This window comes from Callithrix jacchus, chromosome 12, assembly GCF_049354715.1.
Source record: "Callithrix jacchus isolate 240 chromosome 12, calJac240_pri, whole genome shotgun sequence".
Taxonomy (NCBI): Eukaryota; Metazoa; Chordata; class Mammalia; order Primates; family Cebidae; genus Callithrix; species Callithrix jacchus.
This window is the reverse complement of record NC_133513.1, coordinates 69,368,719-69,612,511: the sequence shown is the minus strand read 5'-3', so window position 1 is coordinate 69,612,511 and position 243,793 is coordinate 69,368,719. Positions and strand designations below refer to the sequence as shown.

Sequence of the window (243,793 nt, the reverse complement as noted above, 5' to 3'; positions counted from 1 at the left end):
GTTTTTGTCTTTTTCTTTTCCTCCCTCCTCTCCTTTCTTCCTTCCTTCCTTCTTCCTTCCTTTCTTCCTTCTTCTTTCTGCCTCTAATTTAATACAGCTCTCTTTTCTGTTCCTTTGTGAGCAGAGTTAAATGTTTTTGCTTATGTTTATTTTTTCCTAGGTCTTTCATGCATTGTGTATTCAGGACCTAAAGGGTAACTTCTCCGACAGGAACCTAAATTCAATTGATGACAAATTCATTAAAAAGTTCCTGAAAATTTGTTAGATGAAAGTAATTACATGCCCAATTCAAGTGAATGAAAGGAAATTTTTGTTGCATATGAATCAGAAATTAATATTTCTAATGAGGGTTATTTAATACTTTCAGATAATGATTAGCTTTGGTTACCTCAATCCTAACTAATTTGCTTCAAAATGTTAATAAGTCTGGATTTTGTGGGGTCATAAAAAAAAGACAATAAAAATATTTAAAAATAAGGATTCACAAAAAAGAGTTCTGTGATGACATAATTTGTGATATAATACTCAAGGAGACAGTGGGCAAAAACAATCTTTTCTCTTGACACTACAAGTGCTCAGACCAATTGAATCATATAATCCAGTATCCCCAGTTTGTATGATTCCCAAATTCTGTTCCAAGGGACCTGACTCCAACCTCTTCTTGGAAATTACAAAGCCCATTAGGTAAAAAAATCTGATTAACAAATCACTTGATCATACCGTTTACATTCTTCATGGGTGTGATCGTGAGAGATATGGAAGCTTTTTGTTTTGAAAAGAGGAAGACTTCCTTCGGTGACTCTGCCCTTTACTTTACTACCTTAGAAAGCCAAATGAGTAGCAAGAGAGGTGTGGGAACCAGGGGTGCTTATCTGGGCCTCAACGAGAAGACTTCATTGCCTTGGGTTCTTAGCGTTTTGCCTTTTTTGTCATTAAATTGTAAGATCCATAGCAGTGGTTAAGGTTGAGGATGTTCAGGAAGTACATAATAGAAATGCATGGGATCGTTAGAAGAATGTAATGGAACCTCTAACTTTTTATTTTCCATCTTATTTTTTGGATGTTTTGATCCCTATTATAGGGTAGTATATGTTTATAATAAGTAAACATATATTAAGAGGACATGCTCAAATTTGGTTACTAGTAATCTAACATGGCAAAGAACAGGTTGTGGGCTAAAAAGAAAATAAAGAGGATATTTATTTTAAAAATATTCAGTAAACAATGAGGGTCAAATATACTAGGCACTAGTATAGAGCATATAGTAGTAATAAGCCAGGGTCCCTGCCTCCCCAGAATTTTAAGGACTTGAGCCAGAGGGACAAAAGTTCTAGAAACTTACATGTAACCAGTGTAGCCCATCAGGCAAGAACATTGGAATTTAGAGTGTGTTTTTACCTGGAGTTTCCTCCCATCTCCAGTCTATGGTGGCAGCTAGTGTTCTTGTTAAGAACACTATTTCCTGTCCATCTCTTTTTTTCCATGTCTTTCCTTATTAAAGACACGCACAATGATCCTTGACTCTAAAATCCATCATTCTCAAAGCTGAGTGCACTTTAGCACTGGTATAGCTTAAAAAAAAAAATCCCACACAGCCCAGAGTGTACACATTTCTAAATCATTAATCAGATTTATATAATGAGAAGAAAAACAAAAAATAACTGGTCTAGCTAAGAGGTTCATCATTATGTGAATTTCTTGGATAATTGATATCAACTTGGGGTCATTTAATGGCATATTTGCTAGGACTCCTATAACAAAGTGCCACAGATTGGGTGGCTTAAAAAACAGAAATTTATTGACTTATAGTTCTGGTGGCTAGAGCCAGACAGGAAGATGCCAGTAGGGCTGATGCTTTCTGAGAGCTGTGAGAGAGAGAATCTTTTCCTGGTCTCCCATCTAGCTTCTGGTGGTTTGCTGGCCATCTTTTGTATTCTTTGACTTGTAGATGCATCACCCCAATCTCTGCCTTCACCTTCACCTGTTTTTCTCCTCACATCTGTCTGAATTTTTCCTTTTTAGAAGAATACCAGTCATATTGAACTAAGACCCTCCCTAATAACCTCATCTTAGTTTGATCATGGGCAAACACCCTACTTCCAAAGCTCATCTTTACAGGTTCTGGGGATTAAGTCTTCACTGTCTTTTTGTGGGACACAATTCAACCTATAACAGATGGTTAGAATATTCTGGCAGATGAAAAGATGGTTTGGCAAATGCCACCATGATGTACAATGATTTTATATGACAATATTTTATAATTTAGACTTAATCTGCCTTCTTTATAGGAACCATTTTGTGATATATAATTCCATTTAAATATGCAAGTCCATTTAGATAAAGAGTGAATGTTGATGTGATTTTGATGGGAACCATGAATAGTTTGGAATTCTATTTAGTGATGGCTGAGTTGTGCCTAAGCTCGCCACTCCTGCATGGTATCGTTCATGGAGTCTGACCACTATGGAGAGGCTTATTTCTCATCTGATTCTGTTAATTCAGAAAACTCCAACCCTCTCAGCTCCATGCAACTAGTTCTTATAGTGCTAAATCTTATTTTTTGAGATTTATTTACCTTCTGGCGCATTCATACTAACTCCTCTACTTCCTCTACTTTAGCCTCTAGATTGTTTCCAAATATTCTGAGAAGATTTTATGATATGCTTGAAAACACAAGGCTCATGCCTATAATCCCCGCACTCAAGGAGGATCGCTTGAGCACAGGATTTTAAGACCAGCCTGGGCAACATAGGGAAACCCCATCTCTACAAAACATAAATGGAAACAATCCAGAAAGGAAGCAGACACACAGAAGGGCAATCTGATAATATGGTCCCTAAATGCGACTTCATAAGTTGGGTGCAACAAAATCATTGGGGGGAATAAATATATTGATTTCAGACCCCATTTATGGAAATTCTGACTCAGCATGCCTAGGATTGGGCATAGAAACATGCAATTCAGGAAACAGGAATGTGGAGGATATAGCTTGCTTATCATCCATGTCCTGTTTAGCTCCTCCTAGTGACAGAAGCCACCTGTCCCACTCCATCTAAGGGTTTTCTCATTCATGTTGGAACTCCTCCAGGTCTAGATTCTAAACCCTACATCTTAGAAAGAGCTGAGCATCCCCAGATGGCAGTTTGGTGTAATGGCTGAGATCCCGAGCAATGGATTCTGCCACTGGCTAGCTGGCTCACCGTGGACTTAACCTCTGTGGGTCTCAGTCTCTTCACCTATATCAGTAATAAGAGCTGTTTTATAAATTTGTAAGCTTTAAATGAGACCCTATTGTAAAGCACTTATGATAGTGCTTGGCACATAGCAGTCTCTCAATCGATCTTGCTAATGCTAACATGATTATTTCCTGCCCATCTAAGGTTTAGTGTCCAACTTCCAGTTTTCTATCTAAGGAGCTGCCTCATTTTAGGAGACTTACAATAGGAATTATACGTTTGAGTTCAAATACAATCTCTTGACATTGGACAAGTTAAACTGTCTCTTTACTCCCCATCCAGGATGGGGTGGACTTACCCCACAGCAGCAGCAAGAACACCATATCAGAATGTTTAAGATCATATGCCTATAATCAGCATAGAAGGTACAGGGTGTTTCTTCCTTATAGCTGCAGTGGTGGAGTCTGAGTTGGTCTGCACATACACAGGGAGACCCTGGGTGACTCAAAGCACCTGAGTGAGATGTAGACTCTCCCCCTTACTCATATCCCATTTGTCCAATTCATAGCATCGGGCTGTGGCTTTTGACTTGCATGCTAATCCCATGCTGGAACTGGAGTCCTATCCAGGTCCCTTGCCCATGTGGCTAAAACTCATCCCAGCCACCCAGGCTATTCCAGCCTGGCTCTCCAGGGTAATGGATCCTATCCTTGCTATCCCAGCACTGGTTTTGAACTTACTGGGAAAAACAGTGGTAAGTGAGGTAGGAAACTGCAGAAGGTGGTTGGTGCTGTGTACCGATATTGAAAATGACTGTATTGATAGATATGGAAAATGTCACGAAAATACATTGCCATCCTAAACACAGAAGTATGTAAAACAGACATATATGTAAGTGACCATGATTTTTATGTCAGAGGAGACATACTACTCAGTTCTCTCTGAGATTATTATCCACACTAAGGATTCTCTGGGACTCCTGCTATCTGTGACAGGGACTTCTGTTTTCCTACTCTGCATGTCATTTATTACAGGCTCTACCTCACTCTGTGCATGTGTTTACCTGCCTGTGCTTTCAGAAGACTATGACAAGACCCTCCTGGATTCATCTTTACAGCTTATCACCTGACACCATGCCTGGCACTTAGTAGGTGCTCAATACATGTTTGCGAAACAAACAAAAGATTTAAGTAACTAATTTTTATTAAGCCATATAAAGATATCAAAAATCAAAAATAGCAAAAAAAAAAAAAAAAAAAGAAGCCATCAATATTGAGGAGTGGCTAAATAAATCATGACAAGAACTCTGTGACAGAATTTCACAATTTGAATAATAATGTTTTCAGGGAGTGTTTAATGACATAATACTAATCTATGAAGCCTAAAAGCAATGTTAAAACTCTATGATGTCATCCCATACGCTAGTATATAAAACATAGGTGTGTATGTATTAGATGTATGGGTCTGAGAAGGAAAAGACAACAATGTTACTGGTGATCGTTTCTGCTTGGTAAACTAGTTTTAATTTTTTTTCTGCTGTATTTTATCTTACAAATTTTCTGCATGTATTTTTTTCCTCTGTGGATTTGTGCAGAGAAGTATGCCTGTATTTTTATGTTCTGAGAGCAATTGAGAGATGGGATTTAAAAAATAAAATACAAGCTAAGAAAGCCTAGTGAAGCGTTGTAAAGGCTGTTCTCAAGGAGAGGGGTAAAAAACAGGGATGAGATCATTTACTCCTCCAAGATTAGGTTGGAAATGTGTCCTCAGGATCTCCAAGCCTTCAAAGAACCCTCTTCTGGCTCCTTTCGAAAAGTGACCCCTTGAATCATGCCACCAGCTCCAGGATGACCTCGGTCAGTCTAGCTCTTGCCTCATGAGGAACAGCAGCTGTTTGCAATTTTGCTGTGCTCTTTCTGTTACAAGCCAAAATGCTGTGAAGAAGCCAAGAACTCTGAGGCGTCCTCAAGGGGCTGCCTCCTCTCTTTGTAGCACCAAGGCAGATTCCTGCTCCTGAGGTGTGGGCAACCTCACCATGGGGCAGAAAATATACCATAACCATGTGTTGAGCATGGCAGTCTGTCTGATCACAGTTTAAAAGCCTTTCAAGCAAAAGTTTCTCATTTACTATAGAAAGAAAAACATGATTGCAAAGATTCTTAAATGAGGGCTAGCAAACCTTGTTGAGGCTAACTTAAAAAGGGGTGGGGATACAAAACTGCCCCTGCTGGAGGAAGATGAGGAATGGACTGGGAGCCTCTGAAAGCCGAGGCGACCTAGGAGAGCAGGAGCAGAGGCTAAATTTATACTTGGCGTCTAGGTCATGCTGACCTGCTTGGGAAAGGGAAGTTGAAATGAGGGTTGAGTGAAAACCGTGAGGCCAACGTCTAAATAAAAGTGGCCTAGGCCAGTGCTTCTTAGACTTGCACATGCACACAAAGCACCAGGGATCTTAACTGTGACTTCTGGTTCAGCAGGTCTGAGTGGGACCTGAGAAGCTGCATTGTTAGCAAAAGCTCCCACGTGGTGCTGAGGGGCTGGTCCATGGACCACACTTTGAGAAGTGATGGCTTAGGAGCTGGAGTGGGGGACACAAAAGGGGCTCTGAGGGGCTGAGAGGAGTGCAGTTTACCTTGCTGTCTGAACACACAGGGCCAGTTGGGGAGGGATTTCCTAGGGATAGCAAAAAATCATTTGATCAGGTGGGAGGGAAGTCATCTGTTTTCAGCCAGTAGTATTTGGGAAGCCCTGTGGTGTGGTGGAATAGAGATCAGGATTGTGAGTCGCGTTGACATGAGTGTGAATCCCAAGGAGCTTGGTGTTTATTTTGTAGGGAACGGGAGGCTTTGAAGGGTTTAAGCTTCTCCTGGTCAACACTTTCCTTAGCCTGCTGGCTAAGGGCCTCATTCATGCTTAAGACATGGTTGGAAGCTTCGGTGGAAATGGCCCATTGCCACCCTGCTGGCCCAGCTGAGGGACACCTCCTGGCCAGAGCCACTTGCCCAGAAAGGGAGAAAGTTTTGCAAAGCCAGACCTCTAGCCACAGTCAAGTTACACACTGGATTCAGGGCCCCTTCCCATAATGAGGTTGGCTTTCTATTCTGTGTTATCAGTGTCTCACACCCTTGATTCTCAAACTCGGGTCTGCAGACCAGCTGTGTCTGCATCACTTTATTAGAAACTCGAAATCTTTGACTCAGTCTCAGAACTTCTAAATCAAATCTGCATTTTAAGAAGATTCCAAAGTGATGTGCACTCACATTAAAGTTGGAGAAGTACTACCTTATATAACTCTTCCATCAGCACTTTTCAGGCCAGGAAAAGAAACTTAATTAATAAATTAAACAAGTGCTCACATAGCTCTATTGTGGACCAGGCAACATTCTAAGCGCCTTTCAAATATTAACTCACGTATTCAGCCATCATCCACATCATTGCACTCTTCTCTTGCCTGAAGCCCATGTCAGAGCCACCCTGCAGTGTCCATGAGGGCAGTAGGTCTCCTGTTATGTAGAACCATGGCACCTGCCAGGCCAGCTGGAAGGTGACTTCAGACTCTTCCTGGGGCTCAGCACAAAACATATGGGGAGGTTTGCATGTGAGGGGCTATAGCTGTGGAATCATCCTTTCTAAGCATCTTGGAAAGCTTTCTGGGTTCTGATAGTGATTGCACTCCAGAAATGGGGTTCGCAGATTGGCTTTCATCCTCTCTTTTTCTCTAACCACTCTTTGGACTCTAGAGGGAGGGAAAGGATAGCTGTTTGAAATCTCAGATCAGGCCAATGGGGTGAGTCTCTGGCATGGAAAACATGAGCTAGAGCAACCAGAGACTCACCCCATTGGCCTGATGTGGGATTTCTGATCTAAGTTCACTCTCAGTGTATGGACTTTCAGCCACATCAGGCCATGATTTAGATTTTGGACTCTGGAGAAAGACTTCCTGGATTACTTAACATCTGTGAACCTCAGTTTTCCCATCTGTAAAAGAGACATACAAAGTACCTACTTTATAGATGTGTGGTGAGGATTAAATGAATTAATATGTGTAATATGGCTGGGTGCGGTGGCTCATGCCTGTAATCCCAGCACTTTGGGAGGCCGAGGCGGGTGGATCACAAGGACAAGAGATCGAGACCATCCTGGCCAACATGGTGAAACCCCCTCTCTACTAAAAAATACAAAAATTAGCTGGGCATGGTGGCACCGCCTGTAGTTCCAGCTACTCGGGAGGCTGAGGCAGGAGAATTGCTTGAAGCCCGGAGGTGGAGGTTGCAGTTAGCCAAGATTGCGCCATTGCACTTTAGCCTGGCGCCTGGTGACAGAGCAGGACTCCGTCTCAAAAAAAAAAAAAGTGTAATACAACTAGATGCACTCAATGTTACCTACTGTTGTGGTTCCGTCCCAAGTCAGAGTTAACATCCCCTTCACCTAGGTAGGGCCGGATGGCTGTGCTATTCAGGAGGCCCAGAACCAAACTGGGGGTTCCAGGGATGTCCCCAGAATTGAAGAGGGTGTTGGCAGATCTCCTAGGGTAGAAAGGAATTAAAGGCTGATTTCCTTTCCTACTACTGGTGTAACATATTAACACAATTTGTCCACTTAAAACAATACCAATTTACAGTGTTATATTTTAGGAGGACGGAAGTCTGAGATGGCTTTCATTAGGCTCAAATAAAGGTATCAGCGGGATTGAATTTCTTTTGGAGGCTCTAGGGGAAGAATCCATTTCTTTGCCTTTCCATCTTCTAGAGGCTCCCTGTCTTCCTTGGCTCATGGCCCTTTCCTCAAGCTTCAAAGTCAGTAGCCTACCATCTACGAGTTTATATTGCATCATCCAGTCTCTGCTGTTGTCTTAACCCTTCCCTCCTGACTCTCATTCTCCTGCCTCTTCTTTTACCTGTAAAAACTCTGGTGGCTACAGTAGGCGCACCTGGCTAATCCAGGATCATCTGCCTATCTCATGATCCTTAATCATACCTGCAAAGTCTCTTTTGCTGTCTAACATAACATCTAAAGATTCTGGAGATTCAGATGTGGACATTTTGGGGAGAGGGGCATTATTCTGCCTACTACAAGGGCCAAGGAAACTCAATAGTAGTTTACGTTGCCTTTGCTAATGCTCTAAAGAGACTGGTAAGAAGTTCTTGGTAACTACCACTGTTAGACATTTATCTGTGCCGAGCCCTACTGTAGGCACCTCCCATTGCTTTTACCATTTAATTTGCATAGAATTCCACTTTACAAATGAGGGAACAGAGACCAAGAGAGATGAGGCTGCTATTCCAGCAGCAGGGCTGGTATTTGAACTTAAGTGTGTTTGGTTGCAAAGCCCATCCTTTTCCCACTGAAACATGCATTTCATTCAGAATAAATGGAGCCCAGTGGGGCATGACTGTTTAGAAGGCTTAATGTTCTCAATAGAATCAGTTTTTACAAATATTGTTTGAATATTTTTGCAGTTGGGAGCTGGCCAGAGTAGAATTTGGCAGTAGCCTTTGGAGTCTCATTTAACCAGGGCAAGAGTGGGCTGTGAGAGCACCCTGGGGAGGAGATCTCAGTTTGCTTTGGGCCCTTCTTGGGCCTCATCTCAGAGCCCCGTGGTTTCCAAGATAATGTGGCTCAGAAACCCAATGCCCTGCACTGTGTGGCCCAGTTTGATGTCCAGCCCAGGGCAGAATCCTTTCAGATAAGTAAATGAGAGCATCTCAAAGTGTGCAAACCACTCTACAAAATCAATTCTACGCCTCTGGCAGCAAAGCTTTTGGCATTAAGAAAATTAGAAGAGTTCATGAATAATGGAGATCACTCTAAATGATGTGAGAGAGAGAGAGAGAGAGAGAAACATGGTTTGGTGGAAGTACTGTTTTGTCACCATAGCCCTTGGAAGTGGAACATTTAGGAAAACAAACAAACCGAGGCAAAGACCCTTCCAGATGGGATTGTGAGCAGGGAAGCAGTCCCAGAAGTGGTGACGATGGAAGGGCTCTTGTGCTGTCAGGGCACAGTGCTTCACATGTACTCACATCAGTCCTCTTAACGTTCTTTGGAATCCCCCCGCTTGTTGATGTCACCTACCTCCAAGTTACTTGAGGAAGACACCTCAGCCCATCACTGCTGCTGGTGGCTCCGTGATTATGTGGCTGATTGCCAAACACTCTATGTGCCAAATGCACTGTATTCCCAAAGAATGGAAAGAAAGTAGTAAGATTCACTGGTTCTCCAGAAAAAAGAAGAAAGGCTGTGATTTGTAGTGTTTTCCAAATTCTATGGTGTAAATGCTCCCATCATGGCTGATTTCAAACTACCAACTTGAGGTCAAGAGGCTTGCGAAATTACTGACAATTTAACAGTTTATTCTCTTAACCTATTGCAGACGAGCAGCAGCACACCACTGAAAGTAAGTTTACACTCTGTGCCTATTTGACATTCAGGAGCCCTACTGTGTGTTCCAGAGTCCACTATGAAAGCAGCCACTTGGTTTCTGGCCGTAGCATTCTTTTCCTTAGGGGCCAACACCAAAGTTCTTGGGGGCAGGCTGGGGCAGTGCTTCCTTCCTCTGAGCATCTGACCACAAATTTACCATTTCAGGAGAAACCTTCCCGCATGTATATCACTTGGGCAAACAGATACCTGGTAGAGCCTCCAAATCCCCCCTCCAATCTCACTTTAAGTTCAGCTAGTTTCCCAAAGTGGCTGATCATCAGAATTTCATGGAGAGCTTTCAGAAATGTAGAATTCTGGGCTGCCTCTTTCTCCAGTGAGTCTGACTTGGAAAATCTGTAGTTTTCAATTCTAATGTTGAAACATTTTGGGGAGTCACCATACCTTGCTGCTTTCAGAAAGAGGTTAGAGAGGATAACCTTAAATGGCCCTTCCAGAAGAGTCAAAACCATCAAATCCTACCATTCATTATCTGCTTCCCAATGAGGGTGATGTCCTAAGGAGAGAAGCAGCGAATCCGAGGGATATGTTTGTATCCTCTCTCTCCCTGCGGCAGGGCAGGCTTAGGAAGCTGATGGTCAACATACCACAGTCCCAAGACAGCTGCAGAGCCTGAGTGTGACAACAGCCTAAATTAGTAGCTCTGAGCCATGTAACACCCAGTGCCAATGGGCTGTGGCTGGACTAGCCCCTGGCTCTGCTAACCCTGCCCTTCCCCCCGGTCTTTCTCCCCAAGTCGTCTTCTACACCTTGGATCTGGCTGCAAACCTTGCTGCTCAGATTCAGGCCTTGGATACTAGGTTTCTCCAAAGGGAAGAGGCATTTTCTTCTGAGCCTGGCCCAAGACAAAATAACCTCAGAGACAAGCAAAAGGTCTAAGGTGGCTATGGTGGAGGGCAGAGGAGGAGTTCATGACATCTTACTGACATATACAGTCAACTTTTGACATAAGCGGACCCATCTGTTTTGTTTTGCTTTGCTTTCCTGCCTTGGTATCTGTAATTCATGTAGAATGCTTCGTGGTGGAAATGAAATTAGTTGTTCTCTGGGTCGTTGTGGCTGGAATTGGAGATTCTCATATAAACCAAAAAGCCTTGGGGTAAGGGTGACTGGCTATGTCCAAGAGAGTTGCTTTGTACCAGGTGATGTTAAACTAACTCCACTCTATTTTATCTGGGAAAGATAAATGTAGAGTGGAAAATGAGAGGGCGTCTCAGCTTGGAGGTCAGTCTCCAGTACACCTGTGCCCCTCCCTGGTGCTGTGAACCACATGGAGCCAGAACTGAAAGTGAGACTTGGGATGACTGCATCCATTTTCCTTCTATATTATGTGCCTAAGGATCCTCGTAAGGTTTATGGGATCTGTAGGCTCTAAATGCATTTCTGCTGTGACCCTGAGTAACTTGACTGAATTACTGGACCCTCACCCTCAGTTTAAATTCACCATCCAAGTATTATGATGTTGACTACAATACTCCCCAATTCTCCAATATTACAGTGCCTGAGGGCATTCTTGCCTAGACCAGAACGAAGGGGGAGTCTCAAAGTGCCAACCCAGGCTACGGGCCCCACTGTGAGCATGAGGGTTAGAGTAGCAACACTGTGTACAGAAAGAGGCTTAGGGCTGGGAGTGGGGTTGGTAAATCCTGACTGGAGCCTGGGTAACACTCTTTCTCCAGCCTCAGTCTCTTTGTCTCTAATCTGCCCTTCCCTGAACTCCCAGTGTGTTCTGTTCCCTACACACTCTCATTGATTACCTAGGAACTACAACTGTGCTCACTTTGATGTCTCCTGAAAGAAGAGGGTGTCTTTACATTACCTCAAAGGTGCCTTCCATTCTCCTAATTTCTACATTTGCTGCTAAGACAATTGAAGGCAGGGAATAGGTTCTCCATGTGATTATATCTCCCAATGATCTACCTTCTAAACTGGGATTATCAAAGAAACACCTGCATTCAGCTGGTCAGTTGCCTCCCCAGAGAACAAAGAAGCAGCCACAGAGCCCACAGGTGCCAGACTCAGGGCTCATCTATTTGCTACCTGTAAGTGCAGATTACAACGCTGGTGAACTTTGGATGACTTCAGAATCCCATCACAGGTTAAATTTTAGTCAACCAGACAAGTGAAAGTGAGAGGAGCATTTCATTAAAAAGACCCAGAACCTAACACCTAGGCTCTGTGCACATAGTGATAAGAGGGATTTGTGGGTGTGAGAGACAGTTTGCAGGTGCTGACTTAAGTAGAGAAAAAGAGGGGTTGTTAGTAATGAAGGGAATTAGGACAGACAGCAGAGTAAGTGGCCAAGGAAACTGACCTTGGACTCAGTAGCCCGACATGAACTCCATGTGGTCTGGGACAAGTCACTTATATTCTCTGGCCCTCAGGATCCTTATACCTAACTGTGGGGTGCAAAGGACATAGTGAATGAGTGCTGAAGCAAGTTCAAATCCCTGCTCTGGTGCTAGCTGCGTAAAACTGGTAAGTAATTTAGCCTCTTTGGGTCTGTTTTGTCAGTTGTTAGACAGTTAAGAGGCTGGATAGCAGAGCACTGGGGAGTGGATCTCACATTCAGGCAGAAGTCTGGGCTGCTTACTAACTTTGTAATCTTGGTTAAATGATGAATCCTCATAGAGCCTCCCTCTCCCCACTCAGAGCAGGGTTAGCATGAGTGTCTTGTAAGGACACTGTCAGGGTCATAGTAACTGGAAAAGAAAAAGGTGGTTGAGCTCGGGAAGTCGCCTAGTTATGTCTTCCTGCTTTCAGTTTCTAGCTGGAGAAGAAAAGACATAAGCAACCAAAACATGATCACTGTTTCAGCAGTACTCGTGGTGTCAGGTGCCTTGGAATCCTGAATTTCAGGACTCCCTGATGAAGGTGGATTGGAGACTTGGGCCTGGGGCCCTAGGCCAAGTGACAGCCTCCTGCTGAATCTCAAACCCAGGTCTTCGCCCCTCCCTGCAAGGTGTTGGGGCACAGTGGGCTCACAGCTTCCCTACCTGGCTGGCTTCAGGGAGGGCCAGGGCTGGCTCACATATCCATTGCTGGATAACATTAATAATAGCTGATGAGCTTTAAAAAGGTGCAAACAAAAATCTCAGTGTTTTAAGAAAGTTTATGAATTTGTGTTGGATGAGTTCAAAGCCATCCTGGGCCTCATGCAGCCCATGGGTTGCAAGTTGGACAAGTTTAGTGTATATGAAGGGGCTCTGGAATTGTGGTTTTAATAATCCATCATTGTGGAGAGGGTGTCATTATGGACTGCATGTTTGTGGCCCCCTCTACTTCCAATTCATCTACAATGGGAATGATACCTAGAGATGGAGCCTTTGGGAGTTGATTAGGTCATGAAGGTAGAGTCTTCGTGATGGGATTAGTCCCCTTGTAAGAAGAGCTAGGAAAGCTTGCTTCCTCTTTCTCTCTCTTGGCTTAGGATACCAGGAAAAGATGACTTTCTACAAGCCAGGAAGACAGCTGTCACCAGAACCTGACCACTCTGGCTCCCTGATCTCAGGCTGTCAACTGCCAGAACTTGGAAAGATAAATGTTTGTTGTCTGAGCCACACAGTCTGTGGTAATTTGTTATAGCAGACTAAGCTGAGTAAGACGGGTGTGAAACTCTTCTCTGCTGAAGCATGGACAGGTGGCTGAGGGTTCCCTCCTAAAATGGCTGTGCCTGTGGTGATGAAAATGTCAGTGATACTATGATGAAGAGATTGGGCTCAAAGTATTTCTGAGTCAGATAATTGGATGGCTCTAGGAATTCTACTGGGTGAGTATCCTATCTAATACCTCTTGAAGGCATACTCTGTCCTGTTCTCGTTCACCTTGAATGATTTGATGATTAGTTCCTGTTGAGATTTGTAAAAGCCAAGGGCAGAACATCTGAAGCTTTAAAGTGCCAGATGCCCAAGAATATATATGATTTTGACAGAAAGAAACAGGATGCCTCTTTTTGAAAAGGTTAACCCTGGGACAGGGGGACTTTTATTGCCCTTCAATACTTCCTTCATCTGGCCCCGATGACTGCTTGAGGGCTTCCTAATTGGTGTCCCTGCTGGCCATGTCTTCCCATCCTACATCCTCTGCATACTCATCCAGCCTCCTTAGAATTTGGGAAGAGGAGCCACCAGATAGTGGTTAGGGCTGGAGGCAGGCCACAGGTTCAAAGGTAGAACAATGAGATTACCCAGAAACCGATGAGAGACAATTTTCAGAGGAGACATGTGGGAGACCAAGTTGCTGCTTCTTTGCTCTGATGGTGAAACAGACAAACAAGCAGTGATGTGTGTGACTGTAGAACTTCAAGGCTGAATTCTTTTCAACTCGAAGTTGAGATGGCTGCTTCTAGTTGTGCACCAGCCCTTTGGGCCCCCAGGAAGATGGTTATATAAGTGGACAGAAACTCAAAGAGATTCTTGTGGTGGGACATCCAAGGATGAGGAAGCTACTACTCAAACCTTTATGTGGATTAACCCATGAAGCCTCTCATGCTTCTGGTAGGAATGGGATAGGAGCATAGGGGAAGGGGAAGATTGGGGGGTTATTATACATGCTCATTTATATAGTCATCCCTCATATAAGCCTCCAATACCATTTTATAGGTAAAGAAACACAGGTTCAAGAGATCATCACCTGCCGTAGTACTTACACCAGTAAGTGGCCTGAGCCAGGATTTGACCCCAAACCTGACTCCAAGAACTTCTACACCAACCTCACTGCCTCCTATCATTATTCACTGAGACGGGAAGACACTTTAAACCTCATTAGTCATTACTATTTGTTCTAGTTACTATTTCTGGATGTCTTAGTCCATTTTGGGTTGCTATAAAAGAATACCTGAGGCTGGGTAATTTATAAAGAAAAGAAGTTTATTTGGCTCGTGGTTCTGCAGGCTGCACAAGAAGTGTAGTAAGCATAGCACCACAGCTGCATCTGGTGAGGTCCTTGGGCAGTAAGCAAACGGGAGCCAGTGTGTGCAGAAATCACATGGCAGGAGAGGGAGAAAGAGACAGGCTGGAGAGGAGTCAGGCTCCTTAATACCCAGTTCTTGCAGGAACTAATAGTGAGAACTCACTCACTCACCCTCCTATCCCCAGGGAGGGCATTATTCTATTCATTTTATTCATGTGGGATCATTGCCCCCATGATCCAAACACCTCCTGTTAGGTCTGCACCTCCAACACTGGGATCAAATTTTAATATGAAGTTGGAAGAGACAATTACCCAAAGTATAGCACTGTAACACAGCACCCCAAAATTTAATGGCATAAAACAACCATTTTATTATTCTCATGGATTCTGTTAGTCAGAAATTTGGAGAAGACATGGGAGTACCAGCTTGTTTCTATTCCATAATGTTTGCAGTTGTCCATATTCATCTATTTGGTGATCGATGCTGACTTTTGGCTGAGACCTCAGTGAGACTATTGTCTAGAAGAACACCTGCACTGGGTGTTTCTGTGTGGTCTCTCTGCCTGGGATCATTTGGGCTTTCCTAGGGAATGGCAGCTTGATTCTGAGAGTGTGTCTCCAGAGAAGAAAGTGGAGGCACATGGCATAGTTTTGATCCAGCCTTGGGAGTTATGTGGTGTCACTTTTGCCATATTTTGTTGCTTGAGATAGTAAAAAACATCCATCCAGGTTCAAAAGGAAGAGCCATAGACTCTACAACTCAATGGGAGGAATGTCAAGGTCACCTAGTAAGAAGAATATGTAGAATGGGAAATCTTGTTGACACCACTTGCCAAAATGCCTTAGAGTGAAAGAGTCTGATGGTTTTCCAGAGCTTGCTTTTTACTAGAGAAAGGATGAAAAGGAGATGGAGAGGCAATGAAGGATACTCTATGTCCTAAGGAAGAAAAGGAGTCCCTAGGGTGGTGTCCTGGCTCAGGGCAAAAAAGAAGAGTTCTGCCACCGCACGTTTTATTATTTGATGTCTTCTTTCACATGAAATGTGACTGCCAGACCTGCTGCCTGGTCTTTCTGCCCTGCTTCTTGCATTAACCTATGTCCACTTGACCAAGAGGAACTCTGCCCTCCTCACTGAAGGATTTGGTCATTAAAATGGTTACCTCTCCAGGGGGAGCACCTCATGATTTAGCAGCTTCAACAATCAGAAGATTACTGGCCCTGCCCAACCCAGCCGTTTTTCTATAGCATCTCTCAGGTGGGAAACAACCTCTTTAAAGGCCACATTCTCTATTATCCTCAAATAAACTCTCCAGAGAGGGCCTTCGCTTCTTGAGATAGTGGTGTTTGGTTCAGTAAAAGTTCAAAAAATGAATGTTTTCTTATAATCGACAACAACAGCAGTAGCAGCAGCAGCAACAATATTATTTTCAGCAAAGGAATCAGGGACCCTAAAGCCAATAAAAAATTCAGATGGGGTAGTGCCAGGATGTCCAGACATTTAAAACATACTGTGCAATTCCACTGCGCATTGGGATTGAGAACAACTGTCTGATGTGATTTATCCTGAAAACCTTCTTAAATGTGTCTGCCATTCTTCCTCTTGCTCATATTTGTCTCTAGCCCACAGGTCTTCTTGACCAGCCTCTAATATACTAAGTTGGGTCTTGTCCTCTGGTCTTTGCACATACTCTTCCTTCGGCCTCCAGATGCCATTTTCCTGGTTGTTTGCTGGACTCACTTCTTCACTTACTTCATGTGGGGATACTTATGCAGGTGTTCTAGTCAACAGCCTGCTGAAGTCTCAGCCAAGAGCCAGCATTTAACCACTGAATGTGTGAATGTAGACACTTTCAGATGATTCTGTCCCTCAGCTGTTGAGTCACTCCACCCTTCAAGTCTTAGCTGAGGCTATGAACATTGTGGAGTACAGACCAACTATCGCTACTGTGTCTTCTCCAAATTCTATTAATTCAGGTCTCTATTCAGATAATACCTTCTTGGAGAGGACATCTCTAACTACCTTTGTTTGAAATAATATTTTGTTTTGTTTTGTTTTTTGAGATGTAGTCTTGCTCTGTCACCCAGGCTGGAGTGCAGTGGTGTGATCTCAGCTCACTGCAACCTCTGCCTCCTGGGTTCAAGCGATTCTCCTGCCTCAGCCTCCCAAGTAGCTGGGACTACAGGCGTGCACCCCTACACCCAACTAACTTTTTTTGTTGTTGTTGTATTTTTAGTAGAGATAGGGTTTAACTGTGTTAGCCAGGATGGTCTCAATCTCCTGACCTTGCGACCCACCCGACTCACCCTTCCAAAGTGCCCTTCCTCAGCTTTTGTGTTCCTCACATTGCCTTGAAGAGTCCACATTGGAGACTCTGATTGAAGGGCTCCGATGCTGCTGCCCCTACTTTCCCTCCCTCCCGGCCTGAAATGCCGGCAGTTTACATTATCCCCTCCCTCTCCACTGCCTGTTTAGCCTTCGACTCAGGTGGGCAGATCATGAGGTTAAGAGATAGAGACCATCCTGACCGACACGGTGAAACCCCATCTCTACTAAAAAATACAAAAATTAGCTGGACGTGGTAGCGCGCTCCCAGCTACACGGGAGGCTGAGGCGGAAGGATCACTTGAACCGGGAGGCAGGGTTTGCAGTGAGCCGAGACTGCGCCCTGCGCTCCAGCCTGGTATTGATAGGGGCAAAAACAGAAGCCTAAGCACTGCCATCTTATAGAGAAGCCACCTGGGCCCTGGGCAGAGGTGTAATTCTCGGAACTGTTATTGTACTGCAGTTCTCAGAGGTGTTAAGGGTAAACATTTCCACTGCTATCCCCCTCCCCTTGCAATAAACCGCTAACTTTAGCTTCTGTACAGACAGCTTGCCTTGCATGCCCACGGGCCCCCCCGAATAAGGATGTGGTTTTGCAGCTTAAATGCCTTGCTCCCCCTGAGCTTGGGGCCACGGGTTGAAGAGAGTTAAGTCCCCCGTGGCCGCCGGCAATAAAGACCCTGCAATTGGCATACTTTGTCTTGGTGTTGAATTTCCACTCGCTCTGGTGCAACAGTGTCAGAGCGAGACACCGAGTCGAAAAGAAAAGAAAAGCCACCTCTGTGGCGTAGTCTATACTCTGGAGCACCCCTTGGCTTCTCACCCTTTCCAGTCTCCCCTTCCTTACTGGTCTCTGTAAGGGCGTTGCGGATCTCACCTTATGCTCTGCTTCTGGGGAACTCACTATCCTCCTCAAAAGGCGTGGGCCAGGTGTGGCGATTCATGCCTGTGATCCCAGCACTTTGGGAGGCTGAGGCGGGCGGATTACCTGACGTCAGAGGTTCAAGACCAGCCTGGCTAACATGGCACAAGCCCCGTCTCTACTAAAATACAAAAATTAGCGGCATATGGTGGCGAACGCCTGTAATCCCAGCCGCTCGGCCGGCTGAGGCAGGGAGACGGGCTCAAATCTGGAGGCGGAGGTTGCAGTGAGCCGAGATAGCGCCATTGTACTCCAGCCTGGGCGACAGAGGGAGACTTTGTCTTTAAACAAAAAAAAGGCATGGTTGTGAGAACTAAATGAGACAAATGCAAACAAGTTACTTATCATAAGGCATGGTCATAACATAGACTCAAACATTATTATTATGACGCATTGACCCAAGACTTAAAGGATTGACCCACCCAGTTGGCCATGGAAATATTTGAATAAAACAGAAAATTTGAATAAAACTGAAAGACCCTATAAAAGTGTATCTTAACATGGCTGACACTTTGCCACTGGGCTATGCAAATATAAGCCAAAAAAGAATAAAAGCAACCAGCAGAACAGCATTTGCTGAGGAGAAAGTTCGCATTAATTTTTCTTTCTTTTTTTTTTTTTAAGATTGTCAAGTCCATTTCTCTAAGAGTTAAACATTTCAGATGACTACTTATTTTATTTTATTTATTTTTTTGAGACGGTCTTGCTGTGTTGCCCAGACTGGAATGCTGAAGTTGATCTCAGCTCACTGTAACCGCCACCTTCCAGGTTCAAGTGATTCTCCTGCCTCAGCCTCTGGAGTAGCTGAGATTACAGGTGACTGCCACCACGCCCAGCTAATTTTTGTATTTTTGGTAGAGATGGTAGTTTGCCATGTTGACCAGACTGGTCTTGAACTCCTGACCTCAAGTGATCCATCTGCCTCGGGCTCTCTAAGTGCTGGGATTACAAGCTTGAGACACTGCACCTGGCTTAACTACTTATTTTAAAAGAAATCTCAGGTATATAAAGTGAAGTGATATCTCAATGACAGCGGCAAAGTGGTCCAAACCTGAAAATGGGGGAGGGGAGAGAGAAAACACAGTGATCTCAACATCCTCCATCTAATTAGCTGGGGTGCTGCGGTGGGGGGCAGGAAACCAGGAGACAGGGAAATTTTATGTCCAACAAATAATTTATTCAGGACTTCTGAGACAGTTTCAACAATCTCCAAAATTTGTACTGGAAGCTTACTTTTCAGATTTCATAAGTGAAATAAAATTAGAAGATATCCTTCAACACATGTGCACAGGCTCACCAGGGAAGTTTCCCTTCAGCTTTATTAAGGTATAATTGACAAATAAAATTGTATATATTTATATGTGTAACATGATGATTTGCTATCTGAATACACTGTGACGTGATTAAATCAAGCTAGATAAGTTTGTTGGGTTTTGTTTTGTTTGTTTGTTTGTTTGTTTTTTTAAGATGGAGTCTCACTCTGTCGCCCAGGCTAGAACACAGTGATGCCATCTCTGCTCACTGCAATCTCCACCTCCCAGGTTCAAGTGATTCTCTTGTCTCAGCCTCCCGAGTAGCTGGGACTACAGGCTTGTGCCACCACACCCGGATAATTTTTTGTATTTTTAGTAGAAATGGGATTTCACCATGTTTGGGATTATGGGCTTGAGCCACCACGATCGGCTGGGAAGTTTTTAAAGGCAGAAAAACAGGCATCTTAGTATTCAAGGGGCGCTGAAGAAGTCGTCTTGGCCTCTGACCTTTCACGAGGGTCAGATGATACAAAATGCCAAGGCCAGATGGGATGGAATAACTCAAACAAGTAGCAACTTTCACAATCAGGGAAGCCTCTTGAAACCTCTCCGGTGGCAGGAAGCTAAACCTACTTCCTCTTCTTGCTGGTCAGAGGATCCAGTCTCCAGGCTGGCTCATAGCCTTTCAGATTATTTGCAGATTGCCTTAGTGCTAAAGTAGGGAAGGATTTTTGTCATTGAGTCCAGTGTTTCCTTCCCACATACGCCTACCACCTCGGGAGGCTTTGATTCAGTATATGTGGGGTGGGACTTGGAATTCATTTTTATTTATTTTTTAATTAAAAAAATTTTTTTTGAGACAGAGGCTTACTCTCTCACCCAGGCTGGAGTGCAGTGGTGTTATCTCGGCTCACTGCAACCTCTGCCTCCCGGGCTCAAGCAATTTTTCTGCCTCAGCCTCCTGAGTAACTGGGATTACAGGCACGCACCACCACACCTGGCTAAATTTTGTATTTTTAGTAGAGACAGGGTTTCACCATGTTGGCCAGGCTGGTCTCAAACTCCTGACCTCAAGTGATCTGCCTGCCTTGGCCTCCCAAAGTGCTGGGATTATAGGAGTGAGCTACAGTGCTCATCCTGGAATTCATTCTTAGATCTGGACCCCAGGGCATGTACAAGAAGCCTCACTTTAGTGCTAAGGAATGGGAATTGCCTAGTTGTTTCATCACCAGTGGAGTGGAGGAAGCATATGGGGTGGATGCAGCCTAGGGGAGACGAGGCAGCCCCGGGGAGCCACGGACTAGATGCACACATTGTAAAATGGCTGGATTTCCAGAACAATGTGGAGTCGGAAAAGTAGACAGAAGTAAATTCTCTATGTAACACCATTTGTATAACAATTATGTGCATGAAACAACACTGCATGTAAAGAATCCCTCATGTTTAAAGAAATATATTGAACAGGAGATGGGAATGGGTATTTTGGAAGAAAGAGAAAATATGAAGAGAGAGGGCCTTGCATTGACTGAGGATGATAGTGTGGAAAGCACTGAGGAGCATGGCTAACTAGACTTTTTGCATCCAACCTTCAAAAAAAGAAAGAAAAAAAGTGATTGGAAGTAATGACAATGAATTGCTCCCAAGGGGCTCTGTGGTTCAGCCAAGCTCCACCCTGAAGTGGGCTGACTTTACTTCACAGATACCATGGAGGCCCCAGCGAGGAGAAATGTTCTCTTAGAAAGGGTCACCCTCTTCTCTTTTCTCCCACCACTCACCTTTCCCTTCAGCCCATCATTATTAATAATAATTATTTTCCCACAGCTCTTATTTCCTAATTGTTAAACCACTGTCATGAAGCACTAAGGTTGGCATTTGGCTGAAGAGAGTGGCAGGAAAGGACCACATTGGTCGACTCTGCAACATGCATGATTATCTTCTCTCTTCGATTTTTGGTGTTGGTTTATGGCCTTGAAAACCAAGACCAAAAATGCTAAGCACACAGTTTCCATTTCATTTCTGTTCAGCTTCCATTCACTAAGTACTTACTATGTCCAAGGTACTTGGCATACAAGTGCCCTACCTAAATCATCTCATTTAACTTGTACTGAAAACTCAGTGATATCTGTTCCCATTCTCTAGATGACTGAAGCTTAGAGAGGTTGTGTACCTTTTCACATGGCAGTTGAACTTAACCTTCCAGGGGAGTATCACCCCAATTGGGACTACCATGAATCATCAAATCAAAGGATATTTATTAATTTTTTATCATATTGGAAGGAATTTTTAAGAATGGTCGAACTTTGGTTGGCATCCAAGTGGAAAGAAATGAATCAAGTTCTGTCCTCACTGAGTGCCTGTAACATCTAGCCATTCTTGTGTTTGAGATTGAGAACATATTCAAAGAACTTAAATACTCCTTTGAAGCATGGGGCCACATTTAGGTAGCACCCATTTCTTCTATGTTCTGTTGGAAATCCATGTCACTAAGATATTTCGTTCTATGAAAACTGAGCGATAGGAGTGGCAGGTTGCTTCATGTCTGCTACTGTTGTTGATAATGCTTTCATGTCTGGGCATATGCAATGGCATGATAGTTTGGTTTCCACCCGAGAGTTATCTGTTTATAAATTATTTTCATATTTCATAGCCTACAGTCTGTAAATATCTAACTGACGAGCACCTGTATGTTAGCCCAGTAAAAAACTATGCATCTAAATGGCTCAAGTAAACATATCCAATTTAGAAGCACTGTCAGCAGGGGAGAATTTTCAAATGCAGTCACAGGGCATGGTGTTACTTCTACAGAAGTGTGGCTTTTAAAGGAGGTCACTAGTGTTGCCACACCAGTGTCTTCACTTCTAAGTCTAAACCTTTTATGTTGTGTGTATCACCTGCTTCCTAACTGGAAATTCAAGAAAGCAGTCTTCATCTTAAAATAAGTTGAGGGATATGCAGTGATCACTGGACTTAATTTAGCACTTTGAAATAAAGAACATATCCGTGGCTCACAGTGTTTAATTCAATTCTGTGGCTTTACTCAGTGGCTCTTTCCCTCCCTCCCTTCTTTTTTTTTTAAATTTCTTTTTAAATTGCCCTTTTCTTCATTATGCTGCTTCTGGTTATTTACAATATATATACATACAACACAAATGCATTCTCCCTGGCTAACCTTTACGTGTATGACTTTTATGCAATAGTCACATTCTTCTAGAAAAGAGAAATTATTGCTATTTGCCCACTAGCATCCACCTAGGAGATCATCTATCTATCTATGCCAATTAAAAAATATCCAGTTCATAAAAAGGGTTGGTAAATCTTCAGCTTGCAGATAAACATTCATTTCAGAAGTGCTGCCCTCATAAAACTGTTTCCAAACTCAAGATTTACTTTTTCTCAAGATTTGATTTTTCTCCCTCTGAACAGTAGTATTCATTCTGCCTAGCCAATGTCACAGTGATGAAACACTGAATTTTGACAACTAATATACCGTACATTGGAAGCAAGCATGAAAAAACATCTTAGAAACATTGGACTTTTCCTTTTGAGTGTCCATAATGAAAATATTCGAGTTCCGTCTAGACCGGTAGGATCTGTGGTTCTCAAAATGCCAATATATGACACTTTGCTGAGGTTATACAAAAGAAAAAGAATGCCAACATAGCGGTGCTGAAATCCCTGATGATTTGCCAGACGTTACCCCCAGAAACTTAGACCAAGACTTTCCACAGGTAAGAAGAAACTGGTATGCTTTATGTAAAAGGTGCCATGATTGGGACCACCCATCTTTAAAAGGTGGCAATGTGTTGGAAATCTCATTGTCTTCTTTCTACAGCTATTTCTTACAGTGATTAGCACCTTCCCACGGAGTTATAGGTAACTCGTCACTCAGAAAAGTCCCTCAATGAAATCCCACTGGAGACTTCCTTCCCTCTGAGCTTGGGCAACATTATATTACCTAGAAGTCCAGAAATTGTAAATAAAGTTTCACAAAGGCTTTCTCAGACCTGCTTTTAAAGAAATCTTTCATGAACCCAGCAACTCAGTCCTTTCACTTAACTGCTGGCAGAAATTATTCAGACCCAGGTTATAGTAAGTCCTTTAGGATAGATGTCATTTCTTCCCCCAGGTAGCACTATGTCTAGTGATATACTACATTAGCAAGAGCAAAGCGTCAGGCACTTCATTTACATTATGGCACTCGAATCTTGGCTGATAATACCAAAACCAAAAACGACAGTCATTCAAGCTGCTTTGTTACCAGGGCATGCACCAGTCCCCATGATCCAGCATCTTTAAAGTTTTGATAGTTAAAAAAAAACTGTTAAATTACACACACAATACATTGTCCGTCCTTAAAACAAAACCAGAGGCATTTTTAGCTAAACAATTTTATTGGCTTTTTTGTGAAATAAAAAACACACGACAAACCACCATGGTTAAAGGCCATGATCAGCATCAACCAAATGAACCAGCCACTTGGTTACAGTAGCTGATAACAACACTAGTGGATATTATTGCTTATACCCCAAGTTCATTTATATGTCCATTACATTTTGGCAAGATTACAATCAAATGGGAGCTTTGGTTGTAAAAATTGAACTATGACTACTCATTGAAAACTCAACTTCTACCATTTTATAATGGGATACATGTCAGTTTTTCTGCATCTTGACATTTATACCCTCCTTCTGTCTCCTTTTTCCTTCCATTAATAAGATTTACAAGCCTACTGAAAAAAATTAAGGTGGATGCATTTATAACTATCCCTACTCTACTGCCTCCTCTTTTGTCCTGACGGGGTGATGCATTTCTGGGCCTCACCAAGATCTTCTATCTGGTGTGTTTCCACTGCCAGTAATAAATGCCCATCTGTAATCTAGATAGACTTTCAAATGCATATGGCTGTCAACATTGGGGTTTGGACTCAACTGTCTCATTTCCATCTTCTGAAAAGCTAGAAGAAAAAATTAAAACAAAACCCACAGCCCTTAGCATTGATAAGTTGATCTCCAACAGAATGAGCCTCACCCCCTGCCATATAACATCCCATGGCAGGTGTGGAGCTGTGGCCTTAAAATGCTCTCTGTGTGTGCTGTAACATTTTAATTTACAGACACGCAATGACTGACTGCCTACCGAAAGCTCCCCACTCTCACACTTTCTAGTTTAATACTGAAAACTCAGAATGAGAAAGGGTCAGAACTAACTCACAATAGCACCATTTCTGAGACTCTTGGAATTAGATTCCGTTCTGTATAGGAGAACACAGGTGCCCAGCCTCCAGCTTTGTGCTTTCACAGGCTCCCAATGCATTTCAGCAGAAGTGGGTGGTCTGCCTCAGCCTACTTCTGCAGCAACATGAATTTTCCCTGGGAAGAGTTAAAAATATGGGTCTTACAAAGTGAAGTTGGCCACAGGTGAGAAGCCTGAGGAAGCCTGTTTCTGGTGGTGAGATGTGACAAGCCTGTAGTCAGCAGGAGGGAGTCCAGGGACCTTTTCCCTTGCCCATCCCGATTCAAGTCAGTGAAGAATCTGCATGCAGAAGCATGGCAATTTCAAGGAATACTGAGAGACGTAAACCCTAAATCCAGCAATCTGAACACCAGCGCTCTAATGGTATCTTATGTATTCAGGTCCACCAGTGAGTTTGCCCTGGATAATGCTGGGATTTAATAAGCCCTTCTAATGGTTATAAAGATTATCCTCTTGAAACTAGACATTGGAAACAACAGAATATTTGATATCACTATATTTTACATGGCACATATAACCATATAATTACCAGCACTTAACACGGCAAATATTGTAAATACACGTTCTTGGAGTTGACTTGGTGATAACACCAATGTTATTCGGCAGAACAAAGATTAAACACTCTCCAATTTGCACTTTGGGGGATTTCAGTCCCCCGCTTCCCTTCACAACAAAAGGATAACCTTCTAATTATAGAATAATGCTCGGTGGTCACGTGGGCAAAGAGAATCACAGGGTGACTTCATAGTCAATTGTGGCCTGTAAAATAAAGTAATACACAGTATTTTCATTTCAACAAAATACAAGAGACCATATAAAAATATTTTCCAATTTGGAATCAGAAACATGATAGCTGGATTTTTTTCTTTGTATAAAAAGAAACAAAATAACACACTAAAGTTTGTTAAGCCTCCTAACAACAACAAAAAATACATATCAGTTTAAGGAATGCAGTGAGAGTCAGCTTCCCTTTTTGTCCAGGCTCATGGATGGTGAGCTTGTGCTTTGATCCTAACAAAGATAAATGCACAAAAGTGGAGGAAGGTCAGTGCCTGAAACCTGAACTATGTTGTATCTCTAAGAAGACTAATTTTACAGTAGTGCTTTGAAAAGTGGTGGATCGGGTTACTGATTTTTTTCTCTCTCTTCCTTTTCAGGCCACTGCTGGAGATGAATTCCAGAAGCACCACTTTCGTCTTGAGTGATGCTTGTTTAGTGCAATATCTTCCTTCTCTCGTTCCCTTTTCACTCGTTGGTAGTGATCTTCTTCCTTCAGGTACCACACAGGGGGCCAGCGGTGTCGCTCGAAGTATTCCTGGTTGTCTGGTGAAGGAAAGATGCAGACAATAAGACCTGTGGTTCATTGGTTCTTTCTACGTGCTAGGCCTTGTGCTTAAAGCTCGAATATCCTCTCAAAAGCGTGATGTGGCAGGGAATGTGATCAGGGCCCTTTGTAAAAGGTGACACTAAAGTTTTGAGAGGAAGAATCTCTTGTGTGTAGTCATGCAGCTGGGCATGAACCCAGGACCACCTGACTTCAGAGTCTAAGCCTGCTCCTAAGCTTGCCTCCCTAAACAAGGGAAAGCCCACCACCTCTGCACTCTCTGCACCTGGGCATCCTGGACTCCAGCCCACCCAACTCCCCTAAGCATCTAGTTCTCCAAAGAGAATTCCCAGCCTTCATTTCCCTATGCCATCTCGCGTGACTGTGTGACCACCAGTCAGTCTCAAGGAATTTTCCATGAGCTGCCTGCTGTGTTCCTTCCAGGGAGACAGAGGATAAAAGCTTCAGTCGGAGGTGAGGAGAGATGGATGAATGGGGTCCTCGCACAGTCTCACCTGCAGATTTTGATTTGATTTCCTTGCGGAACTTGGAGCAAACACTGTTGTAGTTGGTGCAGATGTGGTGCAAACACCAGGCGGCCAACTGGTGGGCATTGTGAAACTGCAGAAGAGTGAGCAAAAGGAGGGTAAGACTATTTTCTAAAGAGGGACTACAGAGAAACTGGGGGAGCCATGGTAAAGGCGAAAAGAAATTAGGGGCTTATATAACCAATTCTGTAAACCTCTTGTTTTGACCTCAATGTTTTGACTTTGACCATGGCTCCGATGCCAGCCAATGTAGTGTTGGGCACACCCCTCCCTTCCCTTCTGTCCTAGGTGCACCAAAAATAATTGCTGTATCAAATCACGAGTTTAAAGTATGCCTCACCTTCCCACCCTCCCCCACCACCTGCCCCTCTAGTGCTAAGCAAACCTGGCCTTTGGAAGGCACCAGCCCACAGCAGAAAGCAGCGATGACATCTCTGTTTAAGGAAGCCTTGGCAATGGAATACTTCGTGTCGCATGTCAGAGCTCAGCTTGCCTGGGCCAAGATCCGAAAGAGGAGACTGCAGAATGTGTGACTGTCCTATACCTGTCCTTCGGTTACATAAGAGCGGGCAGTATGCGCAGGGTGGAGAGCTCCAAATGCTCCACCCTTCCTTTCTGAGCAATGCTCAGGAAGGTGGCAGCTGAGGTAGCTGTGACTGAAAAAGCCTTGACTCAAAAATTGACTGTCAACTCCCCCATTCCCTCCCCAGACCTGGTGGGACTGCTGCTGTCCCTCACTCTTTCTGACTGTGCCCTTCTCTGACATTCCTTCCATCAATAAGAGTGTCTTGTCAGGTAGAACCCTACAACCTATAGCATGCTTCTTCTGTGGCCCCATATCTCTACCATGAGACCAAAAGAAAAACCAGAGGCCTCAGAAACCCACTCAAGAGGCTCACTGAAAAATCACAACCCAAACATCAGAGACAGTTTTAGCTGGTGCTTCAACCTCTCCTGCTGTTAGATTTCTTTCTGAAAACAAGACTGGGGCAGTGTTCTGCCGGGCAGGCTTGCTCCAGCCTGAGAGAGCCGACTGTGTGCCTTTCTTCCCTACTTTGAGTTTAGTGACTTCATAGGTCGTAATCAGCCATGATGGGATTATTTATACCATAGAAATTGGCAAATGCAACAGACTGGAGTCCCACTTGCCCCCATGCTGACTGTTAAAGACTTACCAGCACATCATTGGGTTAGGGTCTAATGAATGAGCTAAGACTTGGGAGAATCCATCCTAAGCTCTTCCTGCCAAGGCTTGTCAGGGCTTAGCAATTATCATATTATTTCCTTGTAGTGGGGGTGTGTGTTGGGGGGTGGATAGGGTGGGAACACAGTGCAGAAAATGGACACAACTGCAAATCATTCCCTCAAGTGAATGGTCTTGATACGAAATTCTGGATCATTGCATTTTTTTCTAGGAGGAATACTTCCTGGAGAGAGTACAAGTTATAAACCATCCCCCAGAACTGTTTCAAAAGACCCCAAATTCCAAGTGCGGACAATCAGTTTTGATGGGCGCTTGCTGATTCGACTGCATTAGATGTCTGTTCTCAGTTTCACTGTAATCCCTAATTGGATTTTAACAATTTGTATTTGTGTCTGTTTCCCTTGCCTATGATTGCCCTAGGGCAGAGGATCTACTGTTTATATGTACATGTCCTTTGCCTAGGGTGGTGCCTGGTATTTGGGGAGAAAAATATCTAATATTTGTTGAATGCTAAGTCAAAATGAACAGGTCGCTGTAAAGTTCCATTCTGCCTTTTCCCCCTTATGCACCTGAGCCATCTCCTTTGGCCACAGTAAGAAGGGCCTGAGCAGCACCTGCTAAGTGCCACCTCCTCTCCCTTGATTGAGAAATACTGATTTAAATGGACTGATCTAAGACTTAGTAAGCTGTTGTCTTAACTGAAAGAGGGAGAACAGGAAGCCAAACCTAACAGGCTGAAGAAAAGACTGAGGAATTTATTCTTAGTTCCCTCAGAGTGTAAATTCATTGTTAATCAGCCTATGCCAGGGACTAGATAATGCTGCAGATGTGCCTGGCATTCTAAGAGGGCTTACACTCTTCAGTGTTCGCTCTTGAACATTCTCTCCCACCTGATTCTCAAAATAATCTGGAAGGTTGGTAGGATGCAAATTGTCATCCCATTTCCTGTGAATGAGGAAAATGAGGCAGAGTTTCACTTGTGCTTTGAGAAAGTTACTCCAGGGTGAAGCTGAAGTTGAATCTTGGACCTTCTCTGGAAGAAGAGTGAAAGTCTGTACTGGGATTACGTTATTACAATCTCAATACTAGCAACTACTGACTTTAAAAAACTCCAGGACAGCTGCAGTGAGATGTTCATTAACAGTGGGGCATTACAGGGCTTCATGGAATTCTAGAAACTGTTCTTGGCCAAATATGTGTCTAAGAATTCAAAGAAGGAGGAGAGACAAAACCTCCCCCTATCGTGCCCCAAAGTGGTTCTTCCACATGTGAAGCTGGTGCCTTAGGGGACTATGGGACTGGCGTGGGGGTGGGGTCCTTGTTGTTTATTCAAATGAAGCCCAGCAGGCTGAATGGTACTTGAAAGGTAAAACTCTCAGATTTTCTTAGTGTACACAGGGGGCCTCTGTGACTCTGTGGTGACATCTTTATTTAGACAGGTGCAACAGTGGAATGTTTCATCAGCATTAAGCGAACTGATTGAACACACTTAAAAGGTGAAAAGCAAACTGTTACAAACCTGGGCCAGTTCCAAGTAAGAGAGCACTTCTCCGTCAATGCCCATGCCACTCATGGCCGCCTTGGTCAGCTCCTGAACAGCATGCTGTTCTGGGGAAGAAAGAGGGGACCGGAGAATGTTAAACCACACCCTGCAAGCTGGAGAGCTTGCCTGGGACCACTTAAGAAGGGAAGAAATGTGGGACACAGCTCTCGGCAGCTATCTGAATTGAATCCAGAAGCTGCTCTGGTGTGTGATCTCTCACTACTTGGGGTCTGGTCCCAGCAACTTCACCCACATCTCTGGGGACTCTTGTTCATGCCTCTGAAATAGCCAGAATCCTCCAGACCTGTAGTGTTCTGTGCAGGATGGTAAGGATGGTAGCTCCTGGTCACATGAGACTATTTAAACTTAAATTACTTAAAATTAAATAAAATTAAAAGTTCAGCTCTTCATTCACGCTAGCCACAGTAAGTGCTCAACAGCCACATAAGGCCACTGTTTGGACCATCCATATATGAAATGTTTCCATCATTGCAGAACGTTCCACTGGAAGGAGTGGCTCTAAACAGTCTAGCACCTTCTTAAAGTCCCCTAGACTTTAGACACGTTCCTGTTTGACAGTTTCCCCACTCACATCACCGCAATCCTTGATCCCCCTGACAGTGGAGTGACTGAACAACAGAGGAATGAGTCTATTTGAGGAATTAAAAATGTGACTGTGTACGTCTGTCTCAACAGCTACAGAGAGATGACATATTGTTCAGCCTCTTGGATTCTAAAGACTGGGGAGACCTGCAGTCAGAAGTAACAAAAATGCAGTAGGGAGAGCCATTTGTGCTTGGGAGCTTGAGCCCGAGGCTTCCAAGCTGAATTTAAATTGTGGTCTGAAGCTAGGCTATCTCTCGGCTTTTTTTTTTTTGCTTGTGTGGGAACAAGGGTTATATGAAAACTGTCTGTTCTTCCTGCTTAACTATGTTGTGAAACTAAAACTGCTCTAAAAAATAAAGTTTATTAATTTACAAAAAGAGAGTGGAAGTTCCAGTTCAACATCCATATCCTTAAGCCTACATTTGAGAAGTTATTTTCTTGCCTTTACTAATTACAAGTTGAAATGCAGGAAGAGAGCATGCTCCTGTCTTTTGGGGGCCACCTATAACGTAAAGGACTGTCTGAGGAGGAGTAGTTATTTCTTTTTATTTTTAGAAAGAAAGAAAAAAAAAGGAGTGAAGGAGAGGAAGAAAGAGGAAGAAAAAGAGGGAGAGAAAAAGAGAATGTAGCTTTATTCTAAAAATGGGTATTAATAATGGCCAATCAATATTTTGTGTCTTTAAGGTGGAGAATGTATATTTTGTGTATTTAAAATGGAGAGCTCTATAAATATTTATTGAGTTTACCTGTTCCGGATCTGAGTTCAAGTCCTGGATATCCTTATTAATTTTCTGTCTTGTTGAGTCTAAATCTCTTTATGAGTCTTATGTATCTGGGTGTTAGGATCATTAGCTCTTATTGTTGCATTGATCCTTTTACCACTATCTCTTTGTTGCTTTGAAATCTATTTTATCAAATGTGAGAATTGCAACTCCTGCTTTTTATTTATTTATTTATTTTTGCTCTCCATTTGGTTGGTAAATCTTTCCCCATCCCTTTGTTTTAAGTCTTTGTGTATCTTTGGATGCGAAATGGGTCTGGCTATAGCATATCATTAGGTTTTGGCTGTATCTTTTGATTGGGGGATTTAGTCGACTTAAATTTAGGGTTACTGCCATTTGATGTTAACTGGCTATTTTATCCATTCATTGATGTAAATTCTTCTTTATGTTGATGCTCTTTACTTTTTGGTATATTTTTAGAAAGGCTAATACTGGTTGTTCCTTTCTATGTACAATGCCTCTTTCAGAAGCTCTTGTAAAGCCAGTCTGGTGGTAATAAAATCTCTGAGTACTTGCTTGTTCATAAAAGATTTTATTTTTCCTTCAATTGTGAAGCTTAGTTTGGCAGGATATGAAATTCTGGGCTGAAAGTTCTGTTCTTTAAGGATGTTGAATATCGGCCCCCACTCTCTTCTGGCTTGTAGGGTTTCTGCTGAGAGATCTGCTGTAAGTCGAATAGGCTTCCCTTTGTGGGTAACCTGACCTTTCTCTCTGGCTGCCCTTAGTATTTTCTCCTTTGTTTCAACCCTGGTGAATCTAACGATTATGTGCCTTGGGGTTGCTCTTCTTGAGGAATATCTTTGTGGTGTTCTCTGTATTACTTGGGGTTGAATATTGTGCTGCTTTGCTAGATTTGGAAAGTTTTCCTGAATAATATCCTGAAGAGTATTTTCCAGCTTGGATTCATTCTCTTCGTCATATTCAGGTACACCTATCAAACGTAAATTAGGTCTTTTCACGTATTTCTTGGAGAATTTGCTCATTCCTTTTTATCCTTTTTTCTCTATTCTTGTCTTCTCGTTTTATTTCATTAAGTAGGTCTTTCACCTCTGATATCTTTTCTTCTGCTTGATCAATTTGGCTATTCAAACTTGTGCATATTTCGCTAAGTTTTTGTGTTGCGTTTTTCAACTCCGTTAGTTCATTTATATTCCTCTCTATATTGTCTATTCTTGTTAGCATTTCATCAAACCTTTTTTCAAAGTTCTTAGTTTCTTTAATTGGGTTAGAACAAGTTCTTTTAACTCCCTGAAGTTTCTTATCATCCACCTTCTGAAGCCTACTTCTGTTAATGGCACACAGTCCTTTTCCATCAGGGCTTGTTCTGTTGCTGGTGAGGAATTGTAATCCCCTGTAGAGGGAGAGGGGTTCTGATTTTGGGTATTGTCAGCCTTTTTAGGCTGGTTTCTTCCCTTTGTTATAAATTTATCCATCTGTTGTCTTTACAGTTACCGCCTTTCTAGCTGGGTTTCTGAGTGGATGCCCAGTTTATTGATTTCCAGTGCTGGAATCCAAGCAACCTACTGCACCGGCCAAAACAGCAGCGATAAGACTGATGGTGCTCTTCTGCCCGGGAATCTCCTCCCGTTTACTCTGCACGAAGAGCTGCCACGCTGAGGTGCCGGCAAAACTGCTCCTCCACTGGGAGTCTTCTGGTCCGTGAGTGACGAAAATTCGTCTGAAAGTGTGGTGTCCTCTCGTTCTCTGAGCTTTCACTGGGATCTACAATCCTGAACTGTTATTGATCAGCCATCTTGGATCTCTTGGCTTTGTAAAGTCTGTCATCCACCTCTGAGACTGATGTGTGAGAGTACAGCCTTGGCTCAGCATTTCTAGGTCTTTGACATTGATGTCATCTGTAGCATTGCATTTGTTCTTCTAATCCAGAACATTGTCCAAATCATGTTTACTCCAGCGCTGCATGCTTGTTGGTCAGCATGCCTGCATCTGATCGATACAGTATTGGGAATGGAATGATTTCTTTGGCACAAACTTCCTCACCTGGATTAGACTATTTGGAACTTAATTTTCCAAAGAAGTCATTTGGGCTTTGTCATTTTAAGTAACTGCAACATTTATTGACATTTATTTAACTTTGGCTCACAAAGCATTGCCATTCTAGAAACTGATTTTTAAACACTATGTTCTAAATACTGTATACTAGAAAGTACATAGCAAATACTATAAAGGATTAAAGGAGTCATCTTGGGAAGCTGTATATTAAATAATCATAATAGTAATGACAACATTTAATAGCTGTATTAAATGTTCATAGAAGCCTAGAGTTCACAAGAGAAGCTTTATTTGGGTCAGTCAAAAAAAAAAAAAAAAAAAAACTTTCATGGAAAAATCAATCCCATGTTTTCATTGCCAGACTTAATATTTAAGCAAAAATGATACTCGTCTGAGACTGATCACAAACCTTATTTAGCAGATTTGGCTCCAAATTACTTTTGACAATTTCAAAAAATAAAATAAAATAAAATAAAAATGTATCCTCAGGACAGTGTTATAAAACCTGTGGATAGTTAAATGTCTTGGAACTTATGTTTCTGAAAAAAGTAATTGCCCACTGAAGCCTCCCAGAGTGAGTATTTTAAAAAACTAGTGCACTCCTTTGGATCTATTAGGTATATTGGTTAAAAACAGTTTTTAAAATAAATCTAATATCGATGCCTCAACTCGCTCTTCTATCCAACTGGGGAGGAAGTAGGGTAAAGAGAGGACTTTGATCTCCAGGTGGTTGTGTGTAGAAACCTGGAGGACAGAGAAATTAATCTTTTTTTTTTTTTTCCAAAGACTTTGCCAGAAAGTCAAGTGCAGATAGGACTGGTTGGTTTGTTCATATATTCATCTTCATTCATTCAATTGTTTAGCAAATATTTATCAAAAGCTAATATGCTCAGGCACTCAGAAGAAAGGCCAGTGAACAAGACAGTCTTTTATCTCTGCTTTGATGGTTAGTAGGAATCAAGTAAACATAATGATAAACACCCAGCAATCCGGCTGAAGATCTGAATTCAAGAGAAAGGCATTTAAGTACATATATCCTATAGAGCCTGCTTCCCAACTGAACAAATCTAGAAATGATACATAAGATTTTGTGAAGTTAAGCCAAGTTTCCCTTTTTTGTCTTTCTCCCAAAATGAACTTGACAATGTCAGAACATTTTCTAAAATAGCTTTAAGAAAACCACTTACATAATGCTACTATGCGCCAGACGCTGTTCTAAGGACTTTATATTTTAACTCATTTAATCTTCATCACAGCTCTATGGCTGAATAATATTAGCCCCATTTTAAAGAGTGAGAAAGATGAGACACAGAGCTAAGGTTACAGGACAAAGTCAGCTGGTCAGTAAATGGTAGAGCCAGGGTTTGATCTTAGGCAATCTGGCTCTGTCATCTGTGCTCCTAAACAGGGCATCTATTGCCTTCTTCTTAAAGACTGTGTCTGGGCACTTACTATGGAGATAATGTTGATAAAATAGTTTTGTTTCAAACTCGGGGTGCACAAATGACTCAGCATGCATAGAGCATGTGCCTCAAGGGCAGGAGTCATGCATTACTCTCCTTCATGATTGTATCACCTAACCGGGCCCACCACAGAGGGGGTGCTTAAGAAATATTTGTTGAATTGAATTGGGCTGTCTGATACAATCTGATTAGTTCATATCATTCTCTACAAGACAGTCCTATTTGGGGTGATAAAAAACCAATTTTTAATCCCTGGAAGTCTTATTTTTATTTAAATGTGATTTTGATAAATATGAGAGACACTGCATGGCCCTGAGTCATCAGCCTTACCTGCAAGCGCAACCAAGTGTGGCAGGCAAAATCTGTTTGCCAAGGCAATTAATTCCAGCGGGTCCAGGTCCAAGTTAGGAGACAACTGCTTGGTATAGAGATAATCCAATACTGCTTGCATTGATATCTTGTTTATGTGCGGGAGATACACCTGAAATATTAAACAAAAAGCTAAATTCTGCTGCAGAAAGCAGGGAGTGGGCACATTTTCAGGCAATGCTGCTTATAAATATCCTAACTGTGTGATTTGCGATTGGTGAGTCTTGGACACCTGCTTTGAGGCTGTGCATAGGAATCCTTCTGTATTTATGACTCTAAATATAATGCTTTGATTTGCAGATGACAAAAGAGTGGAGCTGCCTGACACAGCCTGATGTGGAATTTTTAAATAACTATTTGGACTTATAAATCAGACAAATGGGCTGGAAATGTATGACGACATGAGGGGCCCTCATGCTGAGCACCTTATAATACTCTATTGTGGGGAAAGAAATCTCCTAGCAACATGACAGGTGTTGGGGGGAGCTGCAAACCACACTGTTTCTGACACGATGGAGCCTAGCTCTCCAAGACGTCAAAACGGGAGGAGCCGCCACCCTAGCTGCCACAGTGACCAGCTTGATTTCCACATTCTGTTGGCAGGTGCACAATACATTACAACCTACTACACAATGTATACACTTCATTGTTTTTTCCTACAACCACCTGGATTCAGAACTACTGGAACATTAACGGTTATCAGTAGATTCAGAGAATTCAAAGGAGTCCTTGCTTGGGACTTCCAGGGGAGTAAGACTGGGTACAGGGGAACTGTGCTCTGTAGGATTCCCACAGTTTCACTCCTGAGTGCCTGTAGTTGTCCATATAAATGCATGCTAGAGTTTGCTAGAGAGCCAGGGACTGCCTGGGAGGTGGAGTGCTGGATAGGTGGGCATGGATCTACGGAGATGTACACTGTGTACAGTTACTCTTTATTTTAGGTCTCTCACTCCATGAGACAGGCCCTGGAGTAGTTCAGAAGGGTACCACTTGGTTTACAATTGTAATGTTGACAATTATTAACCTTATTAATGTTGACAAACATTAACCTTAATTGAAGGCATCCTACGTACCAGGCACTGCGCCAAGGTTTCCACACACATTCTTCACTCTGATGCTTATATCTACCCTAGAGAGAAGAGGCTTACTTTTGCCATTTTACAGAAAAGACAATGGAGGTTCAAGGAGGTTAATTTAAATCTCGTGTCCAAGGTCACATAGCTAGGAAGTAGTGTCTGGGATTTAAACCCAGGGAGTATGATGTGGAAGTATATGTTCAGAATTGCTGTGCGGTGCAGGAAACTTTGAATGCCAAGGTAGCAAAGGTTTGCGTTACAGAACAATGAAGCATCATATTTTATTAATGGTTTTTGAGAACTCTACTTCAAAAAATGAACAATTATGAACTTCTTTTTCTTTCTTTTTTATTTTAAATTTTTGAGACAGGGTTTAACTCTGTTTCCCAGGGTGAACTGCAGTGGTTTGATGATAGCCTGGGCCTGCGTCCAAGCAATCCTTCCACCTCCATCTCCCTAGTAGCTGGGACTACAGACAGTGCCTCCATGCTGGCTAATTTATTTTATTTTATTAAATTTTTTTTTTGTATAGAGACAGAGGTCTTGCTATGCTACTCAGACTGGTCTCAAACTCCTGGCTTCAAGTGGTCCTCCTGTCTTGGCTTCCCAAAGTGCTGGGATTAAAGGCATGAGCCACTGTGCCTGGCCAGTTATAAACTTTTTTAATTCTAGTACTTAATAAACCTCTATACAACATATAAAGATATACATCTTTATAACATGATTACATCTATATATTGTATATGATTGCACCTCTCTCTCCATTTACATGCACGTGTGCATGCGCATGCACACATACACATACACACTCAGGCACATGCGCAGAGTCAGCCCTCTATATCTGTGGGTTCCACATCTGCGGATTCAACCAACTGTAGATCAAAAATACTTGAAAAAAAAAAGGCACGATTGCTTCTGTACTGAACATGTATAGAGTTTTTTCTTGTCATTATTCCCTAAGCAATACAGTAAAACAACTACTTACATACCATTTGCATTGTATTAGGTATTAGAAATACTCTAGAGATAATTTAAAGTATACAGGAGGATGTATATAGATCTATGCAAATACAATGCCATTTTATATGAGGAACTTAAGCATTCATGGATTTGGGTGTCTGAGTGGAGGGTGGGGTCCTGGAACCAATCCCTCACAGATATTGAGGTGTGTGTGTGTGTGTGTGTGTGTGTGTGTGTGTGTGAGAGAGAGAGAGAGAGAGAGAGAGAGAGAGAGAGAGAGAGAGAGAGAGAGAGAGAATATGTATGTATATGTATAATGGCACATTCTTTAAGATGCTTATGGCTTATGCATTCTGGCAGTATGGGTCCAGAATTGTTAAACTATAGAAACCTTCTTTATTATTCTCCTCTGTAGCTACCAGACACCTTAAAGAGAGAATATCCTTTAAGAGAGGTAGAACTGTCCCTTAACGTATCATAAGGAAGGTTTAGAAAAATTCCTAGAAATACTAAGAAATGTATTCTCTCCTTTCAGACATGGTTGGAAAAAACAATTATGATTCCATAAATAAGTTGCATAAGCCATTACCATAAATGATGTGACAAGCATGATCATTTCAGTTTTCCAGCACAATCTCTACAACAAATAGAACTCAATGAGTGGAAACTATTACTAGTATTATCTTAAAAATAAAGTAGCTGTTGTGCATGCTGGATCATCTGCAATATACAGATGTTGGAATGTTATTCTTCCCTTTAACCAGCTGTATCTACATATGAATAATTAATTATTCAACTAAATCTAGCACTGGTTATACTGTGTGTATGCTTGCATACATATATGTTTATATACATATGCACTTATCTTACACAAATAATGGATTTATTTACAGATATTCACACAAATTGGTTTCCGTGTGTATGAACACGTAATATCTCATTTCTTTTTCTTTTTCTTTTTTTTGAGACGGAGTCTTGCTGTGTCGCCAGGCTGGAGTGCAGTGGTGCAATCGTGGCTCACTGCAACCTCCGCCTCCTGGGTTCAAGCAATTCTTGCGCCTCAGCCTCCTGAGTAGCTGGGACCTCAGGCATGTGCCACCATGCTAGGCTAATTTTTGTGTTTTTAATAGAGACGGGGTTTCACCATGCTGGCCAGGATGGTCTCAATCTCTTGACCTCGTGATCTGCCCACCTCGACCTCCCAGAGTGCTGGGATTACAATCGTGAGCCACCGCACCTGGCCAATATCTCATTTCGTTGATGAAATAATCTTTGGATTAGTCATGGTTTGGCTCTGTCCCCACCCAAATCTCATCTTGAATTATAGCTCCCATAATTCCCATGTGTTGTGGGAGGGACCTGGTGGGAGATAACTGAGTTATCGGGGCAGTTCTCCCCAAATTGTTCTCATGGTAGTGAATAAGTCTCACCAGATCTGATGAGTTTATAAAGCGTTTCCCCTTTCACTTGGCTTTCATTCTCTCTCTTGCCTGCCGCCACATATATGTGACTTTTTGTCTTCCACCATGATTGTGAGGCCTCCATAGCCATATGGAACTATCAATCCATTAAACCTTTCTCTTTTATTTATTTATTTTTTTGAGACCGAGTCTCACACTGTTGCCCAGGCTATAGTGCAGTGGCACAATCTTGGCTCACTGCAATCTCTACCTCCTGTGTTCAAGCAATTCTCCTGCCTCAGCCTCCTGAGTAGCTGGGACTATAGGCATGTTTTCCATGCCCAGCTAATTATTTTGTATTTTTAGTAGAGACGGGGTTTCGCCATGTTGGCCAGGATGGTCTTGATCACTTGACCTTGTGATCTGCCCTTCTCGGTCTTTATAAATTATTCTGTCTCTGGTATGTCTTTATCAGCAGCGTGAAAATGGAATAATACAATTAGTAAAATTTTCTAGATAACTGAAGGTTAAGTGGTGAAACTTTAAAATTTGAACCATTTTAATGGTGAAAGTACCCACATTTTACAAAGTGCTAGGTGCTCAAAGATGTTAGTAGTTGTTAGTATAAGAAATCCCAGAGCTTCCTGTTAACACCTACTCTCTCAGGGATGGGGATGTCTGGTGCTTCTGAAAACAATGCCTCTGGTGATAGTGCAAGAGCCTGGAGTGGGCCCAGGGATGTATCACTAAAATGCTGTGACCTTTGATAAATCACTTCCCTCAGTCTTGGCATCTGTTATATGGGAGGAATTTGGAATAGAAGCTATTTAAAGTTTTTTCTTCTTCATGGGAACTCTGAGTTTTGAAGATCTTCAGATTACCTTAGCATTTTTCTGGCAAGAGTGTATTCTAAGTCATTGCTTAAAGAAGAAATAGCAAAATGAACATCTTAAATAAAAAGAAGCTATTTCTGGCTCAGCAGATGACGGATTCCAGGGAGCAGCCCTGCCCAAATACTCTCAATGCCCTCGAAGTGTTCTGATGTTTGTAATCACCCATGACCTGCTATCTTCTTTTTGCTGAATATAACATTAATATTTTTTGAATTGATGGCTCTTTTTGGCAAGTAACATTAGGGACCCTTAGAAAAAACCATCAAATTAGAACAAACTAAGAACATTTTCAGAACATGCATTTTTTTACCCCCTCATGGCTGATTTTTTAAAAAAGCTTATTTCTGTGATTTCAACATTTATAATTAACTGCATGACAAGAGAAAGACCTTTATTTACAGCACTTTAAAAATAATATTAGCAAAGCTTCATAAATAATGGAATAAAAAAATTTGCATCGTACCTGCTGGATATAGTTTTTTTTTTAAGTGTGATCAGAGAGAATATAATGCTACCCTAAACAATGTTATATCTTCCAGTTTATTTGGTTTAAAATTTTAATTGTGAAGATTAGCTGAGACTATTAGGCTTATAATTAGAGACAGTCTCATAGAGAATGAGAAGTATTCTAGATCCAAAGCATTGCTTACTACAAGCCAGGCATGCATTTTTAATGAACCACTTGCTGAGTACCTCTGGGGAGAGAATTATGCTTACTGCTACATTGAAAGTAATGAGAAAAAATACAAGCAAGATACAATGTTTTCCTGAATATTAAATGACAAAAAGTTAAATTAAAATCAATGGACATAGACATATTTTATTCTTTTCTGGATATGCACCTTAATTCTATTCTCCAAAAAAGGCTGAGTTTCATGGTGGGGGTTGGGGTGGTATGTGGTGGGTATCAGATTTTCAGATTTTCTCAAGATGATAGAAAGTTAAAAAGTGGCCTACAAAGGCCAAATCCCAAGTGTGAACATGCACCTATGTTAATCATGGAGCATTAACTAACTGAGTGCCTTTCCCCTACAACTATAACCACCTGTATTATACTTTCCTAGTTTAGAAAGGGAACCGGGGGCTTTTAACTTAGAGCTTTCCAGGGACAATTACCTTTAACCCCATATGGAAAGAATTTAACAAGAACACTCTAGCATAATAGTCACTAACAAGTATGGAACATTTGTATGTTCTAAGCAGCAAATTCAATGCTTCTCACACCTTCTCTGCCCTTTAATGAAGGTTCTCTTGTCACCCCCATTTTACAGATGAGGAAACAGGTTTAGAGTGAAACACTTGGCCAAGGTTGAGCTGAGCCTATATTATACTTTACACAGGAAATAAAGAGAAGGGATGAGAAGAGGCAGAAATGTCGACAGGTCATTGCATTCTTAATATACTGGCTAAATGAATTGCGGCACAGGCCTTCAGTCGGTCACTTGGTTCCATGGTCTTTGTCTTTTGAGCTGGTTTGAATCTATACAAACCTATTAGCCTCCACTCCAGTTGTAAGAGGTGAGGGACCTCATCTCTCCACCGGAGTGTGCTAAATGGGCGGCCTCTTCCAGGAGAGGCTACAAAACAAGCATATACATGTGCATTCACATTTGCTGCCAAGTTTTTGTTTTGGTCACCTCTACTGCACATTTTAATCTGGAGACGATTACAGTCCATTCTTGGAAGGGATAAAGGGGATTAGCATTCGTGAGGTCAGCTCTGACAGGGTCCCTTTGTGCCTGTGTTCCTGACCTCGATCAACTTCTCCCTGCTCTGTGAATAGCAGGCCCTCTGCTGCGCAATCAGCATGCACTTCAGTGAGCTGGACAAAGCAGGGGAGCAAGCCTCCCCACTCTATGTCTCCAGAGATCGCTGAAGTCAGTCAAATACCAATTGGATTAGGTTTTACAAATTGGTGGCTACCCAGCTTTTTTCTGGATGCAAGAGGGAAAGAATACCATTACTACCAACAATATCAAAATAAGTCCAGCGGCAGCTACCACTGATTTAATGCTTCTGAAGTGCTTTGCAAGTAATGACTCTTATACCCCACAACCACAGTGTGGGTTACACCTGTGTTTTCCAGATGGGGAGACTAGAACCAACAAAGGTTAAGTCACTTGCCCAAGTCACTGGTAAGTGGAGGAGTTGTGATTTGAGTCCCACAGTCCTGTAACTGCAGATTCCCCTGTACTGTAAGTATCTTAGTAACAATGCTCCAAAACACCTTTGACCCAAGCACAGAAGAGACTTTCATTAGTTATAGGTGAGAGTCTCCTGGTTTAGAAAGGCTGGTAGACACCATAAGAGGTCATCAGGATAACTCTAATATCTTTTCCCTAGTCCTTTGCTGGGGAGAAGGAGGGTGGTTTAGGAGCAGCTGCAACTTGTTCTGGATACAGGAGAGTGGCCTAGTGAACTTCTCGGCCCCTGCTATCCAAGGCTTATGATTTAGGATGCTGTTTCCCTACGTGGGGATGCAAATGCAGGCTCCTGGGTCACAGTGGAAGTGCTTGAATTTCTTGTGCCAGTGCCTCATTTGAAAAGTTAGCTATTGTTTTCGGCATTTCTTGGAAAAGTTTGGAAAGATGCTGAGACAAGCAAAACAAGCCTCTTAGGACAATAAAATGGATGGGTGTACCCATGTTTTTATTTTTTAAAAAAGATGTTAAAAATACTTGCAAAACTCCACAAAAGTGCTTGTTCACTCCTAAAGTTAGAAGTGCTTAAATCGAATGTTTTCCTTTTTTAACAGTTTGTGAAAAGACAAACAGCCTCCACTCCCGTGTTAACTGTAGCACTATTCACAATAGCCAAGGTACGAAGTCTGCCCAAGTGCCCATCAATGGATGGATGGATAAGAAAATGTGGTACATACACACAATGGAATATTATACAGCCCTAAAAAGAGGAAAATGCTGTCATTCAAGATGACATGGATGAACCTAAAGCACATTATGTTAAGTGAAATAAGCCAGGTACAGAGAGACAAATAGCACAGTATTTCACTTATGTGTGGAATCTAAAAACGTTTAAATCCAAAGTAAAGAGTAGTGAGTAGAACAGTGATTAGCAGAGGCTGGGGTTAGGGGGTGGATGGGGAAAGGAAAGCCATCTGTCAATGGGTGCAAAGTTTCAGTTAGACAGGAGGAATAAGTTCCGGTGTTTTCTTCGTGTGTGTGGCCTTACTTTTTAGAGACAGGATCTCACTCTATCTCCTGGGGTGGAGTACAGTGGCACAATCATAGCTCGCTGTAGCTTCAAACTCCTTGAGCTCAAGTGTTCTCACTTCAGTCTCCCAAGTACCCAGGACTACAGTTGCATATAGTCTAATGCACCTGTATTTTTTTCTGTGGCGTTCTATTGCACAGTATGGTGAGTATGGTGAACAACAATGTATTGTATGTTTCAAAATAGCTAACAGAGAGAGGATTTTGCATGTTCTCATTGCAAAGAAATGGTAAAGATCTGAGGTGATGGATAGGCTAATTATCCCAATTTGATCATTCCACAATATACATATATCAAAATATCATGTACCCCATGACTATGTACAATTATTATTAGTCAGTTAAAACTAAAACAACAAGTAAAAAAATACATAGGATCTCCAAGATGCTGTTTGCGCTGCTCTAAACATATCCCCCTTCTAGAGATAGAGCCAGAGGATGACAAGTGACACAGCTACTTCCTCTAGACCTAAGTACCTCAAGAGGCGTGTTCAGGGGAGCAAACATTTGCTCCATTACTGCCTCCCTAAAGTTAGCAAACCCTCATATCCCCTCAACACAGACCAAGTCAGGACAGAACCTTAGATAGTATTGTAGCTCATGGTAACCTCAAGGACAATGTAGTGCATCCCTTGGCTTGCAGATGAGGAGGTGGAGGCACAAGAATGTGACTTCTTAAGGTCCCTTGTCTGGGTAGGGGCAGAGCTGAACTCAGGACGTAAGTGGCTGAAGAACTCTTTTCACTTTCTGAACCACTGGGAGACATGCTCCTCCTGTACTTGATTTTGATAGTACCGTGCCTGTGACATTTGCCAAAAGGTACAGCTGATCATGTCTTCATGGATGAGGATGGCTTTGAGGATGAAAGGATATATGGCATGTAAAGCACCTAGGTGCCCCCACACAAGTGGCCAATAAGCAATAGCTCCTCACAACTGCAGCTAAGAAAAAGGTGACCAAACACCTAAGCACTGCTAAGGAGCTATTTCATGGAGCCAGTTTAAGGATTAAAGTCATCTGGCCATTTACCCACTTTATATTAATACACAGGCACACGCACATTCATAAAGACACCACTATGCTTTTGGGAAGGCACGTACCTCACTGTTGGCACTTTCCACAAAGGACCCCCCGAACATCGCCGCCATCCACTCACAGCTACAGATCAGCAGCGGCTTGTGGGCACTGATGGCTCCATCGTCCAATTTAAATATCACATCTGCCAAGGGATTGAGGAAACACAACCATGAGCCAACTTGGCCGAGAGCTTCAACCAAGGCTTCTGCTCTCGAATCCACCAACCTGCGTTTCTCTTACTCTCTCTTGAATGCCTTTACTTATTGATTTTATGTCATCTGCCATCTTTGGGCCTTGGCACATCCAGCTCCCACCTAAGGGAGCATGCATTTAACATCATCACATATAAAGTCAGGACCAAAACTTTCTGAACCAGAAAGCAACAGTAAAGAGGGAATATTTCTTCCTCCTTGCTATGCAAAACTTTAAGTATATAAAACAGTGGATAAATGATCACTCATTTATCCCTTGTTAACATTCTGGCATGTTTGTTCGATGTATATTTTAACTTATAACATTTTACTTATTAATAATCAGAACAGTCTCCTAAATAAGCATACCATGATTACACCTAAGAAAAATCATTCCCTACTATCATCCACTATATAGTTCATATTCGAATTTCTCCAATTATTCCTAAATTGTATTTCATAGCTTAAAAAAAAAAGAAATAGAATCCAATTGAGACTCCCAGCTTGTATTCGATTACTATGCCTCTTCAGTAAGGAGGGGGTGATTTAATCAACTCTACCTAAGGCTCACTGTTTAAGTTACTGTAGGTTTGTAACATATTGTTTTCATGCATTTTCAAGACTATTTCTGTACCGCAATGGCCAGTGTTTGAAGTAAATATCACTCATAAGCTTTAAAATGAATGAACTGAGTCTTTAGTAACCACTTGCTAAATATGTAGTGCCCTGGCAGGGACTATAAAAGACAAAGACAAAGACAAAGGTATCCATATAAATAGAAGTCAGGAAGTCAACTTTTTACAATGAAATACACACACCTACACACCTATCCAGAGGACAATTTCAGAACAAAAACAGTACAAGTGTAAGACAGTACAAACATGGGTCAATAACCCATATTGGATTCAGGCCACCAGTGTGCTTAACAATTATGAAAGGGTACTGTGGGCAGCATGTGGTGTAGTTATCAAAGAAAACTACAGAAGTGCAGGGCCAAGGAGCATGAGGACAGAAAAGGAAAGGGGATGGAAGCAGGTGAGATGCCTTTTGTAGGAAGGTGGAGGGCCACCAAAATTGCCTCAAGGACTTTAGTGGCCTCAGGACTGGAAATCATTGATTTTTGTCATGGATCAGTGCTGAAGGGTCAGTGGAGAATAGAATTGGTCAGAGAATGGATTCTGAAGAGGAATTGTATGCAATGAGCCCATTGGAGATCGGTTCAGTGGTCCCTGATCCAGTCTTGAGGAGCAGTGTGATACCATGGTGGTTTATGGAACAGGTTTTGATACCGACAAAAGCTGGGTTCAAATCCTGGCTTCTCCATTTATTGCCAGTGTGTTCATGGGAAAATTACCTAACCTCTCTGTCCTCTGGTTTCCCCATCTGCAAAATGGAGACGATCATATTTAACCCTTAAGTCTGATGAAAATGAAGTTAATGCCTGTAGCTTAGAAAGGTATATGGGAAAAATAAGCACTTACAAATGTTAGCTATGGTCATGTCTGGCTAATGTTCAGTGAAACACAAAGGTATTAACGGCTCTGCCCTGTGGCGCACTCACCTGAGAATGTCCCCTTGCTGAGACACTCTTTTATCCGGTTGGCTTTCCTGACGTGAAAGGCTTTTGTAATCTCCTGGTTCATGAAGGCTTCTTTGTTCATGATGTTTTCCACCATCATCCTCAAATCGAACATCTCTAGGACCTCTGCGATCTGAGCCAGGCCCATCAAGTCCTTTTCCTTTTCATCCAGTTGTCCTGTATAAAGAAACTGGAGCAGGGTCCGAAAAGGGCCTGGCTGGACCGAAGAGTCCATCCTGACCACAGTCACGGGGCCCAACCGCTTTGAAATGGGGTTGACTTGCATTTCCCTGTACATGCCAACAAACCCCTTACTCCAGCCAGCCAAAGTCTGTGTCTCGGAAACTGTATCCTCAGCTTCCAGCCCCAGAGGCTCCACCAGGCTCTTGTTTGAAGACTTCCACTGCTCTGTCTGAGGTGTCCTAGGGGGGCCTTCCTCCCTTTCCTCCTCTGGGTCAACACTCAATATCCGCCCCTGGAAATCTCTGCTCTGCTTCTCTTTCTCAAAAGCTCCTTCACTTGAACTCGGGGATTCTTCACATTCCATTAAAAACAGATCATAAAATTTGGAAGAAGAGGTAGCAAGGTAAATTCGATGTGCAAAGATGTGCTCCTGGTCCTCAAGGATGAACAGAACATCGGCACACAGAGGACTGTCCAATAAACAGGCAGCTTCCTTTGTCCCCGTGGAAGGGCACTCTGGAATTTTGATGACTGGTGGAGGGGCTTTTGGAGGTAGGAAGGGTGCCTGAAGTAAAGGTTTCTGGACTTTCTTTAAGTGGGATTTCCAGAACTGCAGGTGCCTGCGGGAAATCAGCGCTGCTCGGATTGCATTGTCAAACACATCCTTGATCCCAAACTGGTCAAACACGCTTGTTTCATAGTATGGTATGCCAAGTTCCTTTGCTACCTCTCGGCCTTTTTCTGGGGGCAAAATATCCCCTCTCTTTATGGGCCTGAAATAGAACATTTAAAAAATGATAATCAGCCTTATTTCAGGAAAAAAATAGTAACCAGGACCTATTTAATCACCCAATGGAACTGTATGCTGAAAACTCGAGTGAGGCTTTTAGTCTCTGGAAAAATCTGCCACCGCCTTAATCTTTCAACTATAAAGGAATTATTACACGAAGAAATAGTGCTTTCAAATATTTCATAGGTTCAATGCACAGATTTTACACATATTTTTTGAAGCTTATTCATAAATATTACACAATTTTATGTTATTATAAATGGCATTGTTTTTTAAATTTTATTTTCCAATTGTTCATTTCTTAGGTTATACAAATACAATTGATTTTTGTGTATTGACCTTTTATCCTGTTATTTTGCTAAATTGATATATAAATTCTGATAGCTTTTTGGAGATCCCTTAGGACGTTTCATTCACATGACCATGTTTATACTGTCATGTTACACGACCATGTGCCTGAATAGGGAGTTTTACTTCTTTAAAAAAATCCTCTCAGCAGCAACCACAGTAACTGAAGTATCATCCCTTTACTGGCTATTTGATCTTGGGTAAGCTACTAACCTCATTAAACATTGATTTTCCCATCTGTAAACGGGAATAATAATAATGGGTACTTATATCTTGAAGGACCATTGAAAGGTTTAAATAATTAGCATGACTATGCTAAGCATAGTATTTGGCCACAGTAAGTGCCTGATAAATGTTAGCTGTTACCATCATTATCACTACCATTTTCATCTCCTTCATCTTCATCAACAGCATTTTATGCTTGAAGTTTACTATATAACTGTAAAATGCATTTATATACATTTTTAATTTGAGCCTCACAATAGACCTGTGAGGTATTATTTTTTGTTGTACATTCTGAGTAAACTGAGGCAGAAAGGTCAAAGGTCACATTTGCAGGCTGCTGAGAGACCTCTATTAAGCAATTAGGGCCCAGACTTTCCCACTCCTAGGTAAATGATCCACTTCCTACAGCTCTTCTCTACTGGATTTGTGAATCTGCTTTCAAATCATCCCCTTCTCTTTTCCTCCACTCCCTTCTTCAAGCCTTTATCTTTTGCTTGCACTGGTGCGTTAGCCCCTTAACTAATCTTTCTTCACAGCCACTCCCCACATTTTAGTCCCCAGTCCTAACTGCTGCAAGAAAAGTCCTTATATAACACAACTATGACTTGGCAGCAGTTCTGTTTTAATTTCCTTTGATTTCACAAAGCCCCTGGAATAAAGTCCATATCCTTTAGGCTGGCACACATTTACAATCTAATCAAACCCTAGGAGGACAAAGTTTTGGAAACAGTAGACTCAGTACAGTGCTGGAGTTATGGCATAACCATGGTAAAGGCATAGATGGTTCCAGAACATGGGCAGGAAGGGCTTTGTTGTGACACTCATTACAAACACTTGCTTGATTCTAACACACACTCTTAGGAACTTATCTTCTTATATCAGTATTTAGCCTTCAACAGCAAAGGTAATATATAGAACAGGCACTGGTCTTAGGAAGAAAAAGATGATACTGGAGAGAATTTGAATTTGACAACTTGGATGGATAAGAGGGAAAATTATAGGGTGTTGATAAAGGTGGAAGGTAAGTGCAGGGAAGAAGGTTTAACTTCAAAGTTTGCTCCTGTGGGCATTGTGTTCCTTGTTCTTAAGACGGGCTTGAAATTTACCAACTGATGAAACTCTTCAAGGCTTAGTTCAAATACCAACTCCTTCACAAAATCTTCTTAGAATTGCTCTGCAGAAGGGACTGTCTCCTCTACTGTTCTCAACAGCTCTGCAGCTCTCCTCCAGTCCATGATTGGGAGGCCTGATTATCACAAGCTACTCTATACAGCAAGTTGCCGAGGCAGGGCAGTCTCTCATTCATTGTGGTCTTTCTAACCTATATGTGGCTCCTAATATTCAATTCCTAGTCCATGCACTTAAGAACAGAAAGATTGTAGAAACTGAATATAAAGTGTTTTTAAAAATTTAATGCAAAACATACCTAGAACACCAGAAACTGTGTAAACAAAGTACCATTTACTTTTGCTTGGAGAGCATAAAAAGTTGTGTCAATATAAAATTTTGTAATAAGCCTATTAGGTAAACTCAAAATAAGGGTTTTTTGGTTGCTGTTTGCTTTTTTTTTTTTTTTTTTGAGACAGGCTCTGTCACCTGGGCTGGAGTGCAGTGGTGCAGTCATGGCCTACTGCAGCCTTGTCCTCCCAAGTTCAGGAGATCCTCCCACCTCAGCCCCTCAAATAGCTGAAACCACAGGTATGCACCAGCAGGCCTGGCTGATGTTTTTTAATTTTTAATTTTAATTTTTGTAGAGATGTGGTCTCACTATGTTGTCCAGGCTGGTTTCAAACTCCTGGCCTCAAATGATCCTCCCACCTTGGTCTCCCGAAATGCTGGGTTTACAGGCGTGAGCCACTGTGCCTAGCCTAAAGGAAGGTATTACTATCAAAATTTTTTGAAAAGAAATGCTCCCCAGCCAAAAAGGTCAACATTAAAAAAAACATAAAACGTTTTTTATAAAGGGAATTTGAGGGAGCTCACATTTTAAGAAACATATTTCCCCTTATATGGTTTGGCTGTGTCCCCACCCAAATCTCATCTTGAAATATAGTTCCCATAATCTCCAAGTGTCATGGGAGGGACCTGGTTAAAAGTAACTGAATCATAGGGTTAGTTCCCCCATGCTATTCTCATAATAGTGAGTAAGTTCTCATGAGATTTGATGGTTTCATAAAGGGAATCACCCTTTGCTTGTTTCTCATTCTCTCTCCTGTTGCCATGCAAAGAAGGACGTGTTTTCTTCCCTACCGCCATGATTGTAAATTTCCTGAGGCCTCCCAAGCCATGCTGAACTGTGAGTCAATTAAACTTCTTTCCTTTATAAATTACCCAGTCTCAGGTATCTCTTTATTAGCAGTGGGAGAATAGACTAATACACCCCACCAAAGTCAATATCTGCATTTTAAATATAGTGAAACAAATTCTCCTTCAAGTTGTATTTTACATTTGTGACACTTAAAAATATAACCACTAGAGACATTTAAAAAGTTGTATTTGTTTGTTTTGCAACTATAGGTCCAAATGATTTTCAAAAAGCGGACACTGTCATCTTGAGAATGAAATACTGTAACAGGTTGGACTAAGGAATACAAGATGAAAAACACTTCAATACATGTGTTTGTATAAATCTGATGTTCCCTGGGGCCCAGATGCCTCTAAGTGTTAACTTTATTGTAATAATCACAATTTCAAGGATGACATTAGTATGAGTAACCAACATTTTGTCTAATACTTTACACTTTACAAAGTGCTTTTATTCACATCCTTTCTAATTAGAGAATTTCCGTCAAGTGCTGGCCAATCATTTGACAAAAATGAGTTCGGACACCAGAGATGAGGGTGCCTATTAGAAGGGCTCAGGGCACACCCCTCATGATTCATGGGCTGACTTAATGCCCAAGGCTGATTGATGAGATCCAGGAATGCTGAAGAGCGGAACGCCAGGCTGCAGAGACACCTGCTGTCTATAAATCTGAACTTGGCCAGAACAGGGAAACACTGAGTCCCTTGGCTTACCTTGCTAACGGGCGCCTGGCTCTATTAACAGCTTCCAGGTCGGCATAGCGGAGATCAAGCTGGCACCCAACGAGGACAACGGGTGTTCGAGGGCAAAAGTGCTTGATTTCTGGATACCACATGGTTTTCACATGATTTAGGGAATTGGGATTAGCAATCGAAAAACAGAGGACCACAACATCGGACCTAAAAGGAAATCACAAAAGAAGCTTTTATTGCCTTTTAACATTTTGTTTTTTCTTTTACCCTTGTGGTTCCTCCCAAACCCCATCCTTCTAATGCCATCTCATGTCACAATTAAAAAAAAAAAAAAAGACCAGATATTAAAACACATCTCGGAGTCATGCAAACAGCCTGGTAAGCCCCCACATTCCAGCACCAACACAGCCTAACAGTTCATTTCCGTATCGCACTGCAGAATGCTGATGCATTGACGTTTCCAATGAAGTTATTTTATGGTAGAGATGGTTACCCAAACTTGCCTCAGTCCTAGAACCACAACATGCTGAACTATTTCTCTTCATCAAAAGAAATAGTTTCAAGAGAAAAGAAAATAATACAAACTACCTTTTACCAGTTTAAACAACATAAAGGTGATCATGATTCATCCCAATGAGATAAAGCAAACAGTTTCAACATTACTGAAAATGTAACAAGTATTTGCTGTACAGGGTCAGCAAATACGCAGAAGGATTTCTGCCCTTCTTCCCACTTATGCACACATGTAGACAGCATAGCCACTTATCTGTTTCCGAAAAGAAAAGTCCTGAATTTGCAGGAATTTTGACTCTTTACTAGGTAAGGCAAGAAGGTAATATTTAACATGTAACTAGGCAAGAATTAGACTGATGGCTAACAAAATGAGAAAATATTGGAAGCAGATTTTTCAAATGTTACATGAGATACAAAGCAAGTATATGGGGAAAAGAAAAACTGCTTTATCGTAAATTTTGAGATAAGGGTCTTTCACTTTTACATAATAACTTACCATTCTAGAAGTCAAATAACTATTTTGCAAAACAGTTGTCCAACTATGGTGTTTGATAAATAGCTGCTAAAAGGTATCTTTAATAGGAATTATAAACCATCATTCTAGGTTAAAATGTGCTGAATGATGACTTTCAAAACACTGAGGCAAAAGGATATAAAGAATAGGAGAAGTTATGCCCAAGGATTCAAGACTATCTTGTAGCTAAATTCAGAAATAAACTCTTACAATTTCATTAGATGTCAATTTATTGCATTTATTGTTTATGTAATGAGAAGAATCAAGTCGATGAATGAAAACACCTTCTTTTTAAATCATTAATGAGCTTTCCCCTCTACATATCAATGAAGACAAACAAACATATGCAGGCAACCATAAAATTTCTAAAAATAATCATTTGCAATGCAGAAAACTGCAGGGTGCTTACATTAAATGTAATTCACAAGCTGTGTCTTTAAATTTATATTCAAGAAAAGCTGCACCAGACCACAATAAATAGAGGAGAAAATCCTGGGATTAAAATATTTCCAAATTATACAAGAGGACCTAGGACTTAAAGTAGATGAATGTATTAATCTGAATGTTTAGAATCATCTTGAATAAAGATATCAAAGATCCTTAGATGCTGGGATAATATAAGTGAAAATATGCATAACTATATAAATAAAAAGGAAACATGTCTTGTCTTTGGGATTTGGATTTACTTAGTGGAATATTCTGTGCTCAGTCTTAGTTACAATCAGCATAAATAAGAGTATCCTGTAAAGCCAAGAATGCTTTGAATTTTACATTTTTTATGGGCTGAGTTTTCTATTATTCATAATCCTATTTATATCAGGTATCTGATGAGGCTCTGCTGTAAGCTTCATCCTGATCATAAAATAAAGCCACCATGAATTTTGGCACAGTGAGAATAGTACAACAATATTCAAGGTTCAAAATTATAGAAAAAGAATTGAAGAAATATATACAGCACCTAAATGTGTTATAGTATGTATAAAATAGTTCTAATTGGTGCCTTTTCCTTTTAAGGCACATGGCTCTAAGGGAACTCATTCTCAGAGCTTAATTTATATGACAGACATGTAGCTAAATGTCAATTCTGTTCTCGAATTTTATGATACAGCATGTGAGGTTTTGAAATCAGAGCTAGCTTGGTTGTCAAGGTTACCATGATAACACTCATGCTATTGAACACATACAAGTTGCTATCCAGATGACCTGTAAACAAGTACAGACAGGACCTTGGGGGTTGGAAAAAGGGAATCTTGTGATGATAGCAGCATAATGCCATCACATAATACAGGTCCTGAGGGCCCAGCTTCTAACTATGTCACATCAATATCTAAATGCATGAAATGCCATGGGGAAGCTGGAAAAATAATTCAATGCTCTGTAAATATTTCGCCTCGAAATGATGATAGTTAAAGAGAAGAGGTTGTGTTGAGAGCAGTACTACCTCTGAAGATAAAATAACAAATTATTGAGTCAAAATTCTATTTGTATATCAGAATAAAAGTCTTCTTTTTCCTTTCACCTTCACATCTAGGTACTATGAGAATCTGTGCTCATTATTTCACACTAAAAGCAGTTAAAAAATAAGATCTTTTTTTTTTTTTTTTGAGACAGAGTTTTGCTCTTGTTGCCCAGGCTGTAGTGCAATGGCATGCACAATCTCCGCTCAGCACAACCTCTGCCTCCCAAGATTCTCCTGCCTCAGCGTCCCGAGTAGTTGGGATTACAGGCAAGTGCCACCTTACCCAATTAATTTTGTATTTTTAGTAGAGATGGTGTTTCTCTGTGTTGGTCAGGCTGGTCTCGAACTCCTGACCTCAGGTAGTCCAAATGCATCGGCCTCCAAAGTGCTGGGATTATAGGAGTGAACCACAGTGCCCGGCCCAAGATCATATTTTAAGTACCACATTGCTTAAATGTCTTTTGGTTAACCCTTGTTGATCTAAATACAAACGCATTAAGAAAACTTTATATAAAGATTATACAGAATTCTATTCTTAAGATCTGCCATATGAATGTATTTCCCTAAAACCAATTCTAACCAAAAGGCTGAGCATTAGGAATGAATGGACACAGTAATAGAGCTATAGAAAGATGCTGCTTTGATTCATTCCTTACTAACATTCTTTTCTAATTCCTAATTCTCAACGCATCAGTATCCTCTGTGATATAAACACATATACAATCAAGTAACCATTTTTAGAATGCCAATTATTCCCTCTAGATTTTGAGCTTTTTTTTTAAACTAGTCAAAGAAAGCACAAGACCTGCAGCTAAGAATATCTCCAGCTTTAGGCAGAATTCCAAGGAACTAGAGATATTAAATAACTTTTAATCAAAACATTCATTCCCATGTGGAGACTGTTCAATGTCTGACATAAGCTCGTGTTTAAAAAATACCATTCCTCTGAAAGATAAAAAGAAAAAGGCAAGTTCTAGCATTTCTATTTCTATGGCTCTGTTACATTTTTTAACTTTGAAGAGTCAGTTTAAAAATAATTGGGAGCGGTGAGTGTGATGAGGACATTCTCACATATCAGGCAGTAGGGTTAGTCTAGATATAACCTCAGAGGTCCTGTTTCAGCTGTAAAAAGAATTGAATAGGATTTAAATGAAGTCCTACAGCTATTTGGGGTAGAAAGCATAAGAATTCAAGAATGCAGAGGCAGAGTACAGGGTACATGAGGTTGTAAATTCCAGAATCTGCATACTGAGAAGGAGTAGGAAGGGGTTTGGAATGTTTATTGTACTCATTTTTATTAAATATTTAATTTTTTACTGGGCTAAAAAGCTTTATTAGAGAAAACCAGAATTACAAAGGACTTAAGGGTATATGGTATTAGCTGCTTGCCTGTGGAATGTTTATATTTCAGAAAAAAAATGACTTCTTCTTTCTAAGGAGAAAATACCAATCTGAACATTTCACTGGGTACTAACACATCAAATAATGTCCATGAAATAATGTTTTGATTAGTCAAGTCAAAGGCAATCTGAAATAAATCGAAATGTTGAAACAAGTGGGCATCTTGTTTCATGGAGGAATGGGAGTGAGTCAGAGAGACCAAGTCCTCCCAAAATGCCTGAGCTGATAAAGCCAAGCTCAGTTCCATCAGTTTTACTTCATATATTAAACAAACATAAAAAGCATGTTATCTTTCGAGGGGAACACTGGCCAAAGATAGCGTGTGAAAGATTGGCAAGAATATCTGAATAACATAAGGAGTACATGCAGAGTTGGGACTAATCTTTGTTGGAGGATTAAAGAAAAAAATCCAAACAAAGTGCATCTTACCCACATATCTTGGCCCTTGCTAGACTTTGAACAGCAAAATACCACACATGTTCTCAGAGACTGTCTTTATAATGTCTACAGTCAAATATAGCAGAGTTGGTGGGAAAAGACTGGAGAAGCTAAACCTCTTTTCCAATCTGAAATACCAAATTCATCCTTCGAAGAAGTGGTTGGAACAGGGTAATCAGTAACAAACGTTTACTGTTAAATGAATTTTCTTCTAAGTTCTTTCCTGTCACAGCAGTACTGTCTTCTTAGTCTGACTTTCCCTTTCTAGTCCCATCTACTTTGCCACTATCAACCAGCTGAGGAGCCGTGGGCCCTGGGTTTCCTTACCTGGTTAAGTGAAAGGATAATTCCAGCATTATCTTTTTATCTAGAAGCTTCAGATCAGGTCAATTTTACGGGCAATGAGAAGGATAGTGGACTCTATTGCGTTCTCCAGAAAGCTGTGAGTGGGATAGCCAAATGCCCTTCTCAAGTGTGTCTGGGTCCGGTTGGGTCTCTTGCTACACTAACACTTGGTGACCAAGAATGAGCTCATAATTATATATAATTATTAGAATATAGAATCTGGTTGCTTCTCCGATCTTTTCCCACCAACTCTGCTATATTTGACTGTGACGTTATAAAGACAGTCTCTGAGAACGTGTAGTATTTTGTTGTTGAAAGTCTAGCTAGGGCCAAGATATGTGGTTAAGATGCACTTTCTTTGGGACTTTTTTTCTTTAAAGAAAAATAATAACATATGTCCCAACTTGGCGCATATTGCTCTGTTGCCCAGGCTGGAGCGAAGTGGCTCAATCTCGGCTCATGGCAACCTCCGCTTCCCGGATTCAAGCAATTCTCTTGTCTCAGCCTCCCAAGTAATTGGGACTGTAGGTGCCCAACCATGCCTGGCCAATTTTTTTGTATTTTTAGTAGAGATGGGGTTTCACCATGGTGGCCAAGCTGTCTCAAACTCCCGACCTTGTGATCTACCCACCTCAGCTTCCCAAAGTGGTGGGATTATTGGTGTGAGCCACCACGCCTGGCCACTAATATTTACCCGAGTTCTGCTTGAAGTATCCCCTTTTAACGTACATTTGTATAAATTATTTTTTTCTGTGTTAGGATCCCACCTCTTTATATGTCATCACTGACTATTACTTATTTTTTTAAGGGACTCCCATATCCAGTATATGGGCAGACATTGTGGTCACATTTTAAAGGGATTCTTTTTTTTTGTCACTGTGCATGAGTCCCCATCTGGTAAAGATTCAAGTAGGAGTGTCTGACCTCCTTCTTTGGGGCTTCAAGCTTCTTTCTCCCTGCTAGTAACTGAGGTAGGTTCTTTACAGAAACATTTTCAAGACCATCCATGTAGACAACATATCTTTCATGCATATAGTCTGACAGAGCTATGCAAACAGACAGATCAAAACAGCACAAAACAGCTGGGAGCATGGCAGAGAAAAGGAACGTGTAACACGTGGCTTTGGAAAATTTTAGTAGGGGAGCAGCCCAGTGTGTATGAGATGCAGAGGGAGTTGTCAGTGATGGGGTACATAACCACCAGGAGATGAATGGCTGTGTAAGCTCATACTCATGGAGGATGGAGAGGCCTGTAGGGGTGCGCCTGGCAGGGGATCTGGGGAGAGCAGGGCAGAACCATGCAGCGCCCCGGATGTGCGCAGAGAAATCAAGTCAATACTTTACCAATAGCGTCAGGCTTCTTAAGTACAGATGTTATGTGGGGAAAACTGTCAAAACATCCTGAAATATATCCAGATTTGGGAGTGATTAGCATGTGCAACTATTTTTTTTCCACGCCCGCATCTACATGTTTAGTAGGAAGCAATATTTTAAACCAGTCTTCCACCACCCTCTGAAAGTGGGGCCAAAGCAATGCATGCTCTTAAGTGCGGGGAAGTCACATCAACATCCCAGCAATGCCACCAAACCCTAAGATAGATAACATTAGGTTGGTGCAAACGTAATCGTGGTTTTTGCCATTACTTTCAATGGCAAAAACCACGATTACGTTTGCACCAACCTAATACTTGAGTCTTAGAAATGGTTGGTTCTACCATCATAGTACAAATATCACTGGGGGCAATGGCCCTGCCATTGTTGTGAGTTATCATCCAATGAAATCAGGCCACTTTCCACTCAAAATCTTATTTTCTATACTTGGTAAACCATATTCCCTTAGTGTATTCTTACACCTCACGTAATTATCAGAAGTTGAATACATGTAAATTTTGCATGAAGCACAGATACTTTATTAAAAGAAACAGCTGAAACAGTCTCACTTAACTCCTGGTCAACAAATGCAGGAGGCGCTGACATAAATAAGACTCGCTAAACAGAAGAAGGTGAAATTGTGGTAATAAATTCCCTTCCAGCTCCACCTGGAGTTCACATCCCTTTTTGGCATTCTCTGAAGTTAAACTGCTGAGGAACCTCCTTTCTACATATTTCATTTTTTCTTCTGAGGGCAAGTTGGACCCATAAGAAAACTTCAGCATCAGCTACAATGCTACATGGGAGGTCCCTGGGATTAACCTCCCTGACTCTTCTGAGACCAAACTGTGTAAACCAGCAAGATCATTTGACCATGATGAGAAAGGGACTCTACCCAGGTTCCTTGGCAATTCTCTTTGAACCGGTAAAGGTGCCAGGAATGGTCAAGTCACTTATCCAATATTATTCATCAACCATCTAATCATTTCTTCCAGAAATAGTAACTGAGAACCTACTGTGTACCAGGCACTCTTCTAGACACTGGGAATAGAGTGATTAGTAAAAGACACAAACTGCTGTCCTTGTTGCACTTGTTCTCATGCTTACATTCTAGTGAAGACCAACAACAAAAAAGAAAAAATATCTGAAACAGGTAGTGCTAAGTGCTAATTAGAAAATAAAGCATGGAAAGGGGATGGAGCAAAAATTGCTGTTGAAACTGACGTGGCTAGGGAGGGCCTCGCTGAGAAGGTGACATTTCCAGAAGCCCTGGAGGAAAGGAAGGAGTCAATATGGCAGTATCTGGTGGAAGAACCTAGCAGAAGAGGAAGCAGCTAGTGCAAAGGCCGGATGTAGGAGCCTGCCTGGGGTGCCTCCCTGGAGGAAGAGACCATGCCATTCTGCTGGAATACAGTTGTGAGGAAAAGCTGGAGTTTTTGAGCAGAATGCCCGGATATAATTTATGTTTGAGCAGTGTCAGTCCCTTGCTCTAATGAGAACTGACTAAACTGGTGGCAAGGTAGGAATGGGGAGAGGACAGAGAGTATCAGGGATAGGGAGCGAAAGGAAGGAAGAAGCAGAGGACTGGTTAAGAGGTAAGAATCCAGCGAGAGAGGATGGTGACTCTGCCGAGCCTGAGAAGGGTCCCCTACAGGTGGAAGTGGCTGCATTCTGTATACACACGCTGAGGGTATAGCCTGAGGACCAGATGTGGAATGTGAACCAAAAGCATTCAGAATAGTGCTACACTTTTTGCCTGAGCTATTTATTCTTGCTTCCCTGTTCCGGGAACTGACACCTTGAGTTCAGCATTGTTAACACTGAATTATTGTTTTTGTAGCTGTCATTCCCACTGTAGTATGAGGTCATTTTCAGGGATTTTGTCCTGTTCCTATTAGTTTCTCTCTCATTATGTACAACTCAGTGTAAGAGAACAGGCCCTCAAGGAATTTTTATTAAATTAAAAGGCCTTATGGGTATCAGAAAGTAAAACCTGCATATGCAAATATGTCTGCAGACTCAAAGTCTAAAAGAGATGAATTTAGGCTTAAAATAAGTCAGAGAATCATTTGGAGCTTCAGTAAAGAATGAAAATAGAATGTGAGCCATTACAGCTCTTCAGACTATTATTGCTGAAAGACTGCCACGTAATATCTCTGGTATATGGCAGAGGTTAACCGGTTAATCTCTATATATTTTAATTATTTGAATTTCTCGAAAAAATCTCTTTATCCCATGAAATTGGATAATTTCATAACATCAGAATAATAATGAATGAATAATTTCTTCCAGGAATTAGATTATCTCCAGAAGCAAAGGAAATGTAAAGAAATAGACTGGTTACTTGCAAGATTAATTCCAGGTAAGTTACAACAGAATTAAGGCTTAAGGTAGGAGTAGGGAGAGGCCAGGAGGTCTATAGACAGGATGGTCTATTACACAGACCATCTTGCTTTTTAAAAAACACACAAAACAAAGAAATCACTAAAAGGATAGTCAAGATGATATATCAAAAAAAGAATTCACTAACATGCTTTCTGTGTCTGCAACTCAGAACTTCCTCCTTCTGACTTATCCTCTCTAGGCTGGGGACAGAGGCATTTTCGGTGGGGGGGATAAAGTGGTGGAATAATTCTGAAAGTCTAATCATGGCTAATATTAAAAATTACTGGTAGAATTGTTGTTAAGACTCACAAAGGTAAATATCAGTGAAAGTGTTCTATAAACTGTTAAGTGCCAATTACTGTCAGAAAAATGTAATTATGGGTTCAAAAATCACCAAGAATATATCTTATATGTTGACTTTAATTAGAATGGCAGAACACTTTCATCAAGAGATCTTTTCCTTTTGGATTACCAGCTGTGTCCTTTATTGATATGGAATAACTGAAAGATAGGTAACAGAATTATCCACTGAAGACAGGCAGAATTATTTAATAGTCTCTTTCTTTTTACCACCGACTTTGAAAGGAAAAAAATGTATGGCTGGAATATATTTCTTCATCAGAAAGTTCCAGTATAAACACATCACAAACTGATGTTTTCTCTTCTTTCATCATGAAAAGTCAACACACTTAGTTGTATTTGACCCGAATTGTCAAGCTTCCTGTTATTAAGCAGTAACAGAAAAAAACTGAAAGGAACACGGAACACAAGACGTTAATGTACTGAACAATGCGTATATACCGTATTCTCTTTGCCCATCACAGTGGCCTCATTAATTGCACTCCTGTGGCCTCTCTTGGGCCCATCAATGCTTTTCTGGGCTGAGCCACAAAGGAACCAGCCACATGACCGGTGCTTGGGCAGCAGCCAAAATCCTTCCTAGCCCTGGCACATGGGTGAGCCCCAGGCATCAATCAAGCCCTGTTGCTATCTCATTTGGCACTCTGCTTTCCAAGGACAATTTCATCCTGGGGACAAGGCTGGGTCAGGCATAGGAATCCTAGCTCTTTTGCTTTTTTCTTCTGGGTGGAATACAAGATGTACCAGTTCAGAGTGGGAAGGACCGTGTGGGACAGCAGGCTGAGGGTGGCACAGAGGATGGTACATGTATTTTCTATGCACCAGATGACTTGGCTTCACTGCAATTCTATGCTTGGGTTCTTTAGTACAGAATCCATAAACTTCCATCACAGATTTAACTTTTTACATTATTTGTATGCATGTAGCCTAATGTGTATCTGTTTGTTTTGGATGATTACATAGCAGCAATAATCCACCTTTAATTGTTCTACTTAATGCTCTCATCTTTAGGCAAATGGATTAAAAAATATCTCTCTATATAATTATTCTTAAAAATTATTCCTGTAAAGATTTTGAAAATGATACCCAGAGGAGAAAACACCTATGATTGGAAAAACATTATTATTCACACAAGTAATTCGCTGTTTAAGAATACTCATTCACGAAAGACATTACCAAAAAATTTTACAGGTCCCAAAACTTGGGGAAAACAAGGGAGGATGTGAGGGTGTAGCTGAGTGTAACTCTCTCCTTTTTCTCCTGGCTTTGCAGCTGATCTTTCCATTTGCTAATTCACTAAGGAGAGGCTAAGCACCAGTATTTTCCATCTCCATCGCCTGCAGGTTAAGCCATTACTTGTTATTCTTATTACAAAAGTGCACATATAAAATTCAACTTAGTAAAATAATTTGGCATTTGTTATAGGACTATTTCCTTGTCGATGCCTTAGAAGATCCTGGAACATATGAGGCAGATTTGTTGACTCATCGATCAAGCTTCTATGAGGTACCAGGCCCAGGTATTAGGGATAGAGAGTAGAAAGACAAAATCTCTGTTCTAAATATACTAGGATAATAGGATAAGGGAAATGGGCTAAAATTAAGGAGCCAATTTTCCCACATTACAGTTATTGCTACAATAGAGATTTGCAAAGTGTCATATGGGAACACAAGGAGACACCTCACTTGGATTCTGAAGGTGACAGAGAGGGTGGGGAGAGTGCAGAGAGGAATTCTAGGAGTATGTGACACTGGTTCTAATTCTTAAAATATGAGTAGTGATTAGCTAGCTTGAGGATAGGTGGAGCAGGGGCCTAAATTCTAACATAATGCATGTTTGTGGGTCTTGGGGGTATGAAGGACACAGAACTAACAAATACTTTGTTATGTCTGGACCAAGACAAAATGTTGGGAAGGCAGGCTGGGATTCAATCCAGAGATACAAACAAGAATGGAGTCTCATGCCCATGGTCTATTAACCAACCCCAATGAGAGGACACACCTGCTCACTCAGCTCTCCACCCAACTTCCAGTCAGAGTGACTGGGTACAAAATGGTCACATTTATGCTCCCAGAGATTACCAATCCATTCTCCAGTTCCAGAATGAACCAGCTACAAAACACAAAATTGTTACTATTTGATGAAGAAACAGAAAACTTTCACAGAACTTGGTGTTCTCTATTTGGTTAACACAGGGTATCTGGTGAAACGTTTCTTGTTACACGAAGATATAAACATAACCACAGACTGAGAAACAGGCCCCTGGGTCAGACTATGAGGTTCTATCTCTGAGAAAAGGGAAGCAGCATGATTTTGTTTGACAATATGACAGTGGCCCATCCTTAGCTTCAGGATTATATAAATATCTCGTTTCTTATATTCAGCTACTAAGGATCTGGTTACATTTTTTTTTAAGTTCACATAGTGATTTATGTTTTCAGTGGGAACTAACTTACAGGTCCATAAATAATTAAAACACACATAGTCTAACATGCAAACTTTTCTTCATGTATCATAGACTATTTTGTCCATATTTCTCTTCTTTGTTTTTTCTTTTTTGAGACAGGGTTTTGCTCTGTTGCCCAGACAGGAGTACAGTAGCACAATCCTAGCTCACTGTAGCTTCCATCTCCCATGCTCAGGTGATTCTCTCACTTCAACCTCCTGAGTAGCTGGATTACAGGCGTGAGCCACTGCACCTGGCCTATTTCTCTTCTTAAATAATTTGTATTGAGATATAATGGAAATATATAAAATCTGCATATTTGTTGTTTGATTTGATTTTGACATATGTATTCCCCCTGAACCATCATCATGATCAAAATGACAAATATTTCCATCTCCCCTAAAAATTTCCTTATGTTCCTTTGTGATCTATCCCTCCCCTCCCTCCTCTTATCTAGGAAACCAGTGATCTACTTTCTGTCACTATAGATTGGGCTGCATTTCCTAGGATATTACAGAAATGGAATCACAGTATGTGCTCTTTTTTGCTTGGTGCCCCTTACTCAAAAGCTCTCTCTCTCTAATTGTCAAGGATTCTTCCCTTCTGGCTGAGGCTTGGTAATCAGGTAATTCCAGGACAGTGTTTACCAAAGTGGGAATGAGAGGACCATCTGCCTCAGAGTCATCTAGGTACTGGCTAAAATGGGCTGATTCACCTCTTCCAGAACTCTTACATCAGAATGACTGCTCTCTTCAAATAGGAGAGCTAGCAGTTTTAACTTAACCTCTTAGGAAACAACTATTTCTATCCCTTAGTTCAAATTGCTGCTTTTCTTTATGCATTTCTACTTTTTTCTATAATCTGAGCAATTTTTAGTTCTTTTTGTTATAGCAGCACACTGAACTGAATGTCTTTAGGACACAAGCAGTAATGATTTTCCAAGGCCTCTTGGTACCATATATTTAAAACTGTGGTTTGGATTACTTTTCCACAAAAAGCACATGCATTACTAAGTTGCTTCCCTTTGCTACTTTGCTATCCAATTATAAAGTCTGCCATTAGGGCCAGGACTTGAGTGAAGAAAACGAAGCACTTGCTTCAAGTGCAAAATGTAAGAAGGTACCAAAAAAACCTCAGCAATCCAGATGAATAATACTTAAAAAAAATTCATTTGGCCGGGCGTGGTGACTCACGCCTGTAATCCCAACACTTTGGGAGGCTGAGGCGAGTGGATCACAAGGTCAAGAGATTGAGACCATCCTGGCCAACATGGTGAAACTCTGACTCTACTAAAAATACAAAAATTAGCTGGGCATGGTGGGGCGTGCCTGTAATCCCAGCTACTCGGGAGGCTGAGGCAGGAGAATCACTTGAACCCAGAAAGTGGAGGTTGCAGTAAGTTGAGATCCTGCCACCGCACTCCAGCCTGGTGACAGAGTGAGACTCCATCTAAAAAAAACAGACAAACAATTAAATTAAGGCCAAAAATCCACGGTGGACAAAATATCAAAATCTTAAATAAAGTCAACATCAGTAACAATGCCATATTGTGTCTGAGGCAGAAGGGGGAAAAAAAACCAGCAATGGTAATTCTGTCTTTTTAAGATTATTACTGTTTACATTTTATGCCCAAGGCGAGTGACTCCCTTGGTACGGCCTGGTCCACCTCCTGGCCCACTTGAAGTTTCACTGTGCAACAGGCTGTTTGCCATCCTAACATCATCATTACAATGTTATTTCTGCCCCAGCCTTTAGAATGTGCTATGAACATTAAGAGAGGACTCAAAATGCTCTATCTAGACATATTCACTGATCCTTACTTATTCCCTTGCCATAAAACACAAGCACAGCCAATCGCAGGCAAAAATACAAACACCAGTCACTACAGTCCTGAATTTTTTAAAGAGCCTCAACTGTGCATTGAGAATGTGGTATGTTCATTCGTGTCTAATTACATGTACCATCAACATGAAACCAGACACACAGAAACCGTAGCTCCGATTAATGTTATCATTTAAAACATGTATTGTACTTCTAATAGAAACTAACAATGTTTGAGAAAAATCAGTGTGTAAGAATAAACTATATAATAAGTGGGTTCCAATCGGACTAAAAAGATGCCCAGAAATTGCCGGGGATAAGAGCAACTACAGTGGTTCTGAATGTTTTAGTTAAATGGTTTGAAGGAAACATGCCAAGATTCCCATTCACTCTCAGAAAGTTTGCTTGGATGTATCATTTTTACTGACAGCAAAAGGACTCATGTTCAGCTACCTATGGATGCATACAAAGAATTAAGTTATTTGCTGTGGATTAAAGAATTTAAGAGGAGCACTGGAACATCAGAGCTGGTGATAGATGGTGAGTGCTGGTCTTCAGGGTCCACATGGACTGTGTAAGATCTGGACTGTATCAGGAGGAAATTTCAAGTAATGTTATCATCCATCATCATCACCAGCTATAACAACAAGGATGGGGAAGATATGGGCTTTGGAGTCAGAGAGACTAAAGAGGAAAGTCCAGCTCCATTGTGTCCTGGCTGTCTGACCTTGGCCCTTTTTTGTGCCTGTTTCTCCAACTCTGAAATGAGCCTATTTTGCAGGCTCACCACAGGAATGAAGCAGGACAGGACAAATGCAGCAAGTAGCACAGGCCTGGCCCATGGGGCATCCTGATGAAACCGTAGTTGTTGTTACCACTGTCAGCACCACAGGCTTAATTCAGTGTCTGAAAATTCTCTGACCTGCATACAGATCAATGAAGGAAATATTCTAGGGCCAAAAAACAATAATAGAATCTGTAATTATTTACATGTGTATGACTAGATAAAAGGGACTGATGTGGGTTGGCTGTGTCTCCACCCAAATCTCAAATTGTAGCTCCTGTAATTCCCATGTGTTACAGGAGGTATCTGGTGGGAGGTAATTGAATCACGAGGGCAGGTCTTTCTCACTCTGTTCTCATGATCTTGAATAAGTATCATGAGATCGGATGGTGTTAGAAAGGGCAGTTCTCCTGCACATGCTCTTTCTTGCCTGCCTCCATGTAAGATGTGACTTTGTTCCTCCTTTGCCTTCCACCATGATTATGAGGCCTCCCCAGCCACATGGAACTGTGAGTCTATTAAATCTCTTTTTCTTTATAAATTACCTAGTCTCAGATACATTGTTATTAGCAGTATGAGAACTGACTAATACAGGGACTGAGTGGCCAGATTCCTGATAAAGACAGAGCCCATACTGTTTGCCTACATTTTCAGTGCTAAGTCCCTAAATGTGGACATTTCATTTTTATAAGAGCTCCAGGAAACAACTCTTGAGTTGAGCAACATCCCTTTAAGAAGAGGCGCTTTCCTTGCCAAAAAAGAGCAACTGATCATAGTCACGGTTACTATGTACGGTTTCATGCCTGACATTTTAAAAGATCCAGAAAAGAGCTTCAAAAGTTCATCCAAAAGTGGATATAAAGTAGGTGGTGGGGAAAAGGCCACAAGAGAGCTGGAGTTACTCACTCCAGAGAAGAGAGGGTCGACAGACTTCAAAGTGCAGAGCGTTACCAGCTCATACTACTCTGTTCCCATCATCTCCATGGAATAGAAGGGCTCCTATCAATACTTTTTTTGGAGACCTGGGTAATTTCCCTTCCTGAAGACAAGAGGTCAACCAGATGACCTTTTGAAATCTCTTCTAGTTACAAGTCATGGCACAAATCTGAAAGGACACACAGAAATCCAGCTCACCAACGTAGGATCCCAGTAGGTTGAGGTGGCATGGCACAGTGGCAAGAGTGAGAGCCAGGAGCCAGGCAGAGTGGGTTGGAGTCTTCCTCTGAGACTCACTTGCTGGGCAAATTTACGATAGTAAAAGAACTCAATCCTTTACTCAATGGTAGCACCAAAATCATCTCTGCCTCCTACAGTTCCTAAAAGGATTAACTAATCTTGACAAATCACCTAATGCATTGACTGGCACACAGTAGGCTGTTGATACATTGGAGCTCTTATTCTAATTGGCTAAAAAATGGGTAGAATAGTTGCATTTAAATCATGAAGAGACCACTAACACTCTGGTTACACCACATCAGAAACACTGCAAATTCAGATTGGCCAACTGCCTACCACTGACAGCCCCTCATCCCACAGAATCCCCTCTGCAAACTAGAGCTTGTCCATGCCAAGTAATGTTTGAGGCAGCAACTTATTAATTACCTTTTGGTATGAAGCAGAGGAAACCAAATGCAAAGTCTAAGACATGTTGGTATAAATCTGGCTTCTATCACTGTCACCACAAGAATCAAATTAATTATTTAAAAAAGGTTTCAAATACATTTACAAATATAGGGAATGTATTTCACATGCCTCAAAGTTTATGTCTGTGTACATCCCATTGAATCGTATTTCTCACTAAGTATAGTAAAAATGTGAGTCACAAAACAGGTTTGCAAAACAAACTGATTGTCAGAAGCTGTAATTATGATTCCTCTCCTTCAAGAATGATATAAAGGTAAAACTTGAAGTCTTTAAGAAATTAAATGGTTCTCCCACAGCAGGAAAATGTATGGGTCAGAGACCTATACTAAATAAAAAAACTCCTACTTCTCTCAGGTTTTTCCATAAAAATGTAACTTTTGGGCATTATGTCAATGTGATATTTACATATTTAGTATTTACAGAAAGATGCCAGAGTGCAAGAAAGAGGAGCTCTGGTTTTTGTTCTTTAACTAGAGGTGGGGTCTGTGGTAGGACTCCTGGAGGCTGGGAGGAATTGGAAAACAAAGGAAATACAAGGTACAAACATGCACACGAAGTGAGGCCCTAAGGAGAACGTGGCCAGAAACACGGGCGTGTTCCTGAAGCCCCTCTATGTTGCTCAGAGAATCAAATGTGGCTTGGGGAGCACTTCCTGTTTCCAGCAAAGGGATAATGGGTTACAGTTGACAGAACCAAATGTCACAGACAAGGGAGCAGAACAATGCACTTTGAACCGATGCAGTCACAGGAAAGAGCAGCTTATTTTTGCTGGGAGAGAACACACATGCAGGCGTGGCATGTTGTATTGTAAAATGACTAGCTATGTCAGGGAGCTGAACGAGACCCAGCGTGGATCTATGAAGGCCATTGTGCCATTAAATAAATGCTACACAGGAATCTCACAAGATAATGAAGGAGCCCTTCTATAACCATAGCACCAGCTTTACACTGAGGGGTCATGTTAAAATTCAGTGTTTGATATGCAAACATTTCATTGTTGTTTTTTTTTCTGTTATTTTCCACAGAAAATATGACAAATTTCATAAATGTCTAGAAGCAACAAACCACAGAGCTGTTGAAATAGTTTCTAGAGTCTAAACCCAAATATTTCCATTAAGTCATCATCAGGCCCATCATTTTCACGACATCTTTTTAGAAGCGGGGATCTAAAAGTCCTTTGAAATCAATTGTATTTATCCTCACATTGCCTAAAGTCGCCATTTTTAAATCAAGCTTCCTCAAAACCACAGATGTTACAAACCTGACTGCCTAGCAGTGATAAGCAGCTTCATTTATAATTGTCATTTTTACATGTAGAACAAATGGACAAAAGAAAAAAGCAAATGGTAACTAAGATAACAATAAAGAACATTATAGAAAGAAAAAATCCAGGATAGTCAAGGAAAAGAAACGTATCTATGATACAGGATGCTAAGTTCAAAAGTCCTTGTTACCAAAAGGACATTAACATCGTGTTTTGCTTCCGTATCTCTCTTTCTAAGTCCCCTTGGAAAAAAGTGGTCTAAGTCACAGATTCTTTCAGTGTGTGAAATATTTCCTAGGAATAGGGTAAACTCTTTCAGTGGTTTATTTCCTATTAGACCACTTGGATAAATGCCAATAAAAGTCTGTTCAGAGAGCTACTGGCTTGGAAAAATACAAGAACCTTCAGCAATGCTTATCTTGATATAAAGGAGTAATTCATGTGCTTGGAGTGTCTAACTAATAACATCCTGTAAGGTAATCCTTAATATCAAATGATGTTTGATATTAAGAGACAACAAGGCCTTGATATCTACATTCTACATTTAAAATGAAATGTGTTTTTATAATTAAGTGGTGAAAAAAAAGTCTCTGCTAATCCACATTTTAATAACTATCACCCATTCACTGAGAGAGACTTTAAGTTACGGTGGCAAGGAGAGGTTGCTAAATATTTTAAGGCACATTGAACATGTTCCTACCCATATTAATGTCCTTCTAGATAAGTTTTCCCATTATTGGAGTTTTTCTTCTTTTTTAGAAAATAAAAAATAGCCATTTTCTCCTTTTTTAGAAAATAAAAAATAGCCAAAACAAAAAAATAGTGTGTCCGTTTATTTTGGAAATCTGTCTTGTGAAGGATTTCAGAGATATTTTTCTTTCTTTTTAAAAACGACCTTCTAATAAAAACAATAGACTTTTCAGATAACATAAAACCCAAAGCAAATAACATTAGACTCTGCCAATATGGTCATGAAAAGACCAAAGAGTCCTTCTGAAGTAGGGTGACCAAGTGCTAAAATAACTTAAAACATTCTAACAGAAAGCAAGTGAAGAGTTACTCAGAGAACCAGCAATCAAAGCAGCCTGCAGTTGGAGGGTGCTACAGAATCCTCATCTAGCAAACCTTACAGCTTGACCAGCACTGGTTGTTTTCAGCACAGTACTTCCTGAGTGGCAGGGCACACTGCTTTTCTTGACATCAGGAAACAATACCATCCTTTTTTTTCTTTTCTTAGACACAGTGCAGAACCCAACACATTTCAAGGCCATGTGATGTGGTTTTTGTTGATTTGTGAACCAGCTGCTGGTTTTGAAAAGGAAATTGCACTCAAGCTCAACTGTGCTGTACTAGTCTTGGTTTACCTGCCATATGCAAAGCGTCTGTCTTTGTGATGATCGCCAAAAGTATCCCAAAGCCTGAGAGAAACACTCACTTCATCAACAACATCCCGAGAACGCTCTAAGACCTGCAGGAGAGAGAGAGCATCTGTGTTCAGTGTCAATCAGAAGTTTCCTGGGAGAAGCATGTTCAAGTCAAGACCCTCAAAGCCCCTCAATACACTTGAATTTAGTTTCCTTATTCTAACAGGATTTGAGCTAAGTCTTAATTCCCTTCCTGGAATCACATGTCTCAATCCTCATTCAGGACACCAGATCCATAGTCTCCAGTTTGCATTTTTTTTTTTTTTTTTGAGATGGAGTTTTGCTCTTGTTGCCCAGGCTGGAGTACAATGGTGCGAACTCGGCTCACTGCAACCTCTGCCTCCTGGGTTCAAGCAATTCTCCTGCCTTAGCCTCCTGAGTAGCTGGAATTACAGGCATGTGCCACAATGCCTGGCTAATTTTGTATTTTTAGCAGAGACGGGGTTTCTCCATGTAGGTCAGGCTGGTCTTAAACTCCCGACCTCAGGTGATCTGCCCATCTCAGCCTCCCAAAGTGCTGGGATTACAGGTGTGAGCCACCACGCCCAGCCTGCTTTTGTTTTTGCTTGTGGTATTAAAAGGTTAGTTTTGTTTTGAATATGCAATGTACCCACGCTCCTCCTTCAGAAAAAATCAGACTGGCAACCAGCAATGATGTGCCCTAGGGATGCTAAAGACACTCTGTGCATCTTACCTCCTGGCACACGCGGTACTGGTCAATCGCCCACACAGTTGGCACGTGGGTGGCTAGCAGCTGATACTGCGTGAGTGTGGTGTTGCACGCTCTGGCACAGATCAAGCGCGTCTTCCCCACGGCATTGTCACCCACGACCACACACTTGATGGTTTCAACGTTGGGTCTTTCGTAGTCCATGTCAGCGTCCATTTATAAAACTCTGTAAGAAGAGAGTGAGCACCGCAGTAAAGACACCAAAGTTTTCCAGAGCAATTGAAGACGTGAGAGGTTCAGGCAGTTTTGCCTTCGTCCAGCCACTTCCTTAAAGATGCACAAGACAGGCAAGAATGTTTGGAAGTTCATATGAAGCCTAATTGACACTCAAGTTTTCCTTTTATATCTCACACAAGTACAAAAACACGGGACTGTTATTTTGACCCCAAACGGTTTATTCCCGTTAACATGTTATTTTCTCCTTGGTTTTCTCTAAACACAACCTGCCTACTGGAGCTCCATTCAGCCACTGTCGGGACAGCTGGCACACATTTATAGCTCACTGGATATTCACGTTGGCCTGCTAGCAAGTCTGGTCACCTGTAGGGCTAAACTTCAACATTGGGGCGATAGGCAGCCTTGGCAATACTAGCATCTCTTTCATCACAGTATCTCCCATTAGCCAATATCTGTTGTTGAAAAGCAGTTTTCTATAGGTTCAAAACTATCATGGGGACTTAGGAGAATCCAAAAGTGCAAGCTGAAAGACTAGCTGATGTCACAGGAGAGTAAACTGTTAAGTCTGAATTTAATCAAATTAACTTATATTTATTTATATTAATCAAATTCATTATATATATATATATATATATATATATATATATATATATTTGAGATGGAGTCTCACTCAGCCTGGAGTGCAGTGATGCAGTCTCTACCTCCTGGGTTCAAGCGATTCTCCTGCCTCAGCCTCCCAAGTAGCTGGGATTAAAGGTGCCCGCCCCCATACCCAGCTAAGTTTTATATTTTTAGTAGTGATGGGGTTTTGCCATGTTGGCCAGGCTGGTCTCAAACTGCTTACCTCGAGTAATCTGCCCACCTCAGCCTCCCAAAGTGCTCGGATTACAGGCATGAGCCAGCATGCCCAGTCATAAAAAAGATATTCTTAAGAGGGCCCATAATAAAGCAAGATTCAAAAAAATTATCTTCTGTGTTTTCATCAAGAAATCTGAAACATATGGCAAAGAATAATTTTACCAGAAGAGTTACTTTGGAATCGTCTTGAAACCATCAAAGAAGGTTTAAATGGGGTTGCTGATGAGAGGCCAAGAAAAAAAAAGCACCTGCCAGTTTGCGCTTTCCAGGGACAGGACCCTCCACAAACAGGGGTGCAGTTGCAGCTGGACACAAGACCAGTCATGTATGATTTTGATATTTTAATTAATTAAATTATAATTTAATTAATTGTAGACTCTCTTTTTGAGGGAGTCTACCGTTAAATGAATAAAAACAGATACTATTCTTGATCTTAGACAAAAGGCCGATAAGCAATGGAAGTCCATTTTTTTGTTTGTTTGTTTGTTTTGTTTTTGTTTTTTTGAGACGGAGTTTCGCTCTTGTTACTCAGGCTGGAGTGCAATGGTGCGATCTTGGCTCACCGCAACCTCTGCCTCCTGGGTTCAGGCAATCCTCCTGCCTCAGCCTCCTGTGTAGCTGGAGCTACTTTTTGTATTTTTAGTAGAGACGGGGTTTCACCATGCTGACCAGGATGGTCTCGATCTCTTGACCTCATGATCCACCCGCCTCGGCCTCCCAGTACTGGGATTACAGGCGTGAGCCACCGCGCCCGGCCGGAAGTCCATTGTTAAACTGAGAAAGAGTGGGTAAAGGGTGTAGACATTCAATTTTAAGGAGTCAGTAATGATTTTAATGGCTATAGTAAAGAAACTGTTCAGAGTAGCGCCTAACACATAATTGGGACGAAAGTGTTTGTTTAATTCAACTGATGTGAGAAAAATGATAACTTGGATAATATGAGATTAAGGGCATTGACAGGGATATATAGAAAGAATATTAAGAAGAATTCTTTTTCACATTTAGGACTATTGGAACATGGACTGTCTCAGAAAGTGAAGGGTATGGAACTGTCGACTATAACGCCATCACAGGAGGTGTTAAAGCTGAGGCTGGAGAATGATTTGGCAGGAATGGAGTAGAGTGATTCAAGGAACAGATGTGTGCTTAGGTTAGGACTGGATCCGTAATTCCTACACTGTGGAGAGTCTTGAAAGAGTCAGATACCTGTCCACCTGGCAAATACTTATCCTGAACACCCTGGGTGGGGACAGAGTCTTTAAAAATCTCCACTTCTAATAATCAACCAGGTGTGGTGACTCCTAAAATTGATTTCTTGAAAATTTAGCTTTAAACTTCGATGGTTTTCTTAGTTACCCATCTAACGGTATAATGTAGCAAAAGCATGAATTTGGTGTTAGACAGGTGGACCCTAAACAAATCCCAGGGAGCACTTGGCACCGTCTGGAGAGACAGCTGGTTGTCACTTGGTGGGGAGCTGAGGAGGGAGTTCTTTTTTTTCTATTTTTTAAGACGGAGTTTCGCTCTTATTACCCAGGCTGGAGTGCAATGGCACAATCTCAGCTCACTGCAACCTCCGCCTCCTGGGTTCAGGAAATTCTCCTGCCTCAGTCTCCCGAGTAGCTGGGATTACAGGCACGCGCCACCGTGTCCAGCTAATTTTTTTAGAAGATCAAGATGCTGCTGCTAAGCATTTGCAATGAGCAGGACAACGCCCCACAACAAAGGATTATCCAGCCCCAAGTAATACAGGGCTGAGGTTGTGAAACCCTGCCTTAGAAAGATGTGAGTTTGAATCCCAGCTCCCCCATTTTCCAGTCATTGGACTTTGGGCAAGCTGTTTGTACTTTCTGAGCCTCAGCCTCCTCATCTCTTAAGTGGGAATCATGATAATCCTCATCTCTTAAGGTGGTTGTGAGGATTATGTGACCGGACGAATTAAGTCCTCAGTGCAGTACCTGCCACATTGATGGTTTCAAAAATTATAATCAGGATGCTGAAGATGAACGCCTTCAGATGACAATGAAATTGAGTCAGGTGAAAGGCCAGAATTAGATGCAAACTCATAAACCTAATAATGACAAAGATCTAGAAAAAGGATACAATTTGGAAGAATTAACCGAACAGTAACTCACTGAAAATTAAAGAACACAGATACAAGATGTGGTGCAATTTATCTTAAGCAAAGAAGACAGAAAAAGTTTTGGGTGTGGAGGGGGCAGGGAGGAGGTCACAGTTAATGAAAAGATAATAGAGTTGGAAAGATGGGTTAAAAATGCTAGTCTGAGGCATTTCTGAATTCCAGAATAAAAATGGTAATACTTAACACTCTCTGACAAGTTTCTGGTGACATGAGCATGGGGTAGTAGCCTGAATCAGAAAAACAGATTCTAGTTGGAGTCTCACAACTTTGGAAGCGGAGGTCCATTACTTTAAATGTCCTCAGTGGCAGAAAACCTTACTCTTTTAAGGGTGAATTTTATTTTATTTTTTGATAGATAAATGCCACAGAGAGCCAATCCTTAAAATTTGGGAGAATGTTTAGACTTAGTAAAAATGGAGAATAGGACACTAAAATTATAGAACTGGTTTTCTGGTTGGCTTGCAAAGTAGCCCTGATAGCAGCCCACAAGACGGGTTCCCTCAAATAATCTGAATTATACCGGCACTTATGAAATGGCTGTGTCACTTTCACTGAAGGTGGCTTTCAGAGTAACAGAAGCTCTTCTAGTTTCGTATTAAGGCTATGGTTACCAAAACTATCATTACTTCACTTATTTTTAGACACTCACATGTAGTCCTAAGAAGAATTTCTGTGTCAAAGGTGAGAATAACATCCGTTGGTCCTCTAATCCCTACCAGTTTCCTCAAGACCAAAGCGACTGCCAAAGGGGCTGACCCTTGTACAAAAGGGATAATATGTAAGGGAAAACAAAAGGAAGTACAGAGTTAAATATTCATGGCCCAGATCACTTGCTACAGATACAAAATTTCCAGGAAACATTCATTGAATTTCCAAATACTGAAAATCTTTAATTTGGAGTAGAGAGATTTCTCTTGTGGTATTCTAAAAAGCATTCCAAGAATGTGAAATCACAGCCAAGGATGGAAACTCATGCTACAGTTGCATTTCTGTAAATCATTTGTTCATCTGTTACACATAAACAAAGAAACATTAAATTATGATAGTCATTATAAAAATACATATTTTAACCTTCTCCACTTGTTATAGGCTCTAATTTATTTATATCTAGCACTCTGATGGTTGAGTCTACTCTTAGGACCATCTGGATAATGACTGTCTGGTTTCTGATTTTTATTTACCTAGAATGAGAGTAACAAGTATTATTCATTTAACACTGTTAATAAATGTCACTACTATAAATCCTGCTGATCCATGTGAAGACCCCCCTCACCTTTAGATACATACCTGAGGAGACAAGGAAGGCAGAAAAGAAAAGGAAAAGCTTTAAAGAGGGGACATTGGTAATCTGCTACTATGGCAGCTGTCTTCTTACTCAAAACTGACTTGAATATTATTTCATATTTTCACCAGTATCTGATGAATCCTCTTGCACACTATCCAGAAGTCAGAAGGGACAAGTTTATTTGAAAAACTGACAAGTAAACAAGACTGTGCATATTGGGAAGTGAAGGGCATGGTGGAGTGATTCTGGTGCCCAGCACTCAAAGGCTGACCTAGAAAAGCGTGGTCATGCTCTTCATGGTCTACAGAATCACCCCATCTCATCTGATCATCCCATACCTGCCCTGCTACCATTGCCATCATCTCCTGGACTTCCGGCCACTCCTCCACACTCCCCACCCACACAGCGTTCTTGGGTCCACAGGATGGTGCAGCCCACATCCCAGCCTCACCACTTCTTCTCTCCTTCAGTGCCAGTGGTCTTTATCACATTCTACTTGAGCCATCCATCCTTCTAGACATACGCTGGATATTGTTGTTATCCAGAAACATCTTACCTCTGAAATCTCAAATTTCAAAATTCCACTCTCAGAACAAACACTCCTACCTTTACAGCCTGTGCTGGATGAAATAAGGCCACAGCAGCAACTCCTATCAAGAGGTGGAATCTATTTCCCTTCCTCTTGAACTTATGCTAAACTTGTGGCTGCTTGGTCCAAAAGAATGTGGTGGAGGTGATGCTGTGTACAGTCTAGGTCTCCAGAGGCCCTGCTGTTACACCTTCATGCTGCTGGAATGCAGCCACAAGACTGCCATGTAAGGTCTAACCCAGCAGGGGATGAGACTTCACACTGAAAACCACTGAGGCAGCCCCAAATGGCTGCCACCAAATGCTGGATAATGTAAAGCCATCTTGGACCTTCCAGCTCAGCCAGCCCTACAGCTAGCTGATTGTAGTTTATGAATGAGCTCAGGTGAAACCAGCAGTGGAATCCCCAGGCAAACTTCAGAATCATGAGAAATAATAAATTACTATTTTAAACCACCAAGTTTTGGGTTTATAAACCAATAGTCAACAGAAACATACCCATTATACCTTATGGAAATCTCCAGTACCTTCACTCTTTTGTTTATTTTTAAATGTCAGATGAAAGGTCCCTTTTGGTTGGATGATCTTTTCCATCTAGGGTTGATGGGTCATGCCAACTTTTCTCTTTACGGTCGCCCTCAATTTCTTGCATTGATATGTGGTATGCAGAATAATGGCCTCCCTGAATATGTCCACGGAATCCCTGGAACCTGTGAATATGTTCCATTGCATGGCATGGGGGAATTGGGGTTGCAGATAGAATTAAGGTTGCTAGTCAGCTGACGTTAACATAAGGAGATTATCCTGGACTATCTATGTGGGTGCAATGCAATCTCGATGGTCCTTTAAATATGGAAGAGGTAGGTGGTAGGTCAGAATCAGAGAGAAATCTGAAGATGCTATACTGCTGGCTTTGAAGATGGATGAAGGGGCCACAAGCCAGGTAATGCATAGGACCTATAGAAGCTTCTATAGAAGCTAGAAAAGATAAGGCAACAGATTCTTCCCTAAGACCCCCCAGCTCAGTGAGGCCCGTGTCAGACCTTTGATTTTCAAAACAATAAGAAAAGAAATTTTGTTTCATAGTACTAAGTTTTTGATAATTTGCTACAGCAGCAATAGGAAACTAACATAGCACACTTTAGCCACACAAAATGGCTCTCTCAAATTCTAAATGTTGTTTGTTACCTTTATATACACCTTTCCTTCTTGCCAACTCTCCTCCATTCCTTTTCTGCCTGGCAAATTCTACACATTCTTTAAAACTTTATTCCGATATGCTAGTATGGCATCTCTGTCATAAAAAACCTTCCTAATTACCCCTCCATAGCCAGCTTCAGCTGCCATAACAAAATACCATAGACTAGGTGGCTTAGCCAACAGAAATTTATTTCTCACAGTTCTGGAGGCTGGAAGTCAGAGACCAGGGTGCAGGTGTGGCTGGGTGCTGGTGAGGGCTCTCTTTCTGACTTACGGGCAGCTGCCTTCTTATGGTTTCCTCACATGACAGGCCAGAAAGAAAGCTCCGTGTTTCTTCCTCTTCCTTAAATGGCACTGATCTCATCATGGAGCTCCACCCTCATGGCTTTATCCAAACCTAATTACCTCCCCAACACCCCATCTCCTATTACCATCACATTGGGGTTTAGGGCTTCAACATATGAATTGGGGGAGGATGCAGATATTCATAGCAGCATTATCTCAGCACCAATACACACATCATTCCCTCTTGCGACCCTCCTCTATTCCTTGTCTGTCTTGTAAATTCTAGTTATTCCTTAAAACCTTACTCAGACGTCACCTCCTCTGGAAAGCTTTCCTAACTACACCTCCTCCTAAACTAATTTAGTTTTTTCTCTGTATCAACAAACTCTTCTAGGAGAAGCAATTACAAACAAAAACAAATGTAAACACATCCATACACACATTTTTTTTCCTATATTAGCAAATCATGGAATGGTAGCTTGTGAATGTGTGTGTGTGGTTATACCTTCAAAGTGCCCATTTCATACACTTAATGAATCATCAAGTGTTTCTGGGGCATAGTTATTTCCTAAAGTGCTGGGAATAGATACGTATACAACACTCCTTTTCTGCAAAGCCTTTCTTGACTACCCCTCTGGTCCAAAAGTCCCCTAATTTAATGGTGACTATCTCTGAGGGTCACCCATCGGAAACATAGGGATGGGGCCACATGTGACCTTAGTTGCCCTGGCCTCCTCTTCAAATCATTCCCCTTCTTTAGGTGGTACCACAACCCAACCTTCAATCTTTGCATTGATGACCTTCATGGTGTTCTGTCCATCTCTTATGAAACAGATTCCCAGAAAGTTCTGTGCATGCCCACTCCCTCACTCACATGATGCCTAGAAGAACTTTAGCATTCTGCCCCCATAACTTAATAACTCGGGGCACTGTGGTTGATGTACTTGTTGGTTCAGACAGGCGCACTTCAGTGTAGGGCCACTAATTGATTTCAGGCAAGTGTGCAAGACTCCTCTAACATTAGAAATTCAGAAATTAGGATGAGTGGGCAGTAAGAGAGCTATCATTTGTCTAAGAAACACCATTAGGGGTCTCCTAATTGCTGTGAATCATTCTGCATTTGGGATATGCTGCATCTTATCACTTAACGCTGTGTCTCCTGTTATGTTTGCTATTTTTATCAAGGCATCATGAGCAGTCTGCTTAAAGACAAAAATTGAAGGCCCATGGAGGGAGTTTTGTCCTTTTAGCTCCATTTAGCTGTTCCCAGACAGTCTGAATGATGCTATTGCACAGACACTACATTTCCTATTCCTTCCAAAAGCATATAACCTGAACTTTAAGAAATAATTTAGTTCAGCCATTAAAAAATACTAGTGCATCAAATTTTAGTGTATTTGAAGAGTTAGCTCTGAAAGAAAAACTGATAATTTTATATTATTGGCAGGAACAAAAGGTAAATGCTGAGTTGCATAATAACTATAGTTAACAACCAAGTTTTGACTGTGCAGATTTCATTATCCTGAGCTTTTAATCAGCAGTTGTAGGTAGGTGGGAGCTGTTTCATACATAGAATAAACATCTCAGCTGGAATAAAGAATGGGTCCAGAGCCAGGAAAGAGATGCAAGGGCTGGGTCGGACTTCCCTGAATCAAAACTTCACAGAATTTTATCTCCAGGATAACACTGCCTTCCACCATTGAAGTCAACAGAACTGATTGTTGAAATCAACACTATTTTTTCGATGGACTGTTTTGATTAAAAAAAGAAAAGAGTAAGTAACAGGAATGACGCTGCATAGAAGTCTGTGGGTACAAACACTACAGGAACCCTACCTGCTGATAGGAAAGAAGCACTTTTTACTACATCTGCTCATGATTCTCATCAGGGCCCTGTGACAGTGGAGACCCACACAAGATCACGCTCTCTATGCTTTTAAAACTCAAGGTCAGTGAGAGAGGTGAACTAAGATTAGAAACTAACCTTCTCTTCTACCTTATGTACTGTTCTTAATGAACACTGCCCTCATTGAGAAAAAAAAGAGAAAGAAAACTTAATTTATTTTTTGAAAAAAATAAGTCAAAAATTTAAAAGATGCATGAAAATTCCAGGGCAGATTTCAAAACCACCATAAGTGAACTGTGTGCTAGGTACAGACACACGGGTCTACTTTCTTCTACAAATACACCAGGGAACCTCTCCTTTGCCATTTTGCCTATGTCATTATTTCTGCTCAAATGCCCTTTTTGCATGGCCTTAACTTATCTGCTGAAATTGTTCTCCACCTGTGGGACTAAGGCAATCTTAGTTTAAAAATTATATGCTGAGTACCACACCTAAAAGAGTACAGTGAAAAGCAAGCCAGGGGTGGTTCACAGTCAGGTGGAAAGAGACAACTAAACAGGTAGACAAATACATCCTCGCAAATTTGAGGGGTTCGTTGGATAAAAACCAAAGGATGTTGAGAAGAAATAATGGATGGCAAGCATAGAGGGCACACTGGGTGCCCAGTGTGAAGAGGCCCCATTCCTGCCATCTGGAGAATGAGAAGAGGCCAGTCCAGAGATGGGAGCAGAAACAGGCCTGGAGAGCCTGAGGAAGAGGAGTGGGGAAGCGGGAAGGCTAGAAAGGTAGGTGGGGATAGATCATACTCAGCCTTTTAGGCCACAGTCAGGAGTTTGGATCTTATTCTAAATGAAGCCAATGAAGTGTTTAAGCAGAAGTGTGACAGGTTCTGATTTGCTTTTTTTTAAGTTTTTTTATTTTTTGTTTTTGAGTCAAGGCTTGCTCTGTCTCCCAGGCTGGAGTGCAGTGACACAATCTCAGCTCACTGCAACCCCCACCTCTGCCTCCTGGGTTCAAGCCATCTTCTCACTTCAGCCCCTGAGTAGCTGGAACTACAGATATGTACCACCAGGCCCGGCTAATTTTTTGTAATTTTTGTAGAGGTGGGGGTCTTAGTATGTTATCCAGGATGGTCTTGAACTCCTGAGCTCAAGCAATCCTCCCACCTTGGCCTCCCAAAGTGCTGGGATTACAGGCCTGATTTGCTTTTTTAGTTTGTTTTTGAGAAAGAGTCTTGCTCTGTCACCCAGGCTGGAGTATAATCATGCGATAGCTCTCTGCAACCTCTGCCTCCTGGGTTCAAGCAATTCTTCTGCCACAGCCTCCTGAGTAGCTGGGATTAAGGCACCCACCATCATGCCTGGAAAATTTTTCTATTTTTGTAGATATGGAGTTTCACCATGTTGGCCAGGCTGGTCTTGAACTCCTGACCTCACGTGATCCTCCTGCCTCAACCCTCAAAAGTGTTGGGATTACAGGGGTGAGCCACTGTGCCCAGCCCTGATTTGCTTTTTAAAGGAATCATCAATATCACTGAGACTGCTGTATGTACAAAGAACATGTCTTGGGGGCAGGAATGCAGTGGCAGAAGAAACTGTGAGGAAACCGTAAGTTCTCCAGGAGAGAAAGGGTGGTACCTCTGACAGGGCAGAATCAGCACAGATGTAGCCAATTACAGATTCAAGTTACATTTTGGAAGAAGACACATTTCAAACATCCATCCTTTTCACTGTCTCCAAGGGGGTTTATCAAATTCTGATTTGTAATGTTGATTATTATGTTTATATGCATTCCACTTCTACCCCACTGAGATTATAAATTTTTGGCAACAGAAATTGTTATTCATCTTTAAATCCTCAAATCTTGTCACAGTGCCTGGCCCATAGGCAGCTTTCAAAAAATGTTTGCTGAATTGAATATAAAAATACAGCCATTCCACCTTTCTTAGAAAACCTTCCACCTGGGGCTAGCAGAGAACTTGCATGTGGCTATCTCTGGTGACTCATCATTAAGCCCTGTGACCTCGAAGGCAGCAGTGTGTGGCTAAGCCTGCAGTTAGTGAGAGGAACACCATGAGGGACATCTTTGTGGCCCATCACAAGAGCAGTGTTTGACAGATGGCATTGCACCAAACATTGCTCCCTAGCAGGAGGTGCATCAGTAACCATGGGAACCACCAAGGACCACACCCTTCCACCAAAGGGGAAGGTGGTGGTGGGGAAGAGAGACCCAATATGTGCAGGCAGGAAGGGCTTATCAAGTTCTCATAAGATTTAGGACTGGATTGCATTTAGAAAAACAAATGACTGCTCATTTTTTTTTGTTCTAGTTTCTAGAGCCGATGTATAAATTTTAGTAATATTTACACATAAGGGTCTCATAAAGTTCTCATCAACTTTTAGACTTACACATCCTAATTCAAGGAATTCTCAACTCTTTTTGGTGAGTCACTACTTGGCTGGAAAAGAAAGGGAAAAGGAGGCAAATGACCCACTACATATGAATAATGACTTATAACTAATATGAAAGTGGGTCTTGAATAAATGAGTTCAGTCTATGCCCAAAAGAGCCACATCACAAAATGCAATTAGCTGGACTTCCAGGCAAGATGGCAATGAAGGCACTGGTGCCTTGAACCCTCCCCTACCATAACCTCACTGGAAGTAGCCTTAGTCTGGACAGATAGCAGACTCTATAACACTACCAGAAGCTAGGGGTAAAAAGTAACCACATACCAGAAAATGGAAGGATTTCTGCCAAATTCACTTCTGTGGAGCCAAGTGATAAAGTCACTGATGACCAGCAGACTGCCATATCCACAAGGAAAAGAACCGGCCCAGGAAGTAAGCCGATGTTCTTCACCACAGATGCCCATAATCTGGAGTAGTGACAGTCAGCCTGACTTGGGACAAGGGGGAAAAAAGAAGGGTTGGAAAAGGTAGGTTTCCCAGAGGCTCCAAGAGGAAAACAGCCTGCTGCTATCAGTACAGAGTAACACTGCTGACTGTCCCTTGCTGAGGATGGACAAGGTAGAGAGAACGAAGTATGGAAAGGGCTCTCTGTTCAGCTTTTGCTTCCTCCAGCCCACTCAACCAGGCCCTTTCAGTGTTGACCCTACGACAGAACTGATTGATCTCGTGGGGTTAATGCAAGAGGGAGTCAGGTGAGGGGGTGCTGCCTTTTAAGACTGAACATTAGTATAACTTCCATGGTCGAATTCCTTACTGTTGTCCTTAATTCGCCCTCAAAGGTTTTCTCAACTCACATTATACCGAGTAGCTTTGCTTGTCCACTCTGAAACTGGGTGATTTCCTTGAATGCTATCATAGAGTCCTACCTTGATCTTTGACAGACCCTATGGTTATCCAAGCATTTGGAATATACTTCACTTCTCGGCCTTTGTGAATCCTTTTGTGTATGGATAGTGTAAACAGAGACCATTCAATATATGATCTATTAAAAACATTGAAGCATAGACACGTACAAGCAATTACCTAAAGGCACAGAAGAAAGGTGCTCCACTTAGATAAACATGCTATATAAAATGGCAGAAGAAAAACTTTAAAAATCTGATTCATGTGCTTAATCATGTAAATGAAGATAACGTACATTTTATAAACTAATTTATAAACTAATAGCAGATGAAATTATAAGTGGATAATAGGACAAGATAAAGAAAGACCATGTATAAATGAAATACAAGGTCACCAAATTGAAAGCTGTACTGGCAACAGTACACAGTAGACTTGAAAATGTAGTAAAAATTAATTAGTGAGCTACAGGTCAAGCATAAGACGTTCTCTCTAAACACGGAAGTAAAGACAATCTTTCTCTGTCTTTACTGATGATTGATGGAAGACAATAAAGAGATGGTCAAAATGCAATCTCCTGAATGCTCTTTGATATGGTTTGGTTGTGTTTCCACCCAAATCTCAGCTCGTTGCCACGTGCTGTGGGAGGAACCCAGTGGGAGATAATTGAATCATGGGCCATCTACCCCACAGTGTTCTCAGGATAGTGAGTAAGTCTCACGAGATCTCATGTTTTTATAAGGGGTTTCTGCTTTCACTTGGATCTCATTTTTTTTCTTGTCTGCCTTTCATCTTCCACCATGATTGTGAGGCCTCCTCAGTCATGTGGGACGTGAGTCCATTAAATCTCTTTTTCTCTATAAATTACCCAGTCTTGGATATGTCTTTGACAGCCTCGTGAAAACAGACTAATAGTATGTGTTCCTGAAGAGCTAAGGAGCAAAGTGTGATTTAAAAGAACAAAATGTTCCCATTACACAAAAGAGGAAGGAGCAGGGAAAATCAAGGAGGAGAAGGAGAAGGAGGAGAAAAACGAAGGAAGACTCCAAAGCTATGTATTTTTTTCAGTAAAATGTTTACATATCAACGACAAACAAATTGTATAAGAATCCCATTAAATCTTATCAAAATATCTTCAAAATGGACACAGACTCTCTCCATAAATAATGATATGAATGACTACAAATTTCACCAAGACATTATTTGAAGATGATTTTAAAGACACATACAAAGCCTTAAAGATGGAAAAAGGTATCCATGCAAATAGGACCCCCCACAAAAAAGAGCAGAATTAGTTATATCTATCTCAGATAAAATAGATTTCAAGATAAAGACTGTAAAAAGAGACAAGGTCATTATAAAATGATAAAGGGGTCAGCTAAGCAAGAGGATATAGCCATTGTTAATATATATGTATATAACACTGGAATACCCAGATATATAAGGCAAATGTTGTTAGAGCTAAAGAGAGAGAGACCCTGATATAGTAACAGCCAGGGACTTCAATACTTCATTTTCAGCATTGGAAAGAGCATCTAGACAGAAAATCAAGAAAGAAACATCAGACTTAATCTGCACCATAGACCACATGGACCTAACAAACATTTACAGAACATTTCAACAGTTGCACATGAAACATTCCCAAGGATAGGCCCTATGTTAGGCCACAAAACAAGTCTCAAAAATTATTTTAAAAATCATATTCAGTATCTTTTCTGACCATAATGGAATAAAACTAGAAATCAATAACAAGAGAAACTTTGGAAACTATATGAACATATGGAAATTAAACAATATGCTCTTTGACACAGTTTGGGTATTTGTTCCTGACCCAATCTCATATTAAATTGTAATTCCCAATGTTCGAGTTGGGGTTTGGTGGGAAGTGTTTAGATTATGGGGGTAGATCACTCATGAATGGCTTGAGCCATCTTCTTGGTGATAAGTGAACTATTGCTCTGAGTTCAGACAAGATCTGGTCATTTAAAGGTGTGTGGCTCCTCCCTCACCCCGTACTCTCTCTCGCTCCTGCTCTGGCCATGTGGCAGTCCTGCTCTCCTCTCACCTTCCACCATGATTATAAGCTTCCTGAGGCCTCCCCAGAAGCTGAGGAGATGCCAGCACCAAATGCTTCATGTAAAGACTGCAAAACCATGAGCCAATTAAATCTCTTTTCTTTATAAATTACCCAGTCTCAGGTATTTCTTTATAGCAATGCAAGAAAAACTAATATGCTACCGAATGACCATTGAGTCAATGAACAAATTAAAAAAAAATTTAAAAACTTATTGAAATAAATGAAATTGCATATACAACATTCTAAAACCTATGGGATACTGCACAAACAGTACTCAGAGGAAAGTTTATTGCAATAAATGCCTACATCAAAAAAGTAGAAAAGCCTCAAATAATCAACCTTATAATATATCTTAAAGAACTAGAAAAGTAAGAGCAAACTAAACCCAAAATTAGAAGAATTCATAAAGATCAGAGCAGAAATAAAATGAAATTGAGATAAAAAATAGAAAAGATCAACAAAAGGAAAAGTTGATTATTTGAAAAGATAAATAAAATGGACAGACCTTTAGCCAGACTAAGAAAAAAAAAAAGAAGATCCAAATAAATAAAATCAGATATAAAAAAGAGATGTTACAACTGATACTGTAGAAATTCGAAGAATCATTAGAGACCATTATGTATAACTATATGCCCATGAACTGTAAAACCTAGTAGAAATGGACAAATTCCTAGACACATGCAACTTACCAAGATTGAGTCATGAAGAAATACAAAACCCGAATAGGCCAATAACAAGTAACAAGATAGAAGAAGCAGTAATAAAAAGTCTCCCATCAAATAAATGGTCAGGACATGGCTGGGTGTGGTGGCTCACACCTGTAATCCCAGCATTTTGTGGGGCTGAGGTGGGCGGATCACTTCAGGTCAGGAGCTCAAGACCAGCGGGACCAACGTGGTAAAACCCTGTCCCCTGTCTCTACCAAAAAATTACAAAAATCAGCCAGGTAGAGTGACACATGCCTGTAATTCCAGCTATATGGGAGACTTAGGAAGGAGAATCGCCTGAACCTGGGAGACAGAGGCTGCAGTAAATCCTGTTGTTTGAAATAACATGGATGGAACCGGAGGATGTTATGTTAAATGAAATAAACCAGCCACAGAAAGATAAATATTTCATGTTCTCACTCATATGTGGAAACTAAAAATAATTTGAGCTTGTGGAGATAGATAATAGAATAGAATGATGGTTAACAGAGGCTGGAAAGGTTGGTGGGGAGGGAGGCAGAAAGGGGATGGTTAGTGGGCACAAAAATACAGTTACACAGGAGTAAGATCTAATGTTTGGTAGCACAATAGGGCACCTACAGTAAATTAACAATAATTTATTGTATGTTTTAAAATAACTAAGAGTGAAATTGGAATGTTTCTAACATAAAAAAATTATAAATGCTTGAGGTTATGAATACCCCAATATATTAGTCTGTTCTCACATTGCTATAAAGAATTGAGAATGGGTAATTTGTAAAGAAAAGAGGTTTAACTGACTCACAGTTCTACAGGCAGTACAGGAAGCATGGCTGGGGAGGCCTCAGGAAACTTATAATCATGGTGGAGGTTGAAGGGGAAGCAAGCATGTCTTCACATGGCAGCAGGAGAGAGAGAGAGAAGGGGTAAGTGCTACACACTTTTAAAACAAACAGGTCTTGTGAGAACACCATCATGAGAACAGCAAGGGGGAAGTCTGCCCCATGATTCAATCACCTCCCACCAGGCCTCTCCTTCAACAAGTAGGGATGACAATTCGATATGAGATTTGGGTAGGGACACAGAGCCAAATCATATCACCCAATTACCCTGATGTGATTATTACACATTGTATGTTTGTAGCAAAATATCACATGTACCCCATAAAATATGTACAACTAATATGCATCCATAATAATTAAAAATTAAAAATAAAAAAACAGATTGTTGAAAGAGAAGGGACATATAATATTATGTGAGAGCAACATAAAGCTGCTTTAAATATCAAAGACTAGGTCAAAAACCCAAGTTCCCTGGAGAAAACTGCTCAAAAATACTAGTCAAAACACCGAGAGATAATTGAAAATTGAATACTAAAAACAAACAAAAAGCATCGAAGCTTTAAAGAGCTATGGAAGCCAAAACCAGTCAAAAATGTAAGATCATCTTGCATAGTTATTTTGAATTTGGTCACAAAATTGTATAGGAAAATTATCTGCCAAAGATGATCTAGAAGGTTAAAAAGGCCAATTCGTAATAGAAGTAACATGAAGCTTCACAGACCAAAAGGCATACAATAAATTGAATAAACCATTTTAAGTATAAGGAGAAATTCACAACAATAACAAATACCTGGGACAAAAATCAGAATAAATCAATGCCAGATTATGAAAGTGAAAATAAACAGCACATGGAGGATCTGAATAACAAATACTAAGGTGAAATGAACAGATATCCCACATTTTTTAAACCTGTAAAAAGACAGCTTTCTTTCAAGTGTTCTTGGCACATTTAAAAAGCTGACCATAAGGCTCCAAATCCCCCAAAGTGTAAATTGTTTTCAATTAAATTCTCAGGCCACAAAAAATAAAGGAAACAATTGAAAGGAAAAGCTCTACAACATGAACAACAAAAAAATCTTAACCCTTGGAAATTTAGAAAATACTTTCTGATATATTCATCTAAGGTAATAATTTTATAAATGGGAAATGTTTTAAAAGCAAATATATTTACCACATCTTTAAGAAAACAATGAAAACAACCTATGACAAGTGACGGAATTAATAAAATACTTGCTAAGTGATTTTAGGCAATTTCACCTGTCAGAGCCTCTATGTTCTTATCTATAAACTGGGGTAATTGTTTCCTTCCATGGGTTGTTGTGAAAATTATACTAGATAATGTTTGTAAAATACTTAATCTCTGTGCTTGGCATCAAGAGAACATCAGTAAGTCTTGCCTATTAAGATTGTCATGGAAGTCATGTTTATGATGCATTTGCAATAATCCAGAGAAATGCTGATATTGAGGGGAAACTATGGAATAGTAATGTGAAATGCATTCAACTAAAACAACAGTAAATAAGTATGTGTAACCCAAATAAAATTGGGCCTCACGCACTCACACGAAGCACTGTCTTAGCACAGTGACACAGCAGACAGAAGCAGAAACTGACTTTTCTTAGAAAGCCGTGAACCATGTAGCTGCTTATGAAGTAAGAGGTGTGGCTTACCTAACCTATTATGCATCTTACAGTGAACCTCCTAAGCTTGGAAATGTTTCCCTCTGGCGTCCCCCCTTTCATGGCAACTGCTCAAACTGCCATTCTGCCTCTCAGGACCTAGGATCTTTTCCCTTCAGGTTCTTCTTCATCATCCCTTCTTACAGGGCTAGCCATCATTCTCTTCTTGCTGTATTTGCATTCCCATCCATTATTCCCCTCGGACAAATAAACAAATCTTTCTTGGGACCTACCCTCTTTCAAGAGGGTTGGGTTGGTTTTAATATGTGACTATTTAAAATTTAGTAACTGTATCTCTGTCATGTAACAGGAAGCAACATCTATGTCTTCCCTCTGCAACAACAATACATGAAAAACAAAACAAACTGGAAGGAAATACACTAGAAAGCAGTAGTAACTGTCGCTGGAAAATAAGGCTCTAACTTATTCCTGCCATTTTCTAAATGCATTCCTAATTTTCTAAAATGCACATCTTACTTTTTAAAAAAATGGGAGATAAAATCCACATGCTATACAACTCATTCTATTAAAGTATACAATTCAGTGGTGTTTATGATATTCACAAGGTTGTGTAACCATTCCTGCTAATTCCAGAATATTTTCATTATCCTCGAAAGAAATCTTGTACCCACTAGCAGTCATTCTCTACTCTCCTTCTCTCCAGCTCTGGCAAACACGAATTTACTTTCTGTCTTTACAGATTTTCCCATTCTGGACACTTCATATAAATGGAATTATGCAATATGTGGCCTATTGTGTCTGTCTTCTTTCACTTAGTATAGTATTTTCAATTTTATCCATATTATAGTGCCTTTCAGTACTCCATTACTTTTTATGACTGAATAATATTCTTAGACATATTACTTTTATAATGAGAAAGATATATTTTAGCTTTTTAAAAAACTAATGGGTATATAAGCATAACCCTTGATTGTTACTTCTATTGAGTATACTTATACGACCCAAGAATAATACATGATTTTTGATAACACACAAATTATTTTTCAAAACCATATGTATATATAAAGCACAGATATCCTGTTAAACCTGTTTCTTTCTCTGGCTCAAGCTCTCACATAAAAAAAACCCCACAGGAATCAAAATGATGTTTTTCTGAATGTCAGACACAGAAATTGAACCATATAAAAACACTTGTGGATATTCAGGACAAAGGCATACAATTCTAACTCCAACAGAAGATGAAAAATTCTTGGCTTTTAAATCTCGAGCATTCAAAGGGAATACTTATGGTAACTAAAATAAACAATTTTTAAAAAATTGGAAATGGGGCATGTGAAATGCTCTGTGGCAATCAGTTGTAGTTAAAGATATCCTAAGCTTAGAGCAATAGAGCATAATTCAGCTTTATGTTCATTAAGAAGAAAGTAGTTCCAAATTTGTTGGTATGCATGTCATGTATGTATTGTGTACCTGGAAATCATAAACACATAAATATTGATGCACATTCAGTGCCCAAATTTAACATTGTAATGTTTACTTGGAAAGGCAGACTTCTACGCATTTTCAGTGACGAGAGACATCTTGATGGAAGCTAACAGTAGCTAGCTCTTATAAAGTAATGGTTCAGGTAAACATAGAATTCAGTAAATGATGTACTTACCCTGGACATAAAATATGAGGTGTTTCAAACACACTGAGGATGGAGTGGGGTGGTCAAGAGAAGTAGGGCACTGGTGGTGTCCTGGTTCTTGATCTAGATGCCAGTTACATAGGTATGTTCAGTTTGCAAAAAGTCATCAAGTTGTACATTTGTGATCTGTATACATTTGTCAATGTGGTATACTTCAGTGCTTTCTTAAAGTAAAAGAAGAAAGAAAAAAGAAAGGAAGGAAGGGAAGGGAAGAGAAGAAGGAAGGGAATAAGGAAAGAAGGAAGGAAAGAAAGAAAAAGAAAGAAACAAGAAACTCTACACATTGATTTCAGAGGCTCTATTGTCCTCATGTGGGTGGGGCTTAAGGGCTGGATAGGGAAGCTTTGTCAAGAATTAATAATCAAAATATTGGTCAAGTCTTTAGAAATGGCAAAGTCCTACATGCTTTTTTGAGAAAGCTAATATTAAGGCTGTAGACTATGGGTGTTTAAAAACCTATGCTCACAAAGAAAAGTCTCCACAGTGCTCTGTAGTGGAGCACTTTCAAGTTACTCATTGAAAGCATTCTCTAAAGATGTCACCAGGTTAGCTTCTGAAGCAGCAGCATGACCACCTGCTGTGAAATCTTCAGATACAATGACAATCAAGCTACCGTATGTAAACATTCATGAGACTATCATATGCTTGTTAGGACTAGGCTATGCTTTAATTCAGTCAAACGAAACTTGTTTTAGGTTTTTGCAGCAACATTAGACCGTAAATGCAAAAGTGCTGGTGGAAAATTAACCAGACTTCTTAAGATTTCTTATTTTATTTGAAGTTGTTGGCTAATAACAAAGAATGGTTTCTAGCAAGTATTTTTCAGGACATACCTTAGACCTTTAGATAGAAATTATTACATGAAAAATTGTACAATTTTAAAAAGCAGGATGAAGCACTGTTTGTGGAAGTGGAAAATGATACCAGTCTGGAGCGCAACTAGAAATTTTAAGTCAAAAGATTTTAAAATGCCATAACGTTCATCCAATTATAAGGTTTTATTCTTGAAAAATAATAAATGTATAGAAAAAGATTTTCTTTAAAGAATGTTCATCATATCATTATTTGTGGAAACAAAATACTGAAAATAACTTTAGAAGTCCAAACACAGGAGATGGGTTAAAGAAAAACTAAGTTCCCCGTTATGCATTAAAAATGTATCCATTAAAAATGTGTTATAGGAGTATACTTATTGTTATATTAAGATGTTCATGATAAATCTTTAAATTAAAAAGATTACAATATTTACAGAATGACACTATTTCTTAAAAATTATCTGCCTACATATACACCATGGAATATTATGCAGCCATAAAAAAGAATGAGTTCATGTCCTTTGCGGAGACACGGATGAATCTGGAAACCATCTTTCTCAGCAAACTGATACAAGAACAGAAAACCAAACACGACATGTTCCACTCATAAGTGGATGTTGAACAATGAGAACACATGGACACAGGGAGGGGAACATCACATACTGGAGTCTACTGGGGTGTGGGGGGCTAGGGGAGCGATAGCAGGGAGTGGGGAAATTAGAGAGGGATAACATTAGGAGAAATACCTAATGTAGGTGATGGGGAAATGGAGGTAGCAAACCACCATGGCGTGTATCTACCTATGTAACAATCCTGCAAGATCTGCACATGTACCCCAGAACTTAAAGTAAAATTAAAAAAAAAATTATGTGCCTACATACACACAAAAAGATTGAGCTAGAAATATACTAAAATACTAATGCCAACATATTTTATAGGATAGGATAATAATTCATTTTTTTTCAATTTTTCTTATCTATATATTCTATCTCTTGTATAGTGAAGACGTGTTCTTTGTGAAATAAAAAAGTTTACAAAAAAGAGGTCAAGGGATAGGAAAATCAGGGAACAAAATACCTCCTTGTGTGAGAAAATATTCTTCCTTCATTATGTAAAATTAACATCTACTGTTGACCTTCTCTCTGTATACCTTAAGAACTTTATGTGAAGTGCTTTTCACCTGGTAGGGAACAGTCTTGCTGCTCCTGGAATGTTCTTTTCAATCCTGAGCAGAAGTCCCACTCATCAACATATCATCTTGGACGTTCTGGTTATTCAGCTCTCTTTACTTATCTCAAAGGAACTAATACCTCAACAGGCCCAACCACAAAAACGACACAGCCCTTCAGCCTAGAACAATGAAACGAGGATACACCAGCTGAATGCTAGGTGTAGGAACAAGATCATGGGAAACATTCTCTAATCTTTCCAGATCAAGTCATGAGACTTTGAGAGATTTCAGTAGTCATGGCAGAATAGAGTCCTTGGTTTACATCAAATAAATAGAGTTTAAAGAATATTAGAATCTGATCTAAGGGTTTGTTGTTGACTTTTGTTTGATACAAACAAAGGGAAACAAGTTTCCTTACTTGAAGCCTCTTTCCAGGAGCCTTAATGATCAGCTGCCAAATACAGTCTTTGGCTCCATGTCCACAGTATCTATTATTCTCCCATGCTTACTGAAGTGAGGCCAAATCTCATCCCTATTTAGAGAGAACAAATGCAGATATCTTGAGGAAAGGGAAAGCTGGTGAGCTTGTATTGTAAAGAGCCAGGAGAACACACTCTAATGAATGGAAGCACATGGGCTTCATGGCTTATGGTATTAAAAGTACATTCACGTGAAAGGATCAATGGCCTTGGGCATGCTATATGAGAAATAGGAGGGCAAAATGTAGAGAAGGCAGTTGAGATTGGCTGCTCATTAGAATCACTGGGGGATTTGTTTTGTTTTGCATACTGTTAACTGTACAAGAATGTTCTTGGCAGCACTATGCAAAACAGCCAACAACTGGAAACAACCCATCAATAGTAGAATGAATAAAAACTAATAAATTGAGGCTATTTATATAATGAAATATTATACACTACTAAAAAGGAATGAACTGCTACATACATTATGAATGAATCTCACAAACATAATATTGAAACCAGGCACAAAAGAGTACATAGGGTATGATTTCATTTATATCAAGTCCAAAAGCAGGCAAAATTAATCTATGGTATTAGAAGTCAAGATAAGGGTTACATTGATTGGGTAGTGGCTCGACAGGAGCATGAGAAGGGCTTCTGGGTACTGGTAATGTTCTGTTTTTGTATTTAGATGCTGGTTATGTGAGTTTGTTCAATTTAGGAAAACTTTTTGTTCTATAATTATAATTTGCTTATTTTTTAAAAGATATAATTCAATAAAAACTTTTTTAGTTCATATTCTTGGGCACTAACTTGGATCTACTAAAATTGTAGGCTGTAAGTTCTTTGAGGTATTCCAGTGTAAAGCAAGGTTGGGAATCACTGTACCATATGATCTACATCCAGTGGTGTGCAGAAGCCAGCCCCTACTAGCCCACAGAGCCATTTGTTAAATTTGTGGGAATTTTGCAAGCCCATTAGTGCCAGTATTAAAAATTAAATTATGTAAACTTACAATTAAATAAATCATACTAAAAACAAAGATTAGTACCCAAAACACATCAATTTCTAGTTATTTCTCTATATTTACTATTATCTATATTTTGAGGCTATTTATACCCATTTTATCTATATGGGGAACGTACAATATAATGATGTCATACTGCATCATCTTAACTCTGTTCTCAGCCACATCAGTAGCTTGAAATTGGACACGGTGGGAGTATTTACACCACAGAAATCAGCAGCCACTACCAATCAATTTATTGTTACTACCAAGCAACAATAAAGCACTTGGTTTATTGTTCTAGATCTAAGACACTAAATTTTTAAACTTAGAAGTGTGCTATATGTGTAGGTATTACACTATGAATAGTGTAATACTTGAAAAATATTCTTTTAGTATTAAACATTATCATTCCGTTCAGCAGGATGATAAAAAGGAAGTCATTCATATCACTGATGAATGAGTAGAGTTCTGATGTATGTCTTTGCTGTTTTGCTTTTCTCTTATTGATTATGCTAATAAAAGAAAATATCTGTATATGGGAACTGTGTCCCTTAATCAACTACAACATAGATTGGCCTATGGATAGAAGAGTTCTTCAAACAACAACAAAAGCATTCTGTGAGACTCAGCTGGCCATATAGAATTTATAATAACAAGTATTAGAGAGTTTATTATTATTTGTAAACTGCGTGCTACACATTCTTTATGTCACTAAGATTTATGTCAATTGTGTATGTACATACATACATTTTATTTTTTCCAGAAGAGCTGGATGATTTACCAGGTCACGACTGTCTACAACCCTCCTATGTTTAAGATTTCATCACTCTCTATTATAATTTAAGCAACAAGCAAATAAAATAAGGTAGTCTAATTATGACCTAGTAAGCATGACTTTCAGATGTAGTAACAACTATTCTTTAGAACCTCATGACTTATGGTCCCCAGATCAGCAGCATTGGCATCAGTGGGGAGCTTGTTAGAAATGTATGTTCTCTAGGAACGATCCAAGATGGCCGATCGCTAACATCCCGGGATTGCAGCTCTCAGGGAAGGCGCGGAGAACTAGAGGACGCCACACTTTCAGACAAAGTCTGGTCGCTCACGGAGCAGAAGATCCCCCAGTGGTGGAAACACAGGGGTCGCCAGCGCGACTCTCGTGGTCGGCGCAGCAGTTCCACCGGCACCTCGGCGCGGCAGCTCTCGGAGCAGAGTAAACGGGACGGGTTCCCCTTCTGACCGAGGTTTGGAGCCCCGGGAAGGCAGAGTCGCCTACTACGGAAACAAGAAGGAAGCCCGACAGGAGAATCCTGGGCGGAAAAGCACCATCAGTTTTAACGCCGCTGCTCTGGCCCTGGGAACTAACAACCTGGACGTCCACTCAAGAGACCTAATCTGAAAGTTGGTAATTTCAAAGACAACAGGAGGATAAATTTACAATGACGGGAAGAAACCAGCGTAAAAAAGCTGAGAATACTCAAAGTCAGAACGCCTCTCCCTCTAAAGATGATCACAGTTCCACATCAACAATGGAACAAGGCTTGATGGAGAACGAGCGCCTCCTGATGACAGAATCACTCTTCAAGGAATGGATAATAACAAACTTCAGTGAGTTAAAAGACCATGTTGTAGCCCAACGTAAAGAAACTAGGAACTTTGACAAAAGGCTTGATGAAATCCTACTGAGAATAGACAACTTAGAGAGGAGTATGAGTGAATTAATGGAACTGAAGAATACAATACAGGAACTCCGAGAAGTATGCACAGGTTTAAACACTCGAATTGTTCAAGCAGAAGAAGGGATATCAGAGGTCAAAGTCCAACTTAATGAAATAAAACGTGAAGAAAAGATTAGAGAAAAAAGGATAAAAAGGAATGAGCAAAGTCTCCAAGAAATGTGGGACTATGTGAAAAGACCAAATTTACGTTTGATAGGTGTACCTGAATGCAACGGAGAGAATGAATCCAAGCTGGAAAATACCCTTCAGGATATTATTCAGGAAAATTTTCCTAAACTAGCAAAGCAGGTCAACATTCAACCCCAGGTAATACAGAGAACACCACAAAGATATTCCTCAAGAAGACCAACCCCAAGGCACATAATCGTTAGATTCACCAGGGTTGAAACGAAGGAGAGGATACTAAGGGCAGCCAGAGAGAAAGGTCGGATAACCCACAAAGGCAAGCCTATCAGACTTACAGCAGATCTCTCGGCAGAAACTCTACAGGCCAGAAGAGAGTGGGGGCCAATATTCAACATCCTCAAAGAACAGAACCTTCAGCCCAGAATTTCATATCCAGCCAAACTAAGCTTCACAACTGAAGGAAAAATAAAATCTTTTATGAACAAGCAAGAACTCAGAGATTTTATTACCACCAGGCCTGCTTTACAAGAGCTTCTGAAAGAAGCATTACACACAGAAAGAAACAACCAGTATTAGCCTTTCTAAAAATACACCAAAAAGTAAAGAGCACCAACATAAAGAAGAATTTACACCAACACATGGATAAAACAGCCAGTCAACATCAAATGGCAGTAACCCTAAATTTAAATTGACTAAATTCCCAATCAAAAGACACAGCCAAAACCCAACGGCATGTTACATCCAGACCTGTTTCACATGCAAGGATACACAAAGACTCAAAACAAAGGGATGGAGAAAGATTTACCAACCAAATGGAGAGCAAAAATAAATAATAAATAAATAAAAAGCAGGAGTTGCAATTCTTGTATCGGATAAAATAGATTGTAAAGCAACAAAGATATAGTGGTAAAAGGATCAATGCAACAACAAGAGCTAACGATCCTAACACCCAGATACGAGACTTAGACTCAATGAGACAGAAAATTAATAAGGATATCAAGGACTCGAACTCAGATCCAGAACAAGTAAACTTAATAAATATTTATAGAGCTCTCCACTTCAAATACACAAAATATACATTCTTGTCAATACCACATCACACCTACCCATTAGTTTAAATGAAACATTGATTGGCCATTATTAATACCCAATTTTTTTCAAAATAAAGCAATATTTCCATTTACTCTCCCTCTTTCTCTTCCTCTTTCTTCCTCTCCTTTACTTATTTTTTTTTTTCTTTCCTTCTCTCAAAAAAAAAGAAATCAACTTGTAAACCTCTAGATCCAGGTCGGCAATGTCTCTTTCATTGCTTGATTTCCTTTCTTCCCTTCCTTCCCTCCCTCCCTCCCTCCCCGCTTCCTCCCTTCCTTCCTTCCTTTCTTCATCCCTTCCTTCCTCCCTACCGTCCTTCTTCCCTTCCTTCCTGCCTTCCTCCCCCCCCCAAAAAAAAAAAAAAAAAAAGAAATGTATGTTCTCAGGCCCCATCCCAGAATTCCTGAATCAGAATCTGCACTTTAACAAGATGCTCATCCTTGTTGTATGTACATGAAAGTTTGAGCAAAGCTTTAAAAGCAGTTAATTCCTTGGTAAAAATAAAAATATCTATATAATCAATTTGAGATTAGTAATAAGGTTAAGGACAATATAGCAACTGGTGATTTCTAAGCACCTAGCTCCAGTTCAGCTACTTCATAGCACTGGGAAAGACATCTAATTGCTACTTCTAAATCTGAAGAAAAGGACATCCATCTTGCAATATGCATTTACCAAATACTAAAAGAGAAATTGCACCACCAGGATAATAAAGTCTATTCTAGGCCATTTGGATTATTACTAAAAAAGGAAAAACAGGTACAAGTATCAAACAAAGTATATTGAAGTAGTAGCTTTCCTCCACATATGTGATGAATTGGACGTGTTGCCAAGGACTTGGTTCTAAAAGTCCAAAGCAAGGCAGCAAGTGCCACATGACAAAATGTGGCAGCTGTGGAGAGGATTGCACAAAACACTTCCCAGAGATATAATTTAGGCCAGAGTAGTTATCAAGTGCTGCAGGTGAAATGGGGAAATTGTAGTGTTTACACTTTTCCTATCAATATATCAGTCAGCAACACATGACAAAAAGAAAAGACAGGAGCAGCACACCTCAAATACTCAATACTACAGTGAACTGAAATGAAGCTAGCAAAGTCTCACATTTCAAAACTGAAAGCAACAATTTTCTACTGGCCATGATATTCTCCAGAAATATTTCTTAGTTATCTGGGTGGAAATAGTTGCTTTGAGATGCAAAGTTCTATGTAGAAAACACCTTAGATACTTAGGAACAGTGTCTGGAAGAAAATGAGAGCCACAAATCTGCAGGAGAAGCTTGGTATTTGTTTGTAGCAGGAACTAAGGCAGTAAAATAATTCAATGTAAGTAAACTTTGGCAACCTTAGAGTGTGAAAAAAACAAATGTAATGTAGACTGGGCCACTGGAATGTGGAGAGACCACTGGACCTGTTATATTCAAGAAAATAAGTTTCTATAACCATTCCTTGCAATATCAGAATTCAAATGACTCCAGTAAATTCAGAGACAAAATGATACAACTGCCCTAATATGTTAAAATACTTTCTTTCGAGATACTCTAGGCAAGATAAGAGAGCTAACTCTTATTGAGCACCTACTATGTGCTTTACATGTATGAGGATTTTATCAGACCTTCTACTGGGGGAGGGGATACTGTTCCCATTTTACAGTTGAGGAAAGTAAGGTCATAGTTCACCTAAGTTGCATAGTTAATGAAAAGCCAGAGTTTGGTCAAAACGAAAAAGCGCCAAACAGATCACTTAACAAAGACAGCTTGGAAGCGTTCGTGTAGCAAAGACAGCTTAGAAGGGTGTTACGTTCTGAATAAGAGAAAAACCATTTATCTCAGTGCCACTGACGATAAGTAAGAGTTCTCCTAGTACCCACCATATTTTACACCACTGAAATTCTCTTATCACCATTTCTGGATGTACCTTGGGTTTCAGATGTGCATCATACTTGCTAGTTGTATTTCAGGCTATGTTGGAAGATTTAGAAGACTTGGCACTTTTCAGGCAGTGTTATGCAATGGAACTGGGCTCTGGCTGGGACTTGGAAGCCTAGGTCCAGTTCAGGTTGTGTCACTTATTAACTAAGAGAGTAGTCAAGTTACGTTGCTTCTCTGGGTGCCAGTGTTTTCCATCCCCATGAGGTTGGGCTAAGTATCCTTAATAAGGACACTCCTGGCTCCATGATTCAACTCTCTTTGACCCAACTGTTTAAGATTGTGACGACTTCCATCAAAATACATTTAAAATGACCTAACGAGTTAGCCAATTTATTTAGGCAAAAATGTTGTGTAGTTCAAATTTAAATTTAAAAAAACTTGGAAAGTAAAAACAAACCCAGAAGAATAACTTCTATACTCCAGCATCTGCAAGAGTTAACCTGGAATGAAATGCTTTAAAGTGTTTTTGGGGGGAGTTTGTTAAGAGCAAATAGATATTCAAGTTCTTAGACAGCATTGGGTGAAAATCCAAGCTCTGTCTCCTAGTATTTCTTTAACATCTCTGAGTTCTGTTTCTTGCTTTTGTAAAATTGGAATCGATAATAAATATTAGTGGTAATTTAGTTAATGTGTCTGGCACCTACTAGGGGTATAAATGCTAGTTTATTGTTATCACAGCAGTCATTAGGGGTTTGGTCTATGTTTGGGTAACAATTCAAAGGAAATTTCTCCACAGAGAGATGGAGCCTGAGATCATAACCTCATTAACGCTGGGAACTTGCCATTAACCTGTGTCTATGCAATAAATAAACTCAGGTGCAGAGTGGACACATGTAATTGCTTTCTTCTACACCCATTGGCATCTCTTTCTCTGTGAAACTTGCTAATTTGTTTCTTAGTGGATAAACCCTGATCAGAGACATGCTGATGTATTTGATGACAGAGCTCAAGGAAGTATCTGAAGACAGCAGTGTCCTGGGACATCTGGGAAGAGATACTCACACATCACTTTTTGCAAATTTTCCAATTTCTGTCCTATGGGCACAAGGAAGAAAAGGAAGCCAGAAAAAGAAGGAAGTGGCTTCTATTTGTTTCCAAACTGAAAATAAAAATAATCTGATGCTAACAGATAACTAATCTGTAAAGATCCCATGCATTGGAGTGACTGCCTCTTGACCATTCCCCCAAAAGCTTTCCCTTTCCTTCTCTTCCCTGCTGCCCACACACTCTCCCACATCCTGCCCTTGTCTACACTCACTTTTGGAGACTCATTTTTCCCTCCCTCTCCGAGTTTTGTTTTGGTGCTGTGATGTTGGTGGGAAGCCTGGCAGAGATGAGAAGAGAAACACAAGAAACGCATTCAAATCACCTGTGCTCTTTAAGCCTTAATACATGAAACCAGAGGGGAACTTTGAATGGCCTATTTTCTAAAAGGAAGACCAAGAACATTTAAACATTTCTCTGTTTTCTACAGGTATATTCCTTGAGCAAAAAGTGGCAACATTTCAAATGTTTCCAGCCTTTATTAAAGAGGTAAGTCACACATACTAACTAAAGCTTTATGAAGTTCAAAAGAGAAAACAAATCATTGCTAAATGATTATTATTAGCAAGACCATGCTAATTCCTAGATCTCTTTTGTTCATAACATTATTTGATTCAAAGTATAATTTTAGTGCTTTAATTGTAGTTTTATTGTTGCTATACTGATCATTTTATTATATACCATTACCACAGCTAATCCTATGTCAGCTGATGGGGCCTTGGCCTGTAGTGGGATCTTCCCAGTAATAACAGTGCTGTTATAGAATGTGACCTGTTTTGTAATGATTCACTATATAGCAACTTTTACAGGACAGACATGTTATAGGACAACTTACAACATCCTTTTAAATGCTTTAAAAAATCTTCACTAATTAAGATTTTAGAGCTATTAGCTTGAGTGGCGGTTATCAGTACATTAAAAACAATGATATCTTAAGGTTCACTTTAATAACTTGTTCCCCATTTCATTTTTTATTGCCCCTTTATATAAAATTCACAAAGAAGGATTAACAACTGTTATGAATCACTCTATAAAAAGAAGGACGGGAGAAGGGAAGTGGGGAAACAGAAAAGAGAGAAGGCTGTCAATTTAGGCAAAAACGGAAAAAATCTTGCTTAATATTAGTTTGTTATCAGGACTTTGATTAGGAATTATCTTCTATATATCAAAATCCATCTACGTGGTACCTTCCAGATAAACTGAGGTTCCAGGAAAAATCCACTACTTTTAAATGTCATGCCAAATGATTATGCTTTCTCAAATATGCTATGCAGATTCAAACAGCTCATGGTTTTAGGTTACGATGCTTTGAAGCAATAACATCTTTGAGTTTGATATACTGCAATTTAGTGCTTCTGGGTGACTACATAATCTCTCCCTGTTGGTTGAAATTCTACATTCTGTCCTTTCCCAAACTCCCACCGATTAATCATCTATCCAGACAAAAAAAAAAAAAAAAATGTGCTTGGAATTTTGTTTTCATGCATATATATATATGGAATTGCAAAATAATTCCACGGAATGGAAAATGCTGAACTTCTCATAAATGTATCATTGATCCCCAATTCAGCCTTCTGGCAAGTATAATCTTGATTTATTCTCTATTGTTTTATACCTGAATGTTTAATATCTTGCCTTTTAAATCTTCTGTAAAATCCTCAGCACGAGAGACCCACGATAAAAACTTTCTCATATCTTTGATGGTGTCATGCCAGAAAGTACACATGAATACTTATAATTTCACTATTTTACTTAAGAGAATAGAATTTATTATTTGGTAACAGCTGGGCCATTGAGTGTTATTATGTGTGCTAGTAATTACCAAGTTACCTTAGGCAAGTCGCTTACCCTTCTTTGTCTTCCGTTTCTCTACTGGAAAACAATTTTTCAACTAGAGCGTTTAGGTCTTAGGGTAAGACAAAAACTTTTTTTTTTTAATTGCATTTTAGTTTTTGGGGTACATGCGAAGAACATGCAAGATAGTTGCATAGGTACACACGTGACAGTGTGATTTGCTGCCTTCCTCTTTTTTAAAACCTCCTATTTGGGCCATTTAATAGAAGAATTGAACATATTATCTAACGTTTCTAAACTTCCAACTCCTCACTTGTAGTTTGGGACTCAAGACAATGGTTTCACCTCCCAGAGATTTTTTTTTTTTCTTTTTGAAGCAGAATAAGAATATTATATAAAGAATGCAGCACATTACCTGAACCTTGATTCATGCTCAATACGTCAATTATTGAGTGCTAAGTTTCTTCCAGCACCAGAGTGCTAAGATTGGAAATAAAACCTCAATTATCAAGCATCCAGATCCCCAGTATTCTTAACTGTGGCACCATTCTGATGCTTAAAGTGAAAAAATAAAAAGTCATATAAAGGACAAACCGGTTTGAGGCCCATATTTGTACCATTGTACTCACAGAGTAAGCAATAATTTTAACAATAATTGAACTTGTGGCATTCATAACTGAGTATATAAAAAAGTCGAAGACAACATTTTAAAAAGACAAATGATTAAGAAACCTGTTCTGAAATGCATGCTCAGAATTAGACACAGGATGTCACCAATCTATAGTCATTGGTTTGCACAAAGACACTGACCTGGCTTGCTGGAAGTGAAGAACTGAACACTCTGCTCACTGCTGGACTTTCCTAAATAAAAGAGAGAAATACTTTATGAATTCTACTGCATGCCAGGAGTACATGGGGAGCCACTAAAATTTTCAACATATGTTGTTTTCTTTTCTTCCCCCTGGAAAAGGGAAGAATCTGCTTTATTTTTGCAAAGTGCCAGTGTTAAAGTGGCATTTCTTTGGGTCAAATACATCCTGAAATAGCTAGGTTAACATTTTGCTGCATTTGTGAAAATATATTTTTGAGCACTTGGGCACGATACCAAAAAAAAAAAAAAAAAAAAAAGACAACCCAAAAAACATGTAGCCACAAACTGACAGAGAGTAATGAAAATCCTTACAGGCATTTGACAATACAGAAGTCACAGATGTGGGCATTCTATTCAAAACAGCATTTTTAGACAATATAATCATAATCAAAAGACCCAAGAATTTTGCTTTTTCCTGTTGTATTTTTATAGCTTATAATTTGCATTATTGAGCCAATAATGTCAAACTGTTACATGTGTTTCTATTTCCACCTGTGTGATCACACAGCCCTAAGCACTTAACAACTACACTTCCTTCAAATTCTGGGAAAACAGTAATAGGCAAAATTAGTATATTGACTATGATATTCTTGCTTCCTAATGATTTTCCAAAGCCTTCTGCACTAGGATCAACTGGTTAAACCTTTTTCCCATTAATATGTCCAAATATGATCCAGGAATCTCAGAGGAAACCAGGTTTACTATAATAATTTGCTGCTCACTCCACCTGTGGAGCAATATGCAGACGTTATTTATACAGAAAAGAGCTTCTGTTTATTTTCTAGCAACTAGTGACTCTCTTAAGCATCTACACGGTTACTGGAAATGAAATGTAGTTCCAAATTTCTAAAAAGGGTTTGTAAACAAACTTATCAGAGTATGTTTTAAAAAGTCTAAGGCTTGCTAAGACCAAACAAACAGAGCCTATTGACTATTTACTATCTGCGGCTCTTCAGAGGACTTATACAAAGATCAAACCACTGATAACAGTATTTTTTCTTTCTGTTTAGAGTATGTTAGTGTAGAACGTACACCACAGCTGCAGTTGGGGGGTGGGGGAGCCCCAAACCAGTGAAACTTCAAGCTGAGCATCTGGCTGGAGTTAAACAAGGCTCAGTGAACAGCACAGGATGGGGAAGTTCAAAGTCAGGGCAACTCTTCTGTTTTTAAGTTCCTAGATTTTCCTAGACCTGGGTGCCTCTGTGTATATATCAACCTCCATGCATTTTTGCCCCCAGCAAATGTGTACAGTCAGCTCCAAAGGCACAGCTTGTGTGCTGACTTGCAAAGCCAAGTCAAAACCCTGTGCTTGGCGCTCCCTTCTAACTTTCTGGCTTGTCCAAGTCTAAATATTGACATTGCTACTCGGTTGAGATGTTTGATAGTGCTGGGGATGGAAACGGTGCAGCTAACAGTAGGATCTAATGATATATTTTTACATAATTGTGCCTGCCTTCCGCTTCTTTCTTGGGGAAGGGGACTGAATTCTCTTGTCTGCACATCTCCCCTTGGTTGCTTTCCCGGAAAGCTGAGCACACACAGGCAAGGTGTTCTGCAAGCCCCTCATGGCAGCTCCTCCTGTTGTCACAGCAACTCACAACAGACTCCAAAGACACGGGGTTGCGGGGGAGGGGAAGGGAGCGCCAAACTGTGGTCTGGCCAGTCAACTCTCAAGAGGGTGCAAGCTCCAAAGGGGCTGGCGTATTCCCCTATTCGGGTCCTCCGGTCCCCGCCCGGCCCCCACACTGGCCTTCGAAGGGGAAGCGCCTTCTCATCGGCGCGGCACCACCCCCTCCCTGGCGCAGCCAGCCTGCTAAGGGTGCCTGTTGTACGTTTCCTCAGCTCCAAGTTAGGGGTGCGGCTGTGCGGGCACTCCTAGAAATCTCTTGTGCTCGCCTCTGATGGGAGGGTTCCCGGCCTCGCGGAGAGGCAAGGGCGGCCACCCTAAGGGCTTGGTCCCACAACTCTGTCTCGGGGCGCTGCTGGCCGCGTGGCACGGCCCGGGGCCCCCAGTTGCCACCCGCTGGGGCCGGGGCGGCGGGGGCTCCGCGGCGGCTGCTCGGAGAAGTTTCACAGCATAGAGCACTCACGACACAGAACCTACCCTGAAGCCGAGCGAGATGCGAGCTCTCTCCGCCTTCAAGGGCCGGGGGGAGCGGGAAGGGGGGCCCCGGCCACTCAGCAGCAGCCACGGCTGCGCGCGGTCGCGGGTGTGCGGGGCCCCTGCGCGGGGCGCGCCGCCCGCCGCCCAACTTTGCACAAAGGCAGCATGGCAGTGCCTCGCCCTGCCGCCTCGCCCGGCGCCGCGGCCGCTCTTCCCAGTCCGGGGCCAGAGGGGCTCGCCCCTTTCCACCCGCAGCCCTCCCCTTCGCCTGCCCCCACCCCGCTCCCAGGCGGGGCAGCCGGGCGGAACGGAGCACCCGGCACCTCGCTCAGCCGCCGTGGCGGCCGCCGCTCGCACTGTGACGTTAGCAGCCTTCGCGGCTATTTATATCCACACGATTGGATTTCATTCATGAAACCGGGGCCTGGTGTGTCTGTGCTCTGGGACACGGGTGGCAGAGCTGCCTCAGCTCTACGCAGACCCGACGGGCCCGGGCAAGGAGGCGGAACGCCCGGGACGAACCCTCACAGAGCAGGGGAGACCCCGGCCCTTTCCTCGCGCTGCCGGGAGGGGAGGGTCTGGGCCATCTGTGCCCCCGTACCCCATCCCCAACGTCCCACCCACTCCGGTGCATCTGCTGGCCCTTTGTCCCAGGCTCTGGAAAAGTAGGTTGGGCCACTAACCGGCTGGGCAGCATGGCTTTCTTCCCCCTAGGAGCTGACCGGCCGCGGACTCCGAGGGAGGATATTGGCTTTTGTTTCAAAACCGAGCCCAGCTGCTGACTAAGGGCTGCGTTAGCCCAGCCTCCTCCTCCCTGGGCGGCTGCACGTGCTGGCTGGCTCGCCCCCGCTGGGTTACCTTCCTCTGAGACTTGGCCTGAGGGGTCCCCGCAGGGGGCGTTAGGGACGTTCAGCTGACCCCGACCCGGGTACAGCGGTGATTTATTACCTCCTGCAAATGGCTGAGTGGGGACGTAAAATTGACTGTGTACTCCCTCGTTACAGAAACTCCTCTCTCTTCCGGGCTGACCCTGAGTTCTGAGGACAGAACCAGGGGTAGTTTTCATGCATTCGCATAAATGCTTATCGAGTGACTACAGGATGCCAGGTGCCTTGCCAAGCTCTAAGGAGGTGACAGTGAAAGCAACCAACAGGATCCCTGCCCTCAGGGAGCTTTCAGTTAGCCTGCTAAAATTAGTATGCCTTACAAAACTCATCACTCCCAGCTTGTAAGGAGACCACTGGGGAATAGAGAGACGACTGTGTTCAGCTACCCTGAGGTACATATTCATTTAATAAACTTTTAATGAGTAGGCTGTGTGTGGAGAGCCGGGGATGCAAAGATGGAAACAATGTCATTCTTGGCCTTACCAGTTCTCAGGTAATATGTTCCTGAGATACTGAAGGACTGGGAAAAAGAGAGTCCATCCTATTGTAAGGGCGATTTCTTGGCTTATCTCCCCCAAAACAGGATGTGTGAAAAAATTCTAAAAGCAAACACATTTCTTGGTCCCTCAGTTTCTTCTAGGAGACCATCTTTAGTTTCCTGATGAATTACCCTCCACCCAAGATTCCCAGATGAATTCCAGTCCAGTGGTATTTCTACTCTTTCTCACTTGCTCATTGCCTCTTGAAGACAAAGTCTTGCCTGGTGCTCCCTGAATCCCGCGGAGACCCCAGGACATAGGGGAATCTAATGTTTTTATGAGGAAAGGTATGACCAGCAACCTCCTTTGTTTAAGCCATTCGCATTGCAGTATCTTTGAAAATGGAGTTACCAAGGCCCTAGCCATGGATACCAGAAAGAGGGTAGTGAAAAGTCAAGTACAGGTGTCTACTCCAAGAACACATCCAAGAGGTGGGTGATCATTTACTTGCATAAAACTGACTTCCCTTAGTCTCTTGCAAAATGACTCCATTTTGAAAGGCTTAATCAAAATACATTCTTTTCAGGTACAAATTTCTTGGGAAACGTTAATGAACCCTGTTTACTCCTAGCAATCAGTCCTCTTCATTGCAAGCCATTTCTCTTCAAACTGCCCTGGCAGCTAAGAAATAGGGTAGAAACTCAAAAGAAATGGGAATCAACATGTATCTCAGCCCTCACATGTGGTGGGCACAGGGCTGGGTGGCTTAAAACACATTTTCTCACGTAATCCCCACAACAACTGATGAGGTAGATGCTGTTATTATCCTAATTATTTTACGGATGAGGTAACAGGTGTGGAGAAGTTACTTTTTCTGAGGTCTTGACAGTTGCATTTGCACCTGTGGTGGTCTGTGCCAAAGTCTTATTTTATCATTAACCTGCTTTTTAACAGCTTGCCTTTCCTCAGTTTCTTCCATTTTCTCAGTTCTAAATTAAAAAGAGTTCAGTGTCATGCTTCTGTTAAATAATAGGCAGGGGCCTATAACAGAAAGACACACAAAGACCCCAGCTGGCAGTGTACCCTTCAGCTCTTGACCTACACCCCTAGGGCACACTGAGGTTCACAGGCTTCCAAAAGATGCTTCTTCTAAAGGGGATAAAGAACAGTCAACCACCTTGGAATTACCTAGTTGAATGGGTAAATCTGAGGGAAACTGGAAGAACTTTCAAGAAAATGAGTTGGTATCAACAGTAATTCAGATATAGCAGAGGAAAATTCATTGTTCTGGAAAGTCCTTCCAAACAAGGACAGTGATCAGAGAAAGACGTTCCCACATGGTGATATGCAGCCCCAAACTTTACATATAAAACCTCAGACTGTGGAAAAGTTGGAGAAAGTGCCGTAAGTTGTACAGCCTGTATTTTGCTAATAGGAAATGAGAGAAAATGAATCACAGCAAATAACCTCTGTAATCACTGCTGTGAGTGTATATCCCTGCTCTCTTATTTCCATGAAATGATCCATTTTTGTATATTAAAATCATTGCTTGTTAATAAAATTAGTACCATTCCCTTTAAAGTCAACATAAAAATTGGTACCTAAGTGGAATTAAACCAACATTGTATCCTTAAACATTTTCATGTTTCTATTGCACAAAGGTGATCTTAAAACTTTTGACTAGCTTTTCTGGCAAATATTTTATCCAAGTCATAGGATTAAAAAAATCCCACAGTTTAGACACAGAATTGTTCCATTATCACAAAAGAATCCTCTCATACCTCTTTATATTGCACCCCCAGCCCTCAACCATTAATCTGTTCTCCATCTCTAGAGTTTTTTCATTGGAGACTGTTACATTAACGGGAATGTAAGTATGTAATGTTTTGAGGTTGACTTTTTTTTAACTAAGCATAATGCTCCTGAGTTTCATCCAGGATATTAAACATATCAATAGTTCATTCCTTATCATTGCTGAGTAAATTTTTATTGCATAGATGTACCAGAGTTTGTCCATTCACCCGCTGCAGTATATTTGAGTAGTTTCCATTATTTTGCTATTAATATTATGAAAAACACGTCTGTAACATTAGTGTATAGGTTTTGTGTGAGCGTAAGTTTTTATTTCTGTGCGATGACTACTGAAGAATGCAATTGCTGGGTCACATGCTAAATAAAAAACTGCTAAACCATTTTCCAGAGTGGCTGCACCATTCACATTCCCACCAGTAATGTACGAGAGATCTACACATCCTCACCAGCATTTGGTATTATTATTATTTTTTACAAAGTTTCACTTATCATAACAGTTGTGTAGAGACAACTCATTGTAGTTTTAATTCACATTCCCCTAATGAATAATAATGTTGAATATATTTTTACTGGCTTTTTTGCCATTCTTATCTCCTCTTTGCTGAAATATCTGCTCAAGTCTTTGCCTATTTTATAATTGGATTATCTGTCTTTTTGCTGTTGAGTTTTTAAGAGTTTTCAAAAATACATTCTGGGGTGGTAGAATTTTCAAATTGCAAATTAAGTAATACTACCCCAAGGGAACTCTATTTTCAATTCAAATGCTATTGTTCCACATTTATATTGCCGTCAATTTTATCAAGAACATTCTTAGGTAAGAGAAGTACTTATATAAAACTCCTATAGAGAGGGTCTTTTCAGGTTTATTCTATAAGACTGCATTTTAGTGGTCAGTAAGAAACAGGCAGACCTTAGCCACGTGTAGCCAAGACTGAGCCTTGTGCACAGGTGCAGATGCCTCCTGGGGCCAACCCAGCAGGACACAGCAGTGGCTTTGTCCAACCAGGCCTCACCTAAGAAGAGAGCTGCAGGCTGTCCATCTCTCTGCTCTGGATGCATCATGTGATGCTATCATTGGCCAGTTAGAAAAAATTATCCTGGATGATGAGTTCCAGGTGTTACAGAGAAATTTCAGGGACTAGTACTAATAGGGTTTTGAAGCATGGTAGAGAATAAGCTGATGTATGGCCCTATTTTAGAGAGTAAGTGTTTGGTAGAAAGGTATATTGAGAAACAGTTGTTAAAGTGGATTCTTGCAGGTAAGCCAGTGGCTTTAATAACACCCAACAACTTCTGGGCACCCTAAAGAGGAAGAGGCTGGTAACATATTTATGCGGTTCATGGTTATGGATTTTCTGACTTTTAAGGAAATATGGACTATAGAGGAGAATAAGAAGGCTGAGCACTGGCCTCAAGCAGTGGATTTAGTGGCAGCTTTCTTGTACAAATCATTTTACATGTTAGCTTCTAGCAATGGGGCCAGTCTGGACAGCATGGGCCTAATGGGCTGTTGGGCTCCAGCTAGTGATGACAAACAGGAAAGACGGACTGTTCTGAGGCTCTTCATTAATGCTAAGTATTGATGGGTCATAAAGAAAATGACTTGACCTCCTGGGACCTCCGTTTCGCCTGAAATACCTTATTGTGTTCCGTCACTCTAGTATTCCTGCTAAAATAGATGCTTCTGAGTCAGACTTAGTCTCAGACAAGATGATGTCCAGCCTTCCATCTAGAGTACCTTCCCCAGCTTTCATGTCATGGATATGTCAACATCATGGCATAACCTACCATCACTAACCTGTCTGTCCCACATACCACAGGCTATTTTTCTTTTTTCTTTTTGAGACGGAGTTTTGCTCTTGTTGCTCAGGCTGGAGTGCAATGGCGCAATCTCGGCTCATTGCAACCTGCGCCTCCCAGGTTCATGCAATTCTCCTGCCTCAGCCTCCCGAGTAGCTGGGATTACAGGCATGCGCCACCACACCAGGCTAATTTTGTATTTTTAGTAGAGACAGGGTTTCTCCATGTTGGTCAGGCTGGTCTTGAACTCCCTACCTCAGGTGATCCGCCTGCCTCAGCCTCCCAAAGTGCTGGGATTACAGGCGTGAGCCAACAGGCCTGGCCCACAGGCTGTCTTTGAATGAATCTGTGTGTTCACAGCTTTTGCACTTGGGTTAAAAAGTGAAAAACCCTTCTGCCTGAATGGCCCAGCTCTGCAGGATTTTGATGAGAATTGCCTCAGAAAATTAGCTCAGTTATTATTCAGACCAACTCTTCAGATCTCTAAAGCTCCTATTTTCTTCCCACCATTATGAGGGAAATCAGAGCCAGTTTTGGTTGTGGGAATCAACTAAAAAGTGATGTCTTTTCCCTAAAATCTACAGGTGGAAATTAACTCTTAGCTTTGTAGTCCAGTTATGACTGTTGGTATTGATGTGAAGCTTCTTTTTTTTTAAAGTATAATTTTGGAAACAAATTTATAGATAAATACTCAGGCTAACATACTGGATTTTATTCTTGGCGTTTCCTATTTAAAGACAGAAGCATTAGATACTGTGCACTTTTCATTGTTAGTTCTATGAAGGCAAAGTGTCTTTTCCATTGCAGTTTCCCTTTTACTGGGCACCAAAGAAATTTATGGCTATGTGCTAAAAATGGACCAAAAGGTATCCTTTCCTTATAGCATGTTAAATTATTTGTGTAGGTTTGCCTCAAGTCCTTGCTATGTGGATCCATTCATTTGGTTTCCTGTTAGGGTAGTGCGAGTTTGGTAAAAATGTGATTTTGCAAATTCTGCAACTCTGATTGCATTCTTTCTGTCCAAATTTCTCCTACCAAGATGGTGTTTCACTGGTCTAGCTCCACATGCACAAGAGCAGGTAGCAAACAGTTTTTATGGTCATCTGTCTGGCTTTGTTTAGGCATGGCATAGCAAATTGGAAAACATGTATGTCACAACTCTAGAAAAGAGAAACAAAACAGTTTAATGTACAATGAGTATCTTTGACTTTTTTAAAAGCAAAAATATGATTTTGCACTGGAAAAAGACTGCATTTGAAAGAAAAATTTATTTCATGAATTACATTCTTAATATTATAAATGGTGTTAATGCTAGATTTCAACATTACCTAATTAAAAATAAATTACGTTTACATGTCATAGTATGTTTAAGGCTATTTTGCCTGATAACCTGTATCATATAATTGTTTCTCTCTATGAAACAAGTTTAAAAAACCAAAAATGAAGCTCAGATTAAAGGGATCAGAGGGTAGCAGAAAGAGAAAGAAAATGGAGTTGTATCTTGGCCATCTCACTAACTAGGATGTAATTCTGTGCTACTTCCTTAACCTGCTGCACTGCAATGTTCTGTATATCAAATGAGGACAAGAATAATAACTTTCCAAAAAGTTGTTAAGAGGGCTAAATGAAATAATGCTTATGGAAAACGTTTTTAAGATGTAAAGCTCTATACCTACTCATAAGTAGGACACTTATTTAAGTGTCCTGATACTCATTATGAGGACACTTAAAAAGTGCTGTGCAGCATAGGGTATCATTTGATTTGGGAGTGCCGAAGATTAATAATACAGGAACTGTACCATTCCCCTAACTCCTTCCTCTCCAAATGTTGGCTGTAAGTTTAATATATAACAGCTTCCACCAAATGCTATGAGGTAGAAAGTTTAGTGTTTGAGGTTTGAATGTTTTGCACTGCTGTTGAGTTGTAACTGCTGTGTTTTCTCCTGTCTGTAGAAGTTAAACTACATGAAGAAACTAGGAAAATAAGTGGACTACAAATACATACCCACACACCCTATTTCAGAAAAATAATTTCCCTCATGTTCATATCACATGTTCCTGCTTACCAGGCATCTGTCACATACATGTCATTTAATCTTTATGACAACCTTAAGAATGATTCCAAATGTGGGAGATGGGGAAAAGACATTTCCCAGAGGGTGACTTGCTCTCTGTTAGCAGAGAGGGAACCAGAATTCTGACTAATACAAAATTCTAACCCTGATATTCCGACTCCGTGGAAGTCAATCTTTTGAAGTAATTTAGCGTCTAGTACACTAACTTGTATGTAGATACCACTTCAAAAGGAATACAAGTGTTTTAGAAACACCAGTGTCTTGGAAGGCGACCTACCAGTCAGTCCCTGGAAAGAAGCCAAATTGTGAGGCTTTCCTTACTTGGCACCACTATTCCTTTCATAATGGTTCCTAATCTAAAAGCAAAGATGATCTCACTTCTTGCCCTGGACTCAGTAATATCATTCTCTTTGCACACAATTTCAGAGCCTCCTTAGCTCTGTAAATATTTATTCTTACTTTAATATTTTACATCGCCTAAATTTATCACTTGGTAAACTCCCCTTTATGGTCAAGTAGTTAACTGTATCACATGTGGGTGGGATAAGCCGTTAAACACTTCAGGTTCAACACTGAAGGTGCACAACCGCTTAGCTTGTAAACATAAGCCGATGACTCCAGGGATCAAGAACTAAGACTCACATCCTGTCACGGCATCAATCTTAGAGGAACCCAAAGATTTGGTGAGAGGCACGGAAGCTTTATTGCTTTTCCATCCCATGGTGCTTTGAATGGCACTTTGGGCAGGAAAGTCCATAGCAAATGGTTGTTAATAATGGTAAATGATAACACTTATACAAGACACCTTACTTGTAATTTCTTCTAATTGTTCATATGTAAAGCCCATTTATATGATTTATGACAAAGCTGAAATTTTAAAGGAAAACTGTCTTTTAAGGTTTTACTTGCTCTTTGTGATCACTGTCAACATTGATCCCTCATGAAAAGGCACTTTGAGATTATAAAATATGTTTCACAAAGATTACAGTGTTATAAACAGGAATGGGACTAATATGATTGCAATAATAAACACCAAGATTACCACCTGTCTTTTTAATCTGTACTCATACTAATTAGCATTTAGTAAGTACCCACTATGTGTTGGGCAGGGAGCCAAATGCTTTTATACTCACTCTTATTAACTCCTCACAATGACTTAACGAAGAAGGCACCACTTTATCCCCATTTTATGGATGAGGAAACTGAGGATGAAAAAGAGCAAGTCACTTGCCACAAGTCAAATACTTAGAGAGTATTATATATCTTAAAGTAGTTACTATTGACAGAGAAAGATTCTACTTTCATATAATAAGCATTTCATATTTACCCTTCCTTGTTCTTTCAAAGTATTGCTCATTACAATGCAAGACAACACCCTGTGTACTTGAAAGACTAATGGACCACAGCTCATCTTAAATTCTGTTATCAAAATCGGGTAAACTACCTTAGTATTTTATACATCAAAAATTTCATGTGGATTAAAGATTGAGTAGAGCTGAAGAGAACTAATCTCTATGAGGTGACAACTTCAGGATTCTCGGGGTCCTTGACAAGCAGCCAACACCTGCGGATCGGGTGTCTATGAGCTTATGCCCTCAAAACTACCCTTCCAAAAATAAAAACAATTTGTGGGAAAATACACAATGTCATCTTTAGTTCATTCCTTGCTATTTCCTTAACAAATTAAACTATTGCTCCACTTTCTGATGAAACAAGCAGATACTACAGCGATTATACCTTGTGCCAGCAAGGTCAGGTTGATGAGATAAAATGGGAAAGTGATGCGGAAAAACATATAGCCCATTTCAACAGACGGAAACATACAGCCCATTTCAACATTATAAAATCTGATTTAAGTATATGGGCAACATGGGTAAGGTTAGCCTCCTAGTGAGTGTATTGTTTGTGCTCAACCATTCAAATAGAGAATAAATATTTCTTGATGTTTAAATATCCATATGTATCCAGGGGGGAATAAGCTATACACACAAGACCCCAGTAGTTCCCAAGTTAGGCTTCTTTCTTCTTAATTCTTGGCCAATCCTATATCCTTGCTGAAGTCCCTAGTTCTCTCAGGCTTTTCTCTAAGTTACATGGCACCTGAAGAAAAAGTTGCGTTTGTGTGGGATGTATACCAAATGAGACACTCATAGAGAACAAAAATAGTATCTAAGCTACTTTAAACAGTTTTCCATACCTCAATCCAAACAATTCCTTTTTTTAATAACAGAGGTGATATGCCATGTACTGTGAAAATAAGGAGTTCTGATTTCTACGGAAAGAAATTGATCATACCTGTTGCTCTTATAAGCATTATTTATACTGTAATTACAGTATACAGTATACTGTTATTACAATAATAATAGTATATTATTTATAGTGTAATATTTCTTGGTTTGATGTTTCTTCTCAATAAAATAGTTGAGGTGGCTAATGATGAGAAAAGGCATATACATCCTGAACAATAGTTTATAAATAGAAACACAATGACAAATGAAAAACCCTTTGAAATTCACTTGAAGTTTATACCTTTTCATACTACACATTAATGAGACTGAGTTATTGGGAGATAGTAAAATGCCCTGTTAAAAGAAACATTAAGTTATATCCAGTATAATTTTAAGCTTTAAATTTAAATTGTATTCCATGTTATTGTGGTTTAATCAATTAAAGCAGCAATCTTGGCTAATTGTAACCATTATGTTTTCTTTTTTTTGAGACAGAGTCTCTGCCTGTCGTCCAGGATGGAGTACAGTGGCATGATCTTGGCTCACTGCAACTTCCACCTTCCAGGTTACAGCAATTCTCCTGTCTCAGCCTCCCGAGTAGCTGGGACTACAGGCGCCCACCACCATGCCCAGCTAATTTTTGTATTTTTGGTAGATATGGGTTTTCACCATGTTGGTCAGGCTAGTCTCGAATTCCTGACATCAGGTGATCCACCCACCTTGGCCTCCCAAAGTGCTGGGATTACAAGCATGAGCCACCGCACCTGGCCACCATTACCTTTTTTAAAGTGTGTGTTTGTGTGTGTGTGTGCCTGTGTAGTTTCATTTATTTATTTGTTTATTTGACTCTACAAATATAGTGAACACTAGCCTGGTGAAAATCCAGATCATTGGCTTCAAAGTAGAAAAGGCCTCAAGCCTGGCAGTTATCAGCTCCTTGTGGGAGAATTTCCTTGGGCAAATCAAGTCACATCACTGAGTCCAGTTTCCTCATCTGTAATATGAAAGTGCTCTGAGTGGAGTAAAAGAGTTTGTGGCAGACTGGAGTACCAGGGTTATTACACTAATCATGTTGACATTATTATAAAAATACACAAGATATAACAGTCTCAAAAAAGGCTTTACACTTTTATTTTGGAAATATTTAAAAACATATTCAATGAGCACTGAATGAATTCTTTCCATGTTCTTCTTATTAAATTAAAGTGACAGTTTTATTACTTACTCACTGATGGCTCTCATTTGGCTTGGGTTTAGGGTTGCCAGATAAAATAGAGGACACTCAATTACATTCAAGTGTCCCATGCAATATTTGGTACATACTTGTACCAAGAGATTATTCCGTTTGTTTAAAATTTAAGTATCAGTGGTGTTGTGTATTTTTATTTGTTAAATCTGGCAACCTACTTAAAAAAGGGAGGAGAAAGAAGAGAAAAATTGGATGGGAGGAAGGTTACAAAATTATTTTTGGAATTATGCAAATAGTGAATTTAATCAATAAAAGGGGATTAAGTTGGTCAAGTAGCAGTTTCCAAAGTATGTTCTATTACACCAGACCTGAGTGAAACAGAAAAGGGGGAATAGTCTTTTATTTTTTAACATAGATGGTCAAGTTTGGGAAATAGTTCATATTTTTTTGTCTGCTTAAAGAAAATTATAATTTTTAAATAAGACTTCTCAGGGCATTTATATCCGAAACTAAACTCATGCCTGTAATCTCAGCACTTTGGGAGGCCGAGGTGGGCAGATCATGAGGTCAAGTGATTGAGACAATCATGACCAACATGATGAAACCCTGCCTCTACTAAAAATACAAAAAATTAGCTGGGCATGGTGGCACCTGCCTGTAGTCCCAGCTACTCAGGAGGCTGAGGCAGAAGGGTTGCTTGAACCCGGGAGGCACAGGATGCAATGAGCTGAGATCGCACCACTGAACTCCAGCCTGGTGACAGAGCGAGACTCTGTCTCAAAGAAAAAAAAATTATGCATTTGTAAGAGGGAAATAGTCCACCTTTAGCTGCCGATACTTATTTGACAAGGGAAACCTTTTTAAAATATCGCAAATCAATTTATGTGTTAAGTGAACATGCTTTGTGAACATGAGAGTAAGTAACAAAAACGCTCTGTACAGACATGGATCAATCACACCCAGCAACACAAGAATGCTTCTTTCTGATTGAGCAGGGTAATTATTCAAGGAGTATCTGTCCTGAGCTATCCCAAACCACAGAGAGTTGCTAGCTATCATTACATAGCACAAATACTTCTATTTAAATTGCCAGTCTACTGTGTACCGGCAATGCTGATTATAAAACAGAGTAATTAGTGTAGCAGAGAGGCAGCTGACTCAGTGTAAGCAAGCATTCCTTGGTCTAAATTTGTGGTCTACAATGTGTCAGTTACAGAGATTCAGAAGGGTCCAGAGTTTGAATGCAAGCGAAACAGGAACCCATATGTGCATCAAACTTGTTTACAGCTTGAAAAAAGAACATGCTACTGTCTTGAAAACTAAGGATGTGCTGTCATAATTGATGAAGTATTTTTCATCTAAACACTTTGTTACATTTATAACAACCTCTAGTCATTAAATTTCTGGCTCAACACATTGAACTACTATCATGTGGTATTCTGCAAAATTATTATAGTGGGCCTGTTTTGTTAATAGTCTGGTAATAGGGTCATGCAGGCCTTAACAGGGATAGATTCTGAGATACATGTCCTTAGGCGATTTCATCGTTGTGCAAGCATCATACAGTGTGTTTACACAAACCTAGATGGCATAGCTGACTACACACCTGGGCTGTATGGCATAGCCCATTGCTTCTAGGCTACAGACCTGTACAGCATGTTACTGGATTGAATCCTGTAGGCAACCGTAACACAATAATCAGTATTTGTGTATCTAAACATAGAAAAGGTACAGTAAAAATATGAACGAAAGATTAAAAAAATGGCACGCCCGTATAGTACACTTACCAGGAATGGAACTTGCAAGACTGGAAGCTGTTCTGTGTGACTCAGTGAGTAAATAGTGGGTGAATGTGAAGGCCTGGGACATTGCTATACATTCCTGCAAATTTTATAAGTACTGTACTCAGGCTACACTATAAGACAATATTTTTCTTTCCTCATTAATAAATTAATTTTAGGTTACTATAACTTTTTTATCTTGTAAACTTAATTTTTTAAAGACCTTTTGGCTATTTTATAATAACATTTGGCTCAAACTACAAACACACTATGTAGCTGTACAAAAATATTTTCTTTATATCCTTATGGTATAAGCTTTTTTATTTTTGAAGTGTTTTATTTTCATTGTTTTACCTTTTAAACTTTTTTCGTTAAAATCTAGGACATAAACACACCCATTAGCCTAGGCTTACACAGGGTCAGGATCATCAGTATCACCGTCTTTCACCTCCACACTTTGTCCCACTGGAAAATGTGATTATAAGGCAACAGAGTAATTAGGGTAGCAGAGAGGAAGCTGACTCAGTATTAGAGAGCATTCCTTAGTCTAAATTTGTGGTCTACAACATGTCAGTTACAGATACTCAGAAGGGTTCAGAGTTTGAATGCAAGGGAAACAGGAACCCATATGGGCATCAAACTTGTTTAAAGCTTGAGAAAAGAACATATCACTATCTTGAAAATAAGGATGAGCTACCATGATGGATGAAGTATTTTTCATTTAAACATTTTGTTATATTTATAACAATTTTGTCTTCTGGGGCAATAGCATGCATGGAGCTGTCCTCTCCTATGATAAAATGCCTTCTTCTAAAATACTTCCTCGAAGAAGTATGAGCCTAAGGCTGTTTGACAGTTAACTTAAAAGATATATAAACAGGAGTACATTCTAAAATGATGACAAAAAGTATAGTACAAACATAAACCAGTAATATAGTCACTTGTCATCATTATCAAATACTATGTGCTGTAAATAATTGTATTAATATGTTCTATACTTTTATATGACTGGCAGCATAGTAGGTTTGTTTACAGCATCATCATCATCATAGAATGTGAGTCACGTGTTCAGGTGGCTATAATGTCACTAGGTAATAAGAATTTTTCAGCTCTGTTATAGCGTTATGGGACTACCGCTATACGTGCTGTTCATAGTTGATTGAAATGTCATTAATGGTGCAGGACTGTAGTTTTCTGAGGAACTTAAACGGTTCCCAAACAATTTGGTGCAGGCACCAATGCCTTAGGGTCAACACAAATTCCCTCTTCTCCCAGCCTCAAACCCCACCAAACTGAATCAAATGCTAAAATGATATTGAAAGTGCTAAAAGGCAGATCCAAGTGAGTAAGTAGAGATCAAAGAAAAAAAAACACAGAAGGTTTTTGGATAATCTGGAAATTTAACAACCTGCTTCTGAATAACTGAAAGAGTATTCATGATCACTTGCCCAATGGTAATGGTATTTACTGAATGCTCACTCCACAGCCGACACACTGTTCAGTGCTTTTCCTGCTGTATCGCTTTTACCATTCCCACCATACAGACAGGAAAGCTGAGGTTAAGTCCCTTGTGCAATACTACATCCCTAGAAAGGGGAGTTCCAGGATTAAAACTGGAAGTCTAAATGAATTCAAATTCACAACCACAATACAGTATTACTGAAGAGTGGACTGACTTACTGTGAACAGACCCACTTGGGAGTGTCTGTCAGAACAGATGCAGAACCCACAGTTAAGCTCATTAAAAAGTCAGTAATTGGGTCCTTGGGACAGTGGTGAAAAGACCCAGTACACAAAACAGCTAATGCCAAACTAAAGGAGGCAGAAAAGTCAAGCACTTCTAATGCCAAGAAATCATAAGGAACTTGAGTTGAACCCATTTTTATATGCATAAGGTTGGAGCCTGAAAAAATTTAGTTTTGAGCATAGCATGTTATAAAGAACACTGATGGGATTCTAAATTTTCTGAAAATATGGCCAGTATAAAAATATTAAACTTTCATTTCTTTAGAAACCCAAACTTCTGAGCCGGCCGTCTTGCAAAAGGAACTCAACCGATTTTATTGTTTAAGAAGTTTGGGACTTGAGTACTGCGCAGGTCAGAGAAGTTAAAATTCTTCTTTTTTATTTGAAGAGTAAGACTAAATGGATCTATAAGGCAAAACTTGGAATTAAAACGCCATATCGATATAGATTTCCAAAACTTTTTTTTTCAAGAAAATCTCAAAATATCAACCATCAGCCACATTTTCAACACAGAGGACAGAGTAGACATTTTTCGGTGTTTTGTTGTTTTATTTGTTTGTTTGAAAAGGGGTCTCACTCCGTCACCCAGGCTGGAGTGCAGAGGCACGATCACGTTTCACTGGCTTTACTGCCTGGGACGAGTTGATCCTCCCACCTCAGTCTCCCAAGTAGCTGGGACTACAGGTGTGTACCACCATGCCCAGTCAATTTTTGTATTTTTAGTAGCGATGGGGTTTCACCACGTTGCCCAGGCTGGTCTCCAACTTTTGGGCTCAAGTGACCCCCCTGCCTAGGCCTCCCAAAGTGCTGGGATTACAGGCGTGAGGCACTGTGCCTGGACCAGAGTAGGAGATTTAAATAAAAATGACTTCATTTTTGTAATCAATATAGTGGTGTCTTCATTGTGATAAACTGTTATTATGTTGGTGGTCTTCAATAAGTCCTGCCTTCCAGTATATACAAAGGATAGTACATCAGGACCAAGTGGTCAGGAATGCAAAGTTGGCTCAACATTCAAAAATCAGCCGTAAGTCACCACATAAAAGAAAACCATATGTTCATCTCAACAGATACAAATAAACAATTGGTAAAATGTAACACCCATCTGTGATTAAAAAATACAAGATATGCTCTTATTATCTGAGTGTTTAAAGCAACGGAAAGGCATGGCCTTTGCTGTTTAGACTGAAATGCTCTTTATGAAACAGTCGTAGTTGTTGATCTAGGAAAAGGGACCTATAGTATGGCACTCTCTGGGAAAAGTTTCCAGGGATGTGGGAGAAAGCAAAATCCAGATATCAAGCTCCACATTTGAGGAACAATGCCAAATGCTGATTGCCAAGTGAGCAATAGATTTACTACAGATCACTTAAAAAGCTACGCAGACAAGAAAGGACTCATACACACAGTCCATTAAAAATGTGATTGCTCTACACATCACAGGCAGCAGTGCTAATGGATATTGCTCACATATCTCCCAGCCTGCCTGCTATAGGCTGAAACAAAAATGAAGCAAACAAACAAAAAGCTGAACATCTCAGTCCTATAGTGATGGCTCTGGCAATAACAATTACAGGCACGAGTCAGAAAACCTGAGTGCTAGTTTTGTCTCTGCCACTTTCCAGCTATGTTCACTTCAGAAAGACATTTTATCTCTCTAGGCCGGTTTCTGCATCTAAAAAATAACTAGCTGGGACTTGGAATGAATCAGAACTCAGAGTAAATCCTGGCTCTATTCTTTACCATTTAAGTGATCTGTGCCTCAGTTTCCACCTCTGTATAATGGGAAAGAAACCTTGAAGTGTTTCTTTGAAGATTAAATAAGATTATGTAAATGAAACACTTAACATATTCACTGCACATATTATACACACAATAAAGGCAAATGTATTAATGTTAAGAATGAGCTCTTAAGCTCTAGAATGCCATAATAATAAACAGTAGGCTGGAAATACTAATTTGTTCTGACATGGAGATTGGTAGGTGTTGTGGAAAGCTTTGAAATTCTGTGTATCCTGCCTATCATCACAGGTGGTACTGTAAAAAACTTTATAATTTTAGCAGAGAGGAAAACAGAAGGGTAGACTTCTTGTATGATTTCATCTTGGTAATGTACCAATGATTTCATTACCATGTGCAAAAAGAAATGATGACATTTCTTATACTCTGATAAGTACTAAGTGAAAAATCTAATTAAATGATGCTTTCATGGAATTTCCATAGAATGTAATTAATGTGACAACCAGAACCCCCGTTGATTATGCTGATGAATTTAATCAAATAGTATGTTTACGTAAGTAATACAACAGTCTGACGTCTAGTCAGACATGGTTCTTGCCAGTTTTAAATGAACTACTCACATGAACAAAATACCCCCTTAGAGAACTAGAAATTTAATAATCTGTGTTTGTAACATAACATATTGTACCAAATAAATGACTGTTTTACCTGAAAGTCATATTCATAGTATCCGTCTGAGAGTTTGAACTATTTGGTGGGATGGAATAAGTTATATTCCTCTTGGATCATGTCCCTACCATACATGCGATGCTTTCTTATTTATGGGCGATCATAATCCAAGTCATAAAGAACTTGGAATGATTACAATTAGATTGCATTTCCTGTAACCTCTTTGGCTGCCCTGGCAGCTACCCCCACTGGCTTGCACCCTTTGATGTCAATGGGTGCTGCCTCTTAGAAGCTACGCCATCGCTTACCACTGCTAATGTCCATGAGCTTGTTATTACCGCTTCAGGAAGATGTTTTGTCACCATCATGTACACAGGGCTGACAGTAGGATTGTGGTCATTGTCAAACTCTTCCCTTCTAAAGCTCTTTATTTTTTCATGGACTTGGGGTTGGTGGGGGTAGAGGTGGTAAGTATGGGGATTCACTAATTCTATCTGCCATGAACTCAGAGAGTCAACTGTGCTTTACCCAGGCCCTCTTTTTCTTCTAGCTCTTTAACCAACTGAAGGAAAGGGGCGGGGCTGTCATTCTCAAAGGACCCTGAAGCTTCCCAGGTGACTTCAGCTGGTCTTCTGTTGATGTTCAAGAGGAACTGTGGCATGCCATGCAAATTACACTCAAAACAGAGCCCACATCAATGTCCTTGTGAATACACAGGAAGCCTCGTATTCAATAAAAACATGCTATGAGACACAGTATGCTCAGAGCTGGGCACACTTGAATTAGAACACTGGCTTACTGCTTACTAGCAGTACAATTCTGGATGTGTTATGTGACTTTGCGTAGGTTCCGCTTTCTCCTCTCCAAAAGTGGGGCAAATCATACTGATGCATTAAGTACATTGCCTTTTACACAATAATAGCACCATTGTGAATATTTTACCTCAACATATAAGTAGGCCGCCTTGTACAATAAAATGAATGCAATAATGTAGTAAATACAGCCTCATAAGACTGTCACATGGATCTAGATTCCGAGTGAAAGCTTGTCTGAGAACCAGCTTAAAAATTTTCAAACTATGTGACCTTGGGAAACTCCCCAACCTCTCAAATCCTTAGAGATGTGTGAAATAGACTTCACCATATCCACCTAGGATCACCGTGAAATTCAAATGCATTGCTTTATATATAAAAGTGCTTTTACTAGCTATGCCTTTTAAGGAAGATAAGTTATTTTTCTATGACTATGTTATTGTAATGCTATTAATGTCTTGGTCATTTATAACTCTTTATTTTTTTGAGACAGAGTTTCCCTCTGTCACTCAGGCTGGAGTGCAATGGGGTGATCTTGGCTTATGGCAACCTCTGCCTCCTGGGTTCAAGCGATTCCCCTGCTTCTGCCTCTTGAGTAGCTGGGATTACAGGCATGCACCACCACGCCTGGATACTTTTTTTATTTTTAGTAAAGATGGGGTTTCGTCATGTTGGCCAGGCTGGTCTTGAACTCCTGAGCTTCATTGAGCTGCTTGCCTCAGCGTCCCAAAGTGCTGGAATTATAGGCATAAGCCACTGTGCCTGGCTCATTTATAATGTTTTTAAAGGAACTGGCCATGTTTTTATACCTGAGTTCCAATGATAGGACCATCGTTAAGTGGAAATTTTTATAATGAGCCACAAATTAGAAAATGTTTACACATTATGAAAGTTTACATGCAGTTAGCAGTCTGTAATTCTCTGTTGGAACTAAAATTTTAAAAGTCTAGTTGTCTGTGACCTCCAATATAACGCTTCTCAACAGAAAAAGAGACACTTTCGTACAATAAATAATATATCAAAATATGCCAATGACATGTTTTCCTCTTAACTACAAATGCACAGACGTGATGGGAAAGAAGAACGATCATTTAACAGAAACCATTTACAGGTTTGTCTCAAATTGTAAATGCAAAATAATGTCAAGAGTATTTATAAAGTCCAAATTGGATCTTATGTATAAAGCATGCTCTTTATACAAAACAATATTTTTTTGCTTTTTAGGGAAATTTCCACACCTCAGGAAGAAGCAAATCATATAGTATTTTTTCTGTATAAAATAATTTTCTAGGTCTTTATCATAATTCTGTTTTCCCCTAAAGAAGCTTTCCATGTAAGACGTATTTAAAGCTTCTTTCCTTTGGCAAAGTTTTGAAGCAATTTACCACAACCTTGGAAAAAACAGCTGGCCCAGTCAAATTTGGGGAAGTAAAAATAGTTTTTTGAAATGTTGTGATTTCTGTTCCCATTGCAACAATTTTGTCTTCTTTCTGAGTCAGTTCTGGTTTCTCAAGCATAACCTGTACACTGACAATACCGTGATTCTGCTACTTAAACTCTTCAAAGCGGTGCCACTTAAAATATCTACCAGTTTCAATATATGTCATTCCTAATCTAGAGTTAGAATATTGTAAATAATCACCAGCCATGTTGTTAGGACTGAAAATCTGTTTCCTAACATCTAAATAGTCTTGATTGTAATACAGACCACGGCTACAGATGGCAGAATTCTCCCAAGAAGTATTGCAAATATGTACAGTTTGCAACCAAAGCAATCTGCATAAATAAGTGATCACGTAAACAAATCAAACCATTTGGTTTGACCAAAAATTATGGCAGGAATGTTCTCAAAGCCACTCATTGCTGAATGAAGAGTCAGTTTTCATTGCCCTCTGCTCCAAAGAGAAACCCGAATGGCTCAGCAAATATCGACTGAATTATAATTTTGACATCATTAATCGTTTTCTTTGCATGCTTGAGGTTTGTGTCTTGCTCCCAATTTCAGATGATGAAAGTGAATTTAATCAGCAAATATCCTGACTGGAATAAAAGAGATCCTGAAAGATAAATTCGCAGATATTATAAGAGGCTTTTAGGACAGCCTTGGAAAAAGGCTTCTTTGAAGTTGTGCCCTTTGCATAAAAATGTCTCTCAGAAGAATAAAATATCTAGACAGCCATTAACAGCAACAGATGCAGGCTCTTCCTTGGTCTATCTGGGAAGCTTCCTTTAAAACCTAAAGTCATGTGTTACACTGGAACAGGAAAAAGATTTGAGATCTGTGGTCCTCCAAAAGACATTCAAAACATTTGTAAAGGGAGCAATGGTTTTTGTGTCATGTTGCTACCAAAATTCACAAGTTGGATACCTTCCTGTGTCATCCTTCCTTATACCAGATCAAGGAATTTAGTATCACCTTCCAAATCATAAGTTACCCGAAGTATTTCTTTGTTCTACACATCACCGACAATAGAATCTACTAATGGGTCTTAGATCAATAGGTAACTTGAGTGAATAAATGAATATTAGTAGGCATTCAGTAATACTTAGGCGTTGTTTCAAGATGAATTTCCAACTGAAGGGAAAAAAACCTTGATTTGGTTGCCTTGACACATCTTGACGCCTTTCTCCACTGTCTGGCAACATTCTCTACCCACAAATTCATGAAAAATGCACGAAAAGACCTACTAGGGTGGATGTACGTTGTTAAGGCAGACAATACACGCAAACATAAAATAAAATCTTCTTGCAATGAGTTTTTTCTTTTCCATCTTTGTAAAAATATAGTGCATGCAATGTTATTTTCTAATATAGCAGTGTTGCTAGTTAGCACTTAGAAATAAACATGTCACTGCCAGTTTGCTCACAGATGACAGATTTGTGAGGTGAAATAGCAAAGAGGCTGGACCGAAGGTTGGCGCCAGAGAGGATACAACGGATTATGAACCTTCTCCTGGGTTTTGGGCCACCGCTGCCCTCTAGGGGACACATGGAGAATAACCAAAGTCTCTCAAGATAAAAATTTGAGACCTTGGGAAATCATCTTGTCCTTTCAACTTCTGTTAAGGAAGACAATTTTAAAAGTAATTAAAATTACTTCAAGGATAGCTGTATAACCCTAAAAAAGCTTTACACGGTATACTCTTCTAAGGCCGCCTGCTTTAGAGTCCCTCTTGGCAGGTAGAAATTTCTTTGTCTATCCTAATTTTCTTGCAGCATTTTAAACATGTCATTTCTTGTTCTATTAGAAAACAGCTGCTTAGTATGACTAATGTGTTAGTCATTGTTTATACTTTCAGCTTTTCGTTTTCGATGCCCCAGAAACCAGAAACTCCAGCTCTTTTAGTCTCTCTTAATAAAGTTAGTTTGTACAGAGGAAAATATGCAAACATTTCAAATGGTTACTTATTTCTGGGAAGAGAAGCTTCAATAATTTCAAGTGAAGAGCAAAGATCAACTTGTGATTCTTACAGGGTGGATTAAACTTCAACCTTCTTTATAAAAATTAGGGATAATATCTAATGTAATCCTGCTTTATAGGCAGAAATTAAGCTGCATTTTCATTCCTAAAGTCTTAAAGAAGAATTTAAATGACTAATACTAAAATGAAGTCTCTGGAAATAAATCCTCTGCCTTTGGGAGAGAATTTCACAACTTTAGGGTGACACTGTGGAAGACTGAGTAACTTATAAGACATCTATTTGTTCAACCATTTAACATTCGTTGAGTATGCCATTACTTATCAGATACTATGTTAGGGGTTGTACATATACAAAGAAACTGCCATTCAGTAGAGAAGATAAATATTGTAGCAGCACATTTTGCCATATATTGTTTCATTTTATTCAATAAGTATTATTGAAATGCTTTGGTTCTAGTACCTTGAGAATAGAGAATTTATTTTGCTCATCTCTGTCTCACTAATATCTTGGATGACTTAGTTTTTTAAAGTCTCTTAATAGTCCTTTAAGTAGACTATTATTAAGTCCTTAGTTTATAGATGAAAAAATGCTTCAGCAATTTATAAGCTAGCATATAGTAGATTTAAATTCAACTGCGTTTGTATTGTTAGCATCATGATTCTTCCCTGCTTGTGTGCCCAGCATGGTGCCTGGCATGTAGTAGGTGTTCAATAAATATCTGCAAGAGAATTAATTGGTGTGCCTTTTGTGAGTAATGTGCTCTCTGCTCCTAAGATGGTATTTCAAGTACCTCCATGTTTGGCACAAAATAGGTCTTCAATAATTAATATTGAATGAATAAATGAATGCAGATTTCTTGACAGTCTTCAGGATTTTCCCATTACCTTAATTTTCATGGTATATCTGTAGTGGTGGGATAAAGCCCTAAGACTAAACGAGACAAGTGTTTTTATGATGGAAACCTCTAATCATCTGTCCTGGAATTCATTTTCTGCTAACCTCAGGACATCTGATAGGCCACTGTCTTGCCTTGTTGGCAATTTCATTGTTCAAAAATTTGAGGAAATAGAAGAACAGATATTTCAAAAAAATCAAATTCTAACTCATCAGGGGGAAGTGGTTGGCCATGCGGAAGTAACAGGAATCTTACAGAGAATAAAAAATCTACATATTTATTTATGTAGGGATAGGGATAGAGCTGAAAAAATCAGACAAACATGGCAAATTTATGAGGATAGTTTTTTTAAAGTTCAAAGAACAAGCTAGAAAAATTCTATAGCCTAAAAATTTGAAAGGAATAACATCTTGAAAAGATTAAGATGTTTGCAAAAATTCTAAACATTCCAAAAAAACCTTTGAATATTAGTTTTCTCCGATGTTAGGATTATCAGTAATTTCTTTTCAAGTTTATCTGTCTATATTTTTAGCTGTCTACAAAGTGACTTTTCAGGTGATTAACGCAATTCTGATTATATTCTAAAAAAAAAGTCGCTTTAAAATAAGCAAGCTCTACTATGTAGTTGCATATAATTTTGAAGTGAAAGAAAGCTGGAGGCCAGGCATGGTAGCTCACCCCTGTAATCCCAGTGCTTTGGGAGGCAAAGGTGGGAGGATCACTTGAGATCAGGAGTTTGAGATCACCTTGGGCAACATAGCCAGACCCTATCTCTAATTAAAAAAAAAAAAAGTAAAAAATAATAAAGTTGAAAACTGTTATGAAGAAACTATTACAGAAGTCATTATGTAATCTTTCTAGTTTCTATGTATCTCTGTTTTACATAATCTTTAAACCATCTATTTTGTTTCATTCATGGAGCACATGTTTATTGAGAAATCTCTATAGAGCAGCACTACCTCCGGCACTGGGAATGCAGGTGTGAGGCAAAGTTCTCGAGGAGGAATATTATAAATAAACAAGGCACATCTTTAATTCCAGTTAACAATAGTGCTTTAGGGAAAGTAAAGCAGGGGGAGGCTGAGGGAGCGATGCAGTCTGGTTGTTTTGGACACCGTGGTCAGGGAGCTCTCTTGGAGGAGGCGCTGACTCTAGGTCAGAGGCCTGAATGGTTTGATTGGCCTTGTGAAAATCCAGGTAAAGAGTAGCAGTCCAGGCAAGAGAATAGCAAGTAAAAAGAAAAATTCGCAAATGATCTAAGACCAATTAGAAAAAAAATCAGAATACATATAAGTTTTTTATTGTTTGCCTTTTATTTTTTTTTAAAAAGAGTCTCACTTTGTTGCCCAGGCTGGGGTGCAGTGACCCTGTCTCAGCTCACTGCAGTCTCCACCTCCTGTGTTCAAGTGAGTCCTCAGACTCCAGAGTGGCTGGGATTACAGGCGGGAGTCACTGCATCCAAACTTTGTTTGCTTTTTAAGTTCAAGGAACACATTGTTCCCCAAAAAGACAGACCTGCAGCTAAGAGAGGATGGCAATCCTGAAGGATGAGAAAAAGAACAGAGCTGTAAGGTTTTTTTTCTTTTTGTTGCTTATGTCAAGGAGAGAATGATGTTTGGAAGGGAAACGATAGACTACTATTGCAGGGAGGGAAGAGAAGATTAATAAAGAGAGCTTATGAGTATGTCTTGCATTCTAAATGCCTTCAACGGTGAGAGCTGTGTCTGTGTGTATCGCTTTTTCATTCCTTAGAAATGACTGCAACCCCAGGGCAAAGAGACAATGCTGGTGTTTCTATAGTTACTTTGATTAATTCAAATAAATTACCAGAATTTTATTGAAATGTGAGATTTAGTCATCATTACCCTTTTACTTGTGTTCAGAAGTTGTTCCACCCAAAATGTCCCTGTCCTGGCTGAAGTTTACTTAAGGAGGTCGATGAAGGGAGAAGCTCCATTACGCTAGTGGAAAAGGGGTCTGGTCCTCGGAGAATTTAGCCCTGGAAGGAAGGAAGGGAGCGGAGGGATTGCAGTCCTGGGAGGACAGAGGGACTGACTGGAAACTTCCCTGCAGACTCCACTTCCCCAAACCCGGCTCCACCTTCCTCTTGTTTTCTCCAGTGCCCCATGCTTTTCTCCTACCTCTCCACCAACCAATTCAAACGTAGCTCCATCTGCATCTCTATAGGAAAACTGGTGCTCACTGTGTCTCCGGAGAGATGTAAATGATCGTTCTGGGAACCCAGAGAATGTCATTTAAAACCAAAGGGAGATGACTTGGAAGGATGGTAAGTGGGCGTGGCAGCTGGTCAGGTGTGGGAGTATTCCTTTGTTCAATTCAAAATTCAAATGTAGTGTGTAAATGAATTTTGTTTCCAGACATATATAATTCCTAGTTCGATGTTTTAAAACAGGAGTATGAGTACTAAAATAATAAGTTTTGAGTGTTTGAATTCTTAAAATAGCAGTACCTTTTAAGTTGTAGACACAAGGCTGGGTGCTAGGGACAATGAGTAAGCTGAGGCCCCTTCTATCAATGAAACCTACTGAGCCCTTGCTACCCATCTTTGAGTAGCTGCCGAAAGCAGGACAGGTATACACAAGCAAAGGATTGTTGAATTTGGACCTGATTTTCAAAATGGGGAGGAAAACAGTTTCTCAAATCAACCATGGTGAAACTGATAGCCGGACACCAAATGAGTCACTAAGGAACAGATCTTGTAGATGAACATCATCTCTTTTCCCTGAAAGGGTTACTTGGTTAACCAGTGGCAGTTATTAGTGTATCTGGATTTCTACAGGATACTTGCCAAGGCATCACATGTCATCCTTGTGGCTAAAATGAAAAAATACGAGTGGGACATCAGGGGTGTTGGCACCTTGTTGAACGATTACAGCTAGAGGATGGCAATGGATGGCAGTCTAGAAGGACATTTCTAATGCTGATGCCCCTGTTCTTGTTACTGTCAATATTTAATAAAGTTGAATAAGTAGAAAGTATAAGTATGCTAGTTAAATTTACAGATGATGCCAAGTTACAATTTCACTTAGTGAATAAGTGAGATGACAGAATTAGAATACACTCTACATTCCAAACGAAAATAAAATTGAAGTTGAGATGGAACGAATTTAATGAGGTAACATTAATGGAAATAGATGTGAGGTCTCCTATGGAGGTCCAAACAAACAGAAAACCCAAACCCAACAATGCAGATACAGGGTGGGACACATAGAACTTGGCTTAGATATTTGAGAAGCACGTAGGAATTTCAGGTGTCAGTCTGATATAGCAGCCACAAAAGCAACTTCAGTGTTAAGAGAAAAATAGTGCTTAGAATGAGCTGTTGCTAATTGTGTTTTATCCTGTTTTTGCAATACTCTGGGTTTGCAAAACATTAAAAATCAGAGTATGTTCAGAGGAAAGTGAGTAGGGTGCTAAAGGAAGGAAAACAGAAGAAATAGTGAAGCGTTGGAAAGGAGCTTGTCAGGGCATCGAAGAAGTCAACAGTTTCTTAGCCCCAAAGGTTACATCTGGGACCAGTAAGGGGAATTTATAAAGAGACACATTACAGCTCAGTTAGGATTTTCTATCAGTCAGAACAGCCTGAATTTGGGAGGTCAAGAGATTCCTATTGTCTGTGTGTTTTAGTATCACTTCAGTTGTCAGAAGAGTTTAGGATCATCATTTATGACCTTTGAGGTCCCCTTCAGTCTTGAGAGTCTTCAGTTCTAGAGTTGTTTACTAGGCATGTATTGCATCATAATATGACTTAGCTTTTCAAATCACTTTTAGGCCATACTTTTAGTATTTAAAAAAATAAAATAATAATACCTTGGATGATAATGGAACATAAGGCTTATAATCCCTTCCCCCATTCTCAGGTGGAAACCCAGGAGAAGACTACAAAACTTCAAACATCAACCCATTTCAGTTCTAATGTCAGCAAGGAAAGAACTGGCAAATGGGGTCAACTGCTTGATTGACACATAGAAGTCCAACTGGGTAAAATCATTACCTAAAGACTGGATTTCCAGTGTACTCTCCAACTGTATCTGGCCAGGGTATCATCCAATGCTATGGAGGAAGCTTGTTGTCATTTAGCAAAATGTCATAGTGATCACCGATTGTTTGCCTGTAATAGTAAATAGCAACCTTTCTGTCAATGTTATAATAATAATAATAATAACAACAACATAGGTTATTGGTGGTTACAAGTCTATTCCAATTTTCTTATATTAAAAATGCTTCCTCATTTTGAATACAGTGGAGCTTCAGTGATTTGAGTGGTAGTCACAGCTTATATTCAGCATAAATAAATCCTACTTTCTTCAGGTATATAAACTCATTATTCCACCCATAAGTCATATATTTATTCAAGAGACAGGAACATTAATGATAACATGCATTTTCCTTTTTAGTTCCTTAGATCAAATATTTACTGATCCATATAATTCAGATCTGTATTGAATATTAATTCTGTATTTCATGGATCTTGGTAATTGTATTAAGTTCAATGTTTCACATTTGCCTGATGAACTAATAAATTTTTGATAAAAATAGTTCACTATGAAAGTTTGGAATCACTTTGGATAGTAGCATAATTATTTTTGCATTTATAGTAAGCACAATAGAAAGGTTACCAAACAACCTAAGAGTTAAATACTTTTTAATAATACTGTGCTCAGAAAAGAGCTTACATAGGATTTTTTTCTGCCTGCTTTATGTTTATATTTGTGTCACAATACAAATAGGGCTTTTACAGTTCAAGATTAATACTATAGTTTTCTATGTTCACTCTATATCATCTAAATTGCAGTTGGACCAAATAACAAAAAATAATCAACTGAATGCTAAACAACTCCCTGTAAAAATATTCATGGAGAGTCAAAGTCAGTATCAGAAAAAATGTCCCAGAATATATGCATAACTCACCATTTTATTTTGGTAAAACCTCAGAGAACTTTTGTGATGATTCAATGAAAATAATACATATAAAGCTTTGCCACAGATTAGCTCAGGGTAGCCAGTTTTTATGGAACACTCTTATCATCATTATTATTACTAAGGTAATTAATGATAACATTAGCACCTGAATTTGAGTTAAGTATATTATCCATCTGATATATGAGAGGTCTATTTTTTCACTTTATATTTGTAGAAATTATTTATAAAATTTTCTACTGGTTCCAAAATAGCTGAAAAAGAACCCTTATAGCCAAGGTAATCCTAAAAGAAACTATCATCAAAGTGAACAGACAACCTAAAGAATGGGAGAAAATTCTTGCAATCTATCCATCTGACAAAGGGCTAATGTACAGAATTTACAAGGAACTTAAATTTACAATTAAAAAAAACCCCCTGGAACAAAGCTGAAAGCATCATGCTACCTGACTTTAAACTACACTACAAGGCTATGGTACCCAAAACAGCATGGTACTGGTACCAAAAGAGATATATAGACCACTGGAACAGAACAAAGGCCTCAGAGATAATGCCACACATCTGCAACCATCTGCTCTTTGACAAACCTGACAAAAACAAGCAATGGGGAAAGGATTTCCTATTTAATAAATGCTATTGGGAAAACTGGCTAGCCATATGCAGAAAATTGAAACTTGACCCCTTCCTTACATCTTGTACAAAAATTAACTCAAGATGGATTAAAGACTTAAATGTAAAACCTAAAACCATAAAAATCTAGAAGAAAACCTTGGCAATACTATTCAGGACATAGGCATGGGCAAAGACTTCATGACTAAAACACCAAAAACAATGACAACAACAGCCAAAATTGACAAATGGGATCTAATTAGACTAAAGAGCTTCTGCACAGCAAAAGAAACTACCATCAAAGTGAACAGGCAAACTACAGAATGGGAGAAAATTTTTGCAATCTATCCATCTGAAAAAGGGCTAATATCCAGAATCTACAAGGAACTTAAACAAATTTACATGAAAAAAACAACCCCATCAAAAAGTGGGCAAAGGATATGAACAGACACTTCTCAAAAGAAGACATTTATGCAGCCAATAAACTTACTAAAAAAAAAGCTCATCATCACTGGTCATTAGAGAAATGCAAATCAAAACCACAACGAGATACCATTTCATGCCAGTTAGAATGGTGATCATTAAAAAGTCAGCAAACAACAGATTCTGGAGAGGGTGTGGAGAAGCAGGAACACTTTTACACTGTTGGTGGGAGTGTAAATTAGTTCAACCATTGTGGAAGACAGTGTGGCAATTCCTCAAGGAACTAGAAATAGAAATTCCATTTGACCCAGCAATCCCATTACTGGGTAGACAGCCAAAGGATTATAAAGCATTCTATTATAAAGATGTATGCACACGTATGTTTATTGCAGCACTGTTCACAATAGCAAAGACTTGGAACCAGCCCAAATGCCTATCAATGATAGCCTGGATAAAGAAAATGTGGCACATATACACCATGGAATACTATGCAGCCATAAAAAGGATGAGTTCATGTCCTTTACAGGGACATGGATGAAGCTGGAAACAATTATTATCAGTAAAGTAATACGGGAACAGAAAACCAAACACCACTTGTTCTCATTCATAAATGGGAATTGAACAATGAGAACACTGGACGCAGGGAGGGGAACATCACACAAAGGAGCCTGTTGAGGGGTGGGGGGCTAGGGGAGTGATAGCATTAGGAGAAATACCTAATGTAGATGACAGGTTAATGGGTGCAGCAAACCACCATGGCACGTGTATACCTATGTAGTCTGCACGTACTGCACATGTATCCCAGAAACTAAAGTATATTTTTTAAAAAAGAAAAACTAATAATCTAATTGTGCTTCTAAGTATGATCATTGGCTTAGTACACAATACCAGCAGTGATAGATTAAATGGCAAGCTCAAGAACTGCTTAATCTAACTACTGCTTAATCTTCACCAGACAGCCTTGTCAAGTGCAATTTGTTCTATGGCAACCCTGCTTGGAAGGTAGCCTCACTTGTAGGCAAAGTATCCACTGATGTTAACAAAACTTCCCTTTTAAATAGAAACAACTGCAGCTTCGAAAGCAAGAATGATTTTAGGTTGAAAAAAATGGCACTCATGAATTTTAAACCATGACTATGGAAGTCAGTATTTGTAATGCCAGGCAATAAAGGCCAAAGCCAAGGAATGATTGCATATCATTATATAGTATGTGTTAATTTTTTGTTTATGATTTTCTCAGGATTTAAGGATTCAATATGGGCTGCCTCAAATATAAAGGTAAGCAATTGTTAAGAAAATTACTTCCGAGAAAACAGAGTCTTTCCTCTATTAAAATGTTCTCATCTGCTAAACACTCTCATGTCTCAGGGCAGATAAGATTTTAGTGTTCAGAGAAAATGAGATGTCACAAGCTAAGATTACTACAAAATCACAGAACTAGGAGATCATCAGGGGGTCATTTAGTTTATCTTTCTGTCTGCATTCAGAACAGCATCCAAGAGAGAAAATTGTCCATCTTCTTCTTTAAAATTTTTAGCATAAACTCTATTTGAGCCTTCTCTGAGGCAGCCTTCTTTTTTTGTTTTTGATTTTAATTAGTACTTCATTTCTGAAAGAATTCTGAAAAAAGTAATTTAGGAATTACATCATAGAAATATCAGAACTAAAATGAGGAGGGCAACACTCTCGAGTTTCATATTCAAAAGAAGCAACACAGACGTCTGAGATAAGGTCATCAGTAACACAGAGGGCCCATGAAGCAATGCTAGACTAGAAGAAACCTGGAGGCCCGGGATAATGGAAAAGAACGTGGATTCAAACCAAGCATTACAAGGATGAAAAATCAAGAATAAGCAAAGTAATTTAGTACTACATTGCTTGCCGACGAGAATATATGGGCCATTTGGGGGCTGACTTGGGTTATATATTAGGAAGAATTTCTTCAAAGTGAGGAAGGACACGAACCACTGACACGAGCTCCTGATGTAGGTGATACAATTTTATCTTTGATGATGATCTTTTCTCAAAGTAAAGGTTCTAATGTTTGAGCTAGTTTAGGCAAAATAGTTTACCTGAAGATGGAAGAATGACCTTATTAAATTAAATTGAAATGACTGAATAAATGCCATTGGGTGTTAATCTTTAGGATAAAAAAATTAATCATCAGAATTTTCTATCTTCATCAGTTAAGAGTGTTGTCACCCCTCTTTCCAGCAGTTTCAAATAAACATGTTTTTAAATTAGTTATATGTAAATAATATAAATATATACTTGAAACAAAACAATAATTCCATTGACAAAATGTAATAATGGAAACCAGGTTCATGACTAATGACACACCCCAACTGAATCAAGAGATATGAATAGACACGAAAGACAACTATGAATCTGACTCATAAAATTACTATAGTTTCTTTTGCTTTTCAAATTCCAAGATAAGGAGAATACAAGGAATGCTTAAGTTTACTATGAACAAAATATCTTTGTGTTGCCCTTCACTTTAAAATCAGACCAAAAAATAGACTTAGCTAAATAATTAGATAAGGTCTTTCCACACATCCACGGAGATTGAGAGGCTTGTACAGAACACTCATCTCTTGGGTACAGGATTTGGGTTTAGAGTCTTTCAGAAGAAGTAACCAATAGGATCAGTATTTGTTCTCTAGCAGCCAAAGGACTTTCATCTGCTTCTCCTAGCCAGGGCATGTTGTTAGTAGTTGATTCTAGGCGAAGACACAAGTTTAGCTGAAAGGACATCTGTCAGAACTGAGTTTTAATGTCACCTCTAATTACTTACTGGTTGAATGAACCAGCAGAAGAGATTTTATTTCTCTGAGGATAGTGGTAAACTGACTGTAATTTCTTATAAACATTAGTTCTCTTTTCCGGGGGTGGGGGTAGAGAAGGCATCATGATGGCATATATGGGGATGACTATATTTTTTATAAGCAAATGTCTCTTGTTCCAGAAATGGAATTTCTACCTCTGTATGTGTGGTTGAGAGCTATATGATCTTAAAATGACCTCACTGATAACATCCACATTAATTAGAATGCTTTCTTATAGCAGCGTGCCAATATACCAATTTACAATAAAATATATCCATCAAGCTAATGAGCTATATTGACTGATTTCTATATTTTTCCCTAAGGGTATAGCTATAGATGTAAATCCAAGTATATGGGAAGGAGAATCATAATCAATGAACTGGTTACCAAGGAAGTCTGGGTTCAGAAATGACCAGGGGAATTCGTTGGAAGTGTAAATGGCTGGTGTTTTTAGGCCATGACAACATAATGCATTTTTCTCTCACCAGGGACACATTTGCTACATGGTCCAGAGACTTGTATTCCTGGCCCAGAATCTTCTTATCCTATCAGTGCTGGAAAGACATTGCCTGCATTTGCCCTTTTGAATCTCCCTTTTCTGTACTTGCACTAGCAAATAAAAAAAATTTCTAATGGATAAGCACGTTCACTCATTAGAGTTTTCAAGTGATGTGTAGACTAAATGCTGAAATTTTAAGCTAAAATGCTACTTATTAGCTTGCATGGAAAAACTAGGCAATAATTGATGAAGTGCTGTGCTGACTTTATATGGAAGCAAGATGGAGTTTAAGTAACATTCTCCATGTGCTGATCTGAAAAATCATGAATACCTCAATATATATAAATTATCTCTGAAAAGGAATACAGTGTTTTCACTTAGCATGAACAAAATGATTTTTTAGTGTTTCCATATAAGCATCTCTTAAAAATGTTTCATTTTGGTAAAAGCTAACAGAATAATATACAAAGATGACAATCAATGAAAACAGAAACGCTATAATAATAGGGTCTGAGATTACAAAACTGAGAACCTGGGAATCAAGTCCAGTCCAACATTGACAATAATGGGATGCTCACTTGCACCTCATGATCTATAAGGGGATGGTGGAAAATGAGGAAGTGGAAGGGAGGAGTCTTATCAGGTTTTCTGTCCAGTCAGTTCATTGTTGTACTAGAAAGTGATACAAATTCACAGTTCTCCTGTAAGGCTAGGTAAGGACACGAAATTCTCAGGGGAAAATGATATATTCAATTTAGAAGCTGCAATATGGGTCACATAAATGTAAATGGGAACAATAAATGTCATCGAAAAAGTCTTGGACTAGGAAAAGCCCAGGGGTACCAGATACTGCAATGGTGGCACATAAGGAAAGCAGTAACAACATTTCATTAGGATATTTTATCAGTTGGAAAAGGTTTTTTAAAAAGATAAAATTTATGTACTTCATATATTTAATTTGTGCTCAAATATTTGAAATGCTTCTTTTGACTATATATACATATGTATATATTCCTTTCTATTTTTATAGCAGAGAGTAAGATGGCTGAAATCTCCCTATTTATATACATATAGTAAAAGCCTTCATTATATAAAAATAATCCACAATGCCCGTTCAAAGGTCAAGCGTATCTAACTCTGAGTTAGGAAACTATACACTGAAGTACAGACCCATCTTGTTCCTTGTATAGCCAGTCTCTATGCAAGAAGTCTGAAATGAATATTTCAGTGACCTTCCTCTACAGTAATGCCCCTTGTGTTAAAGATTCAGTTTTTAAAACCTCTATGTCCCAATTAAGCAGATATTGTCCAGTAGACCCAGTAGGAAATCATATATTTAAAAATATTACTTGATAATATGTTGTCTTATTGGTAGATCTAATGTAATGAGTTTTATATTTCACTATGTACAAAATGTTTTATAATAAAAATATTTCCTTTAAATTCATATCAGAGAATGTTCTGGATTTGTAAATACTTCTTGGTTTCAAAAATACATTTTAAATTTGAGAGAGAATTTCTGGATTTAGAAAGAGTTTAATATCTAACACATAAAATGTGTTTTAAATCATCTGCCTTTGACAGCTCAGCTAACAAGACAATCTTTAGACTTTATCAGAAACTTTTGAATGTGGAATTAGGGCAGGGACTCCTTGCAATAAATTTTTAAAAATCTTAGCTTCATTGGCTAAATTTAAGAGTCTTGAGATCTGTAAATGAAGGAGAATTATATATTATAAATTATCATGTAAAGAAGGCACATTTCTAATTAAACAAAATTTGACTTAGAATAAAATGACTGAAACTTCTGGTGCTTTTTCCTCTCTGAATTGTAGGATTAGAGTAGTAGAATGATATTAGAAGGTTATTAGCTGAGTCAGTGCTTAGGGAGCATTTTGAGAATCTTGGCCTTTAAGTACTATACATTTTGAAAGAAGCAATTTTACTTATAGCTCAATATAATATAATGCAGTGTGGAGAAATAATGCCAACGACAGCTTCAGGGGGTGTCGCCCTTTTAATGAAACCTTAACATGCCACTTATGGGCCGGGCGCGGTGGCTCAAGCCTGTAATCCCAGCACTTCGGGAGGCCGAGGCGGGTGGATCACGAGGTCAACAGATAGAGACCATCCTGGTCAACATGGTGAAACCCCATCTCTACTAAAAATTACAAAAAATTAGCTGGGCACGGTGGCGCGTGCCTGTAATCCCAGCTACTCAGGAGGCTGAGGCAGGAGAATTGCCTGAACCCAGGGGGCGGAGGTTGCGGTGAGCCGAGATCGCACCATTGCACTCCAGCCTGGGTAACAAGAGCGAAACTCCGTCTCAAAAAAACCAAAAAAAAAACCACACACACGAAAAAACATGCCACTTATGTATGGTTAGTTATGCTCCTTCATACAAGCAGCCAGACAATTATTTTACTGATGCAAAAATTAATAAAGAAAACAGACCGGGCATGGTGGCTCATGCCTGTAATTCCAGCACTTTGGGAAGCTGAGGTGGGTGGATCATGAGGTGGGTGGTTCGAGACCAGCCTGGCCAATATGGTGAAACCCCATCTCTACTAAAAATACAAGCCAAGTGTGGTGGTGTGCACCTGAGGTCCTAGCTACTCAGGAGGCTGAGGCAGGAGAATGGCTTGAACCCAGGAAGTGGAGGTTGCAGTGAGCTGAGATTGTGCCACTGCACTATGGCCTGCGTGACAGCACAAGAATCTGTCTCAAAAAAATGAAAACTAAAGGAAGAAATGAAGGCAGAAAGTGAAAGAAGAAAGAGAGCACAAAAGATGCCTCACAATCACAAGCCATTTGCAGGCAGAGGCAAATGATAAGATTTGTTTACTTTGCTCTCACCAAATGTAATTATAAACACTTGGTTATTTATTTTGCCGTTAATATTGTAAATTCTGTAAATCTCAATACATCTTTTCTGTCCCAGTCCCCAGGTGGCACGTGACCACTTTATAGAAGGACCATTTCTCACCCACATGAACCAAGAGGGCGAAAAAGGGATGGTTGATTTAAATACCCTAACTCAGAATTTACTGTGGATTTAAAATCTCTGACTTAATGTTGCATTAACTACCGGTGGCTCCTTTACTGCCTTTAAAACATGCATATATAATTGGAAACTGTAATGCTTTGCGGGTAAAATAAATACCAACTCACACTAAAATAAATACTCTGCATGATGAAGTTCATGTAGACATAAATTAATAATTTACCCGTTAACCAGTATGCACAGGAAAGGAATAGATCACTTATTAAAGGTTGCCTCATCTATAAAATGAGAAAATAAAATGCTGATATATTTTACAGTGCTGCTGTGAGGAAAAATGTATAAAATTATTGCTAAGCAGTTTATAAAGCATAAAATGCAGTATGAACACTAAATTAATAATATTTGTACTAATTCAGATTCAACACCCTCTGCATTAAATATATCTTTTTGCCTATTGAAGCATACACAAAACAGGGCTGAGGCTTTTTATGTAATTTTTAATAGTGTCTTCAGAATTCTGCAAAGCATCGCAGAAGTTATTGGACATGTTAAAACAACTTTTCAGTGACTTATTCCCACCATTTCTAAGACTAAGTTCCTGGCCGTTCACATCTCCAACCCCATATTTAAGGTCTTCTCCCAAAGGGCTTTATGTCTCCACTTGCATAGACATAGTAGTAACAAAGGGAACACGGGTTTGAATTTCTCAGTCAAGTGAAGTTATTCACCTGCTTTGGGCTTTGCTCTAGTCTCCATTATAGACTGAGATAGAGAATAAATGCTAAGTTGGGAGTGAGAGTGGGTGTGTTGGGTCTCTGCACATTGCATCAAAATGATCTGCAGTGGAAACCCGTGCTGGGACAGCAGCATGGCTGTCAGTCAGCAGGGTCCCAAGGCTATCAAGCTGCTCAAAATGTTACTGGCTCTAGAGATAAATCAAGCTTTTGCTTCTCAGCTCCCATCCAGAAATGCCATTCAAGGGCACAAGAGAGAGCTGAGCAATGTAGAACATAGTTTCTTTTTTCTTCTACTTCTTCTTTTTTTAATAGAGTCTTTTTATTTTGAAGATCTATTTGTACAAAACCTGTAATCCACTCAGCACATTTTTAACATTGTCAATGTTCCTTTGATTAGCAATGATAAAACGTATCAGACGTTCCTCCATTCACTTCCTTTTATAGAGGCCATTCATAAGAAATACCTCCTCTCTCTCTATGAAATGATAAATGGCTAGCTGGAGATGTCTGAAACACTGCCAAATCTCCCCCTATGTATCATGTGTCACCAGCAATAATAAACAGTGACTAATCTTTGGTCATGAATTATATTTATGTCTTTCTTGTCATCGGTAGGTAGGTATTTTCTTGAACCAGGTTTAAAGTTCTAATATTTATACTAGGAACATGTGTGCTAGGAAAAATGTACCTAGGTTCAAAGGAAACTAATCCTCACTTGTTTTTTCATTTAATTATTTATGGAGCTGGCCATTTTCATCTGTATCTACCTCCTTTTGCCTTGGGATTTACCCAGGAGTGTTTTGATCAGTAATCTAATTTATCCCAGTAAATTTACCATTTTGGTGATGACAGTGTCCTTGCCCAATAGGAAAAATAATAAGGAAAGGAATATGGCTAAAATGCAAACTTACCTAGTTAAAGTTTATCAATGGTCAAAAGAAAATACAATGAAACCATGCCCTCCATTTCATAAATCTAGATGTGGGTAGGGGAATCAAAGTTTTCCTAAACAAACTATAATAAAGGCAGAGCACCAGAATATACAAGCACTATATTGATGAATGGCAAATTAAGACTCTGAGGGAAAAGAAATGAGGTGAAAAAGGGTGCAATTCGACTTCAATTCAATTTAACCAGTACCAGACACTGGAGTACATGGTTGAGATACACCAGCAAAAGTCAACAACCATTGTTGCCTGCATGCAGCTTATGTTTTAGAGGAGGGATAAATACTGCAACAATGAGTAAGTTACATCATTTATCAGAAGTTGGCAAGTATCACAATAAGAAATAAATCAGAAAAGGGAACTAGGAAGTCTGGGAAGAGACTCCTTTTTAGAAGGGTAGTTAGTGAAGATCTTATTGAGAAGGTGAGATTTGAACAGACTTCAAGGAGGCGAGAGAGCAAGTTGTGGATGTGTGACTGAAGAAAAGTGTCCCAGACAGTGGAAACAGCAAGTGCAAAGGTCCTGGGGCAGAAACATACTATGTGTTCTGGCAGAGTGGCTGGAGTAGAGTAGAATGGGAGGGGGAGGAACTGGAAAGAAGTGAGGTCAGAGAGGTCACTGCTGGCTGACTATGTGAAACCAGGAGCCAAGAGGATTTTAAGTCAAGGAGCAAAATGATATAATTTATACTTTATTGAAAATAGAGTATAGGAGGCAAGAGTGGAAGCAAAGTGATCAGTTAAATTCATTAAAATTAACAGTTCAACTCCCCTGTTTGCATTAGCTTAATGAATATGAGCAACACATTAATGATGGGTGATAGTTTAAAATTCAGTGCAATATATTAAAATTGTAACTACACAAAGCTAAACCTGGCTGGAAGAGAGAATTTAATACAGAAATCAATAAATGTCCACAGCACCAATTGGTAAGTTGAACACATTTTTGACTAAGGTTATGAACATACAATTAAAAAAAATGATTAAACTTTGGGAACTTCAAGCATCACATGCTAAGGAATAGATTAAAAATGTCCCTCCTTAACATTGTCTTCATTGTGGAATTAAACAAGTATCTATTATGACACTGAGATGCTCTTATTAGGTACCTATCAGTCCTTTAGTTATTGAGAGTTGGAAGTTGGGGAAACATGAGCAGCGAAGCAGAAAGCATACCACCAAGATAAATGAAGGGACCCAGAGTTTGGATTAATTGTAAATGTTTTTATTTTCAAACTTAGAACATCTGAATGATGGGAACACACACAAAAAGTGGGGTCTTCTTGGTGAATAAAGCAAAAGGAGAAATCTAAACATCGATGAAAGGTAAATTAGAATTCAGCCTTATACTCAACCTTCCTGGCAGTAGTAATGATTAGGTTTTGAAACAGAGCTCTTTCCCATCTTTCCCGAGCGGTTTAAGTTTAGAACAAATTGGGACTGAAAAAGTGTCAAATTTCACAGTAGGAGTGCCCAAAGAGCCACTTCCCTCTCTGAAGTAGGTTACTACATTCACCTAGGGAAATTTCTAATGGTTTATAATTAGGTGGCTAATTAAAAAGTGGATTATCAACTATATTAAAATATGCTAGAAAGATGTGTACATTATTCATTCTTTAATTTTGGAAATCTGCCATTTCCTTGAAAATATCCTTACTGAGAAATTCCATGTTTACCATATAAGTTTCTGTTTTCTTCAGAAATAAATTTTTTTGAAGTGAGTCTAAGATTTTTGTTTATTGAGATAATGAACGTAATGTGAGGTTTCTCTGTCAGTTAAAAGTATCTAACATCATAGTTAATCATTCTTTCAATGAGAAGAGAAGGCTATGATTAGAACTCCAAGGCAATGCAAGGTCCCCAGAATTACTTCAAAGTCAAAATAATAAAGAGGATGAACATAATAACTGTTTTCATTTATTTACTTCTCATATACTCCAAATGCTTTGTGTCTCAATTCTCTCAAGAACCCTGCAAGGTAAATTTATGCCCATTAAACAGATGAAGAAAACGAGTGTGGAGAAATTAAGTAAATTATCCAAGGTCACACAGCTTGAAGGTTGAACAGCTAAAATGCAAACTCATGTCTGACCTCAAAACTCTTGCATTAAGCAAGACTTTTCCCCCTTAAAAGAGTGGGACTTTAAATAGTTTTGACTTTAGCATCAAGTCAAAACTATTTTGATACATTCAACTGGTTTTGAAATTGATAATATTCATGTATTGTTTAAGCAATTAATCAGGATCTTATATTAATCAGACCATATTTCTGAGCTATTTGTCCAATTATTAGCTTATTTTATAAAGTAAAACATGATCATCAGGGACTCCTGATGCATTGCTAACAGCAGAAGTTAAAAAGTTAACAGTCATTTGGTACTGTAAGTTACTTTTTATTTGTCTTTTTCTATTTCTTCCAATTTCTGAGAAGATGAAATAACTAATTTCTGAGAAATTAAATGGTGGCCCATGAACTTTGGTATAATCATATCCATGGGCTTTCTAGGCTAGTCAAGTTTTAAGTGGGTCACTACTACTAAAGGCACCTATATATTGGCCACTTCAAGTAGGTAACTTAGCAGATAGGCAGGACTAACTGTACTGGGATGGGCTTACTGAACTGCTGATAGTACTCAGCACTGATGCCATTCAGGTGATACAGAGTTCCTTCTCAAATGATAACAATAACAACATAATTCTACTAATACTTTTGAGGGTGTACTATGTATCAGGCATTGTGCTCATTGCATATATTACTTCACATTACTCCAGGGTTTCTCAACCTTGATACCATTGATTTTATTGGGCCAGATGACTCTTTGCTGTTGGGGGCTGTCCTGTGCACATAGCATCCCTGGCCTCCCTGGATACCAGTAGCACACTAACCCCCTCCAATCGTTACAGCCAAAATTATCTCCAGTCATTACCAAATGTCTCCTGGCAGGCAAAATCTCCACCTATTGAGAACCTCTGTCTTACCTCCTCCACGACTCTAGGAGGCTGCTATCATTAGATTAGTATTGCTAATGAGGAAACTGCGGCCTCCAGAGACTTATGTAAAATGCCCGAGGTCTCACAAATAGTAAGTTACAGAGCCTGAATGCATGTAGACTGTCTCACTCTTGAACACAGTTACATTTTTGAGGTTGACATTCACATGTGAATTTCATGTGAATTTCATCTGCCCTCTTTTCCCTTCTTCCACTCCTTCTCTTGTATATCTTATGGTGGGCATAGAGCAGTGGGATGGAAAGGCAGTGCACATGACACACAGCACAGAACTTACATTGCTCCATGGTCTTTTATCTGACAGATTAATTCCATTTTAACTGGAATTCTGTAAACTAATGAAAAAAAATTACAAGTGCGAGATTGTCTATTCTCAGCATTCTTGAATCTGTCTGATTTAATTCTAACCAATTAGCATGCCATTATGGAGGAATATTATGTTGGGAATCAATATTAAGCTAAATACTAATATTTTATTCAGTATTAAAAATTTATACAAATGGTAATACAAGTGTTTTATCCCCACTTTCTCTAAATGAGAAGTAATGCTTCCTTAGGGTGATTCCAGTGAAAATGATATCTTCTTAGGAGAATATTGGTATTACACTTTACATAGATCATTGCTTAAATGAATCAATAACATTTAACTGAATGATATTTGCTTATTTTATTATAAGATGTATGAGTTTTTCAGGGTATGAAAAATTGTTTTTATAGTGTAATCCCATGTTAAGATGAGAACAAAAGCACATTATTGTCCAATATTGTTCTGTAAAAAGAATAAAATGTGTCGTGCTTATCCTGATTTTAGAATATCATTTCTTTCTTTTTTCATCTTGGATACATTACTCTTTACTGATTCAAACATAATACTAGGCTGGAATTTTTGAACCTAAATGTATTCAGATTTTGCATTTTACATCTTCTTTGCAAAGAGAAATAGACCTAGATGCACTCTAATACACCTAAAGACTGAACTTGATGGGCGTGTAATAACCACCTAAAGATACTTTAGTAAGGCATGATTTCAAAACTAGATTTTAAACCTGCTTTCCAGATTGTTCCCCAGGGTGCCTGTCCCAATGTCTGGCCTTGCAGTGTTCCATCGCTTGGACCCTGATGAGCTTCTGGGCCCCGCCCTTCTTCTGGCCTGTCCCTCTGTTTCTTCTACCTCCTAATTTCAGTATCTTTTTCAAGCTTCCAAGGTAGGGTAGCAATGAAAGATTTCCATAGTTTGGATCTAATGAAGACATTTACAATTTTTATCACTTATATATTTTAATTCCCAACTTCTTGGTCAAATATTTGACAAGTACCTGAAAACTGTGCCATTTAAAACCTCTCCAACTTTCTGAATTATTGTACTCTGTTCCTCAGTTTTAAAATTGGAAAAGTTTTGCTCCATATTTTTGCTCCAATTGAATAGGCAAGATCAATTGAATATGCATGTACCTTGAAAAGGGTGCTTGTAATTCTAAAGACATATTAGAAGTTAAAGACTGACATGCAAAATCAAACAAAAAATCACTGAATAAATTAACTGAAACATTAGAGATTGGAAGTCTGTTCAGTATAGTAATCACCATTACAAATGGGAAAATTTAAACTAAAAAATAACTTTTAATGGATTGACTTTTCTAAAATATTGATAGGATTTTATTAATAAGGGTTTTATGCATACAGCTATTCTGAATTTTCCTTTAAAAATGAAAGAGTACAGCCTTAATGAGAGATATTATTACATGAACATATTTGAATCTGGCTTATAAAACATAGGGCTTGAGAATTTGAAATGTGTGCATAAAATGCAAATAGATTTAATTAACTGAAAACCCATAAGACAGAACTTCTTCAAATAAGCAATTACTATGGGGACTAATAGTGTAAATAGGATCCTGGTTCATTAGCACAAATACCCATATGAGAGAAGGATCAGCAAATTTTATTCTTTAAGTCATTTATGCACACATGGTAATATCTCATTAATTTGGGGCTTCGGTAAATTTAAAACCTTCTGATAATTTGTTCATGAGCTGGGTGGATGTTTACCTTTGCTTTGTAAATACTTTATTTATAGGTGGATAATATATGGTGTTTTAAACATTTATTTTCAGTCTTATGTACACTTTTAGACACAGAATAAACAATTTTCAAGGAACCTCAGGCACTTTACAAGTTCCTACATACATCCAATCTATATGCTAATAACAAAATGTTCATATGATTTATTATAACAGGTCTCCTTAAGGATTTCTACTTTATAATGTTTGGTTGAAGTTAGTATATGTAGTTAAAGGTAATAAAAGCCACATTTGTTTAAGAGTTATCTGTAATTCAGCCTTCCCACAAATTCAGATATCCCCACTATCTTAATTCATTGGCATAAATAAAATTTTACAATGGTCACAGCTACACACAGAGGGTTTTTCTTTTAAGTATGCATTAGAACGTATAAACATATGAAGAAAACTAAAACACAATGAAGAGTGAAAATAACAAATAATTTTAAGGGTGGACAAAGAAGGGTAAACTGTCCATTTCAAATAATTTTACATTCTTTAGGTACAAATACTCTGGGGAAAAAACTTCAATAATGTGGACCTTTTTTCAAAAGCTGATCTTACTCACTTGGGATGACTCTAGTTCTAATAAGATTTCTAATTAAAGACATTCAGTGCCCAGGCCAAAAAGGGTGGATGCTCCAAGCTAAGACATCTGGGAGAAAGAGAAATGCCACGCATAGCAATCTGGTCATTTCTAAATCCTCCTTGTATATGGCCATGACTTTTCAGAGTCCACATGTCAATTTCCTGTACAAAATGCTATGAACTAAAGAATTTCAAGTGTGTATAAAATGGGTAGAAGAGTTATGTTATTTTAGTAATCAAAACTCATATATAGGTCCAAATAACTCAAATTCTAAACCAGATAAAACATATTTAACTAGAATTTATAAAACCCATAACTGAACTAAAAAAATGAAATATTTCTACTTTGTGTGAAGCATTCTGAAGACAATCCAGATATTATTCATAAGTCATGCCATCTTTACACAGATACTTTTCCACTTCTTTGTTAAATATTATAAGAAAAAGGAAAGCGAATTCTGTCACCTAAATTAGTAGTTACTCACCATATGAAGGGGGAAAATAAACTTCAATTCCATTTTCATAACTTAGTCAAGAATGCTTGATGAAGAGGCCCTTTCCTGTGCTTCCTGATTATTATAAAACCTAGGAAAGAGATACAAGCATGGAATGTTTCATTATCAAGAAGAAAACCACTCAAACAATATTAGTTTCTCATGTCAGTGATTATTTCTCATGAGATTGAGAAATATGCCAGCCAACTACATGCCATTTACAAATCTCCCTGCTGCTTACAAAAGTTAGAGCGAAGAAAGCTGGAATGACTATTGCCTTTGAAGACAGAATATCTGAGGTCAAAGCTCACTTATAGTTTTCATCTGAGTGAACTTTAAGTCCTTAACTTCCTGGTGACGCTGCCCTCCTCTCCCAGGTGGAAGTAATAATACCAGTTACTCAGTAGGACTGTTTTGACAGTCAAAAGAGATAATGTTTCGAAAGGAATTTAGTTAACAGTAAGATTATTTATTTATGCCCTGACTTTCTTTTTACCTTGAGGATTTGAGGTACCTTCCAAGAAATTAATGAAATATAAATTTAATACATATATATATATGCCATATATACTGGTCAACACAGTTGAAATGATTGAAGTTATAATTTGAATTTGAGTATCTTGGTAATTTAGGTGAAAACAAAGTCAGTTTCTTAGGAGAAACCATGTAAGTCCTATTCTTAGGAGAAAACATATCACTTCCTCTAACGAAGCCAAATATTTTATCCTCCTAATAAAAAATTCATTGAGAAATTTTTCATGTAAAACCTGATATAGAGACGTTGAGATAAAATGGACTATTTTATGAGTAGGACTGACTACCTAATATAAAAACTGAAGGGCAAAACAGTACTTTTGCTTGGAGGTAGTTATTATTTCTATAAAACCTGTATTACTCCTAGAAACAAACTGAAGCTCGAATCAGGAAAATCTTAAATCTAAACCCAGTAACTCCCAATTAGCAAATCATCCAGCTCTCCTCCCTTTCTGTGTCTCTCTAACAAAGACACAAGCAGCTTCTTTACAAAGTCATTTTCTCAACCGTGAGGAGTTTCTGAAGGAAATCCTTGATTGGGGGTGGCTTCACGCCAGTGGCTGCTCGTTAATGAGTCAGGGCAGAGCTGCGAAGAAGAAGTGTGGACCCAGATATGAGACAGAACCGACAGCTGTATAGCCCATTTCGTGGGGCCACTCCATGAGGAAAGGAAGAGAAAGAGAAAAGTCATAACCTACTGATTATATCAGTGAAACAAATCACAGCATGAGGCCTCTTTCTTGAAATACACATCTTTTTCTCAATTTCCCTGTAACCTCAATTCCCATGTCAAGAAACTCCCCTGAATTTTCTTCTTTTGGCTCCTCTTCTTCTGCCTTCCTTAAACGTGGGCCTTCCACAACGTTCTCAGCATTTTCATTCACATCTATAGCTTAAATTATATATTTTTGGATGCTTTTGGGACTAGATCTTCATCTCCATCCTCTTCTGAATTTGCTCCCCCCCCACCTGCCCCGCCGTTCCTTAAAAACAGTGGCACTACCACTCGCCCTTGTTCAAAACAGTTGGCATCATCTTCATTCTCTTACTCCCCACAACACACATATCCAATGATTAGATGATGGCCACCTTGCATACAAAGAGCCCTATTTCTCATTGACATGTCCAAGATCATTGTCATAGTTCAGAAACTCATCCACCATCTTCTACCTCCTCTCTAGGCAATGACCTCTCATCGAATGTACTCCTGCTTCCAATCTCCATCATTTCCCAGGTTTCCAGGTGCTTCTAGTCTTTTTCTTAAACCTCATACTTCTCCCCTTGCTTGAAAACGTCTAACAGCTCTTAAACAGATCTCTACAGAAAAAACTTTTCAGCACAGCTTTCCAGGATCTGAGATCAATACGTTTACCACTTCTGGAACAACCTCTCTAGTCATACCGAACCATCTCCCTCACTATCAAACCCCCACCACCCCCTAACCCCTGCCAGAAGTCGTTTCCTGCCTCTGAGACCTTGGTTAGTAGCTTTCTGCTGTCTGAAATACTTAACTTTTAACACACAGTTTTATTTATTTATTTATTTCAAGGAACTTAGATTTTCTTTTTTAAGAAATAATTTCAAATTTCATTTTATATTCAAGGGATACATACATGTGCAGGTTTGTTACATAGATATAATGTGTGACGCTCAATTATCCTGTTACCCAGATAATGAACATAGTACCCAATAGGTAGTTGTTCGACCCATGCCCCTCCCCCCATCTAGTAGTCCCCAGTGTCTTTTGTTCCCATCTTTATGTCCGTGTGGACCCAACGTTTAGCTCCCACTCATAAGTGAGAACATGCCATATTTGGTTTACCATTTCTGTGATAATTCACTTAGGATGATGGCCTCCAGTTGCATTCACGTTGCAGCAAAGGACATGATTTTGTTACTTTTTTATGACTGCGAAGTATTCCATGGTTTATGTACACAACATTTTCTTTATCTGATCCACCACTGATGGGAACCTAGGTTGATTTTATGTCTTTGCTATTGTGCACAGTGATGTGATGAACACAGAAATTGATACCAAGTTTAAATACCACCTCCTTCAAGGTTCTTAAGAATTCATTGTACCTCCTCTTCTACACAAGGATCATTAATTGCGACTCCTACGAAAGTCGCATTTATAGTACTCTGGCTTTATTCTGGATAGCTACACGCCCAGCAGTACTTTTGCTATCAGGAAGTTTATAATCTAGCTAGGAAAATCTTTTTTTATTCACATTTCTAACTTCCATGGGGTAATATTCAATGCTCTAAAAATAATAAGAGATTAAAGGACGTTTTTCAGTCAAACAGCACTGTGATAGGCTCTGAACACAGGTTTAAGGACACCATTTTGGAAAACATTTTTGAATACTAAGTGACAACAGCCAGACTGTCTGATTTGAGAAACAAAAAGAATGAAAAGAGAAAATGAGCGAGAGAGAAAACAGTGGAGGCTGATGTTATTTTTCTCTGTCTTAAAACACAAACGACCATTTTCTAAAAATTAAGTAAGTATTTACATCTGAGGAAAAATGTTGCTTTGTTTTAATACATCAGATTACAAAATGAATTTGAGATTATAACATGAATTTATTTTATGGCATATCCTATGGTATATCTTCCACGAGGGATGGAAATGTCTTCCTGGTGCCTGTCGTAATACCTGGTACATATAAGATAGATTGATATTTGTTGAATGAATCAATGTTTACTCAGCCTTATCTGTCTCCAGCTGCCCCCTAATCTCTCACTTCCTCTTTGTGGGCAAACTACTGCAAATAATCACAGATGTTCATCTTTATTCTCTTACCTCCCACTGGCAGCTCACAACAGTTCAATCTAACCTCTGCCTTATCACCTTGTTCCCTATGCTGAGACAGTAACATCCACTCCATCCCTACTCTGGGTGGGGCTCAAACTTCAGTGTTGAAGCAGGAGCAGGAAGGGAAATTGAGGCTGCAGTTCATGGAAGTCCTCAAGCATGTGCTCTGTGCTGTCTCAGGCTACCCCCCTCCCCTGTACAGCAATACAAGCAGGTGGGAGAGGTGAGCCACCATGGCTTTGTGACATTCGTCGTATTTACCCTGGCCGTAGGAGCACCACTGGCGGGAGACACAGGTGGGGCTGTGCTCGTACAATACTCTGGCATGCAGGTTCAGTCTTTTCTCTCTGATTCAGACTCAGAACCTCAGACTGTTCTATGTTCAATCTCCATACTAGTTTCCTTCTCTTTCTAGTGGTTACCAATAGGCCAGTGATTTTTCTATCTTGCCTGCTCCTCAAGCATCTTTTTGAGACAGAGGCAAGACATGAACATGTAAAATCCTCTCGAACAATCATGATGACAGACAGAACCAGTTACGCCTCTATTTCCTGTATATATCACTTAGCAATTTCTCATTATTTTAATTCAAAAATAATTCCCTCCTGACCAGTAATCGCCATCCGTGCTCAATAAAACACACATTTCTCAATCTTCTTTCACCTCAGCTGATCATTGCTACTTTCCTAGAACCCTTGCTCCTTTGCACCTCTGTGACCCAGGAATCTCTGGGTTTCCCTCTGCTCCTTTTGCTTTTCTTCCTTTCAGCCTCTGTGGGCTCATCTTTCACTACAGAGCAGTTATGGGTTTGATTTCCTCCAGGCATTTTGGTCTCAGTGTTCTCTTCTACCACTCACTTCATTATCTTTCTCTAAGCAATTATATCTGTCTCCAGATCTATGAATGTCAAGATGAGTCAGAAGTTTCTATCTTTGACAAATGCCACACCCACAATCCAATGTCCGTCTCCTGCGATGTCTCAAGACATCTCAAACTCAACACGTCCAAACTGAACTTAGCATCTGTGTTCACACACGTTCCTCCTCCAGTGTTCCCTGACACGTCTTCATGGGGTGCACGTAAATATCACAGAAGGTGGCCTGTCAATTTTACCTCCTACACATCTCTTGAATCCATTCACCTTTCGGAAGTCACTAACACCTCATCCTTCTCCTCTAGGCCAGGGTATCACTATCTCTTTACTGAAATCTCTCATTGATCTGCATGCTTTTGCCCTTTGCCAACCCATATTCCACATGGTAGCCAGAAATATATTTGCAAAATGTAAAATTCATGATGTAACTAACTACAGCACTTCCCCCCCCACAAACACAAAACAAAAACGACCAAACCCCTCAATGTTTTCACTGGTCCTAGGATAAAGGCATATTTCTTGAAATGGCTGAAAAGGCTTCCACAGGGATGGACCTCATGACATCTTCAGACTTAAGCAGTTCACTCCTCTTCTGTAGTCCAGACATTGTGGCCTTCCCTCAGTCTTTTTTTTTTTTTTTTTTGAGATGGAGTGTTGCTCTGTTGCCCAGGTTGGAGTACAGTGGCATAATCTCGGCTCACTGCAACCTCCTCCTCCCAGATTCAAGCAATTCTCCTGCTTCAGCCTCCCAAGTAGCTGGGGTTACAGGCACATGCCACCATGCCCGGCTAAGTTTTGTATTTTTTTTAGTAGAGATGGAAGTTTCACCATGCTGGTCAGACTGGTCTCAAACTCCTGACCTTGTGATCTGCCTGCCTCAGCCTCCCAAAGTGCTGGGATTACAGGCATGAGACACTGAACCCGGCCTTCCCTCAGTCTTTCCTGCTGCCTGTTCTGTCTCCTGCCAGAGAACTTCCCATGTAGCATGCCTTCTGCCTGTGTGCCCAGTCTAGTTGATGCCTGTGCATCATTTGGATATCATTTCACAGAACCTTGTATCTCTGTTTTGTAGCACTTAGAACAGTTTCAATTTCATATTCATGTGTGTCATTCTTTTACTGTCTGTCTTCCCCTTCTAGTCCACAGGCCAAATGGAGGCAGGGAGTATCTGATGCAATTCAGTGACTAACACATAATAGGTTATCATTAAAGACAACTTTTTTGAAAGTATGAGTGTGTGAAATTAGTATGAAAATAAACACAGACATAAGTTCAGTGAGAAAAATGTACCCCTGGCCTGGCGTTTAAAAATCCTAAGTTAGATTTTTAAACGCCAGGCCAGGGATACATTTTGCACAGAACTGGGGTGAGTCACAAGAGCACTGAGCACTTTGAATGGATGTGAGAAATGAATGTTGGAAGATTTCCTTTCTCATTCAGGCTTAGTAGTGGGTGACTGGGAATGATTAGGATTTTTAAATGAAAAATTTCACCTGGGCAGGTGCAACTGGTTTTATCATATAAGATATGTGCTAAGATATGAAGGTGGTATTTTCCAATCTTATTATCTTGATTTCGGCTACTGTACATATTGAATAAAAGTCATTGCAAGGGGAGGAAAGGAGGACAAGGACCACAGACATGCTGGGGACACAAAGGACAGAAGAGATTTCGAAAATGACTGAGTGTCTGGATTGTAGATATTCTGCTAGATATGCCTTTTTATATCTTAGCTTCTAAAATTCATGTCATCAAATGCAATATAATTGTCTCTGCTTCCATATGGTGACAGAATTCTAGCAACTGTATCACGATCTCAATAAATAGGCGACACTCAAATGTTGTACAAGATATTTTCCCTCAGTCACATTTTTCTCATGCCCTCAAATCATGAACACAAATTTGTAAATTAGAATAGTATCAGTTATGAATGCACTTTTGCAATTATGGGAGTAAAAACACTCCACGTTGAAATAAGAAATGCCATCTGATTTTGATCTAACACAAATGGGAAAAACACATTCCATTTAAGAATGACAAATAAAGCTGTCAATGTGATCCATTTATAGCCCCTCAGAAATCCACATAATGTTCTAAGAAGCTAGTTATTGTATTTGCTCTCTCCAAGAGAGAAGGTGCAGAAGTCCCAGATAGACTCTTATCCAAGGAAACTAAGGTTAGCAGGAATAACTTGCTTTAGTCAATATCGTAGGTGTATGCCTCTCTGAGTTTCAGGCATTTTATTAAATAGTGTGTAAGAATGGAAATGGTGGACTGATGAAGGGGAAGTGTCTCTCTGCTTGGTTAGGTAAAAAGAGGGGCTGTAAGAAAATGGAGAAAACCCATTGTCTTCATTGCACCAGCTCCATCTCTCCTTACTGGTCTCCTTCCAAAGGTCTACTGCTGACAAAAATTACAATAAGCCATAAAACATTCATTATAAACATCCAAAGTGCTAGTCATTTTAAAGCATTTTTTAGTGGGTTATTTCAGGCTCAGATACAAGGGCACGTGCCAAAAACAAAACACCAGAAATATATCTCTTTATTCCTTATTACAATACTCAGGCTTTCGTCTTTTAAGAGGCAGTTTCTGTTATAACTATATACGTATATTCGTGTATAAGTAAATATAAAATATGACCCTCTGCAAGGCATAACTGATTTTTTTTTCTCCTTTGCATTGGCTGCTAAAAAACTGAGAACAAAATTTGTTACTATCATCTAGCAAGAGTGTTGAATTTCATGGCATAAATTTTGAGTATGAATCTCTCTCATGGCTCTATCTTATGTTCTTAGTCTTATTTTTTCCTTTGACTCTTTTTTTACTTATTTGAAATATATTTTATATTGCTGTACAGTATATATTTTTATTAGCCTTTCTCTGTAAGCCCTAAATCTTTTCCAGCATATAAATAAAATATATAACATTTATAGGTAGTCTCTTTTTCCTATGGAGGGTTGCAAAATTCTCCAAAGGCAACATGTAATTGATTACTGTAAAAGTATGAGAATTAACCTTTATGATAATTCATTTGTAGTAATTAATTTTTTGGTGATATTTAGCTCAGTAGTGCAATTAGATTTTCTTAATATTTGTATACACACTTTTAGAGCTGAGGTTCTTAGCCTGAGATCTATGAATTTAAATTATATGCAAAAAATTGTGTATGTAAAAATTGTGTATGTAAATTTTCATTAAGGATGAGTTTCAAAATTTTAATCCAATTCAGAAGGGTAAATGTGACTCAAAAGATTAAAAATTGTTGCTATGCATTAGGATAACACTAAAAAACCAGACCTTGCTCTTCATTAATTCAACACATTGACAAAATATTTGTTGGGTATCTGTGAAATGTCTGGCACTATAATAGATCCTGGGAAGACAACAGAAAACATGTAGGCTTGACCTCTGACCTCAGGATACTTCTAGTTCAGTAAGGATGAGGGTAAACAATAAAGAAAAAGATATAATCACATGGTAGTATATTATAATAAATAAAACAAAGTGATGTAATAGAAAGTGAGTGAGATTAGGTGGTCAGGGAGGGCTTCTCTGAGGAGGTGACATCTTATCTGTGCCAAGCACTATCAGAGGGAAGACTGTTCCAGAGAAAGGAGACAGCTAATGCAAAGACCCTGTGGGGATACAGGCTTGTGAAAATGATAGCACTTCCAGAAAATACAAGGTTTCCAAGTTCACATTTTTAATGCTTCAGTCTTGAAATAGCTGCATGATCTTTCCCTTCTCTCTCCTCTTTTAAAGTTAGATTTGCTAATGTAAGGCAAAGATATCCTCAGGAAAAAAAAAGGCCATGCATTTTATTATACATTAAATTCATTCATAAATAGTTGAGTCTACTACCTTTAAGGCACTGCAGGAGACACTCTCTGGGTGCTTAGCACAAACCAAATAAAAAATAACTGTCATACATGCAACCCATAATGTACCTTAAACCAATCCTGTATTGTTACGTCTCATAAGTTTATGAACCAAGTAAATTCTAGGGCCCAGTCACTTTAAAGCACAAGAAACCCAAGGCTCTTTAGAAAGACACCGATCACCCCGTTATAGATGAACACAGATCAGTTAAAAAAAAGAAACACATAATGAAAATTTCAGCTAAAAATTCTTTCACATTTTCCCAAGCCTTAGAGTAACATTGTACTCTAAGGCTTGGGAAAATGCTCTCAGCAACCCTGGCTGCATGCATCAATAAATTAAGCTGTGACTAAAGATCATAAATAGCTCCCACATTATGAGATGCTTTCCTGAACTAAATTCTTTACGGGTATATTAAAGAAAATAATATACCAACAAGATGACTATATTGCTTTGGTTACAAAAGTCCATGCTGGGAAATTCTTACTTACTGGGAAATGCTTACTGTGTACCAGGCAACTTACTGAGGATTCAATGCACCTACCCTTTGAGGCAGGGATATTACTACTTTTATTTTACCTATAGGAAGAAACAGGTTTAGAGAAGCAAACTGACTGGCCTGGGTCACAAAGTTAGTTGGAGGAGCCACCAGGGATTGGAACCTTAGCAGTCTGACTCCAGAGCACCCAAGATATCATTTGCAACATTAGGGGTCAGCTTTATCACCTACTCGAGGGAAACCTGGCAGCTTTGTGAATGATCTCTGATAACCTCATCATCTCTTACTGTTTAAAAGGCTTTGGGGAACAGCAATCATATGCCAATTAACTTAAATATTGGCCAGAAAAGATGGCAAACATGCTATTAAGAGTAACACATACAATTTTAAAATGTTTATTTGGATCAGAGTAAATTATTTGAATTATCCATAATATTCCCTTTTAGGAGAAATAATGAAGGGTTGAATGTACTTATTTTAAAAATCCACAGCATTTTGCTGGCTTGTTTCTGCCCTTATTGTTTTTTGTTAATGCAATTTCAACTTGGAAAAGGGAGATTTTAAAGCTATATCCAAATCCAGAAATCAATCATTTTCTTCTTTTTTTCACTTCCCCCAAAATAAAAAATAAAATCAGGTTCAAGCAGGTTGCTAAGACTGATCTCTCTTGAACAATATTAGCGGCAGCAGGAGCATATCATAGTACTTGTGCACCATGAATTGAATATTTATGCAGTATCACACACTGTGCTAAGCACGAAACAACTTCATTTTATCCTCACAACAATCCCATTAGTAGCTTCTATTATTATTCCCAATTCACAGCTCAGGAGATGGCGACTCACAGAAGTTGCCAACTCGTACTAGGCTGAGTCGCTGTACAGCTTGGGCTTCCTAGGATTTTCCTTTATTCTTTCCTTTTGTTTGATCATGTTCTCTCTGCTGACACATCAATGTGGACACTTTATTTTTCAGCATGGGCAGCCTAAACTCTTTAGAACTTAAGGATGTTCACAATCCAGGTGTTTTTTTCTTTTTCTTTTTTTTTTAAGCTGCCCAAGCTAATTTCTCAGTATTTTGCACTAAGTACCTTCAAGGCCTAAGGGAATCTGCCTCCTCTCAAAGCTTCAGATGTCTTCCCACCCGCAATCCAGCTAAATTCTACTGCTCTTTAAGACCTAGTTCAACTATACTTTTCAGAGTCACTTTCCAGAACTTTCCAGTCCAGAGGAAAGAGCCTGAGGAGCTTGCCACCACTGTAGATGACCTGATGTCCCCGAGAGCTTCAGCAGCACGGAACCCATGGAATGGTAATGCAAGGCCTGTTGGAATGTGCCATGCGGGCGTTTTCCTTAGGAGCACGTCCAGAGCTTTTATCAGTTTCTTTAAGCTTAACAACCACCGCGCTCAGAACCCTCACTTCTGGAAACTAATGACACTGAACACTAATGTTCTCTGAGCAGGAATGCCAGATTTAGCAAATAAAGATATTATATGGGAGACACAATTTTACTAAAACATGATTTGTTGTGTACTTGAAATTCAGATCTAACTAGGCATCCTGTATTTGATTTGCAAACTTACCCTGAATGTTTTGTGGATATTAATCTTATCTCTCAACTGTACAGAATGTAAGCATCTGGAGAACAAGATACTTCTCTGTTTCCCCACAAAACTTAACACCCAACTCTTATTGCTGCTTACCGATTTATTTTTGTGGTCCAATAGAAACATTTTTGAACATGTTTGATTTGGGGCCAATATCAAGTCTAGTAGCCATATCATAGTTACATGCACACATACACATACACACAGACACAGACACATACACACATATGCACACACATACACACACAGACACAGCTTTTGCTACAAGGAAACAAATGTCTTCATACCTAATAAACACTTTTGATCATCTCTGCTATTTGCTGGATTCAAACACATTGAGTTCCTCCCAAAATAAATTTTTTTTTTTAAATCCTCTTAGAAAGAATCTGGGGAAATTAAAAACATACCAAAATTGTTATTGGATCTCAAACTGAGATCGTCAGACCATTTGATTGAGAAATCATCAAAGGTATTTGTTAAAGTGCAGTTGTCTGGGTGCAATCTCAAACCTATTAATTCAGAACTGTGCAGAATGGCTCCAAGCAATCTGTGACTTTAAAAAGGCTTCCAGATGATTTTTATGCCCTTTCAACTTTAAGAACTGTTTGTTTATGAAATGTAGTACTTTAGCAAGGATTGCTGTCTATGTTAGAGAAGAAAAGTTATCATTTTAGTGCTTAAAGATAAGCCCCCAACATTTTGAAGTTCATACTAGCGATCATCTTTTAAATGTATCTTGAATCTATCACACCAGTGTTAAATGCTCAGAACTGTAAATTTTCCATTTAGACTGTCCAAGCATTTAAAAAGAATTGGTAAACTAATGATAGGTATTAAAAGGCTGCTTGATGGATCATTAAAATAGTAAATGCATCACTGAAGTTTATAGAGACCAGAAGAAATTTAAAAATAGACTATACCTAGTAAGATGTTCGAATGTGGCTACTCAGGATTGGTGTGGGGAACCTAAGGCTCTTTTGAATCTGAAAGAAAGGATCATTGTCCAAACTCTTTATTCCTGTTCACTGAGTGGTCCTCACTATTTTTGATCTCTGAGTGAAAGGAATGCTGATTTATAAGTCAGAAGGCCTAGGTTCTATAGTTTAGGGGCTGTTTTGGAGGGCTTCAATTTGCTCATCAATAAAACAATGGCTTAGACTATTAGCCGATCTCTAAAGTATTGTCTAGACATAAATTTCTATGATCATTCTGAGCTTCAGTTTTCTCTGCTATGAATACAGGGTTGTACTAGGTGCAGTGTGTCCATTCGTCCTGTGTGTCTGAGGGCGGCCCTGCCATCTCTATTACAGTACTCAGATCTCCATTCATAATTCAGGCACACCCTCTTTAACACTGTAAGATCAATGATGCTTCATTTAGGCTTTCCCGAGGAAGGGACAGTATATTAGCCATTCACACATGTCTTTTATAAGAGATAATTATTTATTCAAACATGCTTACAGACCAAACAACTGTGTGCCATTCATCAGTGTGCTAGGCCCTGGGAATACAGTCATGAAAAAAGTCAGAAGAAAGAGTTCTGGCCAATGCAGTCTCCATTCTGATGGGAAGGTAGGGAGTGATGGAGAAGATAAAAACAACAATCATATTTAACAAATATAAATAAAAGACTTCAGTTTGTAAATGGCTTTATGAGAGATACTGAAGGCTGAGATGGAGAAGAACAGAAGGGTGTTCAGAAGAAATCTCTTGGAGGAAGTGCAATTTACTCAGACCTACAGGAAGAAAAGAAGAAAAATGGGAAGGAAGGGGGGTGGAGAAAGGGGAAGGGAGAGCATATTCTGGGATCCTGTGGGAGAAACAGCTTATGTGTTTGGCATCCAAATTCCTGGAACAGTCTCTGCTATCTCTGAGAGATAATTTAATCCAAAACTAGTGAAAGGAAACCAGAGGCCCAGAGGGTTTAAAGGACTTCTCCGAGGTCAAATGGCTAATGAATAGAAGAACTCTTCCACACTGCAGTCCAGAATGTGAACTCTTCTTAGCGATTGCAAGGCAGCAGGAAGCAGGAGACTGTGTTGGTTCAAATCCTGGCTTTTCTATTCATAAACTGCTCATCCTTGGGCATGAGAGCTTCTCTGAGCCTCAGTTTTCTTTTCTGTGAAACACAGACAATGTCTACCTCACCGGATTATTACAAGAATTTAATGAGATACTGTGGCACAGTGCCTAGTATATTACAGCTGCTTCAGAAATGCAAGCTCTTGTATTTTTCACCTAGTGCACTTTCCCCTGTACCAACTTGTTGTCAAGTCAAGACAAAGTAGAGCAGAGGGTAAGTTACTTGGATAAAGGAGGAGTGGCGGCAGAGGGAAGGTTGTAGAATACTGGAATGGAGTCTATTTAGCAACTGCCCATCCAAATCCTAGTGGAGGAAATGGAAAGGCCACTAAAGTGGACAAGTGTCAAAAAAAAAAAAAGCATCCCAAATTTTGCTCACAGCTTAATCTACTAGTGGTAAATATAGAGTTGTCTACGTAAAACAAACAAAAAAAGATCGCCCCTATCAGTATTTACACTTACATGTAGCCTATAAGAAATGAGTTTTACTCTAGGATCTCACTAAACAGAAGAATGACACACTTTGTTATTCAACACTTGCTAAGAGAAATATGTTAATATGCCGCTAAATCAACTGGGAGCAAACCAATCATCTGCAGGATATTAAAATGATAGCTGGTGTTAAGAATGCTTCAAAACCAAACCCATGATATTGGAAGAATCAATAATTAATCTAAGTACTATACTGCCTTTCTCCATTGTCTATGAACAAAACCACAGGTTGAATTCAACCTTAAAATACCAAGAGGCATATTTCATGGATTAAACTGGAGAGCTATCAGTCACAAAACCTCCATGCCCTCCCTGTTAGGGAATGTTTATGGTTCAGACACATGAACCAGGGCTGAATATTTCTTTGATTCAGAAGTTCACTGGGTCCCTCTTCATGCAACCATAAGGTAAATGCCATTTCCTATACAGCTTTTTGAAATGCAGCCTACTTTATGACTTTTTTGCTGTTGCTGCTTTATGGGAGAAATTTTATTTCAAAGTTTCACAGAATGTGAATTGAATTCATTATTCTGCTGTAAACTCATTGTTTAATTGACAGGAAACATGCATCTAAATCATCTTCTATGCATGGCAGAAGCAGCTACATAAATTTAACAATGGGTGGATTATTACTACTTAGCATATTTATAGAATTTTAGATTCAGGAAGCATTTTACAAATCTTTTATTAGTTAATCCTTACACTTCCGAGTGCATCTGACAGGTGGTAAACAATGCTTTGAGGTTTAAATTGCCAATACATGAAAACTTCAATGGGGAAAAAGAAATCCACAGCTTTCCTCCTTGCTCCCAAATGTGCCTAGGGCACATTTTTGATGCCTTTTTCTTCTCACCAGAGACCATGACTAGAGGCCCAGAGTTGCAGACACCTGAAACACTAATAATAAAAAAAATACATATTTTGGGTTTTGTCCCAGGTCAGGTGGCCAAAACCAGGGGAAACCTTTTCATCAACAGCAAGATGATGTGACGGGATTCTCAGCACAGATACCTCCCAGTAATACAGCGCATAAAAAGGTACATTAAAAAGCAGTCAATTTCCCTAAAACTATAAGGTAAACTTAGTTTCCAATTCAGATTCTAACAATGTCACACCTGCTGGACTCACTATTTGAGTGACATCACCAGTGATTACTTCTCTTAAAATACATGCATGTATATTGAAAAATAAAACCCAATTTAAACTAAGAGAATGTATATCTTCATTTTTTTTTAATTCCCAAGTTTTCAAAACCAAGCTCCCTTGAATACCAATTCAAACTTTGTATGAATGCTCCAAAATACCCCATCTCCAGACAGCAGAAGGTGTTGCATAGCAGGGCAAAGAAAGCCCCAATAAATCCAAGACTAATTCTTCAACCAAACCTTTTTACAGCCCGGGGCCTTCACAGCTAACACCAAGAAAAATCAATCCCGCATCACCTTTGGGCCGGGTATGAGGAGCTGCAGATGCTGCGCCTCCTTTCAGAAGACCCCAGTGTGGCGCGTCCAGCCCACATTCTTGTTTCTTCTGACTGACAGTGACTTTATCCCTCTAATCCCTCCGGCCACCTGCCTCCGCCAGTGTGTGTGCGCGCGCGTGTGCTGGGGGACGCTTAGGTAGGAGGGTGCTGAAGACACCCAAAGTATTCTGGAAGCAAGCACCCTTGGGCCCTGTGCTTTGTCAGAGCAGCTGGACTAGCTGTCAGGAGGTCAGGGAAAGGTAACCAGGTCACTCTCCTTTCAGGGGTGCAAAGGAGATGCTCCAACCTCTCGCGTCCCCTGAGTCTGAGGATGTGGGGGCTGCGGGTGGGCAGAGAGACCCCCCCCCACCATAATCCCGCCCACCCTGGCGCGGCTCCTCCCGGGCGCGCTCCCGCCCCGTCCCGCCCCACGCGACGCCCGCGCTACCTGGGGACGCTGGAGGCTCGGCGGCGGCTTTGGGTCCCGCCGGGCGGCAGAGGCTGGCGCGGGCTTTGTAAAGCCGCGGGGACAGCGCCGACCCCGCCCCGCCCCGCCGACCCCGCCCTCTCCCACCTCGGCCGCCTCCCCCGCTGGCATCCTGGGCCGCCGTCCCCGCTCGGCCACCTCGCTCCCCGCCCTGCTGCCGCCGCCCTGCGGGGCGGGGACTGCGGGTCCCTCCCCATCCTTGCGGCCAGCCGGACAGTCCTGCAGGCGGGGCCCCAACGCCTAGGCGGGTCCCGGGAGTCCTGGACGGCCTCCCTCCTCCCCCTGGGCTGTCACCCGCTGGCGCGTGGCGCCCGTGCTGGGACTCCGGTCTTGGGACCTGGCCCCTGTGTCCCCAGTGCCTACGGCCTGGCCCTTCTATTCACAGGGCCGGAGGGGTCTCCCTTCCTGGGGGCCTGCCCAGGACTCACCTCTGGGATTCGCGGGGACGCCAGCGGGGTCATCTTCAGCAAATGGACGCCAAGTCCGGGGAAAGTTTCTGGCGGTGTCAAGGGTCAGCCTTTTCTTATAGCGACGTTCTCTAGCCAAGTGATGGAAACTCAGATTCCATCAGCGGGTTCTGCTGACATCACAAACCACACATGGCTTGGTGTCCTGTCATGTCGTTTACACAAAGACTCTCCATCCTTACTGCAGCCTTCTTCTGCACGTTCGCCTTTGGAGGCCCCAGGCTAGTGACATTTCAGCGAAAGGGTGTAAGAAACTTAATTTTTAAATAAACAATTAATATTAGAAACCTGCACATTTATATGTTTGCTGTGCACCAAGTTCTAAGTGTGGTCACCTTTGAATAGTTCAAGACCTTCCAATGGTCAAGATGATCCAGGTCAGTCACTATCTGGCACTTCCTCATCTCCAGAACTTTTGGTCTCTTTACTCTTCTTTTTCATTTTCCCTTTGATGTGAAGGAGAGGTGAAAATAAGATGCAACAAGATCAGTTTGAAGAACTTTTAACAGCTGGTGTAAAACTTTATGGGAGAGGCACTCTGGAAAATAAGATGAGAAAATTATCTGTACACCTTACTGCAGTTTTACCATTTTTTTGCTTGAGCTTGCATAATGAAGTGCTAGAGGTAGCTATTATTTTTAGCAGAAATAATGCTTTTCTAAGAATTAAGTAGATTTAAAAGTATGATATAGCTAGGATGTCAGATCAGGGTAAAACTCTATTGACAGAAGAATGAACCAAACGAGCTGATAGTATAAGAGATCCAGCAACTCTTTGGAGTAGTAAAATTGGTTTTGTCTTTGGACAGTACAAATGGGTATTTTGAATTTTGGGAGGCAAAGGATGGTGTATCACATGAGGCCAGGAGTTCAAGATCAGCCTGGCCATCTTGGGGAAACCCCATCTCTACTAAAAATATGGAAATTAGCTTGGCATGGTCATATGCCAGTGGCTGTAGTCCCAGCTATTCGGGAGGCACCTTGAACCCGGGAGGGATATTTGTATTATTTAGGACCTTTATTGTCCTAGTTGCCATTTAATAATTATTTCTTTTTCAATATCTCTATTTCCTTCAACTGTTTCTGTTTCTAATAAGATATAATTTCAAGATTGCTCAAAGCTTTGGACATCTATTAATTCTTCGTTTTTTTTTTTTTTTCCTTTAATGTTTTAGTGACAAGGTCTCACTCGGTGGCGCAGGCTGGACTGCAGTAGCACCATCATAGTTCATTATACCCTTGAACTTCCACCCTCAAGCCATCTGCCTTGGCCTCCCAAAGTGCTGGAATTACATGTATGAGTCACCACATCTGATCCCATTCATTCCCTTTTTTTTTCTTTCTTTCTTTCTTTCTTTTTTTTTGATGGAGTCTCACTTTGTTGTCCAGGCTGGAGTGCAGTGAGGTGATCTCCACTCACTGCAACCTCCACTTCCCATGTTCAAGCAATTCTCCTGTCTCAGCCTCCCAAGTAGCTGGGATTACAGGTGCACACTGCCATGTCCAGTTAATATTTTGTATTTTTCAGTAGAGACGGGGTTTTACCATGTTGCCCAGGCTGGTCTCGAACTCCTGACCTCAGGTGACCCACCCGCCTCTGCCTCCCAGGGTGCTGGGATTACAGGTGTGAGTCACCTCTCCTGGAAGGTCTGGTTCATTCTTTAAAGGATTTAATGAAGGCTCAGCAAGTAGCTGGCATTGAGCTTCATGCAGGTAATATAAAAGGGAACAGATAGATAAATACAAGTCTTGCCTTTTAGGAGTTCATATTCTAGTGAGAGAAGAGAAACATGCTAAATAGACAAATGCAAAGATGACTAATTGCACTTTTGAAAAGTTGGATGTGGAGGTATGGAGTGGTAGGAGAGCACATCTTCTAAGTGGTTTTAATTTTAGATTTCTCTTTTGATTTGAACCCTAGAATTATTTCTTTTCTTTCTTTCTTTTTTTTTTTTTTCCTTATACAGGGTCTCACTGTGTCGCCCAGGCTGGACTGCAACTTCCACCTCCTGGGTTCAAAGTGCCTCTCGAATAGCTGGGACTACAGCCACTGGCACATGACCATGCCAAGCTAATTTCCATATTTTTAGTAGAGATAGGGTTCCCCCAAGATGGCCAGACTGATGTCAGACTCCTGGCCTGATCCGCCAGCCTTGGCCTCCCAGAGTGCTGGGATTACAGGCGTGAGCTACCACACCCAGCCCCTAGAACTATTCCAAGCCAGCAAAGGTTTTTGATGTTGTAATTCTTTCTTTCATATCCCATATCTAATCCATTAGGAAATCCTGATACCTCCATCTTCCAAAGGTATTTCATATCCCAAGTCCACTCTCTTCCAAACTAGCATTGTTCACTTGGATTTGCAAAAAAGCCTCCAAACTTGTCTTTCTGCTCTTAGTCTTGCCCCTATGGTCTGTTATCCAGATAGCATTTAAAGTGACACTTTTTGAAAGTTTATAAAATAATTCATGTCAATCCTCTGCTCAAAACAAAAACAAAAACAAAAAACCCTCAATGGCTTTCTACTGCTCTCAGAATACAATACAACATGGCCCTGTCTGTCAATGCCTTTCCTGCTTGCCACCTCAACTCTCTCACCGCCTTCTCTACCACTGTCCTCTCCCACATCTTGTCACAGACTCTCTGGCTTTCTTTTGCTCTTTAGACCTCATTCTCCTTCCTGTCTCTTGACCTTTGAGCTAGAACTCTTCCTGTAAATATTAGAGTCTTGCTCCTCAGTTACATCAGATGTCTACTCTCACGTCTGCCATTGGAGAGGCAGTCCCTCAGCACCCATTCTTCAAATAGCCCCCTTTCTCAATGCTCTCATTCTTTGTCTCCTTAATTTACTTTTGTTTTCCTTTTGATACACGTGTTAACCTGCGTGTATGCATTGTCTGCTGTTCTCCCTCTACAGTGAGAACAACAACTTGGTTACTGTGCCAGGAACATAGAAAGCATTCAATAAATATTTGTTGAAAGCAAGCATATAAATTATATTATATAATGAAGGTTTGCATACCCACAATATTCATGTGTTGAAACCCTAATCCCGGAATATGATTGTATTTAGAGATAGGGCCTTTGAGGAAGCAACTGGGCCCTGATCTGATAGTATTAGTGTCCTTATCAGAAGAGAGATGTCAGGAGCACTTACTCCCTCTCTTCATATGCATACACAGAAGAAAGGCGGTGTGAGCCCATACTGGGAAGGTGGCCATCTGCAAGCCAGAAAGGGAGCCCGAACTGAATCAGCTGGCACCTTGATCTTGGACTTTCCAACCTCCAGAACTGTGAGAAACAAATTTATCTTATGTAAGCCACTCAGTGTAGATATTTTGTTGTGGCAGCCCAAGCAGAGTAAGACAAATTAGACAGAATATAGCACAAAAGAAACAAGGAGTTTAGATAGAATTTACACTCACAGTGTCACGAGTCATTTCAGGATCACTTGTGCAATTGAAGGTGTAATGGTGTGACCTTTAACCAGTAAATAACCCTTTGCGGCACCTCTTAGAATAATTGAGGCTTCAAGAATACTCTTAACCTGAGAGTACAATAAATGCTCAAGATGAATGAATCCCTTTTACAGCTTTTCTGTTATTTTCTCTAAAGTCCTGAATGGTTAAGGCTCAGAGGAGAAAGAATTATCTAGTTACTACAGGTAAAAAATGCTTTATGAAAGTTTCCTACTGATCACAATGAAGGAGTCACATGTAGCTGGGTGCCTAGAACATGGCCATGACCTGTTGCTATTCAAGCAAAATATCAAATGTTTCCAATAACAGCTTCAGCGACCTACCACAACTGTTTATACTCTTGGTCTCCAAAGTAGGCCATGAGAAATAAATATTAGAGCTTCCACGTATATTTTTTATTAAAAAAGAAACAGCCTCTGCAAATAAACAGATTGAAATTGCTACCCTCATTTGCCCACAGGTCAGCTGGTCTCTTTCTCTCCCTTTCAGAGGTGTCCTGAGGAAATATCAGGAGATTCACAGCATAGAGGGGCTAACATGTGGTCTTTACACTTCTTTCATTTCCACTGTGTTGCCTCTTATTGATGCTTATGTGTGTTCACTTAAGGAACTGAAGATTCTATTATCCAATTTTAACCAAGGAAAAGTATCAGAATGGAAAAGTGGCTCACAAGGATTTCTGCAGAGAAGACAGTACTGGTAATACAAGTTTAAGCAACACAGGAAATCAGTGTAGCTGACACGTTTCCTACTGTATTCTTAGCCTAATGGGAGAGGTTAGCAACACTGATGATCTTTCTAATTCAGACTTAAAAGAAATCAGCTCCTCCCTTCCATTGAGATATATGTTTACATTTATTTTATTAATGATGAACCTTGCCTTGAATATATATATTGTATTTTTTTTGTTAAAAACATTTATTCTGATACATTCTATCATAAGTTAGTACAAATTCCACTCTGCTACAAATTCATCTGTGATGATCCTTGGGCCATCCAACTGGCATTTGAACGATGTTTCATCTCTTGAGATGTAGGCCAATGATAATTTGAAACATGTGGCAAGATATTAATAAATATGATATGTTTCATCATTAAATGATGTTTCAATGTTACATGTGTGTATGTTTTATAGTGTACAATGGTGGGTATAATAAATAAGCAATCCTATTAACAAGTTAACAAATGAATAAATATTGAGATATATAATGAATATTTCTAACTGATGCAGTGCATTTTCAGAAAAGTTTGGAAACCACTGATTTACATATACAGAGGTAAAATAATTTTTTAGAACATAAAACCCTAGTCTTGAAGGAGAACAAATAAATCCAACTTTGTGTGTGTGTGTGTGTGTGTGTGTGTGTGTGTGACAATCTCACTTTGTTGACCAGGCTAGAGTGCGGTGGTGTGACAGCTCACTGCAACCTCTGCCTCCCAGGTTCAAGAGAGTCTCATGCCTCAGCCTCCTGAGCAGCTGGGACAACAGGCACAGCTAATTTTTGCATTTTTAGTAGAGACAGAGTTTCATCATGTTAGCCAGGCTGGTCTTGAACTCCTGGCCTCAAGTGATCTGCCTACCTTAGCCTCCCAAAGTGCTGGGATTACAGATGTAAGCCACCATGCCCAGCCCAAATTCAACTTCTTAATTACAGAATGTCTACTAAGGGTATGGATTATTCAGCAACTTTCTATATTTTTCTTCTCTCCTATGCCTTTTAATCATTTCTCAATTTCAAGAAAAATGAGAAGAGAAGAAAGTTTATTAATTTACCATGATATTTGGAGAGAAGATTTAATTTACCAAATAAAACAAGTTTGAGATCTACTTAGGGGATTTCAATTTTGAATTCCTACAGGTGATAATAATATGACTTGAGATAATAGTATGCCTTGAGATTCACCCATCTGCTTTAAATTTATTGATTTTTCTCTTACAGTGGAATGTACCCATAGGACTTGGGATGTGAAGTAATATTCAAACGTGGTCAAATTCTTCCACATATAAGAAAGGTTTGTCCTACTTTTTAAAACTATAAAAAAAACTCCCTTCCTCCCACTCTAAAATTTTACATGTTCATTGACAGCATGAATTGATGCATTTTTATATTCAGCCAGATATACTGTGCAACAATTGATACAATATTTTAATTTAGACTGTCTAGTTCTAGTTTCTTAGCTAGGTATCATCACATCTTAAAATTTTGAGGTTGGAGGGATCCTTGGCTACAATTCATTGTGTGAATAGAAGGTACTAAGTTCTGAGATGCCTAAGGGCCTGCTCGTAGTGAAACCACTACATCCTGGCAGAACTGAGACTAGACACCAAGCCTCTGACTTCTCATTCTGTGTGTTTTCTACCGCAAGATGCTGCCGCAGAGTGAACTTGATGAGAATCTTGTTATTCTTCTCAAGTATGAGTTAGAGAAGAGTAGGATGCCTTCGGCTATGCCTCACTGTGCTCATACATATGTGTGTCAGGCAGCCCAGGGCTTTCCAGTTCCCCAAATACCCTAACCCCAAATGGTGCCCATGAAGGAAAAGGGATCTCCTAGATATTTATTTTATAAATAATAAAAAATAAGAGGAGGCCTTATGGATGATTTTTTTTTCTCCTTGGGGTCCTAGAAATTAACTTACTGCTAAGACACTGCCAGCTACTATTTTCTCAATTAGAACTTTGACTTTTATAAAAAACATGATTTTGGTAAGATGGTCCTAGTGAAAAAAATAGTAATAAAATTATCAGTAAGACATAGGCAGGTGGCATACTTTAAACTAGTTGGTAGGGATTATTGGTTACTGCTTAACAATAATACCTAATTATTTGGTAGAAAATTTTTAAGGAGAGTGAACCGCAATCTAATTTACTGAGGTACTTAAAATAGGACTAAATAAAATAGTGAAGAGTGTATTGTAAAGATAATCTAGTTGCCAAGATGGCCTTTCCATAGTTACAGCTTTTATTGTTCTCAAAATGTGTGTGTTCTTTACTCTTTTATGAAAAAATAAAGATTTTCTTTTTCCCAGGGACATGAAGTTACCCTGCAGTTTAGTTGTTAAAATACACTGAATATTTTTTCTTTGTTACTTCTAGAACACTTGTATTTATTCTGGAAGTCACCTTAGTTCCTTTGTTTTCCCTCTACATTTGCATTTCTGGCTCCAGAATCCAGATTTTAAGCTTGTTAGTTATTTCTCATGATATTTCGCATAAGCTAGTTAATATGAGATTTTTATGCCCTAGATTAAAGAAAAAGTTGTTAAGATTTGATTGTCTTATCTTTTTAACTTTGATACTGTTTTTTCTCTCAACCTTGGAAGCTGCAATAGGGTGGGATATATCTGAAAGGAATTTGGAAATTTATTTGTAGTTGTTACAAAGGTGACTTGTAAATTCTATAACCAAATTCCCATGGATTGTGCAAAAGATTCATTTCATTTTCCTATTAACAAAGTCTCAGGGTTTTAAAAAAATACGTATTTTTACAGCACTATGCCTTCTGGGTTTTATTACAAAAGAAAACATTGAATAGTAAAATGACATCTCTGTAAAGTCTGTCCAGATGGATTTTGTACATGTGGGCACCATCTTTTTTCCTTCCATAAAAGAAGATAAGTCTTCCATTATAAGGATTCTGTCTATTTTGCTTTCTTAAAATGCAGTGCCTAATAAATTATTTCATGGTTGTAATGTATTCATTTTCCACCTATAACAAGCTTTGTGAGTAGAAACTGTAGACCCTGGAATTTATTGCAGGGGTTACCTGGAATTCTGGAACCATTATGTTAGAGTGCCAATATGAGAACAAGTATTTGACCTTGAGAGGATATCCAAGCCTGAAGGGATGACACCCATAGATATTAATATCATTAAATATTAGTAAATTAAAATCTGATCCTTCATCTACCATATATTCCGTTATTTCCTGGGATAGTTGTGATTGCTGAGGGTACAAAGAATCTATTTGTTTTTAGGCTTTTTGTGCTTTTGTCTTTTTACCTTATGCTTTTATATGTTTCTTGCCCCTTCTCCATTATTAAGAAGGATGCATTACCTATTTTAAAAAATTATATTATAATTATGCCACTTCCCTCCTTAAAATGACGCTCCCATTGCACCTATAATTAAGCTCTCTTAGCATAGGTGTCAAGGCCCTGTAGGACCAGCTCTAACTCTATCTACCTCTCTTATCACTAAGTTCGGTGATACTAGATGACTCTTTAATTCTTGAAAATAGCTTGCTCACTTTTGACCTTGCATCTGTAAACTTGTATTTCCCTCTGTCTGGAATGTTCAGAGCCCAAAATATCAAATGACTGGTTCCATCTCAAAGTTCCTTTCCTCCCCACCCATCTAATGTGGCCACGTACCCCTCCAGCCTTTCAATATCACTTTAACCTATTTTTAAATGCCAATTTTGAAAATGGTATTATTTATTTATTTACATGTTATGACATAATCTCCATTAAAATGCAATTGCCATGAAATTAGAGACCCTATCTATATGTTCACATCTGTATAATCATTATTTAGCACAGAACCTAGAATGTAGAAGGTGCTTGCTAAATATATATTTTTAATGAGAATATGGCTGCAGGGTTGACATAAGTAGTAATTAAAAGTATGGAATTAAGATCTGTAATCAAATCCTGATCTTCAAATCCTTGAATTTTTCTCAAGTTCCTTCATTGTTTCAATCACTAATTAAATGGCAAACATACTCATCAATTAGGCCTATGGTGGATATTATTTTGAGGTGATATATATTAAGTATTCAGCACATGCCTAGCATATAGCAATTGCTCACTAAATAGTAGCTATAATAGTGCTTCTTCAAAACAGGAGCAGAACAGGATGGGCTGCAGGACATGTACATTAAGAATCCTGAGGCATGGGCCGGGCGCAGTGGCTCACGCCTAAAATCCCAGCACTTTGGGAGGCCGAGGTGGGTGGATCACAAGGTCAAGAGATCGAGACCATCCTGGTCAACAAGGTGAAACCCCGTCTCTACTAAAAATACAAAAATTAGCTGGGCATGATGGTGCGTGCCTATAGTTCCAGCTACTCGGGAGGCTGAGGCAGGAGAATTGCATGAACCCAGAAGGCGAAGGTTGCAGTGAGCCAAGATCATGCCATTGCACTCCAGTCTGGGTAACAACAGCGAAACTCCATCTCAAAAAAAAAAAAAGAATCCTGAGGCATGTCAGAGCCAGAGAGCAAATTCTTTTTGTTCAAGTTCAAAAGTGCAAACATCCAAAGTTCAGAATTTGGGTAGAGTAGGTGAGAGCAAGAAGCAAGGATGAAGCAAAGGGAGAACGCTGAAGACATTGTTTGCTAGTGGGATTAAAGTGCCCTGAGTCAATTTTTATTGGCAGGATTGCACATGAGTAGCTCTATTTGGCTTAAACTCCAGAAGCAAGGCTAGAAACTGTTTCTTTATAGGTAAAACTTACATTACTTTGTTTGTTAATTTTTGAAACTATTTTGAATATTATATCTATCTTGTTCTAAATAACGAAGAAGAGCCTAATTTGATTATTCTGTGATGTAAACTATCCTCTTTTATTTGCATATGATTATTCTCAATTTTATACTGAAAGTTAGTGACTAGATAAACCTTATTTGATCACTTGATGGTAGTTAGTTCTAAGTTATATAGACACAGTGCTTAGGGCTATAGTGAAATAATGGGCAAAAAAAGTCTTTTGGAAAACAGTTTGATACTTGATGGCTTAAAAAATAAAAAATAGAAACAGGGAACAACAGTGTAGTTATAAGAAAAAACATCTAAACTTGTTTAGAATTCCTTACATGTATTTATGACTTTGTCAAGGCCAAACAAAATATCTCCAGGGCTTGGGTCTCCAAAGGCTCTACTCCAATCCTCTCTAGACGCATTTTTACAAAACAGGTCTGAAGATTTTAGATCTCAAATCTCAGGTCCCAGTTGTAAATTTTTAGTCTCCAACCCAAGTAACTCTTCCTCAAAATGAAAACAAACAAAACCAAACACCCACACAAGCAAGTGTTTTCTGGAAAGGGGGCATGTGCTGCGGGGAGGGATGCTTAAATTTTCTGTTTTTAATTTTTTAAAGGACTCTGCAAAGTAAATTTGAGGAATGAAAAAAATCTAAAAAAATTATATTCTAATTTCTGATGTCATTTTCCATTCAACATTCTCTTTATACGCATTTCTTTAATAGCCTAGTAATAATAAGCCGAGTATCTGAGCAATTACCAGTTGTTTGGGGCCTACATGTTTTTGAAGTTAGTTGCAGTCAGGATAGATTAGGTTATTACGAGGTAACAGACAACTCCAATCTCTCAATGCCTTTGCACAATAAAAGTTAATTTCCTCCTCAGGCAGACTCAGGGGATTTGAGTGATTCTTCAGTTGTTTTCCACAGGGTGACTTAGCAATTGAAGGGGTCTTTTGATTCTGTTGCTCTGTAATCTCAAAATCTCAATTTAAGACTTCAGTGGTTGTTATAATAAAGAAAGGAGACTATATGGGCCTTTTCACTTTTTCAGCCCTGCTAACATTTCACTGGGCAGAACTAGGCCCTGTGCTCCTGCTTAACTGCAAGTCCACTGGGAAGTGAGGTTTTCCATGTGCTGTGGAAATATATAGCTTAGCTATGCTTATCATCCCCCACATTAATTTTTTTAAGTAAAGGATTTAGCTCAGAGCTCAAAATTATTCAAAAAGGGGTCTTGACATGCATATAAAATTATAACCAGTACAATTGGATTATTGGCCACTTGAAGATAATTGGCAGTCTAAGGAACATGCAAGGATTGCACGAAAGAAAACACATTCTTATGGCAGATGTGACATAGCCAAGCACATTTTCATAGTGTCATTATACTCATGTTCTTCAGCTTCCTTCAGAAAGTTGTTTCTTGCTATTTTGTCTAACCTCTCCACTTTGGCAATGGCCTCTACAAGAGTAGATTTAAGTTACTCTAGTCTGTGATATAGACTTGCAATGCTATGCTGAACTCAGACTATGTCATCAAAAAGCCCAGCCAAACTATTAGTTTGTCTTATGAAATTATTGATAATTAATTATTTTTATTACAAAAAGAAATTTTATATGATTTGTCTTTATAGTTAATATTAGGTAGAAAAGTAACTAGAATATTGCCATTTCCCTTATTTTACCTTTTTGTCTTGGTATATTTCTTATTTGGGTCTTATAATGGGATCTCTGAGCTCAAGTAAGGAATTCTGTACATAGAATTTTGTATTGTAAGCATCACTGTTTTACACAACTTTTTCAACCATGACCAAAGGGTTCACAACATGACCAGTGGTTAATTTTAGTAAAATATTTAACAAGTTAATTATCCACAATTTCCTCAGAACATGTGGTCCTTCCTCAGGTCAATTATTCATTTCACGTTTCTTAACTACATGGCTTATGGTAAAGAAAGATATGTGAAGTTTATTTTTTTCCCCAGCTTTATTGAGATATAATTGATAAAAAATTGTATATATTTCATAAAAAAGTGATGATTTGATATATATGTATCATATATATGATATATATGAATCTGACTTCCTGAAATTCCACACATAAATGAGATCATATATTACTTGTCTTTTTGTATCTGGCTTATTTTACTCAGTATAATGTGCTCTGGGTTCATCTATGTTATCATAAATGACAGGATTTCCTTCTTTTTTTGTGGTTGAATGATGTGTTGTTTATATATTTCACATGTTCTTCATTCATTCATCTGTCAATGAACATGTATGTTGCTGGCATATCTTGGCTGTTGTGAATAATGCTGCAATGAACATGGGAATGCAGACATCTCTTTAAGATACTGATTTTATTTCTTTTGAACAGATGCCCAAAAGTAGGATTGCTGGATCAAATGGTAGTTGTGTTTTAAATTTTTTGAGGAACCTCAATACCATTTTCCTTAATGGCTATACTAACTTATGTATAAATGTCCGACAGACATATGAAAAGTTCCTCAAAATCACTGATCACCAACCCAAACTTAGTTGTTTTACAATAATATACCAAGGAAGTATAGACAGTGATGTAAATTCTTGTTGTTGTAGTTTTAAAATTTGTTGTTACGGAATCCCTGAAAAATGGCATATTACCTCTTTCTCTCTGGGTTACCTTATTTCCAATTATTATGAAGATGACTACCATTTATTGAACACGTTCTTTGTTTCTAGCATTGTGTTAAGTGCTTCAATGACATCATCTAAATAGTAAAATTATGTCTATTTATGGATGAGAAAAACGTATCTAAGTCTGTGTATCTGGTAGGGGGAAAACTAGCATTTCACCCAAAGTATCATTTCTATTTCAATTGAAGAGAAGTTTTAATAGTTGGTTTGGCAAACCAGAAATGTAATAGTGTCATATGTCTCAGAAGTCTTGGGTGTACAGAATTCTAAGTGAAAAACTGAGTTGTTCATATGTCTACTGGATTTTTACATAATAAAATAAGCTAATATATAACATTTTTAAAATCTAGCTGTTGTGAAAGAGATGTCTGTTTTATTATTTTCATAACAAAAACAAACAAAATAAAACAGTCTAAAAGATGAGCTCTTTGAAGGCATATTCCATAGAGTATGCCTCATAGGGTCTCGAATATAATAAACCTTAGTAAGTTTTTAATATATGACGGGAACAGTGGTTTTGAAATAGACCGTAATGTGTTGTTTTACTCTAAAGTCTATTTGGGTGAAATTCTCATATTCTCAAGTTACTTTATTTGATTCCCAGTGTAAATATTTAAACTTCAAAATTTTCATAAAACAAAATTAAAGCAAGAAGTATTTTGGCTACATTTCAGATAGTTTTGGTTTCAGAGTGAACCAGGTTTCAGAGTGAACCAGGAAGTATTCCTGCATTGTAAGCTATCTTTATTAAGATAATATGTTAGTCATATTTTCTAAAAATCTCATAGGTTTTTAAACTTTCAGAGAGAAAATGGCTTCATACTTAATTTATGTGCATAACCCTTATGAATATGATACTAATTGGACTACAGAAAATGGAAAATAATAAAGGAAACAATGAATATCAGATTTTTATATTTGCTTCTTTACAAAAATCAATTCCTAAAATGGATGAAATATAATTTGGTACTATCAAAACCTTTTTGGTTAAATTTACTTTTAATCATTTTGCTTTATTATCTTCTGGCAGCTAGAAAACCTTTGATTAATCTCTGTGAAGAGAAATTAAACTTTAAATCTTACACACTAAAAAGAAAATGCTTCTAAGGTACATAGTGAATCAGCTTATTAACTCTAAAATTAATCAGTCAACACTAGCAAATTCACAGTTAGAAAACTATGCTGATAATTATATAATACTTATATTATGTTCCTATTTGATTTACTCTATTTGCTAATTTCTCAGTAATAATAATTCATTATATTTTTGATAGCCTATAATTTCTATTGCAAAGATTTCAATTTGCACTCTTTACATACTTTTGGTTTTATGACAGAATTTTAAAATGTTATGCAAACTTGAGTGTAGAGAAATAATTATGCAGGTACAAGAATAATGATAGATAACTTCCTAAATAAGCAAATTCATCCTCACCCTCAAAGCACAATAACATGGAATGAAATGGTATGGGTTTCATTTCTACCTCTATCATTTATTAGTTTAAATATTTGTGTAATTATTTAACCTATCTAAGCTTTAGTTTTCTTATCTGTAAAATGAGGATAATTGAAACTTCTACCTCCTAGCTTCTTTGTGAACATTAATGAAGTATAATCTACCTTAATACATTTAGTGCTGACAAAGTGACACATGGCAAGAACTCAATGCATCTTAGCTATTATTTTTATTAACATGTCAGTAATTTTTTAGGAGTAAAAGATCATTTGGTTCTTTTGAAGTTTATATAGACATAAATATGTTCATGTTGATTTTGAGGGACCTGATAGAATAAATATTAAATAAATTAAGGATGTTTCTAACAGTTGTGGTTTATTGGTAGCATTTATAACAGTAATATAAAATACTGCTTACAATAATGAAGATCCTCACGAACAAATCATATTTGTAATAATGAATCTAATTACAATGGATTAATAGCATAATTAGAATTGTGATAACTATTTACAAAGTGAGTTAGAAAATATTAACATTATATATGTGTTAATATAGATTGTTTGTGCCAGTATGGAATTGCAAATGTGTGAAAGTTAGGAGATAGCACTCAAGGAACTTATGTTGCCTGAGAAAAGAATTGCATGTAGGAAAAACAACCCTCAACCAGAGAAATAGACATGACTGAAAATAAAGAGACATTTTCTTAAAGAAAATGTCCTGGAATCACATGGTAAATCAAGAGACGGCAGGACATCCCACTGGGAGTCAATATTGTGGTATTCTTTCATAGCATGCAGAGTACTGGATTATTAACATTTGACAAAGACTCTATTGAAGCAACACAGAGGTAATTTGCATGCAAGTTGGGAGAAATGCTTATGCCACAACATTGCATTTTATATAAAATGAAATTATGAAAATACCATTTTATTAAGACCGTTTTTTGGAATCACAACTGAAATTTTTTTTTTTTTCCCTTTTCTTTGAGACGGAGTCTTGCTCTGTCTCTCAGGCTAGAGTGCAATGGTATGGGCTGGGCTCACTGCAACCTCCGTCTTCCTGGTTCAAGCAATTCTCCTGCCTCTGCCTCCTGAGTAGCTGGGATTCCAGGTGCCTGCCACCATGCCCAGCTAATTTTTGTATTTTTAGTAGAGACAGGGTTTCACCATGTTGGCCGGGCTGGTCTTGAGCTCCTGACCTCAGGTGATCCACTTGCCTCGGCCTCCCAAAGTGCTGGGATTACAGGCATGAGCCACTGCGCTCACCGCAACTGAAATTTCAGTCTTCGTGCTTCCTCTGTTCTGTGAGATCTTATTGGATACATTCATTATGAACTGACCATATATGAAGGAAAAATTAACCAGGAATGAGTGATTTCTTTTCAGAGATAAAAATTTGAAATTAATACAGAGTGAAAGGGTAACAAGTCAGAATTTTATCATCACTGATAACTTGTTCCAAACCTTTTTCCCTGAAAAAAAGAAAATACTTTGTTATAATTACATCAATTATTTTATTTGACCACTATTTTAAATTCACTTAATCAGTTAAAATTGGTGGAAGACTTCATAAGTTTTATGAATAGGTGTGGAACTATAGGATGAATCAGGCACACAGATCTTGTTCTCAAAAAGCTTATGGTCAGAAGGAATGTTAAGAGTATGTGATTAGGCAGGAAGAGATTAAGCTTTAAGAGATGTACTGTAAAGTCCATTATGCTATAAACTGGCAAAATTATATGTAAGTGCTAGTTCTTCTGATAAGATTCAGGATAATGATCTGTGGGCTATTTACAGAGATAATGTAAACTCATACACTTAAGCTCTTCTTACAATTATGTTGTAGCAATCATTTCTTTATTTATCCATATATCAAACATTTATAGAATATCTGCTCTGCCGGGCGTGGAGCGTATAAAACTGAGTTAACCTTCCATGGGGTTCATAGTGTAGTAAGAAAGACATCACACTTTATTGTAGTTTATTTCCTTGTCTCAGCGCTAGGATTGAAATATGAACCAGGAGTTTAGGGGCAAATGGGATGTAAGTTTAGGGTATAAGCATAATAATTGTTAGGTTTGGCTTAAAAATGATCAATTTAGAAATACAGAGATTTAAATCTTAGGGGTCATAAAATTGACCTTCTTCATTTTACACAAGACAAAATGTTCAGAGAAGATAAATGATTTGCTCAAGGTCACATGGGTTATGGGCAACTGAACTGACAGTTGGGTCCACCTTTGGCTCTTTCAGTTCCCATTCATTCCTCTTCTGATCAAACCCATTACCTCAGGAGGGTTAATAGTTAATATAAATGTTTTATGTAGAGTTTGAGCCAAAGAAAACATGCTTAAGTGGCTATTTTAAAGGAAAATAAATTAGTGATATGAGCGGCTTAATGGTAGGTACCGGATTAGAAATAGACTTACTCTGCAAAGACCAACAAAGGAATTAGTGCAACTCTATAAAGATATTGTCTTGCCAATTAGACAGTCATTGATATTCTACATAACTCTGATGTGAATGCAGAGAGACATTTTGTAGAATATTAAAAAATGTAAAAGCTGGGGACAGTTTTATAAATCCAGTAGGAAAATTTCCATGCCAAGTCAGAGGTGAATACAATGAAATTGTTTTTTCACACTACAATTCCTTGTGATATGGCTAAAGTAGGCTCTTAATAAATTAAGGTGGTCTCTTCTTTGTCTACGTTTTACTTCTTTTGCCATACAGGAATCTGTAGACCTATATTTAACGACTGACAGAGAAATAATATTAGAACTGTAGAATAGTTATTATGATAGCACAGTGTGGAAGCATGACATCTGTGTCATCGAGTAGCTATTGACTTAGGACAGGTTACTAAATCTCACTGGGCCTCGTAAAATATGTAATATAAAACTACTTAGGGCTCCTTCCAGCCTAAAAACTCAATGTCTTTGAAGTAGATATTTGCTTGTTCAAAAGGTACCCCCACAAATGGTTAGCTGAGCTCTGTGTTCTACTTAATAGGCATTGGTAAATAAAGTTGCTGATAGCTAAGAATAGAAAGAAAAATGATAGCTCAGTCATTTTAATGAGAATGCTGTAAGCATATGCAATGGTTTATTATTAAACTGTTCCACTAGTGGAGAAATTGGAAAAATCACAATAAAAATTTTCAATTTTCCATTTCAGTAACTTTATTGAATTGCCAAGGCATATAACAACAGCCAAAGTTGATACATTAAATGTGGATGTTTAAGAACAAAGTTAATATGTAATATTATTGTTTCTCATTTTAGTCCTTTTCTGCCAACCCCCTTCAAAATGAAATAAATCTTTCTTACTTATTGCTAAAAAGTGTCTTACTATTTCTGATAGTTTGAATATTTTTTCAGTTAATTCTTTATTCTTATGTAAATCTTGTAAATCACTATGGATTTCTATTTCTTTACTGCCAAGTATAATACAATGTCAATATTCCCTTCCTTTCCAGAGTCTGTCTTATGGTTTCTATTTTCAGTTTATGATCCTTGTGTCTATATTTGGTAAAAGTCTGCTTATGTTTTTCAAATCTGATGTAAGGCAATCTTTTAACAAAATGTTTCTGAGTGGAACCTAAAGCAATCTGAATTATTATAATTATATATATATGCTTCCCAAGAAAGCAATATAATTTTTTTTCAAGGACAGAGTTGCTATTTGGTTTCAAGTGTTGTTACATTTTATGTACTCACACTATATTTAATAATATTCTCATCTTTTTCTTCGACTATCAGGAACTGCCTGCCTCCTGACCCAGATTCTCTCTTTGTGCTTCCATGCCAGGACACAGGCAATTTCTTCTGGGCTCTAGGTGCTGTTTGCTGCATCTGCTGTCGGCCTTTATTGTGACCACTAGGGGTCTTTGGCTTTGCTAACATTCTTTTTTTTTTTTTTTGAGACGGAGTTTCGCTCTTGTTACCCAGGCTGGAGTGCAATGGCACTATCTTGGCTCACCGCAACCTCCGCCTCCTGGGTTCAGGCAATTCTCCTGCCTCAGCCTCTTGAGTAGCTGGGATTACAGGCACGCGCCACCATGCCCAGCTATTTTTTTTTTTTTATTTTTTATTTTTTTTTATTTTTAGTAGAGACGGGGTTTCACCATGTTGACCACGATGGTCTTGATCTCTTGACCTTGTGATCCACCCGCCTCGGCCTCCCAAAGTGCTGGGATTACAGCGTGAGCCACCGCGCCCGGCCCAGCTTTGCTAACATTCTAACAATTAATTAGAAAGGGCAATTTTGCTATGACGTTACACAAAGAGCTTATTATATCTATGTTCTTTACCTTAAAAATTCTCAATAAATGAGTATGATTCACAAGGGCACCTGATCATTACTACCTAAGGATGATCACTGATGGCCTGAATTTTTTGCTAGAGAGGAGATCGTCGGCTTCGATGGCTGAGATCTTGGGAATCTCAGCCCTATTCTTGTCCTTTCCGAGGTTTGGTTGGTCATCATCTTTAATTCTACAAGAAACTCTAGCATTCTTCTAATTTTCGGCTTATGTTATGCATTTTCCGTTTTGTGCTTGCAACCTAGGAATGCTTGCCGTCTTTGTCAGTGCGGGCTGCAGTAACAAGTTACCATAGAATGGCTGGTTTAGACAATAGCATTTATTTCTGACAGTTCTGGAGGCTGGAAGTCTGTGATCAGGGTGCCAGGATGGTTGGGTTCTGATAAGGATCCTCTTCCTGGCTTGTAGATAGCTGTTCTGTCCTTCCTCTTATGAGGGCACTAATCCAGCATGATGCTTCACTCTCCCAAGGCCCTGTCCTCAAATAATATGGTATTGGGGAATGGGGACTCAGCATATGAATTTTGGAGGAACACAAACATGATCTGTAACAAATACGTATGATAACTTGCTATATTATTTTGCTCTATTTGTGTAACAGAATAACACATTACCTATGCTAAAATAATACACATGAATTCCATTGTTACTAACTGCAAATGCTGGGAGGAAGGAATTTGACTTCTTCCCATTCTATCTCTTTAGTCAATGATAGCAGAATCAATATCCCATTTGTTCCCAGGTTCTGATGTCAGCTGAAGAGAGAAATGATGTCTTTCAGAGTGTCCTTGGCTTACCTTTCTGTCTGGAGAGTACCAATTCATGAGTGAAGAGTTTTTGAGAGAAGTTCCAATTTTCCTATTTTGCCATTCCAGTGGTTTTTGGCAAGCCAGGACACCCGCTCATCATTTCTGACACTGATCTAGCTGCCATGTTTGCCTTAGCTGAGCCAGGAACTGCACCTGTGCAGACTCTTTGTTGGGCCAGTTGAGTCTCTGATCATTTACTAGGAAACTTCTCTTTCTCCCCTGAGCTTTCCAATATCTGATTTATACATGGATTTCTCCTATCAAATGATGACAGTGTGGATTTTGATTTGACTTTTCTCCAAGATGCTGCTGCTGAAATCACCCTTCTTATTTTATTATTATTTCTATGAAGCCATTTAATTATCTGGAACCTTTCTAACTACACAAATCATCTATATCTGTGGAGTCTTCACTGCTCCTTCACCAAGAAACCTTACACCACAACAGAGCATAGTGATTATACTATATAATTTTGAAACTTATAACATTTAAAAATATATCTGTGGTTTTAAAAAATAAATTCAAGGTCCTTTTCTGATATGAAATTGTGTGTCTGAAGATGCACTATAGAAAGTAAAATAAAAAAGCCAACCAGAAAACCCAAGAGAATGGAGTGGGGCTGAAACTCCATGTATTTGATACTTCTCTTATTTTCTGTGGCAGCTTTGAGAGCTACCCTACTCCCGTCCCAACACTTAGGGTTACTTAGAGCACAGTTTGCAAACTACCGATCTCCGTATTGTTCACTTAACATTTAACCATTTACTGTCCTTTAATACTTGTGCTGCAACCACGTTATTATATTTTGCATGGTTATTTAACTTTCCAAGTATATGTGTTGACTTCTCAACTAGGTTGTAATTTTCTTGAGAGTAGAAACATTATCTTGTATCTCAGAAAGGAGCCAAATAAAAATCCAGACAAGCAAAAATAGTACTCATCTGGTGAATATGGCACTCCATCAATAATTATTAACTGATTGTTGATTCTGTCTGGTCTTAGAAGAGGAAACTTTTCAGGAACATGGACATGAATAGGCAGTTAGTCTAAATAGCACAATCAGGTGGTAAGTTGGGCTCTTGCTCTGAAAGCTCAAGATATAGATCCTAGGCTGTTGACATTCTTACAGAAGAATGCCATCAGGCACAGTGATTCAGAAAACGGTGTGTGCTTTTTACTAATGGCAGTATTTACTTGATATAACTGAACTGGTAGGCATATAAAAGACTCAGAATATGACTCTACTTATTCCAAGTGTGATTTTGATGTGAGCAAAGTTTCAAATCACAAGTGGAATTGATATCAGATGCTGTCCTTATCCTTTCATAGAACACTGTTCAGTACCCAAGAAATCAGAAAAGATATGGGAAACTAAGTTCTCTTATCAAAACTAGCAATGTGACTCATTACATGAGAATGAATGGGCAGTATTATGAGTAACACTTCAATAGTCAGCTTAGGAGTGTTATTTATCCAACATATACTGTCTGAAGATGGTTGTGGTTTTCAATATGTTTTATAAGCAGAAACCACTTGTTTCTCTCAATGTGAAATAAATGTTTTATAAAGGAAGAATAAACATTTAACATATGCTATAGGATGAAGCTTCTTTAATATCTATTATAAAACTCTAACTTGTTATTTTTAAAAAGTTAAAACTAGCTTGAACAAAGATCATATTGGAAATATTTAGTGGGAAGTGCTCATATAGCAATCTATAGTAAAAAGTAGTATATTCTTCTCTATATAGTAGAAAGTAGTATATTCTTTACTACTTTCTGTACTGTACAGTATATTCTTTTTACTATAGAAAGAATATAATAGACACATTCTTTCTACTATATTTAGTATAATGTGATTATATAGTGATCTCCTGTTGCTTATAAAAGTGCCTTCAATTTTCCAAAGCCTAGTTAGTACAAAGGACTGGTATCATTATAGAGGAATTACACACTGCTGGCCTTTTGACAAAAGTGTCTAGGCAGAATTTTTGAATCCAATTTTTGTTAATAATATAAGGTATGCATGCATGCTCATCTTCTAAAGAATGCCTCCACATATATGATCTTATTCCCTTTTACAAGTACTCTGTGCAGGAGAAATGAACAGAAATGGCTGTGATCCTTTTACCGCTTGAGTAGCTGAAGAACAAAGAAGTGGTTGATTTGCCACAGTCACGAATGGATTGGGTTGAAATGAAGATCTCTGGTCTCCTAGCCCCATGTTCTATTCATGAGCCATGAAGTCTCAGTCTTGCTTCCCCGCTGACATTGTGGGTGTGAGGATGAGACACACTCCATGGATAATCACAGATCACAGTTCTAGAGATTTCGTGGGACATGTGTAATGTGTGTTGGACATTTTAAAAGGTGATGATATTTTAAAGGGGGTGTCTCAGAATTTTGGTGGGGTTACTGAGTCTGGTTTTAAAAAACTCTAAGAAATCCCCTACTCTTTTAAAATCATAGTAGCATTAATGCATTTTCTGTGCTTTTCCCAAGTCTTTCCTTCTATACGCCTAAGTTTTTCCCTGGGAGACCAGAAATCTTTTTACTTTGGAAGCTAAAAATGCTTCCTCATTAGACTTACTTTTCATAAAATATATGGTGACTGTTTCATTTATACAGTGAGCCCTTTGCCATATTGATTATTTTGGGTTTGGTTCAAAGCCAACCTGATGCCCAGTGAAACCCAGCCTCTCTCTTCTGACAGATTGTAACCTGGCTTCTGTACATTTCCCTACACCCTTGAAAGAGCACAGTGTGCTCCTCTCATTTCTGCTTACTCCCTGAATTCTGGCTGAATCAGCCAAATATTTTCCATGCTAACAATAGTAATAAGTATGAGGTAGCCCCGTCTTCCTGGGGAGGTGGTCCAAGGAGAAAGGAGAGGTGGAGAGAATGTGACTCTGTCCATTGCTGGGACAATGAAGTATCATTCCTCTCCTCCTTGTGAGATACCAAGACTGAGTTTCCACAGAATGTACAAAGGCATGATCATAGCTGTGATGTGAAGTAGTCTGAGATGGGGAGAGTGGGTGTCTTAGTCCATCTGGGCTGCTGTAACAAAATGCCATAGAATGGATGACTTATAAACAAAAGAAATGTATTTTTCTCAGTTCTGGAGGATGAGAAGTCCAAGATCAAGTTGCTGGCAGATTCCGTGTCTAGTGACGGCTTGGTTCCTGGTTTATAGATGGCTGTCTTCTCACCTAGTCATCACATAGCAGAAGAAGCAAGGAAACCCTCTGGGGTTTCTTTTATAAGGGCATTAATCCCATTCTTGAAGCCTCTGTTGTTATGATTTAATCATCTTCCAAAGGTTTTGCCTCTCAATACCATCATATTGTGGATTAGCATTTCAACATATGAAGTTTGGGGGCACATAATATAAACATTCAGTCTATAGCAGTAGGCAATGGGGGTGTCATATTCATTACTCCCTAACCCCCAACTTCCAGGGAAAAAACTATTTGCAACTGTCAGAAACATGATAGAGTCAAGTTACAGATGTTTGTTGAAGATTTCCAAAAGGAGTAAAATTAACGACTAACACACAGGATGTGCTGACGGTGTGTCAGGCAGTGTGTGGAAAGCTTTGCAGTCATTATTTATTTAATCCTTACAAAAACCTGTGAAATAGGTCATGATTTACAGGTGAGGAAATAGAGGCTCAGAAAGTTAGAGTAAAATGCTTACAGTTACACATGTTGTAGGTGAAAGGCAGATTTTCATATATGTTTTCTGATCCCCAACTCTCCATATTCAGCACTCCATTACTAGGGCCCCCAAAATGGAGATGCTCCATAGCGTAAGCAGATCAGGTTACCTGCCTTTGTGAGACTGCTCTGCCATTAGGGCAGCCAACTATCCTGGTAAGCCTGGGATCATCCCAGTTGTACCACTGAATGTCTCACACTCTAGGAAACCTCTCCTTTCCAGGCAAACTGAAACAACTGGTCACCAATGCTGCTGGTGCAAATATAGGTCTCCTTTGGGCATGGAACAACCTGTCACCACTAAGTCCAAGGGATCGATGCCTCCCTTGTCATGTTATCTCTGTGAATCCCAAACTGGAAGGAGTCAGTGGTATAGAAGAAACCAAGACCTTTTGGAGTGTATTTTTCAGCCCTCTTTGGTGTCCATGAGGATGTAAACAGCACAGAAAAATGGCTCCAGGCTGGGCATGGCGGCTCACGACTGTAATCTCAGCACTTTGGGAGGCTGAGACTTGTGGTTCACCTGAGGGCAAGAGTTCAAGACCAGCTTGGCCACAAGATGGTGAAACCTCATCTCTACTAAAAATAAAAAAAATTAGTTGGGTGTGGTGGTGCACACCTGTAATCCCAGCTACTTGGGAGGTTGAGGCAGGAGAATCACTTGGACCCGGGAGGCAGAGGTTGAAGTGAGCTGAGATTGCACCACAGCACTCTGGCCTGGAAGACAGAGTGAGACTCTGTCAAAAAAAAAAAAAAAAGCTCCAGGGTGGAGGAGACTTCGCTTGGAGAGGTGGAGAGGAGTCCGAAGGAGGCTTTCCACCCTCTCCTCATTTTTTTCTCTCCTCTTTCATGTTACATATTACCCACTTCTCTTTCAATCTGTATGTTCCTTTTGAGGAAAGATTAACTTTTTAACAGCTATCTCTTTGGTAATATAGGTGAATCCTACTATAACAACCTCAGCATCTAAAGAAACAAATGTGTTATATAAGAGACTAACTCTGGACATGATTAACTTTCTACTAGGAGACTCTTTAGTAAGGGGAGAAAAAAGTACTTGCATTCCTGCCATCAGTAATTCCAGTTGCCACTATCATAAGCACAGGTTTAAACTGATGGAAGCTTTGCATTTTACATTTGTTTTACATCCGTCCTTTTCCTTCATATCGTTTACCTCATGCATTCTAATTGCACTTTATTTATAGTTTGAGCTCCTCCCTAACTCTAAACTCCTCGAAGGTAGACACCATAATTATTTTTCTCTATTATTTTTTATGCATTAAATACAAAGGATGACATATGGTATGCCTTCAATAAATATTTCTTGAATAAATAAATATATCCTATATCAGAAAAATGATAGCATTTAACTTAATTTCCACTTTTTAAGCTTACCTCATGCAAAGCAACAAGGAAAGAACTTATAAAGTCTGAGTCTAAGCTGTTTTCCAGTATGTACAAAAGAGCTAAAATTTATTTAGTGTATTTTATGTGCCACGCACATAAGCATGAAATACACACACATGTAAACTCACCGTATTATCACATAGTTTCATGAATTAGAAAAAGCAGGGAGAGATTAAATCATTTGCCAAATATTAACTAGTAAGTGATCTGTAATTATTACTGATCAGACCTTAAGCATGGAAAACCCAACTTCAATTTTCCAAGCACTATGGACAGCTGCCCTGCCTACTCACTTTATGGCTGACTTTGTGAGTGTGACCCAGCAAAATGACTCAGGGCCATGCACTAGCTTCCTCATGAGGCCAATGCTCAAAATGGATGGGTCAGCAGGTACCCTTTTCCATCCCCAAAGGGCTCTACAAATATGCTTATATAATGCAATTTGTTATTCTTTCATTAAAGAGAAGTTTATTTTTGGCCCAGATAGAATTGATTTTGGCATTCACTTATTCTGATATCAGTCTTTTAGGAAAAGATGTTTATGCTACTATAGAAAGCATCCAAAGGCATAGACTTGTTGGCAGTGGAAGAAAAAGGAAAGATTGAAGCCATTAAAAGAAGGAAAAAGGAAATGAGTCTGCTCAGATGGGATTATTATAAAGGATCATGTGATTAGGACTTGAAATTGGAAGTATATTATATCTAAAAACAAAATTATGATGAAAAGATCAAATAAGATGTTAGCTAACAGTGCTCCAAGAGTCACTCTGGTTCAGGTCTCTTCTGGGCTTCAGTTACCTGGGGTCCTGGTTTTCTGTGAAGCTGATTAGACATCCCAGCCTTAAAATCATGGGTCCCCCAGAGACCGTATGGCTAATGCTATCCCAGGGACTCTTGTAGCAAATCTCGAACTTGCCTCTTCCACAGTCACAAACAGCCCAAGTGACACAGCTGAGTGATGTATACATACATTTAAAAATCCCATATTTTGGGCACTAATTAAATTTTGGGCACTAATTGCTATAATAACAATATCAGTGGGTTATTCCACGATATATTGAAAAGAATCTTAAATATAGCAAAGGGTGAGCAAAGCAAAAAATACATAAAATTAATTGAATCAGTATAATCTGATATTATATATTTTATTTAGTGTATATTTGAATTGGTATAATATAAACTCCATAAGAAGCACTGAAATTTTGATTACTGGTATTGAAGTATACATAAAGCATGACATAATATACTTAGTTCTTAACAGAGTAAATATTCCTTAAAATGGTAGTATGAAGAGCAAAATAAAAATCAGTTAACCAAAACTTTCCCCAAATCTTAAAAATCAGCTGAATCTCATCCAATACTAATTGCTGTAAACTTGCAAATAGTTAAGAGGAAAACATTGTTAATGAATTGATTAATTTGGTGAATTGACTCTTTGTTTAATTGATTTTTCACCAAAATGATTTTTTAAAAACTAGCTCAGTTCCCAAAAGGGCACCTTTCCCAAGCTGCCATCTATGTATCATCTCAAATGGGCATTGAATGGGAACTGCTAAAATGGTCTGGTGTTGCCCACCCCAGGAGGGGCTTGGATGTGTTTCCTTTCAGCCATGCTGACAATCAGTCTTCCCGGACAGGCCCTATTAAGAAAGGCTGTGGGCTTTCTTCCTTATTGTCTGCAATACCACATTCCAGGGTTTTCTTAGATGTGCTTTATCCCTTGGATGCCCTTTCTTCTTCCCAAACTTTGCTTCATTTTTCATATTCTTTCTTATCTAATTCTCAGTAAATTTGTTTATATTTTCTCCTCATCCTGGGCCGATGACCTCATTCAATTTCCACCCATCCTTTCAACTAATTTCTTCCCACTCTATGCTCCAGTGGCCACCATTCAAGCTATTTACTATTTTATTTTTCTCTGTATCTTCTTATGTCTTGAAAAGTTGTCTGATATTTATTGTTTTATTAACTATTAAATTCTCAACCAACTGCATTTGGCATCCAACATTTCATTCCCCTCCACTGAAATGGTTCTTAGGATCATCAATGATTTCTAATTTCCAAACTCTGTGACTTTTCATTGGTTCACATCCCTAAAGCCATCTATGCAACATTTGAATCTCCTTCGTTTTTCTTTTGACATAATTCTCGTAAAGTTCACTTACTTTCTGCTTGGCTGTTCTTTCTTTTGCTCAACTTTCTTCCATAGTTCTCTTTAAAGAGCTGTAGCACCCTACACAAATGTAAGTGGAATTGCTGTCATTTATTTATTGATGTTTAAATTCAGACAAGGGACTGGAGGTTTGTTTTTTCATATCCAGAAGAGTATACACACCCTGGCAAGAAACAAGCAGATTACTCAGAATTCTATATAGAATACCCTTTCTTAGACCTTGGTTACTTTGGCAGACGTAGAAACAGAAGCAGAAGTAACTATGCAACGGCATCAGAGACACCATGAGCCATGGGATCAGAGAAGCCACAGAGAGGTCATGGGATTCTAAGCCTGACCTTAGGAGAACAGATTTAGCCCAAGGTGCCAGTGCTGACAGGAACATGAGAAGGCAAACTCAAATTCCTGAATTTCTATGTGTTGCGGTATGAATTGTGCCCCAAACCCCAACCACAATTCATAATGTTGAAGTTCCAATGCTCAGTAACTCAGAATGTAACTGTATTTTGGAGATAAGATCCTTAAAGAGGTCACTGAGTTAAAATGAGAATGTTACAATGGGGCTCTAACACAACCAGATGAGTGTCCTTTTAAAAACAGAGTAGGATGCACATAGAGACACCAGGGATGTGGGTGCACAAAAGGGTGACTATGCTAGGATGCAGAAAGAGGGCAGCCATCCACAAGACAAGCAGAGAGACCACAGGAGAAAGCAAACCCGCCAGTGCCTTGATCTTGGATGTTCAGCTTCCAGAACTGTGAAAAATAAATTTCTGTTGTTTAAGCCACCCAGTCTGAGGAATTTAGCCACAAAGAGGCTAAATTCCTGGACAGTCAATTTGGCACCTCAAAGCTGAGTGGTTTGTAGGTAGAGGGATTGTACCCTAATAAGGTTTTCCTGTTTGGGGTAAGTAAAATTCTTCTTTACAAATATTTTTCCCCAATCAGAAGGTTGGAATTTGCTACTATTTCCAGAAGAGTGAAGTAACCCTCCTCAATATGCCACTTGCTTCTTTAGTCAGAAAGACTACTAGCTCGTGTGACCTTCACATAAAGAGAATTGCTTGTGACAGTGATCTAGCAAATATCAAAATTTGCCTCAGCAAAGAGCTAAAAAGAAAGCAAAACAAAAAATCCTTGATATTTGAAGAGCTTGTGTCCCTTACTCCAGAAAAAAATTTCTGCCATTCAAACAAGTTTTCTGCATCAGGCTCTGTGTTAGCTCCAGCAGAGGATATATACTCAATTGGAATAGGGCTTTAAATTGTTCATGACAAAGGCTATAAATTTTACTAGGTGACTCAAATTATTCATGAGAGAGAGGAGATCTTGATTTATGCTCAGTTTTGTGTAAATTTCATTTTTGTAAAGTAAATCACTTTTCCCATTGACTCACATTACAACTTGAGAGACTCTTTATCTTCTTTTCTGAGTAATTTCCTATTGACAAAGGTTTTTTGCACTTCTGTGCAAGCATTTAATGACCTAAAAGCAAATCCTTAAATGAAGCATAGCTATTTGCAATAACTGCAAGAAAACCACATATTCATCCAACAAACGTAACAAACACTGAATGCTATCTGGCAGGGGCTGTGGATTCAAAGACACTGATTTCCTGTCATCAAGATGCTTACTGTCTTTAGTAGATTGAAAAACTCTTTTGAGAAGCAAATAATCAGCCCCCATATGCAAGTGCTCTGTAATATACATATATTGGATGGTCTTAAAAACTGAATTATATAATTGTCAAAAATAAACAAGGCTGAATACTATTCAATGTGCTAAATATAGATATTTATCAGCAATAGCCATTATAACAAGGAAAAGTACCCAGCCTGAACTGAACTCAACTTCAAGTTGTACAGAGGTGACTGGGCATTCTTAAAGGAAGAGTGAGGGAGTAGGGAGGGAAGTAAAAAATTATAAAAAGCAGGTTGGGGTTGGTCCATGTGCATTCCCTTTGGGCTCGGTAATTGTAGCTAATCCAAGTTACAGTCCTTTCCCTCCTTCTCCACGCCAGAGACTTGGAGACAGGACTTGTGTCTACACGGTGGCTGGAAAAAGAGTAAGTGCTTTCGGCAGTCTTGAGTTTTCTTTAAGCAGGGCTAGGGCATCCCTAGGGTCATTAAGGATGTGGCCTTCAGCTGTTAGAATAATATTAGAGTGTGTTCAAGTCTTTTTGACCAAGGTTGAAGCTTAGTTCAGAAGATCGCTCAGAGGAGCCTGGCTGAAGTTTGGTAAAGGAGAGAATCTTTGTTAAACACTACAAAGAATGTCGTCATTGCTTGCTCAGATCCAGTCTAGTATACATCACTAAAATCGATCATATTTATCACCAGCATTTCCGTGATCATTTTATTGCTTTGGAAGCACAGGGATTCTTAACCAGGAATCAAATACTTCGAAAGGTGTATTACTGGCTGGGCACAATGCCTCACACCTGTTATCCCAGCACTTTGGGAGGCCAAGGTGGGCGGATCATGAGGTCAGGAGATCGAGACCATCCTGGCCAACATGGTGAAACCCTGTCTCTACTAAAAATATAAAAATTAGCCTGGTGTAGCAGCACCTGCCTGTAATTCCAACTACTTGGGAGGGTGAGGCAAGAGAATTGCTTGAACTCGGGAGGCAAAGGTTGCAGTGAGCCGAGATCATGCCACTGCATTCCAGCCTGGTGACAGACCTAGACTTGTCTCTAAAAAAAAAGCTCTATTACCTAAAATTGATGTAATATCAAATGTGTATGTGTACATGTAGATTTTTCTGGTAAGAGAGTTCATTGCTTTCATCAAATCTGTGATCCTAAAAATAACTCTTTTAGGCTGGGCACAGTGGCTCATACCTGTAATCCTAGTACTTTGGGAGGCCAAGGCAGGAGGACCACTTAAGGCTAGGAGTTCAAGGCTAGCCTGCACATCAGAGTGAAAACCTGTCTCTACAAAATATTTAATACAAAGGGTTTAAAAAATATTATTTATTGTCTTGGTCCAGCATCCACAGATAATATTTCTAAGAATCCAGCTTCACTACAAACAATTTTGAGAAAATTGTTTGTACAGCTATTTGTTGTACAGCTCATAGTTTCACAGCTATTTGAGAGAATTTATTTCTATACAAGAAGCATTTATTGAATACCTAACATGCTCATTGCATTGCACTAGGCCTTGTAAGGTCAATATACAATCTTGGGATAGAGCTGAAGAAGCCATAGCAGTTTTTAAAAATTAAATAGAGACGGGGTCTCACTATGTTGCCCAGGCTAGTCTCGAACTCCCGGGCTCAAGTGATTCTTCCACCTTGGCCTCCCAAAGTGCTAGGATTGCCAGTGTGAGCCACTGTGCCTGACTGGTAGCATTTTTTGAACCAGAGAATGGGTGGGGGGGGGTAAGGCTGGTTGACAGGAACAGCATTGGGATGGACAGTTGCCATGAACAGCTAACAGTTCTATTAGAAATTATATAACATTTGTGCATAAAATCTCATTAAACATCAATGGCTAGTTATGTAAGGGAATTTAAAAAATATTGTGCCGGCCTATAAGTGGTAAGTAAGTTATTGACTTGAAATGCTTTACTGCATGGAAAGCATTACTAACATAGAATGTTTTCCATTTTCTATTCATGTTTTTCCTCATTATTTCTCTCTGGCTAATACTGTTTGGACACAATGAACACATTAACAGTACCAACCCTTGAATGCTCTTTAGAAAAACACAAAGTATTTATTGATTCTTTATGGGTTTTTATACCTAATTAAAGCTGGTTAGAATCAACAACCTTAACAACAATGTGTTGTATTCTCCCTGCTGCTAAAAAACAGCAGGAAAACATTTTTTTAAGCAACAGAGTCATGCTGCAAGTTAGAAGTAAATGAGCACTTTCCAACAATAAGATCTGCAAAATTACTGCATTTATATCCTTTCCTTAATCCCTATTATGAAGATCACACAATGAAGAATATCTCTGGATAATGAAGGCTGTTGCTAACTCAAACACGACAGCACAAAGCAGGATGCCATCTGTTAGAATCATGTTGGAACCTCTAATTTCACAATTGTTGGGAGCCCATCATTACTTCTATTTATTTAAAATATATATTCAAAAACCTAATGCTTCAAGCTTCATAATAAGGCTTTGGTGATAAGTTCTATAAAAACATGTCACTATACTTTTCTCCGTGCTTGTCAGGCAATGTCTTTTACAAAGGAACAAAGGAAACCTCTAATATTGAATCCAAGACATTAGGAACTCAAAAAAACCCGGGTTGACAAAAACAGTCTATCAATTTTATTTATTGTGAATTCTGGTACATGGCGAGGATGTTTGGACTCCAGCATAGGAGTGGTGGATGTTGTAGCATCCTGGTCTTGATTCTTCAAGCTATGTGAGCACTCTCACCCTGGGTCATTCTCAGGCATCTTATGTCCCCAAAGGCACGGCAGACAGGCAGGAGTTCAGTTATTTCAGAGAACCTGGGTGAAGAATATTAGTCCAGATCCAGGGGGCTTATCATACTGTTGAGTATAACTGCTGGCTAACAGAAGCCATAGGAAGCTGATTTGTCAGCTGTCTGAAGGGAGAAGTTCATTGTTTTGTTTTTGTTTTTTATTATACTTTAAGTTCTGAGGTACACGTGCAGTATATGCAGGATTGTTACACAGGTATACATGTGCCATGGTAGTTTGCTGCATCTATCACCCCGTCATCTACATTAGGTATTTCTCCTAATGTTATCCCTCCCCAATCCCCCCACTCCATGCTATCCCTCCCCTAGAACCCCAACCCCCAACAGGCCCCAGTATGTGATGTTCCCCTCCCTGTGTCCATATGTTCTGATTGTTCAAAACCCACTTATGAGTGAGAACATGTGGTGTTTGGTTTTCTGTTCTTGTGTCAGTTTGCTGAAAATGATGGTTTCCAGCTTCATCCATGTCCCTGCAAAGGATATGAACTCATCCTTTTTTATGGCTGCGTAGTATTCCATGGTGTATATGTGCCACTTTTTTTATCCAGTGTCTCATTGATGGGCATTTGGGTTGGTTCTAAGTCTTTGCTATTGTAAACAGTGCTGCAATAAACATATGTGTGCATGTCCCTTTATACTAGAATGACATTGTTTTTGTTTTTCTAGAATAGGTGTCTCTATGTTGCCCAGGCTTGAGTGCAGTGGTGTGATCGCAGCTCACTACAGCCTTGACCTCCCCAGGATCAGGTAATCCTCCCACCTCAGCTTTTATATTTTTAGTAGAGAATGGGTTTTGCCATGCTGCCGAGGCTGGTTTCAAACTCCTGGGCTCAAGGGATCCATCCGCCTCAGCCTCTGAAAGTGCTGGGCTTACAGATGTGAGTCACTGTGTCCAGCCTGAAGGGAGACTTTATAAAACCTCAGTTCTGCTTGGCCATTTGGCTTAAATATATTTTAGCTCTGAACAGAGGTTGAGGTCAGAGACAGAAGAAGGAAAGAGCGTCCATTCTTTGGCAAACAACCTCACTCATGATCGCACAGCTCTTGAGGGGAGCAGGATTGAGATTAGAATCCAGGATCCCTGAACTCTCATTCCAATATTTTTGCCCCTTGGTGTTTTGGTGCCTCGTTGCAGATGCCATTCTGTGTCTTCACTTCTGAGCAGATCTCCACCACTTCAGAGTTTCTTGCCTTTTTCTAAAGAGCTCTAACAATGGGGTTTTCCAGGCACCCACACTACCACTACTTTGACCATTCGATTTTTATTTGTATTTATTATTTATTTATTTATTTATATTTTTTTGAGGTGGAGTTTTGCTCTTGTTGCCCAGGCTGGAGTGCAGTGTTGCGATCTTGGCTCACTGCAACCTCTGCTTTCTGGTTTAAAGCTATTCTCCTGACACAGTCTCCTGAACAGCTGGAATTACAGGTGTGTGCCACCACGCCAGGCTAATTTTTTGTATTTTTAGTAGAGACGGGGTGTCACCACATTGGCCAGGCTGGTCTCGAGCTCCTGATCTTGTGATCTGCCCGCCTCAGTCTCCCAAAGTGCCTGGATTACAGGCGTGAGCCGCCGCGCCTGGCCTCGATTTTTATACCAACGTTTCTTCCCCTTCTCCTCCAAATTTATTTATAACTCCTCTTCCACTTTTCTTTCCTCATATTTCTTTCCCCTATTCACAAGAAATGGGTAATGCAAAGTGGAAGAAGAGCTCAGTGTATCATTTTTAATTTCTTTCTTCTCTTTCTCAAGTTCTAGGGATAAAGACTTCAGAGGAAACTTACGGATTCTCTCCCTCTTGGCTACAATGATGACTCCCTATAGTTCACTGCCTGGTCCTCATGCTTCGCCTCTCAGTTTCGTTTTCTTCATCTCTGAGACCGCTCAGCAGAGGGGTGGATAATTTAACTGATGATCGTTAGCCATTTCCTTTCTCGGCCAGTCAACTGCATTCCTCTCTATTTTAGGAGCAAGTTACAGCTTAAAGAAAACAACATCACCTGAAACACCTAAAAGAAATGTATTTTGTACAAAAAGTGCATTTCCTTATACTCTGAGGCTTTCTTCTCGCAAAGGCTGTTTATCTATCACAGCTCAGAGGGTTGTGCGGTTGAATTTCCTCATGTGACAGCTGGGTATTCCAATATACAGATGTCCTGGGAGCCAGCGCAGTGACAGAATGAGGGGAGCTGGTCCAGGGGATGTGTAGGGATCACCGTAAGTACCCTTCCCAGGTGCTTGGGTGGCTTGGGTGCTGTGTAGTCTATCACTCTCTCAGCAGAGCTGCTTCCAACTCGGGAATATTGTCAACGATTCCGAACTGCACATTTTGAGGTGGTGAAATATTACAGTAAACATGTGATTTTTATTTTTCTAATATTCCTTGCTTCCCTGCTGCTGTCTGTGTCTTCTCTTCCTCACTCAGCCACATCGGTTCCTGTTGCTCATTTGGCATTCCTGGCTTCATAAATATAAATTTTATGGTTTACTTCCTTGACTCTATCTTAAATGCTTCCCACTCTGTCAGTTTCCCATGCATTTTTGAGCTACAGCCAGTCTTCTTTAACAAGCTGTACGTTCCTTCACAGTCTGTTAAAAACCGCTATTTCTTTACTGCTGTCCTATAGACTCTTATCAATATTTCAACTCTTGTGATCACCAAGTTGCCCAAGAATAGCATCTGCAGTTAAATTAACAGGGATAAAATTACAAGATCTATCAATCTTTATGCTTCACGATGTAAGGAGGTCATTAACTGAGGTCAGGAGAAAGTTTTCCCTGACAGCGAGCTCCTTCAGAATTAGTGCATTATGGAACATTTACAAATTAGTCTCATTATATTTAGGGGCATCTGGTATAAACCCCTTGTCACAATCATGATTCTGGGAAGGCAATTAATAGGTTCTTGTGAATTCTCAGTAACCTCCAGCCTAATTTAAAAAAAGAAATTTGGATGAATTTCAGCTATTTTATCCAAAAAGACTCCCCCTCTCTGCGTGGTTGTCAATCCAGCAGCCAAGAAGTCGTCATGAATTGTGGTTCTTGCTGTAGTTGTATAAGTAGTGTCAGTTAACACAAGATGACAATGCCATTACTTAACTTTTCGTCACATATATCCTACACTTTCCAACTTCCTATTGGTCACAGACTCACAAAACATCAGAGCTGGAAGAGACAACAGGGGTCACCTTCTCCAGCATTTTCCAAAGCCCATTCTGCAGAACATCAATTCTGTGTAATGCTATAAGGTGTGATGGTGCAGGGCAAAGATTTGTGGTCACATCATGGGGTTCAGCTCATTTAAACCACATGACTTTTCTTTCCTACCTGACTTTTCAAAAACCATAGGATGTCAATGCCCTCTGAGTGTCTCCCAGAGAAGGAGACGATATGCAGACTTCTTCATATGTATTTAAACATGGAGTTCTTTTGTCAATTTCTGTGCTTTGTAGCAGGTACTTTTGGAAATGCTGATCCAGTTGTACCCTTTCATCTTGCAGCCGGAGACTCAGCAGAGGGGCAGAGACTCAGGTAACACACCAATACATGGTAGAGGCAGCCCCAGGAGTCTTGTCCCCTGATTTCTGGCTGAGGGTTCTCATTGCTTTACTCTGTGCATGCAGAGCGGATCTACAGAGGCCTCTCATAGTGGGGTGACTCACATCACAGCTTCATGTTTATGGAGCTTCTTCATGCAGCTTGGCTTCTTCTAGGTCTAGCAGGGGCCACCATGGACTGGCCACTGGCACTCCCAGTCCTTGTTGAAGGATCCACTGAGCTATGCTTAGGATTAGCAGTCTTCTCATTCTGCCTACAACTGAGAAGGTTTCTGGTGGATAGGGTTCTCAATGCTAAACTGGTGGAATCTAGGGAAAACTGGGACTGGTTAGTCACCCCCACAATGCTGCTCTCCCAGTATCTTGAGGGGTCACTGTGCTGAACAACTTCCTATTGCTTCCTCAACCCCCTAGATCATCTCTTCACCTTTCTCTACCCTGTTCTGTTTCCCAAAAAGGGACCCCTTACCCTTTGGATTCCAGATGAGATGGAGCATGGGTGGTATTTTTAGGAAGAGATGAGGGTATTTATATCCTGCTTCCTCTTTGCCACTGCTGCCATAAGCTGTCTGCATCCCTCTTCTGAAGACCACAACTCCCTGTAGATGGTCGTCTCCATGCAGCTACCTCCCACAGCTAATTACCCTGGATTCTAGTTCTGCTAACCACTGGTTCCTCTTGTCTTTTCATTTCTATGGATATAATAGATTACCGTTATTGCTGGCCTGTAATGAAAAGACCGCTTGTCTTTTCATTTCTAGGGATGTCTTTTCATTTCTAGGTGTGGTAATAGCACCCCATTATTGCTAGGCCTGTAATGCTGCAATATCCCTTTTTCTCCCCCTTAGATTCTACCCACAATGTTATAAACAATTCCTTTACTCAATTCTCTTCAAATTACCCAGTTTGAGTTCCCATCTGTTCCCTGTCTGACCCCTGGCTGAGACAGTCACTGGTTGATCAATGCCACTTTGGGAATAAACTGGCTTTTGCCTGGGCAAAGTGATGGCATGGCTTTGGAGGATACTGTGAGAGCAAACAGATCTTTCACTTGAGGACACTTTTCTTCCTCATGCCGGATGGGAAGACAGGTAAAGGAAGCTCTGATCTTAGACAAGGCCTACATTGCCAATAATCAGTGGCAGTAATTTCTGCCCAACATAACTGTTTGGACGAGCAGCTATTCCATTTGGAAGCTCAGATAAGATAATTATGTGATAATGCTTTCCAAAGTAAGACTTCTTAGTCTTACCTTCGTTCTGAGGTTGATGGAAATAGCTGGGGACCTAATTGCCTGTACAGTTCCAAACTTTTAGATGGACTTTATATAAAAATTAGAATTGGAGGCAGAAACATACATCCGTAGGCAGCGTAAGAAGATAGGGGCTGCAAGACTGGCTCCCCTCCAGCCCAGCCTTGTTACTTCCAGGTTTGAATTTACCAGTTGCTTGGTGCATGTCCAGGCAGCATTTGGCATTTGACGCTGGGTACTGTAACATGACTATTGCCACTTGCAGGAAGATAGATATCTAAAAAACCTTGAGATTGAACCCAGCTTCATGGAATATGCTATAGGCATGTTTTCTAAATAACCCTGATCCAGAACCTCACTTCCTGAACCGAAATCTGAACATAGCTTCAGTTTAGCATGGCAGTTGCCTCAAGTAGGTGATCCATCCAGATGATCTAGAGAGTTTTTTAATATTCATGCATTCATTCAATGTAAATGGACTCCTACTACGAACCAGGTACTGTGCTCAGTGCTGGGATAATGCAGTGAGCAAGGCAGGCAATGGATCTGTGGAAAGAATATTCTGCCAGGTGTGGTTGCTCACACCTGTAATCACAGAACTCCCAAGGTGAGAGGATTCCTCAAGCTCAGGAGTTTGAGGTCAGCCTGGGCAATATAGTGAGAAACCTGTCTCTACAAAAAAAATGTTTAAAAAAAATTAGCCAGGAGTGGTGGTGTGCACTTACAATCTCAGCTACTCAGGAGGCTGAGGTTGGAGGATTGCTTGAGCCACGGAGGTCGAGGCTGCAGTGAGCCATGATCACGCCATTGCACTGCAGCCTGAACAAGAGTGAGACCCTGTTTCCAGAAAACATTTTTCTTTTAGGCGGAGTTTCGCTTTTGTTACCCAGGCTGGAGTGCAATGGCACGATCTCTGTTCACCGCAACCTCTGCCTCCTGAGGTTCAGGCAATTCTTCCTCAGCCTCCTGAGTAGCTGGGATTATAGGCACGCGCTACCATGCCCAGCTAATTTTTTGTATTTTTAGTAGAGACGGGGTTTCACCATGTTGATCAGGATGGTCTCGATCTCTTGACCTTTTGATCCACCTGCCTCGGCCTCCCAAAGTGCTGGAATTACAGGCTTGAGCCACCGCGCCCAGCCACAATTTTTTTTTTTTTTAAAGAATATTCTAGTGCAGGAATCTGAGAGGAACAAACAGACTAATGTAAAAAAATAATTACAAATTACGGTGTATTTTCTGTGAAAGGTACAAGTAAGGAACGGAGAGAGAGAGAATGACAGGGAAGAGATGCTTCACTTTAGATAGAGTACAGGGAATGCCTCCTAAGGAGGCGGCACTTAGGCTCAGAAGGAAAACATGAGAAGGTACTAGCAGGGAAGGATTCTGCAGGCAAAGAGACCCTGCGCAAAATCACCAGGCTGGTGAGAGCCTCTGAGGGAATCGAAGGACTGGGAAACAGAAGGCTATCTGGAGTATGAACAGCAAGTATCTGGGTTTGAATCGTGGCTCTGGCACTTTGTGATCTTGGGCAAGTCCCTCAACTTCTCAGTGCTCAATTTCCTCTTTTGTATAATGGGAATAAGAATAGTATTGACTATTCTTAGTATTAACTGAGTTCATTAATAATCGCAGTCCTTAAGACTTTTTACACAGTAAGTACTCTCATTACGGAGCCAGTGGTGTATATAATATGAGGTTGCAAAGAGAGAGACAGAGAGATGCACAAGCCCAGACTGTGTACAGGGCTTCAGAGAAATCAGTCACAGGTAAGAAATTAAAAAAGATATAATGTAACAGATCACCTTTTCTTCAAGGCACATCACAGACTAATGCCTGATGATGGAATGTGTAGTGCATAAATTGCTAAATTTATTTTAAAGACAAATGATGTCTTTCAGGTGATCTTCCAAATTCATCAGATGTTTATATAGGCAAATAGGGCCCTGTTTGATCCCCTCAGCCATCCCTCCCCCAATAATTTACTCTGATATATATAGAGTAAATGTCTCAAGGACATTTGAAAGTACAGAAGTGTGGGGTACTATTGATTATTTTAGTAAGTGTACCATGCCTGTCATTTTATCCTGCTTTTGTACCTCATCAGAATTTAAAACTATTTTTAGTTCCACATGGGCATAATTGTATATGAGCTAAAAAAAAATCATGGTAAGAATAACACTGGACAAAATCTAAAATGCCTCCCATAGCTTGTACAGCAGTAGAGTTCATTGCAAGCATTTTATATAGGTTCTTTAGGAATGCCACTTGTTAGTATATTTTATTTTCTAATTATTCCCATATTTTGAAGAAAAAAAACCACACATCATTTTCATATATGTCTCTACTTACAAAACTGAAATACAAGGTGGTGAGGGAGACAGAAAGATAGAGAAAATGTCCTTAAGCCATATGTTCAAAAATCTGCTCTAGAGAGAAGAAGAACCAGAATAAATATTTTGGTGAAAATTAGAATGTGGTTGCACACCAGAAGTTTTCCAAAGCCCTTCATTTTTCTTGGTATGCCTTCCGCACACAGTTCTAAAAAAGTTATTCTTCCCGCTGCAAAATTACCTCTTTGGAATAGATTTTAGAATTGGTATATATTCAGGCAGACTGCCCATTCCTAATTCAGAACTTGGAATGAATAGTTTCGAATATTGAATATGACACTCTTCCCAGTCTTGGCCAAGAGAAATCATACGCTAAGGGCCTTGACCAGAAAAGCCAACTGGAATAAATAGAGTTGAAACATGCCTTTTACTGTCTTTCATTTTGAAAGTGCACATTTAACAATCGATTTCAGAGATATTGTGTGTTTTGAGACTCGGTGACTGTGATTCTCAGTAGTCTTTAGAAGAGCAGGGAAGGAAGGGCATGTAAGATTAAATAACGTGTTGGATATTGAGCTTTGATAAGCTTCTTAACCTTTGTACACAGATGACCATGAAGCAAGGCAGTAGTTCCCTGAGTAGAACCAAATGACTGTAAATAGTATTCTTGGACGTTTTCTAATCTTACCCTGCTCCTTACTTGCTCATTCTACCTTGCTCTTGCTTTTCTGCTGTTTACAGTGTTCTATTGAGTGAGAGATAAACCAGTGGCCATCAGAGGCAGAAAAATGTATTTTAAAAACCTTAACCTAGGTTTATCTCACATTCTTGAACTCAGAGAAGAGGGAGTAATATAAAGTTCACAGGTGTCGAATCATTCTTAAGTTAAAATATTTTTAATGTCCCATAAGTGATTATAATGACCAAGTGAGTAAAACTGTAGAGTGTTAAAAAGTATTTTATCTTTGACCAACAATCCCGGTTTGCTTGGGACAGAGGAGTTTCCTGGGACATGGGCCTTCAGGGTTGAAACCAGGATAACAGGGACAGTTAGTCACCCTAATAACACCATGATATCATAGGCCTTTTCTTTCTTCCTTCCTGCTCCTGGTCTTTCTTTCTCCCCACAGCTGCCATTTGCCTTAGCTCCCTATCTGTTAGGATGGTGGCATTCTCAGCAGATGCTTTATTCCTTCCCCTCAGGCATCCAGAGCTCTCTGCCTTTTATGTCAGAGAATTTGAGAATAAGTACACTTAACACTTCTCACGGCAAATTCACATGCCTTGTAGCCTTTGATTTTCATAACAATTCTGAGAAGCAGCAAAGGCAGGTATAAGCCCCACTTGACTGGTGGGAAAAAAGGAGCTCAGAGGGGTTGCTGTTTACTTCCTGGGGTGACACAGCATGACTTGACCCTACATCTCCTTACATGAAGTGCAGTGGTCCTTTCAGTTCACAGTGCTGAGGCTTCCAAATTTTTGTGACATGGACAGCTGGGGAATAGTCTTAGGATAAGAGTCTGAGCTATTCCTGGGGCTGGTAAATTGGATAGTGGAAAAGAACATTAGCTTGGAAGTCATGAGATTTGGGATGTGCTCCTGAGCTGTGGCCTTGTGAGCCTAGTGTTACTGGACAAGTCATCATCCATCTGGGTCTCATTTCCTTCACACAAAAAATGCTGAAGTTGGAGTAGATGAACCTAAGATCCCTTCTTGTTCTAAATTTCACCCCATCTTCTCTTCACCATCCATGCCTGCTTTTGGATCACCTTGCAAATCATTTTAAGGTAGTTTACCTAGACATAAAGGGAGAATAGCAGGAAACTCTTTGCTGGCTAGCAGCCAGACTGGCAGGGTTAATGGTGTAAATCAGGCCCGTTGAGCACCTCCTAACTATTCCAGAATGCCGCCTTTCTTTTTCTTTTTTTTTTGAGATGAGGTCTTGTCACCCAGGTGGGAGTACAGTGGCACAATCTCAGCTCACTGCAACTTCCGCCTCCTGGGTTCAAGCAATTCATCTGCCTCAGCCTCCCGAGTTGCTGGAATTACAGACACCTGCCACCACACTTGGGTAATTTTTGTAATTTTAGTAGAGATGGGGTTTCACTATGTTGGCCAGGCTGGTCTTGAACTTTTTACCTCAGTGGATCCGCCTGCCTCGGCCTCCCAAAGTGCTGGGATTACAGGCGTGAGACACTGTGCCTGGCCCAGAATGCCACCTTTTGAAGGATAACTCTGACAGGAGGTTTTAGCTAAATGATCTCTCAATGATACCCCTTGTCTGGGGACCAAATGTGTGGAGGCAGTAGAGGGAAAAAGAAACAAAAAAAGTGGACACAAAATCCAGAAGAGCAGCTGCCTTCAGAAGAAATGATAGTTCCATGTCTTTGAGGTCAAAGTTGCAAACTGCAAATTCAGATGAGATATTCTACTTAGAATATAAGGTCCCAATTCTAAGCAAACTGGAGTTTGTGTGTGCTCCTCAGAGCTAAACGGATATCCACTGAGAAGCAAATGAGCCTTCCAGTGCACTCCCTGCAGTCTCTGTCACGCCATGACAAAAGGTTATCTAAAGGACATATTTGTCTGTAATAGGATGCTGTACTAGATTTTTGGAGTCCTTTGTAAGTTTGGGATTCCAGATCTGTGCACTAGTGCTAAGATGATGCTTAAGAGTTTTCCAAAAGAGTTTGCAGAACTCTAGAAAAAGAAATTGGAAAAATTGCCCTCTTACCTTCATTCTGACACATCAGTATGCAGGGTGGTAACTCAGGGAAGGAGAAACTAAAGGGCCCTTGAACCTCATATACAGTCTTTAGCACAACCTAATTGCTTCCAAAATCAGCCTTCGAAGTATGCTCATACCTAGAATTGAGCAGCATTCATTTACTGAGGGGTTGCCATGTGCTTCTGGGCTGGGTACCTTCTCCAGATCCTCTAATTAACCCTCACAACAACCCTATGGGCAGGTACTTTCGTGGCCTTTTTACAACTGAAGAAACGGAGACTTAGAATGTCAACGTTATGTTGTTTGAGATCATACAGGCTATAAGTGGTGGTACTGAGATGACTCAAACCCAGGTTTCTTTGTTTCTCGGATCTGCACCCATCAGTTATCTCTCTAAGGCCATCCTGCAACACAGATGAAGAAGCTTGCTATGGCATAGAACAAGTGTGATAGATAACACTCATGTCCAATAATTAAGAGGAGAGGAAGGAGAAAGGGAACTAAGAGTTTCTTCCTTCCTTTCTAAAAATGAACAGGGTTGTAATAATTGTGCCACCTGAGGTCAAACGTGTGTCCCCAATTTGTCAAGTATTTGATGGTGATGATTGTATTTTTCCAAACTCGCTTCTCCTTCTGTGAGCCACTGAGCAATAAAGAACAGGCTGGGAAAAGAATGGCAAAGATATCACCCATTTACTGGGAAGTCTTTTTTCTGTACTCTGCGTACTTTGGGTGAAGACAAGACAGGGGAGCCATAGGGAAAGAGCCCTGGATCTAAAGGGTGACGATGGGAGCTTCAATCCCCACTTCTCTTCCATGTTGGACAGGGCCCTCAATGGCTCTGAGCTCTAGTTTCTACATCTGTATAATGGTCACCACAATTTTATATATAGAAAGAGTCATGAAGATTAAATGAGGAAATATATATGAGAGTTTCTAAAGCAATACTTATTTCCCCATAAATACCTTATGGAGTCTAAATGATTCTTCTGGTAAAGGTTGTGTTACAAGTGTAAGCGTTTAACGGCCCAATAAAGACAAACCTCCCAAGTCTGCTCCCACCCGAAGGTTTCTGGGCTTACTTTTCTTGCCTCCTGGACCATTCTTCTCTCAGATCTCTGTAGAGCTGCCATGACTTATCAGCCAGGTCTTGGCTTAAATGTCACCTGGTGAAAGATCTATTCTGACTGTCCTAGCTAAAGAAAAATACTCTGGCACTATTTCATGTTTCATAATCTTCATAGTGCTGCTATCTAAAATTAATTATTTGCTTGTTTATTCTTTTCCCTTTCCATTGGAGTGCAAACTCTTTAAGAGAGAGGGCTTGTCTATTTCACTTGCTGCTAAGCAGCAGAGGCCTAGATCAGGGCGGTCCAATAGCAGAAGAATCATTAAATCTGATATGTATTTGACATAGCACATCTCAATAGTAACAAGTGTGTCATGGCTGCAGCACAGAGCAGTGCAGGCCTGGAAAATTGGCATGCCCAGGGTTTCAATATTTGCTGGGCAAATACGTGTGAATAGATTTGGTTGAGACCTTGCTTGTGTGAATTGCTTTAAATCCTTTGTTTTCAAATCGAGAAATTAGAACTTCAGAGATTATTCCCATCTTCCCTTCCAATATAGATGAGAAAACCTTCATCCAGAAAGAGGTAGCACTAGTTTCTACATTGTCTTATGGAATGTAGGTGGCCCCAAAGAAGGTGGCAGAGCCAGGCCTGGAACTCATGTCCTTTCTCATTTTAAATGGAATGCTCTTTGCAAATACTCATGCTGATATAGAGATTTAAAGAAATCCTCTGTGATATATACTGCATCATTTTATTTCTGAATTTACCAAATGATTGTATACAGCACTTCTTGACATATTTGGGTATAACTTCCAGAGTTTGGCATCAAAGAAATGATCAAATTTTAGTTCCCATTGTTATGAGAAGTCTTTATTCATTCCTTGTTTAATTAAGTCATTTACTTTAGATTACTCGAAAAACTTTTTTTTTCTTTTTTCTTTTTTTGAGATGGAGTTTTACTCTTGTTGCCCAGTCTGGAGTGCAATGGTGCAATCTTGGCTCACCACAACCTCTGCCTCCTGGGTTCAAGAGATTCTCCTGCCTCAGCCTCCTTAGTAGCTGGGATTACAGGCATGTGTCACCACACCCAGATAATTTTGCAGTTTTAGTAGGGATGGGGTTTTACCATGTTGGTCAGGCTGGTATTGAACTCCCGTCCTCAGGTGATCCACCCACCTCGGCCTCCCAACGTGCTGGGACTACAGGTGTGAGCCGCCCTGCCTGGCCCACTCTGAGGGCTTCTTAATAACTTTAGCTAAAAGCTTTAAAAACCAAACTATTCATTTTCTTTCTAGGATTGTATATACCAAGATGTTAAGAATTCAAATGTCACCCACACACCTGTAGACCACGTGGCCACCTTATTCACATTCCTTCCTCTTTTGAATCACTGGGAAGAAGGTGAGCAGCTGCTTGTGAGGTATAATAAGATTGATTAATGGTGTCTACAGGAAATCAGCTCAAGACAATTAATTTTTACAGCACCAGCCCGGTACTTTCAAGCATTCTACTGTAAGATTATGCATTGTTAATTGATACTGCTGGGAATTAGGAGCAAAGACCAGTTTGTCAAAAAAAAAAAAAAAAAAAGAAAGAAAGAAAGAAAGGACACAGCTCTATTGCATATTCATATCGACTTTCTACTTAATAATCCAGTGGAGAAGGGAAATCAGAACTGTGGTCTATCAAACACATTACAGATGAGGAATTATTGCCCCTTTCCTTTTATTGTTAAGCTATGAACATCAGGAACTGTAGTCTAAGATAATGAGTTGTCACTTCTGCCAATGGAAACATGGTGCATATTCTGTCAGTCTTCCACTTTTGAACCTCTAGGGGCAAACAACACAGTGCCTGGGCTGCTGTGTGTGTTCTGATTTAATTCTCTTTTGGTTTCTATTTGCAACTTCAGAGCATTGAAGGGCATGGGATTACTGCCATCTTTTCTGTGTGGTGTCTGGGGAAGAGGACTAGAGAGAGACTTCCACAGTCGATACCCACATCTCCAAGGCACTCACTAAAATGTATTACAGAAAGTATCAAGTTGAATGTGGATCCTAAGAATGAGAATTTTCTTAGCTTAGAGAAACATGATTCTTTGTTTTTCTTTTTGAGTTGAAGTAGTTATGTTTTCCAATATTACCCAAGGGCTTGCCACTCCATTCTTTTGCAAGAAAGATTGTCACCCTCATAAATGCATGCTCATGGTCTCTATAATAATGTAACCAAGAGAATAAAGAAAGGTGAAGTTTTCTAGAAATTGGCTGTATAAAGCCACAACAAAAGAATTCTATTCATTAAAGACTTCTTTTTTTAATAAAAAATTATGTTTTATTGCTACCATTCTAGAAAATAAGAAAACAAGGTGTAGAGAAATTATTAACTGCGCTCTTTTTTCCCTTCTTTTAAACAAGAATTTTATGAAGCATTTTTTTTTAATTTTTATAGATTCAGGGGTATATATGCAGGTTTGTTACGTGGATACATTGCTTAATGGTGAGGGGTAGGGTTCTAGTGTGCCTGTCATCCAAATACTTCACTTTAATAGAAACCAGAAAAAAATGTATCTCTTAACATTTTTGTTTATAAAATGAAGAAAGTAGATTAAAATCCTGAATGTTTTTGCTGAACTAAAATATCTTTATTTTGAGTTGGGCATTTCAGCTTAGCTGCTTTAAATTTCGAGCTTCGCTTTTACATTTTAAACTTATTAATATATTATCTTTCATTAAGTCTTTATTTGAAAGGAGCCCTCTAGTTTTAGTAAGATTGGAAATAAGGGCTGAAGATGGATGAGAAACTTAACTGAGAATAATCAGCTCCAGATAGCCACCAATTTACTTATTTTTATTTATATAAATTTACAGGGTACAATTGCAATTTTGTTACATGCATAGATTGTGTAGTGATCAACTCAAGGCTTTTAGGATACTGTCACCCGAATAACATACAGAGTACTCAATAATTTCTTACCATCCACCCCCTCCCACCTCCTTACCCTTTCTAGTTGCCATTGTCTATCATTCCCCTCTCTGTATCCCTGACACCCATCAGTTTAGAGTGTGCTTATTCAGATTTGCTTTGGGGTGGAGTTAAGGCTTTATTTAGGCCACGTAATCTAAAACAGGAGTCTTACTCTCTTCAATCCCAGCCTTTTCATTTGTAAAATGTTATCACTTTAGATCCTATCTAAAATTGCTACAGTGAGATTAAGTGATAAAATACAGGTAAAACTTCTGTTATGCTTTAAATGTTCAATAAACATTGATGACTGTCATCATTACTGTAATTTTCTTTGAGTAAAAGTGTCCTTTTTTTTTGAGACAAGGTCTTACACTGTGGCCTAGGCTGGAGCACAGTGGTATGATTACAGTTCACTGTAATCTCCAATTCCTGGGCTCAAGTGATTCTCCTACCTCAGCCTCCTGAGTGAATTGGATTACATTCACTTGCCACCACACTCGGCTAGTTTTTAAGTTTTTCGTAGAGACAGAGTCTTGCTATGTTGCCCAAGTTGGTCTCCAAATCCTGGGCTCAAACAATCCTCCCACCGTGGCCTCCCTAAGCACTAGTATTACACGTGTGAGCTGTTGCACCTGGCCTTTAGTTTCTTTATCCCAGAGTAAAGCAGTTGCTGTCTGTGTACTGAAACAACTGTATATTTTTGACATATTACTTGGTAATGCAGGCCTTTTTCCATTTTCTTAACTGGATTTATTTTTAGTACTCACATATATGGGTTTTGAGTATACACAATATTTGAAAATAATGAAGCCATCTTTAAAATAATTTAAAGTATGGCCTTGAACTGACCCTTTGACTTTTTTTCTCCTGAATTTCTGAGATTTTTTTTAAGAGGCTGTAGCAATTCTACGTCATCCCAGAATGACAGCCCTAATATAATTGCAATATAAGGGTCAGGGCAGGATGTCACATATTTGTTGTTTCCCGCAGGATCAGTCTAAGATTCTCTCTGCACAGTACCATGACAATGAGTTTGAAAGAGAAAAATTTAGTTAATCAGGCAGTTGTTTTAGCTACATGAAGCCAAACAACGAGTTTCAATCTTATTTTCTTCTACTTCATTGCATTGATAAGATTCAATCCATACTTCTGACATCATGTGTGTGACCTAAATCACATTCTTTTACGTTCTGGAAATGGCTTTAATTGAGTACTTAATGGAGTATTTGCTCTATTCGAAAGACCTTCCTTTGCACATGTGTGTGAGGAGAATTGTAATCCAGTGATTATGTTGCTGGGAGAGACTCTGCTTCAGTTGGTGCTGGTGCTTTAAAATATTTTTCCTGTGGTTGGATGGGGGAGTGGGTGGTGATTTTAAGATGGGCTTGTCTGCAGTAATTTCAGAGCAATGACAGGCGACTTTGATGAAGGCTCTTTGCATGTATTTATTTTCTTATTTTAAGTACAACCCAGATCTGCCCATGACTAGTTGCTACATATTGTGTTAGATAAGAATGACTGTTGTGAAACAAAATAGAGTCTACTTAATTTAAGAGTTTAAAAGTAGAGACTCTTAGTAAGTTGCTTTATGATTCTAAACTTCTGTTTTCTTGTTAGTATTTTTGTTTGTTTATTAGAAAGAAACAAAGCAATACTGTATATGGAAAATCCTTAGCCCAGTGACAGGCATATTATGAATATATAATAAGCAGTAACTATTTTTACTTTTTTTCTGCTCCTACCTATGACCTCAGCATGGTAGAACACACACATAAATCTTATTTTATGATTAATGTGCCCTATTCATCAAAACTTTAAAAAAGCCTTCCATTCAAAGGGAAATGGAAGCTGCTAAACAGGATCACTTTTCAATTAAAAAAATGCTCATCTGCCCTTCTTGTGCCGGCGATTTTGGTTCCAAGAAGATTCTGCATGAACCTTCTGATCGTGTGTGAGAGAACAAATAAGAAAAGCTCCTGGAGATGGGCTGAGGAATGACGCTGCAGTTTCACTCCCCACTTCCCCAGGACTGGTGGCGATGACAAACGGCAACTCAAAGCAGTTTTCCAAAGGCTTCTTTAAAACAAGCCAAACAGTTCTTGTTTGAATTGGCTGTTTACTGTCATTCTTACATGAAAAGAAAGAAATGTTTGGCAAGAGCACACTTCAGCAGGCTGCCAAAAGGGAGCTTCCAAGAGTCAGTGTGTCACTGGGCAGTCGTTCAATCCACCAGGGGAATATCATTTAAACTCAGCTTGAATAGGCCCATTTCTCCGCAAACCGCATGTCTGATAACAGCTATTAAGGTCCACACATGGGTTTCAGATGCATTCACACCTTTATCATTGTTTTAACTTTTTATTTCAAAATCATCTCAGACTGAAAGAAGAGTTGCAAAAAATAGCATAGAGCTCCTATTACCTTTTCCCACCAAAATGCTGTATACAATCATGGACAATTGCACTCCTATTAATTCGATACTTATCATAGAAGTTGCAATATTATTGTTAATACAATTACTCGTTCTTTTCAAAATCCAACGTGTGGGTAGAATGAACATTTTCTTCGTATTTATGAATGAAGAAATTGAGGCACAGGTCATAGATTCAGCGAGAGCTGAATTGGAACCGGAGTTAGTATAGTTGATTCCCAACCTAGATGTAAAAATAAATGTGTCTAGAGTAGAAGAAATCATTTAAGTGCGCGCGCGCACACACCCACCCACCCACACACAGACACACACACACAGACACACACACACACACACACAGACACACACACACACACAGACACACACACACAGACACACACACACACACAGACACACACACACACACAGACACACACACACACAGACACACACACACACAGACACACACACAGAGACACACACACACACACAGACACACACACACACCCACCCACCCACACACAGACACACACACACACACACACACACACACACAATGTGAATCATTTTAATTATTAGTTCATTAATAAAATAGCTCTCCCCTCCCGCATATTTAGTCCACCTTTTCTAGCCCAAATATCCCTAGAACCTATTGCCTGCTTCAAGTACCGCTAATGCTCCCTAGAATTCAGATGTTCCCCATACCTTACTTGTATTTTTGCAAAAATAAATTTCTTATTTATCTTCCTTACTCCACACTGTTGCCAGAGTGTCTTTTTTCCCTAAGCCACAGATCTGATTACATCATTCTTTTGTTTAAAATCCTTCAATAAGCTCATGTGTATTGTCCACTCATTTCCAAGTACCAAACAGGGCATTCACATTCATCATCTCCTTTAATCCACACAACCACACTATGAAGTAGGTGTTACATCATTTCCTTGGTTCGATAGGTTTATGGGTTAAGATTATGTAGTAGCTAAATGGCAGAGCCAAGAGCTGAACTTAGGACTCTAGAGACATTGATCACCCAGTCTGACCATTGCCTACAGGATAATATCCAGATTCCTGAGCCAGTCCACTAAGATTCAGTCTGGACTTTAGGTCATTTTTACTGTAACTTGGTTCCTTGCATCCTTTGCTTATGTACACCAGACTTCTTGCCCTACCTTGTTGTTTTTTCATGCTACCATGACTGTTCAAATATAGGACTTCTCTCTCTGCCTGAAATGTCTGTCCCTGTTTTTTGCTATTTGGCAAGATCTACTTCATATTCACAGTGGCGCACTCAGGTAGGGAGTGCAGTGTGGTGGGAATGCTCCACCTTGGTGCATTCTGTAGAGACTGCAACTAGAAATGCAGTCTGTAGAAAGTTAATATCAAAAGTGAGTAAAATCATCGGCTTCTTATTAGCATCAGGTACCAGCAATTGAAAGAATGTCAATGACAAAAGACTCCTCTCTGTGGGAGGTATCAGCTACCCCTGCCTAGGTGACCCTCTTGCAGATCACTGTCTCCTTTCTACCATGTTTACTATGGGATCTCCGTTTAGATCTGCTGTCAGATTATGTTCCAACTGCTTTACTGTCTCTTCCTCACTCAGACCATGTGTTTCTTAAATCCAGTGACAGTATCTTGGACACCTTTGTGCTCTTGGACACCTTGTGCTCTGAGCACAAGGCCCAGAGTAGGTGTGTTTCTAAACGAGTTTTTAAAAAATCCCCAAATTCCCTTTATATCCTTCCTTGGAAGTACTTCTTATTAATAATGAATATGTACACCTTTGTGTTCTGAAGAAATTTTGTGGACAAGTATCTAGTAGTTTAAAATTATGTAATGACACATTATAACCAGTGATTTCAAAACTGTACGCAGCAACTTTTAAAGATAAAACCTGGATAGTCTAAAGAATCCAGGGGCCTTTAGTTGAGTAACATCAAAGAGCCATATTCTGTGGAACTCCTGATAACATCATAACAATAATATGCACTAGCTTTAAAGCTCAGGAGACAAGGCCAAGCTCTGGCTCTGCCACATGCATCACGCACAGTGACCACAGGCAACTTTTTATTACGTGGAACTTAATTTTCTCCTGTATATAATAAGTTCTGTGCAAAATACATGTATAAACATGGATGGGGTTTAGCAAAGTGTCTGGTACATAATAGTACTGACGATGGCCAAATCTTGAAATTTTGCCCTAATTATTGGTATTTAAGATGTTTCTATAACAGAGTTATTTTAGAAACATGTCATTAAATCAGTTTATATTATTTGTAAAACATAAAAGTTTTCATGAGTTCATGGAGTAAAAGGCCACCTCAAAATGGAGAATTTTCCATAGGCATTACCTTGATTTTAGTCCACTGCAATGTCAGCTTTGCAGTAGATTGACATGATTGTATGTTGAGAGAATTTCTATGTTGACAAGGGTTTAAAACATCATACATTTAGTAAAAATAATATCTTGTTTAGATTAGATTTAAGGTTTATTTGAAATGTCCATAGTAGAAGCTCTATTATCTAATGTGATTGCCATTGGCAGATAAATTTGTCAGAAAATCAAAAAGTGATTTGTGAAAATAATACATACATATTTTAAGTATTTATGTTATTTGTCAATTTCCTGATGAAAAGTCAATGCCTTTCCTTTAGGTGTAGGTGCACTGATTAGAATGCTCACTTATCTTTTTTGCATAAATTAAACCCCAATGCATTGTTTATTGTTTCTATTAGTTTCTGTGTATTAAAAGCAGAGCTAGAAGGTAAAGACCACTGTGAAGCTGTCTGAAAGCAGAATCTGTCTAATTTTTTACAAAAATGTCCCACTCTCTTATGAATATCTCACACACATCTTATTGATTAATTTTCTTTCAGACTTCCTTTTTTTTTTACTCTTTCTAAAGTACTCAACTAGGTTTTTATAGAAACCAAAGTCTCTCTTTCCACATTCGTATTTCCTCCGTGTGTATTTAACTGTGTAATTCTAATAGTAAACTTCGTTTTAAGCATAAAACCTGTATTTAGACATTCCAGAAAATAACCTACTAACTGTAATTGTTCATCGTAACATCAGTCAAATGTCTTATAGAGAAAACGGAGACCATGGCTCAGTCGGGTGTACTAGTTAGGAGCGTTGGGGGTGTCAGCTGGATTCAATTTTGAGAGCTTAGCTCTCCTCTCTAAACTGGATTTTGCTAATTAGAAATTCCGTGAGATTCAGAGATTTTGACCCTTAAAATATTTTAAACTTTTATAACCTTGTTGTAAGGCTATTTCAAGGCAATTCAATTTAAGATGTTGCTTAGTGTTTGAATTTTACCTTTTGCCAAGCAATTTCTCTTTTTATTAGGGAACATGGATTCTAGCTTAATGCTAGCTTAATTTTAAAGAAGGAATTGGACAATCATATCCTGAGGAAACAGTATCTGCCAAACACTTGCTGGGGAAAAACACCAATAATGTCCTAATGCTCAGCTGAACATTCACGCCCACAAATCCTTCCTGAGCAGCCAAGCTTGAAGAATACTTCCTGACACTTTTACCTAATTTGATATCAAACATTTTAATGCAACTCACAGAGAACTGATCTTTTGTCAACTCACATAAGTCTCTTTTGGCCTCCGATTAATACAAATATTTTCTTAAATAGAAACAATTCAATGTTCTTTGTTTAGGCTGAAATCCCATATTTCAATGGATCATGAAATAAATGTGTTTGCTATAGGGTAGATGAAAAGAAGATCTGACATTTGGAAATCTTGATATAATTGATCTGATAAATTCTTAACTCCTGCTGACGTCGATGAGAGAGAAGGGTATGTGTAAAGAGCCAGAGGTCACGTTTGAAGTATTTGAAATTTGAAAATGTTGCCAAGAGGCTTATCTAAACCTTACTGAAGCCACTCATTTGTTGAGCCATTTGGTTGGAAAAGATGAAAATTTGCACGACTCTCTCTAATGCAATAGGTTAGGTTAGATTGATGTACGTTTACAGATATTTTTTCCTTTGTAGCATTTTTAAATCTGGGAAATTTTACAGTTAAAGAGTGAAACAAAGGTTGATACTAGGATTGTATTATTGCATGGTAGCAAATGGCTGGAGCTAAGCAGCAACTGCCCTTATATAGGATCTTTGCCCTTTAACACTCTATGGTTCCCTGACTCCCATCCTTAACAAGTGCCCTTCATTTTTGTTACCTCCTGACAAATTACCCATAAGCAGATGAATTTGCAATTCTCATGGACTTTGACCTTTTTTTTTTGACATGAGTTTTGTATACAAAGATATCTAGAAGGATTAAGTTCTTCCAGTGTGATGAATTGTTCCTCTGCTGTCTGCATGAATACACTTTCAGGCTGTTGGGTTATACCTTAATCTACTGCAAATACGCAAAGCAGAAGGCGCCTCCCCCTGACAGTAAGAATCCCAGTTTAGACAAATTTAAGAATTTACAGCTTTAATGTAGACGTGACATCTTGCAAATACATCTTCAGATGAATATCTCCCTAAACCCAAGGGCATATGTGGTCATTTAGCTTTCGAGTGCCCTGCACATTCCTGGGTTTTCTGATTTTTCAGATTACATGCAACTTGCATTGTGTTTTCTTGGTGATGGCACTGAAGTATGAAGGGAAGTCCAGAATTGACTCACAGTTTTTGTCCTGATTTCCTGAAACGTCTGAACAGGTTGCCCTTGACCAATGTCCTTGTCACTAAGATTTGTTGATGGTGCTTCCCCAGTGATTTGGCATAAGGAGCAGCAGGGTTGAGATCATCCCGGAAGGAGAGGGAATCTGAGGACAAAGACAGACTACAGATAGTGGGGAGGGTGGAGAAAGTGTGGCAAGTAGGATCGGGCCAGGGATGCCACAGGAAAGGTACAGCTAAGGACAAGTAGAGTGGAAGTGAAGCTAGAAATGAGTGGAAAGTGAAAAGAACGAAGAATTTTCTTATCTGTTTTTACACTCACTGCTAAGGTTGGACATTCACTTTTACTAGATATGAACTGCATGAACCAATCTGCATACCTGGGATTATATGGAGACTGAAGAGAAAAAAAATGATTTCTAAGGAAATAGACTTGCATTTCCAGTTACTTAGAACCCTTCACACATATTTAAAGTTTTATTTTTGGTCATTAGCAAATGCAAGGATAAATTGGCTAATAAGAGTCTTATACTTAAGTGGCTTCTTAATCCTTAAATTCTCTTAGTCTGCAGATCAGTGTGTCTATGGGAGATGCCAGTATTAGCAAAGGTATTTCTTGTCACCTATTTACAGTTCTCTTTCTGGGAACCCTGCTTAGTGCATATGATAAAACTGCTTGAAAAGGAATCTGTGCATGAAAGAGGGTGGGGAAGTGGGCTGTGGTTTGACTGGAGGAAGCAGAGCTTATATGGCTAAATAGCTCATTTTAAAAATCCTGATATAAATAAAATGTTTTTCTTAATATTACTGTTTGGCTCTTTTCCCGGGTAAGTACATGAACCATAGATCTTTGACCTTGGCTCTAAAATATGAATTTTTATCGTGCAAGAATGTAGGGTCACAGGTTACAGATCATAGGTTGTTTGAGGTGAAAAAAACTTAGAGATCTGCTAATCCGATCCTTAATTTTATGGATGAAAAAATGTATTCCAGTCTCTGTCATATTTAAATAACTTTGAATACATTGGAACATATGAGGTGATATATCTGTTTTAATTCGTTTTTTTTTGGAGAGGGAACTTCTGGGGAGCCTTCTTTGCTCATGCTCCAGTCTGAATTCGTGCTTTCTGAGCCTCAGTACAGGGGTCATCCTGGGATTTTATTACCATCCTAGGACTTGCTTTGCCTCTCCCTTATGTGGGATCCTGAGTTTCCTTGTTTCTATGTCTTTCTCTTTTTTGGTTTATATATTCCTTTTGGTGGAGAACATTATCCTGCATCTTTTAGAGTGGGGGAGCATAGATGATAAAGGTTTTGAGGTTTTCCATGCTTAAAAAGTCTTTATCCCACACTTATTGATAACTTGGCTAGGTATATGTCTAGATTAGTATGTCCTCATGCTGCTAATAGAGACATACCCAAGACTGGGTAATTTATAAAGGAAAGAGGTTTAGTTGACTCACAGTTCCACATGGCTGGGAAGGCCTCACAATCGTGAAGGAAGGTGAAAGCCACATCTTACGTACTGGCAGGCAAGAGAGCGCTTGTGTAAGGGAACTTGCCTTTATAAAACCATCAGATCTCCTGAGGCGTATTCACTACCACAAGAACAGCAAGGGAAAAACCTACCTCCACGCTTCAATTACCTCCCACCAGGTCTCCTCCATGACACGTGGGAATTATGGAAGCTACAATTCAAGATGAGATTTGGGTGGGGGCACAGCAAAACCATGTCAATGTCTTAGTCCATTTATGTTACTATAAAGGCATACCCGAGGCCAAGTAATTTATAAAGAAAAGAGGTTTATTTGGCTCATGGTTCTGCAGGCTGTACAGGAAATGCAGTGCCAGCATCTGTTTCTGGTGAGGCACTCAGGCAGCTTCCACTCATGGCAGGTGTGTGCAGAGATCACATGGCAAGAATAGAAGCAAAAGGGTGGAAGACATGCCAGGCTCTTTTTAACAAGCAGCTGTCCTGGGAAATAATAGGGTGAGAATGTGCCCATTTCAGCAACAATGGCACCAGGACATTCATGAGGGATCCTCCTGCATGACCCCACACACTTTCCATTAGGCCCCATCTCCAACACTGGGGATCAAATTTCAACATGAGGCATGGTGAGGGCAAACACACCATATCCAAACCATAGTAGTACAAAATTTTGGAAATCACTCTGCTTCTTGAATTTTGAAGACACCGTGTCTTTGGGTTTTAGCTTTCAGTGTTGGCATTAAGATGTCTGATGCCAATTTGTCTCCTGATTCCTACTATATGACATTTTTTTTTCATTCCAGAAGTTTTTATTGCTTGTGTACTGGTGATGAGACTTCAGTTGGTCTTTTTCATTGTACTGGGTGCTAGGCTAGTCCAATAAATCTGGAAACTTTTGGCTTTCAGTTTTAGGAATTTGGTTTAAATTATTAATTCGATAATTTTCTGCCTTCTATTTTTTTTCCTGTGGTCTTTCTTTCAGTTTCAATATCTGCTCTTATCTCGAATGCTATAATGATAATTTTATAAGTTTTCTTATGATAATATTTTTGTCTCTTTTCATCTTTGATGGTCATTTTTAATGCATTTTTCCACCCTCTTTTTATGTTAGAGAATTTTCTTATTTATTTGGTAATTCTAATTTTTCTCTTACTGGTAAGGAAGGAGGAACTGAAAAATGTTTTAAAATTTATGAGCTAGGATGAAACTTCTGAACTGCTAGGTTTGTGGGTTTATAATTCTTTTAATTCTTTTTTTTTTTTTTTTAAATGGAGTCTCACTGTCGCCCAGGCTGGAGTGCAGTGGTGGGATCTCGGCTCACTGCAACCTCTGCCTCCTGGGTTCAAGTGATTCTCCTGTCTCAGCCTCCTGAGTAGCTGGGACTACAGGTGTGTGCCACTGCATCTGACTAATTTTTGTATTTTTAGTAGAGACAGGGTTTCACCATGTTAGACAGGATGGTATCTATCTCTTGACCTCATGATCTGCCCGCCTCGGCCTCCCAAAATGCTGGGATTACAGGCTCGAGCCACTGCGACTGGCCTATAATTCTTCGTAATAGATTTGGGGAGAAAAATGAAAGGAAATGCCCACGTTCGATCCATAATGTTTAGCTGGATGTTCTGGCTGGTGTACTATAAACTACCTGCAGCACTACTGGAGCCTAATAAAGCTTTGGTGCTTGTCTTCCAACTTGCCTCCCTTTAGCAACACCCCCCCTCTCTCTTCTTCCTTGTCTATCTGTGTGCATTCCTTCTACCATATTCAGTACATGTTTTTTTAGTATATCTCTCAAGCAATTTGGAAAAGCAGTGGTATGGAATAGAGTTAGTTAAAAAAAAATTAGATATAAGCCTGGGCACAGTGGCTCACACCTGTGATCCTAGCACTTTGGGAGGCCAAGGCAGATGAATTGCCTGAGCTCAGGAGTTCAAGACCAGCCTGGGCAACACAGTGAAACCCCAACCCTACTATACTCAGAAAAAATTAGCAGGGCATGGTGGCAGGTGCCTGTAATCCCAGCTACTCAGGAGGCTGAGACAGGAGAATCACTTGAACCAGGGAGGTGGAAGTTTCAGTGAGCCAAGATTGCACCACTACACTCCAGCCTGGGCAACAGAGTGAGATTCTGTCTTAAAAAAAAATTATAACTAACAATATTTGTCTGAGGCCAGAGCTTTAGGTTAGGTTGATATCACCAAATATCAGGTACCTTCCATTTAATTCAAGAATAATGTATTGAGCTCTCATTCTTAGCATTCCACATAATTACCACTGAAAAAAAGTAAACAAATAAAAAATAAAATTACACTCTATCTCTAAGGCTGTCATGCCAATATAGTCATGCATCACTTAATGATGAGACTACATTCAGATAAATGCATCCTTAGGCAATTTCATCACTGTGTGGACATCATAGAGAGTACTCAAACAAACCTAGACAGTGCAGAGGCTATTACTCAGCTAGGCTATATGGTATAGCCTATTGCTCCCAGACTATAAAACCACACAGCATTTATTGTACTGAATATTGCAGATAATTGTAACACCATGGTAAGTATTTGTGTAGGTAAACATATCTAAACAAAGAAAAGGTATGCTAAAAATATGATATAAAAGATTAAAAAAATGGTACACCTACACATGACACATACCTTGAGTGGAGTTGGTAGGATGGAAGTTGCTCTGGGTCAGTGAGTGAGTGGTGAGTGAGAATGTGGTGAGTGAGAGAATAGGACACGACTGTGCATGACTGTAGACTTTATAACCACTGCATACTTAGTCTACCCTACATTTATACAATCTTTTCTTTCTTCAATTATAAGTTAATCTTAGTTACTGTAAATTGTTTTTGCTTTATAAGCTTTTAAATTTTGTTACACTTTTTGACTCTTTTATAACATTTGACTTAGAACACAAACACGTTGTACAGCTGCACAAAAATATTTTCTTTATATTCTTGTTCCATGAGCTTTTCTCTATTTAAAAATTATTTATTTATTTTTTAACTTTTTTTTTTTAAATTTTTTATTGGATTTTAGGTTTTGGGGTACATGAGCAGAGCATGCAAGACAGTTGTGTAGGTACACACATGGCAGTGTGCTTTGCTTTCCTTTTCCCCTTCACCCACATTTGGTATTTCTCCCCAGGCTATCCCTCCCCACCTTCCCCTCCCACTGGCCCTCCCCTTTTCCCCCCAATAGACCCCAGTGTTTAGTACTCCCCTTTCTGTGTTCATGTGTTCTCATTTTTCATCACCCGCCTATGAGTGAGAATATGCGGTGTTTCATTTTCTGTTCTTGTGTCAGTTTGCTGAGGATGATGTTTTCCAGATTCGTCCATGTCCCTACAAACGACACAAACTCATCATATCTAATTGCTGCATAATATTCCATGGTGTATGTGCCACATTTTTCCAATCCAGTCTATTATCAATGGGCATTTGGGTTGATTCCAGGTCTTTGCTATTGTAAACAGTGCTGCAATGAACATTCGTGTACATGTGTCCTTATAGTAGAACGATTTATAGTCTTTTGGATATATACCCAGTAATGGCCAACAATCATATGAAAAAATGCTCATCGTCACTGGTCATCAGAGAGATGCAAATCAAAACCACATTGAGATACCATCTCACGCCAGTTAGAATGGCAATCATTAAAAAATCTGGAGACAACAGATGCTGGAGAGGATGTGGAGAAAAAGGAACACTTTTACACTGTTGGTGGGAGTGTAAATTAGTTCAACCATTGTGGAAGACAGTGTGGCGATTCCTCAAGGCCTTAGAAATAGAAATTCCATTTGACCCAGCAATCCCATTATTTTTTAACTTTTTAAACGTTTTTGTTAAAAACTAAGACACAAATCCACACATTAGCCTAGGGCTACCCAGGTCAGGATTGTTGATACCACTGTCTTCCATGTCCACATCTTGTCCCGCTGGAAGGTCTTCAGGGACAATAGCCTGCATGGAGCTGTCATCTATGATAACAACGCCTTCTTCTGGAACATCTTGAGAACCTGCCTGAGGCTGGTTTACAGCTAACTTTTTTTTTTTTAAGTTGAAGGAATACACTCTAAGATAATCATTAAAAAGTCTAGCAAATACGTAAACCAGTAACATAGTGGTTGGTTATTATTATCAGTTATTATGTACTAAGCATAATTGTATGTGTTAAACTAACACAGGAACAGAAAACCAAACAGTGCATGCTCTCACTCATAAGTAGGAGTTGAACAATGAGAACACATGGACACAGGGAGGGAACTATCACACACAGGGGCCTGTCGGGGGATTGGGGGCAAGAGGAAGGAGAGCATTAAAACCTACATCTAGGCTTAAAACCAAGATGATGACGGGTTGATAGGTGCGGCAAACCACCACGGTACATGTATACTTATGTAACAAACCTACACATTCTGCACTTGTATCCTGGAACCTAAAGTAAAATAAAATTAAAGAAAAGGTTGTGTGTGCTAGACTTATTATATGACTGGCATTCAGTTTTTGTTCACAAATGCATGAGTAATTTGTTGTTCTATGATGGTGTAAGGACAACTATGGTATCACTAGACAATATGACTATTTCAGCTTCATTATAATCATATGGAACCCTCATTGAATACACAGTCTGTCATTAACTGAAACAGTGTTAATCAGTGCATGACTCTACTTTCTGCCTGAGTCATGACCTTGGACCTGCTATTGCTCGTTCCATTATTTTAATGGGAATGCTGAATTAGCTCGCGTAAACATCAAATTAATTCAGGTCCTCAAAAGTTTAAAATTGAAATTTTATCTCATCTTTTTTCCTGTGATCATCGTATGATTTCTGAAAACACTAACCCTATGTTGAACATCTCTCTATTGCCTCAAATTGCCTTGCACCACGTTTTCCCTAGCAGGTGTGCCATATGGATTTGTGGTTGATGATGCTGACAGTAAAACTCTGGTCAATATGACTATAATCTCTTAGATTTTGATAGAAACATCAATGCCTCACTTAAACTTGGCAGGTAGGGAACAGACAAAACGATCCCACCTTAATTGCCACATGTGGAGGAGGAGATTCAGAGGCTAGGATCAGGTCCAGAAAAAGGGAGCATGGCAGTACTTGCACCTTCTTGTTATTTCTCAGAAAAACGTTTTCCATGTTTCCCTGGTGAATTACTGGGACAAATAACAGAAGCAGTGATTGACTGGCTCAAAGTCAGATCTTTTGTTTTTTTCATTCCCTCATCAAGATTGTCCCACACTGAGTATTTTACAACCTCTTATCTGCTGGCACTGGATGGAGGAATTTTCTGACCACAGCTCTGTTTCTGAAATGTCATGTTAAATACAGAAAGGAGAGTGTAGTTTTTCTCCTAAGAAATGGCAATTTTAATGAAAGTCTGCCTGTACATGATGCCAATTAAAGATCTATGTATATATGGTGACCATAGTTAATAATAATTTATTGTAATCTTGAAGGTAGATTTGAAGATATTTTTACCACAAAAAATAGTAAATATGTGAGGTAATGCATATATTAATTCGCTCAGTTTAGCCATTCCACAATGTACACACATTTCGGAGCACATGTTATACATGATAATTGTATACAATTTTTCAAAGTTTCTTTTTTACTTTTTGAGATAGGCCCTTGCTCTGTCACCTAAGCTGGAGTGCAGTGGCATGAACACAGCTCACTGCAGCCTCGACCTCCTGGGCTCAAGTGATCCTCCCTCCTCAGCCTTCCAAATATCTGGGACTACAGACGCATGCCACCATGCCCAGCTATTTTGTTTTCAGTAGAGACAGTGTCTCACTATCTTGTCCGGGTTGGTCTTGAACTACTGGCCTCCAGGGATCTTCCTGCCTCGGCCTCCCAAAGTGCTGGGATTACAGGCATGAGCCACTGTGCACAGCCAATTACATACAATTTTTGTCAAGTAAATAAATATACGAGAAAAGAAATAATGTGTATATACATTCACACATACATGTTATATATGTTTGTAAAGTCAAATCTTTTTATTCAAAGTAGTTACATTCTGTATGGTCACTGTGAATACCCAGTATCAAATACTGACGCATTCCTTCTAGGAAAAGTACACAGTTAGATTCCCTGTGGGCTCACAGTATTCATTCTTATCAACTGCTCAATACATAACCTTATTTTATGTGGTTATTTATTTAATATATATTTTGATTTATTTGCCTTGACCTCACAGTCAACAGCACTACAACTCATGCCTAAAGGAAGTTTATCTAACACACGTTTTCTCTGTGAGGAACATCACAGCCTTCTCGCACTCAGGAACAGTACACAGCACTTTAGCACTCCAGTTGGGGCCATTTTAAACAGTGAATACACCACCGAAAAGCATGAGAGAAAAACGTGGCACTAAATAGACTGTGGAAGGGACACTTGGTAGCAGTATGAGAGCTGAAACAAGACACAAAGTGTTGTGGCCTTGTTCACCGCGGTTGGGACTACACAGGCAACTCAAATTTTTTTGTCATTCTGAGTTTGTCTACAAAAGCATCACAGGTATTGATTTTGAAGTCACGAATTTTATCAAGTTGGCAAATCTGCAAATATGGAATCTGCAGATCCACTGATAATGAGAATTTCGTGTGTGTGTGTGTGTGTGTGTGTGTGTGTGTGTGTGTCTACTATGGACAAACAGCAAGCACAAGTAATCCCCAAAGATTGATTACCTCTTCAACTTCACATGTGCATGAAGACTGACAAGCCTGACCTTGACCTTTTACCAACTGGAAGGACAGCTAGGGTAGCCAACAAGTCACATAAGCCTCCAGGTTTGTTTTCCTTTCTCCTTGTTTCGATAGGTTGTGTTTTATGAAAGAAGACAGGTGAGTACACAATGACCAGTATTTTGGGCTGATATCAGGTAGGCATTGTTGAAACAGCTGAAGCAAGCCTCATTCTGCCTGGGGCAGAGATCTTAAACTCTAACTACTGTGAGCTGCCTGAATTGCCAGAACCATCTGTTGAATTATTTAGTCATGCCACATAGGTAGGTTTTGATCAGTTTCATTTCTTTGTCCCAGTTTATGACATTTAACAAAACTATCCTGCTTGAATAATTTCTATTCTTGTCACATGGTACAGTGACTCACCTGGATCTGGAGGGAAAGATCAAATCATGTGTTAACAATGTGGGGTCAGGGGAAAACTATGGAAAGAAACATGGCTGATTGTATTCACCCATACTATGGATAAGTAAAATTGTGAAAGCTGTTAATATTTGGTAGATTCATTTTAACTGTATAATATAAATTTGTGGTAACAGTGGACTTTCAAAAATTATTATTATTTTATTTTTTATTTTTTGTATAGATGAGGGTTCTCACTATGTTGCTCAGGCTGGTCTTGAACTCCTGGCCTCAAGCAATCCTCCTGCCTTGATGACCCAAAGACCTGGGATTAGAGGGATGAGTTGCCCCAACTGGCCTAAAATTTGTTTTTAATTGACACATAATAATTGTTCATATTTATGGGGTCCAGTGTGGTATTTCACTGTGTATATATATACACACACACACACTATGTGTAATGATCAGATCAGGATTATTAGCATAACCATCGCTTCAAGCATTTACATTTCTTTGTTAAAAATATTCAAAATCCTCTCTTCTAGCTACTTTAAAACATCCAGTAAGTTATTAACTATAGCCACCCTCCAGTGCCGTAGAACCCTAGCACTTCTTCCTCCTATCTAGCTGTAATTTTGTATCTGTGAACCAACACTTTCCTATGCTTGTTTCCTCCTACCCTTCCCAGCCTCTAGTAACCACTATTCTATTCTCTACTTCTATGAGATCAACGTTTTTAGCTTCCACATATGTGTGAGAACATATGGTATTTATCTTTCTGTGTCTGGCTTATTTCACTTAACATAATGTTCCCCAGGCTCACCCATGTTGCTGTGAATTACAGGATTGCATTCTTTTTTATGGTTGAACAGTATTTCATTGTGTATATATGACACATTTTCTTTATTCATCTGTTGGTGGACACAGAGGTTGAGTCCATTTCTTGGCTATCATGAATATTGCTGCAATAAACATGGGAATGCAGATAAAGAACTGCCATATGATCTAGCAGTCTCATGTCTGGTTATATACAAAGAAATTGACTTTTTAAAAAACTGCACTGACTAACTTATTTTGAAAGTTGTTTTCTGACTCTCCTCGAATGCTGCCAAGAGACATTGGTATTTTACAACACTGGGTCAAAGATAAGTAATAGTATGGGGTGCATTGGAGGAAACATTAGCATGGTCCTCAAAATCTTTTGCAGTTTAAAGTCCATGAGTGAGAGAAGGGTATTAGAAAAAGCACTAGCTAAGAACTGATGTTGGTCGTGAGAGGACTAATTACATGATCTTAGATGGACCTGAGGACTATTTTAATCTTCAAGGATGTTAGTCTTTGGATTAGTCAAGACTCCTTCTTTTTTAAGTAGAGAAAACCCATTCAAATGGCATTATGGCGAAAGGAAATGTATTGGTTTGCTTAACAACAAATGTTCTATGCAGGCTTTAGGTATGGCTGGATCATGGGGTTCAAATGATGTCACAAGAGTCAATTTTATTTTCTCCTTCCCTCAGTTCTGTTGTTCTCGCCATTGGTTCTTCCCTTATACTGCCAGGTTGGCTTATATTCTAAAAATCACAGTAACTCCGTTAGAAATGAGCTATTCTGTTTTAATGACAATTTTATAAAAGTCACAGAATTTAATCCCTTTGTTTTTTTTTTGGACCAGATGTTCATCCCTGAAGCAATAGTGATCCAGGGAATGCAGTGTTATGATAGGTCAGACATCCATCACTTGACTGTTTCTGGAGTCAGTGCGGGAGTTAGTACCACATCTAACACTTGGAAGAAAAGTAGGATAGATATTCTTTTTCAGAGAAAGTCAGAGTATTGGTGTCAGAATAAAAGTAAATGAATGCTGGGCAAGCAAAATAATAAATGCCCATTTTGGTTCCATTTAAACCATTGGCCTACTATATACTTAAAGTAAGATAATGAATACTGAAGTGCTTTGGAAACAACACATAAATGTAGTATATTAACATAACTATTATTACTGTATATTATAGCATCAATTTAATTAAATATATACATTTATATTTACATGTATATGTATATAGATCTAATGACTACTGTTTAGTAGGTGTTATGAAAGATATCAATGTAAGAAATAACGCTTGTTTTCAATGAATTTCAATCTAGTGGGGATATGGACAGGAAAAGATGATTACAGCAAGAAGCAGGAGGAAATAATTACTAAAGAGCAATATGGGTGGGGAAGGCAAGGAATGTTGGAATAGATTAATTTTGAGCAAAGAAAGTTTAGAACATAGATCAGTGCCTTTGTAAGCCAGAAGATCTCACAGTTCTTGAAGAGAGCATGGCAGCCTCTGCCATCTGCAAGGGCAGAAGGAACAAGAAATATAATAGAAAGCGGATGAAATGGAGAATAGGGTTGGAGATGAAGAGGTGAGAAAGGAGAAAAATAACAGCATAAAGAGAGAAAAGGAGTATCCGGGGGTGAGAATGTGGAGGGTTTATTTCTTGTGGTTTGCAAGAGTCAGAATTAACTGTGAAAATTTAAAAACTCAGGGAGGTACTGTTTCTCCTTGACCTGCAGAAGCAGTCTCCAGCTGCGACCCACAGACATGCGTGAAAAAGCCAACAAGCTCCACCTGGGACTCTAAAGCATGCAACAGGTATAATTCTTTGAGGATTCATCAGAAGAGCATTTGCTAATATGCTGCCTTTTATTTCTCTTTTCAAACATTTGTGATCCCAAATGAATACTTTGCTCTTTATGTGTTGTGGTATTTATGCTCAATATTTTATTTATATTGCACACCAAGTTTGCACAATGCGGGGAAAGAAATGAGTTGGTCTTGAAACTTCAATTGTGTACTTAAGCTTCAGTTGAAAAGAATTTATATACTATCATGGCCCATTGATACCTCATTTATCAGAATGCCACTTAATCAGCCGCATCAACTATTGGGAACTTAGCTAAGAGCCAGGAAAAGAAGAGGAATTCTGAGCCATCAAAAGCGTGGCTATCATGCCCAGTCACTAAAACTCCTGCATTTTACTCTTGAAAGAGTCCATAAAGGCTGATTTATGATTCTATGACACACACACACACACACACACACACATGTGCACACACACACACGCACACACACACACACATCAGATAGAGAAATAAATTTATTATATAAAATTATATATATAATTATAAAATTATAAAAATTTATAATTTATTTCTCTATCTGATGTATTTTAATAAAAAATTATAAATTACAACTTTATATTATAAGGAACACTGGAAATTGGAAATTTGGAAAATTGGAAATTGGAAATTTGGAAAATTAACTTACCTGTAACTTACTATTAATTTACCTGTAACTTAATGTTTCCTTTGAGTGAGACATTATGGCATTTTATGACCTAATCTCCCTGATGTCTAATGTTTCATATATGAAGGAGTATGCCTAGGGAAGAAATATGTCTTTTAAGTATCTTCATTTTCTCAGTTAACATTGTTTTTTAGAAAACCAGCAAATCAAGAACTAACTTAATCGACTACTTATCAGTGAGGTCTTCATTGACAATAGAACACGCTTCACATTTCATTATAAACGTTCCTTCCTAAGGATAGAAACTTCTTTCTTTGTGGAGTGAAGCTGGAATTCTGGGGTTTGAACTTCAGTGGAGACCTAAGCTGCAGACAGAAGTTTTCTTGGGTTTCTACAATTGCTACCTGGTAGAGATCACAGGGCTATATCCCAGGGGGCTCTCGACAAGTTCTTGTTTATTTACTGGGCTCCCTAATTTCTCACTTTGCTAAAAATGAGATAAATATGTAGCAACAAGCCTATGGTTATGCAAATGAAGTTATAATTTAAAGCTCTGTGCACATCTCGATAGTGATGAATACAAGCAGAGATATTCCATATTTGGCATAGAATGTTAAGGTAGAGGTAAAGAATCAAAGGGTCTGATTCCCTCCAGATTCTTGTGTAGTGGCTTTCAGATGTACATTTAATTATAGTTTCAAGTCAGGTATGTTAACATCTAGTATTCTTGCTAAGGGTGATTGTACGCTGCTGGATCAGCTCACCGATCTTTCCTTGTGCCCACTTTAGACTCAAAATGGTAAATTGGATAAATGTACATAATCCATGCTATTATTATTTTTATTGTTAACAAAAACTAAAATAACCTGATTACAGGTCGGGTAATATTGACTACAAGTAAGCCTGGGCTGAACTTCTACTTTGTGTTTGAAATTTACAACTATGAATATTTCTACCAAAAGATATGTTACCTTGACTAATGGAAGACAGTTGCATAGTGGATGCCTTTTACTCTTACCTCATAGAGGCCATGACCTTATGGATAGAAGGGGAACATTCTTCACTAGCTTAAAATTTGTTCAATTCTGGGTTTGATCTCCTGCTCTCAAGTGGTAAGCTGGGGAAGTTCACTCAGATCTTACGAGTAAAGACTACCCTAAATGTGCTAGTTGGCCAAGGATTGGGCTCCTTTTGAAAGGTGTTAATGGTTCAGGTCAAAAACTTTCAAAAACTTTAGAGTAAAAGAAATAATCTGCTTCTTAACACCTAGTCTTCAAAAAGTATACATTCTTACCAAAAAAAATTTCCTTTGTGGTTTAATAGATGCCAAGACTTCAAATTTCCAAGACTTTGGAGATTAAGATCTCCTGTGAGTTCCCCTCATTAATCCATATTGCCCTTGGTTTATTCCAAGGGCCCCAAAGCGTGAAGAGGGCTTCAGGCCAGGCAGCACTCAAGGCCAGCATGCACTGCTGCCATCTGAAGCACGGAAAATCATGACACATTGTTTGCATCTTCAAAACAGGTTCTCAGTTCGATTTAATTATAGTTCTATATGAACTATAATGCATATCTCAGTTCTATAAGCCAGGTAATTTCATAATTGGGGTTTAGTAATTTTAATGTTCAGATCAGATCCTTTATCAGAACCTCCAACCTCATGGCTTGTGTTTGGGATTTGGGATAATAATGTGGTGACAAAGATTCACTCTGCAGGAAAACATAAAAGATATTCCAAAGGAGGTGTTTTTAATTTAGTGAAAAAGAGGTTTTCTGGAGAAATGAGGAAGTGTTTGATTTTTCTAGCTTTCATCTTTTGCCATGGATACACTGCTGAGGCAGATGAAATGCCTTGTTCCTCAGGCGCACCAACATCACCCTTTAATGACAAGCCATTAACTTCAGTTAAAAAGGAATGCTCTGGTGAAAATGTAGGCGATTGAGTGAAAGTGCCTGTAATCTCTTATGAAGAACCGAGGAATCCAACCTTTGGAAGCATGCAGAGGAGAGGAAAAAATTCATAGTATATCTTTTGGATGAGAGGGTCAGGAACTTAACTCCTATGGAGGCCTGAAAGTTTAAGGACAGGAACTCAGCTTGGCAGGGAATATGACTAAGCAAGTACCACCTGCGTGCTGCAGGATGTAAACTGCAGGTGACACGTTATACACCAAAGGGTCAGTAGCTGCTCAAAAAAAGCCAATTTAGGCCATGCAGAAATGTGGGCTCAATGATGCTCCATCTAGGAAATATTTTCAAAAAAGATGAAGATCCAGATCTTACGTAAAATCTCCTCATATTTAAATGTTTGTCCAGATTCATAAAAACATGATATGGCCAAGCAGAAAATGATGGAGGTTTGCACCTTTGGGTTTAGAATGTCACTATTACACCAAACTTCTTAAGCCAGTAAGGATACAACTGGCTGTCTCATAAACATTATTTGTGACTGGAAAGAAATTACCCCCAGGGTTCATGGGGACAGGCCTGGGAACCAGAAATCAGAAATTGTAGTGTCTGTCTCTGTGTCTTTCTGATGCCACATGGTCTTGTGTTTCTGCCTTTCTAGAAACACTGCCTCCATTTCTCCCTGCAGACCGGCTTCCTCTATTTCTAGGTAATGCTACTCCACATACGTGACTTTTTAGCTCCAGAACCTAACAACTGTGGACAGCAGTCTCTATATCTCATTCTAAAGAACTGGATTGGCTGAGCCAAGGCTCTGAATCGGTTCCCGTGGGTAAACAGCTGTTTGCCTGTCCAATTAGCAATGGCTGGACAGAGACTGAGTTGGGTTGAGGCAGAATGTAATGTAATCATATTCATGGGCAGGTTAGATTAAGACAAAAGCGGAAGGAAGTTAAATGTGGAAATAGATTGGCTGACATCCTATATACTACACATACTAATGTTGATATTTTTATTTTAAATATAGACAAATTTAAGTTAAGAAATGATATGTGATTATTGAAGAAAGTCTGAGAAATTCTGCAAAGGCTAAACAACAATATCACTCATAATCTCATTACCCAAAGTCCAAGGCAAATATTTTGATATGCTTACTCCTAGTCCTTTATTCTATAGCTCTTAAAACGCTACAAGAGCAAATCTCTTGTTTTTCCTTCCAACAAAATATTTGCTTTACATTTTAACAGAAAATTTTAGTTGATTATTGATAAAAACTCATCAACTTCCTGCCTCTGCAACTGTGAATAGAGCCCAATAGCAATGTTTAATTTTTTTCTTTCCATTTCGGAAGACAAAATATTACTCTACTTCTTCAATACCAATTCCTCTATTTCTGTACCTAATATTATATCCACAGATATTCTTTTTTTTTAAACTTTTACTTTAGACTCAGGTATACATGAGTGAGTTTGTCACAGAGATAAACTCACGTTGTGGTGAGCTGTTGTACAGATTATTTCATCATCAATGCTAGTACCAGTACTCAATAATTATTTTTTCTGATCCTCTCCCTCCTCCCATGCTCCACCCTCAAGTAGGCCCCAGTATATGTTATTCCCCACTTTGTGTCCATGTATTCGCATCATTTAGCTCCCGCTTACAAGTGAGAATTGCAGTATTTGGTTTTCTTTTCCTGTATCAGTTTGCTAAGGATGATGGCCTCCAGCTCAATCCATGTTCTGAAAAAGGAGAGGCTCTCATTATTTTTTATGACTGCATAGTATTCCACGGTGTATAGGTATTACACTTTTTTTTTAATCCTGTCTTCCACTGATGAGCATTTAGGTTGATTCCATGTCTTTGCTATTGTGAATAAAACTTCAGTGAACATGTGTGTGCACATATCTTTATGGTAGAATAATGTCTATTCCTTTGGGTATATACCCACTAATGGGATTTCTGGGTCAAATGGTAGTTGTTCTTTTTTTTTTAGCTCTTTGAGGAATCACCATGCTTCTTTGCACATGGCTGAACTAATTTACACTCCCACCAACAGTATTAAAGTGTTCCCTTTTCTCTGCAACCTTGCCAAGTATCTGTTATGTTTTGACATTTTAATAATAACCATTCTACTAGTGAAAGATGGTATCTCATTGTGATTTTGATTTACGTTTCTCTAAAGATTAGTGACGCTGAAAGTTTTTTCACATTTTTTTTTTGGCATATGTATGTCTTCTTTTAAAAGGTGTTTGTTCATGTCCTTTGCCCACTTCTTAAAGAGATTTTTTTTTTCTTGTAAATTTGTTTAAGTTCCTTATAGATGCTGGATATTAGACCTTTGTCAGATGCATAGCTTGCAAGCATTTTCTCCCATTCTGTTTATTCTGTTGATAGTTTCATTTTCTGTGCAGAAGCTCTTACGTTTAATCAGGTCCCATTTGTCAATTTTTGCTTTTGCTGTGATTGATTGCCTTTGATGTCTTCGTCATGAAATCTTTGCTAATTCCTATGTTCAGAAGGGAACTGCCTAGTTTGCCTTCCAGAATTTCTATAATCTGGGGCTTCACATTTAAGTCTTTAATCCATCTTGAGTTGATTTTTGTATATGGTGTAAGGAAGGGGTCCAGCTTCAATCTTCTTCATATGGCAAGCTAATTATCCCAGCACCATGTATTGAATAGAGAGTATTTTCCCCACTGCTTGTTTTTGTCAGTTTTAACAAAGATCAGATGGTCGTAGGTGTGCAGTCTTATTTCTGGGCTCTGCATTCTGCTCCATTGGTCCAGGTGTCTGTTTTTATACCAGTACCATGCTGCTTTGGTTACTGTAGCCCTGTAATATAGTTTGAAGTCGAGTAATGTGATGGCTCCAGCTTCCTTCTTTTTGCTTAGGATTGCCTTAGCCATTTGGGTTGCTTTTGATTGAATATGAATTTTAAAATAGTTTTTTCCAGTTCCGTGAAGAATGTCATTGGTAGTTTGACATAGCTTTGAATCTATAAATTGGTTTGGTGAGTATGGCTGTTTTAATGATATAAATTCTTCTTATGGATGAGCATGGAATGTTTTGTTTTTGTTTTTTTTTTTCCATTTGTTTATGTCATCTCTGATTTCTTTGAGCAGTGTTTTCTCGTAGATAACTTCCACCTCCCTGGTTAGCTGTATTCTGAGGTATTTTATTCTTTTTGTGGCAATTGTGAATGGGGTAGCTTTACTGATTTGGCTCTCAGCTTGACTGTTGGTACATTGTAATTCTAGTGACTTTTGTATATTGATTTTCCATCCTGAAACTTTGCTGAAGTTGTTTATTAGCTGAAGGAGGTTTTGGGCTAACACTATGGGGTTCTCTAGTTATAGATTATGGATGTCATCTGCAAACAGGTATAATTTGACATTCTTCTTTTTCATTTGGATGCCATTTATTTCTTTCTTTTGCCTGATTTCTCAGCCCAGAACTTCCACTGCTGCGTTAAATAGGAGTGGTGAGAGAGAGCATCTTTGTCTTGTACCAGTTTTTGAGGGAAATGCTTCCAGCATTTGCCCATTCAGTACCATGTTGGCTGTGGGTTTGCCATAGATGGCTCTTATTATTTGAGATATGTTTCTTCAATATCTAGTTTATTGAGAGTTTTTAACACAAAAGGGTGTTGAATTTTATTGAAAGCCTTTTCTGCATCTATTGGAATGATCACAAGATTTTTTCTTTAGTCCTGTTTCTGTGATGAATCACATTTGTTGATTTGTGTATGTTTAACCAAACTTGCATTTCAGGGATAAAGCCTACTTGATCTATTCAGTTTGCAAGTATTTTGTTGAGGAGTTTTGCAACAATGTTCATCAAGGATATTGGCCTTAAGTTTCATTTTTTGTTGTGTCTCTGCCAGGTTTTGGTATCAAGATTATGCTAGCCTCATAGAATGAGCTGGGGAGAAGTCCCTCCTCCTCAATTTTTTTGGAATAGATTCAGTAGGAATAGTACCAGCTCCTCTTTGTAAATCTGGTAGAATTTGACTATGAATCTATCTGGCCCTGAGCTTTTTTTGGTTGGTAGACTCTTTATTACTGATTCAATTTTGGAGCTTGTTATTGGTCTATTCAGGGGTTCAATTTCTTCCTGGTTCAGTATTGGGAGAGTATAGGTGTCCAGGAATTTATCTATCTCTTCTGGGTTTTCTGGTTTGTGTGCTTAAAGGTGTTTGTAACAGTCACTGATGGTTATTTGTATTTTTGTGGGGTTAATAGTAACATTTCCTTTGTTGCTATTGATTGTATTTATTTCTATCTTCTTTCTTCTTTATTAGTGTAGCTAGTGACCTATCTTATTAATTTTTTCAAAAAGCCATTAATTGATCTTTTGAATGACTTTTTATGTCTCAATCTCTTTCAGTTCAGCTGTGATTTTTGTTATTTCTTGTCTCCTGCCAACTTCAGGGTTGGTTTGCTCTTCTATACTCTTAGTTGTGATGTTAGGTTGCTAATTTGAGATTGTCGTAAGTTTTTGATGTGAGAATTTGGTATTATAAATTTTCCTCTTAACACTGCATTAGCTGTGACCTAGAGAGTCTGCTATGTTGTATCCTCGTTCTCATTAGTTTCAAAGAACTTTTTGTTTTCTGCCTTAATTTCATTATTTACCCAAAAGTTGCATAAATTCAAGGTTGTGAGTGATTCTTTTAGTGTTGATTTCTATTTTTATTGCACTGTGGTCTGAGAGCCTGATATATTTCTATTCTTCAGCATTTGCTGAGCAGTGTTTTATGCTCAATTGTGTAATGAAAGTAATACATTTTAAGAAAGACTAAAAAATATGCATCATCTTTGATCCTGCAATTTCTTATTTAATGATTCATACGGAAGAAATTCTCAGAGATGTGCACAATGATGTATGTATATATTTATGAATGTATTCATGATTATAGTCAGAAACTGGAAACATCTGAAACATCCAACAATAAAGGATTGCTTAAGAAAAATGTAAAACAGAAGCCAGATGGAATATTTTGTAAAACATAAGATTTGGTGGGGAGGTGGATCCAGCCTGGGCAAAATAGCAAGACCCTACCTCCACAAGAAATTTTAAAAGTTAACAGATTTTGGTGGCATGTACTTATATTCCCAGCTACTTTGGAGGCTGAGATGAGGCGATTCCTTTAGCCTAGGTGTTTGAGACTGCAGTGAACTGTGATTGTGCCACTGCATTCCAATCTGGGTGACAGAGTGAGATCTCATTTCTTAAAAAATATATTAGAGAAATATATTTAGAGTGTTTACAATAATTTGCTAAACAGGGTACCAAATTACATGTGCAATATATGCATATTTTTTGTATAAAATTATTAAAAGAACTTGGAAGACATTCACCAAACTATTAATAATGATTAATCTCCAGGTAGTAGAATAATGAGTTGTTTTCACTTTTTGCTTTTCAGTAATTTCCAGTATTTCAGCATTGAGCATGTATCACTTTTGTCATATGTAAAGAAACCAATCCAATACATAAAATAAAGAAAGAAAGAGATTTTCTGACAAGGAACTGCATGAAAATGAAGAATAAAATTATGGTTAGAGAGTGTTTTGTAGTTTTTAAGTTTAGTAAAGAGTAAGGTTGATATTGGGTTCCTTGATTAGAACTTCTTTTAGAAAGCTGTCTAAATACATGTGAGTCAATTTCAAAATGACTTTCTTTCTTGTCTTATGAATACATTGTTTGTAATTAAAATGCATCCCTCTTCCTTTCATAATTGAGATTTCTCAAGTTTTCTTTGGATTTTTTTCCCTGACAGTTTTTTATTTTCTTTCATATACTGAAGATAATATGTATACATTATACACAATCAAGGAAAATATTAAAAGATACGAAGAAGCAGAAAAAGTCCCTCAGTTCTATAGAGTCACTTTTCTAAACTTCAGTGAGTCAAGGAAGGTTGAAATGAAACAATACTGGCATGCTTAGAAACTTGGTATTTACACTAGATTAGAAGTGGAGTGAGATGTGTACACGCATATTTCTTTTCTTCTTGGGGTAAAATGCAACAAAACAACAATAACAGCAGCAGCAACAACAGTTCTGGTTAGTGTCTGTGGGTTCTATTACACTGAATTCTAAATAAGCAAGAGTTTACTTCGTTTATAATAAACTAAGCATATTTTCAAAGGCTAAGTACTAAAATACTTCCCGAGCATATCTGATTTTGCAGGTAAAATGAGATTTTTTCCTCTTATTTACTCTACCACTTTATTTTAAATTCAGAAATAGATCACTGTGAAATAAGAAGGTGGTTGCTAAGGAGGTTTGGAATGGCTGAAAGGTCACTCCCAAGATGTTAAAAAGCTGAGGCTATTGAACAGCCAACCCAAAAATAAAAAAGGACAGAGATAGCCCATCAAATGGTTTGAGACTGAGGCCTATAGAGGCTATTTGGTTTCCTAACATTTGCATTAAAATTAAAGTATATGTTTTATTTAATGTTCATGGTTTAAAATATCAAATAGTATAGAAACACTTGGAAGGAAAAGCAATATTTCTTGGCTTCTGGTAATTTCCTTACCCCAGTTCCACTTCTCAAAGATAAGTACTTATCACTGTCTCTGCTTTTGTCTATTCATATGTGTTTTTCCATTTCTTTATATGAAAATTTTCATATTGCTGTTTCTAAATTTATTTTTCTTAATTTATCACTATTCTGTCTACTAACAGTAGATAAGGATTTATTTAGCTTAATAGCACTGACCTTTGTCGTCTTATCCTCATCTCTATCCAAAGGTGCTCATAGTTCCTTCACAGGTCATTTTTGCACCACTCAACAATACTACGCCATTATTTCTAGTTGCGTCATAATTGACAGTACATGTTGATTTCTTACTGTGAAGATAACGGCATCCATGTTCCTACACTTTCTTCCACATCCATCCTCCTTTCATCTATTCTATTCTTGGTCAGTTACGTCTTTTCTTCTACCTTGGTGAGGTTGAGAATATGTACATTCTATTCAGCAATTATGGTAAAGCATTTTGTATTTTGTCTACAAGTTGATTCTAAAAATTTAAAATAAGGATAATTTATATTATTTAGACAAACTATAACTATTTTTCATCTTGATGTCTTTGTTCAGCTTGGGAGATTTGCTCAATTTACTATTACAATATGTCTATAATTTTTCAAAATTTAACAAATTTTGGATTTCTAAGTCTTCTTTTGACCTTGTGCTTTTTATTTATTTATTTTATTTATTTATTTTTGAGACGGAGTCTCGCTCTGTCACCAGGCTGGAGTGCAGTAGTGTGGTCTCGGCTCACTGCAACCCCCGCCTCCTGGGTTCAAATGATTCTCCTGCCTCAGACTCCCAAGGAGCTGGGATTACAGGTGTGAGTCACTGTAATTTTATTAGAGATGAGGTTTCACCATGTTGGCCAGGATGGTCTCGATCTCTTGACCTCGTGATCTGTCCGCCTGAGCCTCCCAAAGTGCTGGGATTACAGGTGTGGGCCACTTTGCCCGACCGTCTTTGTACTTTTTTCATGGTGCCCTCTTCATGGCTTATTGTTGGTATATCTTCTCAACCTTCTCTTGGAAGATCAATTAGAGGTATTTTTGTTCTCTCACACTCTCTCACTTTTTACTTTGATTTTATCTTTAGTCACTTTTGTCTGTTGCCTTTATTGCGTATTTCCCCTTGTTTTCATCTCATCACTGGTGGCATTAAAACACTGACCAAACCCTCTGTGTATGTGAATATGACTTGTTGAAGGGGAAGGAATCAACTATGGAGGAGAGAATAGGAAACCAAGGATTATGCACTGGGACTCCTAAACAGCAGAATGATGAGAGATTCTCTCTGTGGTGCTCATTCTTTCACTGACTGCCCTACCTCTTCACAGCTAATTTATTCAACATATCTAGAGCACACTCCTTTTCCAACCCTCAGGTAAAGAATACATATATCTCACTTTATGGCACTCTGCATGGGTAGATGAGAGGAAGAGTGTTGACTATTTCATCTATAGGTTTTGAATTAACCCTTCTTTTTTCAAGCCTATGCATTAAATCTGTCCTCCATCAGATTTGTTCTCTTACTGATTGCAATTCCCTTTATTAGTATCCTTGTTTATGGCTTTCTCTATCTTTTTCCAACAGTCTTCAGACTCATCTACCTGTTTTTTCTTATTTTATAAGAAATTTATGAAATTTCTTGATTACAGAGGCTATCAATACCCTAGCAAGAGGAATAGATATATAGGTTTCATATAGCATCAGGCTACCAAGTATTACCCTAGAAGATGAAGAAGGATATAACTTCTGATTGAGAGTGACAAGAGATTTGTTGCATGTGAAAGGTGGTGGATTGTGATTTAGACATTTGTAGTTACAAATTCTATTCAACTGATGCATTCAGAAAAGCAATAGCTGACAATTATGATGTATGTTGCAGAGCAAAAAAAGGTGGTCAGAAGTGGAGTGATGTTTTAATAACAAAATAACAGATTCTGGTATGTTTAATAGATTGTAAGAAAAAAATATACAAGTATATATTGACTGAGACTTCAAAATGCTGAGAAACATCAAAGTTGCCTAAAAAGATAATTAAGGACTCTAAAATATGCACAATTAATATAGTGGATCTTCTAATAGCCCTTTAAAAGTTAAATACTGTCACATTAAAATAAGATAAATTTCTGTCAGGATGTAGGCTGCTGCTATTTACAAAAGGCAAAGCATGTTCCAAGTGAGCAGACCAGCACTTTATTTTGACTATGAATTTCTACAGGAGACTCACTGATGCCAGTTATTATTTTCTAAGTGTTCACTTTATGCCTGCATTATCCTAGATACTTTACATAATTACTGAGTATCTGGTATATCATAAGCCTTTCTGATGTACCTTAATAATGTTTAATTACATATTAATGCTATATATTTATTAATATAATTCATTGTACATCAAGTGACCAATCTTATTCTTTCAGATGCATCACTTAATAAATCCAGTGATCAAAATCTAGAGAGGGCAGTATCTAGTTGTCTGCACAATGAAGTTTTGTAAGGTACAAGTAGATTTTTATCAAGTGTCTATTCCTTTGAGACCTAAGATATGCATGGAGTTTTTTACACAGGTTTTATGCACTATATTATTTTTAAAATAGGGAAGAACATTTTAGGATTATAAGTCATAAAAATTATAAGATTGAATTTTAAAAATTAAGTGAACAAATGCTTAGAAAAACAAATGATCTATAAAGCAATCTCTTCCTGTTTCAGTATTGACATTGGAACCGATAGGCATGGTTTTCATATGATGTATGTTCAGGCTTGGCCATGTGATCCCCAGGTAAACCTTCTGGAGACAGTGAAAGTCACACTCAAATATGTTTAGATTTAGATTCTTCATAAAACCTCGAGAAACAGGTAAAACCTTACTTGTTACGCAGGAAGGAAAACAGAAGCCCAGAAAAGTCATTTTGACAAGAACATCTATGCTAGTTCAATGATGGAGCCAGGATTCAAACCAAGATCTAGGGCTACAGCACGTCTAGCTTCTTTCACGGCCTTGCCTTAATTCTCCCAACAGCAGCCAGTCTCAGACCATTTGTCTCTTTGGGAGACCCCTCACTTTATTTAAGAACTGAAAGGTAAGAAAAAAATCCTACTTGTATGATTGACCCTGCAAAGGTATTTTTTATGTGCATACCTGGTAGCTCACGTAACTCACTTCCACTTTAGTTCCCTTCACTTCAATTCCGTGCCGCGTAAGAAAGACAGGCCTGTGCAGTAGTCATGATGTTCAGAGAAAATTCTTCATAAAATATTGAATTATGATTGCTATGAAACCTGCCTGTTGGCATAGTGTTTTAAAAACCATCTAATTTGAACAGAAGTATAGACAGGATGTAATTATTCACCATCAGCTCAGCTGAAAGGGCGGCCATTTCCTTTTGAAATTTGAGTCTGAAACCTCCAAAGTTTGACCTGTCAAGGCCCATCATTGCCTTGCCACAGAGATGTTCTTCCATTGCCATTTCTCTGAGCATCATTCTATTTCTCTGATCTTTGTTTTTCTTTCTTCCTGCATGTTCTTGACAATGTGAAGGTCTGGGCATGCCAGTCCAGGTAGAATACCCCAGTTCTATCTCAGCAGTGCTCTGGTCTCCTGCTGAGACATCCTATTCTGAGACTCTGGCCAAAGAAGAATTTTGCAACGTGTTTCTTGTGGTGGGATGCCTGAAACCTTCCCCCATTAAGGCATGTCATCCTCTCTTCTCTACCACTTTTAAGCTACACCTTGACATTGAGTTATTTCATCTTAAAATACCTTAATTTCAGTAGGCTTTTTTGTTTTGTTTGCCATTTTTGGCCCCTGGAAAGCCAGCCCATGGTCTTAAAATAAAATTTCTTAGATTTAAATAAATATGTTTTTGTGTAAATAACAATTTAAGTCAGTTAGAATGAAGAGCCCAAAGTTGTTCTTTACACAGAATTAGGCTCTCAGTAAATGTTAGTTTGCTTATCTCCTCCCTGGTTTAGATACTGTTCTAGGTACTTGTGTGTGTGAATGTGTATGTGTTGCTGCTGTTTTTATTTTACAAATGTGCTCAGAAGTCAGATTAAATTCTGTAAGAATGTGCAGCTTACCTGGATTTCTATCTTGATCCAGGTGATTTGTATAGCTCTATACCAATCTGTAGATACCTATTAGCTATCTATAGATATATATCTACATATATGGATGTATATGTTATATATATTAAGTGAATTTATATCTAATGGAGTACTTAACAAATGTTCTTTAGTGGTGATTTGAGTCTCAGATTCACCTTTATAAAGGAGTTGGTGATAATCTGCAGAAAGCGGAATTAAGCCAAAAGCCCTTGTGCTGGTCTGGTCCAGGTCTTCTTCAGAATATGCTCTGGCCTAGGATGTTTGCTTCATGCTTCAGAGCTCATACAACTAATTTGTGAATGTTATTAGATTTTACTTACATATGTGACCAAAATATAATCTTTGAGTAGTGTACTTTTCCCATGAATATCTGGAGATACATAATTGGTTTTTCACAGCATTTATGTAATAGGGTGGCTAAGTGTATTGAGTGAGTTATGATATGTAAAATACCCGAAGGAGAGCTGTGCATCTAATAAGGACCATGTCCGCATTTGCACTTTGAAGTCAGACCTCTTACACTCTGATTCCAGCTCTGCCACTTCCTCGCTGTGCCATCTATAACAATAGAACTACTTCACAGGGTACTGTGAGATTAAATGTAGTAAAGTATTAAAACGCCTCAAATAACGCCCAGCAACAAAAAGCCAGATACGTTAGCTGTATTTTATCAGTAGCATTCGAATCACTATTCTTAATGAAAACTCTGCATTTATCCATAGCTCCTAAGTAGGATTCCTTTCCCTGATCTTCCATTCCACCCTTTGCTCTGGACTCTTCTGTGAAAGGCCCTCTATCTTTACTCAGGTTGGCTCAGCAAATATTTTCTAGCTACTCATTCTTGGCCTTACCTGCCCATGCATGTTTCATGTGATAAACCATCTCTTTTCCTTCATTTCTTCTCTGCCGCCTCCAAGAACTTCACTTAAAGAAAACACAACAAAAACAACAACAACAAAAGAACCCCCCTTTTTTTTTGCTTCCCAAACCTGTTTTTACACACAAAAGTTTACTTTTGCCCCAAGTATCCCAACAGATGAGCTCCTATACTTTCACATGTGACATTGTCTCCTCGGACTCTGATGAGAGACAGTGAGGAGGGTGGAAGTCAGGTGGATGATAGTCTTTGAACAATGCTGGCTGCCAGCTTTATTGCTAAACTGTGGAGGCCGTCTCCTCTAACCTAGTGGTCTTTAGCTTTTGCCTTAGCCTTACTTTTTTACTTCTCTGATTAGCATTCACTGCTACTGTTGCTGTTCAAGGGTGTGTGTTTTAAACTCTCTTGCAGGAAGATAATACTTGGAGTTGAAGCTGACAGTGGCTTCCCAGTTGTACAGCATAAGAAACTTCCTTCCTTTGTAACACCATTAAAGACCCTGCTGCCATTACTCTTAGATCAACTCCTGCACAACGTAGTATGAGTTACACTTTCAAGTGTTATCAGTCAGTTTTTCCAACAGCCATACGAAGTATTATTGCTGCTTAATAGATTAAGAAATGGAGGGGCACACTAGGAAGCCTATGCAGTCACCACTGTACTCTAGCTGCCTGAAGACACTTCCCAGGGACTCTATGCGGTGTTGGAGAAGTAGAAATATCTCTTTCCATGACCCCTTACAGACCAGCTAAATGGTCAAAATGTTCACCTTCAACTTCTGGGAGAATGACCCTGTAATCAGCAGCTTGGGAAGAGGCCCAGAACATAGTCATTTAAAAAATTTCACTTGTAGGGAGTTGCTTATTATTAATATCTGTTTTGTTCTCACAGTTACAAGAAAGGTGGAAAATAAACAAGAGTTACTTTTCTCTCTTTTTTTTTTAACTCCCACAGAGTGACCAAGCTGAGAATCCCAGAGGTTGGGCATTCTGTACCCTCAGGGGGAAATTACCACTTTTATGTGTTTGAAAATCTAAACTCACCGAGGGAATGGATTGCCTAAAAGGGAATAGGCCTCAGAGTACCAGAAAAAAGAGATGTGATTTGACCATGTTCACATAAATGCTTGAAAAAAGTCTCTCCACTGCATCCCAGCCAGGGACAAAGGTCCCGTGCCCAAACTTAGCAAGAGGCAGGGGGAAACAATTGTCTTCAGAAAGCCTGGAGTATGTGTATATATTTACATGTGAGTGTGTGTGTTTGTATGTACCTTGGCCAACAAGTATCTCGAGGACAATAATGGTTTGAAGAAAAGAGACGTATTTCCTCAGTTTAAGGATTGGATATACCCTCTGGCTCTACTGAATAACTCCCTAGAGAGAAAGAGAACTCCCTAAATATGAGAGAATTTTAACAGGTTCATGGAGAATGTAACTAAATGATAAAAACCAAAAATGTAAACCTTATTTCTCAACATAGGCGTCATCAATTCAAGACACTTTTGGAAGCAATGATATCAGTCCATCCCTAAAGAACTGAGGGTCATGGGAATTTCACAATGTCATTGAAGACTTTTTCACATTATTAACTGCAGAAAAATGGGTACTATAGATTTTTTTTTTTTTTTAAGATTGGAAAGCAAAAAGAGAAGGTACCAAATCAGGACTGTAAGGTGGATGTCTAATGATTTCTCACTGAAACTCTCGCAAAATTGTCCTTGTTTGATGAGAGGAATGAGCAGGAACATTGTCACGGTGGAAGACTCTGGTGGAGCTTTCCCAGGCATTTTTTTCTGCTAAATCTTTGGCTAATTTCCTCAAAACACTCCCTAATAAACCTATGTTATTGTTCTTTGGCCCTCCAGGAAGTCTACGAGCAAAATGCCTTGAGCATCCCACAAAACTTTTGCCATGATCTTTGCTCTTGCCTAGACCACTTCCACTTCTTGGTAGCCATTGTTTTGATTGTGCTTTGTCTTCAGGATTGTACATTTCATCTCCTGTTACAAAGCTTTGAAGAAATGGTTAAGAATCTTGATCTCACCTGTTTAAAATTTCCACTGCAAGTTCTGTCCTTTTATGCAGCTAATCTTGATGAAATGTTTTTGGTATCAATCAAGTGGAAATTTTGCTCGACTTTAATTTTCTAGTCAGAACTGTGTACACTGAACCAATTGAAATGTCTGTGGTGTTGGCTATTGTTTGTGCTATTTATTGTTGGTCCTTCAATTAGGGCACAAACAAGATGCATTTTTTTCCCCTCACAAATTGATGTAGATGGTTTGTCACTGAGGGCTTTATCTTCAAAGTTATCTTGCCCCTTTTTAAAAGGACATATCCATTTGTAAACTGCTGATTTCTTTGAAGCATTTTCCTCATCAACTGTAAAGCATCAACAATTTCACCATTCTTCCACCCAAGCTTCCTTAGAAATTTCATGTTTGTTCTTGCTTTAATTTTAGCAGAATTCATGTTGCTCTGATAGAGTCTCTTTTCAAAGCAATGTCTTATCCTTCATAGTGCTTCAAACTAAATCCTGCTTATATATGTTATAACAAGGTCATGTGAGTTTATTTTGATGCCAAAAATTTTGAAATCCAAAGAACATTTTTATGTCTAAGATTCAATTTATTAACTCTCTGATTAGTAAGGCACTTAGCCCAGGAGTAAATTTGATTTAGAACAAATGAAGCAAGGTAACATTTACTTTATCCCTATTATCCCTTAGACATCGATTTTATCCCTGATCTCCCTTAGACATTTATCAAGAAAATTTAGCTACTATAACTTGATTTTAGTATTCTATGTGGATCCCAATTTCGTTCTGGATGGAACTGACGGCTGAAAAAGTGAAAAATAAAGAGAGAATAGAAGAAATGTTAAGTGGTTGGAAAGAAGGAGAGGGATTTAAAATGAATGGCTAAAAGGAGGAAGAGAAGGGCTTCATTACAGACTGTGAATTGTGCGTACACCTGTGCAATGGGGTGACTGTGTGTAATATATGTAAGAGAGTGACTAGATATATTTACAATGGGCAAGAGAAGAAATGGGAAAGGCAATAGACTTAGCACCATTTTCTAATTTTGGAGGTGGCTGAGAATTTCCCTGGTTGTTGTGGGACAGTTCCCTGAATAGCCTTGGACTGACCTACTTCCTTCCCCTTTCTTACATGCAGTTCTCAAGAAAAACTGCAGAATGTGCTAGGAATGCAATATCTTAATATAAAGAGAAATTGGCTGAAAACATCCTGACCTCTGTTTCTGTCCCTCCTAGAATAAGACATTTTACGACACTGTAGCTCAGCATGGCACATAATCCTGGGGTTTATAAAGAGTAGGCTACGTTTCAGGGTCCCTCAGCTGAAGTATGGTATGGGGAATGCACAGACAAGATTCCATCTGACCCGTGTAGTTTGCCTGAGCCTTGGAGAACTGGCTTGTCTTAAATCACTGGCTTCTACTGTCCCTTGCTGCCTATCTGTGAGTAATAAAGTGATTTCACTCAAGTCATTTTGTGAGTATTCTATCTCACTCATGGAAGTGGTAGAAATTACTGCCCAAGATGCATGAGCTGAAGTGATAACCAGTGCAACATGAACCTGCTTTGAGTTGTTCAGGGCCAGACTTTTGAAGTTGTTCATGATGCTAGTTTTTGAGAGACATGACAAATATGCATGCCCTTCGACCAACAGCACTGTGCTGCAGCTTTACTAATGCCTCCACGCTCTTGATGCAGAAGAAACAAAGCCAAAGATAACATCTTATTGAGAAGCTGAGTTGACCCTCTTTGGGTTGCATGCCTAAGTTACACTTTCTTCCTTGGGAACTGCCCAGAGTCATAGGCCTTTCTGAAGGGATGGGTCTGAGTAGCTCTGCTTCTCTTTCCCCCTCCTGTTGCAACCTATCAGACTGCAGATGAACTCAGTTTGCCACAGATAAGCTATATTATTTGTCTTGCAAGTCTGATGTTAAAGACTCTGAGTGTGTATTCACAGGAAGGTGCATGCTTACATGCAACTATTATATGGCCTGTATAGCAATAGGGCTGGGGCAGGGTATATTTTCAGCCACATGCTTTCCTGATTAATATAAAGAGCCTCAAAGTGACACAGGTGAGGGAAGGAGACAAGAGGAGAGAAGCAGGGAGGAGAGACCAATTAGCTTCAGAGGGAAAGACAGAGAGAAGCAGAGCCTCGGAGAACTGGCTTGTCTTAAATTGCTGGCTTCTACTGTCCCTTGCTGCCTATCTGTAAGTAATAAACTGATTTCACTCAAGTCTTTTTGTGAGTATTCTATCTTACTCACTAAAGTGGAAGAAATCACTGCCCAAGATGCATGGGCTGAAGTGATAACCAGTGAAACGTGAACCGGCTTTGCAGTTGCTTTGGTCACATGGCATTTGAGTTCCTAAGTCATCAAAGACCTTTCCTTGCACTTTCCCCATATCCTTCCAATCTCCCTGCTTTATTTGAGCTTAGTTTAAATGAGTGTCTATTCCTTACAGTCTGCAATTTCTGATGAAGAAGAGAAGCTATCATTTAACAAGGGGAGCATCATAAAAAGGAAACCTAACACAAATGCCTGTCCCTGTCCCAGCCCTCTATCGGAATACAGAACACTTATAAGAGAACCCTCTAATCATAGGGAAAAAAACGTCTGTTAAGCCAAATTTCCATGTCTGCCATGGTGCTAAATGCTTTACAAATCTTTTTTTGTTTAATTCTCACAACAATCCTGCAAGGTACATAATTATTTATCCCCATTTTACAGATAAAGGCAGAGCCCCCGAAAAGTCAAGTAATCTTTCTTTACATGAAAGACCTAGGAATCAAAATTAAATTCTTCGTTTTTATTCTAACATAATCTTTCATCTGAATTTTGTAAACTGGGATTTTGAAATTTTTCATTCCCCATGATAGTGCTCTAAAATTTCACACAGTTTGTTAGTCTTGATAAATAAGCAAAGTACCTTTAGTATGTGTGTCAACATTGGCCTCTGTGCCCTTAAATTTGCTATTTTTGAACTTAGAAATGTTGTTCATGATTCTCTGGGAACTGATAAAAAATTTTTATCTGTACATTTACTTTGGGACTTTCAGACTCTGAAGCAGTCTGAAACTGTCAACAAAGTGTTGTTGAAACCAGAGATTCAGGGATGATAAAGGAATCTGGATACATTTAAGAAGAGTGCGGGGTAATTACCCTGAAGAGCCCAATAATTCCTACTAGGGGATTGTTAGCTAAGTAACTCGTGGGAGCCACCTGGTTGGCCGTGATTATATAACATAAGAAATTACTGGAAGAATGTTAAGACATTACTTATGAGACTTAAAATTTAGAGGGAAAAATATCTTGGAATCCGCCCTGAGGAAATTCTGAATGGATTCCAGGCACACCATTCTGTTCTTTACTGATTGATGTTCTGTTTAGTTAAATCCTGCTGTTTTGCAGTTTCAATGCCATCCTATAACTTCATAGAAATTCCCGGAGGCAAAATTAGCATCTGTCTCCTATTCCTCATCACCTTAAAGAATTACTGCTAAGGACTGTGAGAAAATGTTTTAGGAAATTATGAGATGATTCAATCTGTCCATCAATCACAACCTTTTCTAATTCTTAAAGGATATTTTAGAATATTTTCAATAAAATTACAGGTGGCACTTATATTAATTCTGACTAAAATTATAGTACTTAAAATCTATATAGTACATACTTTAATCCCTGAAGGATGGTACACATCTTGGATATCTATGGATTTTTGAAACATATTTTTCAAGGAAAGAATTTTAATTTAAGCTCCTTTGCATGAATGCAAACTCAAACGTCTGGCTGTTACGACTTTTGATCACACAACGTGAATGGGGAGACCTACGCATTAAGGAGAGCTGTATGGGATTTCATTAAGGGATGCTCATGAAATGTAGATGTTCAGTTTGTTGTAAACTGTCCAACAGTTTTTCAGCAGGAACCCCTCTAAGGGAGATCCACTTTCTCATCAGATTTCCGTTAAGATCCATTTGCCAGAGCCTCTGTTTGTTACGCTGCACTTGGAATGCCTTGAGAATCAATCATTCGGTTTTATTTGACTGAATGTCATGTGAGTAGAAAACACATGGCCAAAGTCTGTGATCAGTTAATCATAACAAGCACTCTTTATATTTGTTTTTGTGTAGCTGTGCATTTCAGTTATTGGAGCAAAACTTGTTGCTGCTTGCTTCAGTGGGAGATGTAAGGACTAAATGTTGGCTTTGTTTGTAATAACCGCAGGCTCTGTCATGATTATTTTTTGTACATTTCTTTTAGGGTCGTAATCTCTTCCATGCTATGCTGTAGTACTAATCTCTGGAAGTTAATGCCATGTAGGTACTGCCACAGACTAATAGCTGAATGTGCTAGTCTCTCAATTCTAATACTGCTCCAACTCTTCTTCACTGGGATATAATTAAGTAGGAATGGGAATTCTGAAAAACATTTAAACATTGACCTGAAATATTTGAAAATTGAAATTGGCATTCCTTTTGCAGGAGTCGTAAAACCCACTGACCTCTGAGACTGAAGATCAAAAATTTTATCCATTTTTCTTTTCCTGGTTTTATAACTAAAATTGATTCAAACATTTGCCAAATATAATTCAGACTTTCTGGTTACAGGCCAAGTTTTCACACTAAGCATTATGAATTTGCAATGAATTCATAACATTTAGTATTCATGGTAATAACACTGATCATTATGAAAAGAATTAATATTCATGAGGGTTACACTGCTATTTTCTCAGGTGCCATGATAATTTTTAATAATAATTCAGGATTTCTTAATGGGCAGTTGGCATAATAGAGTGTAATCCAAGAGTTTTGGTTAAAGGATATTAGAGGAAAGAAAGCAGGGCATTAATACAAATTTTAAAACTTGATCTTCCATGAGAACGTTTGATCAGTATTATTCTGTGTTATTAAAACAAGCTGTCTCTGTTAAATGGCTCTGAAATGTCAGACAAATCTCTCCATTGCGTATTCAAGCTGATGACTGGTATAGTTCATAGTTTAAAAGGGGAGGGAAAACAAAAATATCTGCAAGAACATTTTTCTGGGCAAAAAAGCACTTTTAGTATTTGTTTCATTGTTGGCCTTTGTGTCCTTAAATTTGCTTTTTACCAGTGCATACACTTCAGAGTGTGTTTTTTTTTTTCAGCACGCCATCTGTTTCTTTGCAATTGGGGATGGTTGAATAATTTCCTGAGGAATTGCTGACAAGATGTGTCCCAGGAACAGTAATCCAGCAGGACTAGATTTCTCATTAAAATCACTAAGCTCAGCTGTGTTATAGCAAGCTCTTGATTTAAGGTGGTCACCCTGGGCCGGCGAAAGTCAGCGGCCACCAGCTACCCATTTTTTTCTAAAAATCGGACTGTAAAATCTGTGTATATACACTGCAAATGGTTCCAGGTACAGGATCATTTAGGTGGGAAAGTATCACTCATCCCAAAGGGATTTTCTTGGGGTCACCTTGGTAGCAGCGACCATCTTTGTTGACCTTCACATGGTACTGTCTCTCATCCCCTGAGGCGATGACGGAGGTACTGAACATCTCTCACTCATTACACCATTTTAGCTTACTCTACTGCCCCTTCTTTCCTCATTCCCCGGATAAATTGGGATGCACATGTGCTTTTCTGGAATTTTCTATGGTTCTTTTAGCAGAGCCTGATCCTTTTCCTCAGTTGCTCTTGAACTGCTGGTTGATGGAGCAGGAGGCATCTAGAATTCGCCAGATTCCTAAGCAGGGTAGATTGAAATGTGAATATTACCTATATTATCTCAGTTAATGTCCACCACAACCCCATGACTTAGATATTATTATTTTTCTCTTTTTTAGAGATAAGAAAACTGAGTCTTGGGGCATTTAATAACTTGCCCCAAAACACACAGCTAGTTAGTAACAAGCCAGGAATTTGTAACCACTTGCCAGCTTTCTTTAACACCTCCAGAGCATGTAGTCTGATAATTCTGTATTTCTAGAGTAGTGCGCCCCAGGATGTTGTCAAGTGATCACCAAAATCAGATATAGCAGGAATGACTGTTAAAAATAAAATCCCTGCTCCACACTTCAGATGCACTGAATCAGAATCTCTGGGTTGGTGGGTGCCTGGAGTTTTTAACAAGCTCCCCTGGTAATTCTGTTGCACACTAAAATATGAGAACCACTGTCCTACAGCATAATAAATGTTATTTAATTAATTGGTTCATTAAATATTGAACAGTTAAAGTCATTATAAAGCTAAGAGTTGAGCTGGGTGAAATTAAAAGTAAAACTATAAAGCTCTGGTAGAGGTGGGGGTGGGGTTGAGGTCCAGAAAAGAGAACGAGGCAGGGACCCTCTTCTGTGGAATAAATCGCAGCAAGGCTTTGCCATCAGATTTTGGTGCTCAGTAGCAATGATGGCCTCAACTGGAATGAATCCTGCTTTACCACTTTGTTCTGCATTTCAGTTGACCCGGTTGAAGGTGGGCCCAACCGTTCTGCCTGCATTTTTGCTTTGGTCTCTCACTTCTCCGGAAAAAGAAAAGGAGGCAGCTCTGTTTGCGTAGACTGTGCTCTACCTAAGGAGGTCCCCATTTCAATTAAAGATTCGTCATGTCGTGTTTCTTTTTACTTTCTCCATAAACCTTTGGCTAAATTTGCGAATGACATCTCTCAAGGTACACCATGAGTTTCATTTTCCAGTCAGCCGTTTTGAGGTAAAAAAGTTGTTGAGTTTTTGTATCATATAATGTCTTGGATTTAACTTGGTAAGGATTGCAAAAGAGAATTGCTGTTGTACTCATCAGCTCCTAATAGCAGATTTGAATTGGCTTATGAAAGGAAGAGAGGGAGTGTTTGTTGTAAAGGTATAGAGTTGTCACAAGGGGCCCAACGGCATGAATGCTGACAGGCAGTAGAATGCATTTAGCAACATGAACAGCAGTTCACAGAACTTTCTCCCCATCTCAAAGGATTTCTCCATCTCTCTGTATCACTCTTTGCTATTTCCTAGGCTGGTGGAAGGTAGTCACATCATAGGTGCCCATTGCACTTCTCCTCTATTTAAAAGAAAAACTCAGACCACTTTTTAGATCCCACTTCAATTATGGGGTAAAAAATGTAATTATTTAGCCTGGGCAAGTCTCTTGGCTAAGTGGATGCCTTTAGTGGGCAGGGAACCTAGGGTATGGGTGAGGTACATACAACTGGCAGGGGAGGAAAGAATTCCTACCTTCCTAGTGAAGAGGGATGGGAAGATGGTCCAAAAGTTGATTCTTTAAGAAATGAGCAGAACATACCTTGTCAATGTCTTGAATCTTGTTTTATCTTTGGGTGAAAGGCAGGTGAGGGATAGAATTGGGAAAGGAATGCAAGAAACACAGCTTTTTGTAGAAAAACCAGAATTTCACAAATCCTCTGAAATCTGGCATCAGCTTTCTTCTTTCCTCTTGAGATATCTCTCCTAAGATTGATAGTTATCCATCCTGAAGAAAAAATATACAAACAAAAACCACATTAGCCATCTAAGGTATCAGTTTTATATGTGCTGCATCTTGCAATTAAATCTTAATGACATAACATTATGTGCATAACTTTTTATGCATGACTTAATGTCATCATCTTGAAGTAATATTCATCATAAGTATGGAAAGGATAGTAATGTTTCCAATTTGACATTTAGTCAGGTGGTGAAAGTCCACACCTATTTCATCTATAATGACATCTTAACTAGGGATCTTTATGAAGTATTTGTATAACAGAGAAGAAATGACATTTGATGGCGACTTCTTTCAGTCATTTCCATAAATCTTAGCAGCCAATTCTCTTTATAGAACAAAGATGAAAACCAA

General features: G+C 39.2%; 2 protein-coding genes and 1 long non-coding RNA gene across 30 annotated transcripts; 2 read left to right on the top strand and 1 right to left on the bottom strand.

The window, feature by feature from the left end:
* Nucleotides 1–23,398: 23,398 nt before the first annotated feature.
* RHOBTB1 (Rho related BTB domain containing 1) lies at nucleotides 23,399–157,732 on the bottom strand. Of its 28 annotated transcripts, none has more exons than XM_078345862.1 (15): nucleotides 157,602–157,732; nucleotides 142,427–142,526; nucleotides 126,313–126,429; nucleotides 108,949–109,017; nucleotides 101,446–106,900; nucleotides 98,598–98,648; nucleotides 67,944–68,145; nucleotides 67,190–67,293; nucleotides 49,102–49,287; nucleotides 44,520–45,493; nucleotides 42,791–42,909; nucleotides 34,093–34,243; nucleotides 28,875–28,963; nucleotides 26,119–26,224; nucleotides 23,399–25,602 (listed from the first exon to the last, which is right to left on the bottom strand). In XM_078345862.1, exons 7-15 carry the CDS (start codon nucleotides 68,133–68,135, stop codon nucleotides 25,433–25,435), a joined length of 2,091 nt encoding a protein of 696 aa, XP_078201988.1. In that variant the 5' UTR covers nucleotides 68,136–68,145; nucleotides 98,598–98,648; nucleotides 101,446–106,900; nucleotides 108,949–109,017; nucleotides 126,313–126,429; nucleotides 142,427–142,526; nucleotides 157,602–157,732; the 3' UTR covers nucleotides 23,399–25,432. The 28 variants fall into 28 exon arrangements, with proteins under 28 accessions (XP_078201988.1, XP_078201993.1, XP_078201990.1 ...); XM_078345867.1 differs by lacking the exon at nucleotides 101,446–106,900 and adding an exon at nucleotides 86,577–86,669; XM_078345864.1 differs by lacking the exon at nucleotides 157,602–157,732 and adding an exon at nucleotides 157,135–157,175.
* Nucleotides 157,018–162,800, top strand: LOC118146085 (uncharacterized). The gene is made up of 3 exons (XM_078346855.1): nucleotides 157,018–157,886; nucleotides 158,815–159,352; nucleotides 160,822–162,800. The coding sequence occupies exon 1, from the start codon at nucleotides 157,018–157,020 to the stop codon at nucleotides 157,864–157,866; it is 849 nt and encodes a 282-aa protein (XP_078202981.1). The 3' UTR covers nucleotides 157,867–157,886; nucleotides 158,815–159,352; nucleotides 160,822–162,800.
* An 8-nt stretch (nucleotides 162,801–162,808) lies between these two features.
* Nucleotides 162,809–192,861, top strand: LOC144578692 (uncharacterized). The gene is made up of 3 exons (XR_013524964.1): nucleotides 162,809–163,131; nucleotides 188,299–188,374; nucleotides 189,381–192,861. It is a non-coding gene; the product is annotated as an uncharacterized LOC144578692 (long non-coding RNA).
* Nucleotides 192,862–243,793: the final 50,932 nt, after the last annotated feature.

Coding starts and splice junctions, on each gene's coding strand:
- RHOBTB1 (XM_078345862.1), bottom strand. CDS start 68,135: ATGGACGCTGACATGGACTACGAAAGACCCAACGTTGAAACCATCAAG. Junction 42,910..44,519: donor CAGCAAGGGGACATTCTCAG/GTGAGTGCGCCA, acceptor ATCCCTTGGCAG/ATGTGATATTTAAATTGGAC. Junction 28,964..34,092: donor ACACTTGGTTGCGCTTGCAG/GTAAGGCTGATG, acceptor TTTCTTCCCCAG/AACAGCATGCTGTTCAGGAG.
- LOC118146085 (XM_078346855.1), top strand. CDS start 157,018: ATGTGGGGGCTGCGGGTGGGCAGAGAGACCCCCCCCCACCATAATCCC.